A 225,752-nucleotide genomic window follows, 5' to 3' on the forward strand; every position below is an offset into this window, starting at 1 on the left:
TCCTTATATTAAATGTCTTTTATTCCATCTAGCTTATGCCAATTACTCCTGTCTTGTCTCTCTAACTAATGAGAATAACTGATCCCCACATACTTCCTATCTGCCAAAGTGTTATTATCCTTTAGTCTTCCTTTTCCCCAGAAAGTAGCTAACACTCTCGATTTTATAAAGAATCCCTTAAAATTGATTACCATTTCAAGAAGTTTCTTTGGAATTTTGGCCAACTTAACTTACTGCTATTAACAGAATGAAGTGTTTAAGTGTTAAGAATGCTTTACGCCTGCAGAGTAACTAACACAAATGGGTGGTTTATATGGCTAGGTTAAGCTGAGATTTCTTTTTTTTTCCCCCTCTGCTTTAATGTTTTTAATGTGTGGCAGCCATCGAGAGTTTGTATAGAGCTATGAGAAGATGGTCGTGGCCTTAAGGGGTAGTCCAAATGTGGGTATCACAGAAGAATGGCACCTGTGACATCAGCTGAAATACTGTGTTTCAAGGGTTGTTATAAGGACTTAATAAGGGCAGAGCAGAAATTGTGGGTATAGAAACCCACACAGGAATTATGGGAACAAAGACCATACAGAGCTAGGGAGCCCAGCAACATGGCAGGAGGCCTCGGGTTGAACCTCACAGGCCATTCTGCCAGCATTCTCTGGTCGTCTCAGGACTCCTGGCCCTGCCATGAGTGCCTTCTCTGGGGCAGACACCCTTCCTCAGCAGGCAGGAGTCATGCAGATATGGCTTGGTTCAACGGGATACCAGGTGGTCCTCCAAGGCTCAACAGCATGACTGTCAAGTTTACCAAGGGGGCCCATCTGCCCTTATCAGCTAGAGAACACAATTTCTCTGGCTTACTGTGGGGGGGATGGAGGGGTCAGCCAACTCCTTCAGGGCTAAAGAAGAACATTCTCCAGCTTCTCCAACCAACAACCCAGGCAGGATTCTCAAAGCGGGAGAAGACCCTGAAGATTTCTTGCCTAAATGTCCAAATACAACATCGTATTGTATTCATAGTCTCTGGGTAATCGCTCTGCTTTTTGCTTCATTTTGCCTGAGCAGTCTCAGTGCCCGTGAAGTGCCTGCAGTACGGGTGGAAGCTTCCACAGAGGCAGTACATACTGGCCACAAACGATACCTTTGCCAACTGAAATTGTTCCCATTCTCTCCAAGCTGCGTACAGAAGACAAAACACAAAAACACCTGCCTTATTAATTATTCTAACCATTTGCCAGTTACTTAGGTTTTCAGGAAATTGTTACGTGTTTTAAAAGCACATTCGTGTTAAACACCCATGTAAATGGAGCGCAGAAATGAACCGAAAAGGTGCCGCGTAGGATCCTCGTTCATGGAGGCAGTAGTTCTTCCCCAATGGCAATGATTTCACCCAACGGACGTTAAACTATTACCAAATCGTCTTCCCTCCCAGGCCTCAAAGACAGATGTAATTTCATACAGCTCTCAGACTTGATGGCTAACCGCAATAGTGCTGAACACAACATCTGGACTCACTACAGGAAATCGTTCCCTTCGTTTTGAGAGCCGGGCGCAAACCTGAGGGAGCGGCACGTAAGAGCTTCTGCTAGTAGGGAAACGCATCACAAGGGTTTTCTATGAAGTGAAGCAGGAGACTGACAAGAGCGAAAACTGAACTTCAGAGAACATCCTCCTGCCATCAAAGTGGTCATCTACTTGGAATGCGTAGATTTACAAGATGGTAGGGCAAGAGATATAGAACATGGGATTTTTCACTCTTTTTTATTTATTTTATTTTATTTTTTTTTTAATTTTTTTTTCAACGTTTTTTATTTATTTTTGGGACAGAGAGAGACAGAGCATGAACGGGGGAGGGGCAGAGAGAGAAGGAGACACAGAATCGGAAACAGGCTCCAGGCTCCGAGCCATCAGCCCAGAGCCTGACGCGGGGCTCGAACTCACAGACCGCAAGATCGTGACCTGGCTGAAGTCGGACGCTTAACCGACTGCGCCACCCAGGCGTCCCTTTTCACTCTTTTTTAAAAGCAAATCACAAACACTTGGAGAGCCTGGGTGACTCAGTCGGTTGAGCGTCTGACTTTGGCTCAGGTCATGATCTCACGGTTCCTGAGTTTGAGCCCTGCATCGGGCTCTCTGCTGTCATCACAGCTGTGTGCATGCATGCACACACTCTCTCTCTCTCTCTCTCTCAAAAATAAATAAACATTTTTTTTAAAAAACACACAAACACTCTTATGATTGGCCAAAATCATGCACGGTACCCTAAAGAGGATGATAGAAAAATTGCAGGGTAGATTTTTAATAATAATTGTATTTGCAACCTTGGTCCTATCCCAACAAGTTGGAGAGAAGGTTGACCCAAGTCCCCAGGCTAGAGACTGTGGAAATCCAATATATCTCTAAATATCTGGGTTAGAGACAGGGTTTTACAGTCACAAAATTACTCTTTTCAGCCTCTACCAAACTGATGTTCACTCTGACACTTCCTGTGATCACACTTTTTATGTTAGTAGCCCTAACATAGAACCTGAATCCTTCTCAGAGACTCCACTTGTCACTTGTCCCCTCACCTTTACCACCTCTGCCAACAAGTTTTTGCTAGCAGAAACTTCACTGAAAGGCGGGAGCCACCACATGGCTGTGATGGGGGACACGTTTTGCAGGCTGTCACATCTTACACTGTAAGAAAAGCACTTGAGAAACGCTTAGCTACCAGCAATTTCTTAGTGGGTGTAGCCAACCTCACCATTTAAGCTCCCACAGTTTTGCTGATTCTTCTCACTACTCTCCCTTCACACCTGTTATGGGTTGAATTATATCCCTCAAAAAGATATATTTGAGCCCAAACCCCCACCATCTGCAGACGTGACCATCTTTAGAAATAGAGTCTTGGGGAGCCTGGGTAGCTCAGTTCGTTAGGCGTCTGACTCTTGGCTTCGACCCAGGTCATGATCTCACGATTCTTGAGTTCAAGCCCTGAGTCAGGCTCTGCCGCTGCCAGTGCACAACCTGCTTGGGATTCTCTCTCATTCTCTCTCTCTCTCTCTCTCTCTCTCTCTCTCTCAAAATAAATAAACTTAAAAAAAAAAAAGAAAGAAAGAAATAGAGTCTATGCAGACGTAATCAAGTTAAGATGGCGTCATTAAGGGTGGGACTGATCCAATTTGACTAGGGTCCTTATAAGTAAAGAAGGGGCACAAAGGCACACAGGGAGAATGCCTTAAGACCACAGGGTAGAGATTCGAGGGATGCAGTCTGCAGCCACAAGCCAAGGAACACCACAGATCTCCAGCCACTGCCAGAAACTAGGAACAGGCACAGGCAGATTCTACCCAGAGCTCCATGAGAGAACATGGCCCTGCTGACACCGATTTCACAAGTCTCACCTCCAATACTGCGACAGAATAAATGTCTGTTATTTTAAGCCCCCCCCCCCCCCAGTTTGTGGTATTTTGTTACCTCAGCCCTAGGAAAATAATACAACACCTTCCCCGCCCCCCCCCCCTTCTCTCTCTTTCCCTCCCACATTCTCGGCAGGGATACTTAGCATCTCTTTTATTATCTTGACACCTACCCAACTTTGACCCGTGGGCAGCTAATGAATGTATTTTCTTATTCAAGGACAGCTCCCTCCCAAAGGTGCCAGCGGTCATGAAAATATTGTTTTCTCCACTAGCTATAATGTATTTAGATTATAAAAACAATCCAAGCGCCCCCATTAGATTTAGGGGTCAAAACAAACTAGCTGCTGCAGACCCTTTTGCTTCGTAATCATTGACAGCTTTCTGGTATGAGTAGGGACGAAGACCTGCATGCTTGTTAGAGCCCACAAAGCTGGTGTGAACTGGCATCTCCTTCCCTCTGCCTCATCCCGGACTGCTCTCCCATTTCCGCTCTTCGCATTGATCATATTGGCCTCTTTCAGTTCCTTATTTTCCACACAGCATGGACTCTACTGCTCCTGCTGCCTGGAACTCCTTTCTCCAGACCCCTGTCCCAGCCCCTCTTTGAGCAAATGCCTAGTTACTCTCTGATCGCAGCTCAACTGTAATTTCCCGTGAGAGGCCGCTCCTGCTGCCCTGGGACTGAGTCACATTCCCCAATTACAGACCCTTATGGCACCCACTGCTTTTCCTTAGTAATGTTTACTAGTTTTTAATTACAATAGAAACTCTTTTGATTGAGCTGGGGGCGGGGGGGGGGGGGGGAGAGGGTTGAATTTACTGACGTTTTCAAATCCATCTGTAAAACGTATTGACTGATGGCCCAAAGCATGATAGATGCTTGTGGCTTCTGTAGCCTAATACCCCCATCCCTTCTATCCCTGCCAACTGAGAGTGGTTGTTTTTGTTCCCTAACCTGTTTACGGCAGTTGTACTTGGTGACTATAATTATGTAGTTTAATTAAATATCACATCAACTAATCAAATATGAACATAAAAAGAGAGTTGCCATTTCTATGAAAACTAAGTTACGGGGTGCCTGCGTGGCTCAGTTGGTTAAGCATCCAACTTTGGCTCACGTCATTATCTCACGGTTTATGGGTTCAAGCCCCACATCAGGCTCTACACTGGCAGCTCTGAGCCTGAAGCCTGCTTCAGATTCTGTGTCTCCCTCTCTCTCTCTCCCCCCCCCCCTTCTGCTTGTGCTCTCTCTCAAAAATAAATAAATAAACTAAAAAAAAAATGTTAAATGCTTTGAAAAGACTTGAAAAAGCTGGGAGGAAATTGCTCTTAGATTAGTGACAGGTAAGACAAGTGTAAAGGACCAGAGGAAAAAAATAATAAAAATTTAAATGAACTCAAATTATTTTGCAAGTGTCTTTAAGTTCTCCCTCTATATTAAAGTATCTGAAACTGAAAATTGTAGATGATATGCATTTGAGTAGGCTGTATGCAAGAAGGGTGGCCCTATCAAATTTGGCAAATAAATGTTCATTTATGTATTTTAAGTAAAAAATAAAAGTTTTACATATATATATACATACACACACACACATATATATACATATATACACACACATACATTTACGATGTGTATACACACATATATGTATACACACACATATATAAATGTATATATGTATATATATATATATATATATATATATGAATGTATATATATACTTATGTGTATGTGTATATAAATACACATCTGACCCTTCTTGAACAGCATGGGCTTGAACTGGGTGGGTCCACTTATACACAGATTTTTTTTTCAACACAGTGAAGTACTGTAAATGTATTCTCTCTTCCTTATGATTTCCTTTTTTTTTTTAATGTTCATTTATTTTTGAGAGAGATAAAGTACAAGCGGGTGAGGGGCAGGGAGTGAAAGGAAGAAGATCTGAAGCAGACTCCACGCTGACAACAGAGAGCCCAATGTGGGGCTCCAACTCACTGACCGGGAGATCATGACCTGAGCCGAAATTGTATCCTTAACCAAATGAGCCACCCAGGTGCCTGCCCCTTGTGATTTTCTTAATAACATTTTCTTTCCTCTAGATTGCTTCGTTGTAAGAATACAGTAGATAATGCATATAACATACAAAATATGTGTCCATCCATTTTTATGTTATCAACAAGGCTTCCAATCAACAGTAGGCCATAAATTAGTTAAGTTTGGGGGGAGGCAAAAAGTTATACATGGATTTATGAGGTGTGGGTGCCCCTGGCCCCCTTGTTATTCAAGGGTTAAATGTATATGTACGTATACACACACACACACACACACACACACACACACACACACACACACATATTTAATGATTTCCCACTTTAACTGCATTTTCCAATTACCTAATAATCTACTAGTCTTGTTCTCACCAGAGCAGAGGCCTCTTACAGTATGTATTTACTGTTGTGGTCATGTGATTAATATTCATCTCCCCCACTTGATGGTGAGTTCCATTACAACAAGAAGCGTGTCTTTATTTTTTATTTTTTTATTTTTTTTTTAATGTTTATTTACTTTTTTTGAGACAGAGAGAGCATGAACGGGGGAGGGTCAGAGAGAGAGGGAGACACAGAATCTGAAGCAGGCTCCAGGCTCTGAGCTGTCAGCACAGAGCCCGACGTGGGGCTTGAACTCACTGACCGTGAGATCATGACCTGAGCCAAAGTCGGATGCTTAACCGACTGAGCCACCCAGGCGCCCCCAAGAAGCGTGTCTTTAGATTCAACCCTAGAGTTGAACTCCTACTGCCACAAAGTACATACTCAGTAAGCACTATTCTGAATAAATAAGTGAAAGATAATTTTGCTTAATTTTGTCTTGTGCAGATGTAACAGATAATATAGTAAAATATTCAAGCACAGTATTGAAAGATGCCCGAAGCAGTGAAAAAAAAAAATTATCCCTCAGAATTCCTCAGAGTGGTAAGTGTTAACTTTAATTCTGTGCAAGACTGTCCAGAGTGTTGGGGGCATATCTGAGGACAGCAGTGTCTTTTCTTTCTGATGGGTAAACTGACTGCCCTGTTTTATCTGAACAGGACTCCATGGATGGGTATGAATCTGAACCAGAGAACAAAGGAAACACATTTTCCTCTTTTCTCATCTCTTTATGTTGTGAGAAATCTATCGTCCTCCATGATAGGAGGCTTAGTGAAAATAACAGATGGGTTTAATCCATAAAAATGAAAAAACTTTTCCCATTTCAACTCCATTTCCTGCTTTTCTAGGTAAAACAAAACTTTCCCTGAGGAAATGATGTAAATACACTCACATGTTCTTAAAAGATCCCACATAGCACAAAATATTGCTATGAACTACACCGTGTTTTTTTTCATTTATGTTTAAAAAGTAATATAAATGTGGTAGTAGAAAAAAACGATAGAACTTATGCACTCCTTTCCAATCCCTGTTTCATTGTGACTTCCCTCCCTAAGCTTCAATTTCCTTGTCTGTCAAATGAGGTCGGTAAAAATATACATACCCTACCTAGTTTACAAAATTATTTGTAAAGGATTAATTTTCATAACGTACATGAAGACTTTTGAAATACTATAAAAGGTGATACAAATGCATAGTGTCATCGCTACTCCACGGTCTCTGTGCCATATTTCCTCAACAGCTTCTGTCCCTGCCCTTCTTCACACAATTCACTTCCTTTAATACAGACACAAGCAGTCTTCTGTTATTGCACTTGACTGTACGATGGAGGCTACTGATTTTGGAGAAGATAATCATGGTCCTGCTCCAAAAAACCTTCTGGGGAAATCCATGGGATATTCAATCCACATCTCTGCCCAGAATCTTTTCTAGACAGACTTAACATTTACTTATTTTTGAGACAGAGAGAGACACAGCATGAACGGGGGAGGGGCGGAGAGAGAGGGAGACACAGAATCCGAAGCAGGCTCCAGGCTCCGGGTTCCGGGCTGTCAGCACAGAGCCTGATGCGGGGCTCGAACTCACGAACCACGAGATCATGACCTGAGCCCAAGTCGGACACTTAATCGACTGAGCCACCCAGACGCCCCTTTTCTAGATAGATTTAGAGAGGAAGCATAAGTCAAGGGCTATGTTAAAAAGCACAGTCTCATTGCCAGTATGAGTTTAAACTTTAACAGCTTTGGTATCCATCTGTAAAATGTCACTTCTGTTGGTTCCATCCTAGCAGCTCAAACATAGAAAATCACAAATCCACCTCCCTCAATAAAATATAAAAGTCTAGAGTGTCTGCATAATATATGTGCACTCAAGCTATACTAATTTATCCCACAATTACTTTTATTTTTTAGCATTTTTATTTGGCTCTTATACTACATAATTAATGATGTTTACATGAAAGGTTCTTTAATGTAAACAGCATAAGTGGATTACTGAGCAAGCCTTAAAACAAACATTTTTCTGCTTTTAAAATTTTCTTCACTCTCCTCTGGCACAAGAGCAGAGTTTTTTTAAATGTCAAGGGGGATATAGAAATCAGGCTTCTGAGGTCCATTCCCTCCTAGTAAGACAGGCTTATAATTCTGTTTCCTGTAATGGTTGGCCTGGGGGGGTTCAACAGTGACCCTGCTGACCCAACACATCCAGACTCAGAAGCCTGTCTTTTCTTTGGGAGGTTGCCACTGTTTTTCTCCATGACCTTAAACATAACACAATATCTGGCCCTTCCAGATCATTTCCTGCAGAGTTTGCAGTGCTGGGGGATGAGACACTCGTGAGATAAATAAATAAGCTCACTGTAAAGACCCGAGAAAGGCCACGGGAGAAAACCTACCAGGTTTCTAAATCCTTCCACCATCACGATTATGCCAACATCACCCAACTGTGGCTATTACTGGGGACTGTCCCTCCTAGTCAAAGTTCAGATCGCATGTTTTTTGAGTAGCAGGATAGAGACAGATTACTGTAAAATAGAGTTGGCATGATAGTCACTACCTGTCAGGACACATATTATTGTTTTAAGGTATTCTCAAGGGAAAGCAGTGACATCAAAAGCCTTTCCTTTACTCCTATTCTCCCAAAGGCAAAGCCAAGGAGCTGGGAGTGAAGATACCTCCCTTCACACCACACACCCAGCCCTCAGGAGGCCTTGGGGGAAGCCTGGTTCCAGGTCATCTCTGGAAGAAGAAAGGGTGATGTGTCCTTTAAGACACCCTTCAAGCTATCTCAGGAGGTACAGACCAGACTATACCAGCAGGCTTTCTCCAGAGCAGCCTTTAGTCTCAGGAGTGAACATAGAGCTGGAAGAGCCTTGAGATCCACCAGAACTCAGCCCATGTAAGAGATCCTGACACCAGTCCTATCAAGATTCCCAGGGTATAGTTTGGAACTGAAGCCCAGACCTGGATGGAGGACAAGAGATAGGTCAGGCGCCCCTGACAAGCATGTTTGGAGCGAACATAACTGTATAAGACCTATTGCTATACTAAGACCTTCATATTCTCTAAACGCTCTTACTTGTACATCACTTCAGATATGTTAAAATGTGTACACATCCCACATTTAAATATTTTGCTATGAAGAATTTTATAATTTTGCTTTTGAAATTATTTGGCTAAAGTAATTAATTTAAAATATGCTGTGATTTCAGGGCGCCTGGATGGCTCAGTCAGTTAAGCGTCTGACTTCAGCTCAGGTCACGATCTCACGGTTTGTGAGTTTGAGCCCCGTGTCGGGCTCTGGGCTGACAGCTCAGAGCCTGGAGCCTGTTTCAGATTCTGTGTCTCCCTCTCTCACTTTGCCCCTCCCCTGCTCATGCTCTCTCTCTCTCTCTCACTCTCAAAAATAAAAATTAAAAAAAATTGTTTTACATAAAAAAAATACACTGTGATTTCTCAACACTCATCATGTATATCCAGGAATTTTCAGTTGGTAAGAGCATCTCATCTACAAACTATTTTCCAATGTAGTGAAATTGTTATGAACAACAAATCCAGCAATTAATGAAGCTGACACAGTATTATATTTTGTGATCATTTAATAAATGTTGTTTCATTTTGCTCTGGCAGTTTTAATTTCTAATTTTGGAGACTGTAACTTTTCCCACTCAGACTCCAGACATTTTCCCAGGCACAGCTCAAATGCTGAGCACTGTTTTCCCTGTGTCTAGAGGCAAAGCTTGTCCTTTGGGTTTGTGGCAGTCAAGCACTCCTGAAATGACTGGGCCTGGAGTACAGTGAGTTCTTAGCCATTTCATGGAACTTGCACCTTCAACCAAAACAATCATGAGGAGGTACCATACCTTGTGCCTGAACAACCCAAGAAATTCTTATCAAATTCAAATTCTGATGATTTTTGTGAATTTTTGGCTCCTTACTGAAATTTACCCACCACAAATACTAAAAGACTTCACTATTGGCCTTTGGCAAAGTCATACTTTTCCTGCGGTGGGTGAAACCAGCTTTCATAAATCAAATTTATTTTGTTTTCCAATAAGAAATGAGATGTGGAAGCTGATTTGGAGTTGTACTCCTAGGAAGCTTTTCTATCACTCCACAAAATGTGAGTCATGCATGTTCCACCAAGGTGTTTATAACTAGACTCAAGATAACTTCTTTAAAAATAATGGATCAGCAACTGTGTAGTGGAGTGTACTTTGTAGACTGACTTTTTTTCTTCCCCCAGAAAGGCATTAGATCTTATTAGTGTATCAACTCAAAAATAATCATAGGTAGTCTATTGACAGTCACAAATTGCCCTCTTTTCTGTCAGCAAATGCTAGAATGATATAGTAAAAATTTGGGAACTCTACTTTCTAGATGTGTCCTCCAACAATATCACATCATTAGAGTGGTTTGTTTAGGGGATGCATTCCTGACCTTATTATTTTTTTTTCTATCTTTTTTTTAAATCACTAAATTCATACTGAGTGTATAGTGATAAGCTCATGGTTACTGGTATCAGACAGGATGAGATGGAATCCCATCTTGACCATTTCCTAGCTCTGAGAATTAGGACAAGTTATTGTTTTTTCATCGGCAAAAGTGTAGCAATAAGGCTTAAAAGGATGGTTCTCAAGATTAAACAAGTTAATGAGAGTAAAGCTGATGTGAGCAGTCAATGTTGGCTTTGAGCACTAGTCTTATTTTATTTTCTCACTATTTAGAGTACCACCATTCAAGTCCTGGGGCCTCACCCCTGGACTACATAGGGGCCTCCTGCCTTTCCAGCTTGTGCTCTGCTCTCACCTACCCCAGCCCCTTCTCATCTCCTTCCCAAAGATAAGAGAGACTTTCAGTATGGAAAGGCAATCAATTCAAGCCCCTTCCCACACACAAACAAAAACAGAGTAAAACAAAAATTCCACCAGCTGTCCTTAACACAAAACTAAAAGAAAGGTCCTAGGCATGGCCTGGCTCCTGCCTATCCTATGCAGACGGTTTTCACCTCTCTCCCCTCTCCCTCTATGCCTCAGCCATACAAGTCAGTCTTCTGGGCACTGCCCGTGCCAGGCTCCCTCTAGTGCCCCCTTCCCCAGGCCTGGAGAGCTCTGTCCCTGCCCAACCTGGTGCTTCACATCCCAGCCTAAAATCTACTTCTTCAAGTGGTCACTTCCATCATTTCATAGGTACACATTCCTTTCCTTTCAATGCATTTAGCTCACTGAAGGCATGGCCTATTTAAAGGATAATGTCCTTATGCCTGATTTGTTTACATAACTGTACATGTGAGAAGGGTACAGCTGCCATTTTCATTCATCATCTTGTTCCCCATATCCTAGCTCAGCCAGAACCCAGGGGAAGAAGGCAGTAAGCGTTAAATGAATGAGTGAACAAACGCAGAAATGAGTTAAAATAGCCTTACAAAAAGTTGGCTCGTTATTAAATGGTTCCCGAACAGGCTGAGTCACTTTTCCAAGGGCTTATTTTGTTTTCTTTTTCACTTTGGCCTTGGTTTTTGCCTGTCTCCTTCCCCGCGCAACAGCTCAGGCGCGGCCGCCACCCTCAGAAGACTGATACGAGTTCCCAGAAGGAAATCCGAGCAGCAGCAGGCCCGGGCGGAAGTGCGGGACAGGGGGCGGGCGCCGGGCCGGCTCGGGCGGAAGTGCCGGGCGCGAAGCGGAAGCGGCGAAGTCGGTAGGCGGCTCAGGTGCGTGCGGATGGCCTGGCGGCAGCAGGTGGGCGCTCATATCCCCGCCCACAACCCGCACGCGGGCCGGAGGCGGGGCACGCGAGCCCTTGGCTGTGCTATACGCTGCCGATTTCGATTGTTGTTAGGGGGGACTTAATTAAACCGGGAGCCATTAATCCATGAACTTCAGCGGGGGGGAGGGGAGGAATTATTGGCGCGCGCGTGCGTGTGTGTGTGTGTGTGTGTGTGTGTGTGTGTGTGTGTGTGTGTGAGTGCGCGTGCGATGGCGCTCTGGGAAGTGAACAAAGTAACGAGCGGGAAAAGGCGTTTTTTTAAGAAAAAGCAGAAAACATCTCAGCTTTACTCTCTTAACAGTTTTTCACAGATGCCCAGTCCTGGGTTTAAGTCAATTCAATGAAGTGGCAGTATAATCTCAATTGGCAGCCCGCAGACATGACTGCCTTTTTAAATAAATATTTTTGAGCAGCCATGTTGGCCTTTAACTGAGGGTGAAAAGGTTGAAAGGTGCCGTAGGCAACGTTGTGAGTCCCGGGCTTTCTGGACCTCCTCTCTGCTTTACTGGCAAAAGCCGTCCCCTGGGTGGGGAACAATGTGAGACTAAATCAGAAATTGTACAATTCTCAACAAATACTTAGCCTTGTTGGTCACCCCTGATGAATACCACAAGATGCAGTTTTTTGTTTTGTTTTGTTTGTTTGTTTGTTTTTGAGAGAGACTGGGAGTGGGAGAAAGGGAGGAGAGAATCCTAAGCAGGCTCCATGACCTGAGAGTGGGAGTGGGAGAGCGGAGAGCTCAATCTCACGACTGTGAGATCATGACTTGAGCCAAAATCAAGAGTCCCATCTCAAGGGCCTGAGCCACACAGGCACCCCTCATAGAGTTTTAAAAAAAAATTTTTTTTTTTTTTAACGTTTATTTATTTTTGAGACAGAGCATGAACAGGGGAGGGTCAGAGAGAGCGGGAGACACAGAATCGGAAGCAGGCTCCAGGCTCTGAGCCATCAGCCCAGAGCCCGACTTGGGGCTCGAAATCACGGACCGCGAGATCATGACCTGAGCCGAAGTCGGACGCTCAACCGACTGAGCCACCCAGGCGCCCCCCTCATACAGTTTTTTAATAGGTCCAGAGGTAAAGAAGTCACAGTGAAATTACTAACATGAATAGGAAAGTGCCTGTTTCTAATGCTGTCTTTAACAAGGTTTTTCCTGGATGATCTTTATTCTTGTTTCTTATTATAAAGTATTTCATATATATACACACACATAGATAGATACATACATACACAGGGCCACCTGTGGCTTAGTCAGTTAAGCATCCAGCTTCGGCTCAGGTCATGATCCCCTGCTTCGTGGGTTTGAGCCCCACGTCAGGCTCTGTGCTGACAGCTCAGAGCCTGGAGCCTACTTCAGATTCTGGGTCTCCCTCTCTCTCTCTGCCCCTCCCCTGCTTGCACTCTCTCTGTCTCCCAAAAAAATAAACATTAAAAAAAATTTTAATAAAATAAGATAAAAAATATATATATACAGTGTGGCCCAGCTTGACCACAAGCTAGGAGCTCCTCCGTAACAGGGATAGTGTCTAGGACCTTTTAAGCCCCCAACACTTTCTAGCACATTTCCCACCATAAGCAGGGTTCTTGTAATACATTGCCTTCGTTAAACAGTTACTGGTTAAGAGACATACTGGAACCATGTCTCAGTGTGCATGGCACTGTACAAGTTGAGGTAGCTATTACAGGCCGCAGTCTTCTCATTTAGTAATTTTATGAGGAATAACTTATGAAAATGCATATGAAGCTCTTTGTTCTTTATTTGGAGCTGTATACATTGAGATTTAAAACACTTGGAAAAAGAGGTGTCCCCTGGGAATACTGAGTGATTATGGTAATATCAGGATAAGGCAAGGCTAAATCCTGCTTCTGTGTGAAATGTCATAGCCTAATAACCTGGGTTCTGTTCTGCTGAAGAATTGCCTGGAACCAGAAAGGTACTGTTGTGAAAATTAAGATTCGTGGGGCTGGTGCTTTAGACAGGCAAACTCCCCAGATTTCTTTCTTCATGCTTGTTGTGGTCAGTAGTAGCAGCTTGCTGGGGAAGAATCAGTTTTGTTTTATTTTTGTCTCCTTCACTAGGAGAAAATGTTGCTATGTGGTTTTATTTAGATATATTGATGGCAGGTAAGGTAATAGAAATGAGGATTTTCCAAGTTGGGAATTTACTGGACTGTATTTCTATTTTATTCCAGATGCCTAGCTCTGTTGTACATTTAAGTACCAGAGGCAGTGTGGAGATATGCCTTCAAAATAAGTTATTTTTTGTTTGTAAAGTTTTTGTATTTCATAACATGTGCATACTCTAGATGGCTGATACATTCAGTTACTCTAATGCCAGGGTTCGGGGTTTCTTTCACACCATAGCAACACCTTGAGGTAATATGGTACAAATAGTAAGGTTTTTATGCTCCTTATTTTAAATCTAATTTTGCCACTATTTTATTTAAGGGGTGTACATCAGAGGAAGCCAAAAGCCAGTTGGGATAGTTCCTGCATGCAGCTTTAATCTCGTGTGCAATTATTTTGAAGGGAAGAAACCATCTGGATCCAGGGATCCACACAGGTAGCAGGGACTAGGCAAGCTTCCTTCATCCATCTCCATAGCAGGTTCAAGGGACAAAATCATTTGAGAAAGAATATGCAAAATGAGATGTCTGGGCTACGTTTCTCATAGATAATTATCCCACATCCCTAACATCCCAGTTACAAGAAAATGGAGTCATGAAAGCATAAATTCTGGGGGCGCCTGGGTGGCTCAGTTGGGTAAGCGTCCGACTTCAGCTCAGCTCGTGATCTCACAGTTGGTGAGTTCAAGCCCCGCGTTGGGCTCTGTACTGACGGTGCAGAGCCTGGAGCCTGCTTCCGCTTCTTTGTGTGTGTCTCTCTCTCTGCCTCTCCCCCGCTCATGTTCTCTCTCTGTCTCTCAAAAATAAATAAAAATGTTAAAAAAAATTATTAAAAAGAAAAAAAGAAAACATCAGTTCTAATCCTTACCAAAGATGGGGTTTCCAGAACAAAACTCAAAATATCTTTTGTTTTAAGAAAGTATCCATCTCCAAGGATTTCAGAGCATTTCGCCAGTAGTATGGACTAACAACTGTTTTACTAATGTAGGCTTCATCACTGCAGTATTGCATTGTTTGTAAATCTTTCTTCTGCCCAAAGTGTGAGGTCCTTACAGGCAAAGAAAGCATCTTGACACTCTTACATTTCTACTGCCTGACACACTGCAAACACTCAGCACATGCTTTAGAAATGAAAAGACAGTGTCCCTGAAGGGAGGTTGGATCTATAGCATCAGTGGGAATGCAACAGGTAGAGAAAGGAATATAAAACAGTAATCTTTCAAGAGATTACTAGATGCAGTGTAAATACGGCAGTTACTAATGTTTTGATGAACAGCGTGGAGTAGGGAAGTGCATGTTTGAGAATCTCGGTATGTATGTGGTCACCAAACTGCCTTCAAGGAGATATGACCTGATCGGCTGCAGGGCCTTGGTTGTGTTGAATGGAATATGCAAGCTGAAAGCCTCCAGGAGCGCTGTCTCCACCCTCCATCCAGCCTGCCATGCTCAACTCCTCACCCAAAGACCTGTTGAGCAAATATTTGAAGAGTGTCCTTTTGAAGCATACTAATTTGCTAGCTTACCTAGGGCACTAGTATCTTTGTTTTGTCCTGCCTTAAGGATAGAGGATCTATGTATGGTCATTATTTTAAGGCTAGGTTGCCCAAATACGACAGAAAGAAAGCCACAGTCATCTTCTCTACTTTGCTAACATTCCCAAGGAGTTCAAAGTTGACAGCTTTTTGTGTTGTCATGGGGCAGGCAGGTGGGATACACTGCTCCCTTCCGTTGCTGGTGGGATTGCCACAGAACCCAGAATGTTACTTCTGGAAACACATGAACTTCCTTTCTTTGTTCCTGTACTTTTTCATATTAATCATGAAATCTTGGGGAAATGGCTTCTAGTTTAGTCGGGAGGAAGGACATGAGTTTCAATGATTTGATTATTAATTCTTTACTTTTTAAAATACATAGTTCTTCCAGTGAGCCAGGAGGAAGGATACTGTTACTTAATAGAAATTCAGTCAGCTGAGGCAGCCTAGGACATTAGACTGGAGAAAAAAAAAAAAAAAAAGAGAGAGATCTAAGTTCAGCTCTGTTTCTCCAGGTTCAAAAATGAAGTTAATCTTTATCTTCTTAGATTTAGAAACCAAACCTCATTCTTATAATAAAAGAATTCTGTCTGAAGCTGAGCCTTTCCTCACTCTCCATCTTTAAATTAAACTTTAAACAAAATGCGATATCTCATCTGCTATACTCTGAGGATTTATGTATAAAGCTTGCTGAGATTTTTTTTTTGGGGGGGTGGGGAAGAAAGGAGGTTGAACTTGGAGATGCTTTCTCATTCTGGAAATTCTGCGGTGGTCTCATTATGTATAAAAATAAGCCATTGTTCAAGGAAAAAATATAGAAAACCAATATAAGAAGCAAAAAAATGCAGTGTGAAAGGCTTCAGTTAAACATTAGTTTCTTTATCCATAAAACAAGGGGATCTGCAAAGTCACCTCCCAGTTCCGAAATATGAAGATATTCCATGATAGATGTTGTCACAGAGTAGGATTCAGAGGATTATAGACTCTTCTATACTGAGGGTTAGGGGAGCATGACCTCACGGGTACACTGTTTCCAACATCAAGACTGAGCAGGTCTAGGTATTGTTGATATCACAAGTCCAAGAAAATGCTGGATTTAGTAACTCAGAGGTTCTACACTCACTTGCTACAAAATGGCTAAAAATGAATGAAACATCTTTTCAGCTCTTGTGTGGTCATGGGGATAACTTTGCCTCTTTGGCAAGATGAATTGGAAATAGTAGAGTATTAGTGATGAATGGAAGACACTGCCTGGATGGATGGATTTTGAACAGCAGAGAGTTGTTTTTGGAAATGGGAGTGTGTGCTTTGTAAATAGCAAGGAAACTGGCATTACTAGCTGGGTACAATAAAACTAAGATACTTTAATGAAATTGCCTTCTTTCTGGGTCAGTATTAAATATCACAGATATCTTCAAAGGGAATGGGTCATTTTGGTTAAGAAGGATAATGTGGAAAGGAGTCAGCATTAAGTCCTTATGCACTTTGTTCCCATCCCTTGAACTAGAATGATTTTGCCCTCATCTTAATGCCATCTTTATGGAATGAAGAAATTTTCAAATTGGTTTTTAAACTCTATTAAGCCCTCATGTATGATATAACCCAACCACATCATTCAGGTTTTCTTGGCTTTCAGGAACAGTTTGCAGCCATTATGTCGTAATTGTACTCAACATTGTTGCACGCTCTGAATTCAGAATATGCCTCTCTGGCTCCGGGCCAGACACTGACTGAGTGTCTTTCGGAGGAGAGGAGGGGTGCAGTGTGTCCTAGCCCTATTGTGTTAACAGGAATTAGTCCAGAATCCCCTCTGGACCTCCGGGGGCTAGAGGGAATGCATAGTAAGAGTACACTGCTGTTTCTGATTAGCATCTTCATTTTGGTTTTCTCAGCTGAATGTTCCTCTGCAAACCCTTCCCTGACATTTTCATGTGCACCAACCCCATTACGGAGCAGACTGCTCTAAAAGCAATGATCTGGAAAGTGTGACTGCTGAGGTCCAGAGATTCTAAAACAAACTCTTGTTCACACTAAGGATTCCTCTCCCCTTCCACCTCACATTTGTCGGCTTGCGAGGCAAACACAAGCATGCTTCTGGAGGGGGAGAAGAGGGCAGAGATGACGGAGGTCTGTCATTAAAAATTATTTTTAAAATGTGTCAAATAGTAAGAGAGAAAAATACATCATTCTGCCTTTTAGGAGGCGCTTTTCCCTCTCAGAGGCTCCAACAGTTGCAAAACGAGTTCCTGGCAATGCTAACGTCCCCTCCTCTGCTGGGTCTTTTCCGATGCCAAGGCTTCCTGGTTATGATTGAGGGGCTGGAGAAGCCAGCGTGCAGTTCTGCCTGGATCTCTGTGGGAGTTCTGGTCCTCTCTAAATGGTCTGGTTAAAAACTACTCTAGATTCTTTGTTTAGGGCCTTTCAAAGCCACGGGCTATTTGCCATGCCATTTCTTCAGTGTGTGATGCCCCTTCTCTGATCAGGAGGACATCTGATATCAAAGCCTGTGGGCACAGTTTCTCCCTGTCTGTAAAATGAGGGAACAGGACAAGGGGTCATGTTTCTGTTGTGCAGCTGATGAAACTGAAGCTTAAACGGATGACGAATTGCCAGCATCTCCGAGCTAATTAGTGGCAGTTGCCTGTCTTCAGGGTTTAGGTCTATGAAATCCTCGCCCAGAAATGCACCCAGGAATTCAAACATGCTGAATTCCAGCCGAAACTCTATATGAAGAGTGATTTTTGAAACTCTAAATGAGGAATTACCCATTTGTGCTCCCCCCCGCCCCCCACCGCCCAACTGAGGATTTAGTGGGAGCTGTGTTTATTTACAGGTATTTTACCCTCCCTACACAAGTTATTCAGAATTACTTTGGAACAAGTTTTGTCTTGAGAGATGATCAATAAAATCCAGCTTTACCATTTCCTAGGCAGCTTGTTTGATAGACATGCATCAAGCACATCACTGGTAAAAATTTTTTTAATCTTTGAAAATATAATGGCAAGTATCGCAAAAAGCAACTGGAAAGGAACTGGCCTTTGTCTAAAACCTATCAAGGAGAAACCTCGACATCTCAAAAGTACATTTCAGTGCCCTGTTCTGTTATTTTCTGAAGCCTAAGGAAGCTAAACCAATATTTGGTGCCACGGTATTGGAAGGTCTAGATAGACAGCCAGTCTCACCTGGACTTAGTGACCTCCTGAGTAGAAGGTAAATATGTTGGTTCAATCAGCAATATCGTGTCTTAGAAATGCCTATTTAAGTAATGTCCACAATCTCAAGTTTTCGGCTATTTCTGTTTGAACTATTTTTCAGTTTTTCAATTTCCTTTTTCTGAGACTGCTATAGTAGAAGTTTTAAATCTTCCTCTTGAGGCCAGTAAAAGCACAGTTTAGTAATAGAATCAGCTTCATAATTTTTGGTAACAATACCTTACTTTTAGTATCATTTTAGTAATAAAGTTAAGGCTGATTTCTCTATTCTTCTTTATAATTATCCAAAGATTTTTTTACATTTATTGTCTCTTTTTGAAGCTACCCAATCAACGTTTACCTGCACTCCTCTGCAATCCACTACTTCTGTCCTCACCAGAAATATATACTTTTAGTTAAGATGTTATTTTAGGCAAAAACCAGACAGGTAGCTCATGTTAGGGGTAGGCCTTGGTTGGAAGATTTCACTGCTTTGAAGCAACATCAGACCCATCCCATCTGATCTGTAGTAGATTCTTTCACTACTCCTGTTCTCGTTCTGGAAGCACCTTCTCCCCTTGGCCTCTGTGATGACACACTTTCCTGGGTATCATTGTAACTCACCAATCTTTCTTTCTGCTTCCTTTGCTGGCTCCTCTCTACACAACTTCTACATGCTGGATTGCCTCAGAGATCTGTCCTGGGCCCTCTTCTTTCTCTCTATCATTCAGATAATCTAATTTCCAGATTATCTAAACAGATGATCTCATCTGTTTCCATAGCTGTAAATACAGTCCCTAAATTGATAGAATCTCAAATTTTTATCTTGAGCCCTGGCTTCTCTCCTGAATACCAAACCTGTGAGGCCACTCTCTCCATGAGCTCCAACTTGTCCCTAATAGAGCTGTCCCATATACTCCTCAATCTGTACCTGCCTCCGTTTTCCTCATTTTAGTCAATGGCATTGCCACCCACCAGAGGCTCAAGGCCAAAACTGGAGTTGTTCTTACCGTCATCTTTAATCCCTCATATCCAATTCATTGCTAAGTACTATTGGCCCGATTTCTGTCCTTGTCTATACCACCATCCTTTCTTACCTAGACTAACACAGTGGCCCCCTAACGGGGCCCCTGTCCCCCACCCCCATCCATTCTTTACACAGCAGCTAAAGTGATCTTTTAGAAATGTATTTGAGACCATATCACTTCCTTCTTCTAAATCTAACTGTAATTAAAACCTCAACATAGCACATGAGGACTTAGGTGATCTGACCCCCAGAGACTATTTTTGAGTCCTATCCCCTTCCTTGTTTACTGTGCTTAAGCCACATGCTCCTATTTGTTTCTCCCAGTAAGTTGAGGTTGTCCTCACCTTAAAGCCATTGCACTTAGTATTCCTCTCTCCAAAATGTTTCTCCTTCAGATTTTTGCACCTTCTCAGCCTTTGGTCTCAGTAAAACCAACACCTGCTCAGAGTACTTATGTCAAGGACCTGCCTTAATTACCATCACATCACCCTGTCTTACTCCCTTTCCTCTACTTGTCACTATCTGATATTGTTTGACTGCAGCATCACTGGAATATGGATGCCACAAAGGCAGGTACCTTGCTTTCCTGGTCACCACTGAACCCAGCACCTACAATAGCATGTAACGCCTGGAAAACATCAGATAATTGTTGAATGACTCTCATCCCACACCCAGGCTGTCATAACTGACCTCAACTCTTACTCGGCTCTGTCTGTCCTCCTTTCCTCTGCCGTCCATCCTGAATGCTGCTGTTAGATCAGTCTTCCAAAACACAGCTTTTATCATATCACTCTGTCGCTTAAAACCCTTCAGTGACTCCCATCAAACAGGCCACGGCATTCGTACTACAGCGCCTTTGTGTCTAACCCCAGCTTTGAGATGTTTCCCCTTTTTTGTACATACCCAAATCCGAGATGATTTAGGATCCTACTCTTGTGAAGCCACCTCTGATCTCAGCCCGCAGTACTCTTCTTTTCCTTTCCCTTACAGCATTTAGAGGTGGCCGTTAAATGTTCCGGTTGTAATCCCTCCTGTATTTATATTGTTTCAGTTAAGAGTTTAACTCCCTTCTCCTGAATCCGCTGAAGTATATCCCTCTATTATTCTTGCTGCTTGTATCTAGTGTGTGGAGGTGACTTCTCCACATGAGAGTTTTACTTGGGCGGAAAGAAATGGGCTAAACACCAAGCAGGATGAAGGGGAAAAAATGGCTTAATTTACTGAGAATTTGAAGGAGGTGGGATATGGGGACAGGACACTTGTACTAAGTGGTAGGTGTAACTACCTTCAGTGAAATTGTAATCTTACTGTATTGGCAAGTCCCACACTTGAGAGAGTTAAAGGACTTACCAGAACGGTGTGTTGAATGAAAATTAACATAGCACCACTGAGTATAAACAGGGAAATAGAGACATCCAGATACCTGGAAATCCCATAGTCATGGTAGTAATGTGAAGGGGAAAAAAAAGGGGTTTTGTCTCTAGGCACTCATGTGACCAGTCATTCCTTTCTGGGACTGATTTTCTACTGCCTTCTCTGGCCCCCTGTGTGGTGAAGCTGTTGGCACTGAAATCTGGAAAAAGAAGCTGCAGGAAGGGACGTGGACATGTGGTGTGAGAGGCCTCTTCTTGTTCCCCGGGCCTGGGCCATGACGTATGGTTTCATGTGCTGTGTGGGCTTGAATCAGCAGTCCAACTCCATGGTCAGAAAGAGGCTGTGTTGATTGTTTCGTGGGAGATACAAATATCGAATCATTATGTTCGTACACCTGAAACTAATAAAATGTTAATTGTGCCTCAATTCAGAAAAAGAAGAGAAGAAGGAAGCCGAGCGTGACACCACGTGCAAGTGGGCCTCAGGTGGGTGGTCAGCTCGGATCTTTGTTGCAACACCTTGCCTCAGTTGGCTCCAGGGCTTAGGCAGTTCCCCTGGCCTGGGACTCTGACTGCCGAGGCTGAAGAGCTGAGCACCTGCGGTCCCACCCATGCCAGTGACTGAGGGCCCCAAGCTCTGCTTCTATCCTGTAGCCTCATTCTAGCCCCGCTTCGCCCCTTGGGGTTGATGCCTCACAGTATCTGCTGCATTTTCAGCTTTGGTTGCATCCCTTTATGCTGCCTGTCCTCGTCCCCCAAGAGCCCAGGCCGGACTCCCACTTGTTTGGAGAGAAGGAGGCTTGGACACAGGTGACACAGAGGAGCACTGGCGAGGCAACAGGTGGCCCTGTTTCCCTGGATTAGCTCGAGCCCAATGACCAGACAAGACCCCTAAGAGCAACCTCACCTCATTACGTACACTTTCAGTCACCTAAAATGATGGGCTTTTGTTCTCGGTAGAGGTGTGTGGTGCGTGCGTGCATACACACGTGTGTTTCCAGTCATTTGGGTAAAAATAGGAACGTTATACTCAGGTGGTAATGAATGTGAAATGAGGACTTAGCATCTCATATGGCACAGATGACTAAATGGAAGCCCCGAGCCCCTCCTTGTGGAACACAGGTTCAGCAAGAGCTACCGTAATAGTGTTTGGTTAATGTCAGCTCAGCATTAAATTTACATTATACTCTTGCAAAGAAGCTCCAACATTACCTGTTAATAACCAAGGCAGTACGTGGGCTTAGACAGACTTGTTCATTTTGCACATGAACTAACACTGCAGCTTGCTGATGAGGGATCATGTGAGCTTGGAGATCCAGCGTGCCAAAAGGTTCTTTGTATGAAATAAAAATTCTGGTCAGTGAAGGTCAGTTTCTCTACTCAGGCGAGAACAATGTTGTTTCCCTTCTAATCAGACACACGCAGTGTTTGAAGAATCCAGGGACCCCACGTAAGTGATAGGCAGCCCGAGTCTGGGCAGCTCCTCATGCAAGAAATGAATAATCCCTAATAAAGGCTCAAACGACCCTGGCTTCTTTCTGTACTGTAATCAGTTGCTTTAATAGTATGCCCTTGAGTGCCTCACAGGGAAAATGCTATAAAGTTAAGTTATTTTCCTTATCTTGCTTCAAGGAGGGCTGAATGGGTCCAATCAGTCCTCCCCCATGTTGTATTTGATTCCGCCATAAAGACCACTGGAGTCAGCCTCAGTTTGTTGAAAAGCCGGCATTCCCTTTCTCTTTCAGGGTGATCCACGCCTCTGAGCAGCAGTGGACTTGAAACAGCAGGAGTCACCATCTTTATTGTTAGGCTGTGGAATTTGTTTTAGGCACATTCTAAATCCAGTCTTAGGCCTTTTACTTTTTTTTTTTTGTCTGTGACAAAGGTGACCCAATTGTGCTTCTTTGATATTATGAACACTGCTCTTTTTGCTCATATCACAGAGGCATGTAACAAAATACAAAGGATAAAATTGTGTCTATATGTAGTAAGGACATAAGTTTCATGACTAAATTCAATGACATAATCAAAAAGGTGCTGTCCTCTCCCAGTCATGAGCTAACAGACAGAGACTGCCTTTCAGAGTATTTTTTTATAATGCTGAGATACTGTTCAAACATAATAGAGCTAATGAAAATGTCACATTGACAGAGTAGCCCATATTAAGATTTTACTTCAAGAAGGCATGATGCAGTGAGTGTGACATTGACAGCAATAGTGTTAGGGTTTACAGAGTTAGTAAAATATTCTAAGAAGAGTATTATAGAGTTCCAATTGGAGTATATCGTTTTTCATTTATTTCTAAAACTAAGGGGACTCCAGTGTTCAGAATTGCAGCCTTAGTATCTTATTTCTGCCTAGGAGAGGTATAGGGAGCTGTTTTTCATATCATACTCTAATATAATATTCTCCTACAGTGCTTACAAAGAAAAAAAGTTAATTTAACAATGTGGTAAAATGCATGTGCCTTAGGACATTTGGAAGATACACAGGTAGTAAAATTACATAATGCTAAGTAAGGCATTTCTCAGTAAACAAATACGCCATGTTTAAGTGATTAAGTACATGAGAAAAGGTAGAGATGGAGACTAATAATGGAAAGAGAACTAATTTTAAATAGAATGGTTGTAGCATCACTAAAGACTCAGCTCTCTGGGTTGGGTGAACAAATATTTCAGCAAATCTGGAATGAATAGCATCTCTGTTTACTATGACAGGTTTTATTTGTCTTGGGTGCAACCAAGACCACATGCTGTGTTTTGTCATGTTGGAAATACCAAAGCAGATTTCCATTGTGAATGTGATTTTTTTTTTTTTAAGCCTTTAACATCTCAACTCAGCTAGGTAAAAGCAGTAAGTTCTTTTCCTTACCAGCGAGACATCAATAAATCTTAAACCCCTCCACCAGAAGCATGTAGGTACAGTTCACTATCCTGGAGACAGTCTTAGGTCACTGCCATAGAGGGCCTGATCCTTCTCATTTCTAAGATCTGTGGTTCTGTCTTTAACGAAACTAATATTTTGTTTCCTTTCTCCTTCATATAGTACAGCTTTTTAAATTCCATTCCCCAGGAAGATGTGCCACTGTGGGTGTAGGGCCTTCCCAACCTACACCCAACCTGGTTTTGGTTCCCAAAACCAACGGGGGAGAAATTGTTACCTAGAGTAAACATGGCAAACAGAGACCTTCCCTCCTCATTTATATCATGTGTAGACAAAGCCATGCTTGGAAGCTGTTGTTTTCAACCACATTTACGTACTGGAGTTGTTGATTCTGCTGAATTTATAGAAAATGTGTATGCCAGGGCTTACCACTTGGTTGAGAGTAGCACAGCGTACTGTGAAACTGTTTAGATCTACTTTCCATCTTGGAATAATGCTGAGCAGCAGATCCTTGCACAGTGCTCATCACATTCCCTCCTATGCGTTAGGGAGATCACTCAGTTAGCAGGGAGATCCAGGGACAAGTGGAAGGCTACCAGTTTAAGAGTGAAAGAAAGATTATCGTTTTACAGATCAAAATCCAATCTTCTTGTCCTCTGGTCTTTACATTAGTTTGACATGAGATGGTATTTTTCTCCAATATCATATAATTCTGTTTGAAGGAGTTTAAGACTAATCTTACACTAGGAAGCCTAGTCAGCAGTAGAGATTAGCACATAATTAATAGAGTCATGCTCTGTGGAGTAGAGCAGGCAGAGATCTTAGTTGGTGATGAAAGGGTTGGGACCAACTGTAGTGCCCATAGTCTTGTGGGCACCCTGAGGAACACTAACCTTTAGCTATGACATGTGATCTGCTTAATTAGTGACCACTATGCACAATGAGTGTCTGATCAGGGTTAGAGGTGAGAAAAAGAGGTAGAGAAAGACTCACTCCAATACCTTAAATATTCAAACGAATATCTGAACACCTACTATGTGCCAAGTTAATTACAGATGCTTGGGGATGCTGGGGTGAAAAAGTACCTGCCCCTATGGAACTCACATTGTAGTAGAAGAGACACAGAGATAAATAAATAGTTTCAGGCAGTAAAAGATAAAAGAAAACTGGGGCGCCTTGGTGGCTCAGTCTGTTAAGCATCCTATTACAACTCAGGTCATGATCTCGCAGTTCATAAGTTTGAGCCCCGCGTCAGGCTCTGTGCTGACAGCTTGGAGCCTAGAGCCTGTTTCCAATTCTGTGACTCCCTCTCTCTCTGCCCCTCCCCTGCTTGCTCACTCTCTCTCTCTCTCTCTCTCTCTCTCAGGAAATGAATAAACATTAAAAAAAAAAAAAAGATAAAACTATAGTGAAGCATAAGGATGCAGTGTGGTGGGCTAGTCAACCTTGGTAAGGCAGTCACTAAAGCATGACCCAGGGCAAATGAGAAGCTACCTAAGAGCTTTTTATGCAAAAGGACATCGAGCGCAGAGATCCTGATGAAGAAATGATCTTTGGGTATTCAAGGAACAAAAGAGAATCTCTGTGGCTGCAGCATGCCAAGATAAGGAAGGGAAGTTAAGGTGAAGTTGCAGAGAAAGAGTAAAGCAAAGTTAAAAAATGGATATCCCAGGAATGAGTTCATCTTGAGAATATTGATTAATGATAAGTCAACAGTGCATATGTGTTTTAAAAGTGAAATTACCATATTTGTAGTTTTAAGGACAAAGCTGGAGGCTCAGTAGAATAACTAGGAATAAGTAGGCTGTCTTATGTCGAGAAAAGTAGCAAGATGGGGGAGCTTCAAAGCCTAGTGTTTGACATGCTGCTATTACCAAGCTGTTCGTATTGGAGTATCTCCAGTAGTAACACCAGTACATTTGTGTATGTTTTAAAAAACGATGGCAATCTCCTTTTAACATACTGAAGGAGTTGAGTAGATCTTTGTTTCTGACAAGTCAACTCGACCCAATTCTCCCCTATAGTTCCTCTTGCTACTGTTCTGTGTTTCCCCATCTTTTGCAGCAGGGGGTGGGGGAGGGGGATATGGATATCCTAAAAAACAGCCTTAACCTTCATTTGGGGATTTGTGCTGCTTAATTACTGTTTCCTTTACCATGAAGGTGGCTGTGTGTCATTGAAAGCTTGCCAATAAGATAAGCTATCTCTGCAAATAAAAACCATCTCAGGAAACCTCCACATTTTAGGGAATCAGGATGCTGGCACAATCTGCAGGTGAAATTTAATTTTGTATTCAAATTAACAAACCCATGCAGTTTGCTTGCAGAAACCAAGTGATTAGGCACACAGCTCATCCATAAATATGGATATTTTCCCATTCTAAGTTCTGTTTTGTTTGGAATACACTGAATGTTGAGGCACTGTGGAGACTTGCCAAACATCTGGGCCTCTCTGACACTCCTGGACTCCAAGAAGTTCTCAAGTCTTTAAATTCCATCAGAGGCTTGCAGCTTACTGTTCATATTATAAACAGCAAAATCTAGGGCACATAAGTTTACTGGTCTATTTTTCTTTTGGCAGAGTTAAGATGCTCTGGTTTCAAGGAAATAGCATGCAACTTGCCAAATACTCCTTTCGACTCCTCTTGAGAAATCGTTCTGCCTCTAAGACTGTTCTGCCTGTGCTGACCTTATTTACAAAGGTACAGAGTGAAAAAGTAAAATTACTACTTCAAAAACAAAAAGTATTAGAATGTTGGATGAAGAGAATTGTACATTGAAGAGAGGGGAAAAAAGTTGACGGAAAAGCAGTGGAACAAACTTTCCTCAGACCTGCTCCTGCAGTTTTCAGATCCACTTAGAACAGTACTACTCTCTTTTCTTTTAATGTTTGAGAGAGAGAAAGCATGTGTGCGTGAGCAGGGGAGAGGCAGAGGGAGACAGAGACGGAGAACCCCAAGTAGGCGCCACACTGTCAGCATACTCTCTTTTCTACCCAGATACCTCACTGTCTCACAATTTTCAGGGAGTAAACTAATATATTTAATAGTCATCTGATCCCTATGTCAGAAGAAAGAACTATCAGAACAGATGATGTTTATAAATATATCACTTAGAAATACAGTTAATTCTTTTCATTTGTGGTAAAGTCACCACAAACACTGAATTAGTGAACACCAAACCGTTCCTCCCAGGGGAAATACAAGGTTTGATTCCTGTGAGTTTCTGGTCACAACATTTTTGTCAACTGATCAATACATAACCTTGTTTGATGTATGTTTCTATTTAAAGACACTTTATTTAATATATATTGTTGATTCATCAACGTCAAATTCATGGCCAACAGCACCACATCTCATGCCTGAACAAAGTTTATATAACACAGTATTTTCTCTGTAAGGCACATCACAGCTTTCTTGTGTTTAGAAACACTAGAAAGCACTTCAGCAGTGTGCGGGGACCACTCTAGGTAGCAAAATCAACAAAAAGTACAAACATGCAAAAAGCATGGCCATCAGTAGATCATGAAAAGGACACTTGTTGACAGTAGGAGACCTGAAACAATAAGGTGGACCACTGTTTTGTTTGACCTCAGCTGGGAATGGACACTTTTGAGTGACTCAGATTTTTCACTTCTCTGTGCAAGTCCTCAAATATTTTTGAATGACCACAGAAGCACCACAAATAAGTTTCAATGATAAGCAACTTTGCAAATATTAAAGCTACAAATAACAAGGATTGACTATACTTGTTTTCTAATCCCTAACACTAGTTTGAAGCCACCACTGTTTAAAATTTTTAAGAGCTTTTTCCCCCTGAAATTTATAATACAAACATTGCTGAATTTCCCTTTGCTAGTTAACATTTCTTTGTGTGATCCATAATCAAAGAAAGAAATAAAGTACAGGGTAATGGACTTAACTTTAGTGAATAATAGTCCTGATTCAAGCAAAAAAGCTCTCTTGTTTATTAGGTTTTTCAGATTTCAGGCATTTTAGCAATCTGAAAATATTTGATGGCTGTCTAATAGCAAAGTTTAAGTCATTTTTTAAAATTGAATTTCTTGTTGAGGCTATAGTTTATAATTCTCTTTATATCCATAAGTATATATTGCATTGTTGGAAATTATGGAATAAAAATATTTCATCATCTGTGTCTATATATGCATATGAGAATTAACCACAAAAATAAAATAATCCCTTAAGGCTAATGGTGCTCCTTCAGCCTAACAATTCTGCATTATTTGTCAGTATGAACAAAAGACAAGTTAGCCAAAAACATTTGCAAAAAAAGAAAAAACCACACTGATTTTCCATTTAGCTTAAAATTTGTAATGAATCCTTGATTCAGGTCATTAGGCATATAATTGGCCAATTAGATTGGCCATATGGCATATATTGGCCATAAGATTGGCCAATCCCTGAGTCATTCATAGGGAAGAGGGATAGGATGTGTTGATGGACTCAGCCTAAGTCAATAGGGAAGAGGGACAAGATGTGCTGATGGACTCAGCCTAAGTCAATCGGGGAGAGGGAGAGGATGTGCTGATGGACTCAGCCTAAGTGAACTGTTCCACCCTTCTTGTTCAGGGATGACGTCAGCAACTGCTGAGAGTGGGTTCTGTGAGGCAAAAGCACAGAATTCCTGCTACCAGAAAGGGGAATGGGATGGCCAACCCAACAAATGTCCACTGTATTTCAGGGACAGAGTGAATAAGTGCTCTTTTGGTGTCACAGAAAGTCCTAGATAAGGATGTTTGAATGGTCCAGACCACTGGTCTTTTTCCGTTCATAGGCCTCTTCAAAATTTGATGAACCTTTCCTTACAAAAATACATATACACATGATAACTTGCTCAGATTTTCATATTTACAAAAACAGAAAACATGATCAAGGCTCTATGAAGTTTTTTTATTATAAAAGCAAAATGTTGGTATATTTGGTCCTTCTGTAGTTTAGCTTGTTCCTGTTTTGCTTCTGCTTTTAAAATCCTTGGTTGGGGGGCACCTGGGTGGCTAAGTTGAGTGTCCAAATTCAGCTCAAGTCTTCATCTCATGATTCATGAGTTCAAGCCCCACCTCGGGCTGTATGCCGACAGTGTGAAGCCGGCTGGGGATTCTCTGTCTCTCTCCCTTTCTCTCTGCCCCTCCCCAACTCTCATGCTCTCTCGCTCTCTCAAAATAAATAAGTAAACTTTAAAAATAAATAAATAAAATCCTCTGTTGGGGGTGCCTGGGTGACTCAGTTGATTAAGCATCTGAATCTTGATTTCAGTTCAGGTCATGGTCTTATGGTTTGTGGGATCAAGCCCCACATCAGGCTCTGTGTTTACAGCACAGAGCTTGCTTGGAATTCTCTCTCCCCCTCTCTCTCTGCCACTCCCACGTTCACGCAAGCTTGTGCACTCTCTCGCTCTTTCTCAAAATAAATAATAAAAAAGTATGTTGACTTTTTGTAACTTTCTCAGAAAATTTCACATGATTATCTTGAAACATAACAGACTATCCATAATCTGTTTATTGATGATGCTCATAATAAATGATAAGCCTAATTCTCTGAAGCAGAAGTCAGGGCCAGAAAGACCCTTCTGAAGAAAAACTGCCTTTTAAGGATCTGGGTCCTTATTTTGAAACAAGCTGGGAGTTAAGCTGGAGGAGGGGCCTTTCTTTTATATAACAGCTCACCTCTTCCTGTCATGTTAAAAAGCAGGTTTTATATAAGCATCAGTAACGTTGAGTCTATTTTCAGCTCGTGCAAGAGAACCTATAGCTAGTCGCTGTTCATAGAGTCTAGGGCTGAGAAGATTTTAAAATCTGCCAGAGATCCATAGCATTCTAAACAGATTTATCTACTAGGTGGTTAAAGAATACAAACAACAACAGGCACTAAAACTTGCTTGCTCCTATAGTGGAGAATTAACCTGGGAAATTTATTACTGATGCTTGTAATGAGAAAAAAGGAAAACCATTGAAGAGTTGGTACAGTCATGATCCAAAGTAAATAGAGATTTCTCTCTTTTTGAAGGTGAGGCAATCACTATCTAACTCCATCTCAGTGAGTTTATTCCTGTGGACTGATGAGGAAAATCAGGCAGGCAAAGCTCAGCACCTCCAAAACCAGACTCTCAGCTATTATGGTCATGTTAGCCAGGCCAGAAAAGTGCTCCTGACACAGGAAGGACAAAGCCCTTGGACTAGAGTCAATGAAAGATAATCTTCCCCAGTATGAATTAGATAAAGCCAGTAACAAAAAATATAAGCATTTAAATTATGGTGTGTTTGTGTATATATCTATGTTTACACATATATACTAAATCTAGATGCTTAATTTGTTACACATGTATGTGTATGTATATGTGATATGTACATATTAATGTACACACACATACATGGGTAACAAATGTAAGCATCTAAATTTAGAATATATCTGTATACATTTATGTATAGGTAGATTTATTAATTGTGAAAAATCAAAACTACTAAAAAGTGCTGACAGCCCGTTTACCGTGAAACTCTAGCTATTTATAGGATTCTATGGCAATGTTTTGCTTTGGAAATCAAACAGTATAACTAACCTGGTGAAAAAACAAATCCTTTAAAATAAGCATAATCTGCTTCTTGTGGTTTTTGTTGGGCTACATGTCATTCCTTGGATTTAATGGCTTTATTTTTTCCTTCCTATAGGATCCATGCCCCCTTTGTGATGAAGCCAAGGAAGTGCTGGAGGCTTATAAAAACAGGGTAACACCAGTTTCCCCCTCCGCTATCTGAAAGTAGAGCATTCCTATCCAACCTTCATATGCCGAAGTGGTCAGATGCAAAGGAGCATTTAACGTTAATTTATGCAGAAAAAATTTTTAGCATTCCCAGACCCAAAAAATAACCTCTCTCAGGCTTTCCGGATACTTCAGGACACATCTTGCTAAAGGATGCACAGAATAAACCGAGGTAAAGCACAGATACTCACAGACACAGTTCAAAGCTCTCGGGGCTGGATGTTGGATGCTGCCGTAGGTTCGCGGGGAAGGAGCTTGGCAGCACCACTCTCGCTGCTCACGGTGCACCATGACTCTAGAATGGCCAAACGCTGAGCACTTTCTTCACCTTTCACCTTTTTTCATGAAAGCAAAAATCCCTTTCCGATTTTTTTTTTTCAGGTGGCAAAACAGGTACTAATGTAGGTCTTTCATAACAGCCAAGTGGCCTGATGCAAACTTTCAAAAAGCGGGGGAAACCTGCCTAACAGAGTGTGGCTTTATGTACATGGAATGGAGAGCGTAGGTAGTATAGAGTGTTTGCCTGGATCCTTTCTTTAGGAAGAAATTAAATGATTTTTCATTTAAATTTTCTTTCTATTCTTCAGAGAGAGATTTCAGTGCTAATTTCCACAAAACTCATTACCCCGAAGTGTTTTTCTCTGAGCAGTGCTGGTTTTCTTACTCTGACTCTTAATATGAATCAAAGCTAACTAGCAGGTGCCATGTTGATGCTTTCTTTAAACTTTTGTCCGCATTCCTTTTACCTTACTCTGTCATTTCCGTCGAAGTGTTTTCCTGCAGCAAACCATGACACCTTTCCCGTTCTCACATGCAAAGCACATCTGTCTTGATTCTCAGCCTCCCAGTCGGGACGTATTTTATTTCACTGGAAATGGAGTAGTGACCTGATGCTGAATGTAAACAGGTGTGGCAGAAAAATGGCAAAACAGAGAGTTAAGGAATATAATGAAATCAATCAAGTTGTGGAAATCAGGGACATGAGATCACTTGGGACCTCAGACCACAGCAAACCCCTCCACATGAGAGCAAGTCTGGGCATCAGGTTGGCACTGTGGCTGTTGTATCATTCCGTGGTCTCCAAAATTCAGAGCTTTAGTCTGTCTCTGTTTCAGTTTATTTTACAGGAGGTGGACATCACACTTCCAGAAAACTCTGCTTGGTATCAAAGGTATAAATTTGACATCCCCGTCTTTCATTTGAATGGCCAGTTTCTGATGATGCATCGAGTAGACATCTCAAAACTTGAAAAGCAGCTCCAGAAACTTGAGCAGCAAGGTTTATGATCCTCCACCCTCTCTGTCCAGATGGCATCTTCCTGAGGACATGACCGTGGCCTTTCACACACCCTACAGACGTTCTAGACCAGGTGGTGCCCAATAAATGGTGACATTACTTTTCCAATTGGTGGCTGTACCGATGTGGGAATGGTTTACCTGTGGGCATTTTATAAAATAAGAGGAGTGTATTGGCAGCGAGAGGATGATGGAGGGTGGGAGAGGTCTGTTTGTTTTATTTATTCTTCCTTTTTGTATTAATATGGAAGCATTTCACATGCACACTGGATGGTACAGTTTATAGGAAGAAGGCTCTGCATCCCTGCTGCTGCCCTAAGGGCTTAACTTTTTAATGAAAGAATAAATGCTCTTCTACTCAGTAGATAAAGTGAAATGTGAATTGTTAATAACTGTGCACAGTCAATAAAGGGATGTTTTAACAAATACATCTGCATGAAGCCTATTTCAGTGGGATTTAATAATACCTGTTTAAAATTAGAATTCATTTTTTGGGGGGTAGAAGAGAATAATTATCCTAGTGAAAAAGACTTCATTTGAGAAAAACAAAAGAAGATTTAAACCTCCAAAATGTATATAAGAATCTCAACATGCTTTACACGTAGTCAGTGAATTGATTCATAATATTTGAGGGCTGCCTTGGATAGTTATTCACTCGTCATCAATTGAGTTAATTCAAATTGTAAAACAGTATCAGGTTTTAATATCTTGGAGAAAATTCACTTCTGGACATAACTGGATAGCTATGTCATCTAAAGACAATATTCTTCACCATTTAGGTAAAGTATTAAAAATGTGGTTGTGTACCCTGGCTTATATTTAGGCAGGTTCGACCAATAGAGCAATGGCTTTACTTTAAAACAAAATTGCCTTTTTCTGTTAAAATCACGTCACTGTAATTTCATCTATAATGAAATTCTTTTGTGAACTATTTTAATGAATTTGGATATTGTGAGTCACTTGGCTAGATTTTAATTTGAACAGTATGATTTAGTCTCAGAAATTCTAGAATATTAGAGCTGGCCAACTTTATACATGGTCTAGTCCCACCCCTTCTTTTCATACACAATGAGAAATCTGACATTCAGAGAGTTTCAGGGACTTAGCCTAAGGTAATGTAGCCAGTCAGCTGTTGGACCAGGTCTTGCCACCCACCCTGAATTTCCAGTGCTACCTGGGCTCACTGTAGGGACCTCCTTGTATTATGTCACATACAACATCTTCGATGATTCTGTACTCAACACAGATTTGGGAGCAACTTAAAAAGCCTTCCAAAGTGACAAGAGGGAAAAAAAAAAAAAAAACCATTACAATTGAATAGCACTGTTTATAATTTACAAATTTCTGGGACACATCTTATTTGATATTATTTGTTGAGCCCTGTGGCAGGCAATATTCTAGGATGACCCCAGCAAACCCTCACCCTCGTATAATTCCTTCCCCCTTTGAGTGTGGGTGGAACTCACTGAATATGATGAAATATCACTGCTGTGTTTATGTTACATCATATGGCAAAACGAAGATCATCCTGGTTGGGCCTGATCTCATCAGGTAAGCCCTCTTAAGGCAGAGTTCCTTCTGGCTGGTTGCAGAAGAAATCCGAGATGTGCTCCAGCTGGCCTAAGCATCAGTGTTGTGAACTGCCTAGTGGGGCCACATGGCAAGAAACTGTGGTGGCTGCTAGGAGCTGAGAGTAGTTATTGGTCAACAGCTGGCAGGAAAATGGGGACATCAGTCCTACAGCTTAGAGAAATGAATTCTGTCAACAATCAGTGAGCCTAGAAGAGGATCCTGAGCTCCATATGAGAACCTGAGCCTTGCATAACACCTTGATTTCAGCTCAGTGAGACTGTGATGAGAGAATCCAGCCACATCATGCACATACTTCTGACCTGCAGAAACTGAGATAATATGGGTGCCTGGGTGGCTCAGTCAATTAAGTGTCCTATTTCCCCTTAGGTCATGATCTCATTGATCATGAGTTCCAGCCCTGCATTGGGCTCTGCACCGAAAAGTGAAGAGCCTGCCTGGGATTCATTCTCTCTCTCTCTCTCTCCTCTCTCTGCCCGTCCCCCACTTTCTCTCAATCTCAAAAATAAATAAACTTAAGAAAAAAAGAATCTGAGGGGCGCCTGGGTGGCGCAGTCGGTTAAGCGTCCGACTTCAGCCAGGTCACGATCTCGCGGTCTGTGAGTTCGAGCCCCGCGTCAGGCTCTGGGCTGATGGCTCGGAGCCTGGAGCCTGTTTCCAATTCTGTGTGTCTCCCTCTCTCTCTGCCCCTTCCCCGTTCATGCTCTGTCTCTCTCTGTCCCAAAAATAAATTAAAAAAATTTAAAAAAAAAAAAAAAAAAAAAAAAAGAAAGAAAAAAAGAATCTGAGATAAACGTGTGTTGTTTCAAGCTACTAAGTTCATGGTCAATTGTTGCACAGCTATAGAGATCTAAGAAAAGTCCCTACAACACTGAAACACGATGGCAGGTGGTGGGAGCACAATAATGAATGAGTCTATGTCTTAGACCATCACTGTCTCCTGGGGAGCAGGGAGAGGCAAGTTAATAAAGCAGTGATGGCTAGAACTGAGACATGTATCAAATGGCATGCAGCCAGATGGGGAATGTAGCAAGTAATCTTCACAGAAAATTAGACTAGGATTTGATGGTTGAATAGGAGCAATAGGGGCTGGGAATAAGGAGCATGTTCCATCTGAAGGAACAGCATGTGGAAAATAAGAATATGCAAGGGCATGGCATGTTTAGAAAGTTGCAGGTGGTTTTGTGTGGCTGGAGTAAAGAACATGCAGCCAAATAGATTTGGGGTCTACACTGCGAGGGACCTCAGATAATGTGGTTTTTCCCCCTTGTAACCGTGTCCTCCCTTACTTCTTGCCCTCATCCACAGTAAGCCCTTCGGGTTCAGGATCCTTCAGGGGTATCTGGCCTCTCTATCCCATCCTCCTTGGTCCTTATAGTCCTCAAGCATGCTAAGCTCAGCAGTACTCTCCAGCAACCCTGCGGGACATTCACCATCTTCAAAGCCAATGGGGAAGGGGACCATAGGTAAGACGGCCCATTTGTGTGGCTGCAGACATCCTGAGAGCTATGTGTCCTCTGTGTCCTAGGGTTGCTGATCCTTCTCCTGGGCCACCAATGAGAGAAGTTCCGAGAGTTTAGAGTCTGCTGAGCTAAAAGAGAATCCATGGCCTGGCCAGAGACCCTGGGAGTTTGTTCTTTCAGAGCACTTCCTGCCTAAGTATAAGCATGTGGTTATAGGTGTACAGGAAGTACAGAGGCTTCATCCAAACAACACATTCCTGACATTAGATTTTCAAACAAGTAGGGGCGCCTGGGTGGCTCAATTGATTAAGCATCTGACTCTTGATTTCAGATCAGGTCATGATCTCACAGTTAGTGAGATGAACCCCTATATGTGGCTTTTTGCTGACAGCAAGGAGCCTGCTTGGGATTCTCTCTCTACCTCTCTGTCAAAATAAATAAAAAACATTAATAAAAAAAAAAAAAGAATTTCAAACAAGTAAATAAAAACCCGTATACTTTCAGGGTGTTAAAGTGTTGGGTGACGCACCATGAAAACAGTAGATGTTACATTCCAAAGGAGTTACTGCATCACATAAACACTGCTGGAGACTGACAAGACAGGGTATCTGGAGGATTTTTGTTTTTCTTTTTTAAGTAAAGGGTTCTTTCACTTCTCACTAAAGTAAAAGGTTGCGGTCACCTAATGTCAAGAGAAAGGGACGGGCAGGGGACTCGTCAGAAAGCCTGATGTGTGTCCCAAGGTAGTAGGGAGAAAGAACGCAGCGGTCTAACGCCCTGCTGGCAAGTCACGTGAGAGACGAACTAGCAAGCTGCTCCAACTGTGGAGTGTAGACCTGCCATCGCTCTGAGCTTCCCCAGAAGAATAGATCAGATGTGGGCCCAATGTGAGAGAGGGCAGGCTGGGGGAGCCTCAGGAGAGAAGCAGGGATAGAATCCTAGGCTCCTTGGGGCTGAGGAAGCAAGCAGCTATTGAGATGGAGAGTGCATTTGCCGAAATCAAGGGAACTGCAGGTGAAACATCTCCCAAAACCCCGCAAAGGCCCCTGTGAAATGTCTACTGTAAATGTCTACCAGGCCTGGGAGGCTGGAAGCCAGCTCACAGCTTCACCACTCAGTGACAACACTCCTGCCCCTGACCACATTTTCTGCCTTTCCCCATCCCAGTTCTACAAGAACCAGAGCTTCCAGGAGCAAGGAAAGAAAGGCCTTCCCCTTCCACAGCTTCCCACCGGCATATGGCTTCACACTACCCTGCAGGTAAGACAACTTTAAAGCAAGTTCTAACTTTTGATCTTTGACATAGCAACAGATACATTAATCACAGTTTAAAGTGGACACGGTGGGGCACCTGGGTGGCTCAGCTGGTTGAGCAGTTGAGTGTCCGACTTCAGCTCAGGTCGTGAACTCGTGAGTTCGAGCCCTACACTGGGCTCATGGCTGTCAGCTGTCAGCAAGGAGCCCTCTTCGGATCTTCTGTCCCTTTCTCTCTGCTCCTCCCCAACTTGCGCTCTCCCAAAAATAAGTAAATATTTAAAACAATAAAAATAAAAATAAAGTGACCACAGGACTTTCTGCTGGCTGAGAATACTCGGAAGAATCCTGACACTTACTACAGTTTTTATTTTTTATCCTGAACAGAGTAAGAAATCCCACCACTGAATACATTTTATAAGGATAGCGGGAGACATAAATAAAGATGCTCTCTGATTGTATTCCACATTCAGAGTATTGATTATATGTGCCTAATGTTGTTTTTTTACCTATAGATATTCTGTCAATCTACTTATTAATTCACATTTGAGAGAGGAATGTGGTCATGTGACTAAGAATCCTGGAGGGCTTTAGTAAACCCTCTGTTCCACTAGCTGAAAAATAGAAAGGTAGATATCTAGAAACACAGCATCTAATAGGTAGTTTGATTATCCCACTGTTGATAAGTATTAGACAATGTTCAGTAATTATTATAGTTGTTTTCATACTTTTCCTTTCTGAAATTATGTTTGCAGGCATCAATTTGTTTTTACATAAAGACTAATTTTGACTCAAGAAGCTCATCATAATATTCTCCCACTTACAAAGTAAATACCAATATAAACTTTTTTTTTCCTAAGCTAATGCTTTAAAAAGGAGTGGGGGGCACCTGGGTGGCTCAGTCAGTTAGGCATCTAACTTCAGCTTAAGTCAGGATCTCACGGTTTGTGAGTTCAAGCGCTGCACTGGGCTCTGTGCTGACAGCATGGAGCCTGCTTGGGATTCTCTCTCTGCCTCTCTCTCTCTCTCTCTCACTTTCTCTCTCAAAATAAACAAACATTTAAACAATAAAATGAAATAAAAAGGAGTGGAATAAACAATTGCTGCTCTTGGTTACAGTGTTGCTTTCTCCAGATGTCTCATACAACATTAAAAGGGCTTACTGGAAAACATCCTTTTGGCCAATTTATTGCAGGAAGCAGGGGCTCACTCAGACTAGGGTTGTTCTGTTTGTTGATAATAATGCAGCAACTCATGGAAATCTGACAACAAGAATCACAGTGGGGCCGGGCTGCAGGAAATAGTCTTGGAGAGCCACAGAAACGGAGGCAGCACCGTTGACACGGTGCCTCAGCCTCTTTCTTTCCCTTTCCCCTCCTGACTCACCAGTTCCCCTCCTTACTCACAGTACCTGCTTTCTCATCACTGCAGCTTGCCCGTGCCCACCATTTCTGCTGATCCTTGTGTTCAGCAATACAGGGGTCTGAGTCTCCAGCTTCATTATTCTGAAATCCCAAAAGAGGGCTTTTACTCAGCTTGTTATTTACTAGCAGCCACCCAAGTCGTGTCGGCTGGCTGGGACTATCGCCGAAGCCACCCTTGGATCACGTGCCTATCCTTGATCCAGTCAGCTCGGGAAGCCAAGGTGAGGTGGTGAGCAAATCAGTCACTGCCCACTCAGCAGAGACTGAAAGGATGACTGGTAATGATCGATCACGCAGCAGGTTTGAGAGCATGTCACTCCATCATATTCAAGAGAAGTCAAGAGGAACAGTTTCTAAGTTGATTTATGTCCTACTCATGGGAGTAATGAGGACTTGAACCAGGGCCACGGGAGTTAGACAGAAAGAGGTATCAAGACGCATTTCAGAGAGAGGTTGACAAATCTTCATGACTGACTGGAGAGGTGTGGGGGAGAGAGAGTAGAAGACAGCATGAAGTCTGAGATGACTGCCAGCCTTCTTGCTGTGGCTACTGGGTAAATCCTAGCACTTACTTTTCTTTGAGACAGAGAGCATAAAAGGAAGGGAGGTTAGTTTTTGGTTGTGCTTGGTGGATGGGAAAGGTGGGACAAGGTGAATTTGCCATGCCTGTGGGATACCCAGTAAAGATTAAAGTTGGAAGTTCAAATCAGAGGTTTGGGCTGGAGGTGCAGATCCGAGAGTCCCCATAATATGGCCGGAACTGCATCCATCTAGCACGGGCAGAGAAAAGTGAGCTAGGACTAAGCCCAGGGAAATACCAAACTTGACCATATGGACAGAGGAAAAACCAGGAGAAGAAAAAGAGAATGAGAGGAGTGGGGAAAGGTCATCCAATTTGTATTCTTTGCTGCCTTTGATTATATGATACCACGCACTATTCTATGCAGTGAGGACAGGGCAGCAGACGGACAGCCAAGGGTCCTACTCAGGGGCTTGCATTCTAAAGGGAGAGATAAGCAACAAAGTTATCACATCAATGGAGAAGAGCCATTTCTTGACAGAAAAGGGAATTTTCCCCAGACTAGGTGACAGTATCTAATGTCAAAAGAGCTAGGATGAGGAATTAAAAGAAGACAACACTGGACTTGAAAATTAGTATATCAGTGCTGTGTTAGGCTGAATAACGCCCCCCCAAGGTATCCAGGCCCTAATTCCCTAGAACCTATAAATGTTACCTTATATACAAAGGGTCTTTGCAGATGCCATTAAGTTAAGGATCTTAAGATAGGGAAGCTACCCTGGATTATGCAGGTGGGTCCTAAATCTAACCACGAGGGTCCCTGCAAGAGGGAGACAGAGCTACTACAGAAGATGAAGTATAAGATATAACAACAGAAGCAAGAGGCTGGGATGATACAAGAAAGGGTCATGAGCCAAGGAACCAAGTGGCCTCCAGAAGCTAGAAAAGACAAACAGATTCTCCCCTAGAGCCTTCAGAAGGAACATGTGTTGCCAACACCTTGACTTCAGCCCGGTGAAAGTGATTTAGGGCTTCTTCTGCCCTATGGAACTATAAAAGAATAAACTTTTATTGTTCTACACCACCAAGTTTGTGGTAATTTGTTGCAGCAGCAATAAGAAACTAATACAAATGATGACTCAATCTTATTAAGAGAAATTTTGGTAGGGAAAAGGAAGAAGATATAGCCTGAAAGAAATTTGCAGTAGGATGGGAAGTGGAAGGTGCAGAAAAGGCTGTAGAGTGTCTATCTTTCAGGAAGTTTTCAAACATATTTTGTTTAAAGAGGACAATTAAGAGAACAAAAAGCGTCAGAAGAGCTGAAGAGTTGATTAACCGATTAGCTCAATACTCGAAAATGGCAAGCCATTTGTGAAAGTACCATAACTTTCAGCTTATCTTAGAAGAGCTAAGCATTTAGGCAGTAGTTCAGGGGCTTCGAGAGTGACTCTGATACTGGAGAGGAGACCATGGCAACCCATCCCCATCCACAGACGCACATACCAGACCCAGAGCTCTTGTTCACCACAGAGACCAAAATATTTTGACACTGGGACCCAGAGTCCTGCACTGGGCACAGATCTTCTATCTCTCTATTAAACAGGAATCCATGAACAGTGAGGCACAGCCAACAGACAATGGTCTCATCTAGCCGGTCTTTCATTTAGACGCTGATGTTCAGCATTTTACCTCCCCTCTCACGTTCAAAAAGAAGGACCACCAAAGCCAAAGTCCTTTGGAGTTATGAAGGATAGAAGGAATACAGCTTCAGGAGAAGGGAGAAACATTAAAATCACACAAAACATGGAGAAGATAAGCTCATAGGAGCAGCACCAGCCAAAAGATTGGACACAATAGGAAGAATCCAGCCAAAGGCCCACACTGAGTGGCAAAGGCATCCTTTCTTCATGCCAAAATGTTATATTTGAACTATTCCCGATGGAAAGCTTTCACCCTTAGAAATAAAGTAGGGCTAATATTAATTGAAGCTTTTCTTAATAATTTGGAAACACTAAGAAAGAGAGAGGATACAAGTTAAAGGAAACTTCAGGCTATGGCCTCATTGTGCTACTCACAATTCAACAACACAATGCAACTCCACTGGGAAACCCTGATAGGCTTTACTGCAGCACTGTATTGCACAGAAGACCCCCAGCAATGATCCCAAGTCGTCTTTTTTTTTTTTTTAAGTTTATTTATTTATTAGGGAGGGGGTGCAAAGATACAGGGAAAGAGAGAATCCCAAGCAGGCTCCTCACTGTCGTCTGCATAGAGCCCAATATGGGGTGCAATCCCACAAACCGTGATATCATGACCTGAGCCAGCTGAGAAACTCCCTTATTCCTCCGCCAGGCAAGTGAGGCAGTGTCATATGTTTTTTTGTTAGGAATGTAATGCTAAGAAGTGAAAACGGGCATCTATTCATGACCTGGTAAAAAAGAGCTGTTAGAAGTTGGGAAGGAACTGCCAGAGGAGCTAAGATTCAGGATTTAACTCCACCTACCCCTATGTTCTCTTTGTAAAGTTATCCCAAAGTAAGGCCAGCATCACTCTTTTAAGGTTGAAGGAGATTAAGACATTCAGAAATCAGACTGTGGGATTTATTCCCATTGTGAGTGCTGACTTCTAGTATCAGCCTTTTGTTCTGCATGACAGCTCTCATCTTGCAAACTAGCAAGATTCTTGAATTTGGCAAGGATCCTGCTCTGTGAAGCATTTTCAAGTTAGAGTTTTTAGCAATGCCACATTTCTCTAAGCCCTTAATAAAGAAAAGGTTGCAAGGGCGAAAGAAGCAATGGAGTTCTCACCTACTAGCATAAAACAACTTCCCAGCTGGCAGGTGCAACACGTCCAGGGTGATCACAGTCTTTGAGTTACCAAAGGATTTTATCTTTTTCTTTAAACCTCTTTACTCTACCAAGTAACTATAATAGCTAAAACATAATTACCTATTTCCCCCTTTTGCTCGATTCATTTAAAATGGCATTTTCTAGAGACGCCTGGGTGGCTCAGTGTGTTAAGCGCCCGACTTTGGCTCAGGTCATGATCTCATGATTCGTGAGTTCGAGCCCCGCGTTGGGCTCTGTGCTGACAGCTCAGAGCCTGGAACCCGTTTCGGATTCTGTGTCTCCCGCTCTCTGCCCCTCCCCTGCTCACTCTCTGTCTCTCTCTCTCCCTCAAAAATAAACAAACATTAAAAAAAATTTAAATAAATAAAATGGTATTTTCTATTTGTATATGTGTGATTACATAAAAATGCAATTATTACATTTCTTGATATGTTCTATAACCTATACACCAAGTGAGACCCAAGAATGCCTTCAAGAGAAATAAAGGATACTGCTGTCATTCTCCATACATTTTCCAGGAGTAAGTAAGAGTAGAACAGATAATTACAAATACGGAAGAAGAAGCATCACTTTGCCAATGGTGCAGAGAGCCTACAATTATGTGCAATTCCCTACTTAGACTTTTTCGTTATGCTGAACATTGAAACAAAGATAATGATTGGGAGGAGAAAAGGGAGAGGAGAAAAGGGAAAGGAGGAAACTGAAACACTGAATGTACGGAGTTCATTTACATGAAGATGTCGCCTCACCCTAAGGGGGCAAGCAAGAGTCTGATAATCCCACGGGCACCCTATTGTCATTTTTTTTTTTTAAACCATGGATTTGGGATCCTTATAAATGTTCCTTATTGTTGTGAAGTCAAGAATAGTTTCTCCTGCTCACAAAACATGATCACTTTCTATTGGTATTTTTTAGTGTTCTGACTGGTTTTGCCTATCTGGAAAAGATACATCTTCAACCATTGGAAATAAATCTTCTTCTTCTCTGGCAAGTCCGTAATATGATCCTTTTCTATCAACTGACAGCACCATCAGATAAGTAGACATGCCTTGCTTGGTTAGAAGTATGCTGAGATTTTTAGCAGGAGCAAGAATATAGTTAGAGACCCAGATTAAGACAGGTTCAGCACACCTTAAAAATTTTCGGTTCTGTCCTGGAGGTATCCTCTTGAGCCCCAGTTTGACTATGGGACTCATTCAGGGCTGACATCCTTCCAAATCAGGTGTCTCAGGAAATGGAGAGAGGAGGCCTTTAAGACGGGCTGCAGCAAGTGAAGTTTAGATGAGACTAGATGGGTGCAGTGTTTTGGTCTCTTGAGATTCTCAGGGTCTTCTCCAACCCCTCAAACTAAAGATGAGTTTCCACCAGAATGAACTGGGGAGGGGGAGGCAAATCTGAAGATGAGCAAACCATAGTGCCACTCAGAGGCATCAGAAACTAAAGTCTGAGGGGCGTCTGGGTGGCTCAATTGGTTAAGCAGCCGACTCTTGATTTCAGCTCAGTCCATGATCTCATGGTTCATAAATTCAAGCCCCACATTGGGCTCTGTGCTCACAGTGCAGAGCCTGCTTCAGATCCTCTGTCTTCCTCTCTCTCTCTGCCCCTCCTGCACTCACACTCCTCTCTCTCAAAAATAAATAAATGTTAAAAAAAAAAAAAAAGGAAAGAAACTCTAAAGTCTAAGATTCTGCAATAGCACAGATTTTTTTTTTTTTTTTCCTTATTCCCTTTCATCACTTGTGAGTAAAATGTAGAACAGGAGAAGGGGAATAACAGTTACACTACCTAGAGTTGTATGGCATTTTCTATTTTTCCCCAACTTTTATTTTTTTAAACTGTTTTATTTTATTCTTTCAGCAATCTGTGATATAAATAGAGCCAGTATTATTATCTTTATTTCTGAGATGAGAACAGTGAGGCCCAGAAGGGGGAAGTGACCTCCATCAAATCATGCAGTGACTCAAAGACGGCCCAAGGAATAATACCCAGTTCTGCTCTCATTTAATCCAAAACATTTACCCTACTGGCTTTATTTTTTTTTTTTTTTAATTTTTTTTTCAACGTTTTTAATTTATTTTTGGGACAGAGAGAGACAGAGCATGAACGGGGGAGGGGCAGAGAGAGAGGGAGACACAGAATCGGAAACAGGCTCCAGGCTCCGAGCCATCAGCCCAGAGCCTGACGCGGGGCTCGAACTCACGGACCGCGAGATCGTGACCTGGCTGAAGTCGGATGCTTAACCGACTGCGCCACCCAGGCGCCCCTACCCTACTGGCTTTAAACGTCCCTTTCCTCCTTCGTTTTTGGTGGCGGTTCTCTTTTGAAACGATCCCTCGCCAACTGTAGAGTGAAGACGGATCCATGTTCAGAGTTGCAGAGAACTGTTGTTTCAAGGCCCCCCAAGGGGCCTGTTTCCATTGCTTACCTGCAAAGCCATTGTTTGAACCTGTGATGGAAGTCCCTTAGAGGCATCTGTTGGGATTGCTCCCACCCGAGACGGCTGTAATTAGCTCTGCTAACAACTGTGATTGAACAGGGCTTGTTGTAGTCATTGTTCACTGACAGGCACAGAAAAGAGCCACATCTCAGCAAGTGGCGTTCTAAATGGTGTTTCCTGCTTGGTTAAACTCACATACGGCACTTGTCAGGGATGCTATTCCCAAACTCGGCTAGCAGCAGGCAACGTCATTGCCAACACCTTCCAGAGCCCATGGAGAAGGCCATGACAGATTCTCAGGGAATGCACTGCCACGCAATGGGAAAGACTGTCTCTATTTGACCTTGCCCAGGATCTGGCTGCCCCTCCTTCTGATGGAAAACACAGGTGTGGCCTGGCATGATTAAGGGAAAAGGTAGTCTTTGTATTCCTGATCCTAAAGACTCCCACAGTTTCAGATCTCCCCTTTGAGAACACTTGTAAGCAAAAGTTCTAACGTGTGGTACATTCGGCCCATGCTTTTCTGAGACTGTGCTCTTATTAGAAGCAAAACAAAATGCTGCTTATGAACACCTGCTGGTGAGCACCAAGCCAAGAGGCAGCGTGGGCGTTGGATGAGAGGTGTTGCCCTGGCAGTAAATCTAAGTTGCTCACACCAAAGTAAGGGTTTCTAGGGAAGCTATCTGAGCGAGAGGCAAATACTTAGTCATTCAGAGTAGGCCATAAAGGAGTGCTTCTTTCCAACAAGGGAAGGTCTGATTCCAAAGAGCTTAAAAAATGGTTAGCATTTTTCTCTTCAATCCATCCTTTTATTCACAATATATATTTCTTTGTTAAGAAATAGGAGGCTCTGTAATCAAACCCTTGTTGACAAGTTGTTAAAGAGCTACAATTTATCTGCTTGGTGTTACTTCAACAATAGTTTTTGCATAATGATTCTAAGTCACTTAATAAAAGAGTACCCAGGCCCTGGTGTGGTCTAAAATACTGGAAGCTTTGGTGGCTCAGTCGGTTAAATGTCCAGCTCTTGATTTCAGTGCAGGTCGTGATCTCACGGTCTCGACATTGAGCCCTGCATCCCAGCTCTGTTCTGAGAGTATGGACCTTGCTTAAGATTCTCTCTCTCCCTCTCTCTGCCCTTCCCCTATGCTTGCACAGGTGTGCTTATGGGCACACACTCTCTCTCAAAAAACAGAACAGAATGGGGGTGCCTCAGTGGCTCGGTTAAGTGTCTGACTCTTGGTTTCGGCTCAGGTCATGATCTCACAATTCATGAGTTTGAGCCCCTCTGCTGACAGCACGGAGCCTGCCTCAGATTCTATCTCTCCCTCTCTCTCTGCTCCTCCCCCCTCCGCCCCCCCCCCCCCCGCCACCAAGTAAATAAATAAAAAAGAAAAGAAAAAATAAAATAAAAAAAAATTGTGTTGTATGTATCTTGTGTCTTCTTACCTACTCCCCAACACCACCAAGTTTTAAGATTTGACTTCTTAAGCATTTCCTATAATCGGTCTCCTTGTTTCAGTGCTCACTGCTATTGCCGCCATAGTTCAAGGATTTATCGTCTCTTACCTAGGTACTGCAAAAGCCCAGTCTCCTAAATGGTCTCCCCTGCTCACTGGCCTCCCACCCCATCTCCCATCCATCTTATCATCACCTCCAATTATCCTTCCAAATCACAGGCCAAATCGGATCACTCACAAACCCATCATGGCTCTCCAATGCCCACAGAAATGAAGACCAAACTAGAGAATTCAGCATCATAGTAAAAGCCCTGCATCTAGCCTCTATATAGTGTATCATTCATGTATCCTAATTCCTACTGATTCCAGATAAATTACCCTTGCATTAAAAAACCATCATTTCGCATCTTGGAGCCTTCCATCTTACAAAATCACCCTTCTGTTTCAATTCAATTGCAGCTTCCTCCAGGAAATTTTCCACCCTTTCTTCCAACCCAAATCAATCACTGTCTCCTCCAAGCTCATAAAGCACCATAGATATGTGTATATATGGTTTATTGAGATATGAGTCACATACCATACAATCCACCCATGTAAAGGGTACAATGTGATGTTTTTTAGTACAGACTTGCGCAGTCATCACAATTTTAGAACATTTTAATCACCCCAAAAAGGAATCCTGTACCCATTAAGAGTGCCTTCCCATTTGTCCTCCCCCCGCCCTATGCAATCCTAATCTACTTTCTATCTCTATAGATTTGCCTATTCACAAAGCTTCATGTAACTGGAATCCTACAATATGTGGTTCTTTGTGACTGGCTTTTCTCATTTTACACATTTTTTTCCAGAGTTCATCCATGTTTTAGCACACATCAGTACTTCATTCCATTTTAACAGTCCGACGTATGGATACACTATGTTTTATTTATTTTTTAAATTAATGACATTTGGGTTGTTACAACATTTTAGCAATTATAATGCCTCATGTAGACTTTGATTGTCATTTAGTATGTATGGCTTAGTACTAGAGGGTTTTCGTTTGTTTGGCCTGGGTCTGTTTTATCACTTGATGATAAACTCCTATGGACAAAGAACATTATTTTCATTCCATAATCTCATATGCCAAGTATTCAATAAATGTTTGAAAGATGGATAAATGGGCAGATATCAGAGGTTTTTACTGTCAATTATAACACAAGGTACTCCAAATAAAAATATTAGAGTGGAAGCAGTAATAACACAAGGAGAGTCCCCATAAATTTACCCAGTAAATTATAACAAACACAGGTGGTTCTTAAGTAAACTTTAATCTTGGCGCTATCTCCTGGAACTCCACACATGGATCCTACAGTTGATTTTTTTCATGGAAGCAGTTCCTTTGTTAATAATAGTGGCAAAGTAGGTAAACAGAAGCCTGGAAGATGCTAGACTTTTTCTCCTAAATGGACTCCACGGTGTTTTCTTGTTGCTCTTGGCTTGTCTGAGTTTATTATTATCGTCTGTCTAGGACAGTGGTTCTCCACCCTGGCTGACCATCAGAATCCCCTGTGGAGCTTTACAAGATACAAATTATTTGGGTCCTGCCTCCCAGAATATGATTCTAAGCTTGGGTAGGGATCCAGGTTCTAAGAGCTATAAAGATGCTTCCGATGCATAGCCAATTGCAAGAATTCCTATATCAAAAGTTGCCCTGAGGTTAAAAGAATTAATCATATAAAGCATGTATGAGCACTTGACTCCGAGAGAGTATTTTACTCATCCTGGGATCATGCCCATTAATACTACCTAACATTTATAAGGCACTTTTTATTTGGAAAGAGCTTTGCAGTCATTTTTTCTTAGCTAGGCTTGCATGCTGGGTGACCTTGTACAAATCACATAATCCCTTTGTGTCTTAAACTTCCTCAAATGTAAACTGTTGGCAGTAATACTGACCCACCCTCAAGGGGTATTGTGGAGACTAATGGGGGCTGAAAGGCACTCAGCAAACAAAAATGTTACATGCATGCTTATTAGACAGGTATGAAGACCTAGTCACAGTCTTTTAAAATAAAACAAATTCCAAAATAAACCCAAGCCTTTCCTGCAATCTTCGTCATCATCTCAAAGATACTTTCCCAACGCCAAAGTACAGTAGTTCTCCCTTTCCAGCAAGACTAATAAAGTGACATAATCTATACTCACAAAGATAGAGCTAATCATGGCAGCAAATATGTCAAACAGCCCTGAAGTACAGTTGTTAACCTTCTCATTTATCATTCATAATGCAATTTAGAGATTGTATCTAAAAAATACACTCTTCTGAAAAAGATTCTTAGAAAAAATTCATGCGTGTTCACACAAGATTGTAAGCTGATGCTACATACTCACTGTTGATGTTAAGCCTGAAGGTGCTTTCTAGTCTGCTGGTTGTTTTTTCCATGGCTATATTTAGCCTCTTCTCATCCTCCCCCACGTGGCTGAAAGAATATATGGTCAAAATGAGACTTTGAGACCTAGCTGAAGTTGGGGATCGGTGAGAACGGGAGGCAGAGGAAGAGTTTCTAACCTTGGAACCAAAGACAGGTCTTGCAAGGATGGTGACCCACAACTAAGAACTCATTTGTAATATATTTTCAGGTTCTTGGAAAAGGGAGTCAGAAAACAGCCATAGTTTTCCCTTTTTCCATTTTGCTTTGAAAAGGCCACAAAACTTTCAGGGGCCAGGTCCAATTACATATTCCAATTCATTTGCAAGTGAATAGTTTCTTTGACTCTGAATAAGAATTAGTGCCCTCATGCCCACCACAGCGGATTTGAGCTGTGAATTCTAAGCAAGCATGACCTTTCTGGGGACACTCGACCTTGGCTATGCTCTTTTCTCTTTGGACTTCTGAGAGATTGGTTGTATTTCCAAGGGCAGTTGTCTGCTTTAGTTAAGCTCAGAACCTGTTAACAATTAAATTCTATCAAACAAATATTTACTGAGTACTTATACCTGAGGATAATACTGTAGTGATTACTGCAGAGGCCATGAAAAGTACCTTGAGATGCTATAACTCAATGACCTTGGGTCCTTTACCCAGGACAAGACCAACAACCTCCCCACAAAGACTCCCAGGGTTTAGTCAGCTGACATGCCTGTTTCCAGACACATCCTAAATTGGCCTCCACCAGACATCAAGATGAAATGTCATTAATTTCTCACACAGTATTTTGCTCCTTGCAATATCCCATTAGACCTTGTTCAGAATTCAGAAGCTCCTGTGAAAAGAGCCTCAGTCTTATTGTTGGGAAAGTTATCTACTGCGCATAGTTTTTGTTTTTTAAACAAGGTTAATTCTGGCATGTTTTGGCCTCAATCATCTTTGAGAGTTTCAGCATTTTTGTGGCACATCTTAAGAAGAGAAAGAACCCACATTAGCTTCAGTTTTAATAGGAGAAATTAATGCTAATACATGCCTTCAATGGGATTCACTTAGGTATCCTGAACACTTTCTTCCATCAATATGGAAAGTCCCCAGATGTATGCATTGTGGATTTTTCCTCTGTAAAGAGATGCAAATGGTTACAATCAGTTGTATCATTTCCTCTGAGTCTTTCAAAGTTCTGTTTTCTCTGTATCTCAAGGTAAGCATCCCTGCTTTGCAGATCTAGAAGCCAAGACAACATGGATTAGTTTTATCACTTTCCTCAGTGAAACAGAGACCACCTTGTCCCAGCCCATTGCTCTCCTACAAAGCACAGGAAAAAGTTATGGCATTTTAAGAGAGAAGAGAAATCAGATACAGTTTTCTCGTCCAGGGCTTGTTTTCTTTATCTTTCACATAGAATCCTTAAGATCTTAGATGAAATTTAACGATCCTTACATGTTAACTTTACTTTCTTTCAACTTCTTTAAGAAATAAACAAACAAAAAAACATGGAAAAACACTTAACCACTTATTTGTGGATCTCTCTATAACCCGGGGCATAAAATACAATCCGGGCAAAGCCAAACAAGGCACTAGAGGGTTGAGAGACAAGGAGAATGTTACGCATTAGATTTAGGATTTTGAAATAATTCCGTTTTAGTGGTTTCCTGTTTTTCTTCACATATAGGGTCAACAGTGGCCTGTCATTTGTTGCAGGTATTTAGGTATTTGCTCTAGAGGAAGACTTCTCTGACTGATCACTGACAGGAATTTTCCAAACAAAAAACAAAACAAAAAAACCCACTCTTCCATAATACCAGATCAATGAGAAGTGCCCTATTTCACAAATGTTAAAATTTTCAGTTTTAATTTTTATGTCACCTAAGTTTTCTCATCTCACCCACCCCTTGAGGGCATCTCTTTATTTCTTTATAGGAAGATTTAAATAAGCAATCGGTTTCCTTTCTAAGCATTTTTGGATTAACAATAATACTTCTCTCACTTGTATTTTAGCCCAGACGATTAAACAGTAAAAATGCTAATTAGTAGCCTGTATCTGAAGAGAAAAAGCTATTTCTTAATGGGCAAAATTCAAGCTGAGATGGAGACCTCATAAGGCACTACAATAAACGGGTTGGGATGCATGCTAAGGGGAAAGGATTAGGGACCGAATTGACCAACTCCAGAGAGAGATTCTGGCTTAGTGGAAACACTAAGCTGAGATCCGAATATATTAAAGATACTGACAACACTAAAGTTATCAAAATGCAGACATTTGTTATCAATCGTAGAGCACAATTTGTCTTTGTCTTTCTTACTGACCTGCAGCTGACTTTAGAAATAAAATAAATTACATGCTAAGAAATTAATTTTATTTTTCTTCCATTTACTTTTCCTTTCTGGAAAGACATTGAGCCAGGGTGGAGGGCATATTATTAGATGAGCATTGTGAATACAATGTCCAGAATCTGCACCCTTCTTCCCACAAACACCTATGAGGAAGTCAAAAGTCCTACTTCCAAATTCCACATCTGTCAGTTATGAGCTCCATAATGGTGGGCAAGTCTGAATTTCCAAATGCATTAGTTTTCTCATCCACTGAAGGAGGAACAATAATATGTATCTCGTCGGAATGCTGTGAAGGTTAGAAAAGCCAGTGTATGAGAAAACATCTGGAGACTAAGTGTATATTAGCACTCAGTGCGTGTTAGAATAATGAGGGAATGGAAGAAGTCAGAGAGGAGTGGAGCTCTCATTGCCCACAGGCTAAAATCTATATATTTAGCCGGGCATTCAGTGTGCTGGAAAATCTGCTTTCTCCTCACCAGCCCTTTTTTTTTTTTTTTTTTTTTTTTTTTTTTTAATTTATTTATTTTTGGGACAGAGAGAGACAGAGCATGAACGGGGGAGGGGCAGAGAGAGAGGGAGACACAGAATCGGAAACAGGCTCCAGGCTCCGAGCCATCAGCCCGGAGCCCGACGCGGGGCTCGAACTCACGGACCGCGAGATCGTGACCTGGCTGAAGTCGGACGCTTAACCGACTGCGCCACCCAGGCGCCCCATCACCAGCCCTTTTTTGACAAACGTCCTGCTGTGGTCAAACATTCTCCAATACACCTTAAATGTGCCCACCTTCCTTGCTCTGGCATTCACACCACCCTCAGCCTCTCTTTGCCAAAATTCTACCCATCTCTCAAGGGTCTCAAATGCCACTGTCTCAAGGAATGTGAGGGGACTCACCTTCTCCTCCTCTAAACCCTGGTCCTTGCTGGCTAGAGCACTCCTGGAGACACCATCCACAAAACGCTTACTGCCCCAGCAGACTCCCTGCACGTCAGGGACCACGTATACAGTACCCCACACACTGTGGTACCTTGCCAAGGAGAGGTGCTGAATAGACCTGTGATTGAATAAATACATGATTTCTCACCCTGCCCCTGTTGTGCGCTTGGACAAAACACTTTGCCTTCAGTCTCAGTTGCCTCAGCTGTGAACAGAGGATAACAGCATGGATATACTCCCCAGGTGTGCTATGAAGAATAAACCAATGACTGAAAAGCAATTTGAAAATGTAAAATGAAATGCTATATATAAATGTTACATAATCAAAATCATTTCCCTCTGTATTATGGTTTATTTGGCTTTATATCTTGGAATCCTTTGTGGGTTTCAGAATCTCACAGATGCAAAACCAGCCACATTAGCACCTAAATTCTCTTGGGTAATAAACGATTGTGTGTATTATAGCTCACGGCTACTTTTCCCTGGCATACTTACACATGAATCTGTCATAATTTGGGGCATTCATAATAACTAATGATACAATTCATTTCTTAAGGATAATCCATTCTTTTCCTTCTTTAGCCAGTTACTGTTCCCACATGGCTGCCTCAAGGGAACTAACTTTCATTAAACCCCAAATCCAGATGATGAGCACACTGTCTGGAAGCCCAAACTGAGGAGGTTATAGTCGTAGACCTGGAAGTGGTTTGGAGTTTTGAAGCACTATTTGTTTTCTGTGGCCATTTTTGTCCCGAATTCTGAATCTGTCACTCGCTTTATTGTATGTTACCAAGTGCTCAATGCAGTCTAATTGAGGTACCAGGCAAGACTGGATTAGCCCTTTCTGTAGGAAAACAGGCAATGCTAGTCGTAAATACTATTACTAAAAGAGGCTTCTGACTTTTAGTCCATAGAAGAATATAAATCTTAGAACGGTCCTTCCACATAGATAGCAACTCTGAGGAAGGACAGACAGTAGCAACATTAGGGGCTGATTGTGAGCATCAAGTGAGTAATTAGATGGAAAAGTATGGAACAGCGCAGGACATATAGTGAGTGTCAATAAATATGAGGCATTGTTATTATCAGCAGAAGGACCACTATGAGCCCGGCCCTGTGCTAAGAGTTACACAGAGATTCTTGCTTGAGATTCCTAATAAGCTAAGCAGAAAAAACTCAACATTCTTCACCACCACCCCAATTATCTCAGAGAAGCTAAGCACCTTGTCCGAGGTCTCAAAGTTAGGAAGCAACGGAAAGGAAATAAAACCTTCAGTCGATCATGTTTCTTCAGCCCATATTGTTTGTCCTGTTTCTCAGAACACCCTGCTGTTCTTATTTTTAACTTAGGTTGGGAGTCTGTTTTTCCTTCTTGAGTACATGACCCTCCCTTTCCACATTCCTCAGTGTTACTCATTCTGAAGTTTTAAAATTAACGGTATTTTTTAATCTCTTCTGGTGGCCTTCTGACCAATGTGTGTAGTTTTATGTACCAGGCCATCTTCCTTAGATCATTCTAGCCTTTCATCAGAGTTGTCCTCACATGGTGGCATCCACTTTTAACAAGTTCAGTGTAGATTTTTTTCCAGGGCATGCATGAGGAAATCCCAAGTTTGTGTACAACAGAGGCTTCCCTTTCCCACACATTTCTGTTATCACATTTTTCCTTGGTTGGACCTGAGGCAATAGAACTTTGACAGGGGGTGCCTGCATTATCATTTAAACACATGAGATATCATTGTTTTGTGGGTGGTATCACCCTGGCTGCAGACATTGTGCCAGAGCAATCTCTCTGTTACAAAAAATAGCTCCTAGTTGCGGACAAACTAACACCATACTTGAGTTTGCAAAATCACCTACGAGATATTTTGTCCTCTCTAGGGGAATTAATATTTCAGAGTGCTTTATCATGAGTTATCTCTTCTTTCTGTGAAATTAATCAGAAGGATTGCTGTTTTGTAGTTGGAAAACTCAGGTTAATGGCTTGCCTGTAGTCCTAGAACGAACCTATGGCATGGCTGGTATTAGAATCTGCTGCTTCTGATTGCATTTCTTTGCTAAGGTCTTTAGCTCAGCCTGTTCAATTTCTGAATAATTTTCAAAGTGAATACATGATGAGAGAGGTGGTGGAAACGGAAAATAGGGAAAAACACTATTCAGTTGAGCAAAGCTCCCAAAACAAAGAACAAGGACAATCAAAGAACAAGGTAATCAAAGAACAAGGACTGTGAGGACCCTTTTCCATCATTTCCATTTATGGAATAAAAGGACAATAATCCAACGAGATTAAAATGAAGAGAAATTCCAAGTGTAGAGAGGAACTGTTCAGACCACACTGTTTTCCTGTTTCAACATCATTTTGTTCTCCTTTTCAACAATCACTACTGCTATAAATGGCATGAACTGGCAGTGCTTTTTAACCGCTGTCACAGTGTCCCCCTTAAGCCGCTAAACAGAGTGGGTCAATTCTGCCACTGCTGTTTTATGGAGAGGAAGCAGGGGTAAACAGAGGTTAAGTGACTGCCAGGAGCACTCACAGCTCAGATTAGAACCCAGGGCTCCTATCAGTCACATCCTGCTGAAATTTACAAGGCTCCAAAATGTTGTTTCAGTGTCAGAGATGGGTGACAGTGCCTGAAGGGAAATTTGCTCACCATCCACAAAAGGACCAGCACAGCTTCCATGGCCTCAACTCAGTCTTCTCATTCCCAAGCCATTCCACAAACTTCTTCATCCTTTTGAAGGAAAGAAATTGTCTTCACTGAAATAGGTTAGTACTAAGCAAGTGTCTTCTATGTCTAGATTTCCCTGGTTTTCTGTTTATTTCATACAGATATGACTACAATGAGTTCTTATGCAAGTAAATCTCATTTTTTTCCCTTGTAGAATACGGGGACAGCCCAAACTCAAGAGATCACTGGGAGAATGACAGCCAAAGGATTAAGTCTGTGCCAGAGTGACAAACTCTTATCAAACACCAATTACAACAGAAAATGGTATGGAAATACGAATGTAGTCTAGATGTGCTGTCTCTAAATGCCATCCACTCTATAAAGGAAAATAAAACCAGTTACTTGTCCGAAAACCCATGGTAATTATGTCTGTATGGAACAAAGAGATGGAAAACCCTGGAAATCAGGACATGGAAGTCACCCATCTAGTTCTTATTTCCTAAAAAGAAACTTCCTATTTCTTTGTTTCATCATCTAACACATACTATAGCATGTACAGTCAACAGCCAATGTTTAGCTCCTATTACCAAGGTGATTTTTAAAATAATCACTAGCATCTGTGAAAAACCTTCACAGGGTGTTAACATGATAAACACTGTTGGCAAACTTTTCCTCTAGTTATAGACAGGAGTTGGGGGGTGGGGTGGGGTAAGGAATCCAAGGAAATATACTTTTCCCCTTATCTTCCAACCCCAACCTAGGCAGAGATCTGGTGTATATTCCATTCACTTGGTCTACAGCTCATTCCTTGTGGGCAAAGGCCATTCTCTCAAGTCAGTCAGCAGTATGGTAAACAACTGCTTACCATGGAATGGGTTGGACTCCCTTGGCTACACCAGTCCTTTGATTCACTAAATGAGTAATTTCTGCAATCCAAATAGGTTTTTAAGGCCTACTAAGGACTGTCCAGAGCCTGATTTTCTTGCTTGACAACCTGTCTTAGGGACCTTTCCCTGCTGAGACAGGGAGCTGAATAGACACAAGTTGAAACTCAAACCACGCCAGAGAGCCCACCTCAGAGCTGTAGCCTTCCCTGCTGGAGTGGCCATTTCAATTTCTTTCCAGCTACAGGCCTTTTGCCTTCCTTCTTGCCAATGACCCTCATCAGGAGGGTCAAGCAGCTACCGAAATAACACCTCTAATAGTCCATACTCCCTCACGCACAAGAAACTAAAACCTTCAGGACTTGTGAATCTGAGGGAGCCAATGGTCAGTGATGAAGGTGTCAGGGCACCAGAAAGCTTGGCCCTTTTCCTACTACGCATAAATTCATTTTACTAACACGGTTTGAGTGCCTACCTATGTCAGGTGCAGTTCCAGGCAACCATTGGCCGCTCAGCACCCAAAGCTATGGGTCTACAGCTTGCTAACATTCTAGGCCTCAGCCTGGAAAGCAACACCCAACCCCGTTGCTTTTTGACTCTATACCTACAGCTCCGTGTATGTGTATACTTCAGCCAAGGTAAGGGCTTAAACACAGGGTGAAGGGCATCCCTGCCAACAAAAGGAGCAGAAGTGACCGGGCCGGCCAGGAAGGGCAGAGCCCACAGAGCCTACTCAGAGGGGCTACTGAGCTGCGACCGACCAGAAAGCTCAGGATCCTCCGGTGCCCGCCGCTAGGGAGGTCTCTGAGCTCGGTCCAGGAACATCCGAAGGAGCAGGGGACGACAGCGTGCATTGTGGGCACTTGTGGCTCGCTTGGAGGCGTTCCTGCTCGCGAGGATTGGGCGGCCCTGGCCCTCTGGCGGACCCAAGGAACAACAGCAGCAGGAGCCATGCTACGGAAGTCCCCCGACAGAGCAGCCGACCCTAGGTTGGGTATCGAGGCCTCCGGCGCCGTCTAGCGTCCGAGCCTCCCTTTCGCCCCCGGGCTCTGCCCAAGCGCCTCAGGCACTTTGGGCCGGGAAGGGGGCCTAGGCGCCGGTAGGCTTCCCTCCTGCTGCTGCTGTTGGTATGAAAGCACGGCTGAGGAGGGGACGTGTAATGAACTTTCCAGGAGGTCCGCAGAGTCGGAGTTTTGTTTTGAAGATAACCACCAAACCGCAACCAGAACCTTTTCCAGGGAGCCCGGAGCTCCCAGTTCCGGGCCCGGGCCTCCAAAGGTGACTGGGTGAGGCGGCCCGGGACTCACCCTCTTTGGGTCTCGGTTTCCTCGCTGGGGCTCCTTTGGGGACGCCAAGTTCGGCGCCTCCCGCGGACACCAGGTGTGGGCGTTGTCAATCCGGAGTCGGTCCGCGCTGCGGCTGGGCTTCTCGCTTCATAGCGCGCCGACACGCTGCGGCTCTTGGGGCTCTGGACGGCCCCAGACCTCTCTAAGGCAGGGGCCTTCCGGGGCCGCCACTTCCCTCCCGAGGCGCCCGGGTCGCGGGGCAGCTACCCCGACAGCACCAGCCCGCAGCCCAGGAACCCCACCGCAGCCAACTTCCCCGCCGCCAGCGCGTCTCAGATCCAGCCCTCAGCCGCGGGCGATTGGACGGCGGCAGCGGGGCGGAGCCGGGCGCTCGGCACTGCCCGCGGCCGCCCGGATTCCCGGAGTCGCCGCAATTGGCTGCGGGCTCCGCCAGTCACGCGCGGAAGGCGCCCCGCCCCGCCGGGCTGGCCCAGGGCTGGCTCCGCCCCGCCCGCCGCGCGGCCCCGCCTCCCTCCAGAGCCGGGTAGCCTCAGCTCCGCGGTCCGCCTCATTCGCTAAGCTGGTCCACGAATTGTCAACGCGTTCGGGCGGCTGCTGAGCCGGGGCGCCCGCCGGGCTTGTCGTGCTCCCTCGGAGGTGCCTTCCCGAACCACTGTGCCGGGTCCGCTAGGGCCAGAACGGTCGCCGGTTCGGGGCAACTTGGGATTCAGGACCCTCTGCAGGGGCGTCGGTTTGTGATCGGGACTCGGCGAGGAGGGTGAGTGGCCGCGCGCAAGGCGAGCGGCTCCTCTTGGCGCTGTTCGGCGAGCGGGGGGACTGGACGGGTCCTGGCGGGCGTCGGTGCGTCGGTCCTAGCTTGGCGGCTGTGGGGAGGTCAGGGCCAGGCGGGATTTACTCCTTGCTAGTATCCCCACTCCCGAACTTGTTTCGGAGAGTCGCAACTCGGTCCGGGACGCGGCTCTGCGTTCTCACGAACTTGGCGTGTTGTAATTGCCATCATTAGGTGGGGCCTGGGGACGCGTCCCTTGGCGCTCTGCGGCGACGACACGCGCGCTGGGGGCGGCCTCGGTGCCCTGTCGTGTACGGGCAACAGTTCCTAGATGGCTTGCGGACGGGTTTCTGAAAAATTAACCAGCGCCAGAGGCGGTGCGGCGCGACAGTATCCTATCCGTAGCCTGAACCAGGGACCATCGTGTTCGGGGTGGGTCTTGAGCGGTCAGAGAACTTAAGCGACCATCTAGGTTCTGTAACAGGGGCTTCAGTGCTTTGCAATTCCTGAAAGGAATTGACAGCATGGATATTAAACTTTGGTAAAGTAATTACTTTCTATTAGCACTTGTATCCGCATCCCTCACGAGGTGCTCGGACCTCCACATCACCTGCAAGGTGTGTCGGAAAGACTTCGTTAGGACCAGGCGGGGAGCTGCTGTCTGTCCCAGTGCAGGGAGCCTGGGAGAATCCAAGACGAAACCGTGAAAGGGACCACCAGGCTGGTCGGTTGGTGTGTGTTTTACGTGATGAAGTTGTGACAGGAACTGACAACAGAGGATTCAAGGTTAAATTTGACACTTCGTTTGTGACCCAGTCTGGGATATTTTTTCTCTGTTTTAATGATAAGTGTTAAAAGCAGCTGGTTTTTCTGAGGGCAGTTGCATACATGTCCTTTATATTATGTGTGGACCAAATAGAATTAAATGTAATATTTCCTTGTCATTTTTATTTGATGTGAATGAGAGCTTCCGGAGTGTACTAGAGACTTGGAAACACAATTTGGGGGAAAAATTGTCTTGGAAAATATACGAGAACGTTGAGATATATAACTATTCATGCTTGAATATGCATATGTAGATGTGCGTGTGTGTGTAAAATTGATTGGTGAATGAGATAGAAATATATGGAGGGGGAAACAGCCTTGAACTTGCCCTGGGTGGAGAGATGGACGCTCTGATCTATGGAGTGTATGATCAGTGTGTGTGTGTGTGTGTGTGTATGCATGTCTGAATCTGCTTGGTCTGTCTGGGTCAGTGTATGTCCATGAACTTTATGAGCATTTAGTTCAATACCACTCGGTGCAGATTCTGAGTTCCTGTTTTACAGCCCAGCAGCCCCCAGCCGGCCCATCTGTTAAAACATAATATGTACGCTTAAGTCACTTCATTTGGATCACTAGGGTGGAGTGTGGGTAGGGGGCAACCCTTAGTAGGAACAACATGCTACAAACAAAGACTGCCTCTCAAGTTCTATTTTCATTCTGTATTCAGCCTGAACTTGTGATTTTGGTGAGGGAGAAAAGGAGTGTTTGACTCTTCGGGAATGGCAAACTACATTTTGTGAAATAATTACAGTCGTGGTTTGGGGAAAGAGAGTTTATAAGAGGAAAAAAAAAATTCCTGTAGAAAAGAAATGTGTTTGTCACATTACCATGCAACACTGGTTTACTGCTTTGCACTGGTATGTATATCAGGAACTGTTTTCTTTTGCTTCTTAAGAGAATGCATTAAAACTGAATTGTTTTGCACCAAAAAAAAAAAAAAAATCCTTAATAGACGTAAACAGAGCTTTATTGCAGAGGCTATTTAATCTACCAGAGTTAAGACTGGCTTAGTAATTCTAATGAAACATGTTTTTAGGAATTTATAACCTGGATATAAATTCATATTCAGCCTAATCACTGGTTGCAGTGGTTCACAATTTATAGTTGAAGAAATAATAAAAAACCTTTATCACAAAAATTCTGATGACTAAAAGGGTATGGGAGGAGTAAAACAGCTTAATAAGTTCCTGCAGCTAAGTGACTGATACTTAAAAAAACTATAAATTTCCTTAATAACGTAATTACTTTTGGTGACAAAATAAAGGCATAGTTTTGAGAAGGCTAATTGATATTTTTGCCAATAATTTTATGCTCATAATTACATTTTAAGAATGGTGTTTATTATTAATGTGGGCAGAATAAACTGGCATGGTTCTTAAGAACTCATCACAAGAAGTATTGTTTTTATTTTTATGGTACTTAAAACATTTTGCAGAAAATATACATATCTCGAATCTGTGAGTGTCTTTTAAGTTTCTCATGCACTACAAAAACAAAATAATTCTCCTGCCTTGATATGGATCATCTGAATCAACTTAGAAATTCAGTTTGTGGGCTGAACTCTGTTCTCTAAGATTTGATTCAGGAGTGTGGGGTGGGGTTCAGTTATCTGTATTTTGAACAAGCACCCCCTCTCCTCGAGTGATTCTGACGTCAGGGATCCCCTCACCGTATTTTAAGAAACACTGGCATGGTATTTATGATATAACAGAATGACCCTAGTCTGTGAGGTGATTTAACAAGTAATTGTTCTGATATTTCCAGGTGGCATTTGCCAGCCTTGTGAAATTTATAGGCAACACTCTAATACTCTGTCCTCAACAATAGCACCTTTTGTCCTGTATTCAGGAGTGTTTAGAATCCTCAGCTATCTCTCCTTTAGGTTAGCCCCAGTTGTAAGGAAGTCTCTCTGGAGAAGCAAGGTAATTTAAGACCCCTCCAGTCTTAGTTCCTCCAGTCTATATTCAAAGTCAAGTGGGTTCCTGGGGTGCTCCAAGGGGACTTTGCCAGTCATAACTCACATTGTTGGACATTTCTCCCTGGACGGTAAAAGAATCCCGGTTCTTGGGAGCCACCTTTGATTCTAAAGCCAATCGGCGCTTGGGGATTAGAACCTCAGTAGGACTAGTACAGACTGACACAAGATCAAGGATCTCCTTAGGAAGCTGTAGCTGATCTGCCTCTTGCTCAAGGGAGAGTCCAGGTCACCTACCCAGCGGCCCAAACATTCTCGTTTTCTGAAACTCATCTTAGAAGTATTTCAAGCTGTCCAATTAATTGGATAGATTTTTTTCAGCATCATAGAGTGATGGGTTGAAAACTGATTGCTAATAACTTCTCTTCTCAAATCAGTGTGAATTTGGACTTATTAATTATTGCCAATTCCCTTTTGATGTACAGTTTGATACACATTAAGAGTCTATTCTTGGGGCTCCTGGGTGGCTCAGTCGGTTGGGCGTCTGACTTCGGCTCAGGTCATGTTCTCACAGTTCGTGCTTTGAGCCCCGCATCGGACTCTGGGCTGACAGCTCAGAGGCTGGAGCCTGCTTCCGATTCTGGGTCTCCCTCTCTCTGGCCCTCCCCCACTCATGCTCTGTCTCACTCTCATCTCAAAAATAAATAAACATTTAAAAAAAATTTTTTTAAATAAAAAAAAAGTCATTCTCCCATTTCAGACTGGCACAATTCTCAATTTAAAACATCTATATAAGGGGTTTTTTTTAATGTTTATTTATTTTTTTTGAGAGAGAGACAGAGTGTGAGTGGGGGAGGGGCAGAGAGAGAGGGAGACCCAGAATCAGAAGCAGGCTCCAGGCTCTGAGCTGTCAGCACAGAGCCCAGTGCGGGGCTAGGAATTCACAAACTGCGAGATCATGACCTGAGCCGAAGTCAGATGCTCAACAGACTGAGCCACCCAGGTGCCCCTAAAACTTCTAGATAAGGTTTTAAAGAGAATGGATCTATCAGAGGTTGTTGCCCTTCCCTCGTTCTACCATCCGTGTACTTAGGAAAACCTATTGACTTCTCAGAGTTCAGAAGTGCCTGGGATATTTACTTGCCTGATGACAAAAGGACATGGATAGGCTGGGACACTGAACTTGGATTATTCCAGGCCACTGGATCATTACTGGGACTTTCACAGAGCAATTCCCATTTAAAGGAGCACTTGGCAGAAATGTTTATAGGTCACTTATCTTAACAATCCTTTGAGTACGATGATTCTTTTCCAGATGAGCAAACAGCAGCCACAAAAGGCTGGTAATATTTAGATCCTGTCTTTCCCATTCAAAGATAACACCAATAACTGAGAAATTGGCCTTGCATTTGAATTATTTTTTCTTTAGCATCCTGGTAATATGACAGGATTATGCTTAGTCATTCATATCGTCTATAATTTTTTTTACCTCTTTCTTCAAATTTCTTTGTATAGTGAATGTGACCTTGGGACAGTTTTCTTTATAAAGTTAACCACCATATGTGATAACTTGGTTCAGTGACCCTAACCTTAACCAGCCAGGCTTGACCCAGAATGGCAAATAATTTGCTAAAGGTCACAGAGCAAGATGGCAGCAAAGCCTATATGTAGAATTCCTTGGACTCATATTTTAGACGTTTCCATTTGCTTATGAGTCCTATTATGCTGCTAGTAATGTTTTTATGCTGGCAGAATAGAATTGTTTATATTTCATTTGCCCAGCTTCTGCATGATGAATGGGACCCAGAACATTTTAAAAGCCTAAGTTATAATCCCAGCCTGATTGTACAATGGGATTTATGCCTACTTCAAAAAACTATGGTAGAATGCTACTTTTCTTGAAACTGGGCCATAGGTCACTGCAAGCTTCTAAGCAACAATTCTTTTTTTTTTTTTTTTTTTGGCAAAAGGAATTTGGCGACTTTTCTAGTTTTTTCACCCTTCTTTCCCCACCTCTATTCCCATGGCAATATCTACCTATAAAGCATTTACTTTTCAAGTCAATCTGCCCTTTTAACATCTCCTAATACTTGAATTGTAGCCATTTTGACTCTTTTTCCCCCAACATACCCTTACCAAGTTCTTACCTTTACTTTAGATTTTTGGTCCTAGACACGTCCTCATACAGAATACTGATGGAGCTATGTAAGTTTTACTCTAGCTTTCGCTTTGTGGATTTAACTACAACAATGGTAAGAAAAAAGGAAGAGAAGAGTAATGTCAAAGTCATGTTGTAAGTATCATGTTAGATATTACCAGCTTATTGTTTCCACGGGAAATTTAAGATCGAGATAATTGAAGTGACAGATGCATTCATCTGTGGCCTTGCAGACACTCTTCTAATAGAAGATGAAAAATATAACTGAAGACAGCATCCTAGGTTACAGAAGAAAAACAAATGTTAAGTTCTCAGAAACGAACGGACAAAATGTGAAGGGTAGGGGTGGGATGGGATGGGGAGGGTGCTGGGAAAGAAGAAGCCCCAGGAACATGCCAGACAGAGTGGTGAGAAATTTATAGAGGTGCTGATGGTTTGGGGTTTCTTGGGGGCATTGATTCTGTTTTATATTGTCTTCACAACCCGCTCGCCCTGCTTGCTTTAAATAATTTATTATAGCAGCAGGCCTTCCTCTGTTAGTTTCCTTTTTTATAACTTTTTCCTTCTCATCTCTGGGTCTAATCAGAGGCATATATAATAGCATGGCTGCTCTAGAGTACTTAGGAAAATCCGTGATCAATACTGCTACATTATAAACCCCTGGCTGTTGTGTTCTATTTTGCAATGTTTTCTTCCTTGTTATGTTAACTGCGTATCTGTGTTTTAAACAATATTTTATTCATCTTTGCACAATGAGACTATGGGCTTAGTCTTCTTGGCTGGAAGTATCTTTGGAGTAATCCATCATCAGAACACCATTGATCTAATGATGTATTTATTGCTCACTATTGCAGCACTGGCAAAAAACCCAGTATGATTCTAAAAATTTGATTAAAAAGAAATCAAGCTTTTGCAAGGCGTAGCCATCCAATTATGTTAGCAGCTGCCAAGTGTAGTTTATGCTAAAATATACACACATATTTCAAGTGAGCAAAACGTGATCTTTTCAAAAGCTTTTAAAACTTTTTGCTATGAGACAAGTAGACCAAGAAGATGTCTCCTAATTAGAAAAACTATAAGTGTACTCCCCATCTCAGCCAAAGGTATGGTCTAGTATTTTTTTTTTTTGGATTATATCCCTAGACTCGAAAATGGACAGGTTTATCTTTTTCATCGACATAATAAAAACAGTGGGGCTAAGAACGAACTCCTAGCCCTTGAACGATTTTCCAGGTAATCATTACAAATCAGAACGAACTGAAATTAATTGACAAACAGTGACTGAGTACCTATCATGGGTGGCACCTCCTTTCTACTTAACTAACTCCACATTGCAGTTCAAGCATTAGCGCCTTTGGGAAGCTTCTCCGTGTTCCTCTTTGGGCTGGTTGTATGCTGTCAGCAGGACCTTTCCCTCTTGTAGCCGCACTCCCTCCAGGCCAGCAGCCCCTGGAGGGCAGGGCCTCTCACCTTCCAGTTTCTCAAGAAAGGGTATTTAAGAAATAGTTGCCAGGTATGCTAGAGGGCCACAGAGAATTACAGGTGAACACTTGCAAGCCCTCTGAAGGATGTGCACGCGTATACTCACCGCCAGTGTATTTATTTAATGTTTATTTTTGAGAGACAAAGACAGAGCACGAGCAGGAGAGGGACAGAAAGAGAAGGAAACACAGAATCCAAAGCAGGCTCCAGCCTGAGCTGTCAGCACAAAGCCCGACACGGGGCTCGAACTCCCAAGCCGTGAGATCATGACCTGAGCCGAAGTCAGACGCTTAACTGACTGGGCCACCCAGGCACCTCTCACCACCAGTTTAAATGGCAGTGATAATTGAATCCCAGTGCCAGAGTTCCGGCGTTGGCCCCAATCTCAATGCTTCATGTAGCTTTCATCCGTTCCTGCTCTTTCGTCTTTATATCCCCTCCTCTTCATTCCTGGCCTTTCCTCCTCTTGTCACTGCCTCCCTGTTGTGACTTGTTCAGAAATGCCCCCATCTCCACCCTCCTTCCACTAGTCTAGGCCACGGCCCCTGGTACCTTTTGTGTTCTCACACTCCTTGTGTCCTATCTTGAGCAAGCAGCTAACTCACGGGCCCCACTTGGAGACTTGGGGCAGCCTGACCACGCACATCTTTTCAAGTCTCAGACGGCTTGGTCCCTCTTGCCTTCCAGGGCAGCCAACCAGCTACTTTTGGCCACGGAGGTCTGAGCGCCGTGGAGGAACCAGGTGGTTGCTGGGCCTACAGGCCGCTGCCAACCAAAGCTCAGCATAATGGGCAACCTTGACATTTGTGAAGTGAGGCTTTTTAAAAAATAATAATCCCAGCAGATTTGTATTGCCGAGACTTTTATAAATGTTTTTCATCTCTAAATCTCCTTTCATTCAAGAATGATCCCCTGCACAACTGTGCTTATGATGTCATCTGATGACTTAGGTACGTGCTTACCTCAGAGTGGGTTGCTGAACTGCTGCACGGACCGCGTGTCCAGGTGGAGTTTATGGGGCAGCAAAAGGAAGCGTAACTGCCTGGGGTCAGGGCCTTAGCATCGCCCTTTTAGGTGAGATCTTAATGCACTTCAAATGACTGCAAGAGATCAAGGACCCTTGTTTTCTGTCTCATCTGGGAGGTTAAGCCTCACTTAACATAGGTGCTTTCTTCTCCTACCTGCCAAGAAAATCCCATTAGAAAATTGGGTGATTACATCTAAATATTATTAAAGGCAACAGAGAAGATGAGCAATCCTAGATTAGGTCATGGACTCACTGATTTCTTTTGGACCTTTTAAGTCAGGAGCACTTGCCCCTGCATGTCTCAAAGCTTCTTTCATCTAGGTGCTGCAGGCTAGCAGGGTTTGAGGGTGTCTATATCGGGGGGGGGGGGGGGGGGCAAACGTCTGTGGAACCCCTTGCCCGTGCCCTTCCCTGCAGCCGGTGGAGGCTCTCCCTGTGGTGCTTTGCTTTGGCATTTTCTCAGACCTGCATTTCAGTATCCCATATACCAAAACTTCCTCTTAATACTTTGTGACTGTGTTACATAAACTGAGGTTCTCACAGCCAGAAAGTTCTCATCCTTCACCTTCTAGGTCTCCGTGATTTCGACTTTTCTCTTTCATTTAGTCCTACCCTCCACTCACGTTTTCCTCTCTGGAAAGGGATATTCTCCATCCTTCCTGTTCAGGTACGAACTCTATTTTATAAAGCTCTATGGTAATCATTGTTCCCACGAACCTTTTCCCTGCAGGAGAAACTGCATTTTTGACCATTTCCAGAGGACTTTCCTAGAGGAGTCCAATGTGTCTTTCTGATGCTAAGGAGATGATCCCAGTAATGCGACTTCTCCTCTCTGGGATAATGCATGCTCTGATGGCCTTACCTAGTGAGAAAGGAATTCATCTCGCAAAACCTCAGTTTTCACCAGCCTTACCCATACTTGCCAGGGACACCCCCCCACCCCCACCCCTTACCTGCTTAATCACCCTTACTGCCTCCTGCTCACTTTTTGTATTGTTAGGAAACAAGATCACAAGCCTCTGCCAGCAATAGACATATTCATTGCAATCTAGGGGATGAGACTTTCTACAGAGACCAGAACAGGTAGACACTGAATAGGGAAAAGAAGGACTGGGCTGCCCTGATATCTTTACAGACAGGACATGTGCGCTGGTGCCTCTTCCGCTGGTAAGTTCTTCATCTGTTGTTCTAACCAACCATGGACCGTTTCCTTTTGAGGCTGGGTCACTGCCTTCTAGCTAACACCAACACTGGTCCCTTTTGGCTTTCCCTTTGGAAGGATCGCAGTGTTTGGTTTCCTCTCCTCCATTGATTTTTACCTAATTTTTATTTCGGGTGTTTCAGGTTGTTTTACTCTGATCTACCTACTTAAGTTGTGTTGTTTCTAACCTCCGCAGATATTTTTCTACCACTTTCCAGCCCTTGACAACATCGCACAGACACCGTCCTTATATTGAACGAAATTCCATTTTCGCCGCAGATCAGTAATGAAGACATTAAGTGGCATCCGGATGGTGACGCTTTCAAGAGCTAAGGCACCATTTGCTATTCTGTTTTAATTATGGCCTCTTAGCAAATCTTCACCGGTTACAATGTTCACCCCATTTGATAAGTAATATCTCTCAAATACTCTACAAAATTATAAAACCTATGTGCCTTATATTTTCTGTTCTCCATTATGGGCTAAATTTATAATTCCATAATTTTTCTTAAAGAAAAAATACTTATTAGACCAGAATGGCTAATTTGGTTTCAAGCCGTACTGCATTTTGCTTATTGTGAACCATTAGACATTTATGTGAACTTTTATTTTACCTCATTCCCAACCCCCACCGGCCACTCCACTGCCAATAATCGCAGTCCGACCCTTCCCTCTACAGTCAGTAAGCATCTAGGCTTTTTTTGCAAGATGGATATTTTATTTTACCGGTCCCTGATAGTTTCAATTTCAAACTAACTCTACATGGCCGAAGCAAAAATAGCCAGTGCCCTATTATGATTATATTCCCCTCTTCCTTTCTAGGCGGGTCTGTCTCCTGACAACAAATCATAAACCTGCACCTCTTCTGCAGAGCGTTTCTGCCCCTTAATCCTCTTGTCCCAGGAGAGTGTGACGCTACGTTGGTTTCCTTAGCATCTGCCCGGTGCGTGGGATCTGTGCTAGATCTTACGTGGTCCCTGTTGAAATTCTTATAATTGGATAAGAGCTCAGAAGTGGAAGCCTTATGAAACAAAAGCCCAATGAGGGGTGTGCTTCACTGAGGCCTTCAGGGAAAAACATGTCCACTAGGCAGGCGAAAGCTGAAAGGCAAAGTTTATAAACAGAAAGCCAGAGATAGACCATTCGGCACCAGCTAGTTACACCAAAGCGCCATCTTCCTGTTGTGACTTCCGGGGTGTTTTCCCCTTGGCCTTTTCCCGGTGACCGTTCCAGTATTGTAAATTACAACGCTGGGTCACCCCATATCCAGAGCTTTGGAGTGCACTGAGCTAGAGTCAGAAGCCCTCGTTCCATTCCTAGACCTTCCCAGAGACAAAGAAACGAGGGATGCTTCCAAACGGAAATGTCCGTGTGAAGGTGATGTGGTCCACTTGCTAGGAAACCCTTCCGCACACGGCACAAGACTCCAACTCCAACCGACCTACGCGGGAAGGAAGTGTATTAGCTCGTGTGAGAAGTAGGGCAGGCAGCAGGATTGGTTGATTCAGTGGCCCATTTACATCATCAAGGATACAGGTTGCGTGCACCTCCCTGCCACTGTCATCCTTAGGGACCACTTCCCTCTAAGCCTGGGTCTTATCTTCTTGGCAGGATGGCTGCAGTTGTTCACATGGTACTCATGGGCATGACAATATCTAGAGCACAGAAAATGGACCACCCCCTTGTACAATCTCCTTTTGAAGGAGACGAAAATATTACTAAGAAGTGTCTGAGAAGACCTGTCTTCTTATCTCATTGATCAGAACAGGATCACATGCCCCATCTGTACATCCATCACTAGCAGGATATTCTCCATCATTGCTTGAGAGAGGGGGCAGGTGAATGTGAACAAAACTGGGATTCTGTTAGTAAGAAAGAAGTCTGTGTATGGGAGTGAGGGGGCAGTAGATGTTGGCAAGCAACTGTGTCTAGTATACATTGTGACTTGGAAAGTAACCATGAAATTCCATTTATGACTACTGTGTGGCTGGTAGGTACCACTGAAATACTATACACATCTGGACACAAAATGGCTAGGCTAGGTTGACAGGGAGAGAAAAGCCACAATGCAGACTAATTAAGGACGGAGAAATGAGCCAAGATCAATAATTATTCTGATTAGAATCACAATAAACCCTAATGATTCAAATGTACTAATTTATGTCTATTTGTCCTCGATGAGTATATGATCTTTACTGAATAAAAAAAAGATTAAAACGATTTGCTCATTTCGTAAGAATTCTGTATTTTGGATATATTTTTTTGCAGTATCAGTCTACTTGAATGTAAACATTTTTTACCAACTTTATTTACATATCACAGCATTAATAATAATAATGATTATCGATGATGGTAAATGGCTATGATTTATTGAGTGCCCTTTTATAAATTAGGAATTTAGCATCCGAGAGGAGCCAGTAACTTGCTTTTAGCTCACATAGCCACTGAGTGGTTAAGCTAGGATTTAGACTTCAGTTCATCTGCCCATGTCCCTTCCCGGCCCTCCATGGCTTCTCTTTGTGTTAGAAGACTACCATTGCCTGTACGGCCTTAAGTGATCGGGCCCTGCCCATCTCTCTGACCTTATTACTGACTCGCTTGCCCTCACTAGTTTTCCAGCCACACTAGCTTCCTTGTTGTTTGTCTCATAAGCTGGTCTCATTCTCACCCCTGACTCTGCATCTGTTTCGTCTGCTTGGATCACACATCCTTAGCTCCTATGGTTCCATTCTTTCCATTCAGGGCTCCCCTTCACAGTGACCTCTCAGGACCATCCCAGCTGATCTCCTTAGGGGATCCCCCACCCTCCAATCCTCTGTTTCTGCTCCGTTTTTGTGTCCTCTATGGTATTTGCCATAATCTTACATAATTTACCTGTCTGCTTGGTTTTGCCTGTCCGCTCCCCCACCCCCACTTAGAATAGAAGTTCCACGAGGGCAGAGATCCTAGCTGTGTTTATAAAGCGAATGGAAAATCAAGCGACTAAGTTAATAAAGAAAGGAATATTTAGAAGTTTTGATCTCTAATGATCCATAATCTGCCTTTATCTCCCACACTAGGGCTAAAGATGGATGACAGTTGTCAATGAGCTGAGTGCATGCACTGTAGCTTTTTTCATATAAAATCTGGAAACAACAAAATCTACTTTTTTCTCAGTCTCTCTATGAGGGCAAAATAAGATATAGATATCAGAATTCTTTGGAGAGAAGGTAGACTTACTACGATAATATTACATAAAGGTCTTAAGAGAGCTTGGTCGAAGACGGAGATTTGAGTAATACTCTTAACTTCGGTTTTTGATTATAGTTTTAAGGATGCCACCTCCTTTAGTGTTAGACATAAACCCTTAAAAAATGGAGGTGTACATATAAAGCTCAATTGTAAATTGGAAGACTTATAATTGCATGATAATTTGCAGTGGCAAATTCACTAAAACAAAATTGTTTTCTCTGCTTACACATAATTTTTCACTTGAACTCACGTATCTACTAAAATAATGTATTCCTAGAACTGTGTTCTTAATTATTCTGAGGTAATTATGAAGGTGCGAATTGAAAAATAGCTTTACCTCCCATGTTAATTTGGAAGAGACTGACAGAAGTGAATCAGTGCCTTCCTCTGAAGCTGCTTTTCTCTCTGGCTTTCAGCTCGGGACCCTCTCAACTAAAACATGTGCTCCTGTGTTTTCCTTTCCCTGTCGTTCTGTGGGTTGCTGTGTCATTTGTTGAGTGCGCTGTGAACCATTATTTTCTGAGGCCTCCAGTGTGACTTTACCAACTCAACCAAACAAATCATCATCTCACCTTTGACAGGAGCTTCACGTCCCCGTCCTACCTGCTCACCTTCCCCAGATCTTTCCTCAGGTGACCTCGCCAACCACGGCATCGCTCTCCACGCGGGGAATCAGTCTAAACCCGCGTGGTGCTGTTTCCTGCCTTCTGGGCTTCCCGCTATCACAAAAACCTGTTGGAGCCATTACTATGAAATACACTTCTCAGCTAAACTCCCCGTATCAGACTTCCAGAAGCAGATCTAAATGTTATGGTGAGAACACATCTATATTTGAGAGTAATTTTTAAGTCTAGTTCTTCCAGATTGTTTTTATGTCTTGCATCAGAGACAAGTCAGTAAAACACAGAAGGGGGAGGAAATGGAAAAGGATACTTCGATGTTGTTCACATGGTACCTTCCTCCTGTGTGTCCTGGAGGGGAGCCGTTTCTTCCTCACTTTATAACCTAGGTAGATTTGGGTGTGTGATTGGGGAAGAGCCCATCAAGATCCAGGTGGCAATGAGATGGGTAATTAAAGGGCTGGGCCAACATATCATTATTTAAATTAGGCTGGTTCATGGTCTACATAAACTCTTGAGAGATGGCTTTTGACAGGGTAGTTTTGATATACAGTAGACTGGCCCTTTTATGGCTCAACAAAGGCTTTGTTTCTTTCTTTTTTTTTTTTTTTCTTTCTTTCTTTCTTTCTTTCTTTCTTTCTTTCTTTCTTTCTTTCTTTCTTTCTTTCTTTCTTTCTTAGCTGTGTGGGTGGGAAACAGCATGAGGTTACACAAAATGTATAGCACACGCAGTAGCAATGAGAAGGAATCCATAATGGGTACACACATATTGCTGGAACATTTCCCAAGTACTTGGAGGGGGGCGGCAGTGAAGCTTCTTTGGCAGAGGCAGAGAACATGTGCTTTTCCATGTGTGAACACCCTGTGCTTTGAAAGGTCCTTTATGATTCACAAAAGCAGCTGCTTCTGAGCTGGTGTAGCCACAGAGTTTGGGAGAGTCACCGAGATAGGTATACTGCAGGCTCCTGACATCTATTTTGGGGGTTTGGTTAACTTTTGGGAATGTGCTTATTCACACGTGACATGGAGCAAGTTCTCTTCAGTAGAGTGTGGGACCCCTCTGTTCACGTCGTTACGGTTTGCGGATCGAAGTTAACAAGGTTTAAAATTGTGAACAGTCGTTTGCTGTGTTACATGCATACAGACAGACATAGATTTTTATTGAGGGCCGTCTTCTTAATTTTGAAAACTATGTGTGATGGCTTGACTTTTGCCTGGTAAATCAGCTGTCCTGAGTGGCTCTCAGACATATTTTGTGGCATGGGAAGGCTTTCTTGCTAGGTATTTGCAATCCTACTCTGTGTTGTGTTCTGGTGAGTTTTTAGTTTTATCTGCAGTTTTACGTAAAAAATCCTGTGGTTGTGTCTTTTGTATCCTTCTGTTCCACTTCTGAGTGCTAGTTTCTGTCTCCTCTTTACTTACCACTAATAAGTTATTTTCATTTTGCTAAGGATTTCAAACCTAAGTAATACCAGCAGTGTTGTTGCCTATCACTCTCAACAAGAGTCATGTGTGCCCAGTTCTTCAGATGAGATAACGAGGACATGATTCTTTCACTTTTTGCTAGTTTTCAATTTATCGGATACTGACCTAATGGAGCATGTGCACTGTTTGCTTTTTAAAAAAGGGGCGGGGGGAGTGAAAGCTTTGTTTTTAATGTGTCGTAACTGTTGTTTCCAAAAGACAAAGCGAAACACAAAACAAAACAAAACAAAAGATTACCGCAAAATAAGATTCGTGTGGATATGTTGAACTGAAAATCATTTGAAATGTTTCACGGCTACACTTTGTGCTAAATATAAAAATAATTGTGTTTCCCATGTGTGAGCATCAAAAGCCCCAGTTGGGAAATCACATGGTTATAGCAAGTAGGTCACTATTGATGGTAGAACATGAGACAGGAAATGTCACAGCTAAGATTAGAGGCCCAAGCAGTCCGTCTCGCCATGCTTTGCTGCATTGTTCGTCCTAAGTGGAAGGACTCAACAGGGTATAACTAACTTTAGCCCAATTTGAAAGTATTAGCAAGGATAGCCTTTTAATCTGTCATTCCCATTTGTTTCTAGATAACTCACTTTCCCAGTTGGGCAAAATAATTGAACTGCTTGGGTCTGCACATTGGCAGACCTCTGAATACCAATTAAAATGGCAGCCTTTACATGCTAAAAGTATACATGGGAAGCAATACTCAGCTGTACAGAATCGTAGCCCCAGATCGACCTGGTGTTTGAAATCACTCACTAGGAATAAGCAATTAAAAATGAATTCTCTTAAAAATCTCATTTATCTTCGTATTTGAAGGTAAGGTGGGGATGTGGGGGGGGCACTTTTAGGGAACCTGGTTACCGTGCCTTTTCTTCTTTGAGCAATATGAGGAAGATTTATTATTTATTTGTGGGAATTTTCACCACAGAGTATGCCTAATTTTGCATATGTTTGCATATTCTCATGTTTAAAGAAAAGGCTAGGAAGAAAAGGACTGGTCTCCTGTGTCTGCCCCCATGAGAGACAATACCTTACTTGGGGGGAGGGGAGGACAGGCCAAGATGGAGCCTTGGAATCAGAGAGAACCCATCCCCTCATGCTACATTAGGCAGCTGAACACAAGCCCAGAGAGCCCACAGCTATTTGGAAGTGGAGGTGAAAGCCTGCCGAGATGATTGAATTTGAATCTGTTGCTCAAGTGCCACGAGTATTCGTTCACTTCTAGCACAGAGTCCTTCACAGAAGCACCTTGGCTTACAAATTCCATGCATTCTGTGTGGAAAGTCTCACTGCTTGAATCTCAGAGGCCTTCCCAAACTCACGCTTTCAAAGGTCATTAATGCAGATTAAAACACTCTACTTTGAACCGGGATTATTTCCTGCAGGTTGTAACTTTCAAGAGGGGCGGGGAGGTGGTGTGGAGGCTCAGTGGAATAAGTATTTTGACAGTGTTTTTACTCTTTATTCCTTCTCCAGCTTAAATACAGAGCCTAGATTTGTATACCTGATCCAGGGATAGAATGTTGGAAAGGGGGGTTGGAAGCACAGCTCTTAGAGAAATCTCTCTGGAATGAAAATTCTGGAAAAGGTTTCCAACTGGCAGTCAGAGATACTGGCTTCTGATGGGAGGAACCACAAGGGATGTGGCACTCGAGACTAGCTGTGACATTGTGTGTGCCTGGTTCACACCCAAGCAAGCTGCTTGTGAGCTGTGCAGTTAGCTCATTTTCTAGGCCTCTGTCAGAGAATGTCAGTTGATAGTGGGAACATCTTGGAAAATATTTTGGAGCGTGTGAAGTAGATCTTTGCTTTGGAAATCTTTGAAAAATCCCTTTTCTAGTTTCAAAAATGTATGCATAACTAATAAATATTTGCATCTTTAGGTGCCTGGTAGAACTCTTTACCATCTTATGCAATTACTAGTTTCATGTGAGTTTCTGCTAGGAGTTTTCTCTTTGATATCAGTATAAATGACCAGATGGCCAGGCGCCCCATTCTCCCTCCACCCCAGTCAGAACCCCTGAGCCTGGTCCTGGTCCTGCCTCTGATAAAGGCAGATATAGAGCAAGACACCTTCTGGGAAAGAAACGGAAAACTGGATTATTTCTGTGGACTTGTTCCGGCATCACGGCCGTAGGATTCTGTTCATCTTTCAAGCCTGTTTATTTTTCCTAGCTATAGGGAGCAAGTTGTAAAAATTTCTGGTTGGTAACTTTTATTTGTAAGGAGAGTACTCACTCACCAGGTTGCTAGTTGGCTGCTTAAGTTCCTATTGTGGCTGTTTCTTTCATCTGTGTTGTATCCAAGAACTCAAATACAATGTGTCTGATCACAGATGCCAAATAAGAGTAACCAGTAGGTTTCATACTTCAGTGCAGAAGAAGCAATTTCTGGTGGTGGGGGGTGATGGTGATTGGGAGAGGTAGGTTGTGGAGCTCTGGTTTCGTAAGAAAATAGAGGGAATCCAGTATACAAACATGTAACAGGAGCCCAGCCTGGATTCACACGGTTAATAACCTCCGTCTCTTTGTATAGGAAATACAATACCAGCACTTATAAACCCATGTGCGAGGGAGTAGCACAAATAAAAACTTCACTTGTAAGAGCCATCTTGTCATTTTCCAAACACCTTAATGAGAAGGGTGTTATAATTTTAACGGAGATGCAAATAATCTTTTTTTATCTTCAGTTTCTCTGATGATAATGTTGGTGGAATCTCTAAAATACAGAAAACAACCTAGACTGGATTATTTTTTGTTGTCTTTTTGTTAACAAAACTTTTTTCCAATGAAAGAAATGCACCGCCCTGTCCTCAAATACAGACATAACCAATCAAGCTAATTTCCTAAGGGTGAATTATCCTTAGCTTCTGTGAAGGAGCCTCTGGTTTTTGAGCGTTTGACCCCTGAAAGGAATTGGAGGCCTCGGAAAGTCCTTAGGAGCTGTTTGAGGAACAGGAGAGAAGCTAGTTTTGATGGAGGAAATGTGACTGGAGAAAGTTCGGAGATGATCTTTCGGTCCTGTCTTTATTCTAAAAACCTACCTATCTTGTTGTAAGTCCATTCCTTAAGAGATTTTACTCATGGGTCACCAGATCTTGTCTCCAAACAAAGAACGTCTCTTAGACATGTATGACTGTCCTCCCCGACTCTTGAAAGAGGCTGTGGTCACTGGACTGCGTTTTCTGGCGGGCTGCCTGGCACCTGGCTTTGTCGCTGCTGGATGCAGTCAGTCTTCCCGGACTTCCCCAGGTCCTGCCACTCGCCAGGCAAAGGTAGGAAAGCAGGCTCAGAGACAATCCAGGTGATGAAAGACTCTAAATTTAGAAGACTTTTCCCTCCCACATAATACAATTTGTTTCTTCTTCCCACACAAAACAGGGCTGTCCAGAACAACTCTGAAAACACATGACCCTGCCTCATCCCTCCCACTTGCAGCTGTCAAACCTTCCAAGGGAAATTCTTGTGCCCTGAACACTTTTGCTGCGCCACACATCATAATCCCATGGTTTTTTTGTTTGTTTCATATATACACATATATATATTTTTTTCTTTTTATATAAGAGTGCAAGCAGGTGAGGAGGCAGAGAGAGGGGGATAGAGGGTCTGAAGTGGGCTCTGTAGCTAACAGGCTCATGGGAGCGAGCCCAAAGTGGGGTTTGAAATCACGAACAGTGAGATCATGACCTGAGTTGAAGTCGGATGCTCAGCCGACTGAGCCACCCCAGGTGCCCCCATAAACTCATGTTTTAATGTTTGCTGAGGCTGAAAACTGCTAGTCTGTGTGTGTGGAGTGTGAAGGTAGGCTAATGGGGAGATAGAGACCTGTCAACCTACCCAGTTCTTCTGGATGGATTCAACCAGACTCTCTCCTAGGTGGCAGCAGGAGAAGAGCTCAGCCAGGTGACCGGCCTTCCTTCCTCACTCACGGGGTTTTTGGGTGGAGGGTTTCTCCGGAGCTGCCAGGAAACATAAATTTGGGGGTTATATAGGAGTTCTTTGAGCAAACAAAGAGAGCCAGGTGCCCTGCTAGCAGAATATCCATTAATTTTTAATTTTTGAGGTGGAAATGGCACCAGAGATTATCCACATCAGGGTTTCCAAGGTGGAATTTGCAAGATAAACCACTGGGGCTAAGAAAGAAAACACTGGAATTTGTACACATTTTTATACCCCCAAAATAAGAAAAATTAAGTTTTACTAATATATGGATTGACAGTTGCTCCCTCTCCTGTTCTTTAAGTCAGAAGGGTGTATGTTCAGGGTCGGGGGTGGGGGTGGGGGCGGTGGTTGCTCACTTGTCCACAGCATGTTGCATTGTATCTGTACATGTTGGGTTAAATTAATTGGCTTAATATTAATTAGTTTCAACTAAAGTAGCCCTCAACAGCAACAACAACAACAAAAACACAAAAAAACAAAAACCAAACAGCAACAACAACCAAGGCAAGCAGCTTAAAAAGATTCCGGTAAAAGGGCACCTGGGTGGCTCAGTCAGTTAAGCATCCAACTTCAGCTCAGGTCATGATTTCACATTCCATGAGTTCAAGTCCTTCATCGGGCTCTGTGCTGACAGCTCAGAGCCTGGAGCCAGCTTCAGATTCTGTGTCTCCCTCTCTCTCTCTGCCCCTCTGCCTCTCTCTCTCTCTTTCTCTCTCTCTCTCTCAAAAATAAATAACCATTAAAAATTTAACAAAGAAAGAAGCTTGTTGAAAAAAAAAACCAAAGTATAAATTTAAAGGTATCACTAACTGTGCAAGCAAGAATAAGTGAACACTTTGAAATGGAGTTGACAACTTTGTTCTAGGACACACTTTGTTCTAGGTTCTTGGTTTATTAGCCAAGCTGGGAGTTAAAAACTGTAACACAGTCGGTACTGACCAAACATGAGCCCCCAATTCCAAAACTATCAAGATGATGGAATGCAACATAGACTGACATGTACTGTCATTAAGAATGAATATATTGGAAGGAAGTGTATACTTTGCCTTGAAAAATGATAATATGACAGTGCCACAGAAAAATATGAATACCCCTGCGCTTGTTAAACCAATGTTTAAATTCACCTACTGATCTTTATAAAATTTCACTAAATGATGTTCTGAAGCCTGTTTTGAAGTTTTTACTTGTATGCAGAAGTAAAAAAGCTACATATGTTTAAAAACTGTCTTTCTGGGGCACCTGGGTGGCTCAGTGGGTTGAGCATCCGACTTTGGCTCAGGTCATGATCTCAGTTTGTGGGTTCGAGCCCCCATCAGGCTCTGTGCTGACCTCTTGCTCAGAGCCTGGAGGCTGCTTCAGATTCTATGTCTCCTTCTCTCTCTGCCCACCTCCCCTCCCCCACTCATGCTTTGTCTCACTGTTTCTCAAAAATAAATAAATGTAAAAAAAATAAAAATTAAAAAAACAACTGTTTTTGCTCCCAGTACAAACCCAGATACTATGTTGAAAACTATCTAAAATGAGTTTCTCTGTCACAAAGTGCTGTGAAAGTATTATTGAAGGTGTTACTGTATCTTGAAGAAGCAAATACATATTGAACAGGTTACGGAGGGCAGAAGACTTGTTTTACATTTGTAAGATGTTAGATCTAGCCTATTGTATTTGCTCATTTCTGTTTCACCAATGAAATACGCTAAGTGCCCCCTTTTGGTGAGCCATCACTAGATGAAATTCATTCACAATCTTTATGAAAATATTTTGTGAGAAAAACCAAGTAGTGTTCCCTCTTGAGAAGCAGCTGTTTCTTAGAGAAGGATTCCAGGGTGAGGTTATAAGAGATCAATTCATTCACTGCATCATTCATAAGCAAGCTAGGGCAGCCAAGATGTTGAAGCCAGAGGTATACAAAATGCTGCGGGATACTTCATAATTAATTTTATAAAAAACAAATGTGTAATATACAGTGTAGTCAAAGCAATACAATATTTTGTATTAAGTTGAGAAGGGACCATGAAAATCTTCTGTACCACACAGAGATTTGCTGGTTATCTTATCAAAAAATAATTGAGTTGTCCAACTTACAGATAAGTTACATTCATTTTTCTTTTTATAAAAAGTGAAGGGTTCCCTATTTGGTTAACTATTTCTGTGATAATGAGCCACTCTAGTAATATGCTACCTATGGGTTGTTGTTTAAAAATATAGAGCATAACTAATTTATCCTTTCAAGATAAAGATGTCATTTTAAGAATAAGTAAGAAGATAACTGAATTTTTTTTTTTAATTTTTTTTTCAACTTTTTTTTTTTGGGGGGGGGGACAGAGAGAGACAGAGCATGAACGGGGGAGGGGCAGAGAGAGAGGGAGACACAGAATTGGAAACAGGCTCCAGGCTCCGAGCCATCGGCCCAGAGCCTGACTCGGGGCTCAAACTCACGGACCGCGAGATCGTGACCTGGCTGAAGTCGGACGCTTAACCGACTGCGCCACCCAGGCGCCCCGAAGATAACTGAATTTTAACGAAACTTACTATAGAGAGAACATTGTGAAAAACAGTGTTTGGAAATGTTCACACTGTGATTTTTTTTTTTTTTTTTTGCTTAGAACTATGACAGCCATTAAAACCCAGCTATGTAAAATAAACCAAACATGGAACTAGACCTTCCAGATTAACGTATCACAAATAATCGATCTAGCTTTTCAAACATAAGGCATATTCATTCACACTATTCTTGATACAATAGTGATTATTTTCTAAGATAAAGCATCTATACTCTTAGATATATAAAGAAATAAATATTGTTTATTTCCCTTATACTTTTTGTGATTTTGATGCTAGTTTGATAATGCACCTAATATAGTACATCGCACATATCTAGTAAGTAAGCATGGCATGCATGCTCCAAAGTATTTTAGTATTGGGATTCACGAATTCAGTAATTTTTGAGACTCTAGCTCTCAGCTAAAGATTCTGAAACTTCTGGTGGCAGGGAATAGCCACAGAATCTTTGAGACAATAAAAGACAGGTATCCTCTTTCAGAAAAATGATACACAGATGCCAAATAAAATTGTGCCCAGAATCAGGGCGCTCCCACGGCCCCAATGAATAGCTGTTGTCGCGGACTCTGATCAACCCCCTGGATGAGGACAAGAATGCCCTAAGGAGTTATGTGCCTTACGCAGGGTCACACAATGACATAATCTCATCTTTCAGTCAAGACCTGCTGAGCATATGTCATCGCATACAGGCTTCTGTCTGGCAGCTGAGGATGCAAACAGGACGATGGAACTCTATCTGGGTCGCCAAGGAATCCACAGTTTCAGCAGGGACTCCAGGGTGCAACCAATAATCACAATTCCATTTGTGTTTGGGAGAAACTTGTTTACTTGACCAGCATTTAACGCGTGTGCCCCACTGTGTGAGGGCATTTTGCTAAATAAACTTCATAGAAAACGCAGAGATGGGTAAGGCGACACTTGTAGATAATCAAGTGCCAATTACCCGCTTCAGCTCCCAGTGCTTTTTCTAATGCACCTTTTATATTCTGAACGTCCTGATGCTCCTGATTGCAGTTTGCCACTCTGTTTCCTTCGTGCACTAAATAATGATGTACAAGTAAAGGGAGGTGAGGTGGGGGGGGGGGGGGGTCACACTCCTTCCTATTTCTAAGCAACCAAAGCTCACTCTTTGGGTTTACGTGCACCAGCATGCACTCCCCTGCCTGAGGAATAGAGCACTGAACTCTTAGATAAATTGGCAAATGGAAGAAAACAGGCAGTAATAAAGGAGGTATGGAATTTTATAAGCTTCATGATCTCTTTCCCCAAAGGCCTGAATCTATGTAATGAGGTAGTAGAACAAATTCCTGCCGAGTCTGAATTTATTCCTATAAGGAAAAAAGAAAAAAGAAAAAAAAAAAGGAATGATAGGAATAAAGTAAATGCAAAATTGTTTTTTCTGCTCAGGTCATTAGTTGGTAATATTCTTGAAGGCGATGTAGAGTTTTTCCTACAAATATTGGGCTCTTTGTGGGGACTAAAAATAAACAGAGCAGCACAGGGAAATAGGCAAGCACTATTGATCTGCGTCAGGGCCGTTTCCACTTTAATGTTTGCAAAAGGCACAGCCCAGTTGTGCAAACCTATTTATAGGGAACAGCTTCCTCATTGCTATATATAGATGATAAAAACAAGGTGGACTGTCAGGTAATTTGGGTTTATGTTAGGAAATAGGACTGGGGGGCGGGGAGGGATCTCCTCCAGAACTAGTGAGGAGGGCTTATCCCTCGTGTTCCTGTGCCTGGAAGGAAAGACCCGTGGAATCCAGTGTCTGTGCCCACACTGCCCGTGGACACACCTGTGGCCTGAGTGCTGCCTCCAACTGGTGTTTGTTTACCTCTCAGCTGCCCCAGCCTCCCTCCCCTTTCCCTTGTGCCAGAAGCAGGACCTAAAACAAATAGGGTGCCTCCAAGACCCCCCTGCCCTTCTGTCCCTGTAGAGAGCTCTGACTCCCCACTGGTATTGAGGGTGCTTGTGCCCACCTGTGCATGAGCGTGTGGGTCTGGTGCACGTATGCACACCTGGAATGTTTTCGTGGCATCCTGACATTTGGTTCTCCCTTTTTTTTTTTTTTCTAATTTGTTTTCTCTCCACTCATTTCCTACCAGAGTTCTTTACTCCTCGAATACCCTCCCCCCCAAACACTTATTTTTCTAGTTCCCTTCCCACCCCATTCACCAGGTCTCCACCCCTGGGCTCTTCTCTTCTCTTTTCTTTTCTTACACCTGTCAGTTCAATTCAACAAGCGTTAGTGAGTGCTGAGCGCCTGCGAAGTTCTGGGACTAAAGAGACAAACAAGACAGGATCTCTGTCCTCAAGTCCTCTGTCCAGGGGGACTTGCGGTCTGCTCTCTGCCCCCTGCTCTCCACTCCAGTTATCGATCGCTCCCTCCAGGCAGAGGTTCCCGCCAGGATTCTCCACTGTAGTAACGGCTAAGCTTTGGTTCAGAAAACAATAACCGCCCCCCCCCCCCGCCCCCGCCGCAATGTCTGAGTTATGAAAGGAACGGGGGCTTGCAGCAAGGGGTGCATATACCCTGAAATGTGATCAGGGCTTGAATTCTGTGTGTTAAAAATATCAAAGGGATGCTAATGGCCTCTAACACCTTCTAGAGGCTCCGAAGTAATGCTGTTTCACCTGCAGGCATAGTTGTCCAGGCTCTGGGAAATGGCCTGTTGACAGTTTCCACTCCGATGTGGTATTCTTAGTGCCAGTGCGGCACTGGGATGCTGAAATAACTAACCGTTTTTAAGTCGGTACAGAAAACAAACGGACCAACCCTGATGAAGCATAGTAACAGTGTGCTCCAGCCTGGGTGGGGCTGGAGAAATTGCTTTCCATCATCTCTGTGCCCGTTTCATCCCTTTAGATCTTTTACACCATAAGTTTCTCTGTGCATCCAAATACCACATGAGTTTATTCTCAGCGAACGAGACGCCAATAACAGTGACAGGCAGTACATGTTTCAATCACAAAACGGTGTGCCAGTTGTATACAGGCCAGACTTAAAAGCAAGAGGTGGAGAAGGAACTGGCCAACTAATAAACATTTTAAATAGAACCCTCATCTCTATGCCTTGGTCTTCTGGTGATCACCAGACAAATGGTATTGGAGCTGAGATAATGGGAGATCTTTACCCTTCAAGGCCTCACTGTGTGGAGGGAATTCTCAACTGGTTTCATCATTCGCAATAGGGTTAATGTCTTTCTGGTGGCTGGGAAACCTCACTGGCTTCCCAGCTTCATTCTTTACATCCTTTTGTGCCTTGTCATGCTTCACCGAGTCTACTCTGTTCATCCCTGGTCTTCCTCTGTTTCCCATTCCATGCCCTCTGGAATGTGTCACTATGCGTCTTTTCCATTCCGCCATGTCTCTAAGTGGCATGCATCCAAATGATTACAGCTGTCTTTCTTGAGCCTTATGTAAAGTAATTCATTCTTGCCTTTTCAAAGAGGAGTGATGGTGTGAGGTCAGTGACACGGCCATATCCAGATTACTCCTCATCCTGCTGCGTGTTCTAACACCGCCCACTGTTCTAGAGCAAATAAAAGTGGCCAGGACCAAATCCACCACAACTTTCCCTGACCATTCACCGTTGCACGGAGAACAGATTGGACGTGGGCACACGTGGAAGCAGAGGAACCAAATAAGAGGCTACCTGAATAATTCAGGTAAGATCTGATGATGGCTTGGGGAAGATGAAAACAGTGGCGATGGAGACGGTGTATAATTTCAAGGTGGAAGGACAAACGGGACTTGACAATGATCTCACTATGTGTGATAAGGAACGGATGGAAGCATGATGCCTCCTAGGTTTGGGGGATAGGGAAGTGAATGAGGGGGGTCTGCCAGAGGGGAGGGGAACAGACCCAGCACAAATGAAGTTGGGGAAATGATGTGAAGGATCTCTTTCAACTAACTAGTGAGAATTTGACTTAAGATCACGAATAGTAGGGGTGCCGGGGTGGCTCAGTTGATTCAGCGACCGACTTCAGCTCAGGTCACGATCTCACAACTGGTGGGTTTGAGCCCCACATTGGGCTCTGTGCTGACAGCTCAGAGCCTGGAGCCTGCTTCGAATTCTTTGTCTCCCTCTCTCTCTGCCCCTCCCCTGCGAGTGCTGTGTATCTCTCTGCCTCTCAAAAATAAATAAAAATGTTAAAAAGTCATGAATCTTAAAATACACGGAATAGCTCTTTGAAAACTATGAAGTTTGGGGTGACTGTAAGGCATTGGTATTATTTGCTTTGCTCCATAACATGGCCTTGATGGGGTGGTCTGACTTCCACCCAGCGTGGCGCATTAGTAATGCCTGAGTTCTGTGAGGGGGAGGGCAGTGCCTTATCCACTATACCCTTAGTGCTGACGGTCTTGCAATGGAAGGTGTTTGGTATGTTTGTTGAACAGGTTAGATCACGTATTTGATTTAGAGAAGAGCTGGCCCTCTGGAAACAAACAGCAAGTTTTGAAAATACTTCCGTCTTTGACGGGCAGTGCTGCCCCCCTCAAATGCCAGAGTACCAGGGACTAAATCGGCTGGGACACATTACCACCAGGTGACTGTGTGTGCAGAAAGTGCAGTGGCAGTGAGGTCCGTTTATGGCTGGGAGTAGAACAGGGAGGGCCCAATCTGAAAGTCGGTCAGAAAGTAGTCTGGAGAACAAGGATTGAAGCTTGGAGGCCCAGGATGCAGGTCAAGTCATTTAGGTTTTCGCCCTGTAAGGTAGTTCCTTGTCCCCAAGGTGCAGGCTACTCAGGAGGTTGTGCTGGGCTGGCTCTCATGGGCTCAATGGAAGTTGGTTGGGGCATAAATGCCATAAAAATAGGCACCATATAAGAAGAAAAAAAAAAAGTCTGCCATCTGAAAAAAGAGAAAGAAAACGGCCCCCTTTTCCAAACCATCTACATTAGCTAAAAACTTCTTATACCGACTGGCAATATTTTATGTGTTTGCCCCGACTGAGGCCTATAGCTCACAGACCTGCCAGTATTACACGATCAATATAAAAATTCCAGTTGTTTTGCTGACTTAGGTATTCACTGAGGGATTATCTGGGAGACAGACCTGAAAAGCAATTATGTGGAAAGTTCAATATGCTAGTTCTCCTTCAGCGGGGTTGCTGAGAGGGTACTTTCTGGAAACTTCTCCGGTTTTTTGGCAGGTGCACCTTCCTCCTGATATCTTGTGCCTGTGGCACCACATTTCCAGGTCTTAGTGTTGTGCTTCAGTCTGTCACTGTGGGGCCTCCTGAAGTCACATCCACAAATATTTTGGAGCTTGTTCTCTTGACCACAAATCATAATAGTCTTTGAGTTTGTTTTGGCCTGGCCTGGGATCGGCAGGGAAGAAGTGGTGCAGGCGAAGGAGTGAGATTCTTGTTGAAAAGACCACTTTTCTCAGGTTGATGTCCATGGAAATATCTGTTCGTTTCCTCCTGGCATGGATTTTATAGCGTCTGTGAAGCTCCCTCCTCTCCACCCGATTCTTGGCCTTCCCCCACCTCACCTCCCCACCCCCCACCTCTTCTCCCCAGGGTGTGAAAGTACATTTGCGGCAGTCCCATCTGAGTCCCACCTGATGGCTGCCGTGTGTGTGTGTGTGTGTGTGTGTGTGTGTGTGGCCTCAGCCATGGAATGCTGAGTGTTTGCACAGGGGTTGCTGAGAGTCAAGTCAAGAAACAAGCCTGTTGGTACGAAGCCAAAAGCCCATTTAGGGTAGCTGCTTCAGTTTCACCCCTGATCCAAGCTGGAGCGGGTTCTCCAAGTGGAGGAAAGCGGAGGAGTGGCATGAAAAGGGAGCAGGAACTTTGGGCTTTACTCTTCAGCTGCTGGAGCAGAATTCTGGTTCACCACAGGTCAGCATCTTCTGTTTTCTGATCAGCGGCCCAGCCTGATTGGTTCGCGGTTATTCGGCTCACTGGCCGCCACAAGGGCCACTTGGAAGATGCTTCTTTTGCACTTCCATGATCCCCCTTCCACCACCCTCCCCCCCCCTTTCCTTGCCCATCAAGTTTTGCAGTTTACTCTGTGACCCACATAAAGTAAAAGAAAACCCCCACGACCTAGGAATTCCCATGTTGTGAGATATGTTATTTCCTGCCATTGAAAGGATTATTTTACACTGCCAGCAAGGAGGGCTTTCAGGAATACGCTAACACTATTTCCTCCCCCTTAGTATTTCCTCAGTTGTCCTTAGAGTGCCAGTAATCTCCACTGGGTTTCTGTACTAAAAGTGCTTCAGTGTCTCCTGGCTAGTGATAAATAATCAGCCGACTATTGATTTTGATCATCTTCTAAAATAACTGGCTGTGTTTCCTTGCCACATCGATGCTATGGCACACATGGCCCATTCCTCAAGAATGGTAGCAGTCAAGCCTAGGTTGACCACATGTACTAAATGGACACAGAGACGCCCGGCTGGCTCAGCTGGAAAAACATGCGACTCTTGATCACAGGGTTGTGAGTTCAAGCCCCACCTTGGGGATAAAGATAACTAAAAATAATAAATAAACTTAATTGAACATGGAAATTGTTGCTGACCTAACAATGTCTCGAGAGAGAGAGAGAGAAGATACAGAAAAAGGATAATCTTACTAAAAAAAAATACAGTGTCCAGTCATTTTGGGTAAACTGGCATTTAGGAAGATAAATCGGTTATTCGACTGTTTCTGTTAGAAACAGGATCTGAATCTACAGGCAAGACTGGCCTGAGTTCCCTGGTCCTTTCCCTTTGGGGTATCAGGTGGTGAGAAGTAGCAAGCCTATTGACCACGGAGGATATTCTCTTCTTCCTCCCATCCCCGCCCTTGCTAAAGGAGGACAGTGTTTCCCTGTTGATGAGCCTTTGGATGATTACCGGTGTCTTATCGGTAATGATAATGCGGCAGCAAAGGTTCTCATGCATTCATTATTAGTGTTTTCACTAACACTGCTCCCTGAGGTGATTAAAGATCCTGGATCCAGACCCCACTGGAGGGGAGCAAGTACTCTAACCCCGTTTAAAGCCACCACCTCTGTGCCCTCCTATCCCTTTCCCTGTTGTCATTGTTTCCCAAACTTGACTCTTCAGAACCCAGTGATCGACCACGAGTGACCTGGGTCCCTGCTGAAATGACTCTATATGGGCAGGGCAGGTGACGTAAACATGGGATGCTCTAGTGCGTGAGGGAATAGGGGAGCACCAGACTCTCAGAGAACAGAGAGGCCTGAGGCCTAAAGATCATGAAATCCTCCCCCCACCTCCCCACACCTTCCCCCTTCCCCCAATGTAATACCCACGACTTTCAGGCTCCAGGATGCCAGCTGAAAAGTGATTTAAGCAAATCTGCACCCATAAGGCCCTTTATGCAAAGTAGTTCCTTGGCCTGGAATGTCTGCAGTCCCACATCTCATCCTCCACAGCTGGGCTTGAATTCTGCCTTCCCAGACAGATCCAGTCCCCTCCCCCTTGCTGCTTAGCGCCGTAGTTATGCTTCTGCTCACCACACATCACACTCCGCCTTCCACTGGACGTACTTGGGTAGCTGTAGTAGGCTGCTGAAAGGCTGCATCTTCGAGTTTCTCATTCCATCTGCCCTTAGCATTTATTTCCATATAGTGGATTCTCAGTAAACCTTTCTGTTGGGAGAAGGGGGAGAAAGCAAGCCTAGTTTCAAATCATAACCATTCAAAATGGAGACACTCTATTATACTATAGTCGTGGCATCCGGTGGAAAAGTAAGTGAAAACCTTTGCATGCCCAGGACGTGAGTATTTCTCTGCCAAAAATAATTCTGAGCCAAGTCATCTATAAGCATATCACAGAATTAGGGAAGTCCCTTTTTTCTCTTTGTTATGTCCAGCTGGACTGTTAACGATTAATGTGGTGCATTCATTCATTTGTCTTTTCACTTACCTCTTCATTTATAGAAAACACAAGCACAGGGCAGGCTTGAATTCTCTGTCTGAAATAATTGCTTGACTCTGGGGATCATGTAACCTGTGGCATCCAAGCAGTTAGAACTCTAGGAGAAGCAAAGTAGGAACAATGCTCCACCCTGGAAAATAAATAGCACCTTAATGTCAGAATGTGAGAAGCTGTCTCACGAAGAACAGGCTTCAGAACATCCTAAATGAGTAACCTCATGCACAGTAGCATGCTGGCACAGTGGCCGTATTGATTTATGTATTAGTGCTTTATTTAAACTCTGTGCCCAGAGGTAACTGAGTAGTACAGGGCTTCTGAGTCCCACGGGACCCGGCCTGGGAGAAGGCCTCCAGATCTTGATGTAGGCGGGAAGTTAATCCGTTGTTTTGATGTCTGCCTTTGTTAATCATTGAGCCTTTGACACTGAGATTTTAGTTTCAGGTTGGGTTCATTGAGGTGTAACTTGGACTAAATTTACCCTTTTTTTAGTGTACAGGACCATGTATTTTAACAAATGCATACGGGTGTATGATGACCATCGTGATCAAGATACAAGATAGCGTCAGCACTCCCCAAATTTCTTTTATGCCCTCTTGAAGTCAACCTTCCCTTGCACACCTAGCCCCTGGCCACTACTGACCTGTTTTCTGACCCTGTAATTTTGCCTTTTCCAGGATGTTCTATAAAGGAAATCATACGCCATGCAGGATTCTGAGTCTGGTTTCTTTCATACAGCATAATGAGATCCCTCCATGTTGCTCTGTGCATCGGTAGCTAGTTCCTTTTTATTGCTCAGTAGGATTCCCTTCATCGTATAAATGTACTACTGTTTATCTCTTCACCAGTGGAAGGACATCCGGGTTCTTTCCACAGTGGGGTCATTATGAATAAACATTCATATCCCATTTTTTGTGTGTGAATATGTGTTGTCATCTACCTTAAATAAATACCTAAGCATGAGATTGCTGAGTTGAATGACAGGTATATGTTTAATTCTTATAAGAAACTGCTGAATCATTTTTCAAAGTGGCTTTTCTGTTTTTGTGTTGCTATAATATTCACCGGGGGAGGTCCACCTTTAAGGTTACATCCACACCGTTTTAGATCATTTCGAGAGGATTATATATTCCAGGGAGACTGAAGATCCCTCGAGGTGTCGTTTTGCTTGTCCTGCCTCAGCTGTGGGTACCTTGAGAGGAAAAGAGAAATGGAATAGGGATGTGGACCCCAACTCAATGGGTTAAGCTTTTTATTTATAAACAGAACTTTTTTTTCCTCCTAACTAAAAATGATTAAAGTGAGTGTTTGGCTGCTTGGCAAGACTCTGCCCTGATATTCAGAGGAGATTAGAGTAGCTTTGCAGATAAGCTCAGAAAATCTAGCTGGCCACAGAGTCATTTCCCAGCCCTCAGGCAGTCACTGGGTGTCCTGGTGCTGATGTCATCGACAAGGTCGAGTCCTGGGAATTTGAAGATGGCACACCTTTTAAAAGGTGGTATTTCCAAGCCTTGGACAAACTCTCAACTGCCTAACAACTGATTTCTTTTACCTCCTCACCCGAATGCTTTCAGATCCTGACCAGTGGAGACACTTTGCAGGCGAGGCTTCTTATCACCTAGTTTATGTTTGGTTGAAATCGGGGATTATGGAGTTGGCCTCCACACCTGGCCTCAGAGCCTCAGCCCGAGCGCAGGGGAAATATGTCTGAGTGCTTTCTGGCCTTGGCTATGGTCAGCACCTTTATGCTCAACAGGAAAATCAGTTCAAAGGCTATTTGCGTTGGAGGCCTGGTCGTCCTGTGCCCTATTATGGGTCACGGTAGCTGGCTTTAGAATCGGCGGAGGTATCCCAAACAGGAAGGAAAAAAAAATCAGTGACTTGTGGAATGTCTGATGCCCTTTGGTAACCTTCAGAGTTCTGTGGTAACCATACAGGCACTGTGACCCGCAAATCCAGCCAGTAACCCTCCAGGAACTGGTTACTTGCTGTGTTTGAGTAGGAATTCATGGAGTGATCCTGACCAAGGAGAACATTCAGCCAAGGGCACTCGACTCCGTGGGGCTTTTGTACTTTACCCTCAACTCCACTCTAACAAAACAGAAAGAGGGGCGGGGTGGGGGTGGGGGGGTAGTAACTGGAAAATGATCATTTTCTGTCTGATTTTGCTTCATGGAAGCAAATGGAAATGTCCATTCAGTACCCACCTATCAGCCACAGAGTTGCAAGCACCTGTTCTTACTTCCCCGAGCATGTGTCCTCCTCAGAGGTACTGGGAAAGGCTCTACAGCATTGTCAGACAGGTCTTGTGTTCCATCGGGCTGATTTGACGTTCTTCTTATGGACACCAGTTTGGACAGAATGGTGAAGATCAATAAATAGGATACCTGTGGTATGGAGAGGAAGAGGTTTGTTTTGTTTCCAGCTACAGATGGGCCTGCGGGTGCACTTTTTAGAGCCAAGTTACCAGAATGTGAGAGCAGAGGAAAAGACGGGCGGGGTTGGGGTGGGGGCGGGGAGACAGTCACAGGTTTTGATTGTACCATATTCCCTGGGGCATCCAGCCCTTTTGTGACTGTTGGGCATTAACTAAACCCACGGGATGGCTTTCCCTCTTAGTGTCCAGTAAATTGTTTCCCCCAGAGCTGCCAGCATTTGCAGCCAGATGACTTGTTCACCTTGGTATATTGCACATGGCCTGAAGAAGGCCCAGTTGGCAGTCCCCATCTGTGGATTCCGAGAGGCACCAAGTGCAGGGAGAGTTGTGGGGGCACTCTTGCTTGCTAGGCATATGGCGAGTTCACAATGCTAGATGTTTTAGCAGGCCATGGAGTACATTTGCCAAGGGAAAGAATACAGCGATCATGAAACTAGGGACCAGAAAATGCTGTAATAGAAGACGCCATCATGCTGCTAAATTTCATGCTTATTCCTAGGGTAAGTTGATATTATTGCAGGAGACACTAAGGATCAGAGCATGATGGAAGAGGAAGCTGTTCACAAGTATCAGTGAGGTGCTGTACGGATCGTGATTCACGTATTCATATCAGTGCTAGCAGTAAAAGGCTTCTTTCCTTTACGTATATCACAACGCATTGTTTGCTGTACCATAGTAGCTCTGAATACTGCACAGATCTCACCCCTCAGCCGAGGGAAGGGGTCAAGATGAGCCAAGGGAAGGGGTCGAGTTGGGTCCGTGTCCCAACCCATTGAAATGTTTGCTCCATTTCTACACTTAAATTTACAGGGATCTGGCATTTGTATGCTGGCAAGATCCATAGCATTTGGGGGAGGGGAAGGGGTTGCTAAATTGCCATTAAAAATTCCTTTGCTTTCTTTTTTTTTTTTTTTTTTTTTTTTAAATTTTTTTTTTTCAACGTTTTTAATTTATTTTTGGGACAGAGAGAGACAGAGCATGAATGGGGGAGGGGCAGAGAGAGAGGGAGACACAGAATCGGAAACAGGCTCCAGGCTCCGAGCTATCAGCCCAGAGCCTGACGCGGGGCTCGAACTCACGGACCGCGAGATCGTGACCTGGCTGAAGTCGGACGCTTAACCGACTGCGCCACCCAGGCGCCCCAAAAATTCCTTTGCTTTCTGACAAAGAAGTCAATTCAGAAACTTCCAAATGGTCTTGCTACTTGGGCCTCTACGTCTGCATTTGAAATTGTTCCCCTCTAGTCCTAGTATTATAGGCTTTTTTCTTCATCAGTGAAGTGTGTACAATCTCCTTCATGTCTAAGTAAACCAACTTTTCTGTTTTCTCCTTTTAAGTTTTTGTGAAAATGATACAGGTATCGGTTAAAGAAATAAAGTAGCACGGAGAAATGATTATATTCAAAAGCCATGGTACTCCCCCTGTCCCCCCGCCCAAAATGGAAACAACACTGAGAAGGGGCTAGATTTGGGTGCATGCGGGTGGCTCAGTCGGTTAAGCGTCCGACTTCAGCTCAGGTTATGATCTCGCGGTTCGTGAGTTCAGGCCCCGCGTCGGGCTCTGTGCTGACAGCTCAGAGCCTGGAGCCTGCTTTGGATTCTGTGTCTCCTTCTCTCTCTGCCCCTCCCCCACTCATGCTCTCGTTTTTTTTCTCTCTCTCTCTCAAATGTTAAAAAAATTTTAAAGATAAAAAATTTTAAAAATGAAAAAGAAGGCGCTGCTAGACTTTTAGTTAGGAGTTTGGCGGCAGGGGTGGGAGGAGGGAATGGTGCTTAAAATGCCCGAGAAGGTTTTACTGCACAGTATGTTGGCACATATTCTAGCCCTTCTAGTTCTTGCCAGTTTTTTTTTAACGGTTTATTTTGAACTCATTTTAGATTTACAGAAAGGTTACCAAAAAAATAGAATTTCTGTATATGTCCCTCACCCAGCTTCCCCTAATGTTAATGTCTTACATATAGTACAGTTGACTTGTGAAAGTAAAATTTGGGGTTTCTAGCATCGGGCACGGACCTAAGGCGGGAGGGGTTGGGGGGGGGAGAGAAACACGAGGAGTCTCCGGCGGCCCAGTGAACCGCTCTCCTTTTCACCCCCTTTGGAGTCCCGTTCTCAGCTGCAGGTGCCCGGTGAGGCAGGGGTCTTCCCGGGGCACTGCCAGGCAGCTCTGATGTCCTCCCACCCTTCCACTCTCCCAAAGTTTTCTCCTACATGTTCTAGGCTCTTACCTCTCACTGTCTATCAGCCAGGGTTCTTCTCCAGAGGAAGGAACCAAAGAGATAGAGATGTAAATGACAGATATAAAATTAGCTACAGATACAAATGCAGATACAGTAAGAGAGACAGAGATAGAGATAGATTTATTTTGAGACACTGACTCTCATGCACGACTGTGGGGGCTGGAAAGTCCAAAATCCGTAGATCAGGCCGACAGGCTCGAAATTCAGGTAAGACTTGATGTTGCAAGTCTCGGAGTCCTAAATCCCCGGGGCCGGCCAGCAGCCTGGAGACTCAGGCAGGACTTCTATGTTACAGTCTTGAGGCAGAATTCCTTCCCTGGGAGACCTCAGATTTTGCTATTAAGGCTTTTAACTGATTGGATTAACATGCCCAGGCACATACACCACCCCTCGAATTAGGGAGGGTAATCTCCTTTACTTAAAGTCAAATGATAAGAAATAGTAATCCCATCTACAGAATACCTTCACTGCAGCATAGAGACTAGCGTTTGCCCAAACACCTGGGCGCCACAGCCCTGTTCACACATAAAATTAACCATCGTGGGCTCTGTTCCCTTTGCCAGCCTCTCCTTGACCTCCAGAAATTTGTTGCAATCTTTCTTCTTCCCCTGATGCTCCTCTCCCAGTTGTATCCGTGTTACATCCCTCCCCTTTGTGTTAACATTTTATTACAGTCTAAGGAGATAAGCGCTTCTATTCATTCTACTGTCTTCTACTTGTAGAAACCAAAGTTTACTTGTAAAGAAAACCTGATTGCTCCTGCAAGTGCCTCTCCTAAATACAGGCGTGTCGGCAGAGGTCAGCAGTCCTTTTGAGATTAAAAACAACAGCAACAAAAACATCACATGATTCAACTCCCGTGTATTTATTTGCCTTACATATTGCTCAAGACAGATTTCCAATATTGATTCTTAGGGGTGTCTACTGCATTGTACTTATTTGGAATTTTTCAAATATTTATTTAAAAGGACCTCTCCAAAGGAAATTGCTTATTTTCCTGTTTGTTTGGATATAGGTCCTTCCAACTTTGAATATTTGAAAAATCTTCATGATATGAATCCTCGGCCTTCAGTCTGACCCGTAACTTTATTATTTTAATTTTCAAAATCACAAACAAAGCTCTTTGAAGGGCTTACTCGCCTCTGTAATTCACAGCACCTAGAACGGTGCTTTGTCCCAAGTAGGTGCTCAAAAAAATTTTTTTTAAATGTGCTTAAGTTTTTAAAAACATTCTTTAGCTTTGTATAATAATGGTATGATTCAAATGCTTTAATTTATGATAGTTCATTCATTCCTCAAATTTGATAGTACTTGTCAGGTAGGGTGGGAGCAGGCACTTTTAAGTCTCATTTTATAGGAGGGATACTTGGACTGTGTCTGAAATGGTAAATAATTTGCTGAGGCCACGTACCTGACAGTTGCTGAATCTGCCTGAGTCCAAGTCTTCTGATTCTTAATTTTATGCTCCTTATTTTGGATGTATCACATATCCTTATGGAACATTAGACAATGAACATATTTCTATAAATCCTGCTACTGTTAGATATGCTTGCAATGAACTCAGATTCATGTCATGTTCTGCTAATACGCTAAACTATCCCTTTCTTTATAAGAAGTTAAGTTTCCTTGAACAATCTACCTTGTTGTTTCCATATGTGTTCTGTACCCATGGACCAAATAGTCCTCCATGAAAATTGCTCTCAGCTTTAGGCTGTCTCCCAGCAAAGGTGTGTTTGAGAATCAAAGACCACTAGATCACCCAGGGGGCTCTGTCACTTAAGCGTCCGACTTCAGCTCAGGTTATGATCTCGCGGTTAGTGAGTTTGAGCCCCACGTCATGCTCTGTGCTGACAGCTCAGAGCCTGAAGCCTGCCTTGGGTTCTGTGTCTCCCACTCTCTACCTCTTGCCCACTCACACTCTGTCTCTCTCTCTCAAAAATAAATAAACATTAAAAAATTTAAAAAAAAAGAATCAAAGACCACTGATAAATAAGACACAAGGATACACTGAACAGCATAGGGAATATAGTTAATAATACTGTGACAACTCTGTATAATGACAGACTGTAGTGGATTTATGGTGGTGACCATTTCCTAACCTATGTAGTGTTGAATCACTATGCTGTATACCTGAAGCTAATTGTATGTCAACTACATTGCCATTAAAAAACAGAATCAAGAACCCCTTTGTGTTTTCAGAATTTGAGCCTTCCTACAACTGCTGAAAATTCATCTGTACAAAAAAGACATGCCTCTAGTCTTAATATAAAACCATCAAATTAAACCTAACACATAATTTACTGATAGCAAATGGAGGTGCAACTCCTTCTCTTCCACACCTCCCAAGATGCATCTTTTCAGAAATCAGGGGCCCCTGGGTGTCCCGGTTGGTTAAGCATCCGACTCCTGATTTTGGCTCACTCAGGCCATGATCTCACGGTTTATGACATCAAGCCCCACATTGGGCCCCTTGCTGATGACAGCACGAAGCCTGCTTGGGATTCTCTCTCCCTCTGTTTCTCTGCCCATCCCCTGCCCTCCTGCATGTGCACATGCTCTCTCTGTCTCAAAGTAAATAACATTTTTAAAAAATCAAATCAAACCCATCACATAATTTACTAATAGCAAACAGACTTGCAACCCTTTCTCTCCCATACCTTCCAAGATGCACTTCAGTAACCGCCTTGTTAAAAAAAAAAAAAAGTCATCATTACAAGTACAGACTCCCTGTTACAAACCTATAGTGATATTTTTTAAAGAAATACCACGTGTCTTGATTTAGTATGAAACGCAAGTGACAGAACCCACATGTGGTCCCCGAGAGCAAAGCCCCATTACCCAGAGCTGTTCCCAATGGTTCTCAAGCTTCTCCTGCCACCGGCCAGCAGCACACAGCGGGGCAGTTTCTTTGCCACTCACTCTCTACCTTTGGTTTCCCCATTTTTCTTTCTTCCTCATTTTTTCTGGGACCTCTCCCCCGCCCCCCTCCCCCAGGCCCTGTCATTCCACCGGACTTGCACACACATCGAAAGCTTAAATGCCTCGCTCATCTTTACTGCATTTTATGTATTATTCAGACCAGTTTCAGGGCAGGTCTCATCTGATTCCACTCAATTTGCCAGAGGTTTAAAGGATTAAACAATCCTTCAAGTATTTCCTGTTATCACTCCTCTTCTCTCAGTGCATGGGAGCATCCTTTGGGCCCGGACGTCATAACCTCGAGTGTGTGACCTGGCCTGCAGGGACCCCTGAAGCCCCGGAAGTGAAGGGGGAATAACGTGAAGCTGAAGTGCGCTTTCGAGGGGAGTGGCTCTGTAGTTTTCCTCAGATCCTAAAAGGGACCCGTGACCCAAAAAGGCTTAATAACCATGACTGGCTCTCAGTGGCCCTGCGCTCCTGCCAGATCATTCTGTTTTCACTTGAGGCCTGGGCAGGGCTCTGGCAATGAGCGAGCAGGCCCCGGAGCCACAGCCTGTGTCCCGTCTGGTTCCCCGGTCAGCCTCCCCGACCCACTGGGCTTTACCTCCGGAACTTGCTCTCCAGTGTGCTGCCCCTGGGCTGGGCCTCACCTCTGCTGGGCTTGTCTCATTCCTTCCCACATCCCCCTGTCCTGGCACGGAAGGTGTTCCTGTCCTGTTTCCTTCCCAAGCAACGTCGCTCCGGTTTTTGTTTGTTCTGGAGCCTCTTTTCTGAATATGGAGGTTCACCATTTTTCCTCAACCTCCTGCCTGCCCCCCCCGCCCAATCCGTGTACCTGGCCCATCGCAGAGCCACTGCCCTCCCTAGAGGGTGACACACTCCCTTCTTAGGGAATCGCATCCCTCAAAAGACGGATAGCATCCCCATGCCATGAGAAACCCTGGCAGTTTCTTCCCTTCCAGGCCCCTAAAATTGCAGGGCCCACACGAACATGGTATAGTTCCATCCAAAGGCACCTGGATGCAAGCAGGTCTTACCCTGCTTCAGCCTCATCGAAATAACCTCTGTCTATCTCCCTGTCACACGATAGCAGGTTTCGCATTCTCTCTCTCTCTCTCTCTCTCTCTCTCTCTCTCTCTCTCTCTGTCTTTTATTTATTAAGAGAGAGAGAAAGAGAGAGAGAGAGGATCCCAAGCAGGTGACAGGAGCTTCGAACTCAGACTGTAAGATCATGACCTGGAGCAAAATCAAGACTCAGACGCTTAACCAGCTGAGTCACCCAGGCACCCCCAGGTTTCAGATTTTCTGATCAACTTTTTGCTGTTAGAATTGGCAAAAAAGGGGCGCCTGGGTGGCTCAGTCGGTTAAGCGTCCGACTTCGGCTCAGGTCACGATCTCACTGTCCGCGGGTTCGAGCCCCGCGTCGGGCTCTGCGCTGACTGCTCAGAGCCTGGAGCCTGTTTCAGATTCTGTGTCTCCCTCTCTCTCTGACCCTCCCCCGTTCATGCTCTATCTCTCTCTATCTCAAAAACAAATAAATGTTAAAAAAAAAAAAATTTTTTTTTTAAATAAAAAAAAGAATTGGCAAAAAAAAAAAATAGCCAACACCGATTAAATATGCAAACCCTCAAGGAAGGTGGACACAGATAAAAAGAAAGGAAAAAGGTAAAGTCACACAGATTTTCAGTGCTTTCTTCTGGTTTGGGCCTTGGCTTTACGTTAGGCCTCTTCTAAGCGAACCCCTGCATCCTGTGCTCCTTCTGATTTGCTGCCCGTGAGGTGTCTGGAGGTGCAGGGGGCGCAACTGGAACGTAAGCTGAGGGACATGACTCCTTGACCATTTGAGCTTCAGTGGGCTGAGCTGGCATCATAAATCACGTTGGCAGAGAGGGTGGATTTGGGGCGCTGAGTGAACTGCCGTTCCAAGTCCAAAGTTAGCTCCCCACGAGGTCTGCATTCTCAGCCTGCTGACACTTCCGATAGTCTTTGCTGATACCCAAAACAGAGAATTCGAGCCCTGCCATATTTAGATCCCTGCCCTAAGTCAGAGTTCTGAGCTGCTGCGTTGCTGTTTCTGATACACGATCCTGAGCCGAGGAAGTGACCAGCCTGTGGCCTCACAGACTCGAGAGCCGGGTCTTGGGCAGAGGGCTAGTTCCTGTCCTCAGATAGGGATGGGCACACCACGGCCCTGCCAGATCTCTCACCTACCCCTTCCCTCCCATCCTGAGGCCAACTTTTCAGAAGGGATCGTCTGTCCCTTTGTTACCGAAAAACGAGCAGCTCTCTGGGGAAGCCAAAGTCCCTCTAGGGGTGTGGAGCAACTGCTGGGCATTATGCGTGCAGTCCAGCTATATGATTCTTCTGCATGTTTCCCGATCCATTGCTCCTCCTGCAGAGGAGAGATAATGAAGGCGTGCACGGCTAACCCCACCGGAAGCCTTTCTCACGGTTAAGAATTGTCGATGAGACTCTGCAAAGTATCCTAGAGCCCACTGCTACCACATGTCTCTGTCTAATCTGTCCAAAGAGTTTTAGGGAGGGGGAAACATTATGATCAGTGTTTAGCTGGCTGTGTGAACAGAGTGTCAAGAACAGCCTAAACCCATGTGGACCCAGTGGAAGCGTCCTCCTGTCACATAGCACATTGAGCTCTCCCAACTTCTGACCACAAGTCCTTCCTCCATGTAATTATCTTTTTTTTTTTTTAATTTTTAAATGTTTTTATTTATTTTTGAGACAGAGACACAGAACCCGAGCAGGGGAGGGGCAGAGAGAGAAGGAGACACAGAATCCAAAGCAGGCTCCAGGGTCCGAGCTGTCAGCACAGAGCCCGACGTGAGTCCTGAACCCACGAACCAGGAGATCATGACCTGAGCCAAAGTCAGACACTTAACTGACTGAGCCACCCAGGTGCCCCCACCCCTTCCTCCATTTAAAGAAACTAAAACAGGGATGCCTGGGTGGCTCAGTCAGTTAAGACTCTTGATTTTGGCTCAGGTCATGATCTCACGGTTCATGAGTTCAAGCCCCACATCAGGCTGTCTGCTGTCAGCACAGAGCCCGCTTCGGATCCTGTCTCTCCCACTTTCTCTCCCTGCTCCTTCCCCGCTCACTCTCTAAAATAAATAAACATATGAATTAATTAATTAATTAATTAATAATGAATAAAAACAAAACAACTCTTGATTTCGGCTCAGGTCATGTGATCTCACAGTTGTGAGACAGAGCCCCACATCAGGCTCTGCGCTGACAGTGTGGAGCCTGCTTGGGATTCTCTCTCTCCTCTATCTCTGCCCCTCCCCTCCCTCAGAATAAAAAAAAAACAAACTTTATAAATAGTAATAATAAAGAAACTAAAACAGCACAAAATGTTGACGTCTGGCTGTGCTCCTGTAAGGTCCGGACTCCCCTCAGCCAGCGAGGTCGTTTCTCCTTTCACAAAAGGACTCAAACACACTGGTTCTTGGTTGTCACCCAGTCATATTAGCGATGTGACAAAGACAATTCAGAACAAGGCATGTATACCCTCTCCGCCCCCTACTTTCTGAGGAACTTCTCTGTGCCAGGCCCTCTGCTTTGTACTTCATCTCTGATTTAATTAACACTCAGAACATTTCGATGAAGGCGTATTTAGTTAGCCCACATTACAGATGGCGAAATCGAGGGTGGACCATTGAGGTGCCCTAGGTACTGCAGCTGACCTTCAGTAGACGGAGGTTGGAAGCCAGGTCTCCGGATGTGAGACCCCTGCTTGGTCTATGACACATGCCATTGCGGCAGTCTGTTAGATCCCAGAACTAGACATTAGATTGCAGACGAGGAAGTCAGAACCTCTTGGTGCAGTCCTGGCCGCCCAGGGAAGAGCTGCTGACCACTCAGCGTCCCCTCGAGCACTAAGAGGACAGCCTGTCTCTCCATTATCCTGGGACGAGGAGGAAAAGTGTAGAGGGAAGATGCTGAGAGCGTGTTGCACACGTTGAGTGTGAGGTATTACAAGAACTTGGCGCAGAGACGGCCACTGGTAAGTGGAGATTTGTCGTGAGACCCAGCAGGACTCGCTCACTTTCCCAAATGCGTGCAGATGGGATGTGAACGCCCCAAAGAAGGGGAGAAGGTGAACAGCAAGAACCGCCCAGGTCCTTCTGGAGCCGTCAGACGGTGCTCTTGTGTCTGTGTGTATACATATCTCCCTCTTGAAAACGTGCTAAGTGACAAAAACGGACTGGAAGGACCACATACTATGTGACACCACTGGTATAAAATGTCCACGGTACGCAAATCCACAGTGACAGAAAGTAGATTCGCGGTTTCCAGGGGCTGTGGGAAGAGAGGAGTGGGGGGTGGCTGCTAATGGTATGCAGTCTCTTCTGGGAGTGACAACAAGTTTCTAAAATTGATTCCGGGGGTGGTTACACAACTCTGGTAATATACTAAAACCCATTTCCAGTGGGTGAATCATGTGGCAGACGAATTATATCTCCATTAAAAAATAACGGTATACAGTAAAACCTTGGTTTGCGAGCGTAATTCGTTCCAGAAACATGCTTGCAATCCAAAGCACCTGTCTATCAAAGCGAATTTCCCCATAAGAAATAACGGAAACTCAGATAATTCATTCCACAACCCAAAAACACTCACGTAAAAATGATTATACAAAATACAAAATAATACAAAATAATAAATACAAATACTATAATACAAAATAATAAAGAAATACATAAAGAAATAATAAAGAAAATACAAAATAAAAGGAAAAATAAATTAGCCTGCACTTAACCTTTGAAACCCTTTGTGGCTGGTGTGAGGGAGACAGGAGAGAGGAGGGTTATCGTGTAGCACAACTTTCACTATCACTAACGAATCACTTCTATCTGTTGGCTCAATGGAATCTTTTTCTTTTGGAGCACCTTTAACAAGGAACCTATCCCATGACCTAGAATGAAGCAAAGCATTCCTAAACTTACTCTTATAGGGAAAGGCAAAGGACTGTCCATAGGTGCTTTGAAGTAACAAAAAATACACCAGTGCCAGTTGTAGGCACCTTCCAAAATTCTGAAAAATCACCGATTTCTGCCAAACACCATGGCCTGCAACCGAGCATCTGAGTATGGGAGAAGATCACCCACAATCCCGCAGGGAGAGAGAGAGAGAGAGAAGAACCATCGGCTCAGTTGTGATCACGTGATGTTTGGCATCATGTGCTATTTTATTGCAAGACATCACTCGTTTATCAAGTTAAAATTTATCAGAAACATTTGCTCGTCTTGCAGAACAGTCACAGAACAAGTTATTTGCAATCCCAGGTTTTACTGTATGTATACATGTATGTCGCTCAAACTGTCATTATTTACTCGACCAAAAATAAAATCCAAAATAAAATTACAAGTTATATCCAGCCTTTAATTTGATGTGGGCACCTTGACTCATTATGCAGAGTCAACACACCCTTTATTCAGCTCCCCCTTCATAGGTTACCTTAACTGTCAGCACAAGAAACAAAATCCTGTAAGTTAGGATATGGGAGGGCAGTTTAAGGAATAATTAGATTCTCTATCTCAAGAACCGAATTTATATGCAGTAGAGAAAAAGCTCATGATGCTTTGTGCCTTGTTTGTTCCCTGTGGGAACCATTCTCACCTGGCCTCTAACATACAGGTTCTTCTATATTTGGGTATTTAAAAACTGGGCTAAAAAAGGAAAACCTGAACACAGGTTCTTTCTTTCGGATTTGCATTAAAATATGCATTTGAGGGGCACCTGGATGGCTCAGTTGGTTAAGCATCTGGCTTCAGCTCAGCTCACGATCTCACGGTTCATAAGTTCAAGCCTCACATCAGGCTCTCCGCTGTCAGCATCGAGCCCTCTTCGGATTCTCTGTCCTCCCCGCCTTGCTCGGCCCCTCCCCAGCTCACTCACATGCTTTCTCTCGCTGTCTCTCTCTCTCTCTCTCTCAAAAATAAAATTTTAAAAAATTTTTTTAATGAAAAAAGTATGCATTTGATCTTGGTCCACAATTTTTAAGCCTGAACAGCACAGATGTTTGGACAGTGGCTCCAGGTTTCATTATCACTGGGTTGTCCTCCTGACATGTCGGAACTGGGTATCGAAACACGCGAGGTAACCTGAAGCAGTCCTTCGAGCTGACTTCAAAGGAGAGGAAAGTGTTAACAAAAGTAGAAAGGAGTGTTTGGAAACAGCCTTAGCTATTTCACGGCAGACTCTGGGAGGACTCCAGGCCAGGGATTCTAAATACCATAGTAGTCAAGTAAAGTGTTCTTATAAAAGTAAAATGAGCCTGCCTGGCAGCCTGTGCAGAAGGAAGCCTCACTCCAAACATAATATTTGATGCTGTCCACACTTTAGCACTCTGTTACCGTTGGCTTACGTATCAGATGTGATGTTTTCTCTGGTGGTTGTTTAAAGAAAGGGGGCTGGAAAAATCCCCAGTTTGTTGGTATGGCGGGAGGAAAACTGTGCATACGCAAGCACGGATCCCTCTCCAAACTAAACACGTATACGGCACCTTCAGTTGCAAGGGAACGGCGTTTAGTGTTACTTCCCAACGCCTTGCGAAGGACATTAATATTCCGTATCCATTTTACTAACGTATTTAAAGCAAAGGGGTCTCCAGGAAGTTTTCTCCACATACAATTCCTACAGCTGGAGCGGAAACCAATTCTGAAACATCTCCTCTTCTAAATTATGCCTCTGCCTGGCTTTCGCCATCAGAAGCTCCTGAGGCTGTACTGTCGGGGAAGTGGGCTCAGGGCCCCAGATGCTCATGTGCCAGAGTCGCGGATCCCCAAACGGGTCCGCATTTATTCGGCCTTCTGCACAGCCTTGCTTGACAGAGTAAAAGGCAAAGTAGGGGCCTCCTGTTAGGAGAAGTTCCATTCTTCTGAGAAGCTTTTCTTTCTCAGTGGACAGCGAACTATCCAGAGCAATCCTGGAAGAAGTCATTTGTTCACGGCTGGAGGCTGATTTGCCGCCCCGCAGAAGCACACGCAGTGCAAGAAGACACGCGGCGAGTCGGGGATTTTTCTGCACATTCAGCAGGGCACTGCGCTCGAACAACCGCTTGAAGAATGCTGAAGTCATGTGTCGCTGCGCACTGGAACAGTCCTTTGTGCAGCAGAAAAGCTTGACTGGTAGCTTCAGGGAGAGAGTCACGCACAACTGGTCCTACCCGCCCCGGATTTTCAGTTCGGGGCCACGGAGAGCTTATTTCAAATCCACAGATAGTCTCAAAACAACTTCAGACTCTCTTTCAACCACCCCCCTCGCCAGACCTTTCAGTAAAGATGCTAACAGGCTGCCAAAGTGAAAATAGTAATTTCTCCTCTCCTCCACGTACTTTATCTGCCTGGCTGGGCCAGAAGATCACTCTGGACGTTCGCCGAATGAAAGTTTCGTTTGCCAACTAGGGGCCCACGGGCCCACCCAGCGTCAGATGATGTATTTTGTTTGGCCTTTACTGTGTTTTCAAGAAACGTGTGAGTTGTCAACCTGTAAAACTCAGGACATTCCGCATAAAAATCTACGTTTCTGGTTTCTCTTAAAATTCTGAAGTTCTGGTGATCCCAGGCCCACATTCTCAAGGCATACAGTGTGGTGAGGCCAAGGGGTAGCTCTGTGCTCCGTACCAGACGTCCGTGGTGACGCGGTCCCTGCCAGTGTGAAGTGCCACCTACTGATGAACAAGATTCTCCCACGCATGCCAGAGTCCTCAATTCAGAGATGGGTGAAATGAGTTCAGTGTAGGGTACAGGACTTCACTCTCATGTCCAAAAGAAATAACCACTGTGTCAAGCCCAGAGACCATAAGGAACAGCACACTTAGCTGGAAGACAGGTAACACGGCTGTGTGACACAACTCCCCTCTCTCCGTGCTGCTACCTCAGTTTCCTTACCTGCACTGTTGGAGGTATTAGTAGCTGCCCCTCGTCATCTTATTCAGTAATTCAGTCATTTAATAGCATCTATACAGAGGGGCCAACATCAAGGGTTTAAAGTCTCACAACAAGGATCCGCAAGTAGGACTTCATTTTCCCCACATTTAAAGGGTCATAATAATAAACCTCTCTGCACCTGGCATATTCTGTATTCTCAATCATCGTGAGGTGTGTGTGTGTGTGTGTGTGTGTGTGTGTTTTAAAGTACCAACCGTTTGCCAAGATTTGTGCTGGGCCTTGGAAATATGAGTTTTTTGGGATTTTTTTGTTTTTTTTTTAGGAGTTCCATTATCAGGCTTCTAACATAAGAGGTCCTTGGTATTTAGGGGGCCATATTTGAATCAGTACATTTCCCCCCAGAAAAGTATACACACACACTAACTTGCATAACATTCCAGGGGTGTGGCAGCTCCTAAAGCATGTTCAGGGGGCCTGCTCCATTGGGTAGGTCCTCAGGAGGGGTGGTCCCACAGGATGCGGAAGTGGTGGTTCCAGAAGACGCAAGAGTCTCACGAAGGAATAGCCAGGCAGCGCGGTTCTGTGTGAGAGCAAGGGGCAGAGGTGAGATGGGCAGTAAGAGCAGTTTTTACTGGACACGACATCACTTTTTTTTTTTTCAGATGGAGAAAATGTTCCTATTACAACTCATGCAGTCAGACCTAGCATTTTGTCTGTCTCTCACGTGTATAACTGCAGCTCCTTTTTTAAAAAAATTTTTTTAGGGGCGCCTGGATGGCGCAGTCGGTTAAGCGTCCAACTTCAGCCAGGTCACAATCTCGCGGTCCGTGAGTTCGAGCCCCGCGTCAGGCTCTGGGCTGATGGCTCGGAGCCTGGAGCCTGTTTCCGATTCTGTGTCTCCCTCTCGCTCTGCCCCTCCCCCGTTCATGCTCTGTCTCTCTCTGTCCCAAAAATAAATAAAAAACGTTGAAAAAAAAAATTTTTTTAAATTGTTTTAATGTTTATTTATTTTTGAGAGAGTGCAAGCAGGGGAGGGGTAGAGAGAGGGGGAGACAAAGCATCCGAAGCAGGCTCCTGTCTCCGAGCTGTCAGCACAGAGCATGAGGCGGGGATCGAACTCACAAACCGCGAGATCATGACCTGAGCCTAAGTCAGACGCTTAACCGACTGAGCCATCCACACGCCCCAGCAGCTACTGTGATACATGCTATGTTCTGGAATTATCTTCTCTCCTACGATGCTTTAACCCTTTTTATCTAAATAGCTCTAAGTCATCTTGGGTATGGAGACTCATCTCAGTATTTAGTAAGCCGGACCACTGCTTTTGCATAGGGTTGATTAGGCATTTTGGCTTTTGTCCATATTCCAGTCTTTTCCTAGTCTTCAACCTGTAGTTCCCGGTGTGCACAGAACTAATTGCACATGGGACCTGATTATCTGTTGGTGACCCAGATGGGGCCAGTGGTCACTCTGGGCCACCTCTGCCCTTGAGCCTCTCTGACCTTTTTAGGTTGGATGCAGCACTTTATCACGTTCCCTCCAAAACAAATCCAACTGCAAAAGTACTGGGAGGTGGGGAGGTAGGTTTTACTTAGAGTGTGGGAGACAGAGTGAAAATTCATTGCATTTCTCATCAAAATGCCCACTAGACAACCCCCACCTGCTGAAGCGTTTCTCTTTCAAAGGCCAGACTCTGGTCTTTCCTCTATCTTCACCCACTCTGTAGCCTGTGCTAATTCAGAGAACGGAACTTCTAAGCTTCTGCAATTTCGCTTCCTCATTCCTGTTATTTAATACCGGGTGAATTATGAGAAAGCTTCCGCGCCGAGGATGACAATTTTGTTTACACCATCCAACAAGCAACAAGCCCTCCTTAGTATTCCTGCTATTTGTGGGGGGGTTAGGAGGAAGTTAAGTCACAAACACATCTTCCTCTCCTCCCCACCCCCACCCTACCAACAACTGACATTCTTCACTTACTACCTTGACGGCACCCTTGATGTTAGAACATGTAAACTCATCTCTCATTTTTGGACAGCCGCACAGTGTGCTGTTGTATATATGCAGGATGATGCATTGAGCCATGCCCAGAAATTTACTTTATTTTCCTTTTTCCCGTTACAAACAGTGCGACAAATATTGCACGCTTGTGTATGGGTAGGATAAATTACCGGAATCGGTATTTCTGTGTCATGAATGTGTACGTTACAACGTTTAGTGGATACTGTTATCCAGGGATTTGTCTCCCAACCCATTGTGTAGAAGAGACTATTTTTGTTTTCCTAAGATTACCTCGTTTTTTATGTTTGTGTACTCATGGTCCCACCTTGATTCAGTAAAGGTTTAAGGTGGGTGGCAGAGAAATAGAACTTATAGGCAGATGGGAAGGGAAAATAGAAAACAAAGATAAAGACATATAAAATGGGGGCGCTGGATGGCTCAGTCAGTTGAGCGCCCAACTCTTGATTTCATCTCAGGTCATGATCCCAGGGCTGTGGGATGGAGCCCCCCGCATTGGGCTCTGCACTGAGTGTGGAGCCTACTTCAGATTCTATCTCTCCTTCTGCCTCTCTCCCCGGTTTCCGTGCTCTCTCTCTCAAAAAAAAAAAAAAAAAAAAAAAAAAAAAAAAAGAGGTTTTAAAATAATACATAAAATGGACTGGTGAGTAAGTAAGGGTATTATAAAAATTCATTCAAAGTCACTCATAAACATCCATTCAAATTGGGGCACCTGCGTGGCTCAGTCGGTTGAGCATCCAACTTTGGCCCAGGTCATGATCTCACAGCTAGTGAGTTCAAGCCCCGCGTCGGGCTCTGTGCTGACAGCTCAGAGCCTGGAGCCTGCTTTGGAGTCTATGTCTCCCTCTCTTGCTGCCCCTCCCCCGCTCATGCTCTGTCTCTCTCTCTGTCAAAAAATAAATAAACATTTAAAAAAAAATCCATTCAAATTCATGCAAACCAGGCATCCTTCAGGTTTGGCACTAAGCTTTCCAGCAGCCAATGCAGAGGGGAAAGTGATCGATTATAGAATCCACAACTAAAAACAGCCATGGCTTGCCGGCCTCATCCAAGAAACATTGCACACTGAGACTGTCCTCAGCAGTGTGACCTCATACGAACCCCACAGCACCCTGGTATCTGCCCATTTTTCTCAGACCCAAAGCAGAGCCCCGCTGTTACATGCACACGTGCTGATTATGTTGGGTGGGGTGCCAGCCTGGTCACAGCTGATAAACCAACCCCCTGCCTCCGAATATGGCCAGATAACAGGGTGTTTACGGTAGGCATCGTCAGTCGAACACACAGACCTTCCTTTCTCTTAAAAAAGCTTCTGGGACCTGCCTTAGAGGATGAGACCAGAAGTAAATCTGCACCAGTGGAGGGTAAGTGCAGTCAGGAAAGCTATCACACAGGCACACTCCCAAGCACCTGCTGGGTGAGCAGGCAAAGGGGTGGATGGGTGTGTTCCCCATGCTGCCCAGGGCTGGGGGACAGGGATGCCCCGAGGGAGTGAGGAGCCAGGGGACACCTGTGTAAACAGCCAGCAGCAATCACCACCAGCAGGCTGAATCCCCTGACATGGGTCAGATGTCTCCACAAGCTCTGACCCAAAGCAAAGGGAGTCGAGCTGGACCACAAGCAGTGGAGGAGCTAAGGGACAACGGAACTCGGGCATGGACTTGAAAGCAGGGCGAACTAGCGAGAAGGGAGTGGGTCTCCAAGGGAAGAGGCTGGCAAAATACAAAACAAAATGGATTGAGTCACATAAGGTTTTGTCCCCAAGCCCCACTGAGCTCTGGGTAATTTTACCCACAAGCTACCCCGCACTGAGGTGTGGACACCCAGACGTAGCCAGGAAAGGACCTATCGGCAATGTATCGTGAGCAGAAAGAAAAAAAGAGTTCAAAACGTGTGTCTCAGCCCCATGAATATAGAGGGGTAGTATTTTCCTTTGTCATTCCCTGGATGACAAAGGAGAAGAAAGTACAAGAAAGTTATTTGAAGGGAAAGAAACAGAAAAGACCGTGGGCCCCTGATTGAAGGATTTTTTTTTTTTTTTTTGAGCATCACCCTGGGGATTCACCAGAGAGAGAAAGAGACGTAAGAACAGCAGGCCACTCCCCAGGGAGTAAAAGGAACCAAAAGACACATAGAGACATGCCTGTTGGGGACATGACATGGCATGGAGAGAAAATGAGGTACATTTTCCATTTAGAGAAGACTGATCTTATTTAATGATCCTTACATTCCCTTGATTCAAGTGCGTCCACGTGACGGTTGACTTTTGAACCATGAGTTTTAGCCACTACAGCTGTTCTGAGTTTTAACTTCACCCACGCAGATCCTGACCCACTGTCTAAAAGCCGCCAGCCCTTCACACTGGTCTGTGAACACACTCTGCTTTGCCTAGACCTGGGAGAATGCCTTCCCCATCCCCATGTTCTGTGTACCTCCAGGCTAGCAATGAGAGCATCCCAGGATGTCTGGCTGATGAGGAAATAGGATCCCAAGCTGTAGATTCTCGTATAACTTCACCAGAATATTATACCAGTGAAAACATAACTTGAACTTACATGTGGTAAAACACGAAAGTGTGGTAGTCAGGTTTCACTATGAGACTGCTGTATTCTACGTTGAAAGATTTCAGTAGGACTGTGTTAGCCAGATGACTTCAGATATCACATGCAACTTAACTTGTCACTAAGTTTTTTTCAAGTTTATTTACTTATTTTGAGAGAGAGAGAGAGAGAGAGAGAGAGAGCGCATGTGTGGGGGAGGAGCAGAGAGAGGAGAGAGAGAGAATCCCAAGCAGGCTCCTTACTGTCAGCACAAAGCCTGACTCGGGGCTCAGTTTCATGAACCATGAGATCATCACCTGAGCCAAAATCAAGAGCCAGATGTTTCATGGACTGAGCCACCCAGGCTCCCCTTTGTTAAGGCTTTTAAATCATTGATAAAAATGAACTTATTGGGATAAAGTCATGCCCAGACTGTGACAGAATATATAAAAATGAGTGTAGGTAACAGAAAAAAAAAAAAAACAAAAAAACCTGTTTTATTACTGTCCAAATAGCTACCATTTCCATGTGTCGTATGGTGATCTGAAATTGTGGTCAGGACTCCTCCTAATCTATTTTTTTCTTAATTTTTTTTTTAACGTTTATTTATTTTTGAGACAGAGAGAGACAGAGCATGAACGGGGGAGGGTCAGAGAGAGGGAGACACAGAATCTGAAACAGGCTCCGGGCTCTGAGCCGTCAGGACAGAGCCCGACGCGGGGCTAGAACTCACAGACCGCGAGATCGTGACCCGAGCTGAAGTCGGCCACTTAACCGACTGAGCCACCCAGGCGCCCCCCTAATCTATTTTTAAATGAGCTCATCACATGAACATGGCTAGAAAGTTGCCACCTTTGATCAATATGCTAAATATTGAAATATGCCACCTTTGATTTTGACGCGAAAACCCCCAGTTAAGGCTCTTAATCATTTCCGTGGTGAGTTTTGAACAAAATACAAGAGCAAGAGTATTATGAAAAGGTTGCTTATGTTACCCTCCTCCTCTGATTATCCAAAGAACAACAAAGCCAAAATGTGGAGAAAATCAAGATGCTCTTTTAGCCAAAAAAGACTGGTGAGGCTTATACCTCCTTGGGTGGTGACTTCAGACTTTTTTCCCCTCAGCTAGGCGTAGCCTTGACAGAGGAAGGTGGGAGCCAGGGGCCTGGACCATCGTCGTCAGCAATCAGACCCTCTTGGGAGGAGGGTCCCCCACCTTAAAAAATAGTTTGCTTTGTAGTATGAGGCATTCTTCTGCCCCTAGATTATAATGAAGGTTTTTAGGTAATGTTGCCGGCCATCGCCTTAGGCAGTTCTATATAGTGAGGAACTACAAAACTGTGTGACGTATATTCCAATAGACAGAATTTACTACTTTATAGTTGCAGAAGCAATAATTCACAAACATTGCTTTCAATGTTGTTTTGGGGAGAGAGAGTGCAAGTGGGGGAGGGGCAGAGAGAGAGAATCTGAAGAAGGCTCAGGGGGGTCAGCACAGAGCCAGACGCGGGACTGGAGCTCACCAGCCTTCTACCTGTGAGATCGTGACCTGAGCCAAAGTCGGACGCTTAACTGACTGGGCCACCCCGGTGCCCCACACTCGAACATTTTTATTTCTAGCACTGCTGAACTGAGTGGGGTCATCACGATGCATTTTAGGCAAACGGGGTGTGAGAGTTAAAGACGGTTTCCCCCCAACTCCCTGTGCTGCCTTCCGAGCTCCTGGGATTGTCTAGCTGAGTGTCTGAGGGGGGTGAGAAGCTGAGTCTCCACTGGAATCAGGACGGGCAGGACCCGCGGGCCGCCAGCTTTGCACACACATCCCCTGCAGGTGAAAGCGGTGCTGCCTCACACTTGCTTCGCCTGGCACGAGCCCCAGAGGAGTGGGATTCCACAGGGCTGCACCTGCTCAAGCCCCCACAAATGACAGGCTGCTGCAGGATGTGTTTACTCACCCAGTTAGTGTGACCCAACACACAAGTCTGTGGGCACAGGGCAGTCACCACCCGCCCCCCACCCCACCCCACGTCCCTCCCGCTCCCCTGGGAGCCTGCAGAACTATGCAGGTCAGGTTGTGAAAGCACATCATCCCTGGTTATTTAGAAAGGTGTTTGCGATTCCCAGGAGGTTGCTCTTGTTAAACTCTGCTCATTGTACTAGTAGAAAACAATGAGTGTGATTACTCTTTATTCTCCGGAACATCTCAAGGGAGCTCTTTGCCCATGTGACTCTCCAGGGAGACATGATGACATGGTGACATCTACCTATACCCAGGCAGGTGGCACAAATAACTAAAGAAAGAGTATGGGGGGGGGGGGGGAATAATGAAATTTTAAAGTAAAATGTGTAACTATGGATTATAAACAAATACTTATACTCAGTGTAAAAAGAATATAATTTAAAACTGACATCATGAAATGTAGAGAAATAAGTATCTAATTTTTGCTGGGTATAAGGGGGAAATGCAGTGTATAAATCATGCAGAAAACACATTTTCTCCATTGCTGGAAGGTATTTGGGATTGGTAGCTAAAACTTTTTAAATTTACAGGTCTTTTTCCAGCGTTTTTTTTTTTTTTTTTTTAACATCTTGTCCCAACATCTAGGTCCTAGACATTGGACCTCTTTTCCCCAAGATCAGGATACTTTTTTTTTCTCTCCTCATTCGTACAAGAGGCCAGTGAGGATAAATTCAGGCAAACAGTTGTAAATGCCTCTCTTGCCACACTTAGGATTTTTACAGCAGCCACAGAAAATGAAACCAGGGACGCCTGGGTGGCTCAGTCGGTTGAGATTCCAACTCTTGGTTTGGGCTCAGGTCATGATCTCACGGTTCGTGAGATCAGGCTACATGTTGGGCTCCATGCTGACAGTTCGGAGACTGCTGGGGATTCTCTCTCTCCCTCTGTCTCTGCTCTTTCCCCTCTCTCTTTCTCTCTCTCTCTCTCTCTCTCTCTCTCTCTCTCTCTCAAAAGAAATAAACTTAAAAAGAAAAAAAGAAGATGAAACCGGCTGGGGATGTGAGTGGATGATGGTAAGGCTGTACCAGGTGGGAGGAAGATGCTGATAGGGGAACCTGACCTACAATTAATGAATGACATCAACACCTTTCATGTGGAACAGCACACCAGAGGGCTGGATGATACAAGCACGAAAGAAGAGAAAGATATCATCTTGTTAATTGACCTAATTGCACCTCCTCCCCCAGAACTACAGATGATTTATAACACAGAACTTCCTCTAATGCCATCAAACTGCCTCTCCCAGAAACACCACATAGTAGTGATGGTGAATGGTGATCATGAGCGAGGAGAATTTTTGCCCCTGCCTCCTGGCCATTATTTCCTCTGTGAACTTACTTAGGGAAAGCTGATGTGAAACTCACATCTTGGTTTAGGGTTGGGGTTTTTTTCCCCCCCCTTTTTTTTTTTTGTTTTTAATTTGAAGCAGTCACACCCTCCACCCCAAACAGACTGCAGATACCGCCGTTGTGTTCCTAACTTTGTGTTATGAACGTTGGACTCTGGAAAGCAACAGCAGTCTTGGTGGAACCGGTGTGGATAATGCAAGCTTTTGGTATTGGAAAGGGAAAAATGAAAAGAGCTGTGCAGGAACAAGAAGTCTGGCATTTTTTCCTCATATTTCTAGGTGACAGACAAATTGTTAGTTACCACACGTATAATTTATTGGTAATTGCTCTAATTTGCCTCCTAAGTGTCTAAAGTCGCCAGTTCACTGAGATCAAGTATTTTGTACCTATAAAATAGGAATCATGTGATAATTTAATGAAGTAGCTGCCCAGCTAGGGCGATTTCTGTGCAAATGCAGTTATTGACATTATAATTTAGAAAAGTGGGGGAGGGATAACAGAGTCGAACTCCCGAGAAGCCTAGTGACTAATATCACTCACTGGGATTAAAATGCTACGTACACATTTCCTCCTGTGGACATAGGGATACTAAGATAACTTTTCTTTGGGTTGGTTTGCAGTCTGTTTAAAAGAAAACGTGTACTTGCTCCTTGGAGCATGGTAAGGGCTGGATACCAGATCCCTCCTATGGGCGGTCTGGGAGACAGAGGGCTTGGGAGTTTGCAAACGACAGTAGAGCAGAGCCGAGCAGAGCCCCGCCGAGCCAGCTGCAGGGATGCTGCAGACTGACTGGGTTGGCACAGCACTTTTGGCTCTTCTCAAAGCACTTGTCTCAAAAAATAATTAGCTGACTTCCAGTACTGTTTTAAGGACCTAAATGCAAAAGGTATTCTTGCGGCTGGCCTGACAGATTTCTCTCTGTTCCTGAATCTCTGCGATTTACCCACAGAGACATTTTCTACTTATCTTCTCTACTGAATAGCCAAACAAGCTGAGGTCTCATTCTGTCTCTATGGCATCAGCAAAATTGTAAACTCCCCTCTGCTTGCTGAGCTCTGTTCTTGCTGATTTGTAAGAGGCAGGAACACAGTTTAACATTTGGTTCTCAGGTTTAAACTTGTGGTCCTGAAAATGGCAGAAACTAGGAAAATGAAGTTTTTAGCTGACCTTTGACAACGCTGGAAATAGAGGTGACGGAATAAACGTGAATTGCTCAGGACATTTTGGAAAGTCACTCCTTTGTCAAATTCAGCTGGCGGACATCCTGGGACTGATAAAATTCCTTTGCAGTTCATCAGAATATAACTTTGGCTCAATCTGTCAAAGTCACAACCACATCTCTCACGAGTACCATTTGGCCACAGGTCAAATCCATTATCACAAACACAGGAGATGTTCCTGAATAACATTCCTAACCACTGTCAATGTCTACATGCATGGAGTAAGAGCAAATATCAAGATAAAATGTAAGAAAAACAATGCAATTTAGATGATCCCTGCTATTTTTATCGAAATCCGGAAACTCTTCCAAGTGACCAAATGGCATTTGGAAAAATAACCGTACCCTTGGAACCTGAAACCAGACTGTCAATGATGAAGATTTTAAAATAATTTATGGCTTCCTAACTTTCTTGGTACATACTTTTAGCATGTTCACAACCAAGGAGGAGCCCCCAGATGAGTCTTCTGGCTTAATGCTTGCTTGATCAATGTTCTGGAAGCAACAGGGCAGGATGGACCACCCATTTATCCTCAAAGTGGGATCCTAGGGCCATCATCATTAACCTAATCTGCTAGCGTATCAAAAAGGCAAAATCAGGGTCCCAGCATTTCTGGGAGTGGGGCGCAGGAATCTGGGTTTTTACAAGCTCTTCTGGTGATCGCGACGTTCACTGGAGTTTGAGAGCCACTGGCCTCAGGGTCTCTGGGACAAACTGTCAACTGGCAACTGATGGTTTGTGGTTGTACCTGCTTATCTTTCTTTCTGCAGATGGAAGAAATGTGGCAATCGTGCCATCGTCCTTTGAAAGCTAGCTAGGTCCCAGCTGCTGACTTTTGCTTTCTTTTCTCCACAACATTTCCCAATACCTGGATCAGAACTATGAGGCACCATACGTTGAAACTGACTTAAGATGACAGTCTGTAGGTTAAACTTGGAACGTGTAAGGAGCTCCTCCTAAACTTGTTTTAGTTTGTTTGGTACTAAGAGGTGACCATACACCTAAACAGTAATACACAGGCTTCCTGAATCAGCTCTCTGAACATCTTAGCCATCTGTAACCCAGAAAGTAGACCAAAAAGACCTTTTATCATTCAACATGTATATTATGAAAACTGCACACCAAAGCTTGTTCCTTTTTTTTTAAGTTTATTTATTTTGAGAGAGAGAGAGAGTGCACAAGGCAGAGAGAGAGAATCCCAAGCAGGATCCACACCACCAGTTCAAGCCTGATGGGGGCTTGAACCCATGAACGGCAAGATCATCACCTGAGCCAAAATCAAGTCGGATACTCAACTGACTGAGCCACCCAGGTGCCCCAGAGCGTGTTCCTTTTAAAGAAATTCTTGGAGGCTGCCAAAATCTTCTCAGTCTTAAAAACTAGTTGTGCCTCCGTATCACATGAGAAGCTTTTTTTTTTTTTTTTAACCTAAATGTAAGAGCTAAAACTATAAAACACTTAGAAGAAAACTTAGGTGTAAATCTTTGTGATCTTGGGTTGGGCAACAGTTTCTTAGCTATGACACCTATAGTACAGGCAATCAAGCAAAAAATAGATAATTAAAAATTAAAACTTTTGTGCTTTAAAGGACACTATCAAGAGAGCGAGTGAAGAGTAGGAAATACTTGGAAATCATATATCTGAAGAGGGTCTAGTATTGAGAACATATTTTTAAAAACTCAACTTACAACTCAACGATAAAAAACCCAAATAACCTGATTTTAAAAGTCATCAAATATTTGAACAGACATTTCTCCAAAGAAGATGTACACATGGCTGATACGCACACAATAAAATGCTCAACATCATTGATCATTAGGGAAATAGGAGTCAAAAACACAATGAGACGGCACATCACAGTAAGATAGCTAGAATCAAAAAGATAGAAGATACCAAGAGTCAACAAGGATTTGGAGAAATTGGAACCCTCACACGTTGCTGGTAGGAATATAAAATGGCACAGCCACTTGGGAAAACAGCCTGGCAGTCCCTCAGAAACTTAAAAACAGTTACCGTAGGACCCAGCAATTCCACTCCTAGGTATATACCCAATAGAACGGAAGACATGAAAGCTTGTACATGAATGCTCGCAGCAGCCTTGTTCCTTAAAGCCAAAAAGTGCAAACAACTCAAATGTCCATCAACTAATGAGTGGATAAACAAAATGTGGTATATTTATACAATGAGGTATTATTTACCGTTAGAAAGGAGTGTGAAATACTGAAATACTGCCACCATGCTGTGACATGGATGAACCTTGAAAACATTAAGTGAAAGAAGCCAGATACAAAAAGCCACATATTGTGTGATTCCATTTACGTTAAATGTCCAGAATAGGCAAAGCCATAGACACAGAAATGTGACTAGTGGATTCGTGGTTGTCAGGGGCTGGGGGAAGTCTGATGGCCACACAACTTTGTGAAATACTAAAACCACTCAATGGTAGACCTAAAAGGGTGTATTTTATGGTATGTAAATCCTGTTTGAGTTTTTAAAAAACAGTCAGCAAGGTGGATTTGGCCGGTGGGGCCAAGCATATTTCCATAATCAAAAATAATGTGTGATATACACTGAATTAGAATCACCGAGGATGGGGCCAGGGTTGCTATGGTTTTGACAAGTTTCCAGGTACTTTACTTGAAACCAGTCAACTGCTGATTGGAAAATCAGTGTTTGGGGACCACTGGTCTCTATATGGTTCTGTTAGTCCGATTCTCTTAGAAGGCTGAGAGAAAAGCAGTTTCTACAGGGAGACAAACAGGAGGAAAAAAAAATGTGTGTGTATATATATATATATATATATTTGCTGACAGCCCAACAAGACACAGTCAAGAATAAAACGCACATATAACAGCTGAAAAAGCCTAAGTATTCTGAGTCCACTTAGCCCAGAAGCAAAGAGTCATATGTGCCATAACAATCCGACATCATCGCTATGTTACAACTTTTGATATTCATAGCGATGACCTGGAGGCATTCAGAGAGGATTAAACTGTGTTCAGTAAATGTTATTTAAGGCATGTGGAGGTAAATACTCGTTTTAGAAAATAGCATTTTAAGAATGCTCCAAGTAGTAAAACCTCAACAATTGAGGAAATCTGATTATCCAGGTAAGGTAGTTTAGAAATCCTTAATAGCTTTATTTTAAAGTTTTCTAATTTTTTTTCCACTTGGCTTTCACAAACAAGAATCAGTCTTGCAACTAAGGAAAAATAACAGGATATAAACTTCCTGAAATGAGCATTAGACACAGAAAGCATTTCAGGGGAGAGCGACAGAGAGGGAGAGATTTTTGGTTTTTTAATGCATACTCCTTTGTAAGCCAGTAGGCCTTTCTGTTTTTAATCGACTTTACTGAGGTATAATTCATATGCAAAAAAATATTTTGAGCATGTGATCTGAATGCCTTTGACAAATGTGTACGCACACCCATGTAACCACCATTCCATCGATACACAGAACATTTCCACCTCCCTCGAATCATGTGCCCCTTTGCGGTCAGTCGCCCGACCATGTACCCACCTTGCCCCAAGCAACCAGTGATGTGATTTCTGGCACTATCGATTAATTTTGCCTCTAGAATTTTAGACAAACAGGCTCATACTATGTATGTCCTTGGGTCCAGCTTCTTTCAACACAGCTATGACATACATGTATGTTGCTGCATGGGATTAGTAGTTCATTCCATGTTATTACTGAGTAGTATTCCTTATATGAATATACCAAAATTTACTAATCCATTCACCTCTTGCTTTCTGCTGGGGGCTGTCAGGAATGAAAGGGCCCAAGTCTTTTTATGGACGTATGTTTCCATTTCTCTTGGGTAAATACCCAAGGCTGGGCCATGTGTTAAATATATGTTTAACATAATAAGAAACTGCCAAACCTCCTCTCAAGTAGTTTCACCATTTTATACTCCCACTAGGAATGCAGGACAGTGACGGTGAAAGCCTCTACCAAGACTTACAAACCAGTAGAGATAAAATCCTCTCTCTAGGTGACTTTCATGTCTCATTGATTCATTATTTTGTCTGCTATTGTAGGAGTTTCACCTTGTATTTCTGTAACATTTCTCTATACAGTTCCAAACCCTGTTTAGGCCTCAACCAGCGTTAATAATGATACACTATAAATTAATTATATATATCATTATCAGCATACTATATCATTAATATGCCATTAATAAAACTAAAGTTTCAGGGCACCTGGGTGGCTCTGTTGGTTAAGCGTCCGACTTCAGCTCAGGTCATGATCTCACGGTTCATGGGTTTGAGCCCCATGTCAGGCTCCGTGCTGACAGCTCAGAGCCTGGAACCTGCTTTGAATTCTGTGTCTCCCTTTCTTTCTGTCCCTCCCTTGCTTGCACTCTGTTTCTGTCTCAGTCTCAAAAATAAACAAACATTAAAAAATAATAATAAAATAAAAATAAATAAGACTAAAGTCTCAAGCACAAAACATTTTTCCTGGCCAGTGATAGCTAAAAATGGCTTCCCAAACAGCATTTATGTATGTTCCTTTCTAATGAGTGGGCAATGGCTGTGAATGAATCCTTGACTGTGTAACATCTTGGCAGTTTTTGTTTTTTATCCTTTCCAAAATCGACTTTCTGTGAAGTCAGTGCCTCAGTTCACAAAAGAGGAGCAGTACAGTTTAATGTTAGACCCCTAGCTAAAGAGGTAGTCAGACCAGGGTGAACATGGTGAATTCTTTCCATGGGCCTGTTCTTTAACACACAGAGAGCTCTTGATCCCACATCTGCAATCTGGGAGATGGGCATTATAAATATCCTTATCTCATATAATTGTTCTGGGGACAGTGATCTCATGTAGGTAAAGCCCTTGGCAATGCTCCTAGTTCATATTTATTGCTTAAGAAATGGAAGCTTTAAAAAAGACACGTTCCAATGTGAGTGAAGGAAAAAGTCATCATAGGAAACGCAGCTCGAGTTCTGGAAGATAAATCCCCTCTCCTTGCTTTGTCTAGGAAGCCTGCTGCCTCTCTCTCCTTGGAAGTCAGGGAGATCCCCGTTCCATTAGCTGCCAATAAGCCCCATCCTCCACAAGGTCATTCCCTCCCCATCCTCTGCTCCTGCTGGGGCTGGCTGCGGGAGGTGGGGGGGGGGTGGGAGGGTGGGCATGTGACCCTTCTCTCACCTCGTGCCAGTCTGGCTCACCTGCTCAGAAGCCTGAACTCACCATGCTGCCCTCTGCCTCAGCTGTTTCTACTGATCTGGCACTGAAACCTCCCGCTTCCTTTCAGAACTCAACATCCCACGTGCTCAGGAGACGTACCAGACCCATGGGTTGAGGGATTAAGAGGCACCGGCTCTCTAGACCCCAGCCTCCAACAACCATAACAGGACCATAGGAGAAAGCTCACTAGATGCACATCTTAAAATTCCAGAAAATCATTCTTTAAGCTTAATTCTCCAAAGACATGGACCGTTAGGAAGAGAGAAGCCCTCCAGATTCGGGCTCTCGATTTAGAAACCGTTTGGTAAATGTTTCTTTTTGCACCTGCACTTGGTGCCTTTATGGAATAGCCAGTATTGCATCTGCCCTAGCTCCTAACTCTGGAGAAATTGCAGTCTGTCAGGAGGGGAATAAACCATACCAGTAAGTAAGTTAATGAGGAAATGGAATGTGTTTAGGTATGTGTAGGAAGGAGAGCGACCAGGGAAACTCGGATTAACCAGCATTATGTTTTTAAATTGGTAAATCTGCTGACCGGAACACTGCACTGGGGCGGATCTTGTCATCTTCTCTGTGTTGTGCCCTTCACCCTACGGTGTTAGTTCCACCTCAGGCCAAGGACGGGTGAGACACAGCAGCGGGGAAGTGGGGAGGAGGGCAGAGGTTACGGTCTGGCAGAATCTGGGTGAAGTCATGCGACCGTAGTTCCAGATCCTTCTGTCAGATACCCTCTAAGGTATCAACTGAAGGACCGGACCGGCTGACATCTGTGACACTTGGCCCAAGCAGCTAGTTCACTGAGGGAGCAAGCGCCCTCAGCCAGAATGGGTGAAGGTGTGAGACAGTCCAATGTTGTATTAAATATTGAAAATAAGCCCCAAGGTAGGAGTGCTCTTTAGAGAGGCGCTTTAGCTCTCTGATGCCGCCCCTTAGGCCAGTTTTCTGTTACACACAGGAGAGAGAATGCCAGAAAATATTGGTGAATTAGTCTGACGAACTTCAGGAGTTTAAAATGAGCATCCTTGACATTTTGACATCCTAGCCCATTTTCCTTTGGCATTCCTAATGCAAGACGATGGAAGAATTGATTCTCTGGTTGCTTTTCTTCAACTGCTGAAAAAACTCCCTAGATTTTTTGTTTCTTGAAAGATTCGCCAATTTAAAAACTAAGCTTACATTTCTGTCAGCTTCCAGTTCTAAAAATTTTCATTGTCTTAGATCAAACTGATATTCTGTTAGTTCAAACTAATAAATAAATCTCTGTAGCAAACATCTTTTATGCCATTTACTCAAGCAGAAAATGCAGGTACTTGGTTTGCTTTTTAATTTTCTTTTTAAGGCAGCATTTCCCTTCCCCACCCCCCAATAATTAGCAGTAACATCCTAAGGGTTTTTTTTTTTTTTTTTCCTACCCGGTAACTTTGACAAGTTACCTAAGATTGGTCAAATCTTCTATTTTGGTTTTTATGGGTATTGCACCTGATACTGTCTTGCTTCGTGAGACAAAAATACCAAGGGCGATGTATTACCCTAGTTTATTTTTTAAAGGACAAATACATTGTTTTAGGATCACTTATGTCTGTTGAAGTATTTCCCAAATTCAGATGTTGCTTCTCTAGATAACGAATTCATACAAAAATTTCTAACGGGTCATAAAAATACTTTCCCTTGTAAGTAGACAATCATGAATCTATTCAGTCTTTGCTCACTTGTTTATAATCAAAACAAAAAGGGCTAGAAAACAGATGAAAACCTGTCTATCAGGTCCCTACTCTGTGCCACGCACTGGACTAAATGTTACAGACGTTTTCTGGGTAATTCTCACAATAGTCTATAAACCATGATAGGTGCTGTGATTATCTTAATTTATATATAAGAAAATTAAAGCTCAGAGAACAACAAACTTGCCCACAGTCACATGGACAGAAAGGAAATCTTTTGTTATTAAAAAAAAATAACAACAAAATGGATTCAGTAATAAATTACAGAATCACAAGTTCATATTTAGTTTTCTTGTTGCTGTTACTGAAAGCATGGAGTTATCTTATATGTACATAAACACATGGCCCTGATACTCTCCTTTGCCACATGAAGAAGTTAAGATCCATGGAAGTGAAATGACTAACCCCCAGGGACACAGCCAGTTAAGTGGATTTCAGAACCAACCAGCAGATGCATATATGGCGAGGCTCCTGTGACATGAATTCTTAAGATGTTGGCGGTGTGTCCAGAACCTCCACCCCTGGTTTGTTCTTTTTTTTTTTTAAGTTTATCCATTTTGAAAGACAGAGGAAGAGAGAATGAGCAGGGGAGGGGCAGAGAGAGAGAATCCCAAGCAGTCTCTGCGCTCCATACTGAGCCCGACACGGGGCTCCATCTCACGGTGGTGAGGTCATGACTTGAGCCAAAACCAAGAGTTGCTCACTGAACCGTCTGAGTCACCCAGGCACCCCTTCCACCCCTGGGCTCTTAACATGTGTAGCAGAACTACTAGGCTCACGGCATTGACCCGTCCTCACTTCTTCATGTGATGCTGGCACCTCTGTTTCAATGGACAAAGAAACACAACACATATTCCTGTTAAGTGTTCAGATGGCTGTTTGTTTACACTGTGGAGGAGTAACCGTGGTAGTTCCAGGGCTGTCACTAGTGAGCCTGTCAATGTAATTGTGTGGTGACACCACGGCAGTTGTAAAGCAATCATTCATATCCATCCTTGTGTTTATATTTAGCAGTGGCTGTTAATGGTGTAATTATAGGATATAAACAAGCTCCACCCAGAGTGAGGCCGACTGATGAGATGATTGCCTGGGGACCTAGGTTACGCAATGCATCTTGCGCTATGGAATGAAAATATCCAGCACGGACAACTTTATTGTGACTATAAATTTGGCTTCCCACTAATACCACTTCAAGCCAAATTATGTATGTTTGATGAGGCATAATTTCTTATTAGATTCGGAGAATACCAGGGCAGACTACATCATGATGGGTTTATAATTTGAATTTTAATCAGGTTTTGTTCATTCCCCCATACTAGCTAATGAAATTGATTTGATAACACATTCAAATGAATAGGGGACAACATAGGACAAAAAGGGAACAAATTGTACTGCTTACCACAAACAGTACTACACTCTTTTATAATAGTAAGTGTAACTGTTGGCATTTTTTTCCTGACCTTTCCACGAACCCTCTTTCATCAGCCTCGTGGTGGTCCCTTCCCCGAGACGGATGTCGGAGTCTGGGTTTTGGCCTCTCTGATTAGGGATTTCACATATCGAATTCAGCCTTCTAATGATTCGCTACAGTTTTATTTTGACAACCCTCTGTGCAAACCCTGCCTGTATATAAATCAGTGTCCCTCATTGCTGACCAAGAGGGCGTGTTGAAAGCTCTCCATCAAAATATCTATCGTTCGGGAAGCGGAGAGAGAAGTTCGTGTAACAGACTGTGGTTTGCTCCCTTGTATGTACTCTATTCCTCTCTTTTCTTCATCTAGCACACCCAGGATTCAGACATTTGGAATAAATGTTTAAAGCAAGAGATTCCGTTAACTGTATGAAGTCATCGCTAGAATAGCTATGTGATCTTACTGTCGTGTGATCTTCTAAGTCATAGCTAGGATAGCCGCTACCCTGTGATCTTATTGTTGGTCCTCACCACACCATCGGCTACCTGAGAATTAATATAAGTCAGAGAAAATTAAGTTGCCTGAATAGTGACTCATTTCTGCTTAAAACTGGCCACTTTTTTTTTTAATTTTTTTTTTTTAACATTTATTTATTTTTGAGACAGAGAGAGACAGAGCATGAACGGGGGAGGGGCAGAGAGAGAGGGAGACACAGAATCTGAAACAGGCTGCAGGCTCTGAGCGGTCAGCACAGAGCCCGACGCGGGGCTCGAACTCACTGACCGCGAGATCGTGACCTGAGCCGAAGTCGGACGCTTAACCGACTGAGCCACCCAAGCGCCCCAAAACTGGCCACTTTTAACTCGTTCCAGTGAGTATTTAGCTTCTAACCGGAGTATTTATTACCTGGTCATTTTTTCTAAATCACAGTTACATATCTAAGTACATGAACAACTAGAGTTTCATAAAGGTTAAAAAGCCAAGTAGAATAAGCCAGTGGAAACAAGGTGATACACTTGTGAATATTAAAACCATGGTATTTGCCACACTAACAGACAGTTCTCTCGTTTTTGAATGCATAAAGATGGCAAACTGTCATCACTGTGAATGGCTTGGGGGCCAGGTAATATATTGTTTCTCTAAAGTATTTAAGTCATCAAGGCAGTAGCAAGAGGTCAGTGTCTGATTTGCTTCACAGCTGGAGGCAGATCAGGGTGAACTGAGACTTGTTGTCAAAACATTCTCAAAAGGGAAAATATTGATAAAAAATTAAAAAGGAAAGTTCTAGAGTTTGCATAAGATGAGAAGGAATAGAATTTATTCCCCGCCTCTGTAAGGGTACTGAATATCACTTCAGTTTGCAAATATTGATACAACTGTCATATTATTTTCACACTGCGACAATTTTGAGTTTTCTTCACTTGAAACATTGTCCCAGGGGGCATTGTGACTGTTAAACTAATCTTTATTCATGATTTATGCAGCCTGAACTCAAGTCTCTGAAACAAAATTAATAAATCATGTGTTGATGGAGAGAATGGCAGAGACTGGAGACAATTTGAAGAACAATTTCTATGTGATTGGAACCACTTAGACCAACTTTTAGTTTATGGAAATTTTCGGCTTAAGATAGAAAAACTCTGGGGCCCCTGGGTGGCGCAGTCGGTTAAGCGTCCGACTTCAGCCAGGTCACGATCTCGCGGTCCGTGAGTTCGAGCCCCGCGTCAGGCTCTGGGCTGATGGCTCAGAGCCTGGAGCCTGTTTCCGCTTCTGTGTCTCCCTCTGTCTCTGCCCCTCCCCCGTTCATGCTCTGTCTCTCTCTGTCCCAAAAATAAATTAAAAACGTTGAAAAAAAAAAAAAAAAAAGAAAAACTCTTAGGGCCTCCTGGAAACTACCAATTCGTTTTTTCTGCTTATTTATTTTAAGGGAGAGAGTGAGTGTGTGAGCATGTGCACACAAGTGGGGGAGGGGCAGAGAGAGAGAGAGAGAGAGAGAGAGAGAGAGAGAGAGAATCCCAAGCAGGCTCCACACTATCAGGGCAGAGCCCGACCCGAGTCTGGATCCCACATGATCCCACTGTGAGATCATGACCTGAGCCAAAATCAAGAGTCAGATCCTTAACCAAGAGAACCACCCAGGCACCCGACAGTTCATTTTCTTGCCTGATTTACTCGAAGACGTGCTAAAGCCAGGCTACCCAAACTGACCTATGGTCAACTCACCCTTTAAAGGATACCTAGCTAGGAACATCACATACCTCGACTTCACAGCACACCAGAACTCTAACTCAACCCCTTCTGACTGCAAATTATGTCCATGTGTTCTTGCTGTTTTCTCAGAGGAGCTTTTAGAATTTAACTGAGTACCCCTATGGAACTATAACCAAGCAATCACCTAGGAGACAAAGGTACATTGGTAATCAGTCCCAGATGCGATGCTGGTTGGAATGCCAACCAGGGCTAGCCGTTCATTAGTTACAGTTGTGTTCCACCATGGTGTGTGCTAATCGCAGCTTTAAGAACACCAAGGAATTAAGGTGTGATTATGTCTTAAATCAAATTTATTGGGGCACCTGGGTGGCTCAGTTAAGCGGCCGACTTCGGCTCAGGTCACGATCTTGCAGTTTGTGAGTTCGAGCACAGGGTCGGGCTCTGTGCTGACTGCTCAGAGCCTGGAGCCTGCTTCCGATTCTGTGTCTCCCTCTCTCTCTGCCCCCTCCCCTGTTCAAGCTCTGTCTCTCAATAATAAATAAATGTTAAAAAAATTTTAATAAGTAAATAAACTTTATTTTTTAGAACAGTTTTGTATTTACAGAAAAACTGCATATAGTAAAAAAAAAAAAAAAAAAATTCTCATATACCTCCCACCCAGTTTCCTCTATCACTAACACCTTAAATTAGTATAGTATCTTTGTTACAACTAATGAACCAATATTGATGCATTCTTAGTAACTCAAGATTATGCTTCATTCACATTTCCTTCGTTTTTATGGAATTTTACTTAATATGCTTTTTGTGTTCCGACAGTCAGTTGTCATGTCTCCTTAGGCTCCTCTTGGTTGTGACAGTTCCTCACACGTATGCCTTGACTTTGACAACCACAAGTCAGTATTTTGTAGAATGTCCCTCCATGAGGATGCATCTAGGGTTCTGAGTTTGGGAGAGGAAGACAATGCAAGTCAAGGGCCAGTGTCATCACACATGAAGGGCACATGTTATCAACATGACTTTTCCGGGTTGATGTTGACCGTGATCACCTGACTGAGGTGATGGGGTCTACCAGGTTTCTCCACTGTGAAGTTGCTCTTCTTCCCTCTCTTCCATACAGCATCCTCTGGAACGAAGTCACCGTGCCCAGCGACACTTGAGGAACGGGGAGTAATGTTCCACCTCCTTGAGTCTGAGCATGTACATAATTTATTCAGATTTCTTCTGCACAGGAGATTGGTCTCTTCTCCCTCCCCCTCCCTTGATTTATTTATTCAGTCACTTATTGGTAGAAGTATGGACTCAGATTTCGTACTTGGGCTCATAGTGCAATACTACTTTTTTTTATTTTCCACCTGTAGTCAGTGGAGCTCTTACACTTTGATCCTCTGTCTTTTTGAAATAACTCCATTATTGTGTGTGTGTGTGTGTGTGTGTGTGTGTGTGTGTGGTGGGCTTTTGTGATCATTTCTCTTTAATTTAATTGTATCTTGCACATAAAAGTCAGCCAAAGTGGTAGTTACCAGCTTTTCTCCTCTGTGTGCCAGTCATCAATCAATTTCTTTTCAAGTGAACAAGTGGCATTTTTTAAAAATCTGTCACATTTGATGTTTTACCCGAAGATTATTTGGTACCCTTGATCTTTCCAATCCTTGTCTGTACCATCCAGTCATGAGACACTTTTTGGATTCAAAGATAAATTATTTTAAAAGTAGTAATAAATAGGGGCGCCTGGGTGGCTCAGTCGGTTAAGCGTCCGACTTCGGCTCAGGTCACGATCTCGCGGTCCGTGAGTTCGAGCCCCGCGTCGGGCTCTGGGCAGATGGCTCAGAGCCTGGAGCCTGTTTCTGATTCTGTGTCTCCCTCTCTCTCTGCCCCTCCCCCGTTCATGCTCTGTCTCTCTCTGTCTCAAAAATAAATAAACGTTAAAAAAAAAAAAGTAGTAATAAATAGAGTAAATCAGAAGAGACTAGGGACATAGAATAAATGGAATATGAAGAATTTGATCACGAAAAACAAAAAAAAATACAGAATACAAAAGCAACGGCCTTTTAGAAATTTAAAAAAAAATTGAGCTTTAAAAAAAAAAGCTGAAAATTCAGGATAAGTACACAAGACCATTTCTGAAACTAACATACATCTTAATATGATCAAGAACATCGAGACCAGAATAACAGCTCAGAGCACACTAACTAGTAAACTGGTAAGGACAATAAACTAATACCTCATGAGGATCAGGACCAAGACTCCCTTCACAAAGTGATCACTCAGTATTCTGCTGGAAGCCACAGACCATCCAAGAAACAGAAATCTGTGGAAAGAAGGTAAAAGATCATCATTTATAGGTGATGTTTCTGTTTACCTAAAAACAAGAGAATCAATCAAAATGTAATGAATAAAAATTTAATTTAAAAAAAACCCTATCTACAAAATAAACCAAAATCAATAGCTTTTCTGTCAATGAGCAATAAGTGTGTGTAAAACATAATGGAAAAGATACCATTTACTAAAATGTAAAATATTCAATAATAATAAATGAGTACTTGGAAAACTGGACTATTTGCTGAGAGAAATAAAAGCAAACTCTAATAAAGGCTACGTAGCTAGATAGGAAGACTAAATATTTTCAAAATGTAATTCTTTTCTATGTTATTCTTCAGGTGAAACACATTTTTAAGAAAATCTCAACTTTAAAATGGTGACTCAAGGTTAAGAAAAAACAAAAAACAAAGAGAAAACAGGAAAACAACAACAACCCAGGAAGAATAAATAGAAATGATCAACAAAATGTGGGAGACAAGAGATCTTTGTCTAACAGTTACTGAAATGAATTATAAAGCTATCATAACTTTGAAATGTGATGTTTTCCAAACATAGGGAAAGCTAGGGAGAGATTCTACGATGAATAGGGATTTACTGTTGAGAACAGTGGCATACACATGAAGAAGTTACCAATAAATAAGATTGAACCAGTTGATAAACCATTTGGAGAAAATGAAAGCTGGCTTTTGACATCACACCATACACCAAAATAAAATTTAAATGTATTGAAGAATTCATGAAATTATAAAAGTCACAGAAAATCTACAATGAGGGGCACTTGAGTGGCTAAGTCTGTTGAGCATCTGACTCCTGATCTCAGCTCAGGTCTTGATCTCAGGGTCATGAGCACAAGCCTGTTGTTGGGCTCTATGCTGGAAGTGTAGTCTACTTAAAGAAAAAATCTAGGATAAATTTTAATCTGCTCTTGGAATGAAGATTTTTCTCAGTAGAGGAATAATAAAGGATATCACAGAGAAGAATGATATCTAAAAATTTTTGTCAAACAGACTATAAACAAAACTAGAAGACAAATGATAGGATTTTTTTTTTAAAGAAAGAGAGGGTGCACAAGCAGGGAAGAGGAAGAAGGAGAGGGAGAGAGAGAGAATCTTAAGTAGGCTCCATGCCCAATTTGGAGCCTGACACAGGGCTCGATCTCACAACAGTAAGATCATGACCTGAGCCAAAATCAAGAGTTGAACTCTTAACTGACTGAGCCACCAGGCATCCTGGGATTTTTTTTTTTTAATTTAAATACACATAACAAAGAGTTAATATTTTGAAGATATATAGAGAATTCACTAAGAGAAAGGCAAAAACAAAATCAAAGGTTGGGGGAACATGAGTAAACAAATCAGAAAGACAAAACACTATGGCCAAGAAACACATGATCAGGTTTTTTTTTTTAATTAATTAAATTTATTTATTTAAATATGAAATTTATTGTCAAATTGGTTTCCATACAACACCCAGTGCTCATCCCAACAGGTACCCTCCTCAATACCCCTCACCCATCCTCCCCTCCCTCCCACCCCCCATCAACCCTCAGTTTATTCTCAGTTTTTAAGAGTCTGTTATGTTTTGGCTCCCTCCCTTTTTTTTTTTTCCCTTCCCCTCCCCCATGGTCGTCTGTTAAGTTTCTCAGGATCCACACAGGAGTGAAAACATATGGTATCTGTCTTTCTCTGTATGACTTATTTCACTTAGCATAACACTCTCCAGTTCCATCCACGTTGCTACAAAAGGCCATATTTCATTCTTTCTCATTGCCACGTAGTATTCCATTGTGTATATAAACCACAATTTCTTTACCCATTCATCAGCTGATGGACATTTAGGCTCTTTCCATAATTTGGCTATTGTTGAAAGTGCTGTTATCAACATTGGGGTACAAGGGCCCCTATGCATCAGCACTCCTGTATCCCTTGGGTAAATTCCTAGCAGTGCTATTGCTGGGTCATAGGGTAGGTCTATTTTTAATTTTCTGAGGAACCTCCCCACTGTTTTCCAGAGTGGCTGCACCAGTTTGCATTCCCACCAATAGTGCAAGAGGGTTCCTGTTTCTCCACATCCTCTCCAGCATCTATAGTCTCCTGATTTGTTCATTTTAGCCAGTCTGACTGGCATGAGGTGACATCTCAGTGTGGTTTTGATTTGTATTTCCCTGATGAGGAGCAACGTTGAGCATCTTTTCATGTGCCTGTTGACCATCTGGATGTCTTCTTTAAAGAAGTGTCTATTCATGTTTTCTGCCCATTTCTTCACTGGATTATTTGTTTTTCGGGTATGGAATTTGGTGAGTTCTTTACAGATTTTGGACACAAGCCCTTTGTCCGCTACGTCATTTGCAAATATCTTTTCCCATTCCATTGGTTGCCTTTTAGTTTTGTTGATTGTTTCCTTTGCAGTGCAGAAGCTTTTTATCTTCATGAGGTCCCAATAGTTCATTTTTGCTTTTAATTCCCTTGCCTTTGGGGATGTGTCAAGTAAGAAATTGCCATGGCTGAGGTCAGAGAGGTTTTTTCCTGCTTTCTCCTCTAGGGTTTTGATGGTTTTGTGTCTCACATTCAGGTCCTTCATCCATTTTGAGTTTATTTTTGTGAATGGTGTAAGAAAGTGGTCTAGTTTCATTCTTCTGCATGTTGCTGTCCAGTTCTCCCAGCACCATTTGTTAAAGAGACTGTTTTCCATTGGATATTCTTTCCTGCTTTGTCAAAGATTAGTTGGCCATACTTTTATGGGTCTAATTCTGGGGTTTCTATTCTATTCCATTGGTCTATGTGTCTGCTTTTGTGCCAATACTATGCTGTCTTGATGATTACAGCTTTGTAGTAGAGACTAAAGTGTGGGATTGTGATGCCTCCCACTTTGGTGGTCTTCTTCAAAATTACTTTGGCTATTCGGGGTCTTTTGCAGTTCCATACAAATTTTAGGATTGCTTGTTCTAGCTTCGAGAAGAATGCTGGTGCAATTTTGATTGGGATTGCATTGAATGTGTAGATAGCTTTGGGTAGTATTGACATTTTAACAATATTTATTCTTCCCTACTAAAGAATGAATGGGTCAACCAGGCAATTAGAGAAGAAATTTAAAAATATATGGAAACAAATGAAGATGAAAATACAACAATCCAAATGTTTTGGGATGCAGCAAAGGCAGTCCTGAGAGGAAAATACTTTGCAATCCAAGCTTATCTCAGGAAACAAGAAAAATCCCAAATACAAAATCTAATAGCACACCTAAAGGAAATAGAATCAGAACACCAAAGAAACCCCACACCCAGCAGAAGAAGAGAAATAATAAAGATCAGAGCAGAAATAAACAATATAGAATCTAAAAAAACTGTAGAGCAGATCAAAGAAACCAAGAGTTGGTTTTTTGAAAAAATAAACAAAATTGATAAACCTCTAGCCAGGCTTCTCAAAAAGAAAAGGGAGATGACCTAAATAGGTAAAATCATGAATGAAAATGGAATTATTACAACCAATCCCTCAGAAATACAAGCAATTATCAGGGAATACTATGAAAAATTATATGCCAACAAACTGGACAACCTGGAAGAAATGGACAAATTCCTAAGCACCCACACACTTCCAAAACTCAAACAGGAAGAAATAGAAAACTTGAACAGACTCATAACCAGCAAAGAAATTGAATCAGTTACCAAAAATCTCCCAACAAATAAGAGTCCAGGACCAGATGAATTCCCTGGGGAATTCCACCATTTAGAGCAGAGATAATACCTACCCTTCTCAAGCTGTTCCAAAAAATAGAAAGGGAAGGAAAACTTCCAGACTCATTCTCTGAAGCCGGCATTACTTTGATTCCTAAACCAGACAGAGACCCAGCAAAAAAAGAGAACTACAGGCAATATCCCTGATGCATAGGGATGCAAAAATTCTCAATAAGATACTAGCAAATCGAATTCAACAGCATATAAAAAGAATTATTCACCATGATCAAGTGGGATTCATTCCTGGGCTGCAGGGGTGGTTCAACATTTGCAAATCAATCAATGTGATACATCACATTAATAAAAGAAAAGAACCATATGATCCTGTCAATCGATGCAGAAAAGGCATATGACAAAATTCAGCATCCTTTCTTAATAAAAACCCTTGAGAAAGTCAGGATAGAAGGAACATACTTAAACATCATAAAAGCCATTTATGAAAAGCCCACAGATAATATCATCCTCAATGGGGAAAAACTGAGAGCTTTCCCCCTGAGATCAGGAACACGACAGGGATGTCCACTCTCACCCCTGTTGTTTAACATAGTGTTGGAAGTGCTAGCATCAGCAATCAGACAACAAAAGGAAATCAAAGGCATCAAAATTGGCAAAGATGAAGTCAAGCTTTCACTTTTTGTAGATGACATGATATTATACATGGAAAACCCGACAGACTCCACCAAAAGTCTGCTAGAACTGACACATGAATTCAGCAAAGTTGCAGGATACAAAATCAATGTACAGAAATCAGTTGCATTCTTATACACTAATAATGAAGCAACAGAAAGACAAATAAAGAAACTGATCCCATTCACAATTGCACCAAGAAACATAAAATACCTAGGAATAAATCTAACCAAAGATGTAAAAGATCTGTATGCTGAAAACTATAGGAAGCTGATGAAGGACACTGAAGAAGATACAAAGAAATGGAAAAACATTCCGTGCTCATGGATTGGAAGAACATGATCAAGTTTTAAAGGAGTATTTATTTGCTTCATTCCATTTCCTCATCTTTTTTTTTTTTAAAGAAGAGAGAGAATGAGAATGAGTGGGTGAGGGAGGAGCAGAGAGAGATGGAGAGAGAGAATCCCAAGCAGGCTCCATGCTGTCAGTGGAGACCAATGTGGGGCTCGAACCCATGAAATGTGAGATCATCACCTGAGCCCAGATCAAGAGTCAGATGCTCAACCGACTGAGCCACCCAGGTGCCCCCTGTTTCCTCATCTTTAAATAAAGAGGTCTGTTTAAAAATATGGTCAATGTAAGTGAAGACAGACAGAGTAGTACTGAGAATGGGTGAAAGATGGGAAACTTAGGGAGCAAAAGAGAATTGTTTCAAAAAAGAACCTGACAAATCGCAGATTCATTCATTGTAACATCATAGAAACCACAGAAACAATCTTCAAAATATATGTGGGAACTTGGCAGAGGGTAGACAAGGCATTAAAAATAAGGGAGAAAAAGAAAGATTATTTAATAAATGATTTAGCTCTCATTATGAAAAAAACGTAGACTAATGCCTAACTCACACAGATGGGTAATTTTAGATGAATTAGAGGCCTGTGTGTGTAAAATAAACCTTTAAAATTACTAACAGGAAATAGAGGGGAGAATTTCTTTATGACTGTGGGGGAGAGATTATTTTTCAGTCAGTATACAAAAAGGACAGTTCATAAAGGAAAAGATGGCATTAAGAAGTAAAATTCTTTTATGCAGAAGCTGCTATAAATAAAGTGAAGACACAAACCCTGAATTGCAAAAATATATTTTCAATGCATAAAACAGAAAATGTTTTTGTTTCCACACTGTATAGATGGAGAACGTTACAAGTTGGTAAGAAAAAGACAACTAACTACAAAAAAGAGCAGCGAAGGATACCTTCAGGGAGTACACAAAGGAGATTTAAAGGACCAATAAATGGGAGAAGAGATGCTAAGCCTCACTAACAATTAGGGGAAATGCTTACTAAAACCAAGAGGCACCATTCCTCGGCCATCAGAATGGCAACACTAAAAGAAGTATGACTTTCCAAATGCAGAGCAGGATGAACAGAACAGACAATTCTCTCAGCTTGCTGGGCATGCCATCTGATGCACCACTTTGGAAAGCAAGGTGGCAATACCTGGTCACATTGAAAATGTGCCCTGTGAAAAAGAGTTTTACCTCTAGAAATATTCACTAGAGAAGCACAAGCAATCAAAGCCTGGTACAAGAACAGTCACTGAAGCAGTGTTGGTCATGGCAAAACCTAATGTCTGTGGACAGAGGAAAGATAAAATATGCTATGTTCGTATTTTGTTTCCTTCGTGGCTGTGCCTCCAGCCACCTGAACGGTTTCAGGAACATTTTTGGTGCACATAAGTATTTGTTAAATGAATGATCATGAGGATGCTCACAGCAGTTGAAAATGAACAAACTGGATCCCTGTGTATCAACAAGGATAGATTTTTTTTTAATGTTTATTTAGTTTTGAGAGAGAGAGAGAGAGAGAGAGAGAGAGCACAAGTGAGGGAGGGGCAGAGAGAGGGAGACACAGAATCCAAAGCAGGCTCCAGGCTCCAAGCTGTCAGCACAGAGCCTGACACAGGGCTCAAACCCACAAACTGCAAGATCATGATCTGAGCTGAAGTCAGACGCTTAACCAACTGAGCCACCCAGGCAGCCCTCAATATGGACAAATTTTAAACAAGTATTGGGTGAACAAAATGCTTCTGGAATATGTCTACTATGGTACAGATTTAATGTACATAAAACAATACTGTGTACTATTCAAAGATAATGACATATTAAAAAGAGTAGAACATGGACTAGAAGAAAACCAACAAAATTTATAACGGTGATTGCCTCTGGTAAGAAGTGAATGATGGTAGGAAAGAGAAAGAGGGAAGAACAGAAGTAGGGATAGGGGTTGGGGGGGGTGGGGAAGGCCACTTCAGCTGACCTCAATGGTCTCATTTCTTTTAATAAGTATCTAAAGCACAAATGACAAAATGTAAACTTTAAAAAAAATTCTGAATTGTAAATACGTGTTTATTTTCTCTGTAAAACTTTTTAAATAAAAAAAATATTTGTATCCAGAAAATAAGAAGAGGTGACTATATAAATGGAAGTTTAAGGAATAAAAACAGTGGAAATTAAAAATTTGGTGGATGAGGGTCACCTGGGTGTTTCAGTCGGTTGAGCATCCAACTCTTAATTTTGGCTCAGGTCATGATCCCAGGGTCATGGGAACAAGCCCTGCATTGGGTTCCACACCAAGCATGGAGCCTGCTTGGGATTCTCTCTCTCTCCCTCTGCCCCTCCCCCCTCTCTAAAAATAAAAATAAAATATGGTGGTCGAAATTTTCAAAATTCATTTTCTGCATTTATTTTTTTTTTAACTTTTATTTATTTTTGAGACAGAGAGAGACAGAGCATGAACGGGGGAGGGGCAGAGAGAGAGGGAGACACAGCATCAGAAGCAGGCTCCAGGCTCCGAGCCATGAGCCCAGAGCCCGACGCGGGGCTCGAACTCGCGGGCCGCGAGATGGTGACCTGAGCCGAAGTCGGACGCTCAACCGACTGAGCCACCCAGGCGCCCCACATTTTCTGCATTTAAAATAAAGTCAAGTATATGGCCTAGATCTTAGAACAAAAAGACAAGGAGATCTAAAAGAATATTTCATGGACACGGACAGCCCATCCTAGAAGTCCAACATATGATTAAGAGCTCCAAAAAGAGAATAAAGACAAAGGGGTGATACAAGTATTTAAAGAAATAACATTTCCCAGAGCTTCAGACTAAAAGGGCAAAACTCTATGAAATTCTCAACACAAATGAGAAGGAAAAGATGCTAACAATATTCAGAGAGGGGGAACACTTTAAAGAAATAAGAATCAGACTGGCATTTTATTTGCCGTCAGCAACTCATGAAAAAATTAATTCACAGCTCAGAAGGAAAAGAGTTTGAAACCTAGAATTTATTTATCATTAAGCTATTAATTGAGAGAAAGGGAAAATAAAAATTTTAGAAATGTCTGGAATAAAGATCTCTGGGGGAAAAATTGTTTGAGAATATTCTATAGCAAAGGAAGCAGAGGACCCAAAAGAAAGGAGAACACATTTGAGACAATATTGACCCTAATTTCAAAGAGTGTGATGAAAAGAAATCCTAGGGATGTGGCATGTTTAGAAAACAGTGTGTCTGACTGTGTGAGTCAGAGAGCAACAGGAAGCGTGACTTCAAGAAGAATGTGGATTTTCTGTAACGATTTGATTAACCAGATGTATGATCTTAGCATTTGGGTGAAAAATAGGCTACTGTTGCCAACAAGAAAACAATAAAATAAAGGCAATTCAAACTGTCAGGAAAAACAAAAAGCTCCATAAGAAATACATAGTGCAACTATGAAACAAATGAAAATGTGTTGTGATTTAGAGCAATTGGTAAAAAAATAACTTAAAAAATGTTAAGTTTTGTTTTTGTTTTTGTTTTTTTGAGATAGACAGGGAGAGAGAGCAAGCGAGCGAGCAGGGGAGGGGCAGAGAGAGAGGGAAACAGAGGATCCCAAGCTCCATGCTGACAGCAGCGAGCCCGATGCAGATCTCAAACCCATGAACCATGAGATCATGACTTGAGCCAAAGTCGGATGCTTAACCAACTAAGCCACCCATGTGCCCCCCAAAACAATTAACACTTTTATAACACACTTTGAGGCCTGGGGCATTCTCTTTCAAGCAATATGGATTAAGGAAACCCACATCACCTTCTGTCAGTGTCCAATCACACTACTTAGTTCTGAAGCGAATTGTATCTGTGGAGACTCATAATGTTAAAATGCTTTCTTGGTTTTCGTTTTCTAGAACTTATTCGTAAAGAATCTGTGGAAGACAAGGGTGATTACAGACAATTAAGTTATAAACCCTAAGAATGCAAAATTAATGATGTGGCTGAGAAAATCTATGTGAATGATGGAAAAGAGAAGCAACAGAGGGAGGTAGAAAGGTGCCAGTTTCCTCAACTTACACAACTGGGGGGAGCTTAAGAGATACTGGCTAAAGGTGATGAACTAAAAAAGAAAAATACAGGACCATTATTTAAACCTATAAAGTTAACAAAGAACTTAAAAGTAAAAAATATAACAAAAGTTAGGGAGAGGAAAAAGGAGGGAAAAAAGGTAGGGGGCTAAATTTCTAATTTTTTAAAAACAAGGAATTAATTGATATTGCTTAAGTTTGATAAACCAGGAATTGTTACAAGTGTAACCACTTGTAATTCCAGGACTAGGAGTAGTTTGTGAACTAGAGGTATTTTGCTTCCATGTATGCCCTCCTTTAATGAGTGAATCTGTATTTCCATGAGAATACATCACTTTTACAATAACTTTGAAAAGGGAGGTGAAAATTTACGATTTTCTCTGCCTTGCTGATTCCCCCTCCCCATAAGAAGATAGTCTAGCTAGAGAAAACCCAAGAGCTTGCTTTTGAGTTTTTTATCTTGTAACTTCTGTGTCCTTCTTAGAGCATTAGAGACCCTCGATTACAGTTGTGCCAAAACTAAAAAACCTACAGAGCAATCACTCAACAATGGACAAAAATGCCCAAACAACTCAGAAGGAAACATTAAAGGTCAGTGCCTTGCAGACAGTGCTACGTACATGTCATCTCCTCTTGGCCAGATGAGTCAAACATCACCCAAAATCAACAGGGAACAAATGAGTCCAGTGGACCTGGTCAGTAGAGAAATGGATAGGCTTGAATGATTCAAGAGAGTGTACAGAGGTATAACAAAGGTGAGAGTCTATACTCGTTCATTGTTCACTCAAAGGAATTTAAAAGAGTATGACTCAAAATGTTTATGAAAAAAAATTCAGGAAGTAGTACATTTTGAACTCCATAATTACGGGGTGCCTGGGTGGCTTAGTTGGTTGAGCACCTGACTTTGGCTCAGGTCATGATCTTGCAGTTCCTGAGTTTGAGCCCTGCATCTGGCTCTGCGCTGGAGCCTGCTTCGGATTCTGTGTCTCCCTCTCTCTCTGCCCCTCCCCAGCTCACACTCTGTCTCTCTCTCAAAAAATAAACATTAAAAGGGGTGTCTGGGTGGCTCAGTCCGTTGAGTGTCCGACTTCAGCTCAGGTCATGATCTCGTGATTCGTGGGTTCGAGCCCCACGTCAGGTTCTGAGCTGACAGCTCAGAGCTGCAGCCTGTTTCACATTCTGTGTCTTCCTCTCTCTCTGCCCCTCCCTCGCTCATGCTCTGTCTCAAAAATAAATAAACATTAAAAATGTATTTAAAAAAAACATTAAAGTTTTTTTTTAAATATGTGAACTCCATAGTTTTTAGAAAGGTAATGATAACTCAGTGCCTAGCATGTGCCAAGCACATGCTGAATGCTTTACATGTATTATTTAATCTTCAAACGAGTCCAGTAAGGTTAATACCATTTAAAGATGAGGAAACTGAGTCACCAGGAGTTAAATAACTTGCTCAGATTTACATAGCCAGTAAGAAGTGGAGCACAGATTATATCCCAAATCTGCCTGATTCCAGAGCCTGTGAGTTTAGAAAATACAAACACATTTTTTTAGAAATAAATCGATAACTATAATCACAACACTCAGGAATTGTGATGTATTTTAATGTATCTCACCTCCCTAATGTATTTCCTATGCATAATACATTTTTATTTCTTAACAATTCAAGGATCATACTGTAAATACTATATATTGTTTGCTAATCCACTTTTTTCACTTAAGAATAAATCATTATTTCATATGATTCGGTATTCTTCTGCATATCAATCTTCATGTCTTCTTGGTATTAATTTATTCATTCAGTCAATATTTATTGATGCACAAGGCACTACTCCAGATACTTGTACTACGTAAGTAGACAAGCAGACCAAAATATCTGAAGTCAGGAAGCTTCCATTTTAGTGGGAGGAAATGACAATTGACACAGTAAGCAAAGTGTGTATCATGTTGGAAACTGACACATAGTACAAGGATTAAAATATAAGGCAGGATAAGGGGGATGAGAAGAGCGAGGAGGGTGGTAGGGTGTTTGAAATTTTCACTGAAAAATGATACTTGAGTAAAGCCTTGATGGAGGCACAGGAGTAATCCGTAACATTATCATCACCCCCAACAAGACCCTGTGCCCAGTCGCAGTCACTTGCCATTGCCCTTTCCCCACAGCCCCTGGCAACTTGGTGTTGCCAACTTTCTGTCCCTATAGCTTTGCCTCTTCTGGACATTTCATGTAAATGAAACTGTCACAATATGTGACCTCTTGTGTATGGCTTCTTTCGCTGAGTATAATGTCTAGAAGTTTCATCCAAGTTGTAGCACGTATCAGTACTCCATTCTTTTATGGCTGAATAATATTTTGTTGTGTGGATACGCCACATTTGTTGATCCATTCATCAGTTGATGGACACTGAGCATTTCCACTTTGGGGTACTGGGAACAATGCTGCCTTGAACATTCATGTCTAAGTTTTCGTTGGAAGCTTTATTTTCAATTCTAGCAGGTATATACCTAGGAGTGGAATTGCTGGATCAGATGGTAACTCTGTATTTAATTTTTTGACGAACTTCCAGACTGTTTGCCAGAGTGGCTGTGCCAGGAAGAAAGCACTTAAAGCCAGAATGAACAGCTAGTGCAAAGGCCACTGTGGCTGGAATGGAGTGAGCTCAACATGGGATGGAGAGATAAAGCAGGGGGGAGGACTAGAATGTGTAGGGCCCTTTAGGCCAGTGTAAGGAAGTTGGCTGTGATTCTGAGAAAAATGGGGAGCCATAGGAAGGTTTATGAGCAAGGGATCATGTGACCTAGCTTCATTTTTTTAAGTTTATTTATTTTCAGAGAGAGAGAAAGTGGGAATGGGGGGAGGAACAGAGACAGGGAGATAGAGAATCCCAAGCAGGCTCTGCACTGTCAGTGTGGAGCCAGATGCAGGGCTTGAACTCAGGAACCATGAGATCATGAACTGGGCCGAAATCAAGATTCAGACAGTTAACCGACTGAGCCACACAGGGAACCTCCTAGCTTCATTTTTAAAAGAATCTATGTGGCTGCCTTATAGAAAACACACTATAGGGAAAAGAAGATTAGGAGACCATCAGAGTAAGCCAAGCAAGAAATGACCGAGTTGGAAGCAGTGGAGGCAGTAAAAGTGGTTAGATTCTGCCTAGGTTTTGAAAGTAAAACTAAGCAGATTTTCTGATGGATCTGGTGGTGGTAACACGAAGAAAAAAGTCAAGAATAAGTACTCGGCTGTTGGCTGCCCAAGGATCTGGAAGGATGGAGATGTCATTGACCAAGATGAGGACAACTGTAGGAGAGCAAATTTTGTAGGGGGGTAGATTCAGGAGTTCGGCTTTCAACATGGTACACTGGAGGAGTGGAGATCTTACCTAGGCAGTGGGATGTACGAGTAAGGAGTAGAAGAGAGAGGTCCAGGATGGAGAGAAATTTGGGATTAATCGTGTTACTGGTTGAGGATTATGAAGGGAGTGAGTTTAGACAGAGAGGAAAGGGGCACCATGGACTGCATCCTTGGGCTCTTTAGGGTAAGAGGATAGTGAAAAGGGGAGGAAACCCAATCAATTACGATGTCCTGGAAGCCAAGAGAAGAAAGTGTGTCAAGATGGAAGGAGAAAATAAAAAGGTCAACACGCTGCAGAGGTCAAGTAAGGTAAGGACTGAGGATCGACCGTTCGATTCAGGAACATGTAGATAACCAGTGACCTTGACCAGGAGTTTCTTTGGAGTGGTGCTGGCAGAAGGCTCATTAGAATGGGTGGAGGACAAAAGGAAAGGTACTGAAGGAAACTCTTGAGGGTTATGGATAGCTTCATTATCGTGACTGTGGTAATGATCTCTCAGTATACACATATCAAAACCAATCAAATTGTACACTTTATGTACATGGTAGGGTACTTCAGTTGTACCCTCATAAAGCTGCAAGAGACAGAGAATGGGAGGACAGAAAGAAACCTCTTTTGATGAGATTTGCTGCAGGGGGAGCAGAGAAATGAGGTAAGAGCTACACAAGGCAGAGAAAAGAGGATTTTTTGAGGTGGGAGAAATAACCAGCCATGTATGTGTATGCTGTTGGGAAGGGTCCAGAAAGAGAAAAACGAAGAATGATTGTGGGGCAGCATTCCGGGCTCGGTCTTGCGGTCACAAATTTCCATTCGGTGCAGCTCTGTGTTTTTCTCCGGTCATATTCAGCAGCAAAGGGTATAGGCGTAGAATTGGCAAAGAAATGGATCATGCCCTTGCCAAGAGAATACACAGGAAAGAGGCAAGAGTTGTGGGTACATGCAAACAGATGGCTTCTAAGGATGGAGTTTTTGTTTAAATGGGCTCAGGACCGGGCGCCTGGGTGGCGCAGTCGGTTAAGCGTCCGACTTCAGCCAGGTCACGATCTCGCGGTCCGTGAGTTCGAGCCCCGCGTCGGGCTCTGGGCTGATGGCTCAGAGCCCGGAGCCTGTTTCCGATTCTGTGTCTCCCTCTCTCTCTGCCCCTCCCCCGTTCATGCTCTGTCTCTCTCTGTCCCAAAAATAAATAAAAAACGTTGAAAAAAAAATTAAAAAAAAAAAAAAAAAGATAAATGGGCTCAGGACCAAAGGACAATCATCAAGAGGATGAGGCAGAGTCAAAAGGGAGAAGAATCAATGGGTTAGAGGTTCCAGGGAAATTGAAAGCTTGTTGGAGTTGGGGTACTGGAGGAATGGTCAGGGGTGGTGGTATACTGGGAGGCATGACCCAGCATTCCATGATACGGATGTGTACAGTTTGTTTAACCAGTTCAGACCCCTTTCTAAGATGAGCCTTTAGGATCATGGAAGCTATCTCCTTTCCTTCTGCCACCTCTTATTTCCTGATCATTCCTGATTCTCCCTGAGATCCCAGGAATTTCTACCAGGTTCAACCCCTCCCTTCTCAGATGACTTAACCCTAATCTAACTATTCTCTATAAGCACCTCTGCCTCTCTGATCCCAACCCTCTAATAACATCTGCCCGTGTATGCTGAGAATTCTATGATTCCCTTGAGAACCAGAAGGGAAGCCAGGGGAACCAGGCCAGGCGCCTTATGTCTGTCCCTCTAGGGTATCATTGGGGGCAATCCACCTTATGAAGGGCTCAGTCTTTCATGAAGTGTTGTTAGATTGGAGAGACGAGGTCTTTTCCTTTTACATCTGAGGCTCTAACTCCAGAATTTGCAAATACAAAAGAGTTTAGGTCTTTGAGTGTATAGCTCCATCTTTCTAGGACTCTCATTGTATGGAATGTGATCTTTGTCACAGAGGACACTCTCTATTTCCTGTTCCATCAAAACCCCTATAAATGTTGTTTAGACATATACTGACCATTGTAGTGACACCATATTTTTTTCTGTGTTTAAATGATCTCTGTGTTACAATCTTTAATGGGAAATCAGTTTAACAGGATAATTAAATCCTTTAGGGAGGATGAATTTGAAATCTCTAATTTATTAGCTGTTGGTACCTTGTTTTCTTCAACACATGTATGTGACGGGGATGGCATTTAGATTTAAATGCATGTATAACTGTTTGCCTCCTAAACATTGTCTTTTAACGGTATTTCCTTCACTGGTATATCGTCTTGATAAAGCTTCATGGAAGGAAAAATTCTCCCTCCTCTCTCCACACCCACCTTTTTCACCTCCCCAGCTCCATAGCTGCAAACCAATAAAGGCACACACCCATAAAATCACATGCGACGAATACTGCCTAGCCAAGAAACCTACCCTCATCACAACACCTTCCTCAGGCTACCTCTGCCAATCAGACAGTTAATGCCATGTCAGCACCAACATATGGAAGTCCATCATGTTTGTTAATTCCCTGGGGTCTGCACGTCCTCTTTCGACACTAGAGTCTTACCATATAGGTCACCAAGTTCCATGCTGCCATCCTGTCATGGGTGACACAGACATACTGAAATCCATGGGAGTTTAAGACTTAACCCCCACTGGGGAAGTGTGGGTGGCTCAGTCGGTTAAGTGTCCAACTTTGGCTCAGGTTATGATCTCAGTCTGTGAGTTCGAGCCCTGCATCAGGCTCTGTGCTGACAGCTCAGAGCCTGGAGCCTGCTTCAGATTCTGTGTCTCCCTCTGTCTCTGCCCCTCCCCCGCTCATTCTCTCTCTCTCTCTCTCTCTCTCTCTCTCTCTCTCTCTCTCTCTCTCTCTCTCTCAAAAATAAACATTAAAAAAAGAAAGAAAAAGACATCACCCCCATTGAACCTAGCTCAAAGATCATTATGCATAATCCCATGGACCAGAGAAACCCCAGTGCCACAACCTTTCAACCCTTCATTCTCTCATGCATCTCTTCATGCAACTATTGTGGTTTTCTCTCTTGCTTTGTGCCTTTCTGCACAAACCCTAGTCTGGCCCATACAGGAGATGCTCAGTTATTAACAGGCTGAGCACTCCTTGGAAGATAGCCAACAGAGCCATGCACTTTACCTAGGGTCTAACTGAGGGGGACTTTCAGTAGAGTGTATGGAATGGAAGTGGGCAGTTCCTGGCTCAGCGTTCATTTTAATTTGTTTTAAGTTTATTCATTTTTGAGATAGGGAGCAAGTGAGGGAGGGGGAGGGGGAGGGGCGGGGGGTGTGGGGAGAGAGAGAAAATCCCAAGCAGGCTCAGCGCTGTCAGCACAGAGCCGGACGCAGGGCTCGATCCTATGAACCCTTGAGATCATAACCTCAGCTGAAATCAAGAGTCAGACGCATAACCAACTGAGCCACTCAGGTGCTCCCAGCATTGGTTTATTGACTTAGGAAGCGTATACTGCTTTCTCCCTCCCCCAGAAGATGATTTTGGTAAGTGAGAAGCATAGTAGGAAAATGCAGTTAAGGCGGGTGCTGCATACCTAGAGATCATGGATGGAGATGTTTTGTCTGACCAAATACACAGTTGTCATGTTAGGGTAACTGTCCTCACATTGTTCATTCCTCCCCTCCCCTCCCCCCCCCCCCCCCCCCACACACACACGCATACACCCTCCTCAACCCATCTAAGAGGCAATCTCCTGATGTCTGTGATTTCACTTGATGCCTGAACTGGGCACTGGGCGGCCTGCACTGGGGAAAAGGCATTCTTTTGTTCTTTTGCTCCCTCACCTTCCTCAGTGGAATCAAGGGTTTACGAGGTTATTTTTAGCCACTTTTGTCAGCAGGGAAAGGAAGAAAGGGAAAAATGAAGGAGGCCCGATGTTCTGCTGCAGCTTCCTGGAAAGAATGGGCTTTAAAAAAACACCACTGGTGAAGATTAATTCCTTTGTCAATAAATGTGGGCAGCTAATCTAGTGCCAATTGCCCATGCCCGGGGAATGAGCCCTGAGGACTCGAGGAAACCAGATCGTCTTGCGGTAGGGCATTTGTTTCTCCCAAACACTGACCAGGCATCTGCCATTACTTTCCATTTTTTAAGACTGCAGAGGAAAAAAGAAATGCCAAATGGTTTCTGCAACTCCAAAGGGCAAACTGGGTATGTTTTGACATATGATGAAAGCAAATTATTCTAAAATCTATTCATATATAGAATTATCTTTCTGGGACACACCAAACTAAATGTCAGTTCCATGCATGAGTTCCTTCATGCACTAAGCCAGTGGGCAGTGACTTGTCTTGGTTGGTTTTAGTTACTGACTTGGACTCACGGTGGGGTTGCGATTACTAATGGGGCCGTCGGAGGTGCTTAGTAGCCCTCCTTTTGCCTCCCAAACAAGCAACCACCCCCACTAAGAAGATACGGTCTCCCTCCCTGGCTCTTGGCTTTAAGGGTCACTTTCATGGGCTGTCAGTTACTCTGGCTTCTCATCAGCAGATAAAGCCTAGGGTCCTACCTGGTGCAGGGAGCATCAATTTTTACTGGAAGCTAAAAAGCCTTGGAGACCTGGGGGTATAAATCCCCTACCGGAGACATTAACGATCTCTAGGAGAGGGGAAAGCCAGGCTGGCCCGGCTTGCCTCACCCTCTCGTCTCCCAGCCCCCAGAGCTCAGGAAGCTTCCTGATTAAGAGCAGCTTTCACACTTTTTAACGTTTTGTTTTTTTTTTAACTGTAGCCCTCAGGGATCAGTTTTACATGGCAATCCAGCACACCCAAACACGAGACAGAACTTACCTTGCAAAGTACAAAGGACGCCAGCCCTTGTTTTTTGCCTAATTCCATTTAATTCTGTGTCTTCCTTAAGTGCTGCCCAAGACACTTGTGGATTTCACAAGCCACCAGTAAGTCACCCCCCAGAGGACGAGAAACACCGTCCCCGACTAGCAGAATACCGGTGTTTGAAGGTGGGCAGGGGCTGCAGAAACAGGTCCTCCCAGGAGAACGTGCGCCTCTGCTCTGCGGTTGGCTAGTCTGTGCTTGAATGTCTGCCCGGCAACTCTGAGGAGCCAGGCAGGTGCTGCACCCTTTCCCTGCGGCTTCACAACCACCACCAGGAGGTCTGAGTACTGCAACGACCCTCATTGTACAGATGAGCCTCAGCTGACGGAAGAAGCTGGCGGTGCCAGCTGGGAGAGCCAGGTTTCAAAGGCGATCGCTCTGACTCTGAACCCGCTTGTAACCTTGACCCTACCTGCTCAAAGCCCACTGGTAACCACTCATTACCCGCAGGGTCGGGTTGAACTTTTTAACCTCTGTAGCTTCATTTTACTCCTTTCCTCCTCCCTCCCTCTGCACTACAGCCCGAAGGAACTTCCTTCAGCTGTGCTGACACTCTAGGACTTCCTGGAACTCTCTTCTCCCTTTGCTTGGTTTGCTCCACTTATTTAGACCTTATCTAGGTGTCAGCTTAAACCTCATTTCCTCTGGGACCTGTGCCCACCCCACCCCCACCCTCCACAGTCATGATAAGTGCCTCCCTGTGAACGTGCAGACCACAGTGTATTTTTCTCTGCCCTGTTGCACATGTTTCTATCTCCAGGGGTGTGCTGGTTAATGTCCAGCAACCAGCTCTCTGGGGAATAGGGGGCGGCGGGCGGGGGGTGGGGGGGGGGGGAAGGGGGGTGATTTAGCATTTGCCCATTTCCTTGGTGTAAATACTTCCACACTTGCCAATTTGAAGCCATCAACATGGCTTCACTGAATGTGAACTTGGAAAGGCATCAATGGGATGGTGCAAACATGCTCCAGTGCATACCGCTGGATGTGTGTCTCATCCTCTTGACCTGGGGGAAGGCAAGGATCATCTCTGTCTTGCTGACCATTGTATATCTCCTCGGTGAATAAGAAGGGCAGTCAAGGGCAAGAAAATGGGCTGGTGTTTTGAGACATATTGAGATAGTGAAATGTGTTGCTTCTTCCCAATGAGTAAGGAAGGAATGGGAGAGGAAAGGGTAAAGGCCAGGTGTAATAAAAATAATAACCAACAGGGGGGTGCCTGGGTGGCTCGGTTGGTTGAGCATCTGACTTCCCCTCATGGTGTGATCTTGCAGTTTGCTGAGTTTGAGCCCCACACTGGGCTCTCTGCTGTCAGCCCAGAGACTGCTTCGGATCCCCCGTCTCCCTCTCTCTCTGCCCCTCTCCCGCTCCCACTTGTGCTCTCTCAAAAAATAAACACTTAGAAAAAATAATAAGAGTAACCAACAATCACTGCTTCCTTACAGACTATACCATATTTCCACACACACTGCACCATGTGATTGTTTTCACAGAAAAGTTAGGAGGAGGAGTGTTATTTAGTCGATGAAACTATCTCCCCAAAGGCATAGTGATCTACACAGGATTACACAGTTCACACCTGAGCTAGAACAAAGTTTTTCTTGAATTTTAGCCCCACGTCCGTTTACTGTTCAGGGTGGCTTCCCATATCGACGTCCCTGCTTGTCGTGAGAAAATAGACATTTGGGCAAATGCAGAGATTGAAGCAGAGAGGATAATGGTGCAGGGAAGAGCAAGGACTGCCCAGGTGTGAGGAATGTTGTGCCTGTGCACGTGTGCACACAGGCCAGCCACATATGACACAGTATCTTGGGAAAGGAATACCAAGTGAGTGACAGAGCCATTGGTGACAAGCCCCCTCAGCAGTGAGAGATGGGATTGTGAGCACTTAAGAGTGGGGCTTAAATAAGGCAATCCTGAGAAATAAAACCAAAGCAGGAGGCATTACAATCCCAGACTTCAAGCTGTATTACAAAGCTGTACTCATCAAGACAATGGTGCTGGCACAAGAACAGACCCTCAGACCAACGGAACAGAACGGAGAACCCAGAAATGGACCCACAAACGTATGGCCAACTAATCTTTGACAAAGCAGGAAAGAATATCCAACGGAAAAAAGACCGTTTCTTCGGCAAATACTGTTGGGAAAACTGGACAGCGCCATGCAGAAGAATGAACTTGGACCACCTTCTTACACCATACATAAAAATAAACTCAAAATGGATGAAAGACCTACACATAAGGCAGGAAGCCATCCAAATCCTAGAGGAGAAAACAGGCAACAACCTCTTTGACCTCGGCCACAGCAACTTCTTACTTGACATGTCTCCAGAGGCAAGGGAAACAAAAGCAGAAATGAACTATTGGGCTCTCATCAAAATAAAAAGCTTCTGCACAGCAAAGGAAACAATCAGCAAAACTAAAAAGCAACCGATGGAATGGGAGAAGGTATTTGCAAATGACATATCAGATACAGGGTTAGTATCCAAAATCTATAAAGAACTTACAAACTCAGGGGCACCTGGGTGGCTCAGTCAGTTAAGCATTTGACTCTGGCTCGGGTCATGATCTCACGGTTTGTGGGTTCGAGCCCCGTATCGGGCTCTCTGCTGACATCTCAGAGTCTGGAGTCTGCTTCGGATTCTGTCTCCATCTCTCTCTGCCCCTCCCCAACTTGCGCTCTGTCTCTCACTCAAAAGTAAACAAACATTAAAAGAAAAAAAAATAAGGGGCGCCTGGGTGGCGCAGTCGGTTAAGCGTCCGACTTCAGCCAGGTCACGATCTCGCGGTCCGTGAGTTCGAGCCCCGCATCAGGCTCTGGGCTGATGGCTCGGAGCCTGGAGCCTGTTTCCGATTCTGTCTCCCTCTCTCTCTGCCCCTCCCCCGTTCATGCTCTGTCTCTCTCTGTCCCAAAAATAAATAAAAAACATTGAAAAAAAAAAAATTTTAAAAAAAAAAGAAAAAAAAATAAAAAAAAAACCCTTACAAACTCAACACCCAAAAAACAAATAATCCAGTGAAGAAATGGACAAAAGACTTGAATAGACACTTTTCCAAAGAAGACATCCAGATGGCCAACAGACACATGAAAAAGATGCTCAACGTCACTCCTCATCAGGGAAATACAAGTCAAAACCACCATGAGATACCACCTCACACCTGTCAGAATGGCTCACATCAACAACTCAGGCAACAACAGATGTTGGTGAGGATGCGGAGAAAGAGGATCTCTTTTGCATTGTTGATGGCAATGCAAACCGGTGCAGTCACTCTGTAAAACAGTGTGGAAGTTCCTCAAAAAATTAAAAATAGGGGTGCCTGGGTGGCTCAGTCAGTTGAGTGTCCAACTTTGGCTCCGGTCATGATCCCACCCTTCGTGGGTTCAAGCCCTGCATTGACAGCTCAGAGCTGGAGCCTACTTTAGAATCTGTGTCTCCCTCTCTCTCTGCCCTCCTCAGCTCACACTCTGTCCCTCTCTCTCAAAAATAAACATTAAAAAAATTTTAAATTAAAAATAGAACTATCCTATGATCCAGCAATTGCACTACTAGGTATTTATCAAAAAGATAAATTCAAAGGGGCACATGCACCCCCGTGTTTATAGCATCACTATCGACAATAGCCAAAGTATGGAAAGAGCCCAAATGTCCATCAACAGATGAATGGATAAAGAAGATGTGGTATGTGTGTGTGTGTGTGTGTGTGTGTGTGTGTACATGTATATATATATACATATATTTGTATATATATATGTATATGTACATGTGTCTATATACATATGTATATAATGTAATATTACTCAGCGATCAAAAAGAATGAAACCTTGCCATCTTCAACAACTTGGATGGAACTGGATTGTATTATGTAAGCAAAATAAGTCATTCAGAGAAAGACAAATATCATATGATTTCACTCATGTGGAATTTAAGATACAAAACCGATGAACATATGGGAAGGGAAGCAAAAATAAGATAAAAACAGAGAGAGAGGCAAACCATAAGAGACTCTTACATACAGAGAACAAACAGGGTTGCTGGTGGGGTGTTGGGTGGGGGGAGGGCTAAAGGGGTGAGGGGCATTAAGGAGGATACTTGTTGGGATGAGCCCTGGGTGTTCTACATAAGAGATGAATCACTAAATTCTCTTCCTGAAATCATTATTATGCTGTATGTTACCTAACTTGGATTTAAATTAAAAAAAAAAAAAAAAAGAGTGAGGTTTAAAGAATTGGATACCTGGGTTCAGATTCTGTTCCACCCCTTGGCTGTGTGACCTTGGTCTTGTAACCTTTTTGTGCCATCATTTCCCGCTACTACTAATCAATGCTCAGAGGACTGCTATGAAGATTAAATTGGATAATCCATGCCGAATGCTTACAGCTGGGCTTGTTCCATAGTGCACCCTCAATATTATTTTTCTAACTTCCATTACAGTGTGGGGTGTTTTTTGTTTTTTTTTTTTTTGTTTGTTTGTTTTTTTTGTCTCTTCTGTAAGACACTGAGGTACTTTCTCATGCTTTATTGATGTCGATCATAGGAAAAGAAAACCTTGCAATGGAGTAGCGCGTTAGTCCAAGTAGAGATACAGTTGCACTGGGTGTTTGAGCTCAGTGTGTTTCTGGGGAAGTTGCAAAACATGTTAAAAAAAGAGAGAGAGAAAAAGAAAAAAGTCTTGGGGTGCCTGGGTGACTCAGTCAGTTGAGCACCTGACTCTTGATTTCGGCTCAGGTCATGATCTCAATGTTTCGTGAGTACGAGTCCCGCGTCAGACTCTGCACTGACCGTGTGAAGCTTGCTTGGAATTCTCTCCCTCTCTCTCTGCCCCTCCTGGGCTCTCTCTGTCTCTTTCTCAAAAATAAATAGACTTTAAAAAAAAAAGTCTTGAGATAGTCACAGAATCCGAATGAAACTCAGTCAGACTTTTCCCACGGAAAGCACTGAGGATTTCCCTTTTCCATGTAGATTCACGGGCGGCTTTACATGGCCTACGACATGCTTTGCAAAAGACAATAATGAGTAAAGTGTACAGACACATTAAATTTCATCTAATATAATGATTTATCCTGTATCCTTTTCTTACTCTGTGCGGTATATAGTTATTTCTCTGTGTTTTCTTTCTATGTCTGTGTCTACGGTCCTCACTTTAGATGGCACACCCCTTTAGGGCAGGGCCCGTGTTTGCTTTTGAACCAAGAGCATGGTCTTTATATTCTTAAAATTACATTACAAAAGTAAAACAAAGATTAGTATTTTGTGATGTGTGAAAATTACATGAAATTCAAATTTTATTTTCCGGGAATGAAGTTTTATTTGAAGTTTTTTATAGCCAGGCAATGTAGCTAATATTGCCTGTGGCCTTTTTCACACTACAATGGCGGAGTTGAGTCTTTGTAACAGAGATCATAGGGCCTGCCTGCAAAGCCTAAAATATTTCCTGTCTGGCTCTTTACAGAAAAGGTTTGCTGACTTCGGTCCTAAAATAACTAGTAGGTCTCCTAAAAAGTTGCTATCCCCTCCCCTATTGAGATTCAAGGTTTTGATTGTTTGTCAAACCACACAGGGAGTGGTAGAAACTGTGCTGCGATAACCTTTTTTTTTTAATGTTTATTTATGTATTTTGAGAGAGAGCGCGCACACACGTGCCTGTGCACACAAGCGGGGAAGGAGCAGAGAGAGAGGGAGAGAGATAATCCCCAACAGCCTCCTCGCTCTCAGCACGGAGCAGATGTGAGGCTCAATCCCATGACCCTGAGATCATAACCTGAGCCTAAATCAAGTCAGACGCTCAACTGCGCCACCCAGGTGCTCCTGTGATGCCATTTTTTTAAAAGCCACAGTGTGCTTAAATAGCTCCAAATGCTCAAGAAGGCTTCCTTTCGGTGTCTAAGATAAGCTGTCATGGGGAAATGAAGTTAGTTTTAGGTAAGAAATACAAGGCAGGAAGACCCCAACCTTGAGTCTCAGCACCATGATTCTCTAAACCAGCAATGGTGGCCAACATTGCACAGGGCCGTGTAGATCAGCTAACATGATGATAACGTTGTTATAAGATACCGTCACTGTACGCTGACCCCTTAGAGGACCCGACTCTCATTTCCTTCCCAGACCTCTTCCACAGGCTGGGTGCGAACAATGGTGGTGCGGGGTCCAGGTGACTGCCACCAGCGCCACCAGCAGAAGGACCCCCCAGGCGCTTCCCTAAGCCGTCACCGATAACCCAACACATGAATGAAGGAGTGTGCTTTTCTGGGATCAGGGCCCAAGTGCAAACAGTGCCTCTGCCAGAATCTTCCTTTAATGTTACGCTGGACCTCAGTCCTGCCTTATTCAGACTATACTCTGAGGGACGCTACTGTCACATGTATAACACATGCTTTGGCTTCAGTTTTGAAAAACCAAGCACAGTTCTGAGAACTGTTTCTAACGAGTGTGAATTTTCCCACCTGTTTCTCTTTCTTTCTTTTTTTCCTATTTATTATGCTTCCCTGTTGGGTGGCTGATGTCAACGTTTTCCCCCACAGTTGAGAGAAGGCAACAACGTTTTTAAAAACTAGGTTTGAACTTCTAATCTCACCCGCAGTGTTAGGAAGCTCCTGAAAGGCAGCTCAGCACGAGGGGCTTTAGAGGACTGAGGCCTCATTTTCCACACTTATCCTTGAGGATCTCTCTCTTCCCACAGTACTTAGTAATTGTTTATCAGTTTTCTGTGAAATTCTGAACATAACTTTGCTGAACCAGAGTCAGTTGTAAGGCACCAACGTAGTTAACATCTCTGTCTGTTCAGTGATAATGTGGTCTCAACGCTGTGTTCTTTCTATAATAGAAAATTGGAGGGGATTTTGTGAACTGATGGGTTTTACACTTTCCATCACTCCTAATGATGCTCATTAATTTGTTTTTATATTTATTTATTTATTTTTGAGAAAGGGAGCGCCAGTGGGCTGGGGCCGAGGGACAGAGGATCCAACGTGGGCTCTGCTCTGACAGCAGAGAGCCCGATACGGGTCATGAGATCATGACCTGAGCTGAAGTAGGTCTCGGCTGAGCCACCCGGGCACCCCATGCTCATTAATTTTTGAAAAGCAAAGCTTCTCACGATGATTTACTTTTTAAAAAAAAAGCATAAAACATAATATACACCTGCACTACAATTAGAATGGCCATCTGGCAAAAAACAAAAAAACAAAAAAACCCATATATATACATACATATATATATGTATATATATCTCACTGTTTAGCATCAAAGATCAGGTTAATTGAGGCTGTATCAGTGTCAAGGAGAAAGAGAGATAAACCAAGATCTGCTGATGGATAAGGAGTAGAACTTCTCCACTCAATCCTTATTATTCACAGATTCCACAACTGAGAATTCACCTACTTGTGAAAATTTATTTGTAACCCCAAAATCAATAACTTGCAGTGCTTTCACGGTGATTTGCGGACACGCACAGGGTAGCAAAAAATTCGAGTCACCTGACACACATGTTCCCAGCTGAGGTCAAGCAAGGCGACGCTCAGCTCTTTCAGATCTCATAATGTAAACAAGTGTCCTTTTCCCACTGTGCCTGTGTGGGCTTTTTGTTGGTGATTTTGCTCTTTAAAATGGCAGAAATGCCGATGTGCTTTCTAGTGTTCCCAAGCCCAAGAAGGCTACGATAGGTCTTACAGAGAAAAACAGAAGTTCGATAACTTGCATTATCTAACTTCTATAAGAAGAAGAGTCACATAAGTTTAATTCAGGCATGGGTTGTAGTATTGTGGGCCCTGGGTTCACTGTTAATGAATCAACAAAACATGTTAAATAAGTATCTTTAAACAGAAACACACATAAAGCAAGATTATGTAGTGACAAAAGGTTATCACTTGATGAAAATGTTATGCTCAGAGCCTTGCGGGAACCCAGCACTGGGTTCCTGTTAGGAGCAATGGTTCAGCATTGGCTAATTCAGCACTGACAGCAATTTACAGAACATAACAACCTCGAGTAATAGGAATCCAGTGGTATTTGGATTCCCTTTCTATTCAATTCTCCTATATGGGACTTAAGTACCTTTAGTCCAGAAGGATCTCTGGCTGTTAAAATTACAGTGACATTTTAAGTAATTATAAGTTATTTTTAAAGCACCAACAAGGATGTCTTCCAGTTCTTCCAAGATCATTAGAGCTGTCTTATCTCTGAATACTGTCCCATGTTCCAAAGGTGGTGGTACCACAGGTGGTCACTCGCACGATGGTACAGGTAAGGTTAGGGGATCAGAAGGAAATGGAGACACGGGTAGAAGCCAGGAAAGTGCTAGTTGCTAGTTTGTGTTCTTTCATTTCAACCACTCCGGAGACCTTTCGTCTATCCTGGCTAAACAGTTGATACCATTTGGGGAAGCCTTCCTTTCAAGTGAAAAAGAAAGGGCGTGGGGGACAGGGAAGTATATAGGTGAGACGCTGGTCCTAACCTTCTCTAATAGGGAAGGTATACCCAACAGGGTGGTGTTGTCTGTGAAAAATTAATAATAACAGAGTTTCAGCTGAGGGTCACCTGTTATAATCAACCTCTGGCATAAGGTTCTGTTTGTTGTAGAACTGGACACTAATTGGAATTTGTACCTGTGTTATCATCACACAGTATCCAAAAAAATGGGCAACCTCTGGCAACTTTCATGAGGTTTTCTAAGGAAAAGAGCCATTTGCAACTTTAGTGACTAATATATCCACAGAATTCACTTTTATTCAAAGAGAGGACGATCTTAGACTTCTCCCCTACTCCCCAGATACCTGATTATAATAGCAAAGGAGATCACTGTATTTTTTCCCCCTTGTTTGTAAGAAATAAGGAAAATTATTTATTTTGGCTTCTGAAAAACTGACGAACTGTGACATTTTCTTCATTGTAATGCACATGTGAAGTTATTTCCCCCAAACCAGATTCTAATTTTCTATAATTCAGTAGGACAGCTCGCAGAACTTTCTTGCCTACAGTTTGAAAGTGCTACGGGGAAAAATTAAATCATGGCACAAAAAGGGAAGTGAATGAGTTGTGATACCCAGGAAAATATGTGGTGACTCACAGATATGAAAAGAAGTTTCATCTGGAGCCTGAGACTTTGGGAATACTAAGGAAAGTGACTCGGCTTTCAGTTTTCTTCGTATTTTCTCTGTTTTGTCCTCCATGTTAACTCCCAACTTGGGGAGAGGTGGGGAATGTTCAGTAGAATCAGATCAACAGAGCTGAGAATTATGCTCTCCTCTCCTCTAAGTTGGTAAAATGTGAATTGAAAAAGTCCGAGGAACTCATCAGCGCCCATGATGGCCACTGCAACTGCATATTATAAAAGTTAATCATGAAATCTTGTAGCTGTTCCACACTGTCTTGCCCAAGCATTAAATACCAAGAATTCTTCTTGTTTCAAAATTTGAGTCTTATCAAAAGAGCATGTACTTTCCCGTTAAGCAAATGCAGTCCCACTCAATATATTAGGAAACTCTGAAGTTTTTTGTGGAATATACTTGTCATAACTGGAGAAATCACCAACTTTGTTAACTTCAACTTTGGAGGGGGAAAAAAAGTTTTCAGTTCCATTCCTCTTGCCCTAGTCTTCCTTATCACCCCAGCCAGAATGACTAAGGGCACCTTGCATCATGTAGACACTTCATCAGTATTAAATAATAATTATGGGAGCCTGGCAGAGAAATTGAGATCAGAGAGGGGAGTTTGGGTGGCTCACTTGGTTAAGCATCCGACTCTTGCTTGGACAATTTCAGCTCTGGTCATGATCTCAAGTTTCGTGGGTTTGAACCCTGCATCGGGCTCTGCCAGTGCAGAGCCTGCTTGGGATGCTCTCTCTGCCTCCCTCTCTGCCCCTCCCCCGCTCACACTGTCTCTGTCTCTCTCAAAATAAATAAGTAAACTTTAAAAAAAATCTTAAAGAAATTGAGGTCAGAGATGGAGCTACCAAGTTTTTCCACGAACTTCAGGGGGCTGGGAAAATCATAGAATCCCTTTGCTTTGGTTTCCTCATTTCTGAAACAAGTGAAAATATCCACCAGTTCTCCTAAGGCCACATGGTTTAAATATACAATTGATGGGCAGGCAATTTGGATATAGAAATTCCAAACAGGAACGTAAATGATGCTTTAGAAAAGTTTGGCTGATTATTACAGCTCCTGTTTATAGATTTGTCTTCTCTAGCAAGGATATGAGTCACATGTTAAGTATATGGATTTTTCATCTAAATTGGCATGTCTCTGGTTAAAAAGAAACAAGCTAACCAAATGTTAATTTAGGCACATTGTATTTATGTGGGGGGGGGGGCGCGGGGAAGAGAGAGTATCCTGTCTGGGTCATTTCGTCTCTCCACTGTTGACATCTGCGGCCGCCACCAAAGTGGGGGAGGACGGGCCACTGGAGGATTCGCTCATGAACCTAGTGTTGGAGACCACTGATGACCGTGTTACGTCACTGTAGTGCTTTGTACGTGGGGGTATTTGCACAGGTACCACTCCATTTTATAATGACAACGCCCTGAGGAGCTCCTTGAGGACTATTTAGTTCTCATGTATTACTGATGAAGAACCAAAGCTGAGGGAATATAAATGATACAGTGGGGTCCCCATGCCTGTCCGAGGCGAAGCACCCAGGGCCTCTGGGGTCTGACCCAGGGGTCTTCCCACTAAACCAGCTGCTTCCTGGAGCAGGCTGCCTTGGGGAGGGGTTGTTGCATATCCCTCCCTGGATATCTCTAGTGTCATGTCTGCACCTAGAGAAGAAAGGAAGTGGTCTTGGTTGATTTTGGATTATTTATGATGAGGACATAGGCCTTTTTGAGTTTGGGGTTGGCTTGCTCTTGTTTGGTTTTTGTGTTTATCATTTTCCAAAGGTGGTTTAATGTGCTTCCCCTCTTGAGGGCTATAGGATGTTATTTGTTTATCCTTTTTAGTCTAAATATGATAAAAATACATTTTATTTTGGAAAATACAAAAAGCCTACACAATAAAAATGAAACAAGAATTGCTTATTACCTGGAGAAAACCACTGTTCACATGTTGATATAGCATCTTTCTCCCTTTGGTAGTTGAAATTATAGATAGGTATTTGTATAGCCTACTTTTTTTTCATATGGCCTTATAGCCTTATATTGTATTTTCCAGTGCCAGTACACCTGTAGTATAAAAGTAATGTTAACGGCCCCACTAATAATCCATGAAATGGGTATGATCTGTTTACTTAATCTTTCCCCCACTTTTGGACAGTTGTCTGTGCCACTTGAAAGGAACACTGGAGAATATAAAAGAGAAGTGTGGGTGTGGACTGTGCATACATCCCTGTTTGCATTTCTGATCATGCCCCTAAAATGGATTCCATAAAGAAAAGACTCAAGCATTATATCCTAAAAGAAAGATTCCTGAAAAGAAAGGTCTAGCCATTGTAAGACTAGCAGCAGAAACCAGCAAATTGCTCTGTACTGTGTGTGGAGGCTCATCACCCTTGCCCATGTCATCTCTGCCCAGCCTACCCCAGCCATCCACCCTCTGCATAGAGTGTCATCAAAGATTGTAGGTTACCTTTTACATGGCCTGAGCATCACCAGGAAGGAAATTGGGAACTTGGTTAAATTTTGCTTTATGGATTTTTATTTTATTTTATTATCATTTTTTATTTTTGTTTATGGATTTTATCTTCATTTTTTGCTTCATGGATATATACGTGTACATATACACTTTTTAGATTATCACCTTTTTGGCATTTCCTGCTGTATTAATCAGTGTTCTTCAAAGAAGCATAACCAACAGAATAGGAGATGATAGATTGATGATGATGATGATGATAGCTGATAGATAGACGGATATAAAGAGATTTATTATAAGGAATTAACTCATGTGATTATGGGGGCTGACAGGTTTCAAGATCTGCAGGGTTAACAGGCAAGCTGGAGACCCAGAAAGGCCAATGATGTAAATTCTAGGTCATAGGCCGGCAGATGTGAGACCCAAGGAAAGCCAGTGTTTCAGTGAGAATCTGAAGGCAGGAAAAAGTACATCCCGGTGCAAAGGCAGTCGGGCAGGAGGAACTCCCTCTCATTCAAGGGAGACTCAGCCTTTTGTTTTATTCAGGTCTTCACCTTATTGGATGAGACCCACCCACATAAGAGAGAGCAATCTGCTTTACTCAGTCTATGGATTTAAATGTGAAACTCATCCAAAAATATCCCTCACAGGAACACCCAGAATAATATTTGACCGAAGATCTGGGCACCCTGTGGCCCAGTCAAATTGCCACATAAAATTAACCATTACACCCTCAATCCTGTGCTTCCGTGGCCTGCCTACCTAATCCCTACTATTCCCTACAGGTGACTCTGAAATAGCAACCTTTTTTTTTTTTTTTCTTTACAACAATAGCTATTTCTAGTGGTTTTGTTACTTCGTATCATTCAGAAACAGAAGGGACAGGCTTCCTCAACTTGTGCACATGGTATCTTGTGACAAATAGAAACCTGGTCATATGATGGTTAGATTCCAGCACCAGCTCATAAGAGCTCAGTCACCTGAATACGGAAGTAATAGTACCATTTCAACTATAGCCAGCCATTTTATCACCATGGGAAAAATAATCTATCCATGACTTCCAAGTCAGGGTCCCACAGAGATCCAGCTTCCACCATGCTTCTACTCAAGCCACAGATCAGGAACCTAAGTCTTGGTAGATCTTCGAGCCACAGATCCTCCTTTTCTGCACTTTCAAAGGGTTCTGAATTGACGGGAAAATGGGAACTACTTTACCTCTGAAGTATTTTGTATCTTCATCTACTTAGTCATTTATTCATGTATTCATTCATTCTTTGATTTTTTAAACAACAAACGCCATGTCAGCTTAAGGAGACTATGTGCATAGGAGGGAATAGGAAGGGAAATTAGAGATTCTTTATTTTAGAGATACTTGCAAGCCATGTTTAGCTTAAGAGTTCAAATTCATAGTCCGCCTATTAATGACCTGTACCAACGAGCACCTGATTCCAAGTCTGGTCATGAACAAAAGGATTATTCAGGATTCTCCTTCAATTAAAAAAAAAAACAAAACAAAAAACAAAACTCCACACACATAAAAGGATTATTCAAGATTCACGGAAAAAAATAAAATGTTGGCAACCATTAAATAGCAGAGGGGATACTGGACTGCCTAGAAGTTAGGGGCACCTGGGTGGCTCAGTCAGTTAAGCATCCGACTCTTGATTCGGACTCCGGTCGTGATCCCAGGGTCATGGGATCAAGCCCCACGTTGGACTCTGCACCTCTCTCCCCCAAAAAGAAAAAAAAAACACACTTAAAGAAGTCAGATAGAAAGGATTGTACTTCTCAGTAAGAGAACTGTTTCAGCCCTTTGTTGCATGACTTTAAACTTGGATCCAGAATTTGATATTAAGATAGTGAATGCATTTATTCATTCAGTGAGTCAGCAGATAATTTTAGGAGCTCATTATGTGCCAGACACTTGTTAAAAAGTATTGGGTCTTTTTGCAACAACATGGACAGATCTAGAGAATATAATGCTAAGCAAAATAAGTGACTCAGAGAAAGACAAATACCATCTGATTTCACTCATATGTGGAATTTAAGAAACAAAACAAACAAGGGGCTCCTGGATGGTCCAGTCAGTTAAGCAACTGGCTCTTGATTTTGGCTCAGGTCGTGATCTCACGGTTCATGGGGTCGGGCCCAACATCAGGCTCTGCATGGAGCCTGCTTGGGATTCTCTGTCTCCCTCTCTCTCTCCCTCTCTCTCAAAATTAAATAAATAAACTTTAAAAAAATAAATAAATAAAAGAGACTAGCCAAAAAACAGACTCTTAACTAGAGAACTGATGGTTACCAGAGGGCAGGTGGCAGGGGCGGGGGAGGTGGGGGAATGGGTGAAATAAGCAAAGGGGGTTAAGGGTACACTTACCATGATGAGAATGGAGTCATGTAGAGAATTGTTGAGTCACTACATTGTACACCTGAAATTAATACAACACTGTATGTTAACTGGAGTTAATTTTTTTTAATTAAAATTTAAAAAAACTTTAAAGCATTAGATCTCAATAATATTGTTTTTAAAAAGAAGAAGAAGAAGGTAGAGAAGAGCTAGAAGGTAGAGGGAAGATCTATAAACTATACGTTTTAGTGTGGTCTTCCCAATGGCTGCATTGCCATTAAAGAAGATTGCTCATGTAAAGAAACCACGTATGTTTTGTAGTTTAAAAAATAATGCAGTTTACTGAAGCAGATTGGAGTTTTATTCCTTGAAACTAATAAAAGAGGCTTATGGGAGTTGGAAAGAAATAAAGACAATGACTTTACAATCATTTGTAGATACACAAGTATCTTTAGATGGCCTTTTTACTCTTTTTAATGAAACTATCCAAAAACCTCCACAGTAATGGGCAATTCACCTAGGAACTCATCTTCATTATTTGTGTAATTTTTAATTCTCCAAGCTTTTAGTTTCGTGTACATCAAAAACCACTTAAGGGCTGTAAAAAGATACTGAAGAGAATGCTACATTTAGAGCAGAAAATTCTGTTATTGAATTTACCATAGTGATCATCGGTTGTAAATCTAAGCAATCAGTCCAGTTTATGAATAGACCAAGCTAGAGAAATCAGCATGCCTCATTTGCATACATACACACCATCATCATGGATTAGCTTTGGTTGCATTTTCTCCCCTGGCAAACAGGACACATATTTTATGTCACCTTGAAAGGAGAACTTAATAAAAAGCATGATACGGTATATTCAACCTCTTTCAAGTGTCCAGATCCTTACAACCCGATATCCAAAAAGTCGGAGATTTCCCTTTCTGCATATCCCTCCTTTACTGAAAGAACATGTATTTGTCTCATGTACCTAGTAAACATCTAAGTGGGCCCAGTGCTGAGCACTGTGTAAACAAGATAAGTGAGGGCCTGGTTTTAGGAGTGTTGACATCAACGGATGGAAATGAAATGACAGACTCCATTTAATTGTCTCCTCTGTTGTTAGGAAAGTCCAAAGACATGCCCTCCCCAGCAAAGAGCAGGACCATTCATTCCTCTGTGTCCATCTTAAATGCTTCAGGGTAGCTACCTCATCTGGGGCCACAATGGTACCTGGCTCTTGGGCAAACCCATGGAAGATAAAGGGAAGGTTCCAAGAGTAATCGTGGCTCATCTGGCTCCCCAGAGCCTCAGATTTGCCTGCCAGCAAAAACAAAGGGAGACAGTTTTATATTCTGTATTGGATTCATGCTATGTTTTAAGGTAATACTCTCTACAAACCTCGCCTTCTAATACGTAATTTCTTTTAGATTCCTAGGATGCCTCTGTGTGTGTGTGTGTGTGTGTGTGTGTGTGTGTGTGTGTGTTCTGTCTCAACCCGCTGTTCCCCTGGCACGTTCTGGTCCATCTGCCCCAGCCCAGGATCCCCAGGGTCACACCACCCAGTGACAAGATGCATCAGGCCCACCTCTGTCCCTCCCCAGAGCTTCATGTAGTATTCTAATAATAATGACAGAGACCGCTGAGTGGACACACAATGGGCAAGGCACTTTACATACCCTGTCAGGTGAGGGCACAACCACTCTGTAAGGAAGTCACTTTCTCTTTTTCACAGATGGGCAAATTGATGTGCAGGGAAGTCAAGTCACTTATCCAAAACCGAGCCCTGGTAACTGGTGGCAAGAGCCAGTATTCAAAACCGTGTGCCTGATTCCTAAGCTCGTGAGTTGTTTTTGTTTTTGTCTTTTGCTTCCCCACTCTGCCTGTCAAAGCAGTTTGTTGCCTCCCCTATTAGTGTCAGTACTGTAATAAATGTCTCTTGGCTTGAACAGAAATACTGAAAGCGACAGTGTACCCTGGAGACCTGTGCAGTTGCCGTGGCCCTGGCCCAATCATTGCAGCGAGCAGTGTTTGCTGTGTACTTTAGATACATTGTTTCATTTCATTCTCAAATACGAAATGGGCACCATTTTATCCCCAGCTTGAGGAGTCATAACTGGTAGACGGAAGAGCCAGGATTCAAACCAACAGTGCTCAACTCCAAATCCCACATGCTGAATCACTGCAGCAGAGAGAGCTTTGCAGAGAGAGCTTTCTCCCACTTGGTATTTTAGAAAGAAAATTCCAACACTTTTTAGCGGGGAGGCGAGTGATTTCTGGCATCTATGCTAGTCAAGTTGACCATTGCCACTGGATGTGACGGCACCTGCTGTCCTCCTGTTGTGCTCATAGGACAACTTTGCAGTGGGGATTACACTTCAGTAGTCCCCGGGCTCCATGGCTAAAGTCCACGATGGTAAGATTTTATGGTGACTAGTTAGCATTAAGATGGCATTATATTATAATCATTAATTGAATACATTGACGTTTTATTGGATTGAAGAAAATAAAGAGGGTATTATATGGGGCCTGTGTGTGTGTGTGTGTGTGTGTGTGTGTGTGTGTGTATGTACTAGAAGATAGGCATTAGCCAAGAAGTCAGGACCCGAAGATACTACCGGAGGTCCAAATATCTGAGTAACAATATTACTTTCTGACAGAGAACTATTTACTAGAAAGATTCTCAGTAGGAATCGAATTGCTTTTATTAGTTTATTTATAGTGTGCACTTCCTTTTTCACCTCTCTTTCAAAAGAGGGTATTTGCACTTTTGCAGAATGTGTGAAAGCCCTCCATTTACAAAGTCCTGGGAGATATTTTTCTGCCAGTACCTTGGTTCAGCAGCTCTCAGGGAGTTCCAGTGAAGCCCGCCGGGGGGTGGGGAGGGGAGGGGGGAGCGTCTGTCCTGCTCCTCCTCTCTGGCATGCATTTCCTAAGCCATTCCCCCTGCTTAGAGCAGGACACCCACACTGGCGTCTGCAGGGCCACTTGGGAAGCTCTTCTGATCCGGGTCTCCCTGTTATCCCTCTTCTCACTGCTTTATTATTCTGCACTCAATTTCAAACTAAATAGAAATGCAGATGGGCACATGAGCATCTAGGTTTCCCAAAATACACATTTTTCTTGAGTGCTTCCCTCTTGAAGTGTGTGGACAGAGCCAGCATATTATCTCCCCATTATCACTCTGTTTTAATGTCTAACTGACAGGTGCCTGTCAGTAAAACAAGGCAGTAATGGGCAGAAAATGTCTCTGCTCTTAGAGAGCCAAAAAGACCCTGGATTCCTGTCAGTCTCGGAGACACTCATCAGCCATTGTTAAAGAAGACTTATAAATGCCTCTTTGGGGAATACCCATGAATGGCCTAAATGTTTTCACCCTTATTAGTGAGAAGAAAAAAGGGGAGCTGTTTCTCATTACATGGGCAGATTTCACCCACAGTGAGTATTTTTCCCCCAGTGGAAGCTTGCCCAGCACGTTACTGTGTTATTACCGCAACCCCAGAGCAGGGTGTGGCCAAGCCAGATGGCACCTGCAGGCTTCATTGGGTGAGAATGGCTTCCTGATGAGTCACAGACAAGGTCCAACTGACACAGGCCCAGTGACCTCAGCTAGTCAGTCTGAAGCCATGTGGTTCTGCCAATCTGCTTCCTTCAGATGCATCCAGTAAATAATATGATGGCGGAAGTCTATGGGGGCAAGTGACACCAAGTGGTCTGTGTCGCAGTAAGCAAAAGAGGCGATCTTTTAGATTTGTTTTCATTTTCCCAGGAGATTAGTTAACGCAGAAGGCCTCTGTCTATGAGGGAAGTTCGGCTTAAGGAAAGACTACATCAACCATCAAGACAAAGTCAGACACCGGGGCGCCTGGGGGGCTCAGTCTTGGTTAAGCATCCACCTTCGGCTCAGGTCATGATCTCACGGTTCGTGGGTTCAAGCCCCACGTCGGGCTCTGTGCTGACCGCTCAGAGCCTGGAGCCTGTTTCAGGATTCTGTGTCTCCTTCTCTCTCTGGTCCTCCCCTGCTTGTGCTCTGTCTCTCTCTCTCTCAAAAATAAACATTAAAAAAAAAAAAAAAAAGACAAAGTCAGACACCAGAGCAGGTGAGAGAACCAGTGCTTGGCCTTCTTACTGAGAGCGCTCAGTGGCAGAGACCAGGCCCTTGATTTATTTTGTGTCCATTTAAACCACAAGTCCAGTTTTCAATATGAGAAGGAGGGTTAGTTATGGTGAGGTGGTCTGATTTGTTTTTTTCCTTAATTTCAGTAAAAACAGGTGGACCTTCAAGAATAATACACACAATAACAAAACAACTCAGTTACTGTACCATGTAACTAAGACACAGATTCCTTACTCTGAAAATTGACAATCAAAGGAAAGAATTAAACAGCGATCATGCGTTTTCTATGCAAATCGGACTTCAGCATAGCCAGATTGCACTGGTTGATGAAGGAAAATTGTTTCCAGAATTCTTGCTACTAAAGGTGAAGGGAAGTTCCACTTGGAAAGGCTTAATTTTGTGGCCCCCAAATAAAATAATTGCTTCAAGCGACTGTCATCCATGGGTGCAATCATTAGACCATTAGAATATTGATGGGGAAGGATGAGGGAATCATCTGCCATCACTTGAACCCATTAAAAATGGGACACCCATTAGGTGTCTCCTGATGTGATACAATGAGAAGTATACAGTGTCACCTATGAGCTATTGTTGCCTAAGAGTTGAACTCTATCAAGGCCACTTACACATTTACAGAAAACATAGGGGATAGAGGAACAAATTAAATGATACCGCAAGAAAGCCAATTTTGAATGTGGCTTTCTTCAGCAAGATAGTGGCAGGGAGAAGAAAAGGAGGTGGCAAGTAAGAGGTACATAAATAGACATCTAAATGTTGCATACTGGGGTGCCTGGGTGGCTCAGTCGGTTGAGCATCCTACTCTTGATTTCAGCTCAGGTCATGATCTCACAGTTGGTGGGATCGAACCCCAATATCAGCACGGAACCTGCTTGGGATTCTCTCTCCCTCTCTCTCTCTCTCTGCCCCTCCCCCCAGTCGTGCACATGCATGCACACAAGCTCTTTCAAAATAAATAAACATTAAAATAATCTTCATAGGAAAGAAGAAAAGGAGGGAAGGAGAAACACGTGTGGCAAAATTTTGATTCATTGTTAAATTGGCATGATGGGAGTATATCTATGTCAGTTTACTTAGTATTCTCTCTGCTTAAAATTTTTCATGCTGAAAATATTAAGGAAAAGAATAACAGATCTCTCTCAGAGGTGGGAGTGTGTGGATCCACTGGGGCCGTGACTAGAAAAAAGTCATTATCTGATGATTAAAAAAAAAAGATTGCTTTTTGAAGGTATCCTTTTTTAAAAGAAAAACTTGTTTTGTTAGCTTTTGGGGGTAGTCACTGCAAACCAATTCCATTGCCTTACATCAAGCAATTGGAGGGGAATTTGGGTAACAAATAGTCTCTGGTGGAAAAGTGAATGCTGATCTTAGCTGGAATAACTTGCTTTCTTCAGCATCCGCAGTGGTTGGTCTCCAGGGGCTTATCTGGCTACATGTGTTTTTCACATTTATTAGTGAAATTGGAGATTCAAGAATAAAACACAGTCCTCAGGAACATTTTGTTAATTTGTGACACACTAGAGATTTTTTAGCCCATAAAGCAAATGAATGAGCTCCGTGGGGGCATAACTGTTATTTTCACCCTGGAAGGCAGTAAAGACCCACTGTATTTATTAAGCACTTAGAGAATGGCAAATGAATAGTGCTATGAAAATAGAAAAATATATTCACACTATTGCTATTAATAGTGTAATTTTTTTTGTATGTTCTGAAGGAAAACCCATCAGATGAAAATTTAAAAGTAAAGATAGACAGACCTCTGTATAATATTTGACTGTTTTATCTTGGATGAGAATTTAATTCAGTGTCAGTATAAAGTTGTTTTGTTTCTGTCAAACAGGCTGGATCAGGTTAAGGAAACTCACCCCTTCTTTTTGGTGGGGCTGGATATACAAAGAAATGAACAGACCAGGTATTTGATTCAGGACCTTCTTTCTAAGCGGCCACGGGGCCTAACGGGATGTTCTGGTAAAAACAGTCCTCCATGTACGTGATGTGCTGCGATATTTCTAACAGGCTTTAAAAATACTCAGCAGCTGGGGCACCCAAGTGGCTCAGTCGGTTGAGCGTCGGTTGAGTCGGTTGACTCTTCAGCTCAGCTCAGGTCATGATCTCATAGTTTGTGAGCTATAGCCCCACGTCGGGCTCTGCGCTGGCAGCACAGAGCCAGCTTGGAATTCTGTCTCTCCTCCTCTCTGCCTGTCTCTCTTTCTGTCTCTCTTTCTCAAAGTAAATTTTAAAAATAAACTTAAAAAGAAAAAATAACATACTCACCTGCACGGGAGGCTTGGGGACAGCGCTGGCTGGTCCTCACACCAAAAAAGCCCAGATGAAGCCGATACTCCAGCGGATGGGGGCTGTGTCAGATGCAGGGATTGATGTCAATACGCAAGGTAAGCTGGGCCAGGCAGCGAAAGGAGCAAAGGCCAGAAGGGGGCATGTGCTCCCACGAGGACAAAGTGACTCCTCAGATTCCTTTGAAGGAGTTCATTGAATGCTTTGCATCGAGGTAGGTAGGAAGGAAGAAAGAGGCCTCATTCCCCGCCAGTAGGGGGTGAAGAACAAGAATCCAGAAGACCCTGTGAAGAGATTAAGTGATCAAGTGATCATGGGTAACTCAGCCGTTGGCTATATGGTGCATTTTCGTGTGCTTGTTTGCACCTTGATTTAAAAGACTAGACCCGTTTATTTTCAGGAAGCACCAAAAAAGAAACTGTGGCTTGTCTCTGCATGTATGCGTATGTGTGTGAGTGTGTGTCGCGGAGAGGCAGGGAACAGAGTCGAAGGGCCAAGAAGAGTCATTCCAGGGGGATGTTTTTGTGCTTTTTAGCTATATTTACACAAGACTGTCAAAGCAGATGTCAGCAGTTGTGCTTCCGTGAGATGTTTGCTTGGGCAGATGCGAGGGTAGCAAGGAGGGCTTGTAGAGGGGATGGGCCAGGCAAGGGATCTGGAAGGAACCCCTCACACCCTCCCTGGCCCCCAGCTGTTGTAAGCTGACCCCGCTGCACTACAGTCTTAAGCACTGTCTGTTACCAAGTGCCTTCCACATGCCAGGCACACACCTATCCCAGATCCTCAGTGTCAGGGAGGAAAATGAGGCTTAGCTCCGGGTAAGTCTCGTCCATTCATAAGCGCTGGGTGGCAGTTATAAGCCAGGGCTCTGTCCCCTTCCCCCCACCATCCCAGAGTGCTCCTGACCCCAAAGCCAAATGTGTACAAAAGCAACGCAAAGACACCCAGAGACTCTGGCACGTCTCTAGAGCACATGTGAGATAATAAGCACATGTGGAATTTGGGAGGCTTTTAATGTTATGAAGCACACTATAGGGAGTCCCTCTGTAATGCCAAACACAGGGCTGAAAAGCGAGATCCAAAGAGTTTTCATCTTTACTCTGTGCTTGCCTTAATACTCCTCACCAAGTTGAGTCGCTTAAGTCAACCTTGCGCCAAAGCCAAGCAAGGGTAATGGAGCCAAGTCTCTTGGGACCTCAAGGGCCTGAAGTGAGGCCTGGGCCCCCAGAACCTGGCAGAACGTAGAGCTTGGACATGACCCTGGGAGAGGGCAAGAGTGCAGCCTCCCCATGGTCTTGGTGAAATGCAAATGGGGAAAGCCCCAAGGCACCCGGGCTGAAAATACGCTAACAGCTGGCTTTATTCTCGGGGGTGGGAGGCTGAGGTTAGGCACACCTACACACCGGGCACAGGGCTGTTTGCACAGAAAAGGTGAGTGAGGTACAACTTCCTTTATGGTGGGCATTCACCTGGATGCTGGTAGAAAATGAATATGAGTGAGGCGACAGCCCGGGGACTTCTGGTTCTTAGGGTTTATTCTGCCCTCCTTTGGAGCTGAAACACCCCCTGTATCACCAGATATCCTGGTTAGCGTGTTGTACCCTCCACACTTTTCCTTAGGCTAGACAGGCAGCTGTTGGGTGCTAGGCATGCTGAATGTCATTTGAAGAATACGCTTTTCTTTTCATCTCCCTGTGATGTCCCGGGAATGTCTTACTCTCTTTTGCCTGCTCCCCTCTGTGGTTTTTTCAACTTGTCACTTAAACATTTCTGATGTGTCCTGATTGCTTCCCGGTCCCCAGGACTCATCAGAGAGCCCTGCCCCACGCCCACCCCCGCCTCGGGAAGCAGGGGTCTGTGTCCCGGGTCCTGTTGTCACTTGCAAGTGTGACTCAGCTGCCGCTGTGTCTTTGAACACACAAGGCAGTTGTGGGATTTTTAATTGCCATTTTCATCTATATAATTAAAATTAAATGAAAAAATGGATAGCCTCCAAAATCCGAATTAATTTTATGAGTACTTCTTGAGGGGGAAAAAATATGTATAAACACTATAATTGTTACTTGATTTGCCTTCAGCAGAACGAGAGGATTTTACCTGCCTGAAGAGAAAATTAGTAATTTTAAATGAAAAAAAAAAAAAAAAAAAAGATTAGCCTGATACTTCTGGTGCTTCTTGTGGCTGAAAGTCAAAAATAACAACATGGATGGAGAATCAAAACTAATAACAGGGAAGGGATAAATAACTCCGTGTGTCACTTTCAAAAAGACACTGTGTGACTGGAACTCTCTGGATCCAACTTGCCTTCATGCTAGTCTGGATTTTCCCCCCCCCCGCCTGATTCATCACCGGTGTTTACGCTTTCCTCAAGAAAGTGTCTTTACCCCCCCACATCAAAACCTCCTTAATGCTCGGAAACCAGCATTTCGCCTGCTTACTCTGCTATGCAAGTGTGACAGCGCGCACATAAGCGGAGCATAATGAGAAAACAAAAAGGCAAGTGTTTTTGTTGTTGTTGTTTTTTGCTTTTTTGTTTTTTAATCCACTGGGCCAGGCAGTGTGGCAGTGTGCAGTCTCATGAGGCGCCTGACGGACATGTTTGTAAAGACTTGGACGGTCACTTTATTTGGAATGACAAACCCTCCGCTCCACATAATGAGGTCAGTGAAGCATCCAGAAAAGAAACGTATAATTTGGTAGCGTGGGTCTGTAAGCACAGCCCTGCCGAGGCTATTTCAGTTTAATGAAGCAGCTACTTTACCGCTACCCACTCTTAGTGAATAGCCTCCTTGGCGTGTTTTTGAAAACTTAAATGTTGCTGGTAATCATGTCCCAGCAATCTCCTTAGAGAGCCTTTGTGCCCTGTCCTCAGAAGAAATATGCCGCTTTTACATGTTAATGGTTTTGAAATTAGTCATTTGCTCCATTTTCATTGGAAAGGAAGGTCAGTGTGTGATTTCCCGCCTGCCTTCATTTTGTCTGAACATTCCAGATACTCCCAAGTCAGTTCATCAGGCATGCAGGGCACTGCCTGGTTATAACATGCCTCAAAAGCCAGGGAAATGTTCTATCAAAGAGCATTCTGATTCTCAGAGACTGTTCTTAGAATTCAGAGTCTAAAAGTCTCCCTCAGAGGGGGAAGTTCCTGGACAGCCTTTATTGCTTTTTTTTTTTTTTTTTTCGTTTCAATCACCAACTGACTTGTCCTGCCTGCTCATTGGTCTCATCATTGGAGGCCTTGCCCCCCTGAGTATGCAGCCCCTCTAGGAAGGCGAAGGGACGTTTTAGAGATACTTCCTGAGGCAAGTATCATGTAAAACTGAGGTCCACCTTCTGAATCCTGGACCAGGGTGAATGATGTGCAGTTCTGTGGGAGCAGAAACCCATCGAGCCATTCCTCAGTTGTGCATTTCCATCCTCCAGCCCCCCACAAATTTAGGGCAGTTTCCCCCGAGTAAGCAAAGGCATGATTGCCAGTGGAAAGATGCCTTGCCCTCATGGCTCTGCAGCCCCGAAGAGGGTCTGGGAAACATTCCTCAAGAAATGCAAAGCCTGGCTTGAAAGGTCTGGACACTACACCATCAGCAACTTCAAAGGAGTACCTAGTAATCTCTCAGAAAATATTTCTTTGAGCGGACAAAACAATGAATACATTTGCTTCTTGGATTTGCTTTGTGGACCGACTCTGGTTGTGAGAGTGACAGGGTACCCTTCTAGAACATATTGAGACCTGAGGAGCGTGCTTCTTAAAAATCTCAGGAATTACTAGCATTGAATTTGTTGGTCCATTCTTGACACAGACTGCCTCTCCAGGCTTGGGCCTGCTTAGTCCACTGCCCAGGCAGCCTTCCTGACCAGGTTAGTGCCAGCTAACACACATACTCTCATGCTCTTATTTTCACCTTTAAACCCCATGATAACTTGTACACCCAAACAGAGGTGCCAACGTAACAGATTCCTCCCCCAGACATCTTGTTGTCCTACAACTAAAAGATTCAAGTTGAGTTTCCGCTGAAAATACAGTTCTGATAGAAGCAGGCACTTGGAGGCGTGGCTTGCATTTTATTTCCTAGTATATTTATCACATACTAGATAAGCTAAGGGAATGGCAGCTGCTGTAACAAATAAACCCAAATATCTCAAACATAATACATACCTTCACTAAATATTCATCATGGACAAGTGACAACCTGTGTGCAGGGATCTGAAGGAGACAGGGCTGAGGAAGAGAAATAGATGTTCAGGGAAGAGGGTCCCTTCGTGCTCCCCCACCAAGAGAGACGGAGCAGTACAACGTCAGAGCTCAAGCATGATCCAGAGGTACAGCATGGTGGAAACTGACCAGCCACGGGGGAAGGGAGTTTTCAAAGAGAGAAACAAGATGCAACTCAGCCTAGAAAAAGAGCAGGAATTAAGGTTAATGTGGCAATAGTCCCCTGCACGCGGCTCATCCCAGTTTACGGAGCGTGTTCACATGTATTATTTTAGGCCTCACAAACAACCCGATCAAGTGGCTCAGGAATATTAGTGCCTTTATTCCAAATACGCAAGAGGTCTCAGCAAAGGCTGAGAGGCTAAGTGATTTAGCCAGGTGAGCAATGAGCCAGGGTGCAGGCGTGGGTGCCCTGCCTCCGAGAACAGAGCTTCCTCCCGGAACTCTGTGATCCTCAGGGAGGTTTCAGGGACTGCTGGGGCCAGGGGGGCTGAGGAGGTGAACAGAGGGCCCCTGCCTTCCCCTCCCCCACGTCTTCCGGCCGCATCCTCGTGGTGCCAGCCATGTTCCCATGGAAATCACTTACCAAAGGCAGACCGTTCAGAAACATGGCAGCAATTAGCCGTAGCCCGGCTGGGTTCTTGCTTTGGTAAAACCTGTACTGTCCTTTAAAGGGGTCACAGTTTAACAAATAGGCCTTTTTAATCTTCACAATGGTCTCATCAGGCTTTCATTCATTTAGCCACTCCCTCCTCTTTTGCCGGCTCCCTCTCCTGCACCTAGCGCCTTCCTTTTCACTCTGTGCAGATGGATTTGGCCGATGCCAAATCATGTTCTATTCACAGCCTGAGAAAGAAAGAATACAAGGTGTCAAGCCTGGCCAACAAAGGACCTGCCCTACCAGTGCAATCTGATGTTCAAGTTTACACAGACACACCACCCCCCACGGGCACTGTGGTTTTGTCCTGAACAATCCCAGACAGCAGAATTCTTGGCTGAACCAGGAAGACATGTTCCCACAAGAGCAGCAGTGTTGATAAGAAAGCGGTCGAATTGGTGCTTGAAATTTTGCAGAAAGACCAGTGGAAGCCCAGTTAGGCTGCAAACCGACAGCTCAGCTCTTTCCAGCGTCCACAGCAACAGCCTGCTGTTTTCCCAAGTGGCCCTAAAGGAGACAGGGAAATGCAGTGGGCCATTTGTCACTGCCCCCGGTGCAACATATGTATGCCAATTGGTGCATGCAGCCTACACAGGCCCACTCCTGCCCCAGGCCTGGTCTAGGCCTCTGTGCTTCCTTTTGACTGAGACTGGGGACAGTCTCCTCCTCCTCCACCTGGGGAGATGACTAGATCCACTCTTGTGGGGTCAGAACCAACTTAGCCCTTCCCACCATGATCTCAGGTGCCCATGCTCTGCATAATCCCTTCTATCCAATTTTCAATTCAAGATATGATCTTGTAGGGGCACCCGTGGGTGGTTCAGTGGATTAAGTGTCTGACTCTTGATTTTGGCTCAGGTCATGATCTCGTGGTCGTGGGATCAAGCCCCACCTCAGGCTCCATGTTGAGCATGCCTGGAGCCTGCTTTAGATTCTCTCTCTCTCTCTCTCTCTCTCTCTGTCTCTCTGTCTCTCTGTCTCTCTCTGTCTCTCTCCCTCCCTGTCTTTCTGTCCCTCCCCTGCTTGTGCTATCTCCCTCAAAATAAATAAATAAACATTAAAAAAAAAAAAGACATGATCTCTTCAAAGTGTGCGAACTCATCATGGGCATGCCAGGCTTGGTACCTCAAGATTATTCTGATGCATGGTGGTCTGTGAATATGATGGTGTATTCAGTGAGTGCTGGACTGGAGCATCGTATCCATCAGGTCCCAAGTTGGGTTCAGGGCTTGCTTGCAGGAGAAGGCAACGTAGAGGAGCCTTCCTTCCCTTTATGCTCAACTCCGTGCCCAGCACCCACTGTGAATGAAATGAACTGATCAGACCACTGATGATCCCTTTTGCCTTTGAGAAGGGAAATTAAATGATGAAGTATATCACCCAGAAGTAAAATTACAGATATAAAATAAGTTTAAAGGGAACTCTACTTCTTGAATTGTTGTAAGGGCATTTTATTGCAGATTTAGGTCATATATTTAGAATTGCTTCCTTTGATGAGAACTTAATCTGGGTTATAAGTGAACGAACTTGGGGACATTGTGTGCCTGAGTGATGTCCCGTCACTAGAGTTAGCTTAATTACTGACTGCCTGGGTCTCATCTTCTCCCTCTGTGCACCTCTCCTCTGCCTCCTTCCCATGCCATTGAGCATAGGGAGGGAGCGTTTGGTCCTAGGAGTTGAAGTTATGCAGAACCTGAAAACAGACTCTCAGAATGCATCCAGATATAATGATTCCATGCGGCAAGAAGGTCACTGTGTCTGCTTTTCCTGCCAACACACCCCTGGCTCTTTATCTATGGCTGCCTTGTGAGGCAAGAGAGCTGTGCCAGGAAGTTACACTTGGTGACTAGGAGGCATTATTAGAATTTAAAATCATGTCAATGGGGTTTTATAAGAGCAGGGATAGGGAAGGGGGATTAGACAGAGTTTTAGAAGTCGGTCTTTGAACATCCTTTTGTTCTGTGGCCTGAGAGCTACTATAACTCAATTACTAAAAAAAAAAAAAAAATATCTGGCCTCAGTTACAAATCAACTCCGCCCTGTCAACCCTGCCAAAAATTAAAAAGACATCCACCCAGAAAGTTTACTGTGGTTATCCAAGTGGTGGGATCATCTGTGAGTCGTGTTGTTTTCTTTGTACTTTTCTGTACTTTCTATAACATACATTTCTGGCTTTTACAGTGTTAAAAACAAACAAACAAAGGCAACAAATCCTATTTAAAAAGCAAAACTAGGGGTACCTGGGTGGCTCAGTTGGTAAAGTGTCCGACTCTTGGTTTCAGCGTAGGTCATGATCTCATGGTTCGTGGGTTTGGGCCGCGCTTCAGGCTCTGGGCTGACAGCACAGAGTCTGCTCGGGATTCTGTTTCCCTCTCTCTCTGCCCCTCCCCTACGCATGCTCAAACTCCCTCTCTCTCTTTCTCAAAATAAATGAAGAAACTTTTAAAAAATAATAAAAGATAAAAAGCAAAACCACACTGGCTAATTATCAGGGTGTGTCCTTGACTGCCCAGTGCCTGGTGGTTGGAAAGCCCACCAGGGAGGTGACGACAACATGTGGGGACAGCCCTGTCTGTGCCCCTACATCGGGCCTCTGACCAGGGCTGGTTGTCCACTACCCCGTCCTCACTTCCGGCTTCCAGAGGTCTCCCAGGACAGGCCAGATCACAAACACTAAGAGGAATGGTGACGGCCAAGGACAGGAACAGGAACATGCTGGAGCAAGGCCAGCCAGACACCTCAGCACAAGGAGGGAATTCCATTCCTGTCCAGTTGCCCCTGCTGGCCAGGCTCCTTGACATGTGCTTTTCGGGAGGGATAGTGTCAGTTCAAGTTCACCTGCAAGCACTATGTTCTCATCCTAACAACGTCCAGTAGATGCAGATTGTTCTGGAAGTTGGGATGATCCTGTTTCCCAGACCCATAGGAGTCAAGTACTGTATAATAACCAGGAGAAACAGCTAGGAGAAAGCAACCCATTGAGGAATTCCAAAAATCCTTCGGGGGCTGTGAGGTGGATTTATTTTGATTTGGGGCCTTTACCATCCAGTCTGGTTATTGATGTGAACTCCATCCGTCAACCAATCCTGCCTCTGTCTATAGAGTCTGGGCTGTCATGGGCTCCGGAGCTTGAGATGAGCAGGCTGGGCAGAAATAGCCATATTCCTAGAGGTGAGATTCAACGCCTGCAAGTTTCTGTAAAGACGTCTGTTTCTCATGTATCACATGCAGACCTGTTACTGGATACGGTGGGGTTGCTCACACCGGTGCATCTGGGTGCTTTGAATTTGAGGTCTGGTTCAAGCCCCCACCACACCGATCAGGGACAGAATTCCATGCAGGCTCTGTGACAGACTGTGTGTCAGGGAGGCAAGGCCTTTACTAAGAATGGATTTTAAGAGCCTGTAGAGAGCTCATTCGTCATCATTTCTTGCGTTCCTCTATGATGATGCAGTGTCCCTGGATTTTAGGTATTCCACTAACAAAAACTCAATTCTAATGTCTTTTTTTTTTTTTTTCAACATTTATTTATTTTTGAGACAGAGAGAGACAGAGCATGAACGGGGGAGGGTCAGAGAGAGGGAGACACAGAATCTGAAACAGGCTCCGGGCTCCGAGCTATCAGCACAGAGCCCGATGCGGGGCTCGAACTCACGGACCGCGAGATCATGACCTGAGCCGAAGTCGGCCGCTTAACCGACTGAGCCACCCAGGCGCCCCTCTAATGTCTTGATTGTGATGTCCATTAGGAAAAAATATAACGAGCTCATCCAACTAATCATTTCTCATGAATAACTATTTAAGACAAGGCTAAAATAGGTTAAGTTTTTAAAGGAAGTTAATTGTCAAGATATATTAAGTAGATAATTGTATTATGGGACACAGATATGGCAATGGTCAGAAATGTGGTACATTAATTGAACGATTCACTTTGGCAAATATTGTCCTAGAAGGTGCTACTTGGCCAAAGTCTTTTTTTTTTTTCTTTCCCTTACTCTCTTTTTTTAATCTTAGCATCTCAGAATGAAGCCGAATGGAAAATAAATTGCTTACAAGAAAAAAAGAGTTGCGAGCGGTTTTAATAAAGATTCTAGTAACTTTGAGAGAGTGTCAACAAAGACTTATTGCTTCTCTGGCACAGAGCAAGAGAACCGCTTATCTCCTCTTCAGATCTGGCTCCAGAGCCATCAGGCCCTCTCCCCTCCAAGAGCAGGGATCCTAAATGTTCACGTACACTGCTATTTACGTATGCCCGCCATCTTGTTCACAACCACATCCACTGTTTCTCGTGGGTTCTGTGTGTGTGCACACACGTGTTACATGGTAACAAGATAATGCACCACGTCTAGGCTCCCCGTGTTATTCCTATTAAATGACGACACGGCGATGTTGGTGGCCCGTAGTTCTCCATTTTCTATTAACCACCCTGCCCAAGTAAACTGTTTTCTGATCTCTCCTAGATGGAAATCTTGCATGAACGTGGAAGCCATTAGCAGAGTAATTGCTGTCTGTTACCATGACAACCAGCCGCTGCAGTCACCTGCCGGAAGTGCTGCCAGACTGCACCAGCTCGGCTGCGCCCGTGGTGAAGACCGTGGACGACTGTGGCAGCCTCGTGAATGGGCAGCCGCAGTATGTCATGCAAGTTTCGGCCAAGGACGGGCAGCTGCTGTCAACAGTAGTGCGGACACTTGCCACCCAGAGGTAGTACCGCTATTAAATAAATGAATCTGTAACTGAGCGGGAGCACTCTTTGTCAGATGCAGGATGCTAAAAGGAATGTAAACAGTGCTCAGGGCTTTGTGTCAGGTGAGAGGAGGTGCTGAGGGAAGAAAAAACTATACAAGTTCTCTGATCAGCGTTTCTATAGCAATGGGGCGTAACGCTAAAATCCACACTCCTGAGTTCTCCACTTAAAACACTTTCAGAGAGCCAGGCAGGGAAGGATCCCACAGGACACAGGATGGCTTTCTTTACCTGTGTTATTTGGACAATGCTATGGTAAATTACACTCTCTGTCGCCATGTGCTAACAAAGGTAGCTCTTTGTTAGAAAGGAGGGAAGGAGGCACCTGAATTCCGGTGACAAAGCCAAAGTGATTAGACTTGTGGGCACAATTTCTGAAGTGACCTTCCTAGTGTTTGTGCTAATCTGCACCGCCTGGTGGGAGCACTATTCCTGGGTGAGTCGCTTCTGTGGTATGTCCCCACTCGGGAGGGGGGGCACTTCTGTTGCCCCCTCCTTTGCGCCCCATGGGCCCTTCACCCCTGATCCTTCACAACATACCCTGCCTGCCCCCACAGCTTGTCTCCCTTGGATGATGAAACAAAGCAAGGCCGTGGGCTCTGAGCAGCCCCAAGGTGGCTTATCCAGGCCGGCACTTGGTCCCTGGAGCTCTCCCCTTGTCTGGTGGCAGACTGAGAGCCATGGGCTGTCCAGCCAATACATGCTCCTTGGCTTCTCCAGCTTTCTTGCAGAACAGTTACGTGCAACTTTGATCTACTAATGTAAAATGCCTGTCAACACTGGACCTGCCCTAAGATGCCGGCACCGCCACTCCTGATTCTGGAAGGTTGGGCCAGTAACTCACATGTTGACTGCTTATCTTTGTCTGAGGAACGCAACCAAGCCCTACAGTAGAGATACAGGCCCACATGCACCTGCAGCAGGACTATGGGTAGCACCACAGCGTTTTCTGTTACCCCAGCCTGGACACAGAAGCCACCAGACACAGACTTACACACTCATGCATCTTGTAAACATTCCCCACACACCGCCTTCTGCCAATCTGTGCAGCTAGCAAAGGGATAAAGTAGAAGAAAGTCAATATATATGTTCCCACCTCTCAGAAAGCTTCTAACAATTGGTTTAGGACTCAGAATATGATGAGGCAATGAGCACCATTGCTCACCTGCTAACTCAGACAGCTGACCGGGTGTACCCTGAAGCCTTCAGACACCTTGTTTAATCAGAAGAACAGGCTTAGACCTATGAGCCAGTTGTGTGAGTGTGTGTGTGTGTGTGTGTCTGTGTGTGTCTGTCTGTCTGTCTGTGTGTGTGCATGCGCGCAGGCGCACAGATCAGGCATTTTCACGTGTTCTACCAGGTGCTCAGGTAAACCAGACGATTTTCGACTTTCACGTGCATTTGGCTCAGTGGGAATGAAGGAGGCCAGGAATAGTCAGAGACAAAGTCAACTCTACTCCTTAAACTTTCTTCTCTCAGCCCTGAGCATGAGTGGATCCCACTTCCGGGCAAGTGGGAAGATGTTTTTCCTCTTTTAAACCTTCACTTGTTCCCAGGATCATCCCAGAAAGGTCTTTGGGAAACAGCAGTTACTTCCATGGCCATTTCCATTTGGACCAAAGATGGTGTCAAAGAGAGGGATGGGTCTAGGTTGGGCGAGGACCGGTGCAGAGGCTGTTCTTCAGGTTGGCACATACAGTGATAACATAGTTTAAAACCTAATGCCCAGTAAAGAAAAATATGAGAAGCAATATAAGATGTCGGTCAGAAAGGAATGGTCCTCTCACAAAGACACAGTGTGCACTGGGAGGTGAGGCTATGTCAGTTTGAGCCCTCCATTGGCCACTAACTTCCCTGATGAGGGCCATGTCATTGGACTTTTCCTGACCTGAGTTTTTCTGCGAGCGGAAATAGTTACCACTAACTACGCATGTACTGCAGGCTGGTCCCTATTCTAAGCTTCTGATTTGAACTGTCACTTCTCACAGTCACACAAGAGGAAGACACCATTCGTGCAGCCGCTCTGGAAAAGTGTGGAGGTTCCTCAAAAAATTAAAAATAGATCTACCCTATGACCCAGCAATAGCACTGCTAGGAATTTACCCAAGGGATACAGGAGTGCTGATGCATAGGGGCACTTGTACCCCAATGTTGATAGCAGCACTCTCAACAATAGCCAAATTATGGAAAGAGCCTAAATGTCCATCAACTGATGAATGGATAAATTGTGGTTTATATACACAATGGAGTACTACAGGGCAATGAGAAAGAACGAAATATGGCCCTTTGTAGCAACGTGGATGGAACTGCAGAGTGTGATGCTAAGTGAAATAAGCCATACAGAGAAAGACAGATACCATATGGTTTCACTCTTATGTGGATCCTGAGAAACTTAACAGAAGACCATGGGGGAGGGGAAGGAAAAAAAGAAGTTAGAGAGGGAGGGAGCCAAACCATTAGAGACTCTTAAAAACTGAGAACAATCTGAAGGTTGATGGGGGGTGGGAGGGAGGGGAGGATGGGTATTGAGGAGGGCACCTGTTGGGATGAGCACTGGGTATGGAAACCAACTTGACAATAAATTTCATATTAAAAAAAAAAAAAAAAAAAGAGGAAGGCACCATTCTTTGTGCCTGTCTTAGAGATGAGGAAACTAACATACAGAGACATGACATTAATCGCGCCAAATTAGCCAGTATGGGTAGGCACCAGAGCTGGGGTTCAGGCCCAGGCACCACTCCAGAACCTGCCTCAGGAACCACCACACCATGTGCCTTCAAGAAATGTGCAGGGCTGGTTTTTCTAAATTCATGGCAGAGCTCTAGACTCAGGCCACCTCTGTGGGACACACCCGTTACTTGTGTTGAGCTTAGTATCTTTAGCATCCTAGGAAAGCTCAAAGGATCACCTGCTGCTCAGCTCACGGCTCTGGTTCAGACCTCAGTTCTATGCAACAGCTTGAGAGCTAGCTGCCAGTTAACTTCCCACCCCTCATTCTCCCACCCTTATGAAAGGAGAAAGGAAAAGAACCCGTGAGTTTTTCCAAGTGTCCTGGCTTGATTCAAAAGACGAAGTTTGCCTGGAAACTACAGTTGATGTCTTTTCAAAACAATTTCTGTTTTTAAGGGTGAGGAGTAGTTTTTATTTTTCGATCGGGAGTCTGCCTGAACAACATTCACGTCCAAGACAAAAATAACACACTGCTCGCTTTCACCCACTTTTGGCCCCGGGCCATCCCCTGCTTCTTTATATTGGCGAAGGGAGATGCCCAAGGACCCCTCCCCCTCCATGTACACAGAGCATACATCTAGGGTTTGAAAGCAAGTGTCTGTTGGAGCAGCTGCCACTGGGGAGGGTCTGAGGGACGCAGAGCCAGAGGACCATCCTCTTGGTGATGGTCTCCAGCCTGGTGACCAGCAGGCCCCCCTCCTTCTCTTGCAGCCCCTTCAATGACCGGCCGATGTGCAGAATCTGCCACGAGGGCAGCAGCCAAGAGGACTTGCTCTCTCCCTGCGAATGCACAGGGACCTTGGGGACAATTCATCGGAGCTGCCTGGAGCACTGGCTGTCATCCTCAAACACCAGCTACTGTGAACTCTGCCACTTCAAGTTTGCAGTCGAGCGCAAACCCAGGCCGTTAGTGGAGGTCAGTAATTGGGGCACGTCCTGAAAACTTAGCTCTAATGAGCAAATGATGTCTGCTTTGATGCCCAGATCACAAACCCCACGCAGCTCAATGAAGCACAGCGAGAGCAATGTGTAAGTGTGTGTGTGCGTGTGCGTGTGTTTGCGTGACACAGACAGAAACGGCTCACGAGCTCACTCTGGAGCTGACAGTAGAAAAGTGATCTCCATGAAGTGGAGACAGGAGATGGGAAAGCAGTGTGAGGAGAAAGGGGAAGTTTATAAAGTTGCTGTCCATTTTCCCATTCCCGAGAAGTGAGACAATACTTTCGCTTTGCATACCCTCTGCCCCAGTTGAAGCAACAGATACGTGGGCATTTGGCTTGCGTACTCTGCGAGGTCTCTGTGAAAAAAATACAGCTGCATAGTATAATGGATACAGACCCAGACTTCCTGGATTTGAGTAGTGCCATGACCTTAGGTAAGTAACTTTACCTCTTGAAATTACTATGTGGATTACATGAATTAAGATTTCTAAAGCACTTAGAAGAATACCAAGTATATATCCAAGTGTTTGAATAAAAAAAAAAAATCTCTCTTAGGAAATTATACACAAGCTTTTTTCAGTTAATAACCTAATATTGGAATCTCTTTTCTTAAAAGGAAGGCGTTTCAACCCAGCTATTAAAATGGCAGGACACTCTTTCATATTTTAGGAGCCACACATTTCTACGTTAGACCAAGGGTCTGGTCTATGCATTAGCTAGGGGAAGTAGAAAATATCACTAGACTATTTTGCCCTCTCTCCTACCCTCAATGTCTATTAGACAGTTAAAAATTGGATGTTAGCAATAATAACTATTCTAATATATTATGAGCTGGAGCTAATTGAGAGAGACCAAGATCAAGATTATGTGCCTATAATCCAGACCCGCTGATAACCCACTCTTTATTTCAGCAGCTGACCCAGCGAAACTTGGGCATTAAGCTAGAGCTAGAAATCAAGACGCCCTTCTCAGAGACTATTTAAAACAGTATGTTAGCGCCTCAGCACTTAAGGCTCTGGAGAACACTGTATGTACATGCTCTTGGGTTTGACCTTGAGAATTTAATCAGGACCTGTAACTGGGGCCTATTTTAGCAATGACTTACTTGCCAAATGGCATAAAATTTATTGGACTTGCCTCAATTCACCCTATGCTTTAAGACTCTGGATCAAGTGACCTCTTAATTTAGCAGCCTTGCTGCTTGACATCCACTCTCAGAAATTCATATTTGTAGAGTGCCTGTCAGGGATCTGGCCCCATGCCACGTTCACTGGGATTTACATTCCAGAACTTCTCTGCAGAAGGTGCACGGGGAGGTACATAATTAAATAATAAACAAGGGAGGTGGAAGATTTCTCAAGCCCGAAGGCAAAAGTTAAAAAAGAAGCCTACTTCTCCTTTCCAGAAACTTTCTGGAACCTCCCCAAGTTGGTATTGTGGCTTCTCCAGGGAAGCTAACTTCCCAGAGTTAAAAACCAAAAACAAAAAAAACCCCAAACAAACAAAAAAAAAACAACTCTGCTTTAAAAGGGCTGTGCATCCAGTGGTCTTGACTGGTCTCTCCCCGGTAAAGAAGAGTCTTATTTTCACGTGGTAAAAACCCCAGTGTGTGTATGCGTGTGTGTATGTATGTGTGTGTGTGCACACGTGTGCATTTCACATGCACACATCTTGGTTTTTCTCAGCTAAATTGCCTGCATCGAATCACCCAGTGAACCCCTTCCTTCTCAGAGACAGAAACATGTACCTCTACACAAAGGTTCTTCAAAGTGGCCTATGCTTGGCCACAGACTCTGGGATCTTAGGCAACTGTCATTAAACAAGGAAACGGGGCAAATGACCTTGAGAATGTGTGAGGTGCTCTGTAAGATTTAGGGCCATGCCTACAAAAACTTCACCCAAACGGTCACCAGTGGTGAAATTTTCATTGCACAAATGGAATGTGACATTTTTCAGAGTTAATGATGATTGAACAAGTTGAAAGTGAAAGGCAAACCTTCTCAAGCCGGGGGAGGCTGGCCGTTTGATCATCCCATGGCGAAATGAACTTGCTGTTTGACCACAAGCAATAAAAAGAAGTTGTCTTTGGTTTCTCAGCTGGAGGACAAATGAGAGCCAGGTGCAGGCATAGTTTTAAACAAATGACATTACTAATTGACTTTTCCTCTCTTACCAAAGGGCAGGCTTATCCACACTGAGCTTTGCTTAATATTTTTATCTCGAGATAACCATGAATTTTTTTTCTGGAAAATCAGCAAAACCTGCCTATTGGGGTTAAGCATTCGGAGTAGCTTTACTTTATTTCTTGTTTGCACTCTTCCAATTGCGTTAATCATTACGTACCAGTTGGATCTGCCTTCTCATTAAGGCACGAAAATTCTATAACAGTGAATTTCAAAATCAACATCATAATAACAGCTTCTTGTTTGCTAGAGGAAGTGGTTGAAAAAGTCATTTATAAATGTTATTTGTCAGCACCCAGGGGTTAGCAGTGGTCAGAATCACTGTCATACCTCAGACTCTCACACTCTTCCATAAACTCCCCCAGTCCTTCCTTCAAAGTAAACCTCATCCTCCATATCTCCACTGTTGAGAAGACACTGCCCCATCCATTCCTTTCCTGCACTCTCCGCACCCAGCAGCTGGATGTTCATTTGTAACCGATCAGAAACCCAGGGTTTCTGTCTACGAGTTTCTACCCATCATGGCCAAAATCAAGGGACTGGTTCTCATTAGCACCTCCAAAGTGGGTATCACCTCCCCATTTAGCCACTGTCCATCTGTGTGGCATGCCTCAGTTTCTCAGAGCTGCAGGACAATGAACTGGGGGCTCTCCATTATATCCTTGGTCTCTATAAATACATTCAGAAGCTCTATCCCACACTTAAAAATGAGAGCATTTCATGGTACTTGATTTATAACTCAATAAGGTGACTCTGTGTGTGCCCATCTACTAACCTTCCTACCTCCACAGCCAGACCAAATCATTTAGTCTCCTCTGGTAAAATCACTGCCAATTTTATATCCTAATTTTTTTTTTCCTGCTAAGTAAGCCAGTATAACAAGAGAACTACACTGTGATCATCTGGTTTATTTGGATATGGGTGAATTTCCTCCAGTCCAGCTTATGTAAATCTCTTCAGGTCTGTGTCAATCAGCCAAAGCTTGAAAGGGAAGCGTTCAAACTGCACGTAGCAAAAAGGAAGAGCAGATAAGACACATTTCACACCTCCACAGCTAGTACTTCTGTCTTATAAAGGCTACGTATTTTTCATTGATGATGGAAATTTTACCCAGTGGCAATTTGTCAGATAAAGTATCCCCAAGAATAATGACCTGGTAGAACGCAGTAAATAGACATCCACTAACCATAAAAGGATTCACTGAATGACCAGCCTGGGTGGTTTTATGGGCTCCTTCCTGCTCATTTTTAGTTTTCCTCATTTCTCTCTGTAAATTGAACTCTGATGCCATTCTTTTATAACAAAGGGAAAAATACAGAAACCCAATAAAAGTACCATGATGCTTTCCCAAAAACGTGTGCCTTGACTCCCAACTACCACTGTGATTGTGTATCTGATTGAGCAGTTTGCCAAGGAAACCCATCTTATTACGTGCAAACAGCACGCTTGCAACATGAGTTTCCACTGATGGGAGTATCTGGCACTGGGCTTTCCTGAGACATGTATCCGTAACACCCACGCTTTCCCAGGGGACTTATGAAGTAATAGATCAGCTCAGCAACGTCCTGATTAAAATGAAATAGCCAGGAAATGGTGCAAATCTGGGGGGTTGGGGTGGGGGGAGGCTTTCTGCGCTCTGATCTTCCTCTGATCAAGGAGACGTGGTGATTTTTCAGAGGGAGTGATTAGGTTTCCATACTTCTAGTTCCTTTACACAGACCCAGCTGATTGATAAGAACTGTATGAACAATCTAAAAGCTGTTCCCTGTGACTCAGAGGGTTAGCTACAATGAGACCAATAATGTTTTCACACAGATCAGTTACTCAGAACAGTGGGATGTAAAGCTAGGGAGAGGAGGATTAAGGGTTTTTTTTTTTTCTCCCAAACTTTTTATTTATCATATATATATATATATATACACATATATATTTACATATATATATATATACATATATATATATATATACACATACATACATACATATATTTAAGTCATTCGAGGAAAATGCTTCTAAAGAGTGCCCTGGATTCAGTATAATCTCCAGCTACACAGCAGGAAGCAGAGTTGGACTGCTGGGGAGAAACCACTTTGTACCTTGGCATTTGCTATTTACTAGATTTAAGACTTCCCTCAAACCCTCTGAATATGTATGTATCAGACTTAGGCAGTGACATTGCTTGGCGATTTTCGATACATCTATGTATTGAATGGATGAGCTTTTGGTTTCTGAGTGTTCATATTCATTAGCAAACCTTTTTAGCATCGGGGTAATTAGGGAATGACACCATAGGAGATATAAAGGGATTAAAGGCGCTTCCCAGGCACGAGTACGACCTAATCCATCCCTTGAAGGCAGGCAGGCATGCTCCCCTCTTCATGCCAATTCGTGAGCGCAGCCTGGTAAGGGAGGTGGCTGGACCATGATCACTATACGTGATAGGCAGTCAGGAGGTGTCTGCTCATTAAATAAATGCAAGAACGGAGAACCTCCCCTCCCCCCACTTGCAAACTTTTTTCATACTTTCAGCCTATGGTTGTAAATCAAAGAAAGTGACACCACGTCTTTACGGCTCAAGTTGGACACAGCAGGACAAGATCTTACACAAGACACGCTAGTGACACAGCTTTGAGCTACAGGACACGTGAGAAGATTCTGACCAATCCTGGCTCCCGCTCAGTCGTTGGTCCTAAATCGGGTTTTGAGGAAGGACAGGCGATTGCAGCCCTGTGTGCATGGTGACCAGGTGGCCAGCGAGGGGAGAACATGCACTCCAGGACTCAGCAGGAGAGTGCTGGCCCAAGTTAGAAAGGGTCGGGAGTAGGGTGGATCAGGCCGAATGGGAAAAATTCAGGCCCGGTGAGCCTCTGCCAAGCTTTTAGGAATCCAACCACTGTACAAACACTGCACCATAGTCTTGGGGAGAAAAGCCCATATTGACCCTTGGATAGAGGAAGACATAGATTTACCATGGTTGCATTAGGTCACAATCCCTCGGTGAGGAAGAGGTGAGCCGGTCTCATGCACTGCCCTCAGACTTCTCTCTCCTACTCTGTGTCCTGTTCTGGAGGGACAAAAGGGACGACAAAGTCATATGCTGGCATCTGTAAAGTGGGAGGGAAGGACTTCGGTTGAAACCACAGAAGTTCCCACTTCTTTTTTTGTTTTTTTTAAGTGTATTCATTTTGAGGGGCGCCTGGGTGTCTCAGCTGGTTAAAGGTCTGACTTCAGCTCAGGTCATGATCTCACGGTTCGTGAGTTCGAGCCCCGTCTCAGGCTCTGTGCTGACAGCTCAAAGCCTAGAGCCTGCTTCGGATTCTGTGTCTCCCTCTGTCTCTGCCCCTCCCTGGCTCACACCCTGTCTCTGTCTTCCAAAAATAAATAAATGTTAAACAAAAAAAAAATTAGAATGGAGACTGCTTTAAAAAAAAAAAAAAGTTTATTCATTTTGAGAGAGAGCAAGAACGAGTAGGGGAGGGGCAGAAAGAGAGGGAGAAAGAGAACCCCAAGCAGGCTCCACACTGTCAGGTGCCTGGAGCTTGAACTCACCGACTGTGAGATCATGACCTGAGCCGAAACCCAGAGTCAGACGCTTAACTGACTGAGCCACCCAGGCGCCCCAAGAAGTTCCCACTTCTCACACTCACTCCCAGGCTGATGCCACCACCTGAGCTCAGGACAGGTGAGCGTGGGTTCCCCCTGCTGTGCCCCCCAGCTTACTGGGCCCCTCCTAATGTGCGGCAACTCTCTCAACTGCTCCAGATGAGGCTAAGGCCTCACAAAGCAGAGGAAGGACTCGTAGCGTGAAAGACAAAGGAAGTATCCGTTACCAGAAAGGGGAGTGTGTTGAGGAACCTGTGTATATGTTGTGGACAACAGAGTGGAGGCCCTCCCACTGAGAAATCCATGCCAGTGACCTTGCCAAGCGGGGCTTAATGTCCCGTCTCTGTAACCCATGTTGGGCTGGCCACTCACGATGTGCAGGGAGACCTTGGACAAGTCTTTAGGCCTTAGCTTCTTCCCCAGTCAAGAAAAGCAGAGCTCACACACTGGCTTGCTCAGGTGTGCTCTGTCAATCAACAGTTTTTTTTTAAAGAATCTTTTTGGGGTTTCTTCATTTATATAAAGACAGACAGAAACAGCATGATCGGGGGAGGGGCAGAGAGGGAGAAGAGAGAGAATCCCAAGTAGGCTCTACGCCAGGAGCACAGAGCCCAATGTGGGGACTGAACCCACAAAACCGCGACACTATGACCCGAGCCAAAACCGAGTCTTGCTTAACCGACTGAGCCACCCAGGCGCTCCTACACCTTTTTTATAAAGGAATTTGAATATCCCTAGATCTGATGAGTGATTGCAGTTCACCCGGGCCTTACCTCTTGCTCGCACCCACCCGGCCCTCTTCGCCCTCTTGCATTAACTGCCTGCCATTTACCTTTGATTGCAAAACTGGGTGATTTCTCCCACCTTTAAGAGTTTTCTGTGTGCATTTTTTTCTACCAGCATCTTTCTTTCTGGGTAGTAGAGACCGACCCCAAGGATATCCCTTCTGTTGTGCCCACATTATAAGTGAGCTGAAGTGGCTGGTTCAGAATCACACGGCAAATGAACCACAGAGAGACGGTGTACCGGCATGGGAGGGGTCAGGATAACAACAGTTCAGATACCTTACACCTGCAGCCACCGTTAGCATTGGCCAGGCGCTTCCTTAACCTCTGGTTAAGGTCTCTGGATGGGCCACCAGCCTGCACACAGGCTTGGGACACCATCTTTGGTGCCAGCGGTTGAGATGACATCCCAGATGACCTCAGCCTGAAATCCTCCACCTTGTGGTTGTTCTGTCTTGAACTTTCCTCTTGGTGTCGGTGGCTAATTTGGCAGTTGCTTCTTTACTTAAAGCTTAGTTACAAAGAAGCTGTTTTAAGGTAGCTATTAAATTCACAGCTTGCTTCATTAGAAATCACTTCATTAAAAAAGCAAGCCAACCGAAGTGTTCACATGGCCGTGCCAGATGGAAGTGAGCTAAGTGCTTGGTGCCTGTGTTTTCAGCCCATCCATTGCTGGTACAGGATTAATTTGGAGGGAAAATCCAGCTCGATGCATAAAAAGAATTACATGACCAGATTCTATTATTTTAAATTGTACTGATCCTCGCGGCGAACTCGGTTTGAAATACAAATTAGCATCCATGTTCGCAAGAGAACCTCTGTCGGTCCAGCCCTGCTCCCTTGCACTGGCTCACTGAGGACCTCGAGAAGCCGAGACAGAAAGAGGCAAAACACCAAGAGTTGCTTCGCCCAACTTTTTAGTTTCAATTCTGTGTTTTTATAAAAAAAATCCAAAGGAGGACAAAGAATAACGTGTCAAACAGGAGTGTCTCCACCACCTAGAATTCACAAACCTTAGCGTTTTGAGAGCAACACACCTTTCAAAGGAACAGCTTCTTTGCGGGGGTCGGGGGCGTGCAGAGAGAAAATGTCTGTAGTCTTCACCAATTCCCCCTTAGGTGTTCTCAAACACAGGAGAAAAGGGAGCCAGGTTTTCCTTAAACACATCTGGGCCAAGAATAAGAGGAAGTAAACAAAAGGAGACTGATAAGCCCGTGAGATTCTGGACCCTTTTAGCTAACTCCAAACGTGAGAACAACTAGCCCAGCCAGCGTTGGCCACTGAGAGGTCCGCTTCTTTCAAAGGCACATGATTAGAAGTTATTCCGTGGGAGTTCGGAGTGGTGGTGGGTGGAGGTGAAAATGTCCCTGGGCAGCTGGCAGGAGAGCTGCGTAAGGGGGAGTCTGAGAGAGGAGCAACACGATGTCACTGAATGACTAAAGCTGGTGGTAATCATCTCTCCCTAAGGTCTGCCAAAATAACAAGGCGCATTTAGCTCCCGGGTGGGAGTAAGAGACACCAGCCTGAACGGAAAGGAGACATTGCTTGCATACCCCCTGGCCCAGGTTTCAGGTGCAGAGTTAGACTATATGCACACAGCCCCCCTGCCGAGGGCTCCTACCAGCCCCTGCTCTGGTCTCTTCAGTTTTAAGTGTCAATAACTCCAAGGAAAGAATACACATTATTAAACAAATAATAGTGTGAAATATCGCAAGCGGTACATGATTATAGTTAAATGCTGCCTGATGGACAATTGTACTCGAATGAGCAAAGTGGAGAAGGGTCTTCTGTTAGGAAGTGGGAGATCAGTGGCTGTTCATTCAGACTGATAGCCTGCTCTCTGCCTGTTGTCACCAAAAACTTTGTTTTTTTTTTCACAATAGGCACAGATCTTGACGTGACACCCAAATACAGGGGCATTAATTGATTTCACTTTGAGTCCACCTGTTTCTGTCCCGACGGTGTTCACCTCCCAGAGTTTTCTTCTTATTAAATTATTTCCCCTTTTTTAAGGGAAAGGGAACTATTCTATGCCATACCGTTTCTATACCCATCTTATTTCAATGTCCACATCCTTATAAAGATACGATCCCTGTAACAGATAGTAACCCATTTTGTAGGTAAAGAAACTGAGACTCTGAGATGTTAGGTCCCTCTTCAGAGATCTTTTTTTCCCCTTAATGTTTATTTATTTTTGAGAAAGAGAGACACAGTGCAAGCAGGCGTGGGGCAGAGAGAGAGGGAGACACAGCATCCGAAGCAGGCTCCAGGCTCTGCGCTGTCAGCACAGAGCCCGACGCGGGGCTCGAACGCACAAACCAGGAGATCATGACCTGAGCCGAAGTCAGACACTTAACCAATTGAGCCACCCAGGTACCCCTCCCTCTTCAGAGATCTTAAACACTCTCAGCCACAGGGCAAGTGGAGAAGGCAGAAGAATCTAGATCTCCACAGCCCCTCATCTGTGCTGTCCCCACCATGCCTGGATTCTTCTGTCTCAGCTGGAAAAGTACTCCCTCTCACTTGCTCGTTGACATGCATATGCACAAGCACACACAGAGCCAAGGGCTTCTTCCCAATTGCCAGCCTTTCTAAGAGACTAACTGTATGGATGATTAAAGCTCTGATCTCCTCTTGACACTGAATTTGTCTGTTAAACCTAAAGCGGTTACAGGGTGGGAAGGATGAACACAGGATTTTTAAGGCAGTCAACCTTCCCTGAAGAATGGTGGGTGTCATTTTGCATTTGTGCAGACCCATACAATGAACAATACTAAGAATGAACCCTAATGTAAAGGACAGGACGACTCTGGGCCATAACAGTGTGTCCATGTAGGTTAGTGACAAATCCACCACTCAGGTGGGGATGTTGATAATGGGGGAGGCTGTGCATGTTGGGAGGGCAGGAGGCATACGGGAACTCAATTTTGCTATGAACCTAAAATTGCCCTAAAAAATAAAGTCTATTAAAAACACACACACAGGGGCGCCTGGGTGGCTCGGTCAGTTAAGCCTCCGACTTTGGCTCAGGTCATGATCTAACAGTTCATGGGTTCAAGCGCTACGTTGGGCTCAGAGCCTGGAGCCTGCTTCAGATTCTGTGTCTCCCTCTCTCTCTGTACCCTTCCCCCACTTGCGTTCTATCTCTCTCAAAAATAAATAAATATTTGAAAAAATATTTTAAAGCAAAACCAAGCAGAAGAACAGACTTGGGCTGGTTCTGAATAAGAGCCAGGATTGTGGAATAGCATTCCTTCTTTGTGCCTCTTTCTGCCCTAGTCTGATGTAGTCTAAGCTCTTAGGTACAGCAACCCGTTAGGAGCTAGAAAAGTTTCTTCCTTTCCAAGGACTTCACACCCCTTCTTTGTTTCTTCTCATCTGGTTACTCCTTTTCAACATTTGAGTCTTTGTTTTACTGAGTTCTTATGTCACCAATTTCTTCTGAGATCTCTCCTAAGAGAGATGTCATTAGAAAGCCCGGTGAACACAATATTGTTCACCTTTTCCCTCCTTTTATGAACAGTTGTGAAGGTTAATCACTCATAATGTGGTGGCCCACATTTGTGAGATAAAAGTCTTTAAAGACTGTCATCTAGATCTTTCGGGTTGGTAAAACTGGTTTTGCAACTCATGAAGGAAAACACCGGCTTTTCTCTTGAATTATTTGTATAATTGCCTCAATTCTTTGCTTCCCTTCCCTGACAGGTGCAGCAGATTTGGGGAAAGATAAGAAAGACCCTGTCAGGTCCTGTAGCTTGGCTTCCGTCCTTTATTTTTCACTAACTGTGTATTTCTCTGCCTCATCAACAGCCTGCCTGTATGCTTCAGATAGGACCCTGTGATATTGTCTGATAAGACTTCTCTTTGCAATCCATTATTACAGAGTTGGATAGATTTACACTGCGACGGATATGTGAGAGGAAAGTTAGGACTGTATATGCATAATGTGAGGGAGAGAGAAGATTCTACTGAAGCTTTTAGTTTACTGAAAAATGGGTTTAATTCTTAGATGTGCCATTTATGAAAATGTGTAAGATGTGTTTGTGAAGAGTGAGCTCAGATTAAAAGAAGGAAAGGAGGGGTGCCTGAGTGGCTCAGTTGGTTAAGAGTCCGACTCTTGGTTTCAGCTCAGGTTATGATCTCACAGTTGGTGCGTTCGAGCCCAGCATCGGGTTCTGTGCTGACAGCGCGGAGCCTGCTTGGATTCTCTCTCTCTCCCTCTCTCTCTGCCCCTCCCCTGCTTGCTCAGTATCTCTCTCTCAAAGAAATAAACTTTAAAAAGAAGAAAAGGAAATATTTTCTACTCATCACTTGATCATTACTTCACTTCCAGCAATACTATTAGAAATGGGAAGCTGGAATAAATGGCAAGGTTCAAAATCTTTTGGGGCTTGGAGGAAAATATAGGCTAATATAGTATATATAAAATGCTGGCAGGTGGTTGCAGCAGGAATGTTATAAAATAGAATTTATAGGCATTTAAGAACTTCTATCTGGGAAGAATCAGTAAAAGCAGAAATTGCGAGACAAAGAGGAAATAACCACCATCCTAGAAAATCATGCCACCCTTCCTATTTTCCTACTTGCAAAGACTTCGTCTTTGCATGAAAAGTAGGAGATACCAGGAGGAAAGGCATGAGAGATGGGAGAATAAAAGCATTCTAATGTTCTTCTAAGCACTGACGTATCTGCTTTAAAATCTATGACTCTCATGTTGAAACCCAGAAGTCGTGCATTCACCAAAATAAACACATTTTCAGCTGTTGGGAAAACATACCTGACAGATACCTATCTGAAAAATAACCCAATTAGATGAAGATGTGGCATGGCGAAAGGAAATGCCTACAAACGAAAATCCGCACGGGATGGTAAGATTCTTTAGGGGAATCTACAAGACACTTCAAATTATTTTTTACCCAGGGAATTTTCCAGGTCTCAGACTTTTTAAGCAGCTTTAATGAGATGTAATTCATATACCATACAGTTCACCCATTTAAAGTGTACCATTTGGTGACAGGGTATTCTACTAAACTATTTTATGTCTCTATGGATTTGCCTATTCTGGGAATTTCCTAGAAATGGAACCCTACAGTATGTGGTCCTCTGTGATTGGCTTCCTTCACTTAGCATAACATTTGCAAGGTCTAGTCTCAGACTTTATAGAAAATGTATCTTAACCGTCCTTGCTATTATTTTATGTATTTTTGATTCTCTCCTGATATCCTCCTTAATATACGATTCCTACTCGTTATCATTGACTAGTGCTTACCCTGTGCCCCTGTTCTAGGAGCCTAGTACTCTATTTGCGGGGGGCCCTAGGTGGTTCAGTCAGTTCAGCATCTGACTCTTGATTTTGGCTCAGGTCACGATCCCAGGGTTGGGGGATAGAACCTCGCATTGGGCTCCATGCTGAGCATGGAGACTGCTTAAGGTTCTCTCTCTCTCTCTCTCTCTCTCTCTCTCTCTCTCTCTCCACTGCCCCTTTCTCCCACTCACTCTCACTCACTAAAATAAAATAAAATAAAATAAAATAAAATAAAATAAAATATTAATGTTCTATTTGTGTATACAGCCATGTCCATTTTAGGAAGGAGGAAAAGGGCACACACATGTCAATGGTCCTTTTTCCTCTTGAAGTTGTGCCTTTTCCCCATAACAGTCTATGAGCTGAAACCCTATTCGTTTTTTAATCTTTTATTGTATGGAAATCATATGGCACAGTGATTTTTTTACATTGTCTGAATTTTTTCCATCTTTGCTCAATATAAATCCTTTTCTTCCTTTAAGCCCATTAATTTAATTTGGTCGCTTTCATGATTCTGCTGCCCTGCAACTATACAATTAATTTTTTAAATATCACATTTTGTGCCCTAGGGCAATTTTTTTAAACCAGTGTCTAAGGAAAAATTACGGCTTCTCAGAAGCCAGTCAAATCCTACTGCCCACATTCTTAAATTTTTCAAAGCTCAGAAAGTTGAACTGGACCCAAGCAGTGTCTCAAGACAATTTAAGGAAATGCTCTGGAACAGCACTTCTTACCCTCAGATATGTTTGAGAATTTGATAAAAGCTTGAACTGTCTCCTCTGAAATGCACAGATGTCTAGTGCTCAAATACAGTCTCAAAGTGGGGGGGGGGGGGGGGTCACAGGTTTTCCAAAGCCCTGCGCCCTGGTCAAAGACCCCTGATCTGAAAAGACAGTTACATAAACTGCAAAGGAACATGTAGGATTTCCCAAAGTGTCTCCCACACCATTAAAATGTTGTGTGTGTTTTATTTATTTTTTTTAATGTTTATTTATTTTTGAGAGAGAGACAGAGCACAAATGGGGGAAGGGCAGAGACAGAGAGGGAGACACAGAATCCAAAACAGGCTCCAGGCTCCGAGGTGTCAGCACAGAGCCCGACGTGGGGCTCGAACTCAGGAACGGTGAGATCATGACCTGCACCAAGGTCAGACGCCCAACCAACTGAGCCACCCAGGCACCCCACCCGTAAAATGTTTTAAGCAAGAAAAGCAAGTGAAATTTCTCAACACTTGGCTGCAAACTCCCTCTTCCATGAGGAGGCTGCTTTATAAATCTGTGGGTGCCCCAAGAGTGGATATGATTTGCTGGTCTGGAGGGGGAGAGCCAGTGATTCAGTTATGCATATATACAGGAGTCAGCTAGTTATTAACTCAGGCTCTTCCATGGTTGGCTCGGTTCTGCATAGGGACGTACTGGGGGCACATGTCTCAGGATCACTCAAGCTAAAAATGTATGTGTGTCTCCCAGCTGGAGAAGCGTTTTCCCCCAAAACAACAACTATGTGCATCCAGCCGGACTGCTGCTTGCCCTTCCATAAATGCCAGTCCTTGATGTCATGACCTTTGTCATTTGAACTGTTGCCCCTACCCCTTTAAGAATGTCTTCCCTTGGGGCGCCTGGGTGGCGCAGTCGGTTAAGCATCCGGCTTCAGCCAGGTCACGATCTCGCGGTCCGTGAGTTCGAGCCCTGCATCAGGCTCTGGGCTGATGGCTCAGAGCCTGGAGCCTGCTTCCGACTCTGTGTCTCCCTCTCTCTCTGCCCCTCCCCCGTTCATGCTCTGTCTCTCTCTGTCCCAAAAATAAATTAAAAACGTTGAAAAAAAAAATTAAAAAAAAAAAAAAGAATGTCTTCCCTGAAGACAGCTCTGTGAGTATTTGTAGCAAAACAGTCTATAAACATTGAACATAATCAAGAGAAGCGACGCCAGCGAGTGGAAAACAGGGCCCTCCCCTCATATCCCACCAAGGCATATTTTTGCCTCATTATATTCAGAGCTCTGTAACCAATGAAGGAGATCCAAACAGTCCAGAGGAGTGACAAAAACAGGTGGCTGGGTTGGCCTGGACAGCCAGAGGGAGACTCTCTAATCTAGATTTGAGGAGGCTCAGGAAGGACGTATCTGAAATCTTGAAAATCATGAAGAGCTTAGACAATGTACACAGGGAGTGGGCAGCACCATCTAAATTGCTTGCATGCTACGGGGCTACCTTTGAAATTTGAGGACAGGGCATTTCAAACAAAAATAAACAGGTATCAGCACATGAACTTAGGCCACTGGCTCAAAGGGAGCCCTGAGAGGTTCCAGATCCAGTCACCGCTCAGAGGCATTGCACGTCAGCAAAGTCGGCTGGGCCATCCTATATAGTTGGGGTCCTTTTCGGCAACAAAACACCGGGCTATAGAGATTGTGACTCTAAAAGTTCCTCTGTTTCCACAGTTTCACGGTTCTTCCATCCGGCAGAAATCTTCCCCTTTCTCAAAGTGCCGCTGTTCTTATTTCAGGCGTATGTGGCCCTGGTGAGACTGTGCCTTCGTTCGCAGTTCTACAGGTACCTCATGTTTCACTACAACCCGTCCACCACACTCTGCCTGGAGAGTTCTTGCACTCATATCCTCCCTCACTCCCTCGGAGGGACACCGATTTTTAAATGTGGTCCCGTTTTGACGACCTGGTTTTGAATTTGGTTTCTCTCTATTCCCTCTCTCTCTCACTGTTCCCAGGGATCAAGATAGAGATTTGTTATCCTTGTTCACATTATCCATCATAATCTCAGCTTTTGTTCAAGATTCCAAATGGGGCTCTTACTTGGTCCATTGTCCAGGCACCTTTTGCCCTGTGATCCTGTCCTTCTGCTGGAAGTCATTATTTGAAGCTTATGGCCCACAGCAGGCCAGAAGACAGGGTGTCAGATGCCAGCAACTGTACTCGATGCAGGGCCAGGAGCCCCAAAACAGCCAAAAGAAACAGGGCTCAGGGACCTGGGGTTGCTGGTGGGGTCCTGTTGATAACAGACTACACAGTATGAGACCATTGCCTCCCAGAAATCATTTCTATTTTGGGCACTATGCTTGTCAAGTACTAATTTCTTCTAGAAACTTCTGTTTTCTTGTCCTCCGTCCTCTCTTGATCTCGTCTCCTTTTGTCTCTGGCTTCACATTGATCACATATGCCACACAATTGTGCAGCATCCTCTCATATTCCGGATAAGCAGTCTCATTTGGCTGTGATCACGTCTGCACAGGGATGATCTAAAATAATTAGAGCAAAATGATTCCCATTTTGCTTATATCTGAAGTTGCGAGTGAATATATGAAATTACGCTGCCATCTAGTCCTGCTGTGCGGCTCATCTCCTCTTTGGAAAACTTCAAACCGTTGATGTCGGCATGTGTAGCGTTTGTTTTAAATAATGCCAGCACCAAATTACAGCGTCTCAGGTACAAATATGGTATTTATGACGCATTGTAGCCCATTAATTGGCTTATTGGCCTGAGTCCTCCAGGGACTGTCACAAATCTCCAGGGTGCCCTTGAATGTGACTTATGCTTCAGCCAAATCACACCTGTGAATGCCAGAGCAACTGCTCTAACTGTGTGTCTGTGGCAAAAAATTACTTTACGGTGTTTGACCAGTAGAGTCAGGGTGAATGGTCTTTATGTACATAGGGATGGATTTCAGTTAAACTCATCCTGTTTCCACTCAAAGTGATCCTCTGAGTCAGGAGGATTTATATTCTTCTTCAGCTAATATTTATCAAGCACAAACTAAGTATTTCAGGAAGCGGGAATTTTATAACTGTAAACACGCCAGAAGAATGTTATTATGTACTAAGAGAGCTTACCTGCTGGGGAGAAAGACATGGGATAAACAAATGAATTAAAAGGTTATTTCTTTTTTTTTTTTTTTTTTTTTTCAACATTTTTTATTTTATTTTTGGGACAGAGAGAGACAGAGCATGAACGGGGGAGGGGCAGAGAGAGAGGGAGACACAGAATCAGAAACAGGCTCCAGGCTCCGAGCCATCAGCCCAGAGCCTGACGCGGGGCTCGAACTCACGGACCGCGAGATCGTGACCTGGCTGAAGTCGGACGCTTAACCGACTGCGCCACCCAGGCGCCCCTAAAAGGTTATTTCTGATGGTGATAAAAGTTATAAAGAAAGAAACAAGTTGTTGTAAAGAGTAACGTGGTGAGAGAGTGCATGGTGATTCGTGAAGTCCTCTCTGAAGAGTGATCTTTGAGTAGAGGTGTGGCCAAGAAGGAGCTGGCCATGGGAAGGAGAGTACTAGACAGAAGAGAACCCCTGCAGAGGTCCTCATGCTTTTCTGAATCAGGAAGAAACACGGAAAAAGAAGGAGCATTGCTTGAGAGATCAAAGGAACCAGATTCCAGGTGCCTAAACTTCTCCATAGAGGACCCACTGGCAGTCTGTTGAAGTCTGTGGATCCCTTCTCTCAGATCATGTTTTTATAATTACATAAAATAAAAAAACGTAGGAATACAGGGACAACCCATTACATTATAACACAGCAATCAAAGTATTAAAAAGACAAAAGCTGGGATATAAAATCGAAGTGCTTCTTTAACACATTCTGTGGCAGATCTAATAACCAACCATGAAGGAGCAATATGTCAAGATGTCTGCAACAGTTTAATGGGATGGGAAATAGCTGTGATTTTTTTATTGATCACAAAGCCACAAGTGCTGCTCCAACCCATAAGATCTTCTGCATAACTCAGTGAGATGCCAGATTTCAATTAGAGGCTGTGAAAATCCCCCCAATCACAGATCCCATGAATCCTGTCCTTGGACTGCTTGGGGGTCTGCGGAGCCCAGGGTACAAACACACAGGGCTTGTGGGCCGTTCAGAAGCCTTAGACTACATGCCCTGGGGAGCCGCCAGGGAATTCTAAGCAAGAGAAGTGATGTGAGCTTGCTGCTGTGCAGACACTGGATTCTCGGATAACAGGAACAGGAGGGTGAGGAGGCAATTATGTGGCTCAGAGGAGAGTAGTGGCTTGGAAGACTAGTGACACTGGAGAGAGAGAGAGACGCGAACGAGTTCAAGATGTATTCCAGAAGAACCAACAGGACCTGCCGATTGGTTGCGTGTGGGGGGTGGGGCGTCGAGGAAGGATGGGGTCGAGGGTGTACACCAGAGCCCCCAGTATTGGTCTTGCCACGCCCAGGTCTGGGACAATGTGGGCGGGAGCTGGGTGATGGAGGTGAACCCAGTGCTCCATTGTGGACCCTGTCAAGTGTGAGGTGTTGCTTGCACAGATGGAGAGACGTTTAGGAAGCAGCGAACGCACAGCCCGAGCTCAGAAGACGAAACACACAGTCTCTAGTTGAACCTGATGTTTTGAACAGCCAAAGAGAGACGGTCTTGCACCACTCCCTTCGAAGCTGAACCTTCCTCACCCCGGTGAGAGGGACTCCTGTTATTTTACTGCCCCCAGAGAGGCGAAAAAACTGGATGAGGGTCACACAGCCTTTGGGGGAGCCAACAGGGGAAACTAGAAGCAGTCTCCTGTCTCCTCCGGCTACTTCCCCAGCCTGTAGGGGCAAACAAATTAGGATCAAGATTTCATGTAGTTATATGTGAAACTGACACTGTATAGCATTATACGTCCATTATTACACTTCAACTAAACATTTTTTAATGTTCATTTATTTTGAGAGAGAGAGAGTGCGTGCAGCAGGGAGGGGCAGAGAGAGAGGGAGAGAGAGAGAGAATCCCAAGCAGGTTCTGCACTGTCAGCGACATGGGGCTCAATCTCACCAACCGTGAGATCATGACCTGAGCTGAAATCAAGAGTCAGATGCTTAACTGGCTGAGCCACCTTAAGCATTTTTTTAATAAAAAAAAAATTGGGGTAAGATTGTATGTAGTGCAAAAGCAAGCTGAAAGAAAGTTGAAAGAACATTAGGCTGGAGATCTCAAACCCTGGCTCCTCTGCCCTGTAACCTTGAACAAGTACCTCAACATCAATGAGGCTTAATATCGTAATTCAAAATGGGAATAACAACACCAGCTGGCGTTATTAAATTCAGTGAAAGTATCTGGCACATAATAGTCACTCAGTACATATTTTTGGTTGAACCGGGGTTGTATAGTTTTTAAATGGGCATCTGATATTGTCTCGTTCTCATGTAGTTCAGGTAGTAAAAAAAAATAAGGGAGAGGGGTATAAAAAAAAAGATAGTAATTGTGACTAAAACACTAGAAAGGACCTTAAATAATTTAGTGTATTTGTCATGCTATCTCATGACCTATGGAGAAATAGATGGCATTCCACAATTATTTACATCTCAGGGGGAAAAAAAGTTTGAACAGAAAATACAGGTTTTACACCTCATAGCAACAAAACAACATGTAGATATTTCTCTTGGAAACCTACAAAGAGCAAAATGTTCAGGAATACCATCTCCCGTCCAGAAGGCTGAACGCAGTGGACCTCAGGACTTGATGTCTACTCACCAACAAAAGTGTCTCCTTACCAACCAATTTCATTGGTCTAACTCATATTGTAAGATCATTTCTGGTCAGGGGTCCTGGCATCCAGATGTTTGCTCATTCACTTTCATTAAGCATCGACTGCATTCCAGCACTGTTCTTGGATTGAGGCATGCAATAATGAACAAAAATGAAGTCCCTGTCATCACAGAGTTCTCATTGAAGTAGGGAACAAAATGTAAACAAGGGAACAAACAAATAAAGAGAGCATCTTTTCGGAGAGTGCCATGTGCTCTGTAGAAAATAGAGCAAGGCACTGTTTATAGGTTCAGGAGTGTTTGCAATGCTAAGTTACCCTCTGAGCTGAGACCTAAGTGATCGGAAGGAGCCAACCGTGCAAGAATGTGGACAAAGCCTGCCTCCCATACGGGAACAGCCACAGGTAAAGGTTGGAAATGAAGGGGGGGAGGTGGTAGGAGACTTAGAGAGGTAGGCAGGTGTGAGGTCAGGTCTTCTTGTAGTCCTAGGTCAAGAGTACAGACACAGTTCTGACCACTGGAGAGCCTTAAGCAAAGGTTCAAAATCCTCTGACTGATGTATGTACAAGGTCTCTCTCCCTGGTTTTGGAGCTGGACTGTAGGGAAGCCAGAATGGAAGCCGGGAGGCTTTTGCCTCCCAAGTAAGAGATGATCGTGGCCCGGGGATAGAGGCAGTGGACGTGGGAAGAAGTGCACAGGCTCCAGACTTATTTAAGGTGGTGCTGATAGGACTTCCTGGAGGGCTAGGCACAAGACAGAAAGGAAATGGATGGCTGAGCGACTGGGTGGGTGGTGATGTCATTCACTGAGATGGAGGAGACGTGGAGAAAAGAGAGGTTGTGAAGTTAAGTACTAAATCAAGAGTTCTGTTTCGGACGGATTGAGTTTAAGTCGCCTGTTAGTCATCTAAGTGGAGATGTTGAGCGGGCTGTTGAATATGCGCATCTGGAGCTTTGGACAGAGGCCAAGGCTGGAGAAGGACATTTTAGGATCATGAGCAAATCCTCTGTGAAAACTTCACTGGAGGCGCATTGCTGTGAGCAATGTCAGCATCCACTGATGGATGTCCCAAACAAGCATCTCCTCAGCACCCCGGCATCGGAATTTCTTTCTGTGAGACTTCAGCTGTCCTGGAAATTGACTGACAGACTGGAGTTCAGGGATTGAGAACACCGGTAGGAGTATGTTTGCTTGTTTTTGTTCTCTTTTGTGCCTCCATTAACTGAAATGCATGGTTTTCATGTTTCACGGTCATTTCTAAATCATGGAAAGGACCCATCACCTACCGTCTAATCACAGCACTGCCCCTTCCACTTCGCCGCTCCCCAGGCAAGCAAGACAGCTTAGTGTAAAATGAGTTGGGCTTCAAAAATAAGACCCATCCCAAGGAAGGTAAGCCCTTGGTTAATAACTCTGCCAAGTGTCATATTAACAAGAGACACTCAAGCGGATAAACCCACATGAGACAACATTGTGAGACCATGCCTTCTTTTTCTTTTTCCTCTCCATAAATTTGTGGTGGTCCTATCAGTTGTTATCCCTTCTATCAGTTTCTCCCATTCTCGTGATGGTTTCTCATTAAGGAGATTCATGGGGAAGGCTGTAATCGATCAGAGCTATTAGCCACCAGAGTATAATCTGGTTCTAGTACAAACTGACCTGCAGGCTGTCCTATCTACCTTGAGGATTTAAGCCGATTAACTCGGAGGCTGGGAGGCAGAATCTAATGTCCTGTAGCACTGCACCCCCTTTGCCCCTACTCCCCAGGAAGGGATTTAACAAATTGACACTGTAATTATATCCGAACCCACAGTTACTCCATCTTGAAAGGAATCACTGGTGCCCGGCTCACCTTGGATGTACACTTATGGCCAGTGAGTGATGCTGTGTCACCGGTGGAATGATACTTTCATTCCCTCTGCTGTCTATGGCCCTACAGTGCTGATTACCATGGGGCGGGGTGGGGGTGGGGGTTCTGTTTTGTTTAGATGGTTGGTTGAGTGGTTGGTTTTTGTACGTATTTCCAAGAGCAGATCCATCTCCGGGTTCAGGAACAAGTTAGCGATTGGAATGAGATCGCCACAGAAAAATAGGCAGCTCAGTGCCAGGGCTTTTAATGGCGCAGTCTCCCTGCTTTACGTTTCTGATGGAACCAGAGAACAGAAGGCCGGAAGGGTGCCCAGGTTGCCGACAGATCCCCTGGCGGCCAAGGAGGTGAGCCGGCCAGGTGAGAGATGCCAAATAAATTAGTATTCTCAAACATCGGCCACAGCTAACCCCCAAGTATAAGCAGAAGACTAATGTTAAACTAAAGCCTCTTCAAGAATGATGACGGAGGGGCGCCTGGGTGGCTCAGTCGGTTAAGCGTCCGACTTCGGCTCAGGTCAAGATCTTGCAGTTCGTGAGTTTCAGCCCCACATTGGGCTCTGTGCTGACAGCTCTGAGCCTGGAGCCTGCTTCGGATTCTGTGTCTCCCTCTCTCTGCTCTGCCCCCGCTCATGCTCTCTCTCTCTTTCTTTCTCTCTCTCAGAAATAAACATTAAAAAAATAATAAAAAAAGGATGATGACAGAACAGATTGTTTTGGAGCACAGTCTTTAGAGCTAGAGTGCATGGACCAGAGCCAACACCAATCTTCTCTGTGCCTCAGTTTCCCTATCGGTAAAACGGTGGTGTAGTGGCACCGCCTTCAAAGATTATCGGAGAGTAAAGCAATTACTTCATGTGGCATATAAGAGAGTGCTCTGCATTTCACAAGGTGTGAGTCAACATAAGCTCCTGTCATTGATTTAGCATTGTAAACGCTGAACGTGCGAGATGCCAGTGTTCTAAAGGGTCCACCTCAGGTCAGGTCGGGTGGCAACACAGACACACAAACAAACCTGCCATTCTGCCGAAGCCTGCTCTTTTATTAAATGTTTGGGAAATGAAGATACTGCTACAGAATAGGTTTAATATTCTGTGTATAATATGTATAACTGATTAGAGAGGCAGGAGACACAGAGGAGCAAAAAACCACAGTGAACAATAATTGAGATCAGCCCTTTGTCTGTTACGAATTATGCCAAAGTGAAGCTGTGATTCAATGCCCACAGATTGGACCGCATTGTGATCTGGTAAGAGAATTAACATAGAACGGAATAGTAGCCTGAGAATATTTTATAAAGTCACCTGGCCAGCCAGTCCTTCACCTACCTGATGAAACAGTAAAATGGCAGGATTTACCATATCCCACCTCGCTGAAAGCTTGCAAAAAATCTAGTGACGGCGTGTGCACACACACATACACACAAGTGCCATTTGGTGCAGAAAGAAAATGTAAGCATGGAAATCAAGGAACAGCAAAGCGAGGCTGGTTTGAATCCTACCTCTGCCACCTACTTGCTGTCTACCCTTAGGTCAGTTATTCTTTGTTCCCCAGTGTCGGCCTCTGTAAAATGGGGATGATGTTAGCACGTGCTTCAGAGAGTTATTGCAAGGACTCAGTGAGATAGTGCATAATAAACTCAGATTTCTAGCGCTGAACTTGCCCCAAACATCTGTCAGTACTATTGATTTATTTTTCTTTTTATTTTTTTACTGCTATAGTTTGCTAAGCACTAGCTGGACAGCTCCCTCCCTCTTCCTCACTCAGGGTCCCCCTCTCTCTTTCCCAATGTTTCGTACACAACTAATACATACATGTGTAGCTACATGGCGAATCCATGTTCATTTTATAAAATACATACAAAGTGAAAAAAATTAAAGGCCATTCAAAATTAAAGGCTATTCAAGAATAGCCACTATCTTGCTGGGTATCATTCTGGTCTTTGTCTGTGTAAATCCACTACATCTTTGTAGGTGTAAATGTCTGTGTGTATGTAACTATCTCATATATACAGGATCTTACTACACATTCTGTCCAGTAGAACTCTTCCTGCTCAGCAGTACATCATGTCAGGAAATATAAAATGCGCATTATCATTTGAAATTACTCGGTGGTATTCTGTTCTAAGTAAATTCCATAATTTATTTTGTTTTCCTAATTTATTTAGACATCCCCCCTCTTGCTGGAAATTTGAGGTGTAATCAGATTTTCTCGGTTATAATCTCTGCTTGTATCAATATCCTGTTATCGACCAACTTGGATGCTTTGACAGACATTCTTACTGTGACAGAGGGCAGGGTTTTTCTCAGCAACAGATACTACCAGTGGCCCTGTTCATGGGACTTAACATTTGTGTAAAACATAAATGACACCTGGAATTCTGAAGAAGTCACCGATTTTGACATAATGCTACCTAGGGTGTAACTTCATATCTGGGCACTTGGCTGGCTAAGTTGGTACAGCATTCAGCTCTTGATCTCAGGGTCATGAGTTCGAGCCTCAAGCTGGGCACAGAGCTTACTTTAAAAAAGAAAAGAAAAAAGAAAAACAACTTCATACTTAAATATGATCCAGCAGCAAACAACATAAAGACTAAGTTGAGCAAATTTATATGACTCATGGTCTGGATTCTGCACATTAACTATAAATATATATTTATATATATACATTTATAAGCATACATATATATGTATATATTGTATGTATACATACAATACATACACATATATATTATATACATATATATATACATTTATAAACACACATATATATTTATAGCTAATAATGTGCAGAGTCCAGATTTTGGGTGATAATATATATATAAAAAGGCCTGAAAAATTTTCAAGAATATAGAAAATCACCAGCGCCTGGGTGATTTTGTCAATTAAGCAGCTGACTCTTGATTTTTGGCTCAGGTCATGATCTCACAGTCGTGGAATCGAGCCCCATGTTGGACTCCATGGTGAGCATGGAGCCTGCTTGGGATTCTTTCTCCTTCTCCCTCTACCCCTCCCCTGCCAACACTCGTTCTTATCTCTCTCTCTCTCTCTCTCATATCTCTCTCTCTCTCTCTCTCTCTCTCTCTCCAAATAAATAAACATCTAAAAAAAAAGAATATAGAAGATCAGAGCACAACCAGAAACTGAGAAACCGGGAACCAGCATTAGTAATAATAATCTTGCCTTTGTAATTTATCTTACACCAGACAGAGATAACTAGTGATTTGTAATTACCTCCTTCCACACCTGAGTCATTTCACTGGGTCATGTTAAGGGCCACATAGATAAGTAAAATTCTAAATTAATTTTCATAAAATGCATTCCGAATTCCCAAGCAGCAGAAATTGAGGAAAGTCTTTGCCAGTGAGGTCGGCTTGTCTGTGAACATCTGTTGCATATTTACTGAGAATTTCCTATGTTCCAACAAGGGAGGCCAGGCTTCCAGATCTGCTTCCAGGGAAAATCTGCAAGGGGAATCAGGTTGCTGCGATTTGAGCAAAATTGTTTAAGGATCTGGATTTCTGCATGTCTTGCAATTTTAATATTTTTTGAGTATTTTACTGATAGGACACCTGAGCAAGAGGGGAGAGATGTGAGTCCTCTCCTCAGTTTGACCTCTGAATCACCTGGAGCGATCATTTAACCTCACTGAGCCTCCATAAAATTAGGATAATCGTACCTGATTTCTCCTTTCCACCTCACAGCGATCGATATTCCCAGTGTTTAGGCAAGAAAATGTTAATTAATAAGAGCTCTTTGAATTTTTCTGAAGCTGCTGAGATGTGTAAGGTAACATGACAACAGGCAGCAGGGTCAGCATCATTCACACTTGATCACTTAGGGATTTATGTGAAACTTTTTATAATGCTGTATTTATATTCACAGACAAGTTGCCTCCTCATTACTGAGCTGAGGTTGACTTCTTTCAGCATCTCAGCACGATGGTAAGGTGGGTTGTCCCTGGAAACTGGTATGTTGGGCACTGTGGGTCGTTTAATATTGGCCCCAGGCAAACACTCAAGGAAAGGGTACCTTTCAGAAAAGCTCTTCCTTGCCTTTTACCATCTCTCCCCGCCACCAATCTCCTCTGGTCACTCCCTGAAGCTTTTGCTGGCCCTTCCATTGCTCTATCCTCACCTTGCTTCCTCTGTCTCTTCCTCCTGCCCTTGACCATGGCCTTCCCTTTACTCCCCACTGTGTACCATCTACTCTCATATCCCCTGTCATGATGCTTTCACTCCCACCAATGTTTCTGTGGGAACTGCAGCCCTGGCCATTTGGAATGTGTGCTCAGCAGCCCACAGTGCTTCCATTTGGGGGCCAGCCCACGGCACCGCTAAGCCCCCGTACGTTTAGGAAACAAGATGGAAAACAGACTCAGCCTGCGTCTCTTGCCACTCCCACCCCTAACTGTGCTCAACCCCCCCTCCTCTGGACCCTTTGGGCACAGCCACTACTACATGGGGTAGTGAGGCAGGGGTATTTGGAGACATGTTTCAATGCCAATCTGAACAAAAGCCACCTGACCTCATTACTGTCGTGCACCGACACCCATATGTAAGCATGACTTTTCCCAGAATGGATTATGGAAAACATTTCAGCAGGCATTCAGCAATTCCCCAACTGGGACAGCAACTCTGTTCCCCTCCTGTAGGAATTCTCCTCTCTGGTCTTTCAACAACCACAAAGTTTTGCCCACCCTTTTTTGGGGTTGACTCAGTCAAGAGGGCAACCCAATTAAAACGTCAGGGAGCACCCTAAGGAGGAGGTCCAGGGTCCTAACAAGGAGGGGCATCACACAGTTCATGGAGCCACATGAGTCACATGAGTCTCACTCTGTGGGGGATCCCCAAAACCACCGTCAGGCTCCATGATTGAGTAGAAGGACTCACAGGAATCAGAAAAGCTCTTTTACTCATGGTTACAATTTATTACAGCAAAAGGACACCAACTAAAATCAGCAGAAGGAAAGGGTGCATGGACAGGGTGAAGTTCAGAAGAAACCAGGTGCGACTTCCCAGGTGTCCCCTCCCAGTAATGTCACACAAATCTGCTTAATTTTTCCAGCAACAATTTGTGACAACACATACCAAGCATTATCAACCCAAGCCTTGGTGTCCAGGGTGTTTATTGGGGTCGGTCACATAGGCATTCAGCACCTGCATGCCTGATCTCAGCTGCTCATATTCCAGCCCCCACAGCGAACCTAGGTGTTCAGCATAAATCACACTGTTGGCATAAACTATTTCATTATACTCTTACCATATGGCCCAAGGCCTCAGGCAAACAAAGACACTCGTAAAAGGCAAAATATTGCCAGGACTCAGAGCGCATTTCTGAAGAGCCAATCTTGGAAACGGGTCTTTCAGGGGAACATGCACAATTTGAGCCACCCCAGCCTGCTGAGTTAACCCTTTCCTGTAGACGTCTCCCAGAGCCAAGATCCTGGAAGGCTTTGGCCACATGACAGCACTTTTTCTATCTCAGCTATTACCTTCCAGAAATAACATCCTCTGTACCTTCCCATGGGGTCGCTATTTAAAATGATAACCATCGTTTCAGAAACAGCAGGCCATCGACAGCAAGGACACTGTTCAAATTATTGTTTTTATCATCATCACTTTTGTCACGTTGAATTATCACCATAGTCACTATAATCCGGTGAGGCGGGGCCTGGGAATGAGCCCTTAATGCCGCCTTGTGATCTCAGCATGGGTCAGACGTGCCCGTTCCCAGTTTCCTGAAGAAGAAGACAGCTTGAGGGTAGTGTATCTCCATGCCATCCTGGCATTTAACCGTGACCTTGCTTTTCTCTTCTCTCTCCTCCCTTTTCCCCGGCAGTGGCTCAGAAACCCAGGCCCCCAGCATGAGAAGCGGACTCTGTTTGGAGACATGGTGTGCTTCTTGTTCATAACTCCACTGGCCACCATCTCCGGCTGGCTCTGCCTGCGGGGCGCTGTGGACCACCTGCACTTTAGCAGTCGGCTGGAGGCCGTCGGACTGATTGCACTCACTGTCGCACTCTTCACCATTTACCTCTTTTGGACACTAGTAAGTATGGCCCACCGTCCGTGGGTGGGGGGGGGGGGGGTGGGGGGTGGGGGGGTGGGGGGGGCGCAGTTAGAGCAGCTGGAGCTGGCTGCCCCAAGGCTGGCGCAGACTTCCCTCTTGTCCATCACATGTCCTATCTGCCCCGTGGGAGACAGACCTGCAGGTGCTGGTGAGAGAGTCTGATGCGATTTATTACCACGTGTGCGTGTGTGTGTGTGTGTGTGTGTGTGTGTGTGCGCGCGCGCGCATAGGTGTGCTGCTGGGAAGAGCAGATCAAGTAAAGAAAAAGCCCCAGCTTCTGAGAGCCCATCAGTCAAACACACACACCCCAGACATTTCTCCCCTCCAGCGTTCTAGGACTCCATCCGTTATGAGGCATGGCGTTTCCTTTTTCTGGTTTATGTTCCTCACTTTTGCTGGGATTGTAGTGTATTATGAATGATGCATTCGGCCACCGTTGCTGTCACTGCCTGCGCACATCATGAATCCTCCTGCTGGTTATTTTCTTCTTACTTCCTGACGCAGCCTCAAGTCTTTGTTGGACGTGGGGCTGCACTTTGCCTGATGATTATTCTCCGTGTCGGGATATTGACTCTGCTGCCCATAAAAACACTCATTTATCTAGCTGAGAAGCCGCCACCAAAGAAAACCAGTTCCCAATAAGTGTGCCTGCTGTACATGAGGAGGAATTCTTAAACATCTCTGTTCTTTCTGTTCACTGAACTCATGAAGTGAGTTGATGGCTTGGGCACCAGTTGGCACGGCATTGATCTCACGCTTTATGTTTCCCTCTGGGACCCGCAGCGAAGAGCGTCACTAGCCTCTACAACAGTTTCAGAAACCAGGCCCCCTGCTTCCTGGCATTACTCTCCTGTGCCTGCTCATTTCCAATCTGAACACGTTCCACTGTTAATATGTTTTTCCTGTCCAGAGTGTACCACTCTCATATCCCGTAGCACAGTGTGTCAGCATGTGGAAGCTTCTAGCGCTTGCTCACACTTGCTCCTTTGCTCTGCCTTCCAAACCCGGCCCCACCAGCTCTCCCACTCCCAATACGAAAGAGGAAAAGAAGGGTGGAGGAGGAAGAAAGGAAAGGAAAGGAAAAGTTTTCCTAGGGGAATGCGGATGCGACCCATCTTAGATGAAAGAGGGGATTGGGTGGGAAAGGTACCTAGCATGGGCTCTTTCAGGAGAATGAGAACATATTCTATTCCAGAAATGCTTCCAAGAGGCAGTGCTGCATGGTAAGAGCACATATGCATTTAGAATCCAAAGGCCCTGTGGTGGGACCCAAGATTTACATCCTAATAGCTGTGTAACTCTGAACAGAGTACTTAACCTCTCTGACCAGCCTTCCCCTTACGCAAAAAAGTGGAGGAGCAGGTGACAGCCCCTGGGTCCCGCTGCTGTGACGATTAGGCGCAGAACATTTATCAAAGCGCCCAGAACAGTCACGGGGCTTTCTTCCTCTGCATGCCCAGCCATCTACAAGATGCAAAGCGGTTGGAGGGAAGGAAAGGCTTTCTCCCCTTTTGACTGGTGCGGAAACCACGACGCCCCGCGACAGTACTTACTGAATCTAGACTAACTCCCTCCCTGATAAATGCTGCACCCAGCAGCCCTGGCAGGAGCCGTAAGTCAGGAACTGACAGCATGTGGAAAGTGCCCTCCGGCAGAAACCCATTGTAAACAAGCTGTCAGGCTTCGGAGAATATGCTGTGAAAATGTCTTAGGTAAACAAACAAGGTGTCAGTCCCAGCCCGGCCGCTCAGTGGAGCCTTCCTGAAAGGGCCTCGCAGGCGCAGCGAAGGGGGACACACAGCCTCCCCACCATCTCAGACTCAGCCGGCCTGCCTCTGCAGTCTGTGCGCAGATCTGGCGCAACTCAGGGGAGCTGGGCCTTCTGGAAGCTGCCCTGCGGAAACCCGTACCAGGGACCCCGGAGTCCAGGGTGCCAGCCATCTCCGCCGAGATCCCGGGGAGAGGTGCCCCAGAAACGTCACTGTCCACATCACAAACCACTTGAGCTCCATGCACAGTCAAAAGCTGGATGAGAGCTCAGTCCACGCTCAGCGTTAGGAAGACATCCAGGGTGGCACTTATAATTAGCCCCCGTTGAGAGGTGGGGAGCGGGGGGGCGGTGCTGTGACCCGGGGGAAGCCCCTCAGCTCACCGCGTCCCTGATGGAACCAGCACTCAGCACAGAAACCGGTTAAGGCACAGAATGGAATGAATGAGTGATCTGTCTCCTCTGGCTTGCTCCCAGCCCGATGGGGTAGTCATTTGAATTCTCCTTATAACACGGGGAAACCTTCCGTAGGACATTGTCCAACAAGGGTCACTGCCGGCTGACTGAGCCGCAGCCCAAATAGCCCACGGTAGCCTCAGGGGGTGGAATGTGACCCCGTGCCCAGTCCTGCTCCGCATCCCATTTGCTCACACAGCCCACCTCCGCGGTACAGCCAGAGTTCAGGGAGCGGCAGTACGTTTCTGGGAAGGTGACTTACAAGGCCCTGGCCCCATCAGCAAGCCTCAATCACGCCAAAACCTCTGGAGAGAAAGGGCAGAATAAAAAATCCGTAACGAGATTTCCCAAACCCTGCCGTGACGTTACAGTAGACCTTAGGTAACAGCCTGTCCCCTCCCTGACAGGGAGAGGTGGATGCTGATGTATTCTAGCCCTCCTTGCCCAGTCTGTGACCACAGCTCTTCGCAGGATCTGGTCCACAACAGGTTAATAAATACCCTTTGGACAAAGAAATGAATACACCTTAAGAAACCCACCCCAAAAGGAACAGTATTTTTAGAATAGTGGCCCTGTGCTCTTGCTTCCTCCTTTGTCCTTAAAACCTCAGACATTTGGGCCGCCTGGGTGGCTCAGTTGGTTAAGCATCCGACTTACGATGTAGGCTCAGGTTATGATCTCGCAGTTCGTGCGATGGAGCCCCCAGTCAGGCTCCATGCTGACAGGGCAGAGCCTGCTTGGGATTTTCTCTCTCTCAAAATAAAAAATTAAAAACTCACACATTTAAGAAATATCTAAACGAAGTTCCTAACGTTACAGCTGCCACAGCTTCTTTTTGGTTTGTGTTGTTTATTTTTCCGTCACTGCCTGTTTTTTTTCTCTAAATCAAACCTCCCTTCTTCCTATTGTGCCCCACTGCAGGGAGGGGGCGTCTTGGAGCTCCTGGTCCAGGCTCAGCATGAACCCAGGGCAAGCGCAAACCCAAGGCCCCGTCTGCATCATGCCCCAATCTACTTTACTGTCCCCCGATAAGAAGTCATTTTTATATGATGCTTTCTTCTTATTGATTGAATTTGCCTGCAGACTGTGATGGTTAACGGCAATGAAGATAGATTAATGCATAATAAGATCTCATTTGTTTGTCTCAACAAGCGGGCTGATTTTTGTACCTCCTGGCCAAGGCACCAGGAGAACTGCTAAGTTGTTGACTCCTGGGTCGCCTGAAGCAGTGCTTCTCAGGCTGGAATGTATCTGTGAATCACCTAGGGATCTTGTTAAAATGCACGCTCTGATTCCTTAGGTCTGGGTGGAACCCAAAATTCTGATGTTCTAACAAGCTCCCAGGTGATGCAACCTGCTGCTGACCCCCCGCCACGCTGAGAGCAAGGGAAACAGCCCTGTTTTTCTCTTTTTCCCCCAGTTCCCCTGTGTCTAAGAAGGAGCGTCACAAAACTGTCTTCCTTTCCATATTTAACACATCAAAAATAACAGGCCGAGAACACTAGCGCACGTGAGGCACTGTGCTAAGTGCTTTCTGTACCACCATTCACATTTTGCAGCTGAGGAAACTCAAGCTTGGGGATGGTAAGCAACCCTCCCAAACGTGGAGCCGCTAGGCAGAGGATGGGATTCAAGCCTGGGGTGCCTGGCCCGAGAGCCCAGGGTCTGCTCCCAGCATCAGAAAAGGAGCTATCTGCAGACGCCCACAGCTATTTCTCTGCTTACTGAGGTCCAGCATGCACGGCTCTTTAACATACAGAAGGGTCTCTTTTGTTTTTTAAGTTTATTTATTTTTGAGAGAGACAGGGACAGCATAAGCAGGGGAGGAACAGAGAGAGAAACAGAGAGAGAGAGAGAGAGAGACAGAAAGAGAGAATCCCAAGCAGGCTCCCTGCCATCAGCACAGAGCCCAACATGGGGCTTGAACTCACGAACCCATGGGTCGAAACCAAGACTCGGATGTTTAACCGACTGAGCCACCCAGGCACCCCGGGTCTCGTTTTTGTTTATTTATTTTGAGAGAGAGAGAGAATGTGTGAGGGCGAGTGTGCATGTGAGAATGAGCGGGGGAGGGGCAGAGAGGGAGAGAGAATCTCACTGCCCCCCTACCTGCTCCCACCCCGACGTCAGACTCACAAACCGTGAGATCATGACCCGAGCCAAAATCACTAGTAGGACACACAGCAGACTGAGCCACCCAGGCACCCCCAGAAGAAGGGTCTCTTGATTGGAAACCCAGCTTTACTATAGTATTTCCAGATTCCCAACTTCCAGGACTGCCAAAGCTCTTTGTTAAGTACTTGTCTGCATTCTCCTCTTTCTCTGCTCTTAGCCCCGAGCAGCGGGCTTTCCAGCCTACCTCTCTCACATTCATGAGTAGCACCAAGCAGTAGCAGGACAGAATAGATACATGAGAATCAAGCTTAAGGAAAAAAAAAAAAAAAAAAAAAAAAAAAACCTGATCCACTTTGGCATGTTCAGGGCCTTTTGGAGAAAAGCACATCTGTGTGAGTTGAGAAGCTTATATTTTCATATCCAAATCTCACTGGCACTCAGCCTGTGGCATCTGCTTTCTAGCCTCAGAAATTTGAGCTAGCGGCCGTGAATTTCATGATCCTGCCAGACGACTGGTAAGCCCTTTCTGATCAAGGGCCTGTGCTCTCCTCTGCTTGAGAAACACTGAGGTCCAACCACAGGTCAGCCCTCTCTCTGACGACCACAGATCCTGTGCCGGGATCATCCCAATCCGCCCACCCCAGATTATTAAACAGCCCATACCGGGTAATTCGTCAGCCTAAGCTCACGGGCATCTTCCTTCCCAGCACCTACCTCGTCAACTGGATGCTCTCAAACTGGAACCTACCCCCAGTGTTAAAGACAGTTTATGCATCTTCAAAAGTACAGACTCTGAACTGCCTGGGCAGTCCATCAAGGCTGTAAGCTAGCCTTCTCCAAAACAAACCACAGATGTGTCTCATTCCAGTGTATTTACATGGGAAGCAAGTACTTTTCGGCGGAGTTATGCCACAATTGGCCATCAGTTGACTGCTTATAATGTTGTGTATTCTATAAGAGAGGCTTGAATCTGAAGCAGTGTTGCAATCAGAAAGCATAGGATATTTATTCACTCAGCAAACTCTACTGAGCAACTTCCTAAGTGCCAGGCACGTGCTAGGTGCTGGGCTTACACAGGCGAATACAACTCAAACCATGCTCTCAAGATGCTTCTGGAGCAGGGAGACAGAGAAACAAATACACTAAGGTACAGAGCACTCACTCGATGCAATGTTGAGGTAGGCACAAGGCATTGCAGATGCCCACGGAAGTTGAACCTACCCCAGGCTCTGGCTCAAGAAGAATTTATCAAGGGACCTGGTGCCCATGCCAAAGCATCCCCACTGGAAGCCATAGAACACCGTAGCTACAGGCAGTTGGAGTTCACCCATCAGGGCCAGCTAGTACAGTTGTACAGGTTGTGCATGGCACAATTCGAAGGGTACATTTGCTATCATAAAGTCTGAATATTGAACTGTGCAGAGTCCAACCTGCAGGAGGATACATGAGCATCCCTCTCATTTAACCTGAAGACCAGAAAGACACATTGCCATATCCCACACCTCGGGGAGGGCTAGCACTATACCCTCTCTGCCCAACTGCTTGTGGCTAAATTGCTTCACAGCTGACGCTTTGGGGCCCAAACACTACTACCCTAAAACTAAATCCAGACTCCAAAGGAACCTCATTTCCTCTTCATATCCTAATTTTATCCAGTATTATGGGGAATGGAGGAAGCCACCCTGGGAGCCCTGCGTGTGCCCACACATGGGTTTTCTCTGGTTGGTCCCAATCTCCCAACCCTCAGCCGCTTGCAAGAGCCGTTTTGCCCATGCGGCCCGCCCCGCTGTACCACCGCCAGCCGTTCAGAGCTGTTGTAAACGATGTTCTCTGTTCCTTGGTTTGATTCTCGGCTTCTGCTTACCTGAAACCTTCCCTTATTTTTTTCCTCTCCTGACCCCAGGTGTCATTTCGATACCACTGTCGATTGTACAACGAATGGCGTCGGACCAATCAGAGAGTGATTCTCCTCATTCCAAAGTCTGTCAGCGTACCTTCTAACCAGCAGTCCCTGCTGGGCCCCCATTCTGTCAAGAGGAACTCAAAGGAGACCATTGTTTGAGGCTTGTGTGGTTGGTCGGTTGGCTCGTTGTTTGGGGTTTTGGAAGTCTCCGCACTGGGGCCATGCACTGAGCCACTCCCGAACCCCTCCTTAAGCCGTGGGTCTCAGAACACCCTGAGCCTTGTGAGCACATCGCCCCAGCAACGGACTCGGCCGGAAGAGAGCAGATGCTGTTTGACTTCAAATCATGGATGCTGCAATCACGTGATACTTGCTCAGCTGCCAAACATGCTTATTTAGCAGATACTATGTGGGATTTTCTGAACACCTCTTTAACATATGAGGAAGGTTGTCCTGGTAAAGATGCAATTCAATGCTTCCTTTTTTATTACTATTTCAAATATATATATATATATATATATATATATATGTATATATATTAAAGTCAGATGATAATTACAGTCGAAAAAGCCAACGTTACAACTGATTTCTTGGTTTGGATGAGTTTGGTTTGGGTTAGTTTATGCGTTTCCCAGTTTCTACTGTAGATTCTTTGGGGGTAATTTGATAACTTGAGTGGTCTTTTTCATTGCCTTCTTCTCTCTCACTCAAGGGGACAGCGTAATGGCTACAGAACAAGGCATATTTGGAGGATGTTTTGTACAAACTTCATTTATTCCATTTTTAAAGGGGAAAACAGGTGTGGCAACTCTCCCTACAGTGAACTGTTTATTTAAATTTCATTAAGGAGGGAAAGAAAATTACGGCGAGAAGCAGGCTCCTTTCGAATTGTTTGATACTGCCAGCTGATAAAAGCTATTTTCTAATAATAAATATCCAGTGTGTGAAAGACAAACCCCGCTGATTGCAACATTCTTTTTTTTAATTATAAAACCTGTGAAGTTTCCCCAAAGTAGGTTTTAAAAAGAAAAGAAAAAAAAAAAAAAGACAAGCAAAAAGGTTGGTGTTCTTACTCCCATCTCGTTTAGTGCATGTCTTAATTCTGCCTTCACAAGGAACTGGTGGATCATTAGACATTTCTAGGAACCCTGGACCTGTTTTGCATATCAATTAGCATTCCCATTGCTCTATTGAATTTCTAGCTTGACAGGTAGATGTGGCAAAAAACCTGTCCTAGCAGCCTATGGCCCCTTTGTCTGATTTTTTAAAAAACACATCCCACACAGTGCCTTCCCCCAACCATGAGCCAATTCAGTCACAGGCTGAAACAGACCTTTGCTAAGGACTTCCTGTCCCTGTTTTATCCACCACTGTGTAAAGGCTCTAAACTGCACCCTGCATTTGTAGCCACTGAAACCACGGGGCACATGTGTCGTCTGAGGAAAGCCCTTGCTGGCGCTGGCTCCCCCATCCGCCTGCCTGCCGCCTACCCACACGCCCAGGAGGAGAAGGCGGAGCCCAGCGTTGGGGAATGCTTAAAATATGGATTTCTAGAACATGACCCACATTCTGAATATCGCTCCAGCTTCTGCCTTATGCTCCCCAAGTGGGAGAGCGGAAAAGTGCAAAGGAACAGGCGGCCAGGAGGGGAACGATTTTGGTGTGCAGATCGATCAAGCGGATGCAGGTGTCACCTTTGTCTGCCGAGCCCCCCCACCCTCCCGTTCACAGACTGCTCCCCGAGCTGCCTGGGGAGGGAAACAGCTGTACCGCTCTCCGCTGCAAAACTCAGATGTGCTTTATGGCTGATGACAATAGATTTCCTCCCCACCACGCTCCCCTTCGACACTCCGTTCCAGTAATCTACGCCTCAGCCCTTCTGTTTGTTCGGCCCTGTTCACCCCTCCAGGCTGTCATTAGCTGCACCGCCATCAACCGTTTCTTAATTGACCTTTTTAAAATGCTGGACACCACTGGCTGCATGCAGCTGTCACACATTAAATTTCCAGAGCCAAGAGTCCAACTTGGTAGCTTGTGAACTACAGCCCTGTAATAGATTGGATAAATAACATCCACCCAGCCCTGGTCCCTGAGCTGTCAGGTTAACCAGCGACACCTCTCATTTGAATGGCATAAGCAGTCATGAGAGGACCAGCCCCTTTCTCCTCCCGGCTCCTTCCATGAATTAAGGAAGTGAGAGACTCCTGGGATCATTTCCTGTTGAGGTTGGCTGCAGGGAGTCCCTGCCATCTTGGTTCATGAGATGAGATACACTGACTCAAAATATCAAAGGCAGACAGGTGCCCAGCAGTTCGCTGAGGCCCCTGCACTGGGAAGGTTGGCACATTGGTACTGGGTCTGTGCTACACGCCTTTCCCCCATACTTGCATCCCCACCCGGGTAAATAAAGCCGAGTCCAAATGCAAGGAGTAGATTGCTTGCAGGGTGGTGGGCAGGACACTCCTGGGAGCCCAGAGTAGCATCCGTGCCTCGCTTCCTGGGCCAGGAGCTTGGGTCCTCCTCAGGAGAGAGACTCTGAGCTCTAGCAGCCCAGCACCCATCTGAGATCCTCAAAGTTCTTGATCCACTCTTGGCCCTTTATGACATCATTCAAGGTTAGAGAGCATAAGGAACTGCAGCCGTGCACAAGGCACCAGCCAAGAGGCCGGGGACAGGTGGGGACTGCTGTCCAGGCTCTGTGTCTGTCACCAAGCCAAGTTGCACCTGCCTGGAAAAAGGGGCGCAGAGGTGCTGCACAGGTCACTGCCAGCCTTGAACTCTTGCTTTGCTTCTTTCTTTTTGAAAAGTCAAGAATGAAGCAGGGGAAAGAATGAGGAGGGGCAAGTAAAGGATCCTGGGGATTCACAGCTTCCCTTCCTTCAACTTCTTCAACAGCCCTCTATTCTCCCTCTTTGCTGTACCCTGTCCTAACCATATGTCTTAAGGATATAGGGTAGAGACAAATGTGTGTCACAGTGAAGCCAGAGGGGAAAGGGACAGCTGAGACAAATCCAGTGCATTCTTGCCTGCCCCAGGTGTGTGTGTGTGTGTGTGTGTGTGTGTGTGTGTACATGCTTCTGCATGTTCACATCTGGGGAATACAGAGAACACGGAATGTTCACACAAATTCTACAGCTCAGACTACTGAGCAGAAGCTCAGACGAGCTAGAAAATCCAATAGAGGGAAAAAATAAATGACATGACTTAGAAGTTACTTGTATTTGTCTTCCGTGGCCTGGTCTCCCTTTCCTGTGCCACAGTGCCATGGACTGTCACTTACAGCTGGACTGAAGCCACAGTTACTTCATCTTTAGTGAAAGTGACTCATCTGAGGGCGTAGAGGAGCCACGGAGAAAAGGAAAGAGAAAAAGCAGCCTGCTGACCTGCACTTGGGCCACTGGCCAGCTGGAGGCTCCACTTTCTCCCCAGGCAAAAACTTCATCCTCAGTCTCTCTCACCAGGGAGAATCCCAAGGCAGAAAGAACCTGAGGACAAAAGATACCTGGGAAAGGAAATTGGCACGTGCTTCCTTTCCTCCTTGATTTATAGTGTTCCCAGAAGCTACCCGAAGTCAGCCACACAGCTCTAAGACCTAAAGCTGGATGAGAGATGCAGGTAGTGATTCCGAAGCCATTAATGGGACAGGAGGTGGGCTTGTGGGTAAGTACGGAGTTCAGGATTATTTCTGGACCAGATGTCGGGACATGGATGCACCTGGCTGGACGCCATCCCTCCTGGCCAAGCACGTGGAGGGTCTGTGGTCTGGCAGGCTGCCGCGAGAGACCTGGGACTGTGGAGGCTGGAGTCACAAGAAATGTGTACTCCAAGGCCATGCCTGGGCAAATGCATGCTCTCTGCAAAATGGGTCAGTTCTGCAAAAATGCACGGGCCGGTATGTTCTATCGGCATCTAGTGCCTGGGATTTGGAGTTCTCAGTGTCTAGGGATTAGCTCTTTTCCCTTGTTGTTTAGTTGTTGTGGGCTGATTCCAACTCTCTGCTTCCCAGGTCGACAGAGTGGCAGAGAACCGGCCATGAGTCAGGCAACCTGGCACTGAGCCTGGCTCTACTGTGTCCCTGCTGCTGACTGAACAAGTGACCCCACCTACCTGCGCCTCAGTCTTTTGCCTCTGTAAAATGGGGGCAATACCTACCTCAGACAATCCTTGTGAGATTGGTAGGGCTTAGCTCCCAATAGTTGATGAATGAATGGCAGTACCCCTTCTGCCCCCTTCAGTCCATTCACTGTGGCTGATGTGTGGGTTATTCTGCCCTAGCTTGGGTTTTGCCAAACGACTTTAATAAATGATTTGAAGGACCATAAACAAATAGTTTAAAAATCCTTTTCAAAAAGAAGAGGGATTGCTTTTAAATAATCAAGAGATATTTACTGAGCACACTGTGCCTGGAATAAAAACTAAGAGACCCTTCTGGAGGCTGAAATTACTGACTTGATTGAGATCTTTGAATCATGTATAGATTTCAGTTACCCTTGCATTTCCTGACACTGGAGACTATGGCTAATTGAGAATTCATCACAGATGAAAAAAAAAATATATTTTTTTTGCTAGTTCTGGATCTAGTGCTACAGAGGAAAACAAATATAGTCTATCAGTTGTCTGTGTTCCCAGAAATGAGGAACTCATGAGTCACTGAGCTCATACATCTAGTGCCTTCGCAGAGACTCTGAATTCTGTGCACAAAGACAACACCAGATCAGCTTCGGAGCCCTGCTTCTTTTGAGAAACTCCTTTTCAGACACACTTTTCACCGACACCATCCACAGTTACCGTATTAAGGAAATGAATACATGAACCCTATCCAACGTTTTATTTTATCATATTTGTGAAGGCCAGATGCAAAGACCTGAGTTAATCATACATTTAGTCCCTGACAACTTCTGTCACCATCAGCCTAGACGGGTCCTTCTTCTGTTTTATTCTACAAGTATGTACCTAGAGCCAAACTCTTCGTGCCTAACAAACCACACCAAAATTCAGCGCTCTAAGACCACTATTTCATTGCATTTCACCAATCCATGGGTTGGCGAGGGCTCAGCCAGGCGGTCTGTGGGCGGCGCCCCTTCCGGTTGCACTTGGATGTCTCAGTCAGATGGTCCAGGTGCTCCTTCCATGTGTGGCCTTGCCTCTTCACCTGGCATCTCAACTTCAAAGGCCCCTCTCTTTCCATGGCAGCTCAGGGCTCTAAGAGGGAAGAAGCTTCTGTCCTGCATAAGGCCTGGGCTTGGAAGTCCTGGAGCTGTCCCCTCCTTGAATTCTACTGGTCAAAGCAGCGACAAGCCCTGCCTGCTGACAGGAGGGGCAGAATCATTTGGGGCTGTCTTTGCATCTTTGCAGGTCCGCTACCAGACCCTTAGAACAGATGCAGAAGCGTAACCTGGGAATTTAGTTACTTGCCCAAGGTAACAGAGCTAGTAAGAGGCAGATCTGGGATTCAGACCCAGACTCTGGAGTCCATGCTGTCAACCACTATGCCATGATGCCTCTCAGCTTCTATTTTATGGAGGTTTCCCTTTCATTCCTGGTCTCCAGTCTCATCTCTTCCCTTCCTTAGGCATCCAGTCAACAGAATATGCATAGAACTTTGTAAAACATACTGTTTTTTACTAGATGTCTTAATTTACAAAAAAAAAAAAGTGATTATGCTATAAATCTCATTCTTTACCCACCCCCACTCCCCACTTAATACTATGTTCTGAAGATCTGTGTTGCTTCATGTGTGCCTAGGTCACTGTTTCTAATGGTTGCTTGGGATTCCATTTCATTTTTCTATTCCCTTCATGTTACCACCAACTCCCTGACCCAGCCAACAGGGCCCTGAAACAGACACCCGGGTAGTCATCTCCTTTCAGTCCTGTTGGAAGATTCCTCTGGACTGGTATGCATGCATGGGAATGCCAGGTTCTAGGACACTGACATGGTTAATTTCACTATGTTTGAATTGTTCTCCAGAAGGAATACACCACTTAAGACACTACCCTGTAGCAGCTGAGTTTTGCAATTTCTCCGCTAGCTAGTCTTTACTTTTGGGCCAATCTGACCATACAAACCTGTGTCTCATTGCTTGTATATGTGCAAATGCACACTTTTAATTTTTCCTACCAGGTTGGTGATCTTCCCCTTTATATTTTCCCTAGTCAGTTCAATGTGCTTCCATTTGTCATTTGTTCAACTCTCTCTTAACTTTGCCTGTGCTATATATACTTTGTTAAACAGAAATCCTTAACTTGGACATAGCCAGATCTGGTTGTCATCATGTACTCTGTGCTATGAGTGGTCTTACTGAAATTTAAATGTCTTTTTTTTTTTTTTTAATTTTATATAGAGAGAGATCATGAGTTGGGGACAGGGGCCGAGGAAGAGAGAGAGAATCTCAAGCAGGCTCCACACTCAGCACAGAGCCTGATGCAGGGCTCAATTCCATGACCCTGGGATCATGACCTGAGCCTAAATCAAGAGTCAGAAGCTCAACCGACTGAGTCACCCAGGTGCCTCAACAAGTCCTTTTTCATTATAAAATCACAAAGACAGTTTCCCAGATTTTCTGCCTTTATGGTTTCATGTATCACCCTTAGGCTTCTGAACTATCTGGAGTTTACCTCTGTGCATGATATGAGACAGGGATCCAGCTTTATCTCCCTAAGTTCCCCTCGCCTTCCACAAAACAAACTCCCCTTTTGTCATTCACTTGTGGTGTCATCTGTGTCACATACCCAGTTCCATGTAGACATGGGTCTGTTTCTGCAGTCTCAATCTGTGACTTTAGTCTACTGCTGTGGCCCTGCATTACCTCGCTGTTTTTCTCCCTATGGCTTCATCCTGAGCCTCGGCATCTAGTGGAATGAGCAACCCTATCCCCTGCCAATTTCACTCTACTTTTTTTTTTTTCAAAACTGACTCGGTTATTTATAGACAAGCTTTTAATTCTTGTGCATAAATTTTAGAACAGTTTTGTTAACTCGTTTAAAAGGTCCTGATGGAATTTTGATTGGAATTGTAGTGAACTTATACATTAATTTCATGAAAATTGCCCTCTTTGCAATTTTTAGCAATCCCATATGATGAAAATAGAATAACACCACTTATTTAAGTGTTCTCGGTGTCCTGAAACAGAGTTGTAATCATTGTCAGTAAAATTCTTGTGTCCTTTGCTAGTTTCATTCTTAAACACCTTTAGTCGTATTGCTATTGTAAATGGTACCTTATTTTCTTTTTTTTTTAATTTTGTAATGTTTTTATTTATTTTTGAGAGAGAGAGACAGAGTGCGAGCAGCAGAGGGGCAGATAGAGAGGGAGACACAGCATCTGAAGCAGGTTCCAGGCTCTGAGCTGTCAGCACAGAGCCCGATGCGGGGCTTGAACTCACGAACCATGAGACCATGACCTGAGCCAAAGTTGGACACTTAACTGACTGAGCCACCCAGGCACAGTATCTTATTTCTATTTTGTATCTTATTTTCCTATTTTCTATTCTCTTTTCTTGTTGGCTAGTATTATCCTGTACTAGCATCTTGGCTGACCCTGCTGTTAGTTCTTGAAGGTTGCTGATTCCCTTCTAAGCCTGCTCTTCCCTGGCCGGGTGCAGTGGCCAGGTCATCTCGGACCCTTCCATGGCAGTCATGACAGCAGGCACACTGGCTGGATTCCAAGTCTTAATGAGGGGTCAGAGTTTCTCCACCAAAGATACTTGCTATACGTTTTTCTTCTATAATTTTGTTGAGTTTCTGTTTCCTTTCTATTTCTAGTATTTTGTGAATTTTTACATCATTATTTTAAATACCAAACTGAACTAGTAATAATAACTACGCCTGACTTTCTACTACCTTAATCTAAGTAGTAAGACTTGCTACTGTTAAGCCATCCTTTTGATCTTGGATCAATCTTACTTAAGATTTTGTACATCCCTGGGGCACCTGGGTGGCTCCGTCCATTAAGCATCTGACTCTTGGTTTTGGCTCAGGTCATGATATCGTGGTTCATGAGTTCAAGGGCAGCCTTGGGTTCTATACTGGCAGTGTGGAGTCTGCATGAGATTCTCTCTCCCCTCTCTCTCTGTCCCTTCCCCTCTCTCTCTCTCTCTCCCCTCTCTCTCTGTCCCTTCCCCTCTCTCTCTCTCTCTCTCTCTCTCTCTCTTTCTCTCAAAAATAAATAAATGAACACTAAAAAAAGATTTTGTGTATCCCTCTCTCTATATATTGAAAATCAAGAGTTCACACCAATAGCACCAATTCAAATCCAGTGCCATAAAGTTCAATCATGTTTATATTTGCCATATTTATAGCTTCTTCAGCTACCAGGAGAAAGCTGGCTTTCATTGCCCTTCATTTATTTACCTATATAATTAGTGTCTCTGTAGGTAGCCACTTTCTCACCTCCACAGACATCCCCTCCCCTGTGGAGACATCCCCTTCACCTTTCTCTAGCTCTGACATCCCATACCAGGTTACCCCTCTTGGGGGACACTCACTTCATCCCAGTCAGATTCTGGTGCAGCCAGTGGCTGGTCCTCACCTTCACTCATTTGCTTCCAATTTCCTTCTTCATTCAGTGTTTTATTTCCATCTTCTTTTTTATTCTTTTGTCTAGCCAATCTGAATTAATGATGCATTTCATTCATCTTGAAAAAAATAAGCTTAGAATTTTCTTACTATTCTCTTTCTCTCATCCTCTTTGCCTTCTGCTTCATTGATTTTAGCCTAACCTTTATTATGGCCTTCCTTTTTGTTTTGTGTGTGTGTGTGTGTGTGTGTGTGTGTAATTCCCTCTCATTTCCATCTTTTCATTGTCTTTGTTCTTAGATAGATGATTTAAAGTTATAAATTTTCCTCTAGGTATTACTTTATCTCCTACAATTTTTGGAAATTTTCAATGTTTAAATTTTAGTTCTAGGTATTTTTTTATTTCTCTTATGTTCCTTGTCTTTATCCCCAGAGTCATTTAGTGGGGAGATTTTTCTCTTTCAGCAAATAAGCATGGGGTGGGTAGTGTTCTTTTGTTTTGTATTTCAGTTATTTTTACACTATGGTCTAAGAATGATGATTTCAGTAATGTTGATTCTTGGTAATTGTGGCATTTATTTGTGGCTTGATACATGGTTGATTTTTTGCAAATGTATATACATATATGTACATATAAATAAACAAGCTACAGTGTATTAATTATTTACATCTTCCAACTTTGCTTTTTTTCATGCTTGATCTGTCAGTTTCTGAGGGGGACATATAAAATTTCATTACAACTGTTGATTTATTTACTTCTTTTAATCCTGTTGGTAGCTGCTTTATATACTTGTGGCAATATTTACAGGTTTATCTTTGCCATTACATCTTTTTAATGGATTTTTCCTTACCAAATTATAATATTCCTATATTGTGTTTGTCCATCTTGATGTTTTAAAATTCTCTTTTGTCTGAATTTGTATTAAACATTTCTTCGTTCTTTTATGCCTCCTATAGATAGCATGCTGCTAATTTTTTTTTTATCTGAAATCTCTTATCTTTGAATTGGTGAGTTTATCTATTTAAACTTACATAAACAGATATATTGGGTCAGAATTCTACCATCTTATTTCATCTCTCATTATTTTTTCCTGTGTTCCCATACTTTCCTGAGCATCAACAACCTTGGCTACTGACATGTGCCCACAACGAGGGCAGCTAAATCCCGGTGGGCCAGCGGAAGAGGAGGGAGATGCTCCGCGCTGCCATTTGGACTCAACGACTGTCCACATGCCACACCTCTGCAAGTGACTGCGTCCCTCAGGGAACATCCCCATACCTCTTTCCTGATCACCATTTCCTGATGCCTGGATTTTCACCATTTTTCCCTGCCCTGGATTGCAACCAACTTGCCTTTTGAGAACAGAAGTGGGAAACTGCATTCAGCTGGCAAAACAGCCTATACAGAAGTTATCCGCACCTACCCCAGCATGGATGCAATACAGCCCTAATGTCACCCCAATGACCTGGTGGCACCACACTGGCACTGCTCTTTTCTTTCTGGGATGTGATAAAGCAGGCCTTGATCCATCCAAAAGTGCTATACAGGACAGAGAAAGGGACACAGCATCCCCCCCATAGGTGTCTCCCAGCTATGTCAATGAGCCCTTCCATATCCACACCTGCTGTAGCCCAAGTGTTTCTAGGTTTTTATATCCTTTTCTCAGATTCACCACCCATCCTCTTACTTCTTCAGCACTTCCAGGGTGGACTGGGGGGAGGAGGGGAAAGAAGCCAACGGTCAGGGTAAGACTGCCCTACTTTCTACCATCAGCACTTCTGGAGGTGCTGTGGAGACAGGGCCTGGAAGGAGCCCCCCAGCCTTGGCTCTGGTGCCTCAACTCCAGTCAACTACTTGACGTCTGCTCTGTATAGTGGGGATCTGGGCTAGATTTCACTGGAAAGAAGAACGACAATGTTGAAATTAGGTACTTTCTTGTTCTAAAACTCTGGGCAACCTCATCTGGCTCCCTGGCTCCTGGGGACCCTGAGTTTGCAAAGGGCAGGAAAGGATGGGGCCACGTGGGCCTGTCCTGTATGAAGATGACTAACCATGCGCTACCCACTCCTCCTCCCTGTTCACAAGAGGAGGCAGCTGTGACTTTCAACCCAGCTGCAAATAAGAAACACTTAGCAGACATAAGAAGTGTGTTTTATTCTCAGACAAGGCTTAAAGGCTGCTGACGTTAGGATTTTTTTTTTTAAGTTGATCTTGAGATTTGTGGGAGAAAATGTCTGGGAGATGCTGTGAGGGCACCTCTGCAGGGCACCCCTCACAGCCCAGGTGGTGCCATGGAGGCATGAGGATGCCCCGGTGATGGGCAAGGGGCACTACTTTTACAGTGTAACAACTAGAACTATGTTTTCTTGCCTTTTAAACAGAATGGAACAGTCTAGAAGTTCAGACTGGCTTTTGGGCAATTTGCAATTAACTTTGCTATCATATGAAAATCCATTTGGAGTTCAAAAATGTCACTGGGTTTTCTCCATCACTTACCTTCCTTTCACTCCCCTTGCCTAACAAATGCAGAGCTGGCTCTATTTGATGCCTCTGGTTCAGCAGCTGAGGGTGCCAGGCAGCTTGGTGAGGTTCACAGGACATCACTCAGAGCTCACCCTCTTCAGGGCCTCTCAGCAGCTAAGGGCTCCTGGTGAGCTTGGCCCCAGACCATGGAGACAGATTAAGCAGAGTCCATGGTAAGCGGTCTCAGACTCTGTCATAAGGATCAACCTATTCTCCATCTATTCTGCAGTCCATCTGAAGGCACGGGACTCTTTGTAGGCAACATCTTATGACAAAATTAGTGGCCCTGAGTTAGGGGTCTGTGCATGAGAAGACACTCCCCCACCCCCAAGGCATGCACCATTCTGGAAGCGGGGGGGGGGGGGGGGGGGGGGGAGGGGTCCTACCAGAGCAACCTCAGGAATCCTGCAGAACCCTCTCCAAGTCCTCAGCCTGAGACTCCACTTTCAGAAGCCTGTGCCAGCTACTAGGGGCAAAGGGAAGATTTCCACACTGGTGATAAGTCTCCTTCATGCCAGATAGGAAGGATGAGGAATGAGACTCAGGCAAGATCAGCCAGGATCAAGGAACTCTCAAGCACACACTATTTGAGAGGAAAGAGATGGGATGTATTCTGTTTCATGCACCTGGTAAAAATGCTGTGGCAGGTGATCACATCCACGTGCAAGACATGAATCCCTCCATGTACACCCGCATCTCTTACAGGTTTGTCAACACTTGCACAAGGTCTTCAAAAACTGGGCAGCCCTGCTTATGGTTGCTACATACCATTGTCCTACTAAAAGGAAGAAGATCTCCTTGGAGAAAGGTCTGACTCTAGGTCAGGAAAGAAAATGTGTTAGAGGAATCTGAAACACCTTGTCATACCAAAAAGCAAAGAAAACTACAGTGGTTGTATCCAGCGGACACAGGATACAACTTAAACAGGCTCCCACCAACCTAAGATGGAACTATATGGGCATCAAAAAGGAATGACTTGGGGCACCTGGGTGCCTCAGTGGGTTAAGTATCCAACTCTTGGTTTCAGCTCAGGTCATGATCTCACGGTTCATGGGATCGAGCCCCATGCTGAGAGGGCAGAGCCTGCTTGGAATTCTCTCTCTCCCTCTCTCTCTACCCCTTCCCTGCTTGTACTCTCTCTCAAAATAAATAAACATTTTGTTTTAAAAGGAACAACTCACGAATTGTTACACATATTCTCTGGTAAAATTCATGAGTTTACAATGATACTTAAAATAAAAAATCTCCCAAGTCACCTATGAAGCACGCTGAAGAACCAAATCATTGTGCTGATAAGTGCTTTTTAAAAACTACTTTGTGTATTCTGTACCTTGGGGTATAATTGATGAAGTACAGTTCTTTAGAGAAGACTTTCACCAAACAAATGTAGAAATAATGACAGAATCTAAATGAAATAATCAATCTGTCTAATGATCATTAACAGATGCTGAAACCACTGGCCGATAGGGAACTTTATAATGAAAAGGATCAGAGCCTCCACAAAACCCACAAATCAATCTTAATATCACAGAAAAGCAAAAGGCTGACATGACATACCTCCTGACATGATGCAATGGGAAGTACAGAAACACCCACGAGATATTCTTGTGAAACAACAGAACTTGAATATGATCAAGCACTGTTATCTAACTGCTGGTTTACAGGAATGAGAGGGGCAAAAACATTGTCAAATTGCACCAGTCGCAGGGTTTCTCAACAGCAGCGCTACAGACACTGTGAGCTGGATGTTTCATTTGGAAGACTTACAACATCTATCAAAAAATGTAACATGTGGACTGGGTTTGGATCCTGATTCAGAAAAACCAAAGGCAAAGAAAACATCATGAGACAGGGAAGTTTGAACACTACATATTTGATCATATTAAGAAATAATTTGGGGCATCTGGATGGCTCAGTCGGTTGAGTCTGGCTTCAACTCAGGTCCTGATCTCGCGGTTTGTGAGTTGAAGCCCTGCATTGGTCTCTGTGCTGACAGCTCGGAGCCTGGAGCCTGCTTCACGTTCTGTGTCTCCTGCTCTCTCTCTCTGCCCCTCCCCGGCTCATACCCTGTCTGTCTGTCTCTAAAATAAATAAACATTAAAAAAATATTTTAAGAAATAAAAAGAAATAATTTGTGGGGAGGGGGCCAAGATGGCGGAGGAGCATGGAAGTGATTTTTGCCTCTTTCTTCCCTGAAATGCAGCCAGAACAACACTAAACCATCTTGCACACCTAGCAAACTGATTTGAGGATTAACACAACAATCTGCACAACCTGAACCACAGAACTTGGCAGTTATGTGGTGTGGAGAGTTAAACTGGGGGAGAGAAGCTGCAGAGGGCAGGGAGCTGTTTTAGCTTGTAGAGAGAGGATGGAGAAAAGCACCCCCTCCCCAATGAAAGCAGCTGGAGAGAAAAGGCAAGAGTGGAAACAGCTGCATGGGACAGAAGATAAAAGGGAGAAAGGAGAAAGCAAAGGATTTAAATTCCATTAAGACTCTATAAACAAGGGGAGCACAGAGTCTGAAACTCCACAGCTCAATATCTGGCAGTGCTCTGGTGGGAAGGGTGAATCCCCAGGAACAGAGAGCGAGGTCTGAGGGGTCTTATGGCCACATGGGGAGTGGCAGTTCCCCTGCTGGGAGGACATATGACTGAGGCTGTGAGACCTCCTACAGGCAAGGGACCCAGCAGATCTTGGAGATCAGCCACATTTCCTGGTGTCAGAAGAGGGACATTGGGGTGAAGCCTGGTGCAAGATGTGTGCTGTGGTTTGCCGTAGCCCCTGAAACACTGCTGCTACATGACCACATGAACTTTTTCTGGGGTGGGCTGGTGTCCAGGCACAGTCTCTGGACATCAGCAGCAGCACAGCTGCTTGAAGGTTCCTGGGGGCGGACCAGCACCCAGCCATTGCTCAGCGAGACCCTCCCCCAGAGGGTCTGAGCAGGTCAAAGCTGCAGTCCCTCAGAAGTGAGGGGTTGAGAAACACAGCCGCATCTGAGATAAAACTCAGGAGGGAGGTGCTATGTGGCAGCCTGAAGGCTTGGTCACAGACAGTGTAGAAGTGGGGAGTGGATGGAAGCCAGAGACAAAGGAGGAGTGCTTGAGTGCCTGTCAGGAAAGCACAGAGTTCTGAAACCAGAGACTGGGTAGCTGAGTGACACCATTTTCACCTGTGCATGTGCATACACGCCTACATGTGCCACAACAATCTACCCCAGTAAGCTAAGCAATGCCACCTAGTGGGGAATGGAGACGTTAAACTAAGCCAACTGTGCCAATCACGCTCTTGAGGAACACAAGTCTCTCCGCCTCCTTAGTTTACAGGCTAGATAGTACTTCATAATTTGACTTCTAGGGAAAACTGGATGTAATTTCAATCATATTTCATTCTGTTCGCTGGTCCATCTATTCTATTTTTTTTCTTTTTCTTTCCTTTTCTTATTCTTGAATACAGAAAGAGAAAAAATTATTTTTATCTTCTGTTTTTATATAAAAAAGATTTTTTCTTTAATTTTCTTCTATATTGTTTACTTTTTTGTAAATTTGTTAAATTCTAGGTTACTTTCATCATTTCATTTTACTGTATTCATTTTTTCAAATTTTCAAATGTTTTCCTTTTTTTTCTCCTTTTTTCTTTTCTCTATTCTATCAAACTTCTTTCAACAACCAGATCAAAACACACCAAGGATCTAATAACCTTTATTTGATTATTTTATGCTGTTTTTAATTTTTTAATTTCTTTTTTTTTTACTTTATTAATTCCTTTTCTTCCTTCAAAATGGCAAATTGAAGGAATTCACCCCAAAAGAAAGAACAGGAAGAAATGACAACCATGGACTTAATCAACACAGATACAAGCAAGATGTCCAAACCAGAATTTAGAATCACAATAATAAGAAAACTAGTTTGGGTTGAAAATAGATTAGAATCCCTTTCTGTGGAGATAAAAGAAGTAAAAGCTAGTTGGGATGAAATCTAAAATGCTATAACTGAGCTGCAATCTCAAATGGATACCACGGCGGCAAAGATGGATGAAGCAGAGCAGTGAATCAGAGATACAGAGGACAAACTTATAAAGACTAATGAAGTAGAAAAATAGAGACAGACTAAGGTAAAAGAGCACGATATAAGAATTAGAGAACTCAGTGACTCATTAAAAAGGAATAACATCAGAATCATAGAGGTCACAGAAGATGAAGAGAGAGAAAAAGGGGTAGAAGGTTTATGTAAGCAAATCACAGCGGAAAACTTTCCTAACCTGGGGAAAGACACAGACATCAAAATCCAGGAAGCACAAAGAAATCACATTAGATTCAAGAAAAACTGACCATCAACAAGGCATATCAGGGGCACCTGGGTGGCTGAGTCAGTTGAGAGTCCAACTTTGACTCAGGTCATGATCTCGCGGTTCGTGAGTTCGAGCCCCACGTCGATCTCTGTGCTGACAGCTCAGAGCCTGAAGCCTGCTTCAGATTCTGTGTCCCCCTCTCTCTCCACCCTACCCCTGCTTGTGCTCTGTCTCTCTGTCTTCCAAAAATGAATAAATATTTTTTTAAAAATTTAACAAGGCATATCACAGTCAAATTCACAAAATACTCAAGCAAGGAAAGAATCATGAAAGCAGGAAAAGAAAAAACGTCCTTAGCCTACAAGAGAAGACAGATTGGGCTCGCCGAAGACCTATCCACAGAAACACGGCAGGCTAGAAAGGAGTGGCAGGATATATTCAATGTGCTGGATCAGAAAAATATGCCAAGAATTCTTCATCCAGGAAGACTGTCATTCACAATAGAAGGAGACATAAATAAAAAGTTTCCCAGACAAACAAAAACTAAAGGTGTTTGTGACCACTAAACCAGCCCTGCAAGAAATTTTAAGGGTGACTCTCTGAGGAGAGAAAAGATGAAAAACAAAAACAAAAACAAAAAGACCAAAAGCAACAAAGACTAGAAAAGACCAGAAAACACCACCAGAAACTCTAACTCCACAGACAACATACTGGCAATAAATTCATATCTTTCAGGACTCACTCTAAACGTCAATGGACTAAACACTCCAATCAAAAGACATAGGGTAATAGAATGGATAAGAAAACAATCTATATGCTGTTTACAAGAGACCCATTTCAGACCTAAAGACACCTTCAGATTGAAAGTAAGGGGATGCAGAACAATCTGTCATGATAATGGTCACCAAAAGAAAGCTGGAGTAGCCATACTTTTTTCAGACAATCTATATTTTAAAATAAAAGCTGTAACAAGAGATGAAGAAGGGCATTATATCATAATTAAGAGGTCTATCCACCAAGCAAAAACATTTATGCTCCAAACAAGGAAGGGCCTAAATATATAAATCAATTAATCACAAACATACAAAAACCCATTGATGATAATACCATGATAGTAGGGGACTTCAACACCCCACTTACAACAATGGACAGATCATCTAAACAGAAAATCAATAAAGAAACAATGGCTTTAAATGACACACTGGACCAGATGGACTTAACAGATATATTCAGAACATTTCATCCTAAAGCAGCAGAATACACACTCTCCTTGAGGGCACATGGAACATTCTCCAGAATAGATCACATACTGGAACATAAATCAGCCCTCAACAAGTACAAAAAGATCATACCATGCATATTTTCAGACCACAACGCTATGAAACTCAAAATCAGCCACAAGAAAAACTTCGGAAAAAAAGTCTCCAAAGACCAAAGAACATCCTACTGAACAATAAATGGGCTAACCAAGAAGTTAAAGAGGAAATTAAAAAGTACATGGAAGCCAATGAAAATGATAGCACCACAGCCCAAAACCTCTGGGACACAGCAAAGGCAGTCATAAGAGGAAAGTATCCAGGACTTCCTAAACAAGGAAGAAAGATCTCAGATTCACAACCTAACCTTACACCTTAAAGAACTGGAAAAAGAACAGCAAATAAACTCAAAACCAGTAGAAGACAGGAAATAATAAAGATTAGAGCAGAAATCAATGATACTGAAACTAAACAAAACAGAAACAGTAGAACAGATCAATGAAACCAGGAGCTGGTTCTTTGAAAGAATTAACAAAATTGATAAACCCCTAGCCAGTTTGATCAAAAAGAAAAGGAAAGGACCCAAATAAATAAAATCAAGAATGAAAGAGGAGAGATCACAACCAACACAGCAGAAAAACCAACAATAATAAAAGAATATTGTGAGCAATTATACACCAATAAAATGGGCAATGGGGGTGCCTGGGTAGCTCAGTTCATTGAGCGTCCGACTTCAGCTCAGGTCATGATCTCACAGCTTGTGGGTTCAAGCCCTGCATCGGGCTCTGTGTTGACAGCTCAGAGCCTGGAGCCTCCTTTGGATTCTGTGTCTCCCTCTCTCTCTCTGCTCTTCCCCTGCTCATGCTCTGTCTCTGTCTCTCAAAAATAAATAAACATTTTAAAAAAAATTTTTAATGGGCAATCCAGAAGAAAGGAACAAATTCCTAGAAACATATGAACTACCAAAAGTGAAATAAGAAATAGAAAAGTTGAAAAGACCCATAACCAGTAAAGAAATCAAATTAGTAATCAAAAATCTCCCAAAAAACAAGAGTCCAGGGCTTCATGGCTTTCCAGGGGAATTCTACCAAACATTTAAAGAAGAGTTACCACCTATTCTTTTGAAGCTGTTCCAAAAAATAGAAATGAAGAAAAACTTCCAAACTCGTTCTATGAAGACAGCATTACCTTGATTCCAAAACCAGACAAAGACCCCACTAAAAAGGAGATGACAGGGCACTGGTTCAATTTCCACAAAACAATCAATGTTATACATCACATAAATAAAAGAAAGGACAAGAACAACATGATCCTCTCAATAGATGCAGAGAAAGCATTTGAAAAAATACAGCATCCTTTCTTGAAAAAAAACCCCAAGAAAGTAGGGGTAGAAGGATCATACCTCAAGATCATAAAAGCCATATATGAAAGACTCAGTGTTAATATCATCCTCAATGGGGAAAAACTAAGAGCTTTTCCCCTAAGGAACACAACAAGGATGTCCACTCTCACCACTATTATTCCACACAGTATTGGAAGTCTTAGCCTCAGCAGTCAGACAACACAAAGGAGTAAAAGGCATCCAAATCAGCAAGAAGAAAGTCAAACTTTCAGTCTTTGAAAATGACATGATACTCTATATGGAAAGCCCAAAATATTCCACCAAAAAACCGCTAGAGCTGATCCATGAATTCAGCAAAGTGGGAGGATATAAAATCAACGCACAGAAATTGGTTGCATTCCTATACACAAATAAAGAAGCGACAGAAAGAGAAATCAAGGAATCGATCCCATTTACAATTGCACCAAAAACTATAAAATACCTAAGAATAAACCTAACCAAAGAGGTGAAAAATCTATACACGAAACTATAGAAAGCTTTATCAAAGAAATTGAGTAAGACACAAAAAAAATGGAAAAATATTCCATGCTCTTGGATTGAAGAACAAATATTGTTAAAATGTCAATCTACATATTCAGTGCAATCCCTATCAAAATAACACCACCAATCTTCACAGAGCTAGAACAAACAATCCTAAAATTTGTATGGAACCAAAAAAAGACCCCGAATAGCCAAAGCAATCCTGAAAAAGAAAAACAAAACTGGAGGCTTTGAAGCTGTATTACAAAGCTGTAATCACCAAGACAGTATGGTACTGGCACAAAAATAGACACATGGATCAATGGAACAGAATAGAGAATCCAGAAATGGACCCACAAACGGATGGCCAACTAATCTCTGACAAAGCGGGAAAGAATATCCAATGGAATAAAGGGCAGTCTCTTCAGCAAATGGTGTTGGGAAAACTGGACAGCGACATGCAGAAGAATGAACCTGGACCACTTTCTTATACCATACACAAAAAATAAACTCAAAACGGATGAAAGACCTAAATGTAAGACAGGAAGCCATCAAAATCCTCAAGGAGAAAGCAGGCAAAAACCTCTTTGACCTTGGCGGCAGCAACTTCTTACTCAACATGTCTCTGGAGGCAAGGGAAACAAAAGCAAAAATGAACTATTGGGACTTCATCAAAATAAAAAGCTTCTGCATGGTGAAGGAAACAAATCAGCAAAACTCAAAGGGAACTGACAGAATAGGAGAAGATATTTGAAAATGACATATCAGATAAAGGGTTAATATCCAAAATCTATAAAGAACTTACCAAACTCAATACCCAAAAAACAAATAATCCAGTGAAGAAATGGGCAGAAGACATTAATAGGCACTTCTCCAAAGAAGACATCCAGATGGCCAACCGACACATGAAAAAATGCTCAACATCACTCATCATCATCAGGGAAATACAAATCAAATCCACAATGAGATACCATCTCACACCTGTCAGAATGGCTCACATCAACAACTTAACCAACAGCAGATGTTGACGAGGATGCGGAGAAAGAGGATGTCTTTGGCACTGCTGGTGGGAATGCAAACTGGTGCAGCCACTCTGGAAAACAGTATGGAGGTTCCTCAAAAAATTAAAAATAGAACTACCCTGCGACCCAGCAATTGCACTACTAGGTATTTATCCAAGGGATACAGGTGCACTGTTTGGAAGGGACACATGCACCCCCATGTTTATAGCAGCGCTATCAACAATAGCCAAAGGATGGAAAGAGCCCAAATGTCCATCGATGGATGACTGGATAAAGAAGATGTGGTATATATACACAATAGAGTATTACTCAGCAATCAAAAAATGAAATCTTGTCATTTGCAACTATGTGGATGGAACTGGAGGGAATTATGCTAAGTGAAATTAGTCAGTCAGAGAAAGACAAAAATCATATGACTTCACTCGTATGAGGACTTTAAGACACAGAACAGATGAACATAAGGGAAGGGAAGCAAAAATAATATACAAACAGGGAGGGGGACAAAGCAGAAGAGACCCTTAAATATAGAGAACAAACAGAGGTTTGCTGGAGGGTTTGTGGGATGGGGGTGGGCTAATGCATAAGGGGTGTTATGGATGAGCACTGGCCTCTACTCCTGAAAGCATTGTTGCACTATATGCTAACTAACCTGGATATAAGTTAAAAAAATAAATAGGAAAAAGGAAAGGAGGAAAAAAAAATTTTTTAAAGGAAATTATTTGTTTTAGGTATGATAATAGAACTATGGTTCTGTTTAGAAAAAGTCCCGGTCTCTTGGAGATACATTTTGAAGGAATATCTGCAGTTATGTAATATGTGGGATTTGCTTTAAAATAATCCAGTGGGGGGCACCTGACTTCAGCTGTGGTCATGATCTCACGGTTCTGCGTTGGAGCCCCACATCCAGCTGGCTGCTGTCAACACAGAGCCCACTTCAGATCTTCTCTGCCCACTGCCCCGTGCCTCTCCCCCATTCGTGCTGTCTCTCAAAAATAAATAAACATTTAAAAAAATAAAATAATCCACCAGATGGCAGAGCAGAGGGAGGGAGTAAGGAAGAAACCAGACTGACCTCATATGGGCAACTGTTGAAGCTGGCTGATGGGCACACAGGGTTGACTCTTCTCTCCACATATACATATGCTTAAATTTTGCAGTGTAAAAAGTAATTTAAAAAAACAGAACAAGTTGGTGGGACACCTGGGTGGCTCAGTCAGTTAAACTGACTCCTGATTTCAGCTCAGGC

General features: G+C 43.7%; 2 protein-coding genes and 5 long non-coding RNA genes across 20 annotated transcripts; 2 read left to right on the top strand and 5 right to left on the bottom strand.

Moving 5' to 3' along the window:
• The first annotated feature begins 11,430 nt into the window (after nt 1–11,430).
• C1H5orf63 (chromosome 1 C5orf63 homolog) lies at nt 11,431–53,542 on the top strand. 7 transcript variants are annotated; one of them, XR_009264062.1, is made up of 7 exons: nt 11,431–11,534; nt 21,272–21,325; nt 26,303–26,423; nt 30,404–30,460; nt 36,011–36,103; nt 37,529–37,742; nt 53,076–53,176. XR_009264062.1 is itself a non-coding variant. In XM_058737362.1 (7 exons), exons 3-6 carry the CDS (start codon nt 26,310–26,312, stop codon nt 53,226–53,228), a joined length of 417 nt encoding a protein of 138 aa, XP_058593345.1. In that variant the 5' UTR covers nt 11,431–11,534; nt 21,272–21,325; nt 26,303–26,309; the 3' UTR covers nt 53,229–53,233; nt 53,350–53,537. The 7 variants fall into 7 exon arrangements, 6 of the variants coding, with proteins under 6 accessions (XP_058593345.1, XP_058593391.1, XP_058593363.1 ...); XM_058737362.1 differs by lacking the exon at nt 37,529–37,742 and adding an exon at nt 53,350–53,537 and having other exon boundaries at nt 53,076–53,233; XM_058737371.1 differs by lacking the exon at nt 37,529–37,742 and adding an exon at nt 53,350–53,537 and having other exon boundaries at nt 11,481–11,562; nt 53,076–53,233.
• On the bottom strand, nt 45,678–47,246 carry LOC131516449 (uncharacterized). The gene is made up of 2 exons (XR_009264082.1): nt 47,158–47,246; nt 45,678–46,340 (listed from the first exon to the last, which is right to left on the bottom strand). It is a non-coding gene; the product is annotated as an uncharacterized LOC131516449 (long non-coding RNA).
• LOC131516443 (uncharacterized) lies at nt 48,223–55,725 on the bottom strand. Of its 2 annotated transcripts, XR_009264079.1 has the most exons (4): nt 55,327–55,725; nt 53,118–53,198; nt 50,612–50,732; nt 48,223–48,314 (listed from the first exon to the last, which is right to left on the bottom strand). It is a non-coding gene; the product is annotated as an uncharacterized LOC131516443 (long non-coding RNA). The 2 variants fall into 2 exon arrangements; XR_009264078.1 differs by lacking the exon at nt 50,612–50,732.
• A 157-nt stretch (nt 55,726–55,882) lies between these two features.
• MARCHF3 (membrane associated ring-CH-type finger 3) lies at nt 55,883–205,989 on the top strand. 2 transcript variants are annotated; one of them, XM_058737341.1, is made up of 5 exons: nt 55,883–56,083; nt 168,526–168,769; nt 172,253–172,457; nt 198,562–198,771; nt 205,035–205,989. In XM_058737341.1, exons 2-5 carry the CDS (start codon nt 168,582–168,584, stop codon nt 205,191–205,193), a joined length of 762 nt encoding a protein of 253 aa, XP_058593324.1. In that variant the 5' UTR covers nt 55,883–56,083; nt 168,526–168,581; the 3' UTR covers nt 205,194–205,989. The 2 variants fall into 2 exon arrangements, with proteins under 2 accessions (XP_058593324.1, XP_058593332.1); XM_058737349.1 differs by lacking the exon at nt 55,883–56,083 and adding an exon at nt 154,500–154,606.
• LOC131516454 (uncharacterized) lies at nt 60,911–66,336 on the bottom strand. Its single transcript, XR_009264084.1, has 2 exons — nt 65,865–66,336; nt 60,911–63,575 (listed from the first exon to the last, which is right to left on the bottom strand). It is a non-coding gene; the product is annotated as an uncharacterized LOC131516454 (long non-coding RNA).
• On the bottom strand, nt 83,826–104,493 carry LOC131516447 (uncharacterized). Its single transcript, XR_009264080.1, has 5 exons — nt 104,400–104,493; nt 100,373–100,528; nt 86,650–86,829; nt 84,434–84,575; nt 83,826–84,156 (listed from the first exon to the last, which is right to left on the bottom strand). It is a non-coding gene; the product is annotated as an uncharacterized LOC131516447 (long non-coding RNA).
• Nucleotides 120,146–178,010, bottom strand: LOC131516435 (uncharacterized). 6 transcript variants are annotated; one of them, XR_009264075.1, is made up of 7 exons: nt 177,635–178,010; nt 164,515–164,572; nt 163,351–164,253; nt 159,174–159,478; nt 152,813–152,864; nt 121,854–121,940; nt 120,146–120,821 (listed from the first exon to the last, which is right to left on the bottom strand). It is a non-coding gene; the product is annotated as an uncharacterized LOC131516435 (long non-coding RNA). The 6 variants fall into 6 exon arrangements; XR_009264069.1 differs by adding an exon at nt 165,191–165,364 and having other exon boundaries at nt 163,351–164,572; XR_009264071.1 differs by having other exon boundaries at nt 120,148–120,821; nt 163,351–163,587; nt 163,994–164,572.
• Nucleotides 205,990–225,752: the final 19,763 nt, after the last annotated feature.

The sequence above is a fragment of the Neofelis nebulosa genome, chromosome 1 (genome assembly GCF_028018385.1).
Source record: "Neofelis nebulosa isolate mNeoNeb1 chromosome 1, mNeoNeb1.pri, whole genome shotgun sequence".
Lineage (NCBI taxonomy): Eukaryota > Metazoa > Chordata > Mammalia > Carnivora > Felidae > Neofelis > Neofelis nebulosa.

Coding starts and splice junctions, on each gene's coding strand:
- C1H5orf63 (XM_058737362.1), top strand. CDS start 26,310: ATGCTCTGGTTTCAAGGAAATAGCATGCAACTTGCCAAATACTCCTTT. Junction 26,424..30,403: donor TGCTGACCTTATTTACAAAG/GTACAGAGTGAA, acceptor TCCTTCCTATAG/GATCCATGCCCCCTTTGTGA. Junction 30,461..36,010: donor TGGAGGCTTATAAAAACAGG/GTAACACCAGTT, acceptor TCCCCATCCCAG/TTCTACAAGAACCAGAGCTT.
- MARCHF3 (XM_058737341.1), top strand. CDS start 168,582: ATGACAACCAGCCGCTGCAGTCACCTGCCGGAAGTGCTGCCAGACTGC. Junction 168,770..172,252: donor CGGACACTTGCCACCCAGAG/GTAGTACCGCTA, acceptor CTTCTCTTGCAG/CCCCTTCAATGACCGGCCGA. Junction 198,772..205,034: donor TTTACCTCTTTTGGACACTA/GTAAGTATGGCC, acceptor TCCTGACCCCAG/GTGTCATTTCGATACCACTG.